At 55.2% G+C, this 281,725-nt stretch overlaps 1 protein-coding gene across 3 annotated transcripts; it reads left to right on the top strand.

Annotated features, from left to right (window-relative positions):
• The first annotated feature begins 40,010 nt into the window (after nt 1–40,010).
• On the top strand, nt 40,011–274,179 carry ZFHX3 (zinc finger homeobox 3). Of its 3 annotated transcripts, none has more exons than XM_055144983.1 (10): nt 40,011–40,146; nt 125,091–127,960; nt 132,684–133,180; nt 181,961–182,192; nt 231,887–231,994; nt 248,822–248,955; nt 249,079–249,279; nt 261,049–261,151; nt 262,513–267,990; nt 272,215–274,179. In XM_055144983.1, exons 2-10 carry the CDS (start codon nt 125,137–125,139, stop codon nt 274,008–274,010), a joined length of 11,373 nt encoding a protein of 3,790 aa, XP_055000958.1. In that variant the 5' UTR covers nt 40,011–40,146; nt 125,091–125,136; the 3' UTR covers nt 274,011–274,179. The 3 variants fall into 3 exon arrangements, with proteins under 3 accessions (XP_055000958.1, XP_055000961.1, XP_055000960.1); XM_055144985.1 differs by lacking the exon at nt 40,011–40,146 and adding an exon at nt 50,364–51,175; XM_055144986.1 differs by lacking the exon at nt 249,079–249,279.
• The last annotated feature ends 7,546 nt before the right edge of the window (nt 274,180–281,725 follow it).

The raw sequence follows: 281,725 nt of genomic DNA, 5'->3' as shown, positions 1-281,725 counted from the left end.
TGAGCTCTAAGACAAGCCCCATCTCCAGTCCTAAAATTATGCTGATTTATAATTATATGAATTTATATTTATTAAAGTTTGATATATAAAACTTTATCTAGTCACTGATTACTTGGCATTGAGAGTGTGTGTGTGTGTGTGTGTGTGTGTGTGTGTGTGTGTGTGTGTGTGACAGTGTAGAGGAGCAGGGGGAGAGAACAAGATGAAAGTCTTACCCTTAGAAAGCTTGCATTATGGGGCTGGAGCAATAGTATAGCAGATAGGGGCTTGTCTTGTGCAGTGGACCCAGGTTCGATCCCTGGCATCCTATATGGTCCCCAGAGCCCCACCAGGAATAATTTCTGAGTGCAGTGCCAAGAATAACTCCTGAGTATCACTGGATGTGGTCTAAAAACTGACAAATAAATAAACTAGAAAACTCCAACAGTTATTGGAGCATAACCATAATAGCAAAAGGTCAGAGAAGTATGGAAGCAGGGGGAAAGGTGTCAAGCTGGCTTGAGAGGGGCATTAAAACCAGGTTTTCAAGGTAGCCCTCCTTCTGGGGCTGGTTCTCAAGGCAGCGAGCACTGTGTGTGCAAGCACAGAGGTGGGAGATGGTAGGTCAGCGAGCAGCCAAGGAGAGGGAGGAAGTGAAAAGAAAGGCACAAGGAAGACTGGGTTCAAACACAGGTACGTCGGGAAAGGTCTTGAGAGGCATACGAAAAATATTCCGCCTAGAAAACCATGAAAGTGGTGTTTTTCTTGTATTATTATTATTAGAATTAGCACAGAGAAATCAGCAGTGCGGAAAATGGCAACAATTATGGGCAAGGATGTAGGATGAATTTCGTAAGTGTTCTTATCAATGAGTAGGTGTAATGACCCAAAATGATACTTGGTCGCTGTGGTCCTGCAAAAACTGTCATCCTCACATATCTGATGTGCCTGCGAAAGGGGCTGGCATCAGGCAATTTCAACAGACCCCCACAGTCAGGAACACCAGGTCAAGTGAGGAACAGGGTTGTTGTTAGGTGACCAGACTGGGTGAGGGTAGAAAATAGAAAACGAGTATCCGGCTTGAGAGGTTCTTAGACAGATATTGTGATTGGAGAGAGAGGCCCATCTACTCTGAGGGTGAATCGCAGATCTCAAAGGGGTTCAGGTACTGAAGCAGTAGGGTGGCCAGAGGGAGCTTCAAAGAGGAGGGAGGCAAGGATGTCTGTGGAGGGGTGAGATGCTGGCCTTAGGGAGGGCAGGAGAGACTGGCCTGGGATGCTTGGATCTGAGACATTATCGGGGGTGATGCCTGAAAGGTGGGCTACAGACTGGGAGACCCTCCTGACTTGGGTTAGCTGGACGCTGGTTGCACAAAGGTTTAAGAAGATCAGGAAGTCTCTGCCAATATCACTCCATGTTGGTGGTGGGCCTCTGATTAAGAAATTCCCATTCAGGGGCTGGAGCGATAGCACAGCGGGTAAGGCGTTTGCCTTGCATGCGGGCGACCAGGGTTCAGATCCCAGCATCCCATATGGTCCTCTGAGCACGGCCAGGGGTAATTCCTGAGTGCAGAGCCAGGAGTAACCCCTGTGCACCACCAGGTGTGACCCAAAAAGCAAAAAAAAAAAAAAAGAAAGAAATTCCCATCCAATCAAATTCAACCAATATTTGTACAGAACACCAACAGTAACACCAGGTCTGGAAAATGAATGAACAAAGTCTTTCTGGGGGTTTGAAGTCTAGTGGAAGAAACTGATTTTGCATGCAAAGATACAAATGTCCCCCCTCCCCCAACACCACAAAAAAAAAAGAGTACAGAAAATAAGTGCCAGCTAGAGGCTGGAAGAGGGATCATATGAATTACCTCTGGAGCCTGTGTCACATAAATGTTGTCTTCTACTTCTCCTGCTCCTCCTCCTCCCTCCCCCCTCCTCCTCCTCCTGCTCCTCCTCCTCATCTCCTCCTTCTCCTTCTCTTTCCTCTTTCTTCCTCCCTCCTTCCCTCTTTTTCTTCATCTTTTTTTGATTTGGGGGCCATACCCAGCAGTGCTCAGGCATAACTCCTGACTCTGTATTCAGGAATCCCTCCCGGCAGGCTCAGGGGACCATATGGGATGCTGAGGATCAAACCCAGTTAGGCTGCATGCAAGGCAAGCACCTTACTAGTTGTACTATCTCTCCAGCCCTTGTCTCCCACTTCTTAATCTCATGGTAAGGACCAAAAGGTAGCTCCTCATTTCTGAGGGGCATGTCAGGTGGCCTGGCAAACCAGGATGACCAGAGGGCTAAAGTTGAAAGCCTGGGGCTTATATGGTGTAACATCACTAACAAAAGCCATTGAAGATGAAGTCAATTGCATAATAAAATGGGATTCAGAAGCAACACTAAGTGGTTCTGAGTTCTGATTTCTCTGAGTCATGGTCTGAGCCTGGGTGACCTGTCCCCTAGAAGACATGTGGTGGTCTGGAGACTTTTTCCACTATCCCGACTGAGGGCCAGGGAATAAACTATAGCCAGTGGCCAGGGCTGCACTAACATTCTCCACACGACCACCACAAAAAGAAGCATCTGCCCCAAGTGTCAGTAGTGGTAACACCGAGAAACCTGTCTTAGAGCCCTCCCCTCCCCCCCCAAAAAAAAAGTGTCACCTGTAAGATACTGAAGAAACAGGGAGATTCAAAGGCCATCTGATAGATGATTGGATGGCTTCTGGAAGGACATGTTTTGAGTTTGAATTCTTCGGAAGTGATGCAGAGAGCTTTGCTAATGGCTCCAAGATATCTAACTCTGGCAATGAGGTTATAGACCTCACACAGCAATGCCACTTTGTCTGACTTCCTTCTGTCTCCTCTCAATATGTGTGTGGGGGGAGGGGGGAATGGGTATCTCCATCTGACCCTGCCCCAATCCTGTGCTCTCCCTGGACACCTTACATGCCATTCATCTTAGCTCTGCAGTAGAACAATGCTCCACTCCTGTGGGCTCTGTCTCACTTGTGCCAACCACAACATTCTCACCTCTGTGAGGGATTCCAGGGAAGCCCAAGCTCACCTGAGGAAGTCTCATTCCATAGCTGGGAGAACATTTTGCTCTAAGGATACAGAGGGAGAAAGGAAGAGGCAGAGAGCCAGCGTAGATGTGCCAGAGCCAAGCCAGCAACACTGGGCTACAGAGCCATGCTGATAGGAAACCACCATGAAAAGGAGGATTTGGGGAGAGCAAGGTGCAAAGTCCAGGAGAAAGGACATAAACAGAGACAAAAGAATAGCAGGGAAGGGGCTGGAGTGATAGATAGCACAGCGGGTATGGCATTTGCCTTGCACTCGGACAACCCGGGTTCAAATCCCAGCATCCCATATGGTCCCCTGAGCACCACCAGGGGTGATTCCTGAGTGCATGAGCCAGGAGTGACCCCTGTGCATTGCTGGGTGTGACCCAAAAAGCAAAAAAAAAGAATAGCAGGGAAGAGCTGAGAACTTGGGGTGCCCTGATGTTTCACCTTCAGAAGAATTCTTCCATAGAGAATCCTAGGGCTTCTAAGCGGTGGACCCAAACACGGAGAGGTGTTCTGATATAACTGGAGTGAAAGAATTCTCTTGAGCTTGTCCTGGTACTTCTGGGAGCCGAGTCCTACCCCAGATCTGCCACAACAGTCCAGGCCAGCAGAACTCACTGCTCAGACCAGTAAGGAAACGGGCACGTGTGACTCAGCTAGTGAAGGGGATCTTTTTCCAAGAACCCATCACATGGCAGGGAATGGTCTAGAATATGGGTAGCATGTACTGGTCATCCATTTGCTGTCAGCCTTTTATTTTTGATCCGTGCCTTAGCTCACTTCTCAGGAATCAGCAAAAGGAGAGCAAAGACTATTAAGTAAAATTCACCCTTCATCAATGGGAGGCTTTTGTTTTGTTTTGTTGTTGCTGGGTTTTCGGTGCTGGGTTTGAACCGAGAGCCCCATACGTGCAAAGCAAAGCTCTTTGCTTATCTGCACTCTTGGCCCCTGCGTGCCCGTTGACTTGATCCCACTCTCCACCACATCCTTATGTAGAGTGGGCTGGTGGTGAGGATGTGTAGAATGGGCTGATGGTGAGGATGACGGGATAGTGTAATCGTAAGCAGCATCTCAAATCCCCCAGGGCAGTGTGTCCTGAAAAAGGAATTCCATTGAGAGGGACCATGGAGTGGAAGTAGACGCCCCACTGGGGGTACAACCAAGAGAAGACGGGTATGGATGCCAGGCTGAGTGCCCCTGATGTCATTCCACCTCCCCTCACTCTGCCGGCCCCCCACTCCACTTCTATGCCTGCTGAGAACAGAACACATAGATCATCCCTTAATATTTCCAAGTAATGCTGATTTAAGAATATGGCTGTCTAGTGTGTGACAAAAATTATTTTTTTAAAAAAAAATTTAAAAACGCCAACAACAAAAATGACTATTCAAAGTAAAGTATTATTTTAGGGTGACATTATTTTTTAAATTCACATTTTTCATTTGTTACAACATGTAGCAGTTCTGTGAACACATAGATAAGAGGATACAATAGATATTTGACAGTGTAGTTCTCAGAATATTTGCATATCCAAGAGATGATTTCAGCAAGTATACTTAGACTGACCCTATTAACCATTCACAATATTTTGTCTTGAATCCAATTCACACTCTATAGACATGTCCAATTCACATTTCAGCTCTTATGCTGTTTTCTCTTTTAGACTTTATATTAGGAATTAAATCCATAACATCAAATTTCATGACAACATCTGCGCGGGCTGACATGATTGAAAGGGAATTTCACTCATGCCAGGTTATTCTGTTTCTTAATTTGTTCTTTATCATACCTGAGAAGCAGCTTATTTTATCAAGTCCACAGTATGGAACAGAAACTCCTGGTGGAGAATTACAACCCACAGCAGCCTCAGCGATGCTGGAAGGAGACAGCAGTCAGCTCTCTGATCTGGCCATGTTGGCTAGATGGCTGGAAAGTAGTTCCCAGGCATGAATGATTTTGCCACTTATACCCGGGACTGCTCTGCCAAGCTGGAAAAGCGTGGTATTTATAACAAGGTGCCATGGGCTTGCATGGGAAAAAATTTGATAATATGTGTGTGAACAACACCAGTCGCTTTATACTAGGGACTCAGATTCTTGTATAGCAATGGTCATAGAGGCATTAGTTCTAATAGCCAAAAAATCAACAGAACTCAGGTGTCCATCAACAGACAACTGGTTCAACGTGATATATCCATATAGTAGAATATTATTCAGCCCTTAAAAGGAATAAAGTTCTGACATGTAATACCACATGGATGGACCCTGGAAACATTACGCTTTATGAAATAAGCATAGTGAGAAAAATGTACGGATGAAAGAATTCAGGATCATTGAATTGATAGAAACAGAAACACACAAACAAAAATGATTAGTGTTTTCCAGGGACTGGAGCCAAAAGAGTGTGGGAGTTAATGCTTAGAGGGTGCAGAGATTCTGATAAGGATGATGTAAACCGTTAGAAGTAGTGGAGATCCCATAGCAATACAAAGGTGATGTACAACACCAAATGGCACAACTGAAATGGTTGATGTCTTATGTCATGGATATCTTACACAATGAAAGAGGAAAAATGTATTTTAAATATATATTTAAGTGACCCTTAAACAACACATGGTTTGAGAACATAATCAAGAAACTACTATTCTGGGGCTAAAGTGATAGCACAGTGGGTAGGGCCTTTACCTTACATGTGGTCGACCTGGGTTCGATTCCCAGCATCCCATATGGTCCCTCAAACACCACCAGGGGTAATTCCTGAGTGCAGAGCCAGGAGTAACCACTGAGCATCATCGGGTGTGACACAAAAAGAAAAAATAAAAAAGAAAGAAATCACTATTCTGGGGCTGGAGCAATAGCACAGTGGGTAGGGTGTTTACCTTGCATACGGTCGACCCGGGTTCGATTCCCAGCTTCCCATATGGTCCCCTGAGCACCACCAGAAATAATTCCTGAGTGCATGAGCCAGGAGTAACCCCTGTGCATCGTCGGGTGTGACCCTCCCCCAAAAAACAAACAACAACCAAAAAGAAACAAGAAACAAGAAACCACTTTACACTTTTTAAAACTTAACTAATGGGCTGGAGTACAGTGGGGAGGGTGTTTGCCTTGCATACGGCCAACCTAGTTAAATCTGCGGCATCCCATATGGTCCCCCAAGCACTGCCAGGAGTAATTTCTGAGTGCAGAGCCAGGAGTAACCTCTGAGCATTGATGGGTGTGACCGAACCCCCCACCAAAAAAATCTTAACTACTAAGCTTCTGCTATTGATTGGATACCTTATTGCTGGCATAGTCATTTAACACCTATTTTGTTTGTTCTGTGCTGTAGCCCTACAACAAAGTAAGCCAGAGGTAAGAACACATTCTTAGGAAAGTTGCACAGAAGAGCAAACATATTGACAGACCTGCCCTGTATCATAATGCAAATGGACTTGGTTCGCAAGAGAATCCATATGCTAGTGACCCGGGGTAGCTCTGACCCATATTACTAAGGATCCGGTGCTTATCTGTCTCCAAAAGGAAACTGAAACCACGCAATAATTTTTGTTAAAGCCCATGAAGGCCCTAAGTGGGAAATCCAGCCACCTGAAGATACAAAGAAAAGAAGCAGCTATCACAGGGCAATCTCATCCACACGCCCCCCCCCACCCCCGAGCACACACACACACACACACCCAGATCATTCTCTTGCCTGGGCTGCCCCAGAGTTGTGACCACTTGTTCCACACAGACCCGACACTGCCTGTCGTGGCGTCCCCTCCCACGCAGGGAACATGGTGCCTATCTTCCTTGGTACCCTCATCCTGACATGAGAGAATATTCTAGAAGCAGTCAACTGCTCCCGTACCAGGCCTCCCTCACATTCTCTGCCTTCTGCTGCCTCTGGTTCCCCACCCTCCTAGAAATCCTGGGTTTCCCAGCTCAGAAAGTGAGGAGGTCTCCCGAGCTCCAAGCCCATGAGAATTCCTGCCAGCCTCACTCTACCTTCAGCTCGTCTACCCTGCTTGTCCTAAGGAGGAACCGCTCCCTTCTGGGTCTTCCCTGGAAGCCCACATCAGGCCAGGCGGCAGGAGCAGCTGAGTTTCCAGGTCCCCCGGGATCTAGTCACACTCTCCAGGTGCGGTGAGGGGAGCCGGGGGCAGGGGCGGGGAGCTGGTGTTGGGCAACCTTGCTGGCTGCCGGCCAGAGTTTCCCAGACTTGCCTCCACCCTTCCCATCCTCTTTCCAACCAGAAGCTTGTTAACTGTTTTCCTGAGCCTTTATTCGGATTTCAAGGCCCCCTCTGTGTGTTAAACTTCAAAGAAAGTTTGCTGCAGTAAGTGCTGTGCTGAAACAAGTGGAAACCCCAAACGGCCGGGCTGAAAATGGTTTTGTTAAAATGAATGAGGCCGAGGCTCTAGTCCACATGCACCCCCCCCTACCCAAAAACCTTTCAAATGAAATTACATTTGGGTCTGGATTAAGTTGCCCGGTATCAATCCTGAAATTTTTTAAGATGAAAAGCAGAACAGCCACACCATATTTAAAATGTGAAATGATTACAAAATGGCACCGGGCCAATGTTTATGAATCATTGGATATGATCATAAAATCATAAAAAATAATCGCCAAAAGGTAAATAAATTACCCAGCTTACTGCTTATTTTCACGGAGGGGCTGACACAAAAGCTGCAGCCATGAATGATTTATACCTGTTTTAACAATAATACTCATTTTACTGAAAGATGGTCAGCACTCGGGCTGCTGTGGGCAGCATGCCAGTTGTCGAAAGGTTAATGTTTCAGCGGCAATACATTAAATTATGAATAATACTGGTCCCAAAATGGAAGGTTATTAGCTCAGTGTGCTTAATTAGCCCGGCCATCCCGTCGCAGTGCCCATTACGGCTGCACTAGCGCTGATGGGGGCTGGCAGCCCCCTCCCCCGGGATCCAGGGCCAGCAGTGGGGGGCAGGTGGAGGCCGGAGGGGCTGGGGGTTGGGGTCTTTATTTTCTTTTCCTTCCGAGGAACATTAGGAGGTGCCTTCCAGAAGCTGCTTTTTAGGGGTTCCGCACTGCCCCTGGGAATTTTTATCCGGGAAGGCTTCCTAGAGAAAAAAGAAAGAAAAAAAGACATGATTTGGTCAGAACAGAGGTCTTGTGTGGGGGAACCCCGCAGCCTCCTCATTCCCCCCCATGATGGGATCGCTACTGCTGCTCAGGTCCTAACAAAGTGACAGGAGGGATCAGGTATGACTCAGCCCTCAAACCCTCAAAGTGGATTGAACAGACGCATTTTTTTTTTTGGTTTTTGGGTCACACCCGGCGATGCACAGGGGTTACTGCTGGCTCATGCACTCAGGAATCACCCATGGCTGTGCTCAGGGGACCATATGGGATGCTGGGAATCGAACCCAGGTCTGCAAGGCAAACACCCTACCCTCTCTCTGTGCTATTGCTCCAGTGCCCTGAACAGACTCATTTTAAGAAGTGAATCTGCAGCCAACGGGGGTTCAGATCTAGAGCTACTTGCGCAGGTTCCAGCCACATTACTGTGGTGAGGAAGAGTTTGGAACTTTGCAGGGGACAAGATCGGGGCTGGACAGGATTAGGGATGGTGCGGGTTGGGGGAAGTCTGGGTGCACCGTTTGCTTCCTAGTACTGTTTGGGGGGAGTGTGGTTTGGCCCTGACACACACAAACACACCACCTCCTGGCTTGGCCCCTCCAGGTGCTGCACTGTGGGACTCCCAGCTCACAGCTAGCAGAACAGAAGGGCCAGGACGCGCCCAGGCCCTGCCTGCGACATCCCCACGGCCTGTGCCACCGCCCAGATCTACTTAGTGCTATTAGTAGCTTGTTTTTCTAAGCCCGAAAATTCATTTTCTTTTCCCGCCTCACTTCCAGAAAAATAAATAAAAGTGAACACATCACTCATTTAAGACGAGGAATGGAATTTAGGTTGCGTTTTTCTTTCTATTTTTATGATTAGTTAGAATTTTCCTGGGAATGCGGCCAGGAGGGCATTATGGTGAGATGATGTCCTGTATTTAATCAGTGCTGCAATGGCGAACGGGTTTCGGCAGGGAGAGGCCGGGGGAACACATCTTTCTCTCTCTCATCTGTTTTCAGGGTGCCACCGGTCTGCCAGGGATGAAGTCAAGATTGACAGGTGGCAGAGCTTGGGGCTGGGGCGACCGTCCCTGACTGGACAGGACACAGCTGGGACTCCTCACTGGGTGCAGGACCTGTTGGCGCTCAGCGCATCCTAAGGCCCCAGAGGAGCGGAGTGGAAAGCAGCCCCACACTGTCCAAAGTGATCAGCCTGAGTCCTGCAACCTTCCGGCCTCTCGGCCTGCGGCTTGGCCTCGTAGGTCTGCACACGCCTCTGGCTCTCCAAACCAAGCCTCTCCCCTTTGCAGCCCTGAGCCCAGGGCGCGCGGGGGGAGGAGGACCAGGCTTCCGAGTGAACCCAGAAGCCAGCAACAGGTAGGAGGAACCGGCTTCCTAACTCCGCGGGCCCCCCCAGGGGACCTCATTCTGGAGGCCATGTAGTGGGGCAAAGGGTGGTTTTCGGAGTTGTCCTCGTTTTCCGGAGTTGGTGGCGGACGAGAGAGTCGTTGGCTGCCGAGCTGTCACGCTCAGGGCTGGGTTAGAGGGAGGAGGAAATGGAAAGGGCCGGACACAGGGGCAAAGGGGTTAAACTGGGATGGGGGAGCAGAGGGACGCTGTGAAAGGATGCACACTGACCTTTGCACGGAGCTGCCCCCCACCCGGGGCCCCCAGCAAAAGAGGGGCTGGGGGGCACAATGAGTCTCTCGCAGCCCCCTCCCCCCCCCGTCCCAGGATGCTTGGGGGCTGCAGGATCCCATCCGTGCAGGTAAGGGCAGTTGCAGGGCAGGGGACGCCGGGAGCAGCCTGTAAATAGCAGGGTGAGGCCAGACGTCAGCGGGCGTCACCTCTTGAAGCCCACCGAAGTGGCCCACTGGGTGCAGGAGCCGCGTGTGGGGGCGGGGGCACCCCCCTGGTGCGCGCTTGACTCTTTGCTCTGGAGGCGTCTGCTGGATGGAACGCACTGGAACAGTTCATGGCCAGCCCGGCTAACCTTGCGGGGAGACAGAGCGCTCTTTTTCTCTTTCCTTTTCCTGTTTGCAGTGAGAATGAGGCCTTTCTCTTCCCGGCCCTTTGCTCTCCCCAAAGTTGTCTCACGCGGTCACTGCCCGCGGACAGGCTTCCTTTCAGCGCGAGGCCTGCATGGAAACAATGCTCCGCTTTCTGGGGGGCTGCTGAGGCTTGGGGACTCGTCCTGCCCGGGCTGCCCGAAATTTAAAGGCTTTATTGTTTTAGGGGCCCTGTCGGTTTCTTCAGACAGCTCGGGCGACGTGATGCAAGACGTCGCCTTTCCTGTGCGTGTGTGCGTGGGTAGCTCCAGCCAGAGCCTCGGCCTGAGCTGACGGCATCGCGCCGGCCCCGCCCACCCGGTCCCTGGGGGCCACGCCTTCTGGACCTAGTACCCAGTCTAGCCAGGCATGGGCATCCTCGAGGTTCGGGGGGTTACTGGGAAGCGTGCTCTCAGCAGTCTTTGGGGGAGCACTCCCGGTGATACTGGGTCCAACCTGGGCTGGTCGGTTCAGTGTTACGGACGGAGGTTCTGGTACTGCTCAGGCCCTGCAGTGTCACGGGGGCTCAGGGGTCCCCAGGACTGTCTGTCTACAGGTGTCTGTCTACAGGGAGCCATCAGCCCAGAGAATCAGGTGGGCTCCCACACGTGCACAGCTCACCGCTTTGCTATCTCCCCAGGACCTGAGTTTAGACAAGTCCATTAAGATACTTCCAGGGGGCCAGAACGATAGTACATTGGGTAGGACACTTGTCATACGTCCTGTCTAGTTACATCGCCAGCATCCTATATGGTCCCCTGAGCCCTGCCAGGAATGATTTCTGAGTACAGAGTCGAGAGTAAGTCTTAAGCATCACCAAGTGTGAGCCCTCCCCACCCCCACCCTTGCCAAGATACCTCCTGGTTCAAAAATTCTCTGGTTGTAAGCTGTTGAGCTGTACCTGAGTGTGTTTGACAAGCTTCCAAGATCTTTCTCTGGAGAGCTTGCACTGTGAACAAGACCAGTTTGGGGGTTTTTCTTTTTTTGGGGGGAGTGGGGGAGTTAGAGGGAGGGATACGCCTGGCTATGTTCAGGGGTTACTCTTGGCTCTGTACTCAGGAATTTCTCCTGGAGATGCTCGGAGGACCCTCTGGGATGCCAGAAATTGAACCTGGGCCAGCTGTATCCCAGGCACACTAATGCTGTACTATCACTCCAGCCCCAAGGGCCAGTTTTTTGAAGAATGGTCAAAGACAGTTGCTCTAACTCCCAATTGGGAATTGCTCTAACTCCCTAATGACCATAAACTGGGGCCAGAGTGATAGTATTGTGGGTAAGACACTTGCTTGAGTTCAATCTCGGCATTCCATATGGTCCCGCCCAACCCCCACCTGGAATGATTGGAAGTGCCAACCCAGGAATAAGCTCTGAGCACCACTGGGTATGGCCCACAAAACAAAATCAAGATTCAAAATAATAATAATAATAAAATAGACTCAAAAGTTTCAGGTTTGTATTGGTAGATGGAACAAAGTGGAAGGTAAGTGAGATCTGTATTGTCAAGTTCTGACATCCTAAAAAATTCTTATCCAGGGGCTGGAGCTATAGTATAGCATGTTGGGCATTTGCCTTGCATGCGGCCGACCCAGGTTCGATTCCCAGCATCCCATACGGTCACCCAAGCACCGTCAGGAGTAATTCCCGAGTGCAAAGCCAGGAGTAACCCCTGTGCATCACCGAGTGTGGCCCAAAAAGAAAAAAATAATCCTTATCTATGTACCCAATACTGTCAGCCACAGTCATTTTTATCTCTGGTGTGTACTGTTCTGAAAATTAAGAAGCACTTTCCAACTTTCCAATGCTTTATACTGGGGATTTCTGAATGAGGGCCCAGCTTCGCAGCTGTGCATTGGATGAGAAATGATAAGTCGATAAAAGCAATTCACCAAACCTGTATTGGACCGCTGTTGTTTGAGAGTCACACCAGCGGTGTCCAGGGGCTACTTCCAGCACAGTGCCTAGGGGGCACTCCCACAGTGAAGCCCTTTCTCCTACCCTTTGCGCCCATCCATCTCCCCAGTCCCATAAAGTTGACTGTGTTTGATCTAATACTGTAGTATCAGATAGTTGACTTCAGAGGCCATGCGGTAAGGGGGCAGCAGGTCCCCACAAGGTCTCCACAAGGCCAGCCCCATGACATTGAGCACCCCTGGGCATTGCCAGCTCAGGCTGGTGCAGGCTGGCCCTCCAGAGTAGTGGCCAGCACTGAACTATGTGCTTGCTTTCCAGGAAGCTAAGTCACCAGCGGGGCCAAGAAAGAGGGATTCTCTGCCAGTTAGAGCAGTGGGAATCGCACTCCTGCAGCCTCTGAATGCCATGGCCGACTCCCCTGCCAGCCTTGTCTATCCAGGCAAGCTGGGCAGAATCCTATTTAGAAGTGCTGAGTACTGCATTTTGCCTGGCATAACTGCTTCTTGACGTTTCCTACTGACCTACTATTCTCCCTCCCTCCCTTCCTTCCTTACAATCCCTCGCTCATTTTGCCTTCCTTCTTTTGTCTCTTCCTAATTCCTTCTACCCTTCCTACAATGCTTATTGAACATATACCGCATAGAAGATTCTATGTGAGAGACCCACAGTCTAAACGTGTAAACAAATGGTCCCTATGTTCAAAATACTTTCTGCCTCATGAGAGAGGATCAAGTGGACAAATGGTCGATAATGTCACTTAAATGGAGTTATGGGTACTGACCTTGGAGGACACAGAGTAGGAAGAAGTAACTTGGTGTTAAAGGAAGAGGTTCTCACAGAGACATTTTGGATGGGTATTGATGGAGAGTGGGCAAGGCGTCAGGGGAAACCCTGACTCTCTGGGGACCCTGGGTAGATATTCTATGGGTCAGGTCTAGGGCTTGTGAGGGAATCAAGATGAGTTTTGGTCTCACCTACCTCAAAGTAACAACAGATGGGGTTCAGGGATACCTTTTTCGATCCTGTATCCTACATTGTATCTTCAGGCTTAGACATTGGTGGAAGAAAGTCTCGGAGTCTTCCCAATCATTGGTAACAGACTTATCTGATTATTAAAACCTCCAGGTCTGCCTGTAAGTGCTGTGGGTATCTGCCCTTGATACCCATATGAGAGCCCAGACTTATGCATTCATCCTATACAGGAATGAACTTTTAAATAGGAAATTTGTCAGACACCTCAACCCTGGGTCATGGAAGTCAGTGCAGGGTCCCTGGACAGTGAAATCACCCTGTTTCATCACAGTGGGAGGAGTGAGGGGGGGGGAAGAATCCTTGACATTTCTTGTGTTCAGTGATGAAGTTGGATTCCTGTCAGTCCGACTCCCTCCTGGTTGATTTCTCTGGGTAATACATGTGCATTGATTGAAGAAACACGAGTGCATTCTATGACGGTGCAATCCCACTTCTGCCTTGACAAGTAGGTATTTGTCTGTGTAATTACTGAGTTTGGGCCAAGGAGTATCTTATATCCAAGTACAGAGGCCCCACCCAACCCTAAGCCTTTCTAATGAGCTATGTAATTCTGCTTCTGACTCTGGTGACACCCCATTCTTAGGGCTCCACATGGACAGTCCGTCATGCATCCTTATCAGAGCTATGCAGGGCCCAGCCCTCATGGCCAGAACTAGAGCACTTGAGTAGGCCAATCTTTTTGTACTTGGATAAGCTGCTTTTAGTGGCCCTGTCTTCTGAAACACAGCTCCAATGTCCCCAGTCTCCTGAGCCAATGCTTTTGGCTGCCTTGACCTTTAAGACCTATTTGATCATGCTTTCCATCTGGTTTGATATCCAGGCGGTGTGGTCCCACAAACTATTCTGACCCACTGTACCTTGGCCTATCAGACCAGACAGGGCCTAATCCTCAATTTGCTCCATTCCTTCCTGCCTTGTTCTTTTTCCTCCATGTCTGTGGACACCAACACAAATGTCATTTGGTAAATTTCTCATTTTCTAGACCAATGTTTGTCAACTTGAGGTAGAGTCATATGACCCCCTATGGACCTCAGGATATTCCCAGAGGGCCACAGGTGAAAACCGAGGAGCCATGGCACAAGACTAGGGGGCCAACTGGTAGAACAGGGTAACCATGGGAAGAAAACAGGGTCAGAAGGGGACCACAGTCAGAAGAAGTTTGAAAATCACTATCCTAGGCACTAAGTAACTCTGGAGATGGTGTGTGCCATCAAATGATATAAAAGAAATAAAAGGCTGGCTTGACTTATAAACTTTTTTTTGGTCCTGCGCAATTTAGAATAGTTCCCAATCTTTGAGTCACATTAAATTTCACATGAGAATTTGGTACCACTGTCCTTTATACTAGAAAAAGCCCAAAAGTGATCCGAACAAAGTATTCTCATCTAGGAAAGATGTATGAATGCCCCGTGCTTTGAGCATCTCATGGGAGCCTCATCTGTCATTCTCCATTTTTAATTAGCATTATAATCATCTCTCAGGGGCATCTGGAGGCTTCATTAAATCTACTGCTTCTCTGTGATATCTAAAACTGGTGATGTTCAAAATCTTGGCCATCTCAGAAATCACGGCAACTCAAGGGACAATGGATCAGTCACTGAGGGGTTTCAGGAAAAGCGAGTTCCACTTTTCGTCCCCGAGGATGCAGGGTCTCCTGCAGCGAACACTGACGCTACACCCGTTCCCGCTGGGACACTGGCGCATGGCTACCTCACACGCCGGGATCCGGCCTCCTCTCCTTGCATCTTTAGACGCTGACATTCAGGGCTCCTTGTGTGATTCCCCGGAGCCCTGCATCCTGCAGCTGCGTGGGAATGGGGTTCGCTGAGAACTTGTGCCAGCAACTCTGAGCTCAAACTTGTCACTCTCAAGAGTGTTCCAGAGGGGCTGGAGCAATAGCACAGCGGACAGGGCGTTTGCCTTGCATGAGGCCAACCCGGGTTCGATTCCCAGCATCCCATATGGTCCTCTGAGCACCACCAGGGGTGATTCCTGAGTGCAGAGCCAGGAGTAACCCCTGTGCATTGCCAGATGTGACCCAAAAAGCAAAAAAAAAAGTGTTCCAGAGCCTCTCTGTGTCCATTTATGCTGCCGTCCAAAACAGTTACTGGGGACAGATGTGAGTTGGGGTACCCTGGTGTCACCATAGAGCCTCCCCAGAGCGTTCTCTCCCCTACCATCATCCAAGGTCCCCCTCTGTTCTTTTCCTACACTTTTCCCCCACCCCGTGAGCATATGAGGGAGATGATTGTGTGTCTGTCCCTCTCCTAATATCACTCAACATGATACTCTCCAGACCCATCCATGTAGCAGCCAATTGCATGATATCACCTTTTCTCCCAGGTGAGCGGGATTCCAGTGTGTACATACCCTTGTTTATCCGGTCATCTGTTCTTGGACACTAAGGTTGTTTCCATTTGTTGTGAATAGTGCTGGATGCTCACACATCCAAACTTCAGTGCTCATCTGGGTTGCGTGCTCACACCCTGAGCTGCAGTGCTCACCAGGGCCTGTGCCCCAGTAAATAAGTGCTCACTTGCACACGTGTTCTGCAGTAGTATTCACACATCTTTTCAGTTGTCATACTCAGGCAACTCAAAGAGGGTCCCACCCCTTTGTGGTGTTTGCATACACCTGGTCAAAAACACGTGTCGCATCAGGGAGTGCAGACTGCAGAGTAGCTTGGCTTGTACTTGGCACATGTAGCAACACCAGGGATTCAAACTCTTGACCATATGCTTGCAAGACAGCCACTGCAAGCCACTGTGCTCTTCCTCCAGGCCCACTTTGTTGTGTTTCATTTATTTTTTTTATTCCCTCCCCATTTTTGCTGTGGTAATGACCAGAAGTCACACTTGGCTGCAATGCTTGCATGTTTCTCACTAGGGGAAAAACTTTTTTTTTTTTGGAGGGGGGCAGTACAGAGGGAGACTGAGGTGACACCCAGCAGTGTACAGGTCTTACCCTGGCTCTGCACCTTTGTATCATTCCTTGAAGGCTAGGGGGACCCTCTGGGGTATCAGGAATGGAACCTGGGTTGGCCGCATGTGAGGCAAACATCCTACCCACCAAACTATTGCTCTGGCATTTGGGCAAATTCAGTAGTTGTAGTGTCCAGGCACCTTTTTGCATGGTCACTCTTTAGTTGTAGTGCTCACTGAGCCTTGGTTGGGGCACGCTGGAGATAACCCACTTTGTTCTCATGATGGGGGTTCCCAAGCCATCTGATAGCACTCAGTACATAGTTGGACATTGCTGAGGGTTGAGCTTGTGATCTGATGTGCACAAGGCCAGTCTATGTGCCACCAAGCTATCCCTGGAAGGTGGGGGTGGGGGGCTCAAGAAGTAGTGGGAAGGTTGGAAGAACAGGTCTGGAAGGGGTTTGTAGACATCAGCAAACAGCCGTGATTGCGTTGCATTGAGTTTGGTGGAGGGTTCATCCCCCAGAAAGCTAAATAACCTGGAGGCCAAAAGCAGACAAGACTGGTGGTGATGAGGGCTGGTAAGTAGTGTGGAGAACCTAAGAAAGGATGGAGGAACTGAAACATCAGGCTCACTCGATTGGTCAATACTAGACTTGGACCCGTCCCAGCCAATTGAATTTTCTGCTTCAGAGCCTTTCCAACAAGCATCTCTATTAGAAAGTCAAGCCTTAGAGATACCCAGAAGTGCTTTCGTCTATATGTATTTCATTCCAGGGTTTCACCTTGATGCTCCCATCTCAATCTTGATAGAATTCTTTTTTTCTGACTTCAGGTTGTATCTGTGCTCTGTGCATCTGCAAAGACAGTGATTTTTATCTAGTCTTGAGATTTAAGGAACTGGGCTGATCCAAACACACTATAATGTGAAATGCAAGGTAGACACTCTAAGGCTTGAGGTGGGAGAGATAGTAGAGGGATAAAGCACTTACCTTGCATGTGGCCAACCCTGGTTTGATCTCTGGTACCACAGATGATGCTCCAAGTACCACCAGAATTGAGCCCTGAACACAGAGCCAGAAATAAGTCCTGAGTATCATGGGGTGTGGCCTCCCCCCCCATTTTTTTAAAAGTACTTGAAAAAATTAAACTCTGAGTCTTCTTATAATTCTCCCCAATTTCTCTCATTTACTTCCTAGGGGATTTTTTTTAAATGGACAAAAACATTTATTTACCAATAAAAGGGATGGTCTTGATTAAGCCAACACTTAAAAATAGTTACATGTAAAATATTTGTGATAAAGATCATGAAAAAAATGCAGATTTGCTTATTAAACTCAGATTATTTATCCTTGAAGCTAATTCACATTCAAAAACAATGGAATTTTTATTTTAGCTTTTCATAGGTCTGAGTTCAGGTGACATTATTCATTATACCACTAACTTCTCTTCTCTCCAATTTTTTTGCTACTCCCTGCCTGGTATTGAACAGAGATAAAAATGCAGACAATCCGAGAAATTTTTTTTTTGCTTTTTGGGTCACATCTGGCAATGCATAGGGGTTACTCCTGGCTCTGCACTCAGGAATCACCCCTGGCGGTGCTCAGAGGACCATATGGGATGCTGGGAATCGAACCCGGGTCGGCCGCATGCAAGGCAAATGCCTTACCGCTGTACTATTGCTCCAGCCCCCTGAGATTTTTTTTTTACTGTCAGCTGTAGCTCTTCACAATTTCCCCCCCCCCGCCCCCACACTGCATGAAAATTGTACTGTTTTCAATGTGCTCTAGGTTTTTATAAAGGGGTTTTTGCCATCTAAATAATGATACAAGGGCTGGAGAGATAGTACAGAGGGTAAGGTTGCCTGCCTTGCACATGACCAACCTGGGTTCTACCCTGTATTCCATATGGTTCTCCAGCACCATCCAGCATGGTCCAGAAAGAATAGGATAACAAAGCCAAGAATCACCCCTGAGCATCACGGGGTGTAGTCCAAAAACCTTAATAAAATAAAATACAAACATGAAGTGATGATACAGTCTGGTTTGGCCATTGCACCCATTTTCCAAAGAGCGATTCCCATTCCAAATTCCTTGCTGTATTCCTCAAAGTCTTTGCTGTGCACCAATGCTGTCTTCCTCCCAGATCCTGAGTGCTGGCCTTGGTGGGCATGGGAAGGCAAACAAAGGGGCACGGGACAATCGGGTGTGCGGAATGGAGCAAGGTCCCTAGTGGAGTTTTAACATGCGAGTGACTAGCAAGATAGATTCTGTCTGAAACTCATTCCTCTCAGAAAGTCTCTCGAGATAATATCTAAGTCCGTGGGAGTCCCCCCAGTTGGGTGTCCGACAGAGGTGTACGCCTTGGCCATTTGCTTGCCCATTACTTCTGCACATCTGCACTCTCAGCTTTCAAATGTTCCTTCGATGTTGGTCAAAACACCTTAATTTTTTTCAAGTATGATTTTGCCAAGTAAGTTTTTGTTTTGTTTTGTTTAAATAAGGAATCTATTATTATTGGCAAAAATCATGGGAGAGTAATTTAATTTTTAAGAACTTGGAAAGACTGAAAAGCAGCCAAATCCATGCTTCTCTTTAAAAAAAAAATAAAAAGCAAAAAAGGAAGTTTGTAATGTCCTCGTTTGGAAATTTACCTGGAAAAAAAAATGATCACCAGTCATTTCTAGAAGAATCTGCAGTGAATGCAGTGTTGGAAACTCATATCGCTTGACAGAAGAAGTCTGTCAAACTGATTCATTTCCTTCCTTGAAAGAGTAACAAGATTTTAGTAGATGGAAGGGAAATGATAAATGTAATCTGTATTTTATTTAGCAAGATGCTTGAACCTGCTCCATCCAACATCTCTGTCAATAAATTCAGAAAATTTGGGGATTAGCATTATCTAGCCAGGGGGGCAATTGAATTCCTATCTTGGGGTCTAGATTTAATAGTCCATTCTTTTTTCTCTTTTTCTTTTTCTTTTTTTTTTTCTGAGAGACCAGTCAACAGAGAGAAAGTTACCTTATCTGCTTTATGAGGAAGAAATGATGATATCTTAATCCAGAGGGATCCTTGGAGTCCTGGAAAATATTCCTGATGTATCTGTCATTCGTGGTTTTGATTATTCAGAGATGCTCTGAAGATCAGTTATGAGTATATATAATTAAATAAGTGTTGACTGCTTAGTCACTCAAATGCTCTATTCATGCACCCTGCTTGAAAATCCTTCTGAAAATTTCCCAAGAATTTCCTGACACAATTGGTTCTCAGGCTTCTCTATCACCAAAGAAGGGGGGAAAATAAGAGGAAACAATAACTCTGAGGGCGAGCGAGATGTGTGGAAATAAATCTGTCATAGTCTGTAATTCCAAAAGAGAAAGAAACTTCTGGAAATCCTATTCTAGTTTAGGAAAGAGCTTGTTGCTGGAAATGGTGACGGTCTGTCTAAATGGTTATTCCCTGGATTTCCCTATCCCCTCTGCTGCAGGAAGCTCACATTATTATTAGTCACATTATTTAGACGATTAATCTCCAGAAGACGACACAAACACCCACCTACTCCACACCAGCTAGCCATTAACAGAGGAGGTGCATCCTGGCTAACAGAGCTTCACCTTAGCCCCATTCTCCACACTCAGATTAGCCCAGAGCCCAGCCAGGCCTCAAGGGAATGGCTTCAGTTGGCTTGGGGTCCTCAAGTCCATGCACAGTTCCCCATCATTGTGTCCCCACGCTGCAACCCATAGTGCAGGGCAGTCAGTAATTACTGCATGGCCATTTCTCCCCCCTACTCCTCTCCACTGAGAACACAGCAGCGAGGTACAGGGCTGGCCCAGGTGCAGGGATGGTCCCAAGCTTATTGGGCAGCAGGCGGAAATCACTGAGCAGGGCTGGAGAGCGAGAAAGGGCTGAGGTCTGACCTTGCCTGTGGCCAACCCCACTTCACTCCGCTCCCTGACACTACCAGTGGTGCCAAGTATCACTGGGTGCAGACTTGGAGGTCCCCTAAGCACAACTGGGGTGACCCAGGTAATCTTTGGTACTGAAGGGCCCAGGCAGCCAGCACGGCAGCCACAGCTCCTCACTTTGAACTGCTGGTAAGTTGGGCGGAAGTCGTCCTCCGTCCCCATCTTAGCATCCCCTGAACATGTACCTTTCTGAAACAAACACAAAGTGTCCCCCCGCTGCACCTGAGGCTACTGACTCCCCACCTGGGTCAGCCCAGAACCCCGACAGGGAGCAGCTTCCTTTGGGATACTTAGGCAGTAGAGCTTTGGGAACCCGTCAGACCTAGAGAGTCGCCATGTTGTTTATCCCGCAATCTAGAGGAATGGAGGCCAATGCCTCCCTCGGACAGAGGAAAGCACCGCCGGACTCCAGGACTCGCCAGCGGCAGCCCGCGCTTGGTGGAGAGCAGGAACTAGAAACTGCTTTGGCAAGTTTTTGTTTTAGGGGTGTGTGTGTGTGTGTGTGTGTGTGTGTGTGTGTGTGTGTGTGTGTGTGTGAAATCCAGGATGTCACATAAGCAAGGCAAATGTCCTACCACTGAGCCACAATCCCAGCCTCCCTCTGGAAGGCTAAAGACAGACCTTGGTTTATCTAGAGAATCAAGCCCTGGGGCTAGAGCCATAGCACAGCAGGTAGGGAGTTTGCCTTGCATGCGGCTGACCCGGGTTCGATTCCCAGCATCCCATATGGTCCCCTGAGCACCGCCAGGAGTAATTCCTGAGTGCAGGAATAACCCCTGTGCATTGCCGGGTGTGACCCAAAAAGAAAAGAGAGAGAGAGAGAGAGAGAGAGAGAGAGAGAGAGAGAGAGAGAGAGAGAGAGAGAGAGAGAGAGAGAGAGAGAGAGAGAGAGAGAGAATCAAGCCCTTCCTTCTCTAACCTGCCTCCTAAGTCTTTTCAGGTCCCTGTGGATTCGCACTTTGCATGTCTTTGCGAAGGCAGATGTGTGCACTCTGGGCTTCAGTTCTCCTGCCCTAGTGACTGTTCTGCGGCATCTGTTTCGAGAACTCAGTGTCGCTTCCTGTGCTCTGCCCTCAGCATAGGAGGAGGGAAGTTACTGCTCTCAGAGCCAGTAAAAGACTCAATGGCCTGTGGCCAGTCACCTTTCGAGAAAGAATGATTTGGTGATGAGATGCTGTATTTTAAATGTATATACCAGTGGGGCTGAGGAGATGGCCCAGTGGTCGGGGCACACACCCTGCACATGCCTCCTGACCTGGTTCAGTCCCCAGCACCAAAGGGTCCCCCAATTATCGCTAAGTGCAGCCCTGGTGATCCCCAGGCATCCTTGGCTGGCACTGCAGGCCCTGAACAGCGCCACATCCGTGGCTATTTGAGCTGAACCACCAGCCTGGTTGGCCAAGAATCGCTGGAAGTAGCCCCCAACTCCTAAGCATCACTGAGGAGGCGCTCCCCCACCAAAAGATGCGGCAGATGACAAGAAATAACCAATCAATCGTGCATTCTTCAATTATTTTATTTCGTTTTTTTCTGTTTGGGGGCCACACCCAGCAGTGCACAGGCCTTGCTCCTGGCTCTGTGCTCAGGGGATCAGATGTGGTGCTTAAGAGCCAACTTGGGGGGGGGGGGGCTGGAGCAATAGCACAGTGGGTAGGGTGTTTGCCTTGCACTCGGGCAACCCGGGTTCGATTCCCAGCATCCCATTTGGTCCCCTGAGTACCGCCAGGAGTGATTCCTGAGTGCAGAGCCAGGAGTAACCCCTGTGCATCGCCAGGTGTGACTCAAAAAAAAGAAGCCAACTAGGGGTTGGTCATATGCAAGGCAAGCATCCTACCCTCTATTCCGTCTCTCCATCCCCAGCCTCTGATTTTTTTAATTATTATAGGAATCACACCCTCGAGTGTTCATTAGCCTGGAGGGTACTCAGGCCCACAAGGGCCAACCCTAGAAGTACTCTAGGCAGTGTAGTATTGGTGCTCAAACCCAGGGCCTTGCTGGTGGAAGGCAGTTACTCTTCCACCAGGGCCATATCCCCAGCCCCTGCAGCCCCCTCAGTCTAAGCACAGGCTCAGCAGTTGGGGCTGGCTTTTTCTTTTAATAAAAGAAAAAAAATTTTTTAAAAAATCTCAGAAAAGTATGAGTGGAAGTCCTGAATTCATTGAGTTTGTCAGGTTATGTTACAGACATCTTTGTACTCAGAACTTTTTCACCCGGGGCTCATTATTCAGTGCCTTCCTCATTGTCATCATTGTTGTCGTCAACATTATCATGATTGTCCTGTTTACCATGGGCACATGGCAGAGGACCAATTAGCACGGAGAGCAGTTATGGAGATGTGTTTGGCGTATGCGCCATATGGCACCTGTCCTCGAAGAAGCAGGTGGGGAACCCCTAGCAGGAACACAAATCTCATCAGGAATGCACGTGCACTTCCCAAGCATCTCGAGCCGTGAGACAAATGACTCTTGTGGGTTTGGTCCTCTGTATTGGTAAAGGAATCCAGAAACTCAGAAAGTTAAATATAAGCAGCTGGAAGCCTGGAGCGATGGCACAGAGGGTAGGGTGTTTGCCTTGTACGCAGCCGACCTGGGTTTGATTCCCAGCATCTGATATGATCCCCGAGCACCACCAGGAGTAATTCCTGAGTGCATGAGCCAGGAGTAACCTCTGTGCATCACAGGGTGTTACCCAAAAAGAAAAAATATATATATGTATGTGTGTATGTGTGTATGTGTGTGTGTGTGTGTGTGTGTGTGTGTGTGTGTGTGTAGGCAGGTTGACTTTAGGTTGACCTTGTGTGTGAGCTGAAGCGGTAGCACAGCGGGTAGAGTGTTTGCCTTGCATGTGGCTGACCCGGATTTGATTCCTCCATCCCTCTTGGAGAGCCCAGCAAGCTACTGAAAGTATCCTGCCTGCATGGCAGAGCCTGGCAAGCTACCCATGGCATATTCAATATGTCAAAAATAGTAACAAGTCTCACAACGTTACTGGTGCCCGCTCGAGCAAATTGATGCACAACAGGATGACAGTGCTACAGTGCTATGTGTGTGTGTGTGAGTTAGTGTGTGTGTGTGTGTGTGTGTGTGTGTGTGTGCAGCTGGGAGGCCAGCTCCAAGATAGTCCCCCCCACCCCAGAGTATACACGAGGAGAACCCAAACCAGGTTTAAGGGTGGGAAGGGCACTTCCCAAGTTGACAGGTGCTATATTACAGGGCACAGAGATAGGACAGGGCACAAGGCACTTTTGCCTTGTCTGCAGCTAATCCACTTCCATCCTTAGCACCACTTAGTGTCCCCCAAGCACTGCCAGGAGTGACCCCTTAGCACAGAGCTAGGAGTTTTTCCTGAGCACCGCTGGGTATTACCCAATGCCCCTCCCCTCAAAACGTAAAATCTTTTTTTTTTTTTCAACATTCCCATCATCTCCTATCTCTACCATGTTGGCTTTAGTTGAACAAACATGGACAATTTGGGTGTAGAATCAGTGATGGAGGCAGCACGACTCCCCACCAGGAACGTTTGTACCCCATGTTTACACTATCCTTTTGTATTTTTCTTTTTTGCTTTGTTTTGCTTTGGGGGCCACACCTGGCAATGCTCAGCGGGTTCTCCTGGCTCTGCACTCAGAATTTACTCCAGGTAGTATTCAGGGGACCATATGGGATGCTGGGGATCAAACCCAGGTTGGCTGCGTGCAAGGCAAATACTGTATCCAACTCTAATTTTGCTCTGATCCCTTTTCTGTATTTTTAATTCAGAAAGTTCCCCAAAAAGACCCAAAGAGATTTTCAGAATGGCCTCGAGGGGCTGAATAGAAGGTCAAAAAGTCCAGGGCCAAAGAAATAGTACAGCAGGTAGGGTGCTTGTACACGGCTGACCCAGGTTTGATCCCTGGCATCCAATAAGGTCCTCCAAGCACCACCAGATGTAATTCCTGAGTGGAGAGTCAGGAGTAACCTCTAAGAACCTCCAGGTCCCCAAAAAGTTCAAAGGGTTGGAACTCAAGCTTTGCATATGAAAGGCCCAGATTTGATACCCAGTACTACGCGCCCCCCCGACCACTGTCAGGAATGGCCCCCAAACACTGAGCCCTGGGAGTAGCCCCTAAATGAAAATCCATTAATACCACTTGTTTCAGTGTAATCGCATCAACAGCCAAGATCCAGAGACTATAAAACAAAGCTCCTGGAAGACAGTGATGCAAAATCTCACGCAGCAGAGCCTGGCAAGCTACCCGTGGTATATTCGATATGCCAAAGATAGTAACAACAATGGGCCTCATTTCCCTAATTCTGAACACGACAGGGATGAATGGAGACTGGCGCCCACTCGAGCAAACTGATGAGCAACTGGACAACAGTGATACAGTGATACAGTTTCAGTGTTGAGGTCACATCCAGCAGTGCTCAGGACTTACTCCTGTTTCTGTGCTCAGGGATCACATGGAGTGCTAGGGATTGAACCTACCTCAGCTGCATGCAAGGCAAGCACCTTACCCACTGTTCTATCTCTCCAGCCCCCAATACTACTTTTGGGGGTCCTAAAGCCAAACATACACATAAAACATTTAACTGACCAGTGAGGCTATCTACCTAAAATTCAAAACACCATGTTCTTGGCTTATAACACTTGGAGGTTTAAAATTAGACTTTGCACAAAATATCTAAAGCCTGTAAAAAGTTCTGATTTCCTGGCAAGTCTGAAGAAGGTTTCTGTCATGAGGGAGAAATCTGTGATGGGTCCCCTCAGCCAGACGCCCCTTCTTAATATATTGACCTGTGAAAAGGTCTCAAAGGTAACCTCAGAATATCTGAATTCTCTCCTGATTGGCTGTCAGGATTGTTTTCACAGACAAGATCCTGGACATAAGCCTCAAGAAATAAGCACCTGAGTACTGCAGGCCCGCGCTATTTTTAACATTGAAGGTCTTAATTCTAGAATGTATGGGGGATAGGGGAGATGCGCTTTCTGATTCTCTGTCTAATCTAGTGGCAAACTCTCAAGTCCTCAGTGGAGTCCCTCCTTCTTTAAAAAATAAATAGGGGAAGGGGCCGTGTTGGCAGCGTCCAGTTATGCTCAGGGCTTATGTGCGCAGGGGACCATATGTGGTGCCAGGACTTGATTAGAACCAGGCTCAGCTCCATGGGCCGGTACCTTCCTCCTGCCTTCTGCTCCATCTCTCTAGCCCTCCCTTGTCGAGGCAGTGGGCGCCTGCCTGCCTAAGGAAGGCTGCTGGCCCAGCTACCCCTGCAGAGCCTTCCCAGCTTCCTCTTGCCTCATCCCAAACAAAAGGGGTCTGAACCTGGCTGAGACAGTCTAGGCCGGGGAAGGAGCAGGATGGTGGGGTTCCGCCTCCTGTCCTGAAACCCAGGGCCTTTTAGTTTGCAGCAGAAGCCACTGTTTTTGTTTTGTTTTGTTTTGGGAGGTTTTTTTTTTTTTTTTTTTTTGGCTTTGCCAGGGATCAAACCCAGGTCTCATGAAAGCCAGGTATGAGCTTTGCCATTGAGCCACAGACCTAGGCTTCATTTTCTTCTTATAGAGGCCATATCCAGCAGGGCTGGGTGTGGGGTTGGGGGTTGTGAGGCCCCTGGGTGATTTGCAGGTGATTTCTGGCTCCGGAGGGTCAGGCAGGCCTGAAGCTTCCATGCTCGACCTGGTGGTGTTCAGAGGACACTGTGATCACTGGGGGGTCTCACTCAGGGCCTAGCGCTGCCCGGCATATGCTCGACCATGTGAGCTGCCTCCCCTGGGGCCCTTCAAGTTCAGCTGTGAGGCTATTTCTAGGGAAATGTCTCTAGACGCGTCTTCATTCAGCATTTCCTCTAAGCTGCACGTGTGTCTGCTTGCACCTGCACCCAGGGAACAGCTGCACCCTGAGCCGTACCACTGAGTTCCAGGTGAAAAGGGCCAGGCGGGTGCCACCTGCTCACTGATGACTGCCTCCGAGGGCTCCTCAGCTCCCAGGGCTGGCCCGGAGACTGCCCACTGGCTCCTTAGCGCTTCCGGGAGGAGCTGCCCAGACCAGCGCCAGCGGGGCTTCCTGGGGCTTCCTGTGCACGAAGCCAAGCGGGACAGAGCTCAGGAGCACTGGGCAAACCGCGCCCCCCCCCCCCCCCGCCCCTCCTCCGGCAGGCCAGCAGCAGCAACAGAGAGGTGGGAGGGAGAGGGGGAGCCCAAGGGCTGAACAGAGAGCAAGAAAGAAAGAGGGCAGACCTGCCCAAACCCCCGAAATCTCCAAGCCCACTGGAGCAGGAAATTGAGCGACTGCACCAGTGGCCTGGCTGGGCCGCCCTCCCCCACCCCCACCCCCACCCCCAGGCCTGCCAGGTTTTCTAGAGCCGGCGGACTTTTTTTTTTTCTTCTTCTTCTTCTTCCCCTCTTTGGCTTTAGAAATCTCGATGCTATAAAGAAAGAGGAAGTATATTTTTAACACTGAGTGAAGAATGGCTGAAGATCTGAAAGAGATTGAAAGAGGAAGAAAGGCTGCTTGGAGAAGGGAGTGTGTGTGTGTGTGTGTGTGTGTGTGTGTGTGTGTGTGTGTGTGTGTGTGTGTGTGTGTGTGGTGTGGGGAGGGGGGAGGGAGGGAGAGAGAGAGCATGCAAGAGCAAGAGCGTGTGTGTGCGTGCGTGTGTGCGTGTGTGTGTCCAAGACAGTGGATGAGAGCCCAGAAGTGTGTGTGTGCGTCCAAGACAGTCGATGAAGACAGCCTACGAGGAAAAAAAGAAAACAAAGGAAAGCGTGACGCGCGGAGGCAGAGAAATAAGTGGGAGAGGGCGTGCGCGTGGGGGGCGGGGGCTGGGGCTGGGGGGGCGGGCTGCGGGGATACAGGCAGAGGGGCTGGGGGGAGGGCGGGCGGCCGCACATATGTGAGAGACAATGATGTCAGCATTTCCTTCTGGATCGGTCACGTGGGCCTTGCCAGGTAAACAGACTGGAAATAGACTCCATAAAGGCAGCGCTGCCGGGGCGCGGGAGGGGGCGGCGCGGCGCGCACCCTCCCCTGCCCGCCAGCGAGCGGGCCCGTGGAGCCCGTTTTCGGGGGCGGTGACTATGGATGTGTCTCCGAGTGGGCTGCATTTCTTCCCTACCCCCCCCTCCACCCGCCAGAGCCCAGGAAGCCGACTCGGGAAAGGAAAAAGCTATCTCTGCTTTTATAGGCAGCTCAGGGAGTTTAAAGACATTCTGATTTTTTTTTTTTTTTTTTAAAGAATGGAGGTGGGGCTGGATATAAACCTGAGCTCAGAGGCTGTGAGTGTCTTGATGCCTGGTGGCTTCTTAATCCTCGTTGGTGTCTCCTGGAAGGGGTCAGATGGGTCTGGACTGAGGGTGGGTCGTCGAGAGGCTGCCTTTTGGAAAGGAAGGATCAGCCCTGGGAAAGAGTACACTAACCGTCTCCACGAGAATCTATTGGAGTTTGATACAGTTGGGTCTATATGGGTGGGGCCGCAGGGTGGAATCAGGACTCTGCAGTGAAACAGTAGCTGTTGCAATGATACAAAATAACAAGATGTTAGGTTGGCGCTTCCGGCAGAGGTGGTAAGTGTCCACTGCCCTCCTCTGTGCCCCCATGATATAAAACGGCCTCCGTGCAGTGTAATGCAGTGTGTGACGGCAGTGCAAGCAGTTTTAGAATGGCAAAGGTATGTCTGAAAACTTGATCTGAAAAGCCATTTGGATGGAAAAAGAGTGATTTTTCAACCAGGAAAGTTCTAGCGTCCAAAATGTGTGTAGGGGGGCTGGAGTGATAGCATAGCAGGTAGGGCGTTTGCCTTGCACGCGGCCGACCCGGGTTCTAATCCCAGCATCCCATATGGTCCCCTGAGCACCGCCAGGGGTAATTTCTGAGTGAAGAGCCAGGAGTAACCCCTGTGCATCGCCAGGTATGACCCAAAAAACAAAAAACAAAAACAAAAAAAATGTGTGTAGGACTCTTCAAATTCCTAGAAATAGCCTTTGCTGTCTAGGTGAAACACCTCATGTACATCATTGCTCAAATACTTTTGCATGGAAATGCTTTATTTAAAAATTTTCTATGTCTTTGGGGAAATTTGGCCCAAGCTTGTGGGAAGACAAAAAAAAAATCCCCCTTAGAAAATAGTTTTTTAAAGGGTGTTTGGGGTGGGGCCAGTGGTCACCCTGAGGGGAATAGGTCAGATCATTCTTCTTACCTGCTCCATTCACAAAACAAAAAACCCTTTCACTCTTTTTCTCCTCATTTCTCCCCCCTTTCTCCTCCTGTTTTCTCTCCCCAACCTTCTCAGATCCATTTATAGCCAGGGACACTGTATGGCCTATCTGAGTATAGGGGACTCTGCCAGGAGATGGCCACTGGCAGCAGACAGCCAAGTGCCACCACTGGCTTTAGTTGCACCTGGGGTCGGGGGAGAAGAGGGGTAAGAAAAAAAGAGCATCCTTGTTGTTCCTTATCCCCCCCCCAAAAAAAAAAGAAACCCAAACAAGCCAATAGCAACTGTCCTTCATAGGGGAGGTGGTGGTGTGGTAAGAATCCACTGAGTCCAGGGCTGAAAAATAGTTACTTGATCCCCCACTCTGTTAACCAAAGATGCAGCTCTGGCCACTGTGACTAGCCTCCAGCACAGAGTTATTTTTGCAACATTATGTAATTGGATTGCCGTGCAGGAGGACTTCCTTAACAAGACTTTCAGCCACCCCTTGATGTGGGCCTGGCCAGTCCTGCCCACTGACCCTGCCGGCTGGCCCTCCCCCACTGAGCTACAGCTCCTCCCAAACTCCCACAGGCAGAGCCCTCCCCGCCCCCCCCCCAGCTGCCTTGGGTGCTGGTCAGGGAGCAGGGGAGTCTGTGGCAGGGTAGGGGCCTGGGTGGGTGGAAGATTCCCCCCAAGGCTCACGACCAAAGCAGGCATTTAGGCACCCAGGAGGACCGCAGCCAGTCCACGTACCCCGTCCCCACCCAGGGCTGCAAATGGGAACTCCGGGGTCAAACCCAGCAGTAACCAGGTGACCGGTCTGACAATGCCATTTGGGTGTCTCTGCCCTCTCCTCTTTCCACTCTGCTGGATTTCCTCATATTTGTCCATGAGTAATTGGTCATCTGATCATCCCTTCCTGTTAGCCTGCTGACTCACAGAAGTAAGGAACTTGTCTGCACTTCAGACACAAAATTGACGAAGAAAAACAAGATGGGCCTGGCAGGAAGTTCCCCCCCAGGGATGTTCCAGGCAGGCCCATCCAGGCAGGGGTACACAGAGCAGTGGTTTTAGGGGCAACATTAGGGGTCTCTGTTCTGGGGTAGGGTCTTGTTTGTGTGGTTGCTTCCATATTTGGGCCTTCAGGGAACAATGTCCAGGACTCTGGGTGATCTGTCCCCAAGAGTCCCTGAGTCCATATCAGAATGAACCCTGAATCCATACCAAAGCCAGGGAACCAGGTGAGAGAGAGATGACTTGGGATGCTTGCCTTGCATACAGCCAGCCAGCCAGCCGGGCTTGATCCCCAGCATTCCATATGGTGCCCAGAGCGCAGAGTGATTCCTGAGTGCAGAGCCAGGAGTCACTCCTGAGCATGGCAGGGTGTGGCTCCAAAACAAAAAACCAGAGAACCCTTCCCAGAATTTCTTTCTTCTCTTCCCCCCAGCCCCTGGGTTCAGGTGTGCTCTGGCCTCTTTCTCTCTGCATTCCTGATTCCCCTAACCGTGAGAAGACACATATGGTATAATAAATATAGCTTTATTTCATTTTTTTTCAAAGTAGCTTTATTCCATTAAGAATTTTTGTTTGGGGGCTGGAGCGATAGCACAGCGGGTAGGGCGTTTGCCTTGCACGCGGCCAACCCAGGTTCGAATCCCAGCATCCCATATGGTCCCCGAGCACCGCCAGGGGTAATTCCTGAGTGCAGAGCCAGGAGTAACCTCTGTGCATTGCCAGGTGTGACCCAAAAAGCAAAAAAAAAAAAAAAAAAAAAAAAAAGAATTTTTGTTTGGGGGGGGGGTCTGGAGCAATAGTACAGTGGGTAGGGCGTTTGTCTTGCATGCGGCTGAGCCAGGTTCAATCCCCAGCATCCCATATGGTCCCCTGAGCACCGCCAGGGGTAATTCCTGAGTGAGCCAGAAGTAACCCCTGTGCATAACGAGGTGTGGCCCAAAAAGCAAAAAAAAAAAAAAGAATTTTTGTTTGGGGGACCATACCTGGTTGTGCTCAGGGACTACTCTTAACTCAGGTGCTCAGGGAACCATGCAGTGCTGGGGATCAAAGCCAGGCCCCTAGCATGCAAAGCCTGTACTCTGGATCTTTGGTCTGTCTTTCCCCATGCCCAGGAGTGCTTTAAAGCCAGCCAGAACCTGAGTTTCCACTTAGACTAAACCACTTCATAGCCATGTGATCTTAATTTTTGTGTCTACTATGCCTCATCTGTAAAATGGGATTCATACTCATTTCCTGAGGCTGCTGGGAGAGTTGAATGCAATTACGTGGAAAGTGCATGCCGGGCCACTGACTGAACATTTTGTTGTTGAGCATATAGTAGGTGATCAACAAAAGCTGGGCCTTTGGGCAGGGAGAAAGGAGGGACCAGCTCATCCAGTTTCTGAGGACTTTTTAACTCACCCTTTTCCCTAAAGGCATCCACTGCTGAAATCCCCTTGTAGAGGCTAAGGAACTGAATGTCACCCCTTTGGGGAGAAGTTGGAAGGGAGAGGGGGTTCTTGGTCCCAGACTCTAGCACAGGGACCCTGGGGCTGAAACCCCAGTGGTTATTCCTTTCTTGCTAGAAAATCTAGAGATAGTACAGCAGGTAGGACATTTGCCTTGCACACAGCCAACCTGGGTTTGATCCCTGGCATCCAATATGGTCCCCTGAGCAACTCCAGGAGTAATTCCTGAGCGCAGAGCCAGGAGTAACCCCTGATCATCACCAGGTTTCATTCAAACAGCAAAAAAATAAAAAATAAAATCTGGGCCCTGCTGGCCACCTAGGTTGCCCCCTTCTAGGCAGTCTATCTCTGCAGCCCCTTGTGGTGGGGACCCCGAAGTCCATCATATTAGCTTTGGTATTGCCTGTGGTAAGCTGCAGGGGTCCCCAAATACCCAAGGGAAAGAAAGGGATAAGGAATGAATGCACCTTCTGTCCCAGGCAAACATGCATGGCGGTTGCAAAGGGCATTCATTTCACTCCAGCTCTGCAGCCAGAATTACAGGGCAGGGCTCCCAAAGGGAAACTGAGGTACCCACAGCCCTGGGCAAAGTAACAGGTAGACCATGAGGCAGCTGTTTGCTGGAGAAACAGGTGGGTGAGAGGAAGAGCAGCTGGAGGTGTGTGTGTGTGTGTGTTGGGGTGGGGGGGTGGCTCTCACTGAGGGCCACCCAGGGCCTTGGCGTTACCTGCAGGGGGCTGGGCCAGGTGGCTGCGGGCTGGGGGCAGCCCCAGACACTGTTCCAGTTGGCAGGAAGCCCTTCCCTGAAGACTGTAAGTTTAACCTTTAGCATTCAAGTGTCGGGGCTTAAGTGTCGTTATGAGCAATTCTTCCTGCGGCAGCGTTCCCAGACTGCGGGAGAGGGGCCGGCACAAATCCGCCTGCTTTCCCTTCTTCCCAGACGAGATGAGAGGGAGCGAGCCTGCAAAAGCAAACACGCTCTTCTGCACCGCTCGCTCAGGCGGGTGGGAGGGGGGGTGCCTCTCGAACCCTAAACACCCCTCCAGGGCCAGTGGGTTTCCGGTCAGCCTGGAGGGGAGTATGGCCCCCGGGACTCTTCACCACCGTTCAACAGAGACTGGGGGGCGGGGGCGGCGCAGATCTGGAGTAAGTCCCCCGACCTGCCCAGGGTCCCCTCACCCCTCGCCCCGCTATACACACACACACACACACACACACACATACACACACACACACACACACACACACACACACTCACAGCGCCTGGAGGAGCTGGGTTAGACACCTGTGTCCTCCACAAAGCGGAGAAGCCCTGCGCTCCTCAGTGGAGGCGCAAGGTGGGACCCGAGGTGAGCCCAGAGCGGGAGCAGGGCCCGGGCGGCTCGACCAGCCCCACAGGTGCGCCCCGCAGGCCGCGAACTCCCTCCCTCCCCGCAGCTGGTGTGCCAGGCCCCGGGCCTGGTGCTTTTTCCGGGGTCGGGGAGACGCGAAGGGGAGCTGGGGTTGGGCTCCACCGGGGGCCCCGTATCCCCACAGTGTGGAGAAACGCTGGGGTCCTGCGGGGCGCGCACCTGCAGGGGGAGGAGACGAGGGTGTCCCGGCTCCCAGGGCAGCGGTCCTGCTTTAGTCCCCCAGCAGCCTTTCCCCCGGGACCCTGTGCGCCGGGGCTTCCTCCCGGGAGCCCCGGAGCAGCAGAAGACAGGGTGTCGGAAATGGGACCCGGTGTGCCCGGCGTTAGGACGAGCGCTTTGGCTCTGTGAACCGCCGTCAGTGTTACCGGGAACTGTTGGGACCCAAGAGGTTCTGGTCCCAGAGAAGGAAACGGCGCCTGGTGCCTGCAACTCGCGGCATCCAAGGCCCCTGCGGGCGCTTTGCGCCCGGGAATTCAACAGGGAAGTGGGGGCCACAGCCTCCTTCACTCCCCCCAGCACAGGTTGGGCCCCGCGGGAGGTGGCGAGGGAGAGCCCAGCTTGCCGGAACCCCGTCGGTTATCCTTTCCCCTCCGAGCCTGGCGAGTCCCCAGGTGCTCAGAGGCTGCGCCGCCCGCCGCTGCCCGGACCTCACCCGCGCCCTGGCCCCCAGGTTCGTGGCATCTGCGCGCACGCAGGTTGGAGTCCCCTTTGCCCCTTCTATTTCTAAGAATAGGAAACAAACGAATTGGAAATGTTTTGCTTTGGAAAACCCTCTGTTCGATGTCGTTTGGTGCTTAAATTATCCTTGGGAAAAAAAAATTTTTTTTCAGCTTCATTTGAAAAAGAAAAAGGAAGTTGATGCACCCCAAACCTTGTTTCTCTTTAAGCCGTCCCCTTAGACGTTACTGCCGATGTTTTCTGGGGCGAAGAGAGCGAAACGGAATGGGAGGGAGGATGAGGACTGGGAATCACTCATTTGAAATCCCATTACTGGCTTTGAGGAGAGGCACACACACACACACACACACACACACGCACACACACAAAATCAGGAAAAGATAGCACATCCCCCACTGCTTTCCTCCACTTCAAAGATCCCCCTCGCCCCTTAAATCAGAAATAATGTGGCGCTAGGTATTTCTTAAGGAAAAAAAGAATGCATGTGTTTTCAGAATATGTACACAGTATATTGGCCCCTTTTTACGTTTTTTAGCAAAAAAAAAAAAAAAAGTGGGGTGTTTAGTGGGATAACACATTCCGTTCCCTGGCCTGAAACTAAGCTATCCTCCAGGAATCGCAGGCATGTGGGATTGCCACGAGGGCAGCCAGGCTCCTGGGTCTGCGTGTTAACAATGCACATGGGGCCATGGGCATCACTGGCCACGCTGACCCCAGTAGGCTCTGTGTACGGAGAGCACGGACCCCGGCTCCCGGCAGCCAGCCCCACCCCTGACCAAGCTTCTCTAGGATGCATGTCTTTTTTCCTGCCTCAGGCTGCCCTGTAGGAAGCTCCAGTCATCCCCCCACCCCACCCTACCTCCAAGTTACACCCTTGGAAATCCCTAAAGCAAATGTAGCCAGACTGAAAGAGCCCCTCAAATTATTCACCTTGCTGTGGGGGGGTTGGGTAGAGCTTAGTTCTTGCTCTCCAACACCGACCCCAGAGAATGCAAACTTCTACTGCCCGGTTCCCCAGAGGGAAAGGTGCGTCTGAGCCGCCAGGCAGCCTGCAACCCAGGAGAGCCACCCGCTCCGAGGTGCCCCCTGAAATCCAAGGTTGGGTTTCAGATTTCCCTAGCCAAGGAGCCGAGCGAACTGGAAATCTGACTCAAACCCTGAACTGACTCACTGCCCTGCCTTTTCACAATGCGCCGTGTATTTGACATGAAGGGCAGCATTCTCATTTGGAACTCTTTCAAGGACCTGAGGGCCCCAAGTTTGGGGCTACGTCCGTCCTCTAAAGGTTTTTACCTCCGAGAATGGGGGGCAGAGAGCGAAACAGACCTCCCGGTCCTCAGACACGGGATGGCAGTCCCGGGCAGGATGTGTCGCTTTTGAGTTGGGAGTTCAAAGAGGGGGGTGAGTGGTGGGGGGTGTTGGAGTTGTCTCTCCCTCCCTCCCCCTCTCACTTGTCCCTGGGGATGAAACCTCTAGATTCCAGCGGCTAATTTGGTTTGATTTCCATGCTTTAGAGGCTCTTGGCTGGTTTAGGGGTAGCCGGGCTCGGAAGATAGACCTCAGCTGCCTTCTGGACCAGCTGGTTCGTTCTTGGCCCTAGAAGCAGAAGCTGAAATCGGGGTGAATTGCTTTCCTTTTGGCAGCGAGACCAGGAATTTTGAGAGTGCAGTAGAACCTGCAGACCTAGACGGCTGTCTTGTATAGGGACCTTCTGGTGGGAGGTGGGGGTGGCACTTCTCACTCTCTGTCACCTGTCTCATTTCCCCCCTCTCCCCTACCCCCATCATTTTTTTTTTTTTAAATCCCAAACTCCCTTTTTCTTGGAGTAACTTTTCAAAAGGGCTGCAGCTGCCCTCAAGTCAAGCCATGTGAGGTGGTGGCTTGGGAGACCGTCTGTCTTAGTGAAACCCCCTTTTGTGGTCACACATCAGTGCCTCAACCATTTTTTCAGAACCTCACCTGGCCACGGAGACCCCCTAACAGGTCGGCCACGGAGACCCCCTAACAGGTCGCGCCCACCTCACCTCCAAGACAAAAGGGAACTTCAGCCTCTTCACTCTGCACTAGGGAGCCGCGCCCCAGACACGCATCTGAGTTTGGGTTTTGGGTTATCTTTCAGACGTGAAAAATATTTTGACAAAAGTGTTCTCCAGGCTGCCTGAGTTGAGGGAAAGGGTGCCTTCGGGACTAGACGGTGGGCACTGAGCACGAAGCTGCATGTGATGAGCACCACTGTGTACATCCGCTCCCCACCGCAGGGAGCTGGGGCCTCTTCCCCACCCTGCCTGGGACACCCCAGCTTTCTGCACCTGGGAGGGGGAAGGGAGCAATCTCCAGTCCTGCGTTGGGAGCAAACTTTGGGATTGGCGGTTGAGGCTGGGGGCTGGGGGCGCGGAGGCAGGGCTGCAGATGGAGGGATTCTGGGTTCCCCCACACCCTTAGGAAATAGGGGAAAAGCTCGCTTTGCCAGGGGTGGGGGTCAGCAGGTGGGGTGGGGGAGGGAACAGATGGATGGAGCGCCTCGTGTGTGCCCGGCTGCCTCTCCCTCCAGCCTCTCCCTCCCTCCTCTCCTGCCATTTCCAGAGGCACGGGAAAGGTGATCTCGGACTTGACCCCTAAATCACAGCTGCTGGTGGCTGCACCTCGCTCTCGGATGAGCGCAGCCCCGTCGTGGGGCTTGAGCAGCTTAACCCTTTCGTCCCCACACGCTTCGGGGCCAGCGGCAGTGGAGCCCCTGACCCCGGCTGGCCGAGCAGCCCGCCTCTTCGACGCGGTACCTTGGATCCCACCAGGAGGCCACAAAAGGGCGAGACCGAGGGGCACTTGTGAGCTCTGGGCAGCGGCCAGCGGGCCCACGCTGCTGGGGAAGCCCAAGGAAGAGCCCGAGTGAGCAGCGGAACGGAGAGGGATGTTTGGATCGTGTTAACTACCCAGACAAATGCACTTCGGCATGTCTGCATTTATGGAATCCATATGTTGTCATGGCAAATGAAAGGACAGTAACACGTATACAATAGACTTAGAATAACAATACACAGTCGGAAGGGACCAGCACATTCTCCCCCCTGGAACCCTTCTCTGCAATAGAGGCGTAGGGAGAGGTTTCCTTTCAGTCACCTCTCAGTCCACATGGGGTGTGCTTTTTCTTTTTTTTTATCTCCCCATTTATATGTGTGTCACCCAGTTTCCCCAACAGAAGAAAACCCAGGCCCCAGAAGTGAAGCTCTTTGGAAGTAAGATCTCCTAAGCTCTCCCTCACCCCTTTCCCCCCCTAAAACTGACCCAATCACATCTATAGCCTTGGACCAAACACCAGCTGCTCACATTGCAACCCCAGATTATGAAAATTGCAAGGGCAGAGATTCTTCCTCAAATCCACCATCCACATTTTTCATCACGAGACCAACATTTCTATGCTCTGTTTGCAAAAATCACAATCACTTCTAACAGACATGGAGCCAAATACTCAGTGCGGCTCCCTACTCACCTGTATCTGGGAACCACCTTGTGCATTTGTGTATAAAGATGTATTCACGCACACAGAGATGCAAATCTAGAGGCATTCCAATGTGTATTTATGCACCCATTTATGCATGTATCTTTGTGTTTACATATAACCATTCATTTGAGCAAGAGACAGAGAAATAATACACATCATTGCAATATTTAGCCTACATTCCACTTTCCCTCCCTTCTGTAAAAATGCCTGAAAAAACATATTGGTCTAAAATTTTCTGCTCTCTTGCCAGCTAAATGAAAGATTTAGACGCTGACTTTCTGAGTTCCTTTTTTTTTTTCGTTTTGTACATAAAATAATCCATATAGCTGCTGGATTACCGCCTGAGCATTATTCAATCATACAAGCCTCATACCTCTCCTCCTTATAACGAATTCACTCAGTAAAATTAGCATAAGTATTTACCAGATTAAGCTGACATTTTCCTATATTGCAACATGAAATACATTTTTTTCAGCCAGCATTTCCCCCAAAGAACCTATTCCAGTGGACACACAGACTTCTCCGCGTCGTTTTCTATCGGAAACAAACCACAAGTTCGCATCTAGTCCTATTTACATTTTTGAAAGGAAACAAATACATAGCATTTCCATGAATTTTTAAGCTCTACTATGAGAAATCTAATTCTACTACCTCTTTAAAAAAAAAGCCAACAGATTTATGAAGCTCCATGAAGATAGATAAATAGGAAGCAAATCTAGTCCTGAGGCTCTGAACAATTTTCCTTACCTGATGGATTATGGAAAAATTCAGAATTTACCAGTCTTCCTTCAGTCAGCTACATTTTACACTGACCTGCACTTTGGACTGAAAGGGGAAAAAAAAGGGGGGGAGAGAGAGAGAGAGAGAGGGGAAAAAGAGAGAGAGATTAACTGTTGCCAATGAAAAATTTAAAATAATAATCAGAAACCGGACAAACTGAGGGTAAAAATATACAATGGCTACAATAAAGATAAATATTTATTTAATCAAAGTAGAAGTTGTGTTTGGACTGTAGGAATGTTTCATCCTTCCCTTAAAAAAAAAAAAAATCAAGAGAAAAAAGCCAGAGTCTTTGGAGGCGCCTGGAGAGTTCCCATTGTCCCGGGCCATCGAGAGCCCAGAATGGCATTAACCTCACAAAAGACACATTGTGTAAGGAACAAAAAAAAAGCCCCTTCTCCTACAATAACTTTTAGCTTTTTTATTTTTAGCAAATGACAAAGGTTTCGCCAGTACCGACAGAGAGACCTGTGGTAAACCAGCGGCCGCTGGGCTGTATTGATCGACAGTCCTGCAAGGAAGGGCTGTCAGGAAAAGTTTGAATGGCAAACCAGATTTGGCTCAGAGAGAAGAACCCCCCGATTTTTCTGAGATGTATTTTCTTTCTTGTTTTCCTAAATAAAACAGTATTATTCCCACACCGAATCCACCAGGATTAGATGAGGTAACTCTGCAAAATCCGAAACCGTTTTTTTTTTTTCCCTCTCTCCCTGCTCTTGACTGAGAAGCTGAATGGACAATCTCTCAAAATGAAGAATTCCTTCCAAATCAAACAGATCTCCTGAGGATTTCCTAAATTTTATTTCAAAATAAATAATCTAGCTAGGCTGGGACACTCCCCACCCCCAATTTTTTTTTCCCGAAGAAAAATAAGTTTTTAGTGCGCATTCTCTACCTGATGTTAGAGAGTTCACTAATAATGCCTTTAGAGACAGAAATGTTGTCTCTGCATTTGTTTGCAGATGACTTAAAGTGCAAATTGCATTTTATTTTATTCCAGACATTGCAATTTCAATAGTATGAGTTCATATTTAGAACTTGCAGAAATACATACTTGTCATTAAAAAAAAAACCTATGGCAGTAGCAGTGAAGATAAGGTTAGAATTTGAGGGGAAGAGAAAGAGAGGGAGAGGGAGGGAAAGAGAGAGAGGGAGAGAGAGAATGAGTTCTTCCTGCATTTGTTTGCTTGCTTTTGGAGGTGCCTGTCCCCCAGCCTAAGTGATGGCTTTGAAGTACTGGGAATCGGTACAGTAGCAGGGTCCCTGGCTGCTGGTTTTGATTCCAGGGACCTCCTTTGGGCTCTGGGGGATGTACCGCTCCTAGTCTTTATCTGAAATCCATCCTCTCATTTCAAGCCCTTTGGCTTCGAGACTGCTCCAAACTCTTGGAGATAACTGTAAGACCTTTTTTTTTTTTTTTTTTTTTTTTGGCATTAGGCATTAAAGGGTATACAATCCCTCCCCTGCCCCCCACCTTTCTACACTGTAGACCTTTCCTCGCTCTTTAAATATATTGGCTTTCTTTCTTATGAATTTAGTCTGAAATTATTTTTCACTGCCTTTATTACATCCCTGCGTTTGATGGCAAAATAGCTTCCTGTGTTTTGAAAACATCTGCTTTCCAGGTTTTACACAGAAAATTGATTTTACTTTTCTCTTAAGTCCAGAAAGGTAGAAAGTTGGACTTGCTTCCAAGTGCAACTTTTCCTTTCCTTGTCTTCCCTTAAGTTACCCCCCTTTCAGTTCTGATTCACTTTCTCCCTTTATTTCTTCTAATCATCACTCCCCTCTGCCCCTCTCCTTCTAAAGAACCAGAGAAGATTGATTGCATCTTATTTCAGAAGACAAAATTAACATACTCTATATTTTGTCTATGGTACGTGTTAAAGTTTTCTCCGTATTTTCTTTACTTGCCCTCTGATTTGGGGAGGTAATTTTCCTCCTTAAAAAAAAAAATTCCCAGATTTGCAATTTAAAGTGGCCTCTATTCTAAGTCTCTGCTGATTCTTTGCTCTTTCACTTAAATCTTTGCTTTAAAGCTCTGTCCCTCTCCATTATTGTCCCCCCCACCCCCCCTTTTCTTTGACCATGCTCTCTTCCTATTTAATTTAAACATTGCTGCATTTGCCAAAAAAAAAAGAAAAAAAAGAAAGGGATAAAGAAAAGACAAGAAGGAAAGAAAAGAGAAAAAAAAGGAAAGAAAAAAATCTTTAAAAAAATCTTAGCCAGGTTCCTATTGTTGCTTCTCTGCATTTCACTTCTCTGTGTGTATGTGTGCGCGCGCGTGTGCGTGTGTCGTGTGTGTGTGTGTATGTGTGTATGTATGTGTTTTTAATACATGCATAAACTTTTGGTGCCTCTCTCCCTCTTCCCGGGCTCTTCTCCCATCCTCTCTTCCTGCTCTCCTTGCCCTGCTCATCACTTTCCCCTGGCTTTTTTTTTTTTCCTCCCTTCCTCCCCTCTGCCTCCCTCCACCTCCCCCTTTTCTTTTTTGCTGAATCTTATTGATCCAGAAGGTGGCTAATTAGCCCTTCCCGTCGTGCCTGGGTAATGAAGCACATGCGCACTGAATTAATCACAGCCATTTTTTGCAGGAAACTAATTAGCAGAATAAAGATCCAAAGACTTTTTTTTCTTTTCACTCATCAGCTCCCACTTCCAGCGCGTCCCCTCCGACCGCTGCAGCCGCCGCCGCCGCCGCCGCCTCCTCCTCCTCCTCCTCCCGGCCGCAGCCGCCGCCGCCGCCGCCGCCGCCTGCTTTGCATCCCAATTACAGCCTAGAGCCGCTGCCGCCGCCGCCGCCGCTTCTCCTCCGTGGCCCCTGCCCGCTCCGGGGGCTGTAAACTCCCCGCCAACCATGCTGCTCGGCGGCAGCGGCGGCGGCGGCTCCGGCTCCCCGGCTGCGGCCGCCTCCCGCCCCGGGCTCCGCCGAGCGCGCTCCAGCTCCGCCGCCGCCGCCGCCGCCGCCGCCAGCCGCGCGTCCTCCGCCGCCGCCGCCGCCGCCCCCCGCCAGCCGCCGCTGCTGCCTTGATGGGCTCCGCGGCCCGAGCGCCTCTTTTCGGGATTAAAAGCGCCGCCAGCTCCCGCCGCCGCCGCCGCCGCCAGCAGCGCCGCTGCAGCCGCCGCCGCCGGAGAAGCAACCGCGTAAGTGGCAACTTTTCCCTCTTTTTTTTTTTTCCCTCTCTCCTCTCTCTCTCTCTCTCCTCTCTCTCTCTCTCTCTCTCTCTCTCTTCCCTCCTCTCTGCTCTCCCCGCCGCCGCCGCCGCCGCCGCCTGCTCCTCCTCCTCCTCCCGCCGCCGCCGCCCGGACGCGGGGCTCCTCGGGGCGCCCGGGCTGCTTTGCATGGGGCTCGTCCTGCCCCCTCCCGGCTCCCGCGCCCGGCCGCCCGCGCGCCCTGCCCGCTCGCCGCGTCCCGCTCGCCTTCCCCCTGCGCCAAACTTTCTCTTTCTCTTCTTCTTCCTCCTCCTCCTCCTCCTCCCGCCGCCGCCGCCGCCGCCGCCGCCGCCGCCGCTGCCGCGCCCGGGCCGCCCCCTCCTCCGCGGCCGCCCGCGACCCCCGCGAGGGTGGAGGCGCCCGGGGCGAGGCCCGCGCCGCGACTTTGGAGGCGCCGCCGGGCAGGGCCGGCCGGGGCGCGGGGCCCAGGGCGCGAGGGCGGCCCCGGGGTCCGGGCGCCGAGACAAAGGCGGCGGCGGCGGCCGGCGGCGGGGTTGCGGGGCGGGGGGGGGGGGCCCGCCGTGCCGAGCGCCCCCGCCCCCGCCGCCCCCGGCCCCCAACTTTGCCCCACCCCGAGCGGCGCCCGGGCCCCCCGGGCTGAGCCGCCGCCGCCGCCGCCGCCGCCGCCGCCGCCGCCGCGCGGGGCGCGCACCCAACCGGGAGCAGCCTCCGGGGCCGCCGCCGCCGAGCGGCCGGCCGGGCGCCTGCCCGCTCCCGGGCGCCACTGGCCGGCACCGCGGCCGCCGGGCCCGCGTCCCCGGGTCGGAGCCGGGCGCGGGGGGCGACGTGGCCGCCGACCTGCTACCTGCGCGCTCCGCCCTGCCCCACTGGCAGCACCGCGAGCGCCCAGAGGGGGCTCTGCCCTGGACACTAGGGGCTCCCGGGGGCTCCAGGCAGCGCTGCCGGCCGCGGCGAGACCCAGCCCGGCCGGCCTCTTCTGGGCTAGCTGAGTCGACAGACGTCGATGCAGTCCCTTTCCTCCCCCCACTCCTCCTTTGTTTTTTTTTTTCTTCTCTTTTCTTTTTCTTTTTCTTTCTTTTCTTTTCTTTCTTCTTTTTTTTTTTTTGGACTCACGCGAATCTGGGATTGTTTACATTCTCTTCGCCACTCTCTTCGCCCTTCGTCCTGCACCATTCCTCTATTCCCTCGATTTTCTCCTGGAGATGCAAAAAAGCAAGTTCCTGGATTTTTGCATTATGCATTTTAATGTACATCCTTTTGCATATCTCCCGGAGAGTTGTAGACCTTTGTGTATTTTATGCAGTGTTATTTAAATTGTGTCTGGACTCGACTCTTAGGTTTCTTGTTTGAGCTATTAAATTTTTTTGAAAAATTCTGTTTTCACTTTGCAAATTAATCTGTTGCTCAGAATCTGACTTTTGCAAAATGTGCAATTCCTTCGACTGGGGCAAATTCTTTGATTACAAGTGCTTTCAGAAATCACCCACTCTTAACTTTTCCCCCCTTGTTGCTTTGAAGTAGGGTAAATATGACAATTTTTATTTGGTCTCAATTATTGAAATCTGATCTAAGGACTGTGTGGAAGAAGAAGGCTGATTGCCTTTTTCTGGCCTGTAGTTCTAGTGACTTTTAAAAGGTTTGTTAAGGACCTTTGAAGAATATGACATACGGTGATCGCTTGACTGTAATGCAAATTTCAGAACATAAATTCACTTTTGAATTAAAAAGGACTCGAGCCCTTTCAGTGTGTTTGTGTGTGGGGGTGCTACTGGAGGATTTATTATGTTTTTAAAAAAATTACTTTTTGCTCTCTACTTGGGGAGAATAGCTAGTTACAGACCAACTTATTTGGAGGTCCTCGAAAAGAGACTTGGGAAAAGGGAGAGAGGGCTGTAGATTGATCAGAATCTGCATAATCAATAGGGCAGCGTGCTGGAATCGTGTACCTACATTTACTGTAAATTTCTACAATATCTGCAGCGTAGGTACTCTGGTGCCGTGCTCAGCTGCTGGGAGCGGGTGGAGCGAGGCAGCGCCGTTATTGACTGCCCGGTCCTCTGAAACATTATAGGGGAGCCCCCTCGGGGGTGGCTCAAAACTCCTTCATTTCATTGTACTATATATATATATATATATATATATATATAAAACATATAGGAACGTGTATGTTTGGGAGCCAGTCTGTTTACATGCAGGTTCAGGTACTGTCTCCACCAAGTACAGGTGCCCTATAGGTGGAGGGGAGTGGGAAAAATGTGGGAGGGGGGGCTTAAGAGGATGGGAATTGGCTTATTGAATGACCACTTCAGGGGGCCCTCTTATCTTATAACATAAGATACCTTTAACTGGTGCAAGTAATTTAGAGATGCGAAGACGAGAGAGGAATACGCCAGAGATGGAGGCTGTGTGAAAAGTAAGGGTGGTTGTTGTATGGCTATGGAGGGGAGAGAGGGGGCCGTGGGTGGAGAGACAGAGAATGAATGCAGACACACTTATCTTATAGTCGGCCTTGAAGGCTTGGTGGTAGGTAAATCCATATTTGGCAATTATTTTGAAATGGCCTAGCAAATGGTGCACGGAGAGGATTTCATAAGAAAGTGTCCACGGAGTCCGTTTTGAAAGGATTGCGTGCGCTTTGGGGGAGCTGAGGTGTGGGCAGGGTAGTCCGCTCCCTGTAGGCCAGCAGCCTCCCTTTCTCTGTGTCCCCTCCCTGCCCCCTGCCCGAGTTTTAGTTTTTAATTACTTAATGCTGAAACGCACAGGGCTTATCTAAATATTTGCAAATGCTCTTTCCTATTGATTTCTCTGAATAAACTGCCCCGCTCTGGTCCAGAGAAGAGACAGTGCAGCTCTGGGGCCTTTTTTCAGCAGGGGAAGTTGTGTGGGGGGGGAGGCATATTGGGCTGTGTTCAGGGTTGGTTATGGGTTATGGGGTCGTTAGGATGGGGGGGCATGAAGATGGCGGGACATGAGGGCCACAAGGACAGTTCAGGCTCTGGGTGGTGGGAGCTATGAGAATTGGGCTAGAGCTGGCCCTGTCCATGATGGATGCAAGTGTGTACAAGAATGAGTGTGTAAGAGTGTGTGTGTGTGTGTGTGTGTGTGTGTGTGTGTGTGTGTGTGTGTGCATGCATATGCACTTGCTGCCCCTGACCAGCCTCTGCTAAGTCTGGAGCACTTCTCCAGGGTTGGGTGACTGTCTTCTTTGAGGCACAGTGGGCTCGAATGTGACCCAAGGTGTAGGAATCCTGCAGGGGAAGGAAGAAGAGGAGATGCAGAATGGGGTCAGGTCAGCTGCTCAGAGGCCAACCCCCCTCCAGCTGCTTTGGTTTGATTTTTGTGTGGCTATTTTAGGCTCCTCCCGCCAGGTTACAAATTGTGCCTCCCCTCTCAGGTGTTGGCTCTGGAGCTTAAAGGCACCAGAGTCTCGGCTGGCGGAGATGTCCGCTCCCTGCCAGAAAGAGAAAACTCACAATACCGAATCCAAAACAAAAAAAAAAAAAAAAAAAAAGAGGGAGGAGGGGGAGGAAAAAACCCCTATTGAGTCCAGGCAAATAAGGTTGGCTGTCCAGATCCGATTACAAAGCAGCTTTGAATATGCAAGACAGCACACAAGACCAGTTATTCCAGTTACAAGAAACTATTAAAAAAGAGAGAGAGAGGGAGAGAGAGAGAGAGAGAGAAAAGAAAAGGCATGTTTAGGTCGTAATTTGTTAGTACAAGGAAAAGAATCCCACATAAAGCTGTGCTTCTCTTCCTAACCACCCCCCACCTTTTTTTTTTTTTTTTTTTTTTTTGCTGGCTTTTCATAGAATTTCCTTGCCCCTTCCCTTCTCCTGTAAAGGTTCTTTTATTAAAATCTTTTGGGTTTAGGAAGATCGCTGCGAGCAACACATTTTCTGTACTTTTTTCCCCCCTTTATCTTGGAGGAGAGTTGGCAGGGGTTCTGTGGTTTGCAGTTACACAATATGTTATCATGTTTTTAATCACTAAATCATTGCAGTGGTTATAGATTTACAGTCCGGGGGTAGTGCAGAGAGGAGCAAAGGCGGCTGTATATATGCTTTTAAATTACACCAATGTAAACCAAGAACAACAGCTGCAAATATGGTCGGCTGGCGTCAGTCGCCGCCCCCCCCCAGGCCCTTCCCTGGATCTCAGTTCTTTTTCCCTCTGATTTCCCCCCAATTGTTTGCTCTGACTAAAGTCAGCTCTCCCTTCCTCTGCTCGGTGTCTCTTCACCATCCCCCTTCTTCCTCCATGAATTCTTATTTCAGACCCCCTCGCCCCAGAGAAGCGAAAATTCAAACTCTGGAAATAGAACTTTGGAGCAGGGCTTACGTATCGAGGGGGACAGAGTGGATTTCCTAAGAAATGTGCTTGGTTTCCATCCGGCGGCTGAGAAGGTGGGATGGGCAGCGGGCCGGCGGGCCAGGGCCGCCTAGAACCCCAGTGTCCTGTCACTGCGAGCCCACTTTCAGCTTCTGTTTTTCATATTATTATGTAACAGAATCCTTGGCAGCATTAAAAATTCAGTATTACAAGCTGATTGTAATGCTGCCTCATTAGACACCACTGTCTGGCCTTGTATTAAGTGAAACACAGAACATGGCTTTTAGATTATAAACACCAATAAATATTAAGGATCAGCAGAGGGGGGAAGCAGTCAGCTGGCTTGGGGCCCCTTCTGGTTTTCTGCCCTCTCCTATCTCCCCCCCAACACCCCCTCCCAACCCCCCCTCCCCAGGGTCACTGTCATCTGTTTTCTGGGGATGCTGAAGTGTCGACCTAGTGACATTTTCGGATGGCTTTTTATAGAGTTATCTTGTGTACACAAAAGGTTTGGAAGTTTGTTTTGTTTTGATCTGCCATAAACAGGTCCTTCACTTTGCTGATGTCATTTCCGTTCATATTTGAGTTGTTTATTGTGCTTCTTCTCGGGGCCTCTCATCCCTCCCCCGCCTGGCTCTGTAGCTGTGTGGCTGCCCAGGGGGAGGGGAGGGGACACCCTCGAGGCCCTGCCAGGTCTGAGTTCAAAGGCTGAGTGGTGCGTGTCTCTGCCTTGTCCCTTGGTTTGTCTGCTGGGGAAGCTGTGTCCAGCGACATCCCCTAGCCCTGGTATTTGCATGGCCTGCGGTGATTCAGTGATTCATGTCAGGTCCTTTTCCTTGAAGTCCCCCCTGCCCACCACATACACACCTTTAATAATCTCGATGGCCTCTTTTCCCATGCAACCTCCTCTCTCCCCCAGTAATCAAACAAACAAACAAACAAACAAAAACACTAGCATCCCCCACCCCACAAAAAAAAAAGAGAAAACCAAAACCCCAACAAACCTTAAAACCAACCCCTGGAAAAACCAACCTTGTGAAACCAACCTCGTGCTGACGACTTTGATTCAGTTGCAAATCCGAAGCAGGCGCCAGTGACTCCATACTGTGAGAAAGAGAAAATGTTTCCCCGGAGCTGCCCCCATGCCTCCCCACTACCCCTTTTCTCCCCTCTTCAATTTTTACTTATTTATGTTTGCATGCATTTCTCTGCCTCCCGCCTCCTTGCAGTCAGCAAGTCCGTCTTCATGGTGTTACTGAGAAAATCCGCCAGGCCCAGGTCCCTCCTTGCCCTGTGATCTCCCATTGAAGTCCCCCCCCATCCTCCAAAAAAAAAAAGGGGGGGGGAGTGGGGGAAGGAAGGAGGAAGGACTGAGGCCAGGCCCCAAGACTTCCCTCTAATAGGATGATGGGGTTTAGGTTAAAAAAAAAAAAGAAAAAAAGAAGATTGTTTTGTTCTTTTCGGTCTAGAAATAATAGGGGAGAGGGAAAAGCAGTGATTAGCAAGTTCACCGAGCTGCTTTCCAACTCAGACGGTGAAAAATGAACGTGCATTGACTCTTGGCTCCCCGTGAAAGCCCCTGTAACCTCTCCCCCCTTGCGTGGCCCTGGCCTTTTGTTCCTGAGAATGGAGCTAAGGTGCTTTTTCTCCCAGACCAAAGGCGGCAGGCGAGGAGCCCCCTTGTGAGGCTTCGCCTTTAGATGGCCTTCTCATGCTGATTGTCAATGCGGATGGCCCCCCAACAATCGCTTCGGGGAGACACAAAAGCAAAAACATTTGTTCTGTTTTTTTTTTTCCCCACCTCTTTGTTTTAGATTTTTTTTCTTTCCCTCCTCCCTCCATTCTTGAAATCTCCCAGTTTCAGTTTGTCTGCAGAGACAAATGGAGCAGCTTGAAGCTTATTTGACTGGGGCCCCACTGGCCTCATGAACCAACCCCCCCCCCCCACCAGGTCCCCTCCATAGAGACCCCAAATCTGAACCTCAGGCACCCTGGGAGCATTTCTGGACTCTCCCTGTCCACCCCTGCACATGGCTGCCCAGCCCCACATGCACTCACATGAGCAGAGCAGCAACTGAGATTCTAGAATCTTTTGGGGGCAGGTGGGTAGGGACCATCTTTTGTTCCTCTCCCAGGCCCCTGCCTCGGAGGTAGAAGCGGCCCCTTCACGGGAAAGCATGGCCAACCACAATGAAATTAGCCACTGGCCCAAACACGGCTGGCCTGACCCCGGTCAGTGTGTGCTCCAGGTGGACCTGGGCCTTGATTGCTGTAACACGTGTGTCGGGGAACTGTCAGTTCAGACTGTGGAGTTGAGGCAGCCCTGGGTGTTTGGGGGAGAAAGGATGGTCGGTAGAAAGAGGCCACTTCTCCTGCACTTTGTGTTCTCCTCTCCCGTCTCCTTTCCCCTTGATTCTCCCTCCAACCTGCTTGCCCTCCAAGAATTCAGTCCTTTGCAGCAGGCAGAGGAGTTCAAAGGGATGTGGCAGGTAGTGGGGATGGCCAGGATCAAAATAGGAGCCTTCTTGCTCTCGACCTCTTCTTGCTGGCCCCAGACAAAGCATGTGTCTCTGAAGTGCCTTCCTGAAGCATCTACCCGCCTTTTCATTACAATGCTCAATTTCAAGGTTTAGAAACACGAATGTAAGGATCCCCCTGGGTATAAAAGTCTTGCATGGCAAATTCTCTTTGCCCTTCCAGAAATCATGTATTTGGGGGTTGAAGAAAAAAAAAAAAGAGAGAGCAAGCTCTCGATGGGTGTTAAACTCTCTTAAGGCAAGTTCTTTATTTTGGTGCTGCAAAAACTTGGGCTCTGTCCCTTGAAATTAATTTGGAAAAGCTCCCTTCCCTCCCCTTCACAGTGTTTGGATGCTGGTTACTTCTTTGTATTTTCCTTGTGTCCGTCACTTGGAGCTGGGGGAGGGTGGGTAGGTAAAGTAGATCACGGTCCACCAAGGGTTTGAGGATAGAATCTGGGGTGTCAGTGGCAGATGGGGCCTTGATGTTTGTGTTAGAGAGAGAGAGGTGACGCAGACATCGATGTGTAGGCTTCCCTGTCTGGGAAGGTGAGTGGGGGCAGACCTGAGGGCTGTAGCAAGCTCAGTGGAAGCCACCCAGCGAAGGACTAGGCCCTTACATAGAATTGCCTACATGTGATTGGATCAATTTGGGGCACGGAGAGCAATTTAGCTCTCAATGTGTGCTTGTTTATTTCAGGGACTTTGTGAGTGTGTGTTTGTGTGTGTGTGTTTGTGTGTGTGTGTGTGTGTGTGTGTGTATGTATGTATGTATGTATGTGTTTTCCCTGTTCTGGCTCACCCTCTGTTAAAGCCTCAAGGTTATTTAAGCACTGGTTTTTAAATCAATGTGTATGTGTAAGTTAATAAAAATAGAAGGCCCTGGAAGAATGCACAGACCTGCCTGTCCCAGTCGCGCTGTGGGAATGGAGCACAGCTGTAGCTGGCATCCGCCAGGTCCCGGCTCTAGGAGCCTTGTCACCTTGGCTGAAGCAGGAGGCCTGGTGGGGCTGCCTGGGGACCGGGCAGTGTGTTTGGCTAGGCCGTGATGGTGATGGTGGACGGGCCCGCCGAGTGGGAGGGAGGCTGGCCTCTGGCTTGGAGAGAGGGCAAGGCGAGACGTGTGGAAAGGGTTAGCAGTCCCTGATTTATTTGAAAATATTTATCCTTCTGGCTGTTGCCAGTTACGCTTTCCAGATGAGACGAGGCGAGTTACGGAGATCGAGAAGGGGAGGTCGCCTTTCCTCTGAGGGGCTTATTTGTCAGCGGTGTTGAGGACAGGCAGAGCCGGGAGACAGGCCGACGGCTCAGTGGGGTGGGCCAGGGCTAGTGGCAGGTGGGCAGCCCCTCAAAGACAAGCTGGGGTCTTCCAGAGCAGGAGCACAGAATTGGCAACCCACGCATTGGACACAGAACCGTTGGGTTCCACATGAAAAGACAAAAAGTTGCGTGTTGTCTGTTGCTTCCATGATAGAAGTTTGTGTCGTACCCTCCCATCCCCCGATTTTCTGTCCCATCCTCAAGGTTCATCGTGGTCCAGGGGCCACTGCTGACATGCCTGGGGATCACCTGTGAAAATCTCTGCCTGTTTCAAGGGCAGATTCGACCAGGCCTCACCATGTCTGTCGCTGGTGCCTGATTAGGATCCAGGGTAGGGACTAGTTATCTGACTCTACTTGTGGGGTGTCTGCCGTTGGGGACTGTGGGGGTGTTGGGACCTCCCCCCAGGGCCTTGTTCTCGGCATTCCCTCATTCTTCTGGATTACTCATGAGCTGGATCTTTGGGTTATTCTGGCTTTTATTGGATTGAGGGATTTATCTGTCAGCCCCACCAGGTTCTTGATGTCACCAGATTATGAGGCTGTCCCCTGCTAATAAAAGTTCAGACCTGGCAGTAGAATTTGGCTTTTTGGGGAGTATAAGCATTTTCCTCCCGCCTATAATTTACTTGATGGGCTCCAGACTGCCCCCAGGTGAGCACAAGCCAGGGATTGCGGGTGGGGGTGCTCCCTGGAGCCCTCATTTTCCTGGAGAGATTTCCCGGGACGGCTCTGCGTGGTGCATGCCACGTGGCTGGCGTTATTGCTACCATCATCATCTTCATGTATTATTCATAGTCACTTTTTCAATTAAATTATTAATTGGTTTTCTTTAAGGTGTTCTCAGCTCATGTGGCTAATATAAATAATCATGTGTTTTGAAAACACCACCTGTTCGTGGGCCCGAAGTCAGGCGGCCTGGAAATTGTCTGGTGGGCTCTCTGCCCGGTTCCCAGGCTCACCCTCCATGCTTCCTCACTCTCTGCCCCCTGCCCCCAATATGGGACTGAATTTGGCCAGTGCCTGCTTTTGTCCCTCATCGACACGATTCCCTGGAGGCAGTCCCTTCTCCCAGGGGCCCTTGTGGGGAAAAAGAAAATGCTTCTTAGTCTCTTTTCTGGACTAACGTGTAGCAAGGGGTCTGTCTGTACCCAACAGGTTAGCGATTTATGTTAATTTGAACCCCAATTATATTGTGCAAAATAGCTTGTCCATGGGGACCTGGAGGCTTTCAGCGGGCCGCCGCCCGCACCAAGGGTGTGCCTGATGCTAATGTGATTCCACACATGCCGAACGCCGCCTCGTGAGCTTATTATATTTCTCACACTCGCACGGTTCATTATTGTGCAGTCGGAGGAGACTCCAGGCTGCCCGGCCAGCCCGGGGTGGGGGGCTTGCTGAAAGGGGTGAAGAGCAGGTGCCTTTTTTGAGCTCAGAGAATGGGGAGGAAATTCACACCGCCTGGGATTCTTGCTGGAGGACAGGGCACTTGGGTGAGATTCCCGGACTCCTGCCTTTGCTGAGCAGAGTAGGAAAGAGAAGCGTGTCCCGCCATGGCTGTGGCCAGCTGGGGTGGCCGCATTCAGTCTGACCCAGCCAGAGTCTTTCCCTGGGCAGGGCCTGGCCTCTGTCTTATCAGGAATGATGTGGCTTTAATAAGGCGGGCCCTGTGGACCTGCAAAGCTGGGACTCCTGTTCTCTACCTTTTTCTCTATTGCCTAGGGGGGGCGGGGGGGGGGGAGGGAAATACCCTTTATCCGACAACTCTCAGTGAGCAGGGGGATGTTTTTTTTTTTTTTTTTTAAATAAGTTTGTGCAGCTGAAAAACAGAAGTGCCCTGTAAAGCAGTTAATAGGATGGGTGTGTGTTTCACATAAATTCCAGTCCACATTGGCCAGTGTCCCCATGCTAGAGTGGCCTGGCGGTGACGTGGATGGGGCCCAGAGGCTGTGCTTCAGGAGGCCCCAGGCCCCTTTCAGCGCGGCCAGGGCACATCCCTTTTCTTCTCGCCCGCTCCCAGGCCCGGCCCCTGACTTTTGATGAGTGAGGGGTCAGCGCCCGGGGACGGGATGGGCTTTGTTGCCGCCGGCCGGCCGGCTCCGCTGGTTCCCGGGGGCGGCGCGAGGCCGAGCTGCCCAAGGGCTCCCGTCCCCGGGGCGGGCGCGCGCGCATGGGCCTGGCCTGCCCTGCCCGGAGGCCTGTGCCCGGAGCGCGGCCCGAGCGCCGGGGCCTGGCGCGCCCACGTGTGCGCGCGTGTGTGCGTGTGCGCGTGTGCGTGTGTGTGTGTGTGCCTGTGTGCGTGTGTGCGTGTCCCCGTGTCCCCGCGGGCGCGGCTGCCGCCCAGCACCCGGCCTGCGCCCGGCACGACTGTAGATGTCAGGCTTTGCCCGGGGAGCCGAGCGGCGGCGGCGGCGGCGGCGGCGGCGGGGGTTGTGAGTTTCAAATTAACCTTCCGCTTTGTTGCTGTGTAATGTGGATCCCCAAAGGCCCCCCGCCCCGCCCGCCCCCCTTCCCCGGGCGGTGCGCGCCGCAAACTGCGAGTTGAGCTTCATTTACATAAAGCGATTCCGGGCGGGCGGGCGGGCGGGGAGGGCGCGAGGCTGCAGGCGGGCAGCGGCCAGGCCGGGACGGAGCCCGAGCAGCGCCGCGCGCGCCACCATGCGCCCCCCGCTCCCGCCCCCGGCCCCCGCGGCCGCTGGGGCGCTCGCCGCCGGGGGTGGCCAGGTCCGCGGCTCGGCGGCCGCCGGAATTCCCCAGTGTCGCGCGCGCCGCGGCCCCCGGACCTGCGAGTGCCTCCTCCCTCCGGAGGTGTGCGGAGGCTTTGTGTGCCAGGTGAGTGCAGCGGCGCAGCCGGCCTGGAGCCGCAGGCAGGTGCTGGCAGTGTTGGCTGAACTTCCCATTCTCTTGGGGCAGGTGGGGGAAGGGCAGACTGGATGCACTTGAACTCCTCGGCAGCCCTAGTTGGAACCTTCCTGGGCTGTGCGCGGCTCCCCGCTCCCCCCCCCCCCCCCCCCCATCCCCTAGCCAGGCTGGGAGCACAGACCCCTTTCTCCTTCGCCCTGTCCATCTTACCTGCCTTGCTGGTTACCCCCCCCCCCCCCTTTTTCCCTTTTTGCTCTTTTGGCATAGTTCCTGACTTAGGAAACCTAGAAGGGCCGGTGTCATTCCGAAGTTTGGCTTTCCCTGCCTCAAAAAAAAAAAAAAAAAAGGAAATTAAAAAGGCACCTTTTTCTGCCCCAGGGAATGGCTGGTGAAGTTCAGGGTGAAGGAGGTGACCCTCGTGGGGGCGTGAGGAAACAGAGAAACTGCCTTTAAGCTGGAAGGCGGCTGGCTTTGGGGATGGCCCTGTGCACCCTTTCGTGGCCGTGTTTTTTTTTTTTGGGGGGGGGGCATCCCAGAAAAAGGCAAAGCGGGTGGTGCTGGAGAGCCAGAGCTAAGTTGTTTGTCTGATGTCCAGTGCAGGAGTGCCCAGGTTGGGCCAGTGGCTGGGGGCCTGAAAACAAAAGTGATCGTCGTAGGCGTGGCGGGAAAAGAACTTTCTGGAAAATGGGCCTGTGTGTTTTGGCTGTGCCTGTGTGTGGAGCCTCGGAGGACTGAGGGTCCGCTCCTGCTGGTGTGCTGGGGTGGGGGTACGTGGCTGGGAGAGAGGTGCTGAGCAGTGATGCGGGAGGCCCCGGTTCCTCAGCCTCTGTCCCTGTCCTTTAACAGTCCTACAGACCGTAAAAGCGAAGGGCAGGTCCCCCTCAGAGGGGACGTGGTCCATGCTGGGGCCAGAGACAAAGCTGTTCCTTGAGGTCACGGGTCCCCCAGGGAGAAAGCTACTTCTTTGGGGCTTGATGGAAGGCATCGAGGCAGAGCAGGGAAAGACCCCCGAGGGAATTGGCGAGGAAGTTCCAGGCCACCTTATTCTGTCGCATGCTGGAGGCGGGCACCGAATAAAGAGGCTGTGAGTGAAGGCTCCCGCTAGCTGGAGAACTTGGTCTCCTCGCCATTGAGTGGCAGGTGTGAGTTTGCAGAGTCGGCCCCGCGAGTCCCCTCATTCCTAAATTCAGAAGGTGTCAAACTTTCATGTTCTTTTAATGGCTGTGGTTTCTGGAGCCGTTTCAAGGGGAAACCCTAAAAATCACGAGTTCCAGGAGGCTGGGCTGGAAGGGGAAGGCCCGAGGGCCAGGACAGAGGCTGCCTTTGAGAGGAAAGCATACACCTTCGGAGGTAACCCGAGCGAGAGAGGCGCGGCCAGGGCTGTGGGCCCGGCCTTGTGATCAGAACAGCCAGCAGCTGCCTGAAATTCTGGAGCCCTTGGGCTCCCCGCGCAAACAGGCCCCTGGGGGCTGAGGTGGGAGCGAGGGAAGTCAGTGGGGAGGCGCTGCTTCTAACTAAGTCACTTCAGGCCTCTGGAAGGGAGAGGGAGACAGCTGGGTGTCTGCACACCTGTATCTGCGGTCCTTCTTTTTCCCAGAGACCCCCGCCCCCTCTCTCCAGGGAGGATGGCCGAGAAAAACTTCCCCTCTCTCTTTTCCCTAAATCATGGCACTAAGGGGTCCTCTGCTTTCAGTTCAGTTGCCAGCCTGTTCTCCGAGAGCCTGTAAGTGCCTCTCAGAGTGGACTGGGGTCACTGCGCCTCCGTTAATTACACTGGTGTCATTTAACAACATGCCCCCCACCCCCACCCCACCCCCCAGCCGGAGCAGCACTCTGAAAACAGGGCCCCGGGAGCCAGCGGGAATGAAGTGGCTCGCAGGTCTTCCTGGCCTGGATGAGCTCCTGTTCCTGCTCCTGGCTGCTGCACTCTCTTTGGGATAGTGTCTCAGTTCTCCGGAGAGCAGTTTTGAGTGACTTGGTAGCAGGGGTGTGGGGGGTGGGGGGCATGACTGAGAAACACTTGGCAGCTCTGTGCTGCTACCCCGGACTGAAAAGGTCGATTTGGGGGAGGGGAGGGACTTCGCTTACTGTCCTGTATTGGTTAACGCCGAGTGGGGGCAGGGGGAGGCATGGGCGTGGACAGGCCTCAGATAAAGCAGGCCTTGGCTCAGTCCCTCCCACGGCAGACATGGGCCTGCTGCTGGCTCTCCGGGCCGTGGCGTTTCACGGCTGGGTCAGCACAGCGCCAAGCCGACCGTCGGGGCCGGAGGGGGTGGGAGGGGGGGACAGGGAGCAGAAATCATCGAGATTTCAGTTTTCATCATTCTGACTTGGAATGATGAGTCCTGGACACTCCCAGTGCTGTCCTGGCTGGCCTTGGGTGACCCAGAGGGAGGTAGTTGGTCAGAGTGAATCACCAGTGCAGACAGCCGGGCAGTGTACCCTGGGAATGGTGATCCTTGGCAGGGCCCCTTCCTTTCTCATCGCTGTGGGTGTCCTTATTGTCACTCCGTGCTCATGGGGGCTGGGGGACATGTGCTTTTTTTTTTTTTTAAAAAAAAAAAAAGCATTTCTTTCCCCCCTGATAGGTTAGCAGAAGAGCCTCAGAGTTACTTCAGGGGCCCCGGGCTGACCCTTACCTCCCTCATGATTGTTGTGTTGCAGTGTTGCAACCATCTCTTAAAAAAGAAGTCCACGCCACTTCTGGCTAAACTGGAGGGAATTGCTCGAAGGACTCCGAGGGAGGGCAAGTGAGTTATCTCCGTCCTCCGTGTTTCGCAGTGATTCTGGCCTCCGAGCTCGTCTCTCGCTTGGCAGTGGTACAGGCGAGAGCACACCTGACCTGCACATCAGTAACCTCGAGAAGGACAGTGTGTGCTGCCGGTTAGACTTTCATTTGTTATTAAAATGCTTGCATGCTCGTAGGCCGGCCCTTCTCTGGCTCTACACTGGTTCCCAGGCCGGTGTCATTAACCAGGAGGGGGCCGGGCCTGTCACAGGGCAACAGGAAGGCAGATTCCACTGCGGGGAATGTCAGAGGGGGTATCCAAAGTCCTAGGAGATGGTTCTTGTGGGGGATCCCAGCACAGCTCACAGCCACCAGCCCTTCACTCTGGGCTCCAAACTGCCTCGAGGGAGGACATGGGAGCCCCCGTTTCCATCGACCTCGGGCCAGGGGATGTCTGGTCTCGGTCAAGTAATCCAAAGGCACCTGATTTGTCCAAGGCATGGGGCTGTCCTGTGTCCAAAGGCTCCGCCGCTGGACAGATACCTGGAAGCCGAGAAGGAGGCAGACTGCCCTGAGGGAGAGACCCTGGCAAAAACCTCCAATCATTGGCAGGCCCTTCTCAAGATCCAAATTAAGGAGAAAAGCTACAAAATCAACAACTGTCAAAGTTTTCTTTTCTGTTTGATTCACTGTTGGCTGACTGACTGTCCTGTCTGAACACGTGATGTGACAGGCAAATGGGAGAGGCCCTCCTTCTGCAGCTTGCAGGGACTGTGGCCCCTGGATGGTCGGGGGACTGTGACCCTTGTCTGCTAGGGACTGATGCCACCCCAGACGTTCTCTCTGATGAGGGGCGGCCAAGGCAGTGAGTGGGCCGCTTTTGCCTCCCCCCTCCCCCCTCCCCCCAGGTTTTATGCCCACTGAGAGCACCTGGGCTCCCTCGGTGTGACTTTGAGGGATCACTTTTTTTATGGGATGTGGTACCCTTTTTATCACTTTTCATCTTTGGTATTTTGCATTTGCAAGGATTGGGCAGTGGATGAAAATGGGGAGCAAGAGGCCTGGAAAGTTTGCAGACGACAGATTTGGCTGTATTTCTGGTTTGTTGGGTTTCACCCTTCATCTGGGCCTCTTAGCAAAATGCCTGAGTTGACACAGTTGGGAGAGAGTCCCACCCCCAGCCCCCCAGGCCCCCTGGGAGAGCTCCATACCACCTTGTCAACATGAGGATTACTGGAGGGGGTTTTGATGATCCCCCCTCCAGAGAGGCCAGAGCCGCCCCCTGTGTCCTGGGGAAGGGGGGCGTTCCTCAGGTGGCTCAGCTGCTCATTCTTTGAAATTGAGCATGAACACATGTGCCACATTTGAGAATTTTCCATCTCCTGCTTTTGGTAGCGCTAAGGACTCCATGAGAGGGAGGAGCACAGTGGGTCAAACGAGTGTTTCCCCCCAACACCCACTTTCTGGCTGCTGATGGAAACCACTCGGCCCCTTGTGGGGGTGGGGGACACGGCCCCCCCCCCCCCCCGTCCCTGTCCATTCTGATCACTTACCGGCCTTATGGCCTTTCTGATGTGGTGACCTTGTCTTTCTGTGCCCCCTTTGTTGGGGGGCGGCGGATGGGGGTGTGTGCAGAGTCTGATGGAAGAATCAGACCTGGGGGAATTTCCTGCTCGGACTCTCTGAAAAGATGGTGGAATTCTCATCTGCCGCCAATTTCATGCATTGTCCCCAAGTGATTTCAGCAGCCACAAACCTTTGATCTGAGAGTGAGACCTTCCGCCTTGGATGCTGGGAGTGGGTAAGGGGGCAGCCCGTGGCCTTCTTGTGTGTGTGTGTGTGTGTGTGTGTGTGTGTGTGTGTGTGTGTGTATCTTTGTGTGTGTGTGTATCTTTGTGTGTGTATCTTTGTGTGTGTGTGTGTGCTCCCACGCTTGTTTGGGGAGTAGCCGCTAAAGCGAAGGGCTGAGTTCCGGGGGGGGGGTGCTAGTGACCTGGGAGGGGGCTCCATATATGCTTTGTTCTGGGTCAGAGGGTGGAGCCAAGTGGGGGTCCTTACAGAGGCAGGGGAGCCATGCCCGCAGGTGGGGTTTCTCGGCTGTACCCCACCCCGTGTCCTCTGGGAACGTGACTGGCAGGATGCTTCCTGGCAGCTGCCAGAGCTGTTACCAGCCACCTCCCTCCCGGGTGCTGGACAGGTCCTGGATTGCGCTGGGCTGTCCACTTGTGCCTCCTTAGTCGGGAGACCAGAGTCCCACGAGGTGCGGGAGCGGAGCTGGGGCTTCATTCAGTATTTGCTTCCGGCCCGTGAGGCCTCCTCCCACGGAAGTGCCTTTCACTAGGGCCAGCTCCTTTCCAGAGAGCTGAGAACTCCTGTAAGTTTTCTAGCTTAAGTGTGGGGAGGCGGGGGCGTGGGGTGTGTGTGTGTGTGTGTGTGTGTGTGTGTGTGTGTGTGTGTGTATTGCTGGAGTATGTTTGCTTCTCACACTTAGGGATTCTTCTTGGACTGTTTGCAGCTAGTGAGATATGCTGAAAAACATACATGACCCCCTCCCCCATTTTTCCTTTCTGATTTTAATTTTTAGTATTTGGGGCCATATCTGGTGGGGGTCAGGGGCCACTCCCAGCAGTACTCAGGGGCCCCAACAGTGCTGGGGGCTGAACCCGGACCTCCTGCATGTAGTAAAGCCTGAGTTCCATCCTCGGGGGTCTCACCCCCGGCCCACCAGTACCCTGGGCCTCCACCCTCCTTCCTCCTTCAGCAACTTACTTGTACTTTTTTTTTTTTTTTTTTTTTTGCCTCCTTAACTGCGTAAGAAACACTGCGGGTCTCTCTTCCACCATTTCAGGCCCTGCTTCCTAAAATGCTCTTTGGCTCAGGGCCTTGGTTCTTAATGCACACTGGGCTCCTGGGGGTGTGGCTTTGCTTCCCTGGCTCTGATGCGCTCCCCGGGACATCTGCATGTGAGCGAGAGCTGCAGGCCTCGGTGTAGCCGCTTCAGAGGAGGGGTGTGTGTGTGTGTGTGTGTGTGTGTGTGTGTGTGTGTGTGTTGGGTGCTGGATGTCCCTCCCAAGCCTTGAGTGGAAGTGCCAGGGTTGCTGGGTCCGCCGCGGGTGTCTGTCACGTTCATACGTGAGGCTCAGGCATCCAGGCGGCGTGGATGGATGCGTGGATGGCCGGTCAGGTGATGACTGCACACCTGTTAGCTGAATTCTCACCCCCACCCCCACACACTTAGAAACCAGTTTCAAGGAAAGAAGGGACAAGTGAAAGTAATGGGGGTTCCTTCTCCAAACAGGAGGTGGAATGGGCTTTTCCTTGGGTCAGCCAGCCTTGGAGCCCAGGTGTGTGTGTGGGGGGATGTGAGGGGGGAGGGGCCACTGGTCGAAGGACTGTGAGCTTTACAGAGTCAGGGACGGTCTCCGAAAGTCTGTTGGACACACGGGAGAAGACTGTATCTGCCCTCTGTTTCCCCCTGGGCTCCCCCCCACTGCCCTTCTGCTAGGGTCAGAGGCGGGGCACCCTGCCCTGTTCTACCTGGGGGGGTGCGACCGCGGGCCCCGCCAGGTAACCTCCCTGAGTCTTTTCCCATCTGCCGAGTGGGCCTGACCCACCCCACACGTCCCTCGTGAAAATGAGCCTCCAGAGAGAGCCAGGCCCAGCCGTGCCCGGCATACTGAGCAGCCTGTCCATCAGCCTGGCCTCCAGCCCCACATCCTTTTCCTTTTTCTTCCCTTTGTTCCCGCCGATGGCCTCAGCTACCTTTTGTTCCCGACACCCTGGAAGAAATAAACTAAAAGGTCCCGCACTTGGGCTCTGCCCCTGTGCGCTGGGAATCACGCCAACTCTTTGATATCCTGCCACGGGGTTCAGGAGTGAAAGGGGTGGAAGTCGAAACGGGGGTCCCCGGCCATCCATCCTCGCCAGCCCTCCCCTCATGTGCCCCCCAGCCCCGGCCCCCCCACTTAGCTGGCAGGCGGCCTTCTAAGTGAGCAGCCCCCTCAAAGACCCACCTAGAGAGGTCTTCCTGGGCCGGCTTGTATATGCTAATAGGCCTGACTTGTCCCGGCTTGTTTGTAGTGATTTGTGGAGGCATTTATATGCAAATACTATCAACTTGCTGAGTTAATTATCATGTGCCCTCCCACCCCCCATGGCCTCCCTGCCTGCCTCTGCCAGAGGGGCTCCTCCATCCCTGCGCTTCCATCCGGCCTCGGCTCTGTCCGTGTCCCTGGACCTGGGCGCCCGTGAGGAGAGGGCTGAGGGGCCGGCTCACCTGGCCCAGATCTCCCCTGCCAGGCATCCCTTTCGGTGTGGAGGCGGCTGGCTCTCTCTGAGCGTCTCCATGTGGAGCCATGGCTGCTCAGCCGCCAGTCTGAGGACAGTTAGTCCAGCTGGGAAGTTGTCGCCGTTTCCCCAGAAGCCTTTTCTCAAGGAGATGCTCGCTCCAGCCCCAGGGTCCTGAAACGGGAGCCCGAGTGGGTGCGGGCAGGGTCACTGCTGGGGGCCTTTCTTGGCGCCTTGGCACAGCTGACATTTGGGGTCTGGTAGCTCTCGGGAAAAGGGGAAAGGGTATTTCCTGCCATCTTTGACTCGACCGGCTCTACTAGGTGCACGCCCCCCTCCCCCCTCTCCCCCTTCCTTCCCCCACCCATCACCAGTGTCTGTCTAAGGGAGTATCTGGGGCCAGGCCCAGAAACAGAAATCCAGGTTGCACTTGTCTCTCTTGGATAAAGCCGGGGCCCAGTCTTGCCTTCTCTCCCCTCCGACTCCCTCGGCAGCCTCTGAGCTTGTGACTTGACCCAGCTCCGAGCAGGTGTTGCTGTTGGCTTCGTCTTTGTGCTCTTTATAACATTTTCCAATTGATTTGTTTGTTTCTGTTTTTCTTTTTTTGGGTTTTGGGTCACACCTGGAAGTGCTCAGTCAGGGCCTCCTTCTGGCTCTGTGCTCCGGGGTCACTCCTGGCAGGGCTCGGGGGACCATATGCGGAGCTGGGGATTGAACTGCATGCAAGGCAAAATGCCTTTAACCCCCTTCTGCCATCTCCCCGGTTCCAGCACTCAAATTGCGGCTGGGAAGAGAGCTCAAGGGGCCCAAGCGCTTGCTTTGCGAGTGTGTGAACCCTGAGTTCCACCCTGGGTGCCACGTGCTCCCTGCACCGCTGCCTGGGGTGGTCCCCATAACAAAAGAATAAAATCAGATACAAGGAACTTTCAGGTATGGCCAGGGGCTGCTGTTTGATGTGGTAACCCCCGGGTCCTCCAGTGCCCCGCCCCTAGATAGGGAATCCAAACCCCCGGGTCCCTGTATACAGTTGCTAGTTCCTGCTGAGTACAAGAACCCGAGAGAAGCTTTGCTTTAGATTTTGTGACCCCCCCTGGCAGTTGGGTCTTGCCACCATGGGCATGCAAGGGAGGCAGCGGTCCCGCCTTCGGAGACAAACAGGTAGCCTTGGCGGATGGGTCCACATTCTCTGGGATGCCCCTTTGCAACCATGGAATCAAGCTGTTCTCTGCAGTTTCTCAGTCTGGGGAAAGTGTGTGTCCCCCTCCCCCCCTCCCACCCCTGTTTTACGTCTTTAAAAAAAAAAAAAGCTTTGTGGTTTTGTTTTTTTTTTTTTTTTTTCCCTCTGGAAAGTAGGCTCCAAGGCCCAGCTGCAGGGCGGGAGGTCCCCCGGAGTGAGGCCTGTAATCTCTGGGGATGCTCCTCCGGCCGGCCCCCGTGTGGTGTGGGAGGCCTGGAGGGAGGGGACTCTGCCTGCCGAGGGCTGTGGACTGACTCCCAACGCCCAGACGGGTGGTTGGGGGGTGGTTGGGGCGCATTTCGTGGACAAGGTCCCTTTTGTTGGCCCAGGGGGTGAAAGTCCGCAGCTGTGACCGGAAGGGGGGCAGGCCCCCCACCCCCACCCCGGGGCTGACCTTGTTTGGGACGTCTCGCTGGCACACTCATGGCCGAGGCAGGGCCGGGTGATGTATGTGTGTGTCGGACGGGGCCCTCCGATAAGGCCGAGAGGATTTGAAAAGTTACTTGAGTCCAACCTCGTAGATAACTGCGCCTGGGGCCAGTTACAATTTATGGGGAGCTGGTTGGTCCTCAGGGCTGGGTCCCCTGTGTCCTCCGGTTATCGCCCAGCCCAGGCTCTGCCCTTGGGGTACTGCGGTGCTCGCTGGCTGTTTTCTTTTTCTGGGGAGGGGCAGTGTGTGCGTGTGTGTGTGTGTGTGTGTGTGTGTGTGTGTGTGGCGCACTGCCATGTGGCAGAGGGATGTCACACGCTGTGCTGCTGGGGGCCTTATGCCCGGGGGCCACTCCCTGCCCTGCTTCTAATAACCTGCCCGGGTGCGGCCCACACCTCCACCTCGGGCCGGGCCAGCTCCCCAGAACAGGAGGAGCAGGAGGGCGAGCAGCGCAGGCCTTAATTTAGCTCTGAGGCCAGGTTTCTTTCATCTCTGAGGTCAGCCTTTTCCTGTGGCCTGCGGGCTGAGTCGCTGGGCCGGCCGCACGCTACGCGGTCTCCTAGTCGACCGGACGGCTGGCGGGGGCAGGGGCGCCAGCTCCCGGCCCGTTCTGGATGACGGGGCCAGCCGTGGCATCTTCTGCTGCCCCCTGGGAGTCTTTGATCGCCGCCCTGAGCCTTCCCAGCCAGCCGCCTTTCTTATGGTTTACTGATGGGACGGCACACAGCCCCAGAGGATTTGATGGGCGCGTTTGTGTCGGGACTGGGGGTGGGGGTGGGGGGTGGGGGATGGGGGGGTCGGGTCGGGGGAGAGACTGTTTCCTACCCAGGAATCCCCAGGGCGGGATCTAGCCCCATCCTAGCCCCAGAGATGGGCCCAGGCCTTGTGCTTAGAAAAATGGGATAGTCTGCAAGCGCGGGAAGGCGGGGCCCGCAGTCCTAAGACAGCTTCTAATCAGGTTGTTGCTTAAATCTTGCACTGTGTCTTAATTGTACTGGGTCAAGGGATGGTTCTGGGGAGGGAGGGTGAAAAAAAAAAAAGATAAAACGGCAAGTTAAACAAATTGTTTCAGACTTAATCTACAGAAATAATTTATTGGTAGATCGGACTCTGTTTATGGATCTTTTTATTTTTTTTCTGAGCGCGGTGTGAGACGGGGCGGGGGAGGGGGAGGGGGAGGGGGGTGCCCGACTGACTCTTCACATTACCTACTCTGTAAGCCGCTGCCATCTGCTCTAAAAAAAAAAAATATTTTTTCATTTTAAATCCTCAAAGACAAAGGGACCTGGAAGCTCAGACCTGTCCTGCCACATTCCTGAGTAATTTGGTTTTGATTAACCCAAGGAGAAAAGTTGGTTTCTCCTAGCGACCGAGGGATCAAAGCACCCGGAGGGGCAGTGCCCCTAATACAGGCAGCCAGCCTCCCCTCCCCCCTCCTGGCCTTTGCAACCTCCCCCTCTTTAGAAAGCCGGAGCAGGAGTTAGTCCCACTTCCTGCCTGCCACAGAAGTGGAAGTGTATCATACCCAGCAGTGGATGGGACAAGACGAGAGGGAGCGCCCCCCTCCCCCCCCAACGCCCCGCCAGGCGCCCCCCACTCCTTTCTTCCTAAACTCCTTTCCCCTCCACCCAGCTGCAAAGCACATTCCTGGGCTAATCCTGCTGCCGGAGGAATGCAAATGGCTGTAATTGTGTGCCCCGGCCCGGCCCGCACCATCCACAGCTTTTCTTCTTTGAGGTGGCGGCTCAGAAGTTCATTTACATGGAGAAATGAGACTGGCCTGTGATCCCGGCGGTGGGCCGGGCTCTCTAATAGGAAAGGGGCCACGGCCGCCCCGGCCTCTCGGGCTCCTGCCCCTCCCACCTCGCAGTGGATGGGGTGGGGGGACGAGGGGAAGGGGTGGGAGGTGGGGGGCCTGGACCTGTGGGCATATCTCGTGAAAAGGGCAGTTAGCTGGGAGAAGCCTGCTGGGGAGAGGGAAGGGTCTCACTGGAGGTGGGGGCCAGCTTCGTCTAGGGTCCCTCCGCCCTGGGCTGAATCACCATGAATAAAATACGGCTCTGCCCTTACCGGGGGAAGCAAACCAGAGAGCCTGGAAGTAGCGGGTAGCTTTGAGGGAGAGGGGCTCATCGCCCATCTCGCCGTGTCTGGTGCCTGATGCCAGCTGCCCCCCTCCTGCCCCCTCAATACACACAAAAGCCCCTTCTACATACAGTTGGGCACGGGGTGCTCTCTGGGGTCCGAGAGAGCCCTGGGAGAAGTCATGCTCAGGGATACCCGGGTACCTGGAGCTGGAGGGGGCTGCTGGGAGGTGGGGGGATGCTCAGTGCCCCTGACCTTGGGCCATGGTACAGGCTGCCGTGTGAGTGATTGGGAATGTGCTCCTGGCCTTCGCGAGGAAGAGGCTGGGGGAACTGGTCTGTTTTATGTAGCCACATGCTGGCATTTTAACACCCAGACAACAGGAAACTGTGTCCTCCAGAATCCCCTCCCGCGGCAGGCAGTCCGGACCCCAGGGCAGACCTGACCCTGAGGGGCGCTCTCTCGGGCCCTTTGGAGGCGTTTGTATTCAGGAGGTGCAAGCTAGCTGTGCCTCAACCCTTGGGGCCTGCTCCCTCCTCTTACTGGGGTTCAGGGGTACAGGTTGTGGCTACACGTGGTTTCTTCTGTCAACACTACCCAGCTCCCCCCAGCATCTTCCTGGAGTTATGAGGGTGGGAGGGGGACCAGCAGTGTCCCCAACATTTGAAAAAGCTTCATGCAGGACAGAGGGAGGTGGAGGCCGGCTGCTGCCTCTGAGAAGGGGCCTCAGCTCTGCACCCGGGGGCCTTGGGGGGCAGGTGGGGAGGGAGGGGAGCGGACCCCTCTTGCAGTGGGAGTTCTGCTGGGTTGGTGACAGATCTCCGCCTTCCCCCTCAGCCCCTCTGCATTCTGGTGGGGCTGAGGACCCCGCCACTGCTGCCTGGGTCGTTTGGGGAGCAGAGGGACTTGATTCCTGTCCCAGCCTCTCGCACCCAGGGCTGCGTGCGGGTCCCTAGGTGCTCGCCACCCTGAGGTCCTGCAGCCCCAGGCGTGCAGGCCTGGGTCTCCTGTGGGCGCTGCTTACCCCCGCCCCACCCCCTTGGTCTTTATTGGGATTTTGCTGCCTTGCAGGCCTGAGGCTCACAGCAGCTGCCTCCCTGTTGCATGCCCCAGGGGCCACCCCTCAGCCCCCCACCTGCCCTCTGGCCTCCTCGGTGCTCACCCACCAGCCGAGCACCCACCAGCCGCAAGTTGGGTCCTGCTGGCAACCAGCGCCTGAGACCCGGGCTCAGCCGCACCGCCCGGCAGGCAGAGCAGCCCCTAAGATCTGGGGCTTTTGACGGTGCTGGGGAGGGCCTGAGACCCTCGGCTGGCCTCCCCGCAGGAAGGCCGTCCAGGCTGGCCTGCCGTGGGCCCCAGAGGCAGAGCCTGGAGGGGATTTTCAGGGAACAGAGGGGTTCGACTCCTGTACCCGGGTACCGGCCTCCTCCCGCACTGGCAGGCTAGAGAAAGAGCCCAAACCGTGGAGGTGTGAGCGGGAGCGGCCAGCGCCGCCTCTGCCAGGCCCGGGTCTGGCAGCTGTCTGACCCCGGGTGAAAAGTTCAAATCTGCATTCAAAAGGAGGGCGAGCCCCCTCCCCCAGTCAAGTTGAAACCCTTCACTATTTTTTTTTTTTTTCTGTAAGAGAAGATGGTCCGACCTGGTTCCCGGATGGAGGCAGTGGGGGCGGAGGGGGTTGGAAGCCGAGCTCTCTGGGTAATAATAGCTGTTGGGGACCGTCCCCTGGAGACGCCTGCAGGGGGAGGTCTGTCCTAGGTCCTGCTGTCCTGCGGGGTGTTGGACCCCCTTGGCCACAGGCCTTTCCCTTCCTGCTCCCTCCCAGGCCCCTCCCGCCCGAGCAGGGCCCCTTCTGCCCCCTCTCTCCTCTGTGCCCTCCCCTGCTCCTAAGCAGGAGGCATCCTGGCTTTTTCTGGAAGCTTCCTAGGTGGGCCAATCATGATGGGCTGTCGGGGGTCACAGGTGGGGGAGTTGCAGGCCGGGGGAGAGGCAGGGATGGGGGGACCAGCCCAGCTTGGGCCTCTGTGCCTGACCCCCTCCCAAGACCCCCCTTTGATTTCTTCCCCATCAGTGGCGGGGGGGGCGGGGGGGGCGGGAACTGGTCGCCTCCCGATCCTCTGTCCCCACTGGGCCTGCATGTGGCTGCAAACGGCCAGGGGATTAGAGCAGCCCCTCCGCTAGCTTGGCTCCCCCAGACCCTTTCTGCCTTTTCTTCCCCAGAGGGTGCTGAGGTGAGAAGACCCCGCCCCTCCCCCCCCCCCGCCGCCACCGCCCCCCTTGCTGGCTTGTAGGACCTCATGGAAAGGTCCCTCGGGTCAGTCCCTGCAGGTGGGAGTAGCCTCAGGGCAGTCGGGAGGCCCTTTCTGTCCGTTTCCGTGGTGTCCAGGAGTGGAGCAGTGATTTTTATTACTTTTCATAAATTTTGGAAAGGGGTGGTCGGCTGGGTTGTGTTGGACTTTCTGGGTTGACAGACGTGTCACAGGGGCTGGTCCCTTTGTCTCTTCCTGTCTCCCGGCCCCCCACCTCCCCTTACCTGGGCATTTCGGAGCTCTGGGCCCTAGGAGGTGCCTCAGGTGTGCCCCGTCCTGGTCACACCTTCTCCCACCTGGGCTGGATCTTGGGACTTCAGGTGGCCCCAGGTCACATGCACATTCTCATCGGGGGCCGCCCCTCTGGGAGCAGGAGTCCTCCTGCCCCCTCTCGGGGTCCCGCTGGCAGGGCCCTGTCCCCATCCCTGTCCCCGCGGTGGCTCCGGGTCCAGTCACGCCATCACGGGGGCATTTTAATTAGCAGTGCCTTAGTCATTAGTGAGTTATTGTTTTTGTCTGGAAACACTTAAGTACTGTTTACTCGATGTCTCAACGAAATGCAAAACAGCAATTAAGCAGAAATTTGTTGTATGAGGCAGGAACCGAAATGGATTGTCCAAAGCAGGTTGCGGCTCCTCCCAGCCCCAGAAGACTCGCCTTCCCCTTTGGCCTCCCCTGGCTGCGGTGGCCTCTTGCTCCAAGCCCGCTCCTGCCTGTCCACCTGGCCCCGGAGTTACCTGTGAGAAGTTCTTGGGACACCAGGAACTTCCTGTGTCCCCCCCCCCCCCCCGGCTTCCTCCTGACCGGTGACAGTTAGGCTTGGGGGAGGTTCATTCTTCCCATGACTCTGACCTTTTTGCTTTCTCGTTGGCCAGCAAAATGGAATATTAAAAACCCTTTTAAATGAAGACTCCCCCTATGGCCTCATTCCACCCCCACTAACCAGACCAAACACTTCTGCTTATCTTTATGTGATAGTTCTTAGGGTTTGAGTTGCTTTTTGGGGGGAAGAGAATGGTTTGTGCTGAAGGCGGCAGTGCTCAGGGGGCTGGTTCTGAGGGTTTTGGGAGGACCGTATATGGTGCTGGGGATTGAGCTGGGTTGGCTGCGTGCATGGCGAGTGCCTTGCTCCCACCCTAGCTCTCTGGGTAGGCGTCTTGAGACTGGGCAGTGTGGATCTGATAGATGCTCTCTAGAGGAGGGGGTGGGATGCAGGGAAGAGGCCCCTTCGGAAATCTGTATGGGGCAGTAGGGGGAGGAGGATGAACAAACTATCACCTGGTGGTTCCAGCACAGGTGCCCCCCACGAAGGCCAGAGCCCCCCACCCCACCCCCCAAGGGAGGAGCAGGGGTTTGCAGGGACAAGCACATGCATTTTGCTGTGGTAGCACCCCCCCATCCAGCCCCTCCACCTCACCTTAGTGTCTTCCCGTAAGCCCCCTCCGCCTCGCCCCCAAAGCCACACGGGGCTTCGGAAGTCAAGGGAGCACTCAGGACTCCTCGGCCACATGCCCCTTCACACCAAGTTTGTCCCCAACTCCTGCCTCTTGCTCGCTGTCTTCTCTCTCTCTCTCTCTTTCCCCCTCTTTTCCCTTCAAACAATATCTTCTGACTTCCAGATTTCTGATAAATTGATAAGAGGCATTGCGTGAGTCAATAGAGCTGTAGACACTTTGCCAATATAACCCCGGCGCTATTGATCTGCCAGTAAATTAAAGTCTTACTTAGAGGCTGCCGATATTTCTAATCTCCTGCCTCACCAAATGCATCCTCCCGGCTCCCTGCGAAGGGGACACGAGCCTGTGCACCTTTCCTGGGCTGTGTCCTTCCATGGGCCGGGCTGGGGGATGTGTGTGGAGGGATCTGAACCCACAGGACCCCTCGTCTGGGATCTGTGTTCATGCTGCCCGGGGCGTTCGTTACAGATTCTGGAGCCTGAATCCCATCCTGGTGGCCACATACGCTGTAGAGGGCTGGGCCGTAGGCAGGCTCCTGGGTCCTGTGGGTTCACACCAGGTCGGGAGGGTGGGGAAGGGCCACGGAGCTGCCCGCGGAAGCTCTCCACACGTGTTGCGTGACTTGCTCCCTGGAGAAGAAATTGCTGCCAGCTTTTCTAGTGGGAGAGCATGGGCCTAGTGGGCAGGGAATGCAGCATGCCAAGGGGACTGGAAAGGGGACAGCGAGCCCAGAGGAGCAGTGACCAGAGAGGCTGGCTTTCTGCTCTGCTGCCTGGGCTGCCGTGCGTGCGTGCATGTGTGTGCGTGTGTGTGTGTGTGTGTGTGTGTGTGTGTGTGTGTGTGTGTGTGTGTGTGTGTGTGTGTGTGTGTGGTGGTGGTGGCTTGGCTGTCTCGTGCTCCTGCCCCTCACTGAGGGGTAAGGGAGAGTTTCTGGTAACTTTTTGCCCCCAGTGTCCCCCTACCTGCCCGCCGGTTCCCATGCTTGGAACCCAAGAACATGAACAGCTGCTTAAAGATGCCCCAGCAGCAACACTGGGGGGGGGGCCCGAGAGAGCCCCCCGCCGAGAGCCCAGAGCCCCTGACTTCCAGAGGTGGCAGTGGGAGCGGATCGCTTGTCCGATAAGCTCCTTTCTAGTCCTGGGGATGTGGTTGGCTTTTGGGAGAAATCTCCAGATAAATGCTGTGTTCTCTCTAATACTCCGGAGCGAGAAATCAATGGGAAGGATAATGCCTTCCCGTGTCCGACACACTTCTCAGGCGTGCGACCCGACCACCAGCAGTACCTCCGCCCTGTCCACAGACGCCCACGCTGAGCCTTCCCGGGACGCACCAGCTCGGACCCTGGGTCCTGGGGGGGGCGGGGCAGCCCTGTCCAGGTGGGCCCCCCTTTCCGTCCAGTGAGAGAGGCTGGTGCAGCTCACGTGGGGAGTCCCCAGTGAGGTTCATCAGCTGAGTCAGGGAGGGGAGGTGCCCAGAGGCATTGAACAGAGCCCCCTACTTTCTAGCCTTCACCCCCCCCCCCCTTTTTCTTAGCTCCTTGCACACCTTCCAGCCGGCCAAGATGGTAGCCTCCCAGGAGGAGGAGGTGAATGGAGGAAGCCTGTGCGGGCTCCCTGGGGCGGGGAGGGTGTGAGGTGTTCCCCAGGGAGAAAGCGCCAGGGATGGTTGACTTTCCCCTTTGTCTGGGTTGCATTGTCTTGTAGGAGGTGTTTAAATCTTGTTCGCACCTGTCAGGGCTGAGGCCTGGCTCCGGGAGCAGTTTGCAACAAGACTCCTGCTGTTGCCCCAGAGGTGCCCAGAGCACAACAGAGGAACTTGATTGTAGCAACTTGTTAATGTTCAATTAGGCAAATTCTGGGTGCCTGGGGGCAAGGGCAGGGCCCTGCTGCTGCCGCCTTTCCTGGCTGCCCACTGCCACGGGCAGGGATGGGGTGGGATGGGGCTCCTCCACGGGTACAAGGTGGGGTCCTGGCTGAGCCAGAGACTCTCAGAAGCCGTGGAGGAGCAGCCCAAGGTGGTGGGCCCCGCATCGCGTATCGGGACAGTCTTGCCCCTTTTGTTGGCTCTGGGTGCGGTCGGCTCTTGCATCATGCCTGGCTCGCCTGTGGCTTGGGCGGCGGCAGGGAGGATGCCCGGGCCATGCCAGGCCAGCGTGAGGCTGCCTGGCGGCATGCGGCTGTGGGCCCGGTGGCCTCGGTACCTGGGGAACGGGCTGTGGCCCGGGCCCCTCCTGGCTCTGCACTCTGGCCGTCTTCTGGCCAGATGCTTCTCTGTGGCGTCACGGTGGACAGCGTTGCGGGGGATCTTGAGAGAGTGGACAGGGAAAGCCCGAGAAGCTCATTTCTCCGAGAGGTGGAGGTTTGATGGCGGGAGGGCTGCTTGTGACCACGCGGCGGGCCAGGGGACACCAGGTTCTTATGATAGAAAAAAAGAAGAGGAGGGGAGTTGAGGGACGTGCTGGAACTCGGCCATTGTTTGGAGGGAGTCTTGGGGGGCTTCCCAAGTGGGGCTCAGGAGGGCCGGGAGCCTCCCTGCAGACACTCAGCACTCCAGACTGGGGTTCAGTGCCGGGGCCTGAGGATGCGATGCTTGATGGGGTTTCCCCGGCACCTCCCTGCCCATGCTGGGGGCTGCCCTGGCTGCACCCCTGCATGCTCTGCGCACCCAGGTGGTCCCAGAAATCAAACCCGGGTCTGGCATATGCCAGGCCTGTGCTGTCACCATGGCCGTATCTCTGGGCTCCTGTTTGGAGGGCCCTGCCCCCCGCCCCGGGGTCCACTGTCGCAGTGCACTTGGGATCCGGGGAGGCGGGTCCTTCCACCCGCAGGGTCCCTCGGACTCTTCTGCCCTGTGAAATATTGACCCCCGTGGCACCTGCGCCCGCAGTGCTGAGCGCCGCAGGGCTGGGGGCACCCAGCAGTGTATTAAACACTAGTTGAGCCGGGAGGAGCGGTATATCACAGCCCAGAGATAAGCAAAGTTCTCTGATAGTGGATCAATAAAGGTTAGTGACATCATATCTCAAAGTGAGGGAACCTGCTTTCTGCTGGCCATTTATCAGATCCCAGGCTGCAAGGACCGTTAACCCCTTGCCCGCCGGGTTTCTCCCTGTCCAGCAGACCTGTCCAGGCTTCTTAGCAGTGGGGTGATGGGGCATCATTCTGTTCCCAGAGCGGTGTCTTCGGCTGCTGCCCCGGTTTGGTGCTGGGCAGTCAGCCTGGGGCCTTTCAGCGGGACTGTGTGGAAAGTTTCTACACCGGGAGATTTGGTGACACGTTCCCATAAAAAGGCTGTTTCTGCAGCAGCCCCGCCAGGCCGTGTGTGTGTGTGTGTGTGTGTGTGTGTGTGTGTGTGTGTGTGTGCGCGCGCGTGCGCAGCCGGGCCGCTGGTGGACACCTGGGGTGCCCATTGGATGTTTGGGGGGTCAGGCCAGGTTAAGAATGTCGTCAACTAGAGAAGAAGCACTGGGTGTGTCCTTCTTTGGGATGTGGTGTTCTAGGTGTTCAGACACCCTTAGGTCTGGGACTGGCAGCCCACAGGCTGGACCCCATCCCACTCATGTCCCCTTACAGCCCGTGTGCCGAGACTGCTTTGGATGCTCTCAGATGACAAGAGCTGCGGGTGGGGTGGGATTCAAAAGAAGGGGACTCTTCTGGGATGCTTGAAAATATGTGGGATTGGTGTTTGATACCCTCTGCAAGGCTGGGCCGGGAGACGGCCAGGCCGGTTCACTTCCTTCTTGTCCCCTGCCTGGCTCCATGCTCCCGTGGCAGGGCCCAGTGGCTGGGACAGACACTCGTGGTCCCGCAGAGTCCAGGCTGCGTGCCCCGCTCTGGACTGGGAAGGCGGCCCCGCCTCCCTCTCCCCTCTTCTGGCTTCTGATTCCCGCCTCCTGGCTGTGTGACTTTGGGGAGATCACTTGAGCTTTCCATTTCCTTGGTCCCTGGAGTAAAATCTTTTTTGGGTCCTGAGGGGTTTTGGCTCCTGCCTCTGCACTCAGAAATTACTCCTGGCAGTGCTCAGGGGACCATATGGGATGCTGGGGATTGAAACCCGGGTCGTCTGCATGCAAAGCAAACGCCCTACCGCTGTACTTTTGCTCTGGCCCTGGAGTAAAATCTCGACCCCCGCTTATCCCTGCCTACTCCAGGGTGTTTTGAAAGTGCTGGAAAGGAGGAGACCTGAGTCTGAAGAGGAGTGGGGCGTTCATGGCTCCTGACCAGCCTGCCCTTGCGGGCGGGAAGCCCCAAAGCTGGGAGGAGTGGGGCGGGTTCTCCCCCACCTTTCGGACCTGGGACACGTGTCTTGCGTGTCCACCCTCCATCCTATTCCTGTGTCGAGTTGGGTGAAGTTTGAATTTCTTTGTTTCTCTCAAAACTTGAGGCCGGCATCTTCCCCGCGCGAACATCTTTCGCTTTGTAAAGGGAACATCAATTTTCCCCGGTGACTGCTGAGATTTTTATCCTTAAAGAGTTGGCTCACTTTTCTTTCCTTCCCACCGGTGATTTATAGATGAGGAGAGCGGGCCTTTTCCTGTAGGCCTCCGACTGTTTATCTTTCTGCTGGGGGCCTGACAACATTGCTGGCCGGGATGTTCACAGGAGGCGGGGGGGAGAGGGGGGCAGCTGGGGGGCGCGGCGGCCGGCCTAGGTTCCAGGGCCCAAGGGGTCTTGTGGCGGCGGGGTGTGTGTGTGTGTGTGTGTGTGAAAGGTGCCCGCTGGAGATCTCAGCCCCAAGTGAGTGGGCCGATGTCCAAGTGGAAAGTGTATTTTCATTGAGGAAGTGGAGGTATTAGTGGAGGCCGGATTATGCGTGATTGTGCTGTCGATACGGGCGTATCGAGTCGGCGAGAGCCCGCACAATGCAGGGCAACACTTAGCTCGGTACTGCCGCTGATTGAGAAGCCAATAGCAATTTACTTCCTGACTCTTGACATCAAATCCATTCCCGGAGGTGGAGTCCTGCGAACACCCGCACTCCAGTCACTACCTAGGGCTCCCTTCAGAGGGCAGCACCCCCAGGGGCTGACGGGGCTGAGGGGGGCAGTGCCAGGGTGACCTTCATGTCACCTCTCTTCCCACAGGGGCCCCGTGACCCCCTGGCCTGGTGCCCTCCGTTAGAAGCACATTCTTTCTGAGTGCTGGGGAGGTCCAGGTGGGTGGGCGGTGGGGAACGCTTCCCCATCCCCTGTCGGATGTTCATCTCCTGGGGGTGTGTGCGGGTCCCGCTGCAGAGTGGCTGCAGAACTGGCTGTGTTCTTGCGGGCTCGACCTGTTTTGTGCGCTCAGCCTCTGAGATCTCTTCCTCTTGGGCTGAATTGGTCCCTGGTGACCAGGGCTCCCCTAGTCACCAAGTGTTCTATCTCTGTGCACCGACCTGGGAATGCTGTCCCAATGTCTGCTTGCCTTCCTGCCTTCCTGCCTTCCTGCCTTCCTCCTATCTTCCTGCTTTCCTACTGCCTTCCTGCCTTCCTGCCTTCCTTCATTTTTTCCTTTGTTCGTTCACTAGTTCGTTCACTAGTTCGTTCATTCGTTCCTTCCTTCCTTCCTTCCTTCCCCTCCTCCCTCCCTTCCTCCCTTCTCTCCTTTCTTCCCTCCTTTCCTCTTTCCCTCCTTCCTCCCTCCTTCCCTCCTGCCTGCCTTCCTTCCTTCCTGCCTTCCTGCCTTCGTTCGTTTTTTCCTTCCTGCCTGCCTTCCCTCCCTCCCTCCCTCCCTCCCTCCCTCCCTTCCTCCCTCCCTCCCTTCCTCCCTCCCTCCCTCTTTCAGTGGGGGAGGTGGAATTGTTTTTTTTTTATTTCACCCGCTGGTGCTCAGGGGATGCTTCTGACTCTGTGCCTATGTGACCCCTGGTAGTACTGGGGGAGGGGGGGCAGTGGCCCTAGCTGGTGCCAGGGATTTGAACAGGGGTCTGCCTCATGCAGGCAAGTGCCTCACCTCTTGTGCTATCTCTGGCCCCAGACATTTCTTTCTAGCACCTTTTGTGGCATTCTCTGCCACTGCTTCTTGCAGGCCGGTGAGGGAGATGTGGTCAGGCCTGAAGAGTGCAGGTGGTCAGTCCATCCTGGAGCCTGGGCCGTGGGGTCAGACACTTGTAGTCTCTCCCATCTCATTTCTCATCCCTTCCCTTCCCTTTTCTCCTCACCAATGTGCTCCCGCTGCTGAGGTCAAGCAAAATGAAACCGAGTGGGAGCGACATGGAGGGGGCCTCACTCGCATTTTTTGTGGTGCTCAGGGGCTATTCCGGATTTGGTGGTGAGGGGGCTGTGGGGGCCAGAGAGGACAGCTGGGGCTCCTGTGTGTGCGCTCCTGTCTCCAGCCCGCTGGGCCCCCTTCCTAGCCTTGGGTTCACACAGTCGCACTTCTCCAGGGGTGGCCTCGGCTGGATCCAGGAGGGGTGCGCGCATGTGGGGGTCCCTTGCTGGAAGTGATGGCCAGCCTTGTCAGTGGGCCTCTTTTCTTGGGGAAAGGGTAGTACTCAGGGGAGATAGTGACAGCCAGGGTACCCTTCCCCACAGGTTTGTCCAGAAGGGAGTTGGCGCTCTGCTTTGGCTTGGGGTCTCAGACCTTTGATTCGGTGGGCGTGTCTATGGGCGTGGTGCAGAGGCGTGGCCCTGTGGGCGTGGCCCTGTGGGCGTGGCATTGGACACTGGGTGTTGTGGGCGGGGCGTTGTGGACTGGTGGCTGGCTTGGAGCTCTCCTTTCTGCTGGTGCTTCGAGGCCTGGGTAATCTAGTGATGGCAGCAGGCGGTGTGCAGCAGGTCCACGGTACTTGAAGTTGTGGCCTGGGCTTGATTGCAGTGAGCGTTAAGGTGGTCTCCCGAATCCTGTTCTAAGCTCCGGACACCTCAGTGGTTGAGGTGGCCCCGGAAGTCCGTTCTTCCCCAGGGGCCTGGGGATAGGTTGAAGGCCAGGCTGGCACCTTGGTTCTAGGGCTTCTGTGCTTTGTGACAGCGAACTTCGGCCTTGTCGAGTTAGTCGTGGGACTGCTGCTTTTAAAGGGACATCCCTAAAGCTGGTGGCTGAGCACTGAGACTCAGGGGAACGAATCTCCTGCTCGCGTGATGTTTGGGGCACCATCCTGGCATGCTTCTGGTCACTCTCCTGGAGGTTCTGGGCCTGGCCTGGACCAGGGGCTGCCTTGAAGCCGGTTCCCTGTACCTCCTGTGTGCCCCTCCTTTGTGCTGGAGGATGAGGGCCCGGCCTCTGGGCTGACGGTGTGCATACACACATGTCAGAATGGACTTTCACACTGAGGACCGCAGTGGTGCGTCAGCAGGAGGGGCGTTGGCTTTTGTATGTGACTGACCCAGGTGCAACCCGTGGTGCTTCCCACGGTGTCTCGAGCACCAGCAGGATCCTGAATGCAGAGCCAGGAGGGAACCCCGAGCACCGAGGCCGTAGCCCAGCACCGCCCAGCCCTCTCCAAAAAGGAAACACAAGCAAACACTTGATTGGAAACTTCTCTTGGGGAAAAAAATTGGGGCCGGGGTGAGGTGGGGGTGGGCGTGTGAGGGGGTTTGGTTCGCATGGTCAGAGGTGATCCTGAGTGGATCCTGGTGATCTGTTGCCCTGTAGGAGGGCTGTGGATTGGTCACCTTCCGCTGGGCCTTTGTGGTTGTGAGAGCTGGGATGTGGGGAGCCCTGAGGTCAGATCTGAGGTTGCTAAAGGCCACAGTGCTCAGGACAGGCCTCCACCCCAAGAACTGCCACACAGTTCACAACACTCTCCTCAAGAGCCCCTCGGTTTCTCCCTGATCAGGGGTTCAAGGGATCCCCGGACACAAAGCCTTGTCCGCCAAGGTGGACAAGGATATCATATGTCCTCAAGCCCCTGGCCACGTTCTACCTGTGTCCATCTGCACGTAGCACCATTGGCCTCGCTGCTTGCAGCCTCCCGGTGGCCTTCTGCCTTTGACCTTTCTCATTCATCCATCAGAGGCGCCCCCAGGGCTGTTGGGGGTGCCAGGCTGCTGCCTGGGGACTGGGGGGTGCCTGCAGGGGGCTTCCTCATCTGGCTCCAATGCAGTGCACAAGCTTTGGCGGTGTTTTGAAAGATGCTCTGGAGGCAGTGCCGTGTAGGTGTGGGTGCCCCGGCTTCCTCCCCACCCCTGAATGTGGGTGAGAGGGTCACAACAGCAAGCCGGGGGTGGGGGGTGGGGCCAGACTCCTTCCTGCGCCTGCGGGGGTGCGCTTTTGTGCCAGGTTGGGCCCCAGGGCCTGCAGGAGGCAGGTCCGACGGGCTCCTTCAGTGCCTGGAGGATCTGGGAGCCCCCCAGTGGGGAGGGATCATGCCTGAGGCCTGTACAGTGCTGGGGTGGGGTTGGATGAAAGGGGCATAGCTGCAGCCCCCGCCTGGCAGCTGGACCCTGGGGCACAGGGACAGTGTGGGCAGTCTGTGGTGTGCCCTGTCCCTGGTTCCCAGTGGCAGGGCCGTCCCCGTCCCGCTGGGCACTGGAGGCTCTGATGGGGTTGGGCGGGGCTGTGCCCTCTGGGGGACCTTCCCGACCAGTCTTCATCTCCTCAGGAATCCCCACAACCTGCTCCATCCCGTGGCCCTCCCTGGCCACTGTCCTTGGCTTCTGTGTGACCTCAGCTGAAGGTAGACACCTGGTCCCAGGTGTAGTGAAGCCCGGGGCGGGCACAGGAAGAGCGTGTCTGTAGGAGCAGCGGGGTCGGTCTCGACCTTGACTTGCTGCCGTTGTCTGTTCCATGCGGGTGTCTTTCTGCACCTCATCTCCAGATGACACTCTGCCCCTGGAAGGAGTGGATAGGAAGAAGGGTGCGTGTAAGGTTAGGGAACTGCCTGCAACATGTGCGGTAGGAAGGGGTGTGTGTGTAAAGGTAAGGGAACGGCCTACCACACGCGGCTTCCCCTGGGATCTTGGGTGAATCTTCTGTGGCGGGGGGATGGGCTGGGGCAGGTCCCTAGTGCTGCCAAGATCCTATTTCTGCTGGTGTTCAAGAGGAGGGGAAAAGGGGCAGCCTGGGTTGGGGGTAGCCCCAGACAGGAGAGGACCCTGCTCTGTGTCTCACTCCGTGTTCCATAGTGGATGGGATGAGGTGGGGTACACCAGAGCGTCGAAGGATGGAGCTCCACATTGGGGTTCTGAGTGGGTTTATCCCACCTGACTTGCGGCTCAGTCCCCTGATGGCTGGGTCAGGGTTGGTAGGCTCTGCCAAGCCCAGGCCTTTGGGTCTGTGGGGCAGATGGTCCCTTGGCGGCTGTCATTTCTGTGTCCCCTCAGCTCTGGTCTTACTTCTCGGCTCTGGCTTGGGGTAGAGCAGGTGAGGGGGCATGTAGTAAGGCACTGCTTTTGGGATTGAAACCGCAGCCCTTTTATCTTGAGCACCAGGACCATAGTTTTTTTTCTTTTTTTCTTTTTGGGTCACACCCGGAGATGCACAGGGATTACTCCTGGCTCCGCACTCAGGAATTACTCCTGGCGGTGCTCGGGGGACCATATAGGATGCTGGGAATCGAACTCGGGTCAGCCGAGTGCAAGGCAAATGCCCTACCCGCTGTGCTTTGGCTCTAGCCCCAGGACCATAGTTTTATTGGGGACCACCTGGCAGCTGTGTGTATGTGTGTGTGTGCGCGCGAGTGTGTGTGTGAGTGTGTTGTGTGAGTGTGTGAGTGTGTTGTATGAGTGTGTGAGTGTGTTGTGTGAGTGTGTTGTGTGAGTGTGTGAGTGTGAGTGTGTGATGTGTGTGTATGTGTGTGTGAGTGTGTTGTGTGTGAGTGTGTGTGTGTGTGAGTGCGTGTGCGTGCGTGTGTGTGGGGGGAGTAGGAGTGTACTCTGTTGCAGCCGTGCCTGAGGCTTGGTCCCACTGCCCCTGGAGGTCGTGTCCAGCAGGCTGTTTTCTTGGGCAGTTCATTCAGTTCTTGTTACCAGTTCTTAGCCATGTGTCCCGGTACCTCTGTGGAGTGAGTGTGTGGGTTCCTGGCACTGGGGGCTGGTGACATGGCCTTTCCGGTGGATGCTCTCTCTCCGCTTAGCACACTCTTGGGGCCAGAGTGTGCAGGGTCCTGGGAGACGGGCTAAAGTGGTCTTTGTCTTTAGCAGCGATCAGGAAGGATGATTCTCAATTCCCAGGGACTGGCTGAGACTCCGGGGAAAGGTTAAAGGGCTCAGGGCAGGACCCGAGTGAGGTCGGGCCATATATTCATGTATTTTTAAAGTGTTTACGCTCCTCCTGGAATGGCAGTCAGCCTGGTCCCTTGCCAGTGGGTTAGACAAATAAACAGTCCCGGCTGTGGGTAGATGGAAGGGGAGATCTTGCAAAGGCCATCAGGCTGGGGGCCGGTGACAGTGGAGGTGGGAGGGGGGCGGGGTGCAAGTGCTCTGCAGGGGATGGGGAGAGAGCCCAGAGACGTCTCTCCAGGAACTGGCCCACGTTCGGATGGAGCCGCTGCTTCCTGCATGTCAGGATGACTCACGCTTTGGTTCAGGCCCTGGAGAGCAGGAAGGTGGGCAGGACAGAGTGCTCCGAGGGTGTGAAGCGGAGTTGGGGAACGGTCTCTGGGCTGCTGGGGGCCGCGGGAGTCAGACAGAGGCCTGGGTTCTGTGTTCGGGTGTCGGGGGGTGGTGGATGTTGTCTCCAAATCACACGTCTTATGCTCTCACGCATACGCACAGGCACACACCATGTTCATGCCTGCACCTACCCCACATGCTCTACATACATGCACACATGGAAGTACAGTGCATACCCACACCCTCCACACGCCACACATTTTACGGCACACACACATGGAAGTACAGGGCACATCTACAACCTTCCCACTTGTGCACACATGCACATATAACACACGTGCACACATGTATACCCACACATGTACACATATCTATGTGTACATGTGCTCAGAGACCACTCTGGGCATACCCACACAATACAGTGTGCGCACATATAGACACATATGTACTCAGAGTGTACACCCATGCACTGGGCCTCGGGGCCATCCTGGGTGTGTGAGGGTTGGGCAGGAGCGAGGCCCGAGCAGGCTTTTGTGGGCAGCATCGGGCCGCATCTGCACTTGGACTGGCCACAGGGCCCTTGCCTCGAGGGAACTGCATCGTCAGGTTACTGGTGGGTCTCACCCTGATTCCCACAGGAGGCGGCACATGGAGAAGCCACCTCTCTGGCTGTGAGTCTCAGGCCCTGCCGGTCTTGGTCCATCCAGGGACATGTGTCTGGAGAGAGCTGGCAGCCTTGAGGGCTGGGGCCAGCTTGAAGTCACCTTTGAGATGCGTTGCTTTGGGGCTGCAGTCATGGCAGTTGGCAGCTGCTTGCAGAATGTACAGACACTGGGGGGAGAGCAAGGGGGTCCCATGGGAGCTCGGGGCTCGTGGCAGTGCCCTGTGGCCCTGGGTCTCTTGAGCACTTTGGGAGAGCCTGGATCTTAGAGGTGCTCTGCAAGGTTGGGTGGCCCAGGAGAAGGCTCAGAGGGCTGGAGCACTGCTCTCCTGCACGAGCCCTGGGCTCCGTCCTCGGCACCCAGACTCCCCTGCGCACGGAGCCCAGAGTGGTCTCTGAGCACCATTGCACGTGGCCCCCACACCAAAACCCAAAGCCAGATGCAGAAAGGTGGGCGGGATGAGAAGCGAAGGTAGACCCGAGACCAGAGGGCAGCTGGGACGTGGTTGTGGGGGTCTGGGGAAGGCAGTCGAGGAGGGGAATGGCCTCGGCACGGGAACCGTGAGGCAGTGGGGCAGGGTACAGTGGGAAGTGTTTCAGCTCCTCCTGGGCTTTTATTCCCCCTGTGTATGTGTGTGTGTGTGGGGGGGGGGGTCCCTAAGGAGGTGCTCAGGAGAACCAGGGGACCCTCTAGGCAATTCTTGGCTTTTGATTTTGTACAAGAGCCCGAGGATGTGGGCAGTGGGGCTGCCCGGGCCTGTGGCTGTGGGAGTTACCCAGGCCACTTCTGTGGTGTACCCGGCGGTGTTGGGAATGAAAGCGGCCTTGGCTGCAGGCACGGCATCTGACTCTCGCCAGCCCCTCAGTGACCCCACTTGCAGAGTCCTTCTTCCGGGGCCTCTGTGGACCGTCTCTGGAACATCTTCCCATCCCCGCCTCTCTGTCGGCTAGCAAAACCGAGGCCCGTCGCTGCCCCAGTCCAGGTGGGGTGGGAGGCCCGAAGCCCGCCTCAGCCGTTCCCGCCTCCGGCTCTCGTGGCTGCAGCTGCTGCTCCTTGCAGCAGCGCCCGGAACACGGTCCCCGCGCTGCTCTGTCCGGGTGGGCAGCGGACGCGGGCAGGCGCCCAGGGGCCATGCAGAGGAGGGAAGCGGTGCGGCCCGGAGGCCAGCGTGCTGCCCTGGCCAGGGTGTGCTCTCACATCCGGGGGAGGACCGAGAGCGTTCTCGGTTCACGGAGAGGTTATGGCGTGGCTGTAAATGGACGTTGGTGCAGAAGAAGAGGAAATTACTGGAGTCAGAGCGCTCAGGCCACGGCTTTCAGGCAGGCCATAAATTAGTCATCAGCGTGCAGGAAGATGGGATTCTATTTCGAGGGCTGGTTTGTTTTGAGGGGGCAGCAGAAGCAGCAAGAAGGGAGGAGAAACTGGTCAAGTTGCTTGAAGGGTGGGAGTCCTGGGGCCGGAGAGAAAGCCCAGTGGGCAGAGCGCTTGCTTTGTACCTTGTGGGGCAGGCTCGGGAGCCGGTGGGGGGTGGGAGGAGGGGGGGAGGGAGGTGGTGGATCAGGTTCTGTCTGTAGCACGCACAGCCGTTGCTGGGCCAGAAAACCAAATCAAAAAATTAGATTTTGAATCCTGGGAGAAAGAATGCCAACTTTGCCAGAATGCCCCTGCTCTGAGACTGTAGTTATTTCAGTTGCCTCTTTGCAAAACCGGAGGCTGAAGGAGACCCCTTGAAGGAGACCCCTTGAAGGAGACCCCTTGAAGGAGACCCTTGAAGGAGACCCCTTGTGAAGGGTCCCGAGTGCGTTCACAAAGGCCCTCACCCTGGGCCACAGTGGTTCATGGGGTGGGGGTGGGCAGTGTGCCGAGGGCGAATGCACGAGGCCCTGAGTCTGATCCCCAGCACGGCCCCACACGCAGAGTGTGTGACCCCTGACACAGTACCAAGTGCAACCTCTGCCCCCAGGCACCCAGAGTAACTACAGTAAATGAGCGCTCCCCCTCCTTACCCCCCCAACCATCCTAAGGCTTCAGCATGAGGCGGGGGGAACAGGGCAGGAGAGGGGTGGGGAGCCTGCTGGGGTAGGCCGGAGAGGAGGGAGTCCCGGCCCCTGCTCTGCCTGGTCGCCAGTGGCCTGTTACCTGTGCGGGTGTCAGCGCCAGTCCTGGAAAGCGGCTCCGGGAGTGTTGGGCAATCGGGCCGGCTGGCAGCCAGCTTCTGATGTGGTTGGCTGCCTGGCTCACACCTCGCAGGTGCTGGCGAGATGGAGAGATCCGATGGCTCCAGGCTACCACTGAGGCGGGCAGGATGCCATGGCTTTCCAGAGCCTTCCTCCGCGCTCTGTCTTCAGGGGCCCAGTGGGCACTGGCTCTGGCTTCACAGCGCTTCCGGCTAGCGGCTGGCATGGTGGCGCTGCTTCAGACGGGCCCCGCTCGGCGCATCCGGGGAGGGCAGTTGGCTGGACCTGTCTCTCATCCGTGGGACCCGAGGACTGTAGGGCTGGAGTCCCTCCCTTCATGGGCTGTGTAGCCCAGCCCGGCGACTCTCCAACTCTGCTAACCTGCGGGTGGTCCAGCGCTCAGCCAGGACTGTGGCACCGCTGGGGGTGGGGGTGGCTCGGGCCTTTATGGCAGTGCTCGGGGGACCGTGTTTGGTGCACAGGGTTGCACTGGGGTCGGCCATGCCCAAGGCAGACGCCTTCCCCCGTGCTGGCTCTCTGCTGGTCTCTACTTTTCCCCCTGGGTTCTGTGATCGCGTAGGTGAATCTCCGAGGCAGCCCTGCCACCCTGGAATTTTCCCATCGGATGCCGAGAGGCCGCTCAGCGCTGTTCCTGGGGGCACGATGGTCCGTCTGTAGTCGAGTGCCCTGGTTCTGCTCTCTGGTCATGGGGACGGAGGATTTGCCCAAGTGCGTGGGCCCGGGGCCATCCACTCTGGGTCAGTGGCGTTTGTCACCTGCTGTCCTGCCAACCTCACCTGGTCATTGCTGGTGTTCCAGAGCCTGAAGGTCCAGTGGGGAGCAGTAGATGTCTGTTGGTGGGGCTGGTCCCTGCCTGCCTCTGCGCCTTGGTGGCCCAGCGCACACCCCCTTCCTGCCCCCCTAACTCTTCCCTCCCCTCACCTACCTCCCTCTCATGGTCCCATGCACCGTGTCCTCCTCTCTGGCATCCTCATTCCCAGGATCCCCCAGGTCCTTATGCTGCCTGGGGTCCCTCGCATGGACTCCCATGCAGAGTCTCAGCTGTGTTTCAGGGGGTGACGTCCAGGTGCTGGAATGAAGGATGAGGGGGCCCTGGGCAGGAGAAGGAAAAGAACCCGACCCCGATTCGGTCCCCAGCATCCTTAGAGGTGGTCCCAGGGCTCTCCCTCTGTCACTTGGAAGTGTCTGTCCTTGGAGCACCAGTAGGGAGCCCTGCTGCCCAAGACCTAGTGCCTAGAAGGGCCTGCAGGGCATAGGTTTCTTCCCGAGGGCAGAGGTCAAGGTCAGTTCAGCAGGTTTCTGTGGAAACGAAGGTGGGGTGAACTTTGTGGTGAACTTAGTTGTCTCTGCTCCCCCCATCAAGGGGAAATGCTAAGTTATTTGGTGGCAGTGAAGTAATTTGGCCGGTCAGACGTGGCTCTCTTGGGCCCCGGTGGCGTGACCCTTGGCCAGCCCCCCTGGGGAGCCTGTTCCTAGAGCAGGCAGAGTTTCTAGGACTTGGGTGTCACCCCCACTCGCTGGCCAGCCCTTGGGGGCGGAAGTGTGAGCTCTTTGGACTTGCCCTTCCTGGATGGAGTTGGAGTCATTCCCCGAAGTAACGTTCCGGAAGAGCGTGTTAGGTTCAGGGTAAGGAGCTTAGACGCGCCCTTCTTGGATCACATGAAGGGAACCGGGTGCCCAGGTGGCATGCCAGCCCAGAGAGCAAAACTGAGATCAGAGCGATTGTTTGATCTCAAATCAAGTTTGATCTCGGGTTCTGTCTCTTTCTCTCTGTCTCTTTCTCTCTCGTGCTCTCTCCCTCCTGTTACCCCATTCCACCCCCTAGACAAGGCCATGGCTGCCATTAGCGTATGCCACTGGGGCCAGATGGCTTCTAGGGGTGAGGCACCCCAGGACCATGTGGTGGGGTGCAGCGAGATGGGAGTGCCAGGGCTTCCACCCCCGCTGCTGCTCAGGATACCTCTTCCTGGCGAGATAGCGGCGAGAGGGACATGAGGTCTGGCTCTCAGGGGTGGGCGAGCAGGGGCCAGAGCAATAGGACTGGGGGTGTGCGGGGAGAGGGGATACACTTGCCTTGCACGCAGCTGACCTGGGTTCCATCCTCAGCACCCCATAGGGTCCCCTGAGCACTGCCAGGCATGCTCAGACTCTGATGCCCGAGTCAGAGCCAGGAGCGACCCCTGAGCCTTGCTGGGTGTGGCCCCCAAACAAACACAGCTGGGTGAGGAGATGGCTGGTCCCAAAAGCCTCTCGCACTGGGTCATGCTCGAGAGTTTGGTGTTGGGGACTCCTTACACATGGGGTCTCCAGTCACTTCCTGCTCCTTGATAGAAACAGACCTGGTCCCCGACCCCCACTTCCATACACTTCCATACAGACCCACAGATTTATATGAGACAAGACACCCCCCCACACACACACCAAAATGGGGCGGAGGGACATCCTATAAACTTGAGTCAAAGGGTACCTTGTTTCTTGGCGTGTGATTTTGGAGCTGTGTCCCCCCCTTCCCACCCCGTTCCCGACATTGGGGTGCATATCATGTTCACATGTTCCCTGTTATCCCGGAGCGTGATTGGATTTGAATGACTCCTTGAGCCGGGTGCCAGACTGGTGGTTTCTGCCGCCCACCCGGAGCCCAGAAGACCCCTGAGCCTAGATGCTGCGGGGAGTTGGGGGGCAGGGTAGGGATGCGGGGGGGGGGGCCGAAGTTTCTGGCTGCGGGTCTCAGGCCTTTTGCCTTTTGTGAGGTGTCTGGAGTCAGCTCCCCCGGGCGGAGCGGCTGGAAGGAGGTGACCTGATTCTGTAGGTCAGCCCGGGAGGTTCCGCGGAGGGGCGAAGCGCCGAGAACTCTGATAATGCAGCGATTTTGCTTTAATGCATCTTAAATGTGGATGCTCCTATTAATTACCGCTGGACAACAAGGGCGAGGCAGCTGCCCTGCTTCCCCTCTGCACTTTTACACTTCCCCTTTGTTTGGGGGCTGCCAGAGGGCAGCCGGCTTTCCTGTCATCTGTGTTTTGTTCCAGCGGCCTGGGCACGGGAGAGAGGGGAGTGAGTGGGGGTGCTGAGTCCCGAGCCCCCGTAAGGCACCCGGCGTGGGAGCGGAGCTTTCCCTCCCAGCCTGATGCCTTGCTGGGTGCTCCCGGTGGCACGTGCTCCCTGGGGGCTGTCAAGTGGTGTCCCAGGGGATCCGTCCCGGGAGGCACTTCGGAAAGTACCATGGGTGGCTCACGTACCTGCTAGCTGCCTCCCACCCCTGCTAGTCTGGGGTGTGGGGGTTCGGAGCTGCTCACTGCAGACGTGCCCCCTTCCTCCACCCTGATGCTCCCAGTTTATTCTTGCATAAAGCGGTATGGATTTTAAGTAATATATGATTACGGTTTGTGTTTTTTTCCATATTCAAGCTGCTCTCCTCATTTTTCACCCATAAGGAATGAATTTTTTTTTTTTTTAAGTAGATGAGGCATTAAATAACAGCATCTCACTAATAATCCTCCCAGGAGTGCTGAGCTTGGTAGCGTTTGCAGTTCCACACAGTGTAATCCGTTGTGTGTGCAGGCATGAGGCTTTCCGTTGACTGGCATCCTTCATTATATGGTAACATAATATGCGGAATTTTCCAGTTGCAGGAATTAGAAAGTGGGAAACAGATCTCATCATCATCAATTGGAAAACTGGGCGATGGAGCCTTTCCCCTTTCCTTGTTCTCATTCTTTTGACCCTAATATCGCAAAGTGGGTGGGAAGGGTGGATGGGAGTCGAGTGAGGCACGAACACGTAATAGACTCACAAATGAATTGAATTAATTTGGGATTGAAATTCATATTAAGTTCTGATGAAGTCTGTAAACAACCAAGATACTCAATTATGGAAGCTTCCGAAGATGGGAGAGAGGGGTTGGGAAGGTGATGGGGGGCCCTGCCTTGTAGGCATGGGGACCTGAGTTTGATCCCTGGTGCTGCCCGTCACCCTGAACATCACCAGGTGAGGCGAAGGAGTGCTGGCGCTCTGCCAGAGAAGAACCCAGTGCCTGGGCCAAGCTTAAACCATCCATCAATCAGGTGCCACCTGGGAAAGCTTAGGAAGGACCCCTGTACCCACCCACCCACCCACCCACTACCCCAAATGGGAAAGGCTGGTGAGACAGTGAGAGGAACCTGGAATCCCATCCTTCTAGGCTCCTGCGCTGGATTTTGCGTTTCAAAATGGCAGCCTGGTAGACAGCTGATTTTTTTTTTTAATACTTCCTTTTTTTTTTTAAAGCTCTTAAATCTTACGAACTTGGAGGTTACAAAATTAGAGATCGTTTCCCCCCCACCCCCTCCTGTCTGTGGCTGCAGATGTTTATCATCTTGGAGCCAAGTCTTGCTCAATGAGAGCAATCTCGCAGTTCCATCAAAGAAAGTATGGAAATTTACTTGGTTATATGCTGGGTCTATCTGGGATGGTTTTATGCTACTTATTGAGAGACGGCTTTGCTTTTTAAATTAATTTTTAAAGAGGCAATGCATGCCCGTGATAAAAGTTTCAGAAGGCACAGAGACTCCCTTTTCCCTCCCTTTCTGGCCCCTCGGTTCCCCTCCCTCCCTTGAACTGCTGTGTCCCCCCCCACCCCCGTGGTCCCCGCACTATCCATCACCTCTGACATTCTGTCAGTGGGCTTTCCTTCCCTCCACTGCCACTCAATGTCTTCTGTGTGAAGCCTCCCCCACCCCCACCAAGTGTTTCCATCTTCATTCAGAGATGGTTTTCATCCTGCATCGAACAATGTTAAAAATAATGAAACGCAGTTATTTGAACATTGAAAAAATAATTCCCCCAAACAGTTGGGCGAAACAAGGAGTGACTGTTACAGGATCATTAGGAAATATCGGGCGCCCTGCGTGTCTGGGTTGTTGCCAAAGTTATATTCAGGGGCACATTCGTAGCTTTCGGTCCTTTCATTATTAAATAAAAGAAAAGGAAAGTAAATGAGTTAAATTCAGCTCAAAGTTAGGAGGCATAAAAATAAAGGCCTAATAAGACACAACGATTTTAACAAATTAGAAAATAGACAAAAGACATTGACCTCTGATAAGAGCTGTGGGGGGAGGGGGGATTGAAAGAATAGACCAAACTATGATCGTGTCATGTTCAAGTCAAGAAACCTCAAGTATGCTGTGGGGGAAGCAGCCATTATTTTCAAAATAATTTTAAAATAATGATTATTTTAAAATAGAGTGACTTAAAAAAATAACCGGAGTCTGCAGAAGCCCTATGGAGGGTTTGTTGTAGGAAGTGACTCAGAAGTCTGAAACTTTCAGCCAGGGAACTAAGGAAGGAACAGAACATTAGAAAAGTTAGAATGCTTCCCCAGCATCTCCTGACGATGGCAGGACCTTCAATCGATGGCGTCTTTTCAACTTGGGGGAGATGAACTAATTGCCCGTTAAGTAAACTCTTTGGGGGCCTAGAAGAGAACATCCTATTTGAACAAAGCCAGCAGAACTCTGGGCATTGACGTGGCTACAAAGATCCCGGGAAAGAACGCTGGAACCCAGACTTGAGGGCACGAGGTAGAGCCCCACACAGACAGCAGTAGATCGAATGCAGAAATATTTTAAGAGAATCTTGACCACACAGGGTTTATCCAGAAATGTAAGAAGGGCTTAATATTAGAATGTCTATTTTTTGCAATGCATTACGTAATTAGAGTGAAGACGGTAAGCATACCTCAGGAAAAGGCATTCTGTAAATTTTTGTGCGCATTCCTGGCTTGCCTGGAACTTGAAAACATTCCAAGTTGCTTGGAATTTGGGGGCATAGACTAGAAGCTGTAAAGGGAGTGCGTGAGTTCCACCCCCACAGCTGCAGACGAGTCAGTGGTGAACTGTGTGAGGCAGTAGAAAGTAGTTGAGAAAAAGAGAGAGCGCTCCTGAGCTCTTCCCCACCCCCCCTTGTTGACTTGGCCAGGATGTGCAAACCCCAGTCAAATAATGGTTAAAAAGAAACAATGAAAATTATGTGCAGATGTGATTGTCTCCCTAGAATACCCAAGACACACTTAAATTGAATTAAGTAGGGGAGTTCAGTTACAAAGTAAAATTTCAAAAATCATTAGCGGTCTCGTATACTGGGAAAACATAGAAAATAGAGAAGCCACTCAATAGAATGGAATCCGATGGAAATGTGTCTGGGAAAAGTAGCATTTCAAATAAGTGAGAGGAATTAAAATCATAACCACTCGCATTGTTTCAGTGTTTCAAAGTGCCAAGCATTAAGGTCAAATACATTTGTAGGCATTCATCTCATTTACTCTCCACGGGAACTATAGGAGGTGGCCACCATACATAGTTCCATTTAATGGAGTAAGAAACTGAGGTTCAGAGAGGTTAAGTAACTTGCCTAAAGCTCTCCACACTTGAGCACTAAAGGTAGGGCACGCCTATCATTAATTGCATGCCAAATCCGTATGCAGTAAATGTTGGCAGCCCGGTTAGATTAGCAAAGGGGAAGGTGAAGGCAGAACCGTTTCTCTTGGCATACATTATCATAGATTCCAGAGGAATTCGACAGATTCAGGTAAAACTGGCTTCACAAAAGAGCCGGAGGTTAATAATATTCACCTGAATACAGGGCAGGGGGAGTATTATGCCTATAATTTCACACTGAACAAATCATAAATGGTCAATGGACCACATTAAAAAACAACAACAATAACCATGCTAGGTGCTAATAGCAACATTTAAAGGCCTGTGACACACCGAGGAAAGCTGTTTTTAATCACATGGAATTGACCGCATTTGTCCTAAATGTCATGCATATGTAAAGAACACTTAAAAATCAATAGTAGACCTAGATTTCAGCCAAACGAGCAAAGTGCAAGAATGAACAGTTGATATGAAAAATGCGTTACAACTGTCCATTCGAACCAACAGCGGATCTCTCCTTGTCTCAAACTGGACTGTGCGAGAGGTTTCACTGTGGGCGTGTCTGCCCACCAGAAGCGTTCACGTTACAGATTTCCCTTGATTTGGGGGGCAAAGTAGGGGTACTGGGCACCCTCGAGGGAGCTGCTCAGGAGTGTGTGTCAAGAAACATGAAAACAGGCTTACTGAGGTATCTTGCTCGTCTCACTGTGCATTTCTTTTCTTTTTTTCTTCTTTTACTGTTTGGGTCACACCCAGCGATGCTCAGGGGTTATTCCTGGCTCTGCACTCAGGAATCACTCCTGGTGGTGCTCGGGGGACCATATGGGATGCCGGGGATCGAACCCGGTCGGCTGCGTGCAAGGCAAATGCCCTCCCTGCTGTGCTATCGCTCCGGCCCCTCACTGTGCATTTCTGATTCGCCTGTTTGGCCTAGGGCTCCTGACACCAGACTCTCAAAATGCCGGATTTGTTTCTGTGGATGCTGCCCCTGTTTGACTGTAGGCTTCCAAGGCAAGTCTCTCTGTTTTCATGAGATGATCCCAAATGTCTCTCCTAAGACGGCTTTGGACCTTCATTCATTATAAGGAGATCGTTAGACTTGTGTAAAAGGAATTTGTAAAGATTTTCATTGCAGGCATCCCTAATAGTGAAAAATGGCAACAATCTCTCTCTCACAGGGGATGGATTTAAACTCAGGGGCATCCATATGGCAGACCAGTTCTGCGGCTATTTAAAACTCCTGACTCATGGTTATGGATGTGGGAACACAGTGATGGCAAGAGAAAGGCCGTGTGTACTCCAGGGCTTGGGCTTAAAAGTAGAAATAAGCAGATGAGAGATCATAGCACACGGAGTGACGCTGAGAGCTGCTTGCTTCCTGTTCAAAGCAGCACATCGTTTGCTTACCCATCTCTGAATGGGACTATGACTTTTATTTTTATTTTTATTTTTGGTTTTTGGGGCCACACCCGGTGATGCTCAGGGCATACTCCTGGCTCTGCACTCAGAAATTATTCCCGGCAGTGTGCGAGGGACCATGTGGGATGCCGGGGATCAAACCCGGGATGGCAGTGTTAAAGGAAAGTATCCCACTTGCTGTACTCTTGCTTCAGGTGGGACTATGGCTTTTGTTTTGTCTTGTTTTGCTTTGGGGGTCACACCTAGCGATGCACAGGGGTTTACTTCTGGCTCTATACTCAGGAATTACTCCTGGCATTGCTCAGGGGACCATATGGGATGTTGGGAATTGAACCCAGGTTGGCCGAGTGCAAGACAAACACCGTACCTGCCATACTATCACTCCAGCCCTGGGACTATGGCTTTTTATAATCAAATAAAAACATTCATCTAGAGGCCAGAGAGATAACAGGCTTGAGTGGATGCTTTGCATGCTGGGACCCCAAGTTTGATCCCTGGCACTACAGAAATTCCCCCCAAACCCTTCCAGCTGCGGCCCCCAGCCCTCCTTTGATGAGAAGTCAGTGAGCTCGTAGGAGACTTGTGTGGCCCCTTCTCTGGTCTGTTTGGAAGCCTTTTGGAAATTACTCAGTTTTGGAATGAGCGAGAACCTAATTAAAACAAAACAAAACAAAAAAATCAAGACTGCTTCACAAAATGTCCTCAGGCTACTTAGTCTTAATTATTCATGGTCTTTACCGTAAGTGTCTGGAGTATGTGTTTGTAAAAATAATGGCCACCGTGTTGGTGGCCGCAGCGCCCAGTCCTCGAGGCTCTGTCCATGCAGTTGTCTCTGTGGGGGCGTTGTGCTGGCCCCGTGCGCCGCGGACTGTCTGGGTAAGCCCAGACCCAGCCTCAGCTTCTGCCTCGGCTCCAGAGGGACGCCTGGTCCGGGAGAGAGGACCTTGCTCTGGCACCCCAGCTCCCAGCATCAGGGCCAGGGGGAAATGTTGGTCTGGGCTTGGGCCGATGACGAGGGGCCTGTCTTTGCCACAGGTGCCGCAAGTGAGGAGTTAGGCGCATCCTTTATGGGGCTGACCTTTCCGCCCCTCAGGGGGTGTGGTGTCCACTGGGCCCCCCTCCAGGATCCCCCTGGGCCCCTTCGGACAGCGCGTCTCCGTCTCTTTCTCTGGCCTTGGCATTGGGAGGTTCCCAGTGGCATTTTATTTCACGTCGTTGAGGTGTCTGCGTGTCCCCACCAGGGGAGAGGCCTGGGGTGTCACAGGTGCTCTTGACAGCTGGGAACCATGGCTGGGAAGAGGAGAGAGCAGCTTGTTTGTTTGTTTGTTTTTTGGCTTTTTTGGGTCACACCTGGCGATGCACAGGGGTTACTCCTGGCTCTGCACTCAGGAATTACCCCTGGCCGCGCTCAGGGGACCATATGGGATGCTGGGATTTGAACCCGGGTCGGCCGCGTGCAAGGCAAACGCCCTACCCGCTGTGCTATCTCTCCAGCCCCGAGAGCAGCTTGGAAGGGACAGTCTGGACTGTCTGGCCAGTGGGAGACCCCGGCCCTGTCCCTCACGGACCCCAGCTTTGTCCTTTCCCGTGTGCCTGGAGGACTGGTCCAGTTCCTCCCGGCAGGTGTGGGCCAGGGCTGCACGGGGACGGAGGGAGCTCCCTGAGCTCTCCCTCAGGTCCCCAAGGCGCTCTTGGACCCGGGGCCTCCATTCCAGTGTGGCTCCGGCTGCTCTTGACCAGCAGGGGCCACAGGGGCAGCTCACAGGCTGGCCCCGGGCTTCCCCGAGGGAGGCAGAGGGTAGCAGAAGTGATGCCACATGCCACCTGGCCCCTCTGCCTGCCCTTTTTGTGTCCCCGGGGTTCCGAGTGGCCTGGTCACTCAGGTCCTCTTATGTGCAGCTCAGGGAGCTCAGCCAGAGAGGGGGTGGTTTGGCTCCAGTGTCTGGTAAGCCCCTGCCTCAGCATTCCCACCCCCAGTTTGGAGACTGCACTTGAGGGCTGGCTGGGGTTAGTCTCCAGCTCTGGCAGTGCAAAAAAAAGAAACAACAGTAACAAGAAAAAAACCAAAGCAAAACCTTTGCCTTTTCCTGGAGTGGGTTGGAGCACGGGACAGTCTCTGGAAACCCTCCGCCGCGTGGTTGCAGAGATGGGCGCTGGGGGGGGCTGCTGGCCACAGGAGCTCACCTGGGGGTGTGCTGGGCGGGGCCGGGCAGCAGCATTTGACAGGGCCCTGGGTGCCAGGCCTCTCTGGAGGCTCCCCGGATGCAGACAGCATCGCTTCTCCCGCTCCCTCTTGTGGTCCCTGAGTACCACCACCTGGGATGCCGGGGAGGGCTGCTCCGGGCGGCCTGTGGTCAAGGGACACTCCAGAGGGCCGAGTGGGGTGCCAGACATGGCCACAGCCCTCGGAAATGAGTAAGAAAAAAACTTTCCAGTAGGGACCTCCCCCTAGAACAAGCTGAGCTTTGTGCGGCCCCAGGCTCCGGCTATGAAAAGCCCATTGTTCGCGGATGGCTTTTTAATTAATGCTCAGCACTCACACCCATCAGCTCGCCCGCCCGAGAGCCGCCTCCTTCCTTCCTCCCCAGGAGAGCGCTCCTCTCCCTCTCCCGACCCTCGGGCAGCAGCCGGGCCAGCCACGCTGCAGCGCTCCCGGCAGCAGCGAGCAGAGTGGGGGCGCCCCTCCACCTGCTGGAGCTCAGCCCTGTGCATTTCCAGGTTCGGGAGCCAGGCCTGTCCCCCGGGGGCTCCTGGACGCTCTCCCAGCCGCAGCCCATTCCAGCGCTTCCGCCCCGGCACGCTGCTCCGCGCACCTTCTCTCGCCGGGACTCACAAGCCGTGCCCCGCCTGCTCTCAGTGCCCCCCTGGTAATCCTGCAGGCCGGGACGGCGGTGGCAGTGGGATTCGGCCGTGTCGAGTCCCCGGAATCCTGACCCCACGGTCAGGCTGAAGTCAGTGCAGGGAAGGGAAAGACGCGTCAGCAGGGTGATGTGTCTGATGGGCTTGGAAGCGGGCCTGTCGGGGACCCCCTCCCCCCCCCCCCCCCCCCGTAGTCCTTGCAGAATTGGGGTTCCTGCTGGGTGGTTGGCCCTCAGGCCCCGGGGGCTCCTCCCTGGGCTGTTCTACTACAAGTCTGGGTCGCACCGATGGGGACGGAGCTTGCAGTTTTCTGGCGAAACAGGCTCTTGGGGTATCTGCCTCTCTGCCTTCTGTGGAAAGTATTTTCCCTTCTGTCGATTAAAAACTCCCGCGTGGAAATCAGGTCTTAGTCGGGGCTGTGTGTCGTAGGTCCCATGTGTATGGGCTGGCACATGCGGGCAGAACTAATGCTGTGGGGTGGGGAAGTGCCTCAGATGCAGCCTGCCATGGTCCCAGTGACACGGCCCCACGGAGTTCACTGCCCACGTCATCACAGCGCGGGGGCGCTTTCAAGTTCCAGGGTGACGGGGATTTCAGAGGAGGAAGCCCCAGGGGCTGGGGGAGGAGAGCTGGACCAGATAAGTTGTGCCCCGCTCCTTGAAGATCTCTTCATTCTAGGCCCGCCCAGCTTAGCTTCTTGACATATCACCCAAATAGAGTTATAAATGCCGTGGGAAAGAATCCTGGGGGGCGGGGGTGGGGGCGCTCTGTGGAGTCTGTGAGTGGGAAAACACAAGCACGGCTTCTGACAGCCAGATTAGATAGTGGGTTAGTTCTCATCTGCCGGGGAAGAGGCCCGAGCCCAGCCATCGGCACCGCCACCAGCCCCGCGTGACCCCGGGGCCCTGGAAAGGTGGTCGCTTGATCCTGAGTTGAGTTTGGGAGCGAGAACAGCGCCACACCCGCCACCCCGTGCTCCAGGGGACCCCCAGGGTCGGGGAGCCCGCGGCTAACCGTCCGATGGGGTTGCATCTGAAACCGTGTCTTGGACAGAGCTGGTTACGTCAGATACATGGCCGTTCCCTTCGCCCGTGTCTCTGTTCCCGGGTGTGAAGATGTCGACTGGGAATGTAAGTGCCCTGGTAGGCGGCGCTCATTTCCGATGAGGGTTTGGACACAGGATGGTTCCGTTGGGGCGACTCTCCAGGCCTCTCTGACTTCACTGGGTCTCGGCCGGGGAATTTGGTGGGCGGTCAAGCCGGGGGGCCGTGGCCAACAGTGTAGGTTTGCCTTTCGGCCTAGAAGGCGTTTCTTAGTCCTCCCACGTGGCCCTGGCCGTGGACAGTCCTGCCTGTGCCATCCTGGACAGCATGTGTGCTTCCACGTACAGAGTCCCTTCCTTCCTGTGGCCCTCCTGGTGTCTGGGTGGGGGTGGACGGGGAGGTTGCACAAGACTGGGGCAGCCCTCCAGGGAGAAGAGTCTTGCTCAACAGCAGGGCCTTCAAGGGAAGACAGCGGTGGCTCGAATGGGCCTCTGCGTCCTCAAGTCCCCCCGCCGCCCCCCCTCTCCCCAGCAGCCGCAGAGGCTGCCCCCGCAGTCAGGAACGGGGGCAGCAGAGCCTGTGGACCCCATCTCCAAAGGCAGGCGCCAAGAAAGCCCCACACGCCGCGTGCCTTTCCGTGGAGCCAAGTTCGATTTCCGCTCGCTCACCGCTTCCGTTCTCGGACTGGTTTTGGAGGGTCCCTTTCGGAGCCAGGCCCCGAGGCACGAAGGTTTTCTTGGCCCTGCTCGGCCTCACTATTGGCTTTTACCAGCCGTGGGGGTCAAAGGTTCAGCATACCAGCTGTCAGGAGTAATATCTAGAGGGCTGGCAAAACGAGGCTGACCTTAAGCTGCTTTTAAGTTTGTCTTCTGATCCTGCATCCAGAGAGTACTGGTCAGACCAGTCTGTATCTGGCTGATGACTATCAATAAAGTAAACTTAACAAACCTCTCTGATGGCCAGAAACAGTTGCGAGCATCCGGCAGCCCTGGCTTTACCAGGTGAAACTGCCACGGAGAAGGGCTTTGCGCGTTTTTTTGGCGAAGCAGCGCCCGGAAGTGGGAGAAATGGGGTGGGAGGGGGGCCGCACAGGCTCTCATCCCCACCGGGGGACTCCTCGCCCCTTGTGGAGATTGCCAGCTGAGTCAGCACGTGGCTAGCAGACGGACGCTGGAGAATGAATGGGTCAGCACGTGGCTAGCGGAGGACCTTCCCCGGTGGCGTGGTGGGCTGGACGCACTGACTTGAAAGGGAAAAAATCCACAGTCCCTTGCCCGTGTTCTGGCTGGCGTAATCGGTGTCCGCAGCGGTGATTGCCTACTTGGAGGGGCTCGGGCGAAGTGCAGGGGCCTGTGAATAATACTCACCCTCGAGGCCGGCAGGGCAGGGTCAGGGTGCCTCTCCAGCCACAAAGGGAGACATTCCAGCGCCTCAGGGCTTCAGCCGCTGGAGTAATCCCAGCGTTTATTTGCGTTTTCAGTTTGCACTGTTCTCCACGGTGCTCACTGGAGCCTCTTCATCTCTGAGGTGGTTGGGCCACAGCAAACTTCACCTGCGCTGAAGGGGATCAGCCCAGACCCTGTGACCTTGGGCCATATCACTCAAGGTCGCATGCTCAGGGAGGAGGCAGCAGAAGGTTTGGGGACCTATTCTTGGCTTCTGGCCTCCCCCACCCCGGCACATCCCTTGCCTACCAGAGGGGTGGCCCCAGGGTGTTTGCTATTGGAGGACTGTGGAGCTGCCCTTGGGGAGGGGACTCAGACAGCTGGAGATGTGGCTGTGATTGGAGGGACAAAAAAGGTATCCATCAGAGAGGTTTGTGCCAGCGGCTTAATTTCCTTTATTTCAGGACTGGAAGTTATTTAAATTACTTTATAGACTTCCTGTTTCCTTGCAAGAGCTCATTAAGTCTGGGCTGAATGGCTGTGTGGCCTTCAGGGAGCCACGGGACCTGCAGTTCCCATTCTGTCCTCTAGGGCAGTGTTGCAACTCTCCCCCCCACTCCCCCAGCTGTGGCCCCTTCCTGTGGCCCCTTCCTGTGGCTCCCTCGATTCTGTTTGGGTCTTGTGCCGTGGTGGTAGCCACATGGAGTGTTCAGGAGCGAAGGAAGGGGGTTTGTTTGGGCAGCTCCTTTATGGCGAATTTTTTCTTTTTTGACCATAATCATGGAGGTGTTTGGGGGAGGGAACCAGGAATGCCAGGGGTTCAGCAGTGTGTGTGTGTGTGTGTGTGTGTGTGTGTGTGTGTGTATGCGTGTGCGCAAGCGTATGTGTGTTTGTGCGTGCGTGCATGCTTGCATGTATGTATGTGTGCGTGTGCATGTCCCTGCATGTAACGTGTTTGCTCAGCTCTCGAGCCCTCTCCCGTCTCCAGTGGGGACTCTCTTCAGCAATGGTCCTTTTTCACTTGCCCGCAAGGCTCGTTGCCAGGACCCTCAGGGCCGTTTTCTGTTGCTTTGCTGAGGCTGACGGTGCCACCTGGCTCTTCGGACAGCAGCCCACCCTGCAGGGTGATGGTTGATTGGTTTAGCGGCAGTCTTAGACGCTGATGCCTTTGCTGTGAGGGCTAAGGATTTCCCCGTGGGGGGCCCGCCACCCCGGCCTGCCCAGGGTCACCCAGAGGCTGGACCTCGCTTCCCTTTTACTCAGCGGGCAGGCGTTCAGACCGGGATGCCTGTTCCTGCGCCCTGCCCACAGGCAGCTCCCTGAGCGACTGGCAATTGGACGAGATGAGGAACCTTTAGACCTGCCAAGGAAATCTTTGTCTGTGACCTGGAATCACCCCTCCCCACCCCCACCCCTTGCCCATCTCTTAATTGTTCCATCAGGGGGAAAGCTGCCCTGTGCTCAGCCTGCTTGGTGGCAGAGTGCTAATTAGAAACAATAGCAGCAACAAACAGGTGTTAGGAGGGAACTCGGACACCAAGAGGCCTTCTCGACTCCCTGCAGGTGCCCGAGCAGCTGCCACAGGGAAGCCAGGGCCACCCCTCCCCCTCCCTGTCCACGTGGGGAGATGAGTGAAGGTGGCGGGGTGGGGGGCTCTGCCCAGTGACTTTCATGCCATGAAATTCTTGGCTCCACTCCAGGCATCCTTTGGCCCAAAATCTGTCCTCGACTTTGGTGGGTCCAGGAGGCCTTGGGGCTTGCGGGGGTTGGATCTTTCCTCCAAGCTGGCCGGCCAGAACCTTCCTTCAAGACGGTTCGACCGCCTCCTCCTTAAATATAATCCGCGTTGGGCTTGCATGTCTAAGTGGGTGCCGAGTCTTAAATATTCATTTGCAATGTTAAAGTCTGTAATTTCTTCATCAAGAATTCTAAAATAATAAAGATGACCTGGTAGGCAAAATTCACTTGTATTTTCTAAGAGCTTTTGATAAGGTCCCTCATAAAAGATTAAGAGAACAAAACCACAGTATGGCATGGAGTCCTTGTTGTGGATTAAAAAATGATTAAGTGAGAGAGAACAGAAGAATTCTGGTGGAGACCCAGTGCTTGGAGCGGGGAGAGGTTAATAGAGGGGTGGCTGAGGAGTCTGTCTTTGGGGCCGGAGTTATTAAGTGTATTAATTGTTTGGAGAAGGAAGTAGAAGGTGAATTAGGGCCATTGGCTGCCGCTACCCTGGTTTTTTGTAACTGGATTCGACCCAGGGGATCTTGACGGTGCTGGGGCGGGTGGGCGGCCCCGAGGCAGAGGGAACCAAGTTTGAGGACGTCTAGAGTGTAATTCAGACTGGCAGAAAGTCTTGTCCACGAGGGCAGGCTGTCGTGCCCCTTGAACCTGCTGGCTCTCCGGGGGAAATGGGTTCAGGGCTCTGGGCAACCTGGGTTGCGGGGGAGTTCCCTTGGAAGCCCCCAGTAGGCCGCAGTGCTCTGGGTGGGCCATGCGTGCCGGGCCCGGCTCGTGTGTGGCAGGAGGGCGTCTCGGCTTGACCAAGTTCTCTGCACACGTGCGAGCGGAGGTGGGACTCGGGGGTCGGTGCTGGGCGAGAGGAGAGGACAGTTGGGAGGGCCTGGGTGAGTGCCACAGCAGATGACCGGGCCGTTCCCCAGGTAGAGCACCCGGCGGCGGGCCTTGCCTCGGTCACACGCTCGGTCACACACTCGGGGTGCCTGGGGTCTCAGCGGGCCGTGCTCACGGGGAGTCCTCCCTGGTGATGGGGGTGGAGGGGCGATAGGGGCCCAGAAGCCACGTCCCTGGGCTTCTCTCTGCATCTCTTGGGGTGGAAGGCAGGTCGGGGAGGGGATGGTTTTAGGTTTCCAGGCTGATGGAGGTGGGCTGGGCGGGGGCCAGGGAGGGTCTTGGGCACAGTGTCACTAGCCCTGCGCCCTTTTGGGGGGCCTGGGAAGGCTGCTTGGAATTTCTTCTGGGCCAGGCTAGAAGTTCCTTGCACGTGGCCTTGCCCTTCCCCGAAAGGGCTCCTCCGGGCACTCGGGGTCTCTCGGCCCCTTGTCTTTTTCTCTAATTTCCTTTGGTAGCTGTCTGCCTCCATAGCCAGGTCCCCCTTTAATTAAAACCTGGAAAGTGCTGGCCTCTGTCACAAATGCTGCTGAGTTCTTCCTTTTGGCAGCGAGCAGATGCCTTGGTGTGGGTTGGGGTCCCCCAGCAGGGGCCTGGTGGGGGGGGGGTATTTTTTTTGCAATCTCTGTCCAGCTCAGTTAGGAGCTGCAATTACTGCTCAGCAGCTAATTACCCTGCCTCACATGAGATCAGTTTACAGAGGGAGCCGAGCGCAGCAAAGGTCAGCCCGAGGTCCTCGCACTAAACAGCCCTCTTGTGATCGCTCTGCCAGCCAGCGAGAAGCAGAAAGAGGGTGGGGGCTCGGGCTGGGGACCCGCTGGGGGGGGTCTGCGGGGATGACTCGGGGAGCCTGGAGGGGCTCATTCCGCCTTCTCAAAGCCCTTCCCAGGGAGCCAGGGAAGGTGATGGCCTGACGCAGGCAGCCGTGCTGGACACTTGGGGGGTGGGAGCCGGTTCCACCCGGAACTTGGGCCCACATTGCCTGGGATCTTGGAATACCGTTGGGAAGAGAGTTGAGCAGAATCTCAGAGACAGGAAGTGGGACCCTAACATGCAGTCCCCAAACTGGAGGTGTTGATTTGGTGATCTTTTTTTGCCCCCCTCTCCCCACCTTCCTGCTGTCCTTGAGAGAGTTCCTTGGGCTCAAGGGTCCTGGAGTTCTGGGCTTCTAACAATGGGATATTGGCCTCAACGCCCCTCAGTGGCTCCGTCTCCCGTGGGTGGGACACGGAAGCCACGTGGAGAAGTGTCTCCTGACGGGAAGCTGGGTGTTGTGACTTTCCCCGTGGGATTCTGAGCCCTTGCAGTGGGAACCCGGCCCCAGGCCCGGGAAAGTAAGCTCTGTGGTCAAGTTCCTGCTGTGTAGATATAAGGTGCCCGCCGGCGGCCTACCCCCTGCCGTCTCTGGAGACACAAGTCAGTGACTGTGGGCATGGTGTCTTCATCGGACTTGATTTCATTTTATTATTATTTTAGCCACACTTGGCAGTGCTCAGGGATCACTCCTGACGGGGCTCCGGAGACCATCTGGGGTGCCGGGAGTCCAGCCCAGGTCAGCCTCATTGCAATGCCCTGCACTGTCTCTCGGGTTCCCTTGGTGGTATTTTAAGCAATGCCATGGGGGCAGTCTCTCCATATGTGTCTGTGGCATGTGTTTTAGTTTGTATTTGGTGGTGGTGGTGGGGGGTTGTATGCTCTGCCACCGAGCGTGACTAGCTAATAGTTATTAAGAACCAACTGGGTGACAAACTCTACTTAGAACTGTGCGCATGTCTGGTTCCTGCTCCCGCGGTCTATACCATGATGAACTGGGCTGAGAACAGGAAGCTTTGCAGAGGCTCTGCCACGTGGGCAGTGCTGCGCGTGGCCCCGTTTCGTCTCAGCTGTGTGTGGGAGCTTGTGCTTGCTGGACCCACTTCAGGGTGTCAGTTTACTGCCCCTTTAAGAGCTGACTATTGGGATGCTCTTTTGTTTCCTTTTGGGGTCACACCCAGCGATGCTCAGGGCTTACTCAGCTCTTTTCTCAGGGATCACCCCTGGCAGGCTCGGGGGACCGTATGGGTGCGAGGAATCAAACCCCGGTCAGCCACAGTCGAGGCAAGCACTTTGCCCACTGGACCATCTCTCCAGCCCCCGTCGGGATTCCTTATTAGGAAAGAAAAAGTTACTTGGAAATGAGGAAGGAGGGTTCGGCCCTGTGTGTGGGGGGTGTCCGTCCGAGCAGCTGCAGCCCAGTGTGGAGTGCCCAGTGTGTGGCTGGGACAGGCCTGGACTCCTCCGCAGGGCTTGGTCTTTCCATCGGGCTGGGATCAGCTGCAGTGGCTGGTGGCTGGGGGCCCAGGAGACGGGCGTGCGATGCGTTACACTGATAACGTTCTTGCAGCCTGAGACATGGAACCGTGTCAGAACTCCGTGTGCAATCTTGTCCCGGGCACATCAGGTCTCCTGCCAAGAGAAGCCGTGGCAGGGCCAGAGCCCAGGAGTTAACCTACCCCCCACCCCACCCGTCCCCGTGACCCTGAGAAACTTCTCAGGGACCGACTGGGACATTGAGACTCACTGGTTGTAAGGGCTGTGCACCCCTCTTTGGGTGAACTGTATGTGACTCGATGCTTGTTTTTATTCGTTTGACCAACGTAGGGGGGAGAAGCCGCCCATCCTCTTACCGGTTCTTGGGGCTGCAGAGGCCCCGTCAGGGAGGGGTGGGCGTCGGGGAAACTGGGTCTTGATAGCTGCCTGTCTGCGCCCTGGACCTGAGTGAGCTTTCCCTTCACCCAACTGTTTTACTGAACTTCCACCCCCCCGGTGCTGACTAACACCAGTTCCCCTCATATAACTTTGTGTAATTAACATATAATTTGATACCTGGAAATTCGTGCTGGGTGGAGCTGGGAAGGATTACTCAGCTTTTAGCAATTCAGACTGGGGTTATAGGGCTCCGCGCTGCCGCCGCCGCCTCTCCTGTTCCTGCTCACTTGTTGGGCCATACCCGGGCCGCTTATTTTCCCCCGTTGTGCTGCGAAGACGTGCCTGCCTGGAGTGACGAGGCTGCATGTTTTTCTTGTCTAAGCCCCTGGAAGGTGTGGTTGGCTGCCATGTGGTCTCCCTGGCCCTGGGCTTCCTTCTTCCTCCGGCGGGTGGAATCTGATGATGCCATCGCTGACTTCACTTCCTGCTTCGTCAAGGCTGTGCCATCAGTATTAAAAAATGCAGTAAGTAATTATCAGTGGAGGAGCAAGAGGCCACATGAGACTGGTTTTGCAATGGAAACTGAGTGCGCGCCGACAGTTAGGGGTTTGGAGAAATCGGGGTGTGGACCCAGGTACTAATGGGCCAGGACAAATCAGGGTTCCTCAGGTGTGTGGCCGAGAGGGAAAAAAACCAGGAGAAGGTATAAAGGTCCCGTGAACACTCACCCAGGACCAAGTCTCAGTTGAAAGGCAAATGGGGATAATTTGGACCTGACTGTCCATCACCAGCTTCAAAAGAGATGTGGAGCACAGGAGGGCGGGACACTGCGGAGCATGGACCCCCAAGAAGGGAGAGGAGGGGATCTCTAGAAACGGCTGGGGGATGTGCTCCAGGCTGTGGTGTGCGGGCCCAGCCTGCCAGCGTGCAGGGAGAAAGACTCAGGAGAGGAGCCAGGAGGGGGGTGAGGCCGCACTTTTGTTGCCCGCCTTGGATTGTGCTACTGGGACCCTTTCAGGGTTTGAGAACTTGACTTTGGAAAGCTTCTAAATTTGTTCCTCACGGGTTGATTTATTTTGTTGAGGTCAAATTAGAGCTAATGGCCCTAATGGTTTACAGTGCTCCTAAATGGTTCTTAGCACTTAGGCGGGCCGGGCGGGCGTCGCGGGAGTGGACCGTCGCTCGTGCCCAGGGCCTGTGTTGTGTGTATGTGTGTGTGTGTGTGTGTGTGTGTGTGTGTGTGTGTGTTTAGGTGAGTGTGGCGCAGGATGCTATCTACGTGTGAGCGAGGTTAAAAGGTAACGGCAGCATTAGTCACGCTTAATGTTCAACTTTCTTTGGCTGCGGCGTCGAGGGAGTGTTTGAGTGGATGGGCCCCTCGGCTGGGGTGAGTGAGCAGGGAGTCTGGAGTTGGGGGGCTGCCGACTGTCTCCCTTGGCCCCGGCCCTCTGGGCGCGCACTCATCGTATGCCGGGGGGGGGGATGGCGTCATGCGGGAACCCCGGATTTCCTCCGGCCTGGCCTGGCTGCCAAGTCGTTCCTGTGAGAGCAGGTAACCAGGTGAGACGAACCTCAGCGCACCCCTTTCAGCCACGCTGCGGTATCTGTGGGTTCACGGCGAGGTCTCTGGCACGGAGCTGGCTCGGGCCTCCTGACGCTGCGCCACGGGACTAGGCGGGGCACGCAGGTGTCGACACGGGGGCCGCTGCGTGTCTCCACTGGCCACAGGAGGAAGCCGTGCGGGAGCGCGGGCAGGCCCCGTGGCAGGGAACTAGCGGGGGGCTGCGGGGAGAGTCGGGGGGCTTCCTCCCAAAGCTGCGGTGGCTGACGAGGGATTTTTCTCACCAGACCTTGAGGGGAACAGAAAGGATGCCTCTCGCTCCTTCTCCTTGTTCCCGGTGGCTCTCCGAGGGGTGCAGTCAGGGTGGGCCAGCCGGGCTGAGTGCAGTACAGGGAGGGGCAGGTGGCGACTGTGGTCACAGGCGCAGCCAGCTGCCGCGGGTGGAGAAAGGGAAGGCTTTGCCACGGCCAGTGGGATGGGTCCTGCTGGATTCTTCGCCGGCACCTCCTGAAGCACATGTTCGTCCTCTGTGCTGTCTCGACGTTCCTGCATCTCCATAGCCAGCCGTGTCTCTGACAGGGATGGGGCCACAGAAGCTTCTCCACAGCCCCCTGTATCTCTGACAGGGACATGGCCGCAGAAGCTTCTCCACAGCCCCTGTGTCTCTGACAGGGACATGGCCGCAGAAGCTTCTCCATGGCTACCCATATCTCTGACAGGGCCAGGGCCACAGAAGCTTCTCCACAGCCCCTTGTATCTCTGACAGGGATGGGGCCACAGAAGCTTCTCCACAGCCTCCCTTGTCTCTGACAGGGACGGGGCCACAGAAGCTTCTGTATAGCCACACATGTCTCTGACAGGGCCAGGGCCACAGTTGCTTCTCCACAGCCACCCGTGTCTCTGTGACCCAGCTGCCTGGCGCTCAGGGGCGCTGTCTCTGCTGGTGCCCCCGAGGCTCTCGTGCCGCTGCTGTGGGTTGGTGAACCATGGCTGGCGCTTGGGGCACGGCAGAGCTCGGGCGTCAAGCCCCGTCCAGAGTGCCGAGGGCACCCCGTTGTGTCGTGCCGGCGGAAACACCCTCTCCGAGTGGCGCAGGACTGTGTTTGACTGGTCCCACGGCCACCAAGTCCTCCAGAGAAGTTTTAATTACAAACCAAGGTGATGCGGTTTCTTAAATGTGTTGTAACAAATGGATGTCAGCCCCAGTGGCCCCCCTCCATCAATAAAACCCCGTAATTATCGCAGGGCGGACTCTGTGGAGGAAATCTCCGTGCTCGGTTGTCTGGGCGGCTGTGCTTCCGTCCCCCAACCCGGCTTCGCCGAGGCTGGAGCTGGGCTTGGGCCTCGACGGGCCTCTGTGAGGGGTCGGGGGGGGAGGCCTGCGTTTCGGCTGTGGGCTGGGTGGCAGGCCTCGCAATGGCACATCTTTATTAGTTTTGTAAACAGCTTTAGGAAGCGCTGGGAGCATCTTGCCGGGACCCTGCAATTATCATAATAAACAGTTTTATCATCTGCTTGGCAATCAATATTGTGGCTTATGCTGCTTGAGTATCTCAGTGGTATTGATTACCTTAACAACTGTGCTGCGGTCAGCTCCCATTAACCCCTGCTCTGCCGGCAGGGCCCGCGTCCCTGGTGCGTGCACGATCGGGTGGAGGGTGGAAGGCAGCCCCGTCCCAACCCAGGCAGGGCGGCGGAATTTGACAGCCGGCCAGGGAGGCAAACAGGGCTTTTATCTCTGGGCGCCCCGCAGAAGGAAAGGTTTTAAACAGGGAATCTGGAAGCTAATGCAACTTTTTAAAGGCGTGTGTGTGTGTGTGTGTGTGTGTGTGTGTGTGTGTGTGTGTGTGTGTGTGTGTGTGTGTGTGTGTGTGTGTGTGTGTGTGTATAGACAAATGTCTTAAATAGTTACAGCTGTGACTGGGGAATGTCAGTGTGAAGAGAGAAAATTCTGATTCTTTCTGCCCTTGGGTCTGTCCAGGGCTCCCCCCCGCGGCCCCCCCCCCCTGCATGTGCCACTGTCTCATGTGTAGAATCAAACTGGGATCTCAGGAGCCTGCACCCCCTCACCCACACCCCCAGGTCACTGGCATTCCTGGAATGTGGCTCTGAGACCCACATCTTAGTCTGAGAGAGAAACCGCTTGTTGGGCTCCTGATTCCAGTGACTTCGTCACCCTTTTCTGTTTGTTTTTGGGCCACACCCACCCCTGCTCAGGGCTTTACTCCCAGCTCCGTGCCCAGGGATCACTCCTGGTGGGGCTTCGGCAGACCATATATAGTAGGCAAGCGCCCTGCCCACTGTACTATCTCTCTAGCCCCAAGCTGGCCACTTTTAAGATGTTCCAATGCTGAGTAGGATTAGAGGGTCACTCAAGAGGCAGGCACACTTGGGGCTGGAGCCATAGTACAGCGGGTAGGGTGTTTGCCTTGCATGTGGCCGACCCGGGTTTGATCCTCAACATCCCAAATGGTCTGCCAGCACCGCCAGGAGTAGTTTCTGAGTGCAGAGCCAGGAGTAACCCTCGTGTTCCCATTCTGTTTTCTCTAGGGGAAACAGAGGCAGAAAGAAAAGTTCAGGAGAACAGTGAAGGGAGGGAGGTGGAGTCCCCAAACCAGGCCACTAAGTAGGAATCCGTAGAAAGAGTTATCCAGAAACTCCTCGAACAGGATGACCTGGTGAGGTTGGTATGGGCCGTGTTGTGAATCGACTTTCTCTTTAGCTTTCAGTGACCCTATTTCATTTTCATGTGAAACCAGGTGACTCCTAAATGTGTGAAGCCCGGGGTGCTGATTTGGGGCGGGGGGTGTTGCTCTCGCCATATCCAACAGTGGAGCCCCTTGGGCATAATTCTAGAGAACATTCTCTCAGCCAAGCCGCGCAGGTGCTGTTGAGCCAGAGGGATCATGGCCTCCAGGGAGATCCAGTCGCATCTCCTGAGTCACTTGTCGTCGTTGGTGAATTTCCAGGAGTGGCTGGGGAAGCCGTGCAGGAAGTGGGGGCGTGGGGCGGAGACCTTCGTCAGAGAGGGCGGAGGAGTTAGGCTGACAGGCTGCCACCTTCCTGCCAGGCTTCCTCGTGCCACAGGGAGCCAGGGCTGGAAGTCCGTCAAGTGGGGACGAAGGCATGGGCACAGCAAGGGTGACTGGGCTTGGAGACGTGCGTGATGTCGGTCCAGGCCTGGAGACTGTGAGCGTGAGCTGGCGGGGTGGGGGTGGGGGGATTCCACTGGGCCGGGGGCGCACGCGGCAACCCAGCCCTGGGATTCATCTCCCGAGGCCCGTTTGAGTATCAAACCGTGGCGTGGTGACCTGGGCAGTGAGCAGATGCCATTGCACGTGAGGAGAGAGGCGGGTCTCCCTCTGCAGAGTGGCCGTCCATCCGTCCGTCCATCCGTCTGTCCTTCTGTCCATCCAGTGGCAGGGCTTGGACACCCCTCCCTCCCGCCAAGGGGTCTGGAGCGGTTGCTCTCTGGAGAGCTGCACCTGCTGCTGTTGGGCCTCACTGGTCCTCCGCCCCCCACCTTGTTTCCGAAGATTGTGACGTTTTCTCTCACCTCTGTGACTTTTCATTTTGGGAGCCACACCTGCAGGTGCTCAGCGTTTACTCCTGACTGTCCTCAGCCACCTGTGCCAGGGATCAAACCGGGCTGCACATACAAGACAGGTTCTTGGAACTCCTTTACTCGCTCCCTAGCCTGGAAAGTTGCATTTGAAATCTATTGCTTCTCTCTCTCTCTCTCTCTTTTTTTTTTAAGTCATTTTGCCCAGTCTTTCAGACCTAGCGCTGGGCAGGGTTTCAAAGTAGACCAGAGTCCCCCAGTCTTCCTTTACGTCAGGGGCACCTGCTTGCAGGGCTGTTCTTGCCCTGCTCCCCTCACAGAGCAACCTACACCCACCAGTGGGATGAAGCAGCTCCTTACTTCCTTTTGGGCTTTCTCTCCCTGTGTGCTTTGATTAGTCAAGATACCTGATGCTGTGCGGGCGGATTCGATATGCCAAAAACAGTAACAGCAAGTCTCACAATGGAGACGTTACTGGTGCCCGCTCAAGCAAATCGGTGAGCAACGGGATGACAGTGACAGTACAGTGACCTAATGCTGTGGCCAGAATGCCCAACATCTCAGCTCAAACCCTGTGTTCACACACACACACACACACACACACACACACACACACACACACACACACGGTCCACCGACCTGCCCAAATTGTGAGGAACTCGGACACATCAACCGTGTTCTCTGCTCCTCTTCCTGCTGATTGCCTTTTGCCCTGTGTGCCGAGTTTCCAGGCTGATCCTGGGGTGGGCAGGGGGTGGTTGTATCTGAACGATGCTGGCATCTTTGAGGGAGCAATGCCCTGCCTGTTCAGGCCTTGCCTTTGGTTCCACCCACACAGCCTGGCCTGGAGTGGGGGCTTGACCCAACTCAGTTTCCAGGCCCTCTAACACTCTGATCTATGCAGAAGTTTGCCTAATGCCTTCCATCAAGGCTCTTGGCCGTAGCAGGCAACCTGATCCTTGGCGTTATTTATAAACCTGCTGCACTTTTTAGGTGTGATCAGTGAAATGTGTTTCTTTCGGGTCTAAGTTGTAGGTACATTTGACTCTGCCTTTGTTTAGAAGATGAACCGGAAGATAGAAGGTAGAAGGATTGGGGAGGACCAGGGGTTGAGGAAACAGGGTCTTTGAGTGGGGAGATCTTTGCAGTAGAAACTCAGAAGGGAAGCCCGGGCCTCCATGCTTTGCTGCTCGCCAGCTGGTGACCTTGGGGTAAGAGTGACTCATGGTAGTGACTCTCATGTGTGATGACATTTTGTAAGCCTGTAAAATCTGAGTGACGATTCCCACTCTGCCTGCTTAAAAAGTGTCTCCGATGCGAAATGAATGAAGGTGCTTTTGAGACCGTTGAATTAATGGAAAGAACATCGATTTTGGTGGTTGTTGTTTATTTGTTCCTGGGGAGGTAGGCGCTGGGTCTACCTCGGTGCGTGGTCCTATGCCGGTGCTGCTGTGAGAAAGTTGACTGGAAAGTTGTTTTTCCCGAGCCTGCACCTCAGGGCCCGGCATGTGTGGGCCCAGGTGTGACAAGAAGCCCCCTTAATCTTGGGCTCATCATTAATGTAGGGAAGAATGAGGGAACCCCAAGCTTCTCAGCTCAGACCTTGCAGAGTAATTTCAGTGACTTATAAAACATTCATACTGAGAGGAAAGACAATGAACTCAAGAACAATGGTTGCGAAGTACGACCTTATTTTGTAAATTCATTAGAAGTGTTTAAATAATTTTTTAACTCATTAAATCAACAAGGAACACTTTTAACTTCTCAATGGTTTTGTTGTTGCTGTTGTTTTCTTAACCAGACTTTGGCACAAAGCTCTAAACCAGGCCCTTAGGTACTCTGAGGATGTTCCTTTTGGTTCCCGTTGGTTTGGGAGTGATGGAGAGAATTGGCATTTAGGTCCCATGCCTAGAGTTTGTGGCCTGTTGGTGGGTGAACGGTGTGGCTTGCGGGTGCTGGTCCTTGAGGCCTGCATAGAGTAGAGTTGGGTCTGCAGATGGTGATTTTTGTTTCTGGTTTTGGTGCCATACCTGGCAGTGCTTGGGGCTTGCTCCTGGCTCTGTGCTCAAGGATATCTCCTGGCAGACATTGGGGACCGCATGTGGTGTTTGGATCGAACCAAGGTCAGCCACGTGCAAGGCAAGTGCCTAAACCCCTGCACCATCTGTCTGGTCCAGATGGTGAATTTTGGAAATGAAACTTAGAGAACCATAGCTGGGGCTTGGGCGCCTCTGAGGAAGTTCATTAGGTCTCGGAAATGAGGACTCGTGCCGGAGCAGTAGGACAGAGGGAGGACACTTGCCTAGCACAGCACCAACCTGGGCCACATCCCCAGCACCACACATGGTCCCCGGGCCCCGCTGGGAGTATCTCTGAGTGCAGAGTCAGGAGAAAACCCTGAGCGTTGCTTGGGTGTGGTCCCCAAGCCCCCCAAAACAAAACAAAAAAGAACAAAAGGAAGAATAACTAAGAAGGAGAATGTGTATTTCTTGGACAAAAGGTTTGCCTTGCGTCTAGCATGTCAATGCTTAGAAATTTGGCTCCGGATACGGATGTTTTTGGTCCATAAGATACTCCTGAGTCAGGGAAGACTAAGTATCTTTTGGGGCCAGGGTGGCAGTGCAGTGGCTAGGACACTTACCTTGCATACAGCCAACCCGGGTTTGATCCCCAGGTGGTCCTCCTCCCACTCTGCCAGGAGTGATCCCTGAGTTCAGAGCCAGGAGTAAGCCCTGAGCACTGTTGGTTGCAACCCCCCCCAAAATAACCCCCACACAACCTAAATAAGAATACCTCTTTTAAAAAGAAAAAGTTAAAAAAATATACATGTAGAAATAGAGCAATGTAGTAAATTGTAATCACTTAAATTTAATAAACTTCACTTTATATTAGATTTGTGTGATCTTTCGGCTCGGTGTTGAATGATTTTAAAGTCTGAGAAATGGTGAACCTGAATCAATTAAAAAAAAAAACCAACAACTAAGCATGAGTTATCACCTGCCAAATTTAACAAAGTAACACCAAGAACCCCAAATGGCTGCTTAGACACCCCTGCCTGCCCCGATGTAGCCATTTACAGCTTGTTTCTTAGAATCTGTATCTGCATGAGGCCCAGTGTGCATTTGGTTGCTAGGTTCTGAGGCCTTCTCATTTGGAAATGCAACAGGGCTGGAGAGATAGTACTGTGGGTAAGGTGCTTCCCTTGTACCTGCCTGACCCAGGGTTAATCCCTGGCATCCCATATGGTTCCCCAGCACTGCCAGGAATGATTCCTAAGGGCAGATCCAGGAGTAACCCCAGGGCATCGTACCCCTCTGTGTGCCTGCCCACCAAGCCCACCTTGGGTTGGGCAGATAACGGGGTAGTTTCAGGTGAGAAAGAGCATCACCAGGTGAGGTGTGAAGGTGCCCAGATCCTGGTCCAACCCTTGCCACCAGCCAACTCTGACCTGGGACACAGAAGCAACACCCTCTGCGGTCATTACTCTTGTCCACCAGAGAAGGCTGTGACCCTGGACAGCCTCAAGCGTCAGCACTCTCCCTAACGGTCAGGAGGGCAGAACTGAAGAAGACCCCGCTTGTTACCTGTCTTAGCCTAGATTTTTCCCAGGCTAAGAGTTATTGTCAATGAGGTGTCTTCATTACCCGGCATGCTCGATTTTCTCCTGGACACTGTGAATCATGTACCTGAAGGCCCAACAGCATTTTTCTTCTGGATGTTCATAAAGTTTGGAGCCAAGGGGACGGCTCGAGGTCTTGGTTATTCCTGGATGCTGTCTCGGCTCTGCCTTTTTGGCTGCGTTTTCCAGCCGCTCTCGCTTGCTGCTTGCTGTGCCCTGGACTTGGAGGATGCTTTGATTTCTTGTGGTCTGTTCTTATCAGTGTCCACAGTGGTTGCATGCCCTCGGATCACATGATGTACCTGGTCTGCCGGCTACCTGAGGCCAGGGCGTCTGGCTCAGGGACTCTGTGTCCTGCAGACCACTCGTGAGGCTCAGAAAAGCTGAGGGGAGGTATTGGCTTGGCCGACTCTCACCACATAGGCATTTCAGGCTTTCCACTTCAGAGACAGGGAGTTGTTTGAAGCAGCGTTAATCTTGTGACGTCACCTGGCGCTACTCCCATCCATGTCTCAGGTGACCACTGGAACTCGGTGAGTCACGTGGGCAGTGATTTGTTATTGTTGTTGTTGTTCTGTTTTTGTGCCGTGGGTGGCAGTATTCAGGGCTTTCTCCTAACTTTGTGCCCAGGGATCACTTCTGATGGTGCTTGGGGGACAATATTGGATGTTGGGTATCGAACCTGGATTGGCCATGCGCAAGGCAAGTGCCTCCCTACCTGCTGTCCCCTCAAACAGGAAGTGTGCTTATCTGGGATTTTTTCGGGGGAGGAGTAGCACTTATTTTCCTGAATGGGTGTGTGTGTGTGTGTGTGTTTGTGTGTGTGTGTGTGTGTGTGTGTGTGTGTGTGTGTGTGTGTGTGTGTGTGTGTGTGTGTGTGTGTATTTCATAGGCCTTTGGTGAGTGAAGCAGGATTTGCTGGGCAGAGAGTTGAGGGCAGGGGGCGTCTCAAAACAGGAGTCATCCTACACATTTCCCCAGGTCATCTCTGGGTCCAGCCTCAGCCACCAGGGCTGCTGTGGTTGGGACGATGAGGATGGTGACAGAGGAGACCGCAGAAGGAGCTGCCCTCTGCTTTATCCAGGAACATGCAGACCAGACAATCAGAGACACTGATTCTAGCAGCTTCTCCAGAGACACTGCCAGCGGCTGTGGTGGCTTCCCACCCCTTAGCCCCTCTCCTTCTGTGGGGGGGGACTCTGGGCTTACTCTCAGGGAGGCTTTGGCACCCGTGGACCAAAGTGGATACTCTGCCTGGCGTAGCTGAGCCTCTCTGGGCATGAGAGGAGAGATCCACCCTGGCGTGGTAGGGTAGGACCAGAGTGTGGGCAGTGTCCACTAATGGCCACGCGACTGGTGCCTGGTAAGCGGCGGGTGGCTCGGGCTTGTCAGCAGGTGGTCAGGGGTATCTTGGCCATGGTGTTCAGTGAGTGGCTTCTCCTTTCTTGACACCTGGAAAGGTCTCGAAGCTTTGGCTTTGCAGGCTTCTGGGGCAGGAGTCTGCCAGGGTCCTGTCCCAGGAAAAGTCGAGCTGGGTGGAAGGAATCTTGCTTCAACCCTTTCCCGGGCACAGCACACGGTCTATTCCCATCCTCTGCTCGTGTGAGGGATTTGGCCCACAGGAAGCCAAAGACCCCTGGGTAAGTGTGAGGGCCTGTGTGGGTGGGGGGGTGGGGGGGTCCTGGGTGTGGCAAGGAAGTTGAGGCTCATGGCTTGCAAGTTTTCTTCTAATGGAATTTCCCATCACTTACTGCCCTGCTGATTTCTGATCAATGAAAATGAAATTGCATCACCTCCTCAGAGGCTCCACGTAAGCCTGCTGCTTCCAGCTGTGTCAGTTCCGGTAAAATAATCTCATCAGGCGTGCAAGAGGGTAATAGGAAATAAAAATAAAAACCCACAATTAGCAAGAGGCCTTGTAGCTGAGTAACACTTTCCATGCCGGAGGCAGGGCAGGCTGGGCCGTGGAGACTTTGGAAAGATTCTCTTAGGAGGGGGGAAAAAATGAAGACGAGACAGAAAAGATCTTCTTAGTCCTTCTGTCTCCCCCCCCCCCAACCCCCCCACACACCCCGTTCGGTCGTGTGCACGGCTGGTTGGCAGTCGGATTCGGGATTCCCTGCCCAGGATCACAGCACGTTGGCATCTGCGGCTCTCTCCCCCGAGTCCCCCCCCCGCAGACAGACTCTCCATGAATTGGAGCAGGTCCAGCCGCTCCCCCAGTCTGCAGCAGGAAAGGGAAGCAGATGGTCCCAGGAACAGCTGCTGGCGCACTCAGCCCAGTGCCTCGAGTCCTCAGCGCCTTTCGCTTCCGAGACTCCGGGCTCCTCTGTGCCTGTGGAAACTCAGCCCTCAGTCACGACCTGGGGCCCCACCGAGGGGCCTAGAGAGCAGGGACACAGGGACACGCCAGTCCCAGCACCTCTTGATGAGACCGTTGCCTTGGGATGTTCTGCCTTCAGGTCTCAAGCCCCTACCCCTACAGCCCCCGACTCGCCCCCCATGCCCCTCCCAAAGGGGGAGTGAGGCCATCGAAGTGGGGCTGAGGATTAGGGGGGGAAGGTGAGGATGTCGGGGGCCTGTGCAGGGCCCCCGAGAGGACCCTGTACAAGGAGGTTCTGTCACTGCGCTGCTTGATGGCACGGGAGGAGAAGCCACCCACGGCCGTGGGCTCAACCAGCCCAGGGCTCTGCGTGGGTGATGCCCTTCCCTGGGCGGGGGAGCCGCCGGGACGTGGTCAGCGTCCAGAGCCCGGATGGACTTTCAGGGTCGCTGCTCTGTGGCTGGCGCTGAGATCCCTGCGAGGCGTGAGAGTGCCAGGGGACCCGGCAGGAGGCACCAAGGGGTGCGCGTGCGGTGGTGATATTGGGGTCTCGGGGGTGTCTCAGGGCAGCGGCTGCCAGAGCTTCACTCCGTGCCCACTGCTGGCGCCCGGGGCAGGCTCTGGTCCCGAGCAGGCAGACACTGCCACGGGGTGCCCGCCAGGCTCAGCGGCCAGGGGAAGGTGAGCTGGGCCCACTGTTCTGGCTCTGACATTCTCCCTTTCCTCCCTGTCCGGCCTCCGGCGAGAGACAGCTACTTGGCCATTGGACAGGGGGGCTGTGGTGTGTACGGGGGCTTCGATACACAGTGGCCGTGTGGACAGATCAAACCCAGGAGAACAGTGATTTGGTTTTTGTGTGTTTCCCCCCCCCCTCCCCGCCCCTCACTAGACAGGGCGCCCAGGACCTGAGCACCGCAGCCCGTGGGGCGAGAACCCCGCACTCCTCCCGACACAGGAAAGGGAGCACTCTCGTTTCCTGGCCACAGTGACATCCTGCTCATCCCGGGGTGTCGTGCCGGAACCTCCCAGGGACCCAAGTGTGGTCCCCGCCACTGGCGCTAGTGAGGGGAGCCTGCCGGGGTGGGAAAAGTGGGGGGTGGGGCCTTCCGGGTGCTCGTTGTTTTCCCGTGTGTGTGGGGTGTGTGTGTGTGTGTGTGTGTGTGTGTGTGTGTGTGTGTGTGTGTGTTGGCACGAATCCCTCTTTGCTCCCCTCCCAGACGCCTGGCCAGGGTCTTGATCTCCATTGATCCCATTTATGGCTCCAACTGGCAATTCTCCCCCCGGGATCAGCCCTCACCAGGGCGTGCAGGAAGCCATTAAGGAAAAATATGTGACCACACTGGTTCCCAAACCCAAGTGTGGGGCCTTCACAGTGCTCCGAGAAGAGACTTTGGAGCATAATTAATCCAAGGACCATTGACCGTGGCCTTGGCGCTATTTTCCCAGCAGCCCAGGGGCCCGGAGCAGCCTGTGGCGTGGCGGGGGGAGGAAGACTGCCAGGGTTCCGGCTGCTGTCACCCACAGCCGCTTGATTTTTATTTTTTCTCCTGAGTATGTGTGTTGGGGGCGGGGGCGAGGGGGCTCAGACTTCCAGAAGATTAAGGAAGTGTGAACTCTTGGGTGCTTTCACTTGAAGAAATTTCCTCTCTTGTTCCGTCCGATTCCCAAGGCTGGGCTTTGAAGTGGCCAATGGTAAATATGTCTCAATCTGGTTTTCTTGATTAAAAGTAACAGTGCAAATAATGGACTTCCTAATGACCAGTGGGCAGCAGGAGGGGCTGTGAGAACAGAGCCCCTGGTTGGTTTCCCTGCCTGCCCCCACCCGAGCTCCCTGGGCGTCCCTTCAAGGCACTGAGGGCAAACAGAAGGGGGCGCCCTTTCCAGCACGGGGGTCTCCAGGCCGTCTTCCCGAGTGGGCTCCACCTGGCCACCAGGGAGGGCCCCCAAAGGGGACGTTGGGGGCACTCGGAAGGCATATAACTTGGGGGGTGTATGAGGGCGCCCCTCCCGAGGGCCCCATCCTGAGACGCGGGAGGGGGCCCTGGGGATGGTTTGGCTGTTGGGCGGGGAGTCTTCCCTTGGGCCCTTGTCAGTGACCCTGGGCCTCCCGGGGGGCGGGGGGTGTGGGGTGGCCCTGGCTTGTGGCGGTGCTGAGCCTTGCCGCCCTCTCCTGCCCGCCTCCCCACTGCCCTCCCCACAGCAGGGGCCTCTCTGGCGGGCTTTGCGTTGTTCTCCTGGAGGTCAGTGGAGGGAAAGCGCTGAGCCTTTTCCTCCCCACAGGCCTGGGAAGCCCCAGAGGCTTCTAGAAGCTGCATCCCAGGTTCCGCCCGTGTTGGGTTTGGGAGCCTTGAACTCCAGCAGCGCCTCCTGTGCTCCGTCCAGTGCGCTGTGGTCTCAGCGCCGCCCATGGAGAATCGGGGAAGTTCAGGCCCCATCATCCCACCGACCCAGCGCGCGTGGCTAGGAAACCCTTTTTGTGGGCCACGTACTTATGCCAGAGGCTCACGGGTGTGTCATTGGATGCTCAGCCCCCCCACCCCTAACAGAATTATGTTAAGGGACCCGTTTGGCTCTCCCGGATCTCTCTCTCACTGAGCGACCCCACCTCTGTGCACCCAGCACGGCTGGGGTTTGGGGAGAGGAAGGGAGACAGGAAGCCCCCAGCTGTCGTGTCTGAGTGTCAGAACCGGGGCAGTTGGGTCTGCGGTGGTCAGTTCGAGGTGATGCTGAGCTCAGCGAGTGCTCCCCAAAGGCCACAGCTTTGTCTCTTCACAAAGAGTGTGTGAGGGAGTCGGAAGGTCTGGGGTGTCCACCGCATGTTCTGCGCGGCGCCAGGGAGAGACGCCGACAGGTCGCTCCCTTCTCCTGTGGTTCTGGGGTCCGCACTCCCTTCTCCCCTCTGGCCGCCTGAGTCAGGCCGGAGAGAGACGGAAGCCACAGAGGTGAAAGCCAGAGAGAGCATCCTTCTGAGACAGACGGGCTCGTGGTTCCTGATATGGTACGGAACGGAGAGGCGGTGGCGGGCGTGAGTGACAGCCGTTTGGCTGCCCGTATCAGACTGGAGCTTGTGTGTTCTTCAAGCATGTCTCAGCTTGGCTTGACCCCCCCCCCCCCACCCCTGCCCCCATGGGGCCACACCTGGCAGCCCGCACTGCTAGGGGTTGAGCCCTGCTGCGTGCCAGCACGTGCTCCAGCTCTGAGCACCGTCTCCCCGGCCCCACGCAAGGATAAATGTGGCGTGTAGAGAAACGGAGCCTGGTTAAATGTCAAGGAAGCCTTAGGACGTCAGAGCCTGGGCGGCAGGGACAGAGCCCAGAGCGACGGGAAGGTAGAGATGATGACAGGGGCCCAGTTTGGGCTTGTGTCTCCTTCTCTTGTTGCCGGGAGGGCGGTGGCGGACTCGCGGCGGGGGTCGCCACTAAGGACACCATTCTGCAGAGTGCTTGAGTGCTCCCACAGCTGGCTCTCGGAGAAGAGCGTGTGACCTTGTGTCATCAGGAAAGCTGGCCTCGCCTTTCCTTCCTGGTTTCCAGAATCCAAGGTGGAACCAGGAGCCCCGTTGGAGGCATCGTGTTGGAGCATGTTGAAGCCGGCTGAATGCGTGTTGGCGTGGCGGGCCGCTGGCCACCTGCAGGCCTTCTGAGGCCCATTAAACAGGAATGGAAAAGCCTTGTTTGGGGTAGGGGTGGGGGAGCATCGACTGAAATTTTGGTAATTAAAATCACAGAAGCTGGGAAGGGCGCCGATGCCCAGAGATAAGAGTTGGGGCAAGAGGCCGGAGCAAGAGTACAGCGGGTAGGGTGTTTGCCTTGCATGCAGCTGACCTGGCTTCGATCCTTGGCATCCCATGTGGTCCCCCAGCACTGCCAGGAGTGAATCCCGAGTGCCCAGCCAGGAGTAACCCCTGAGCATCGCTGGGTGTGACCCAAAGAGCAAAAATATAAAAGAGTTGGAGCAAAGGCATGATGGTGGGTAAAGGCTGCATGAGTGGGCGGTGGGGGGCGGGTGCGGTGCAGGGAGACCATCAGTGTGGTCAGGTGACGGGGAGTTTTGTGGAAGAATTCGGGAAACACCTTTGTGGAGAAGAGAAGAGGGGCCAGCCGTGCAGAGATGGTGACCCTGAAAGTGGAGGGAGTGGCTACTGGCCACCATGGGAGAGGCCGCTGGTGCCAGAGGGCACCCAACCTTCGCTCCGAGCCCAGTGCAGTGGGAGCAGGCGTGTGCTGGGCTGTGGTTCTGGGGGCCGGCACGGCTGTCTGCCTGCCGGAGGAGCTGCCCGGCCTCGGGAGGCGGGTGCTGCGGAAGTAAAGGAGGCAGGAGCCACTAGATATAGATTTTTTTTTTCCTTTTTTCTTTTTTGGTCTTTGAGCTACACCCAGCGATGCTCAGACACTCCTTCTGGCTCTGTGCTCAGAGATCACTCCTGCTGGGGCTTGGGGGGCCCTGTGTGGTGCTGGGGATCAAATAGGCTGTATGTGAGGTGTAATCTCCCCGGCTCGGGTCCACACGTCACCGGAAGTGGGATCCCGAGCAAGGACAGAGAGCGTGGCCAGAGCCAGCCCTGGGAGTGAGCTCAGACCGGCCCGGTGCTCTTCAGGGTGCTGGAACGGCATGGAGAGTCTCACGGGGGGAACCCCTGTCAAATCCTCGAAAGCCTTCAGATCACTCCCCAGCGTGAGTAACAGGCAGCTCACGGGGGAGGTATAGGATTCACGGATCATCGCGTTCAGATGGGCTCTGTCTTAGAAGTCGAAGTTAAAACGAGACACCCTGCCTTGCCTGCCAAATTAACAGCTTTATTTTTTCAAGACGCAAAGGAAAAATAACACCCAGTACTGCTGAAGGCGGCGGTGCGGGTGGGGAGGTGCTCGCGGGCTGGCAGGAGCGTGGGTCGGTGCCCGGGAGCCCGCCTGTCCCCACCAGCTCCACGTCCTGAAGAAATCGAGGTGGAGGGCTGGGAGCTGGCTCAGCGTGCATGGCGAGCGTGTCTCGGGCCCGGGGTTTGACCCCCAGCACCACACAGGGGCCCCAGAGCGTCTCTGGGTCCTGCCCCGGTATCCCTGAGGCATCCATCTGAGCTCCCCTGGGGTTCCCAGCACCACTGGGTGTGGTTCCCCCACACACCAAAAAAGCGAAAGAGGGACTGGAGCCTCACCCAGCAGGGAGGGTATTATTCGCCTTGCACACTACAGACTCGGGTTTGATTCCCGGCATTCCATATGGTCCCTCGAGCCTGGCAGGAGTGAGCCCTGAGCACCACCACGTGTGGCCCGACAGCCAGAAAGAGAGAGGGGAGGAAGAAAGAAAGTGTGGGGAGGAGCCGGGCTCCTCTGAGAGAAGGAAGGCGCGAGGCGGGCTGGGCGACAGGGCCTTCTCTCTCTCAGGCAGATGGAGCTTGGAGGGGCCCCGGGGAAGGTGCGTAAGCCCCGGCCTCTGTCTCCTCGCCTGTAAAATGGTGCAAGGATGCAATGAAGCGATCAATGCCCATTTAAAAGGCTCCATGAAGCGTGCCCAGCCTTGTGAAGGCAGGAGTGATATAGCCGCTGCCCGTTTGGGTGATGTTTTTGTTATTAGAGACGTCCATTCACGGTAGGATGGCAGGGATGGCCGGAAGGATACCTTGGCCAGGTGGGTGCAGGAGGGGAATTCATGTCACGCCCGCACCTGCTATGGGCAGGGCAGCCCCAGGCTCAGGGACCCTCCCAGGTTGGTGAACTAGAAGGTACAGAGCTGAGAATCGTCAGTTACCCCCTCTTCCCCCCCACCCCCCCAATCCCTCTCTGGCTCCCAGCTGGTGGCATTTGAGCTATTGAGTCTTCCTGTATAGATCTTTTTTTTTTTTTTTTTTTTGGCGCTTGGGTTGGCGGGGGAGGGGGAGTAAGTAATGAACTTGCGCGACTTTAATCAGGAGAAATTATTTAGAATAAATCTCACATCCCGGGCTGCCAGATTGAAACTGTAGTGGGCCAGATGGCACGATTCGACTTCGTCTCTGGCTCTGCTGCCGCGTAGTGAGAGATGAGAAATGGGAGCTTTGGGGAGGAATTTTGAGGAAATTGGGAGGAGATGAAAAGTTTGGGGGTGCTGGCAAAGACAGCGTTGGCGCAGAGGCTGACAGCGTGGGAAGGCGTCCAGGTTGGCAGAGGGGAGCAGCCGGATGGGGTGAGTGAAGGTGGGGGGGGGGAGACGCATCTGCCTGGAGTGGAGGGGGGAGGGGAGGAGGAGGAGGAGGAGGGGGAGGAGGAGGAGTTGCAGTGTGTCTGGGAGGGGGTTAGATGCTTCCAGAGGACTCTGCTGACCCACACCCCTGCCCCGCCCCCCCATGCCTGCCCCCTCAGATGCGTGGGGGAGGGCCTGAGGAAGGTGTGAGCTGGGATACAAGTTCCCTAATGCAGGGTCTGTCGCCCCAGACCCCGGGTTTGAATCCAAGCAGAATCTTAAAGCACTAACCCAGGTAGTTTCACAGGTTTTTTGTTTGTTTGTTTGGGGGGCACACCAGGGGGCACTCAGGGATCACACTCAGGAATTACTCCTGGCAGGACCCGGGGATCATGTGGGATGCTGGGATCAAACCTGAGTTGGCCGCCCGCGAGGCAAAGCGCCTTCTCCCCTGTGCTAGGCTCCAGCCCCCGAGTTTGAGTTTTTATTATTGTCTTCATGGGCGTGGTGGCCGTGGAGCTGTGGGTGGAACTACATATATAGTAGAAAAATGCTCATCGCCCCAAGTACCAGCTCATCCCTTCCAACACCCACAGCCCTGGCTCCTGGTCTGAGGCTGATCCCTGCTCCACCCTCCTCCCCGGCCCCGCCTCGCCGCCGCACTGTAACCAGAATATCTCGGGCCTGTGGCTTCCCTGCAGAAGGCACTGAGCTAGCAGTTTTCCCTTCCAGGCTGATTTATGTTCACGCTGGAAATAGCGCAGATGCACTCGTTAGCACACACGCGGCCCAGGCCTGGCCGAACCCTGGGCTTTCCGGGCAGCGGGACCCGTGTGTGTGTTTGTGTGTGTGTGTGACACAGTGTGACAGTTACATACACGCCCGAGAGATCTGTTCACACACGTGAGCATTCTCTGGCTTTACCAAGGAGTCCCTCTGAAGGCTCCTGGGCAATTGCTACCGAGTGGACGGAATCAGACCTCCCAGCATCTTACCGTGAGCCAGCTTGCACAGGAGACACTCCCCGCTGCGCCTGTGCATGGAAGGGGCTTTGATTGGCTCTTGGGTAGGTCCCAGGCTCACGAGTGAGGGGTGTCTTTCAGCCCCTGGGGTGAGACTTCTCCTTGCTGCAGGATCCAGGGGCCTTTGCATTGAACTCACTTCTCTGCAGAGGGCTGGGCAGGGCAGCTCACTCACTATCTGTATCGTTATTTGATTTTTGAGGGAGTTGGGTCACTCCTCGTGGTGCTCCGCGGACCATCTGTGGCGCTCGGTGTGGAACCAGGGGTTGTCTGTGTGCAGAAGCAAGTGCATTAACCCCTGTACTCTCTCAGGGCCCTGGTGGTTGTGTGTGTTTTCATCTCTGCTGCGTTTCCGTCTGGACTCCGTCCTGCCCTGGCCAGGACGTTCCTTTCCCGTGGCGGCTGCCCTTGTCCTTATATTTAGAACCACTTTTCACCAAGTTAGGGAAATCTGTCCTCGGTCAGCATCCCAGATGCCTTGGGTTAATGCCTTTCAGCTTTGTGTTCCTTGAAATCCTGCCCGCATCGGGATGACCGTGTGTGTTTTCTCCACCAACCAGAGGGCTCTAACCCGAACCTCGTGGCCGGAGGGAGGGACGCTGGCTCTGTCCACTGCCGCCCGCAGCCCCTCTCCGCGTCTCGCCAACTGAGCCAGCAGTGAGTCTCACACGATCAGGAGGATGTGGGGAGTGGGGTGGGTGGACTGCTTATGAGTAATTTTTTGGGGGAGCTCAGTATGAAGAGTTCTTAGATCGGATGCTTGCCTTTGTTTTTCTTCTCGTTTTGACAGACTTTCAGAGGTGCAGGGAAGTTGTAATAATAGCACAGAGATTGCTCTGGATCCTCCACCCTGGTCCCACCCAGGTGTGTACTGTCTCCTTACATCTCTCTGCTGCTGGTCTAGATAGATACACAAAGGTTGTTTTTTTTTTCCCTAAGCCCTTTGGAAATAGAGAAATAACGCCCCCTCCCCTCCCTGCCCCCAGTCCCATCCTGCCACCTCTAATAAAAGTATCTGTGTCTTTGGCGGGGAGAGGGAGATGCACAATCACAGAGTAGGTATCAGGATGAGGAAATGAGCATTGGTACCCCCTAACCGTCCCCCCCCCGCCCCGCAGCTCACAGGTCACCCTCAGATTTTGACAGCTGTCCCACATCAGAACAGCCCCACATTTGGAGCCTCATTTTCCGTGTCCCTTTGGACTTCCTCAGCCTGAATCAGCTCTCCAGCCCGTCTCTCTGGTCTCGTGATTCCAAAAAAACTCAGAGGAGCTTGGGGTCCCCCTGCACAGCCACGACCCGGGAGCTGGGCTTGGGGTCTGTGTCTGGGGCAGGAACACCGGTGTAGGCATGCGATGTCCTCGGGGGCACATGATGTCTCTGTCCCCTTCCTGAGGGTGTTCACTGCCATCCCTGCTGGAGGTGGTGCTGCCGGTTCCTCCCCTGTAAAGTTATTGTTTTCCCTTCTGTAATTAGCAAACATCCTGTGGGAGCGAGCCTTGCAGCCGTGTAAATATCCGGTCTCTCCTCAGAGTCTCCCAGGGCGCCCAGTGCCCACCCATGTGCTCCCCGCCCGCTCTGCCAGGGACCCCACACGCCCTCCCGGAGACCCTGGGGTTTCTACCCGGAGGAAGAACGCGCTCTTCTCCCATTTCTTCTTTGAAACAGGACAGCAGGGCCCGGCGCGCCTGGACTTGAGTCGTTAACAGTCTTTCACTCCGTTTAAGTTTCTTCAGTTGCCCCGGATGTGGACAGGCGGGAGCCCCCCCATACCCTTTGGGCACAGTCTGAGGGGCTCCAGAGGGGCTCTAGGCTCAGTGTGGACAAGCCCTGCCCCAGCCCAAGCACCAGCCCGTTCTCCACATGGGCCTGGTTCTGATGAGTGGAGAATGGTTGTGCCAGTCATTTCTTCTGATGAGGGCGAGGAAGAAAGAATGATAGGGATTGTCTCTCCCCCTCTGCCAGCTCCAGCTGATGCCGTTTCTCCCCTTACCTTAATCCTCCCTGTCCTTCTATCTTTATTTTGAATTTAATTTTATTAATTGCATCACTGTGAAGTAGACCCTTACAAAACTCTTCATGATTAGGTTTCGGTCAAACAGTGCTCCAGCACCCATCCTTCTACCAGTGTGCATTTCCCAGCACCAATGTCCTCAGTTTCCCTCCCAATGTCCCCACTCACCCCCCACCCCAGCCTGCCTCTATGGCAGGTACTTTTCTTCCTCCCCCCTCCCGCCCCACCTCTCCTTTGGGGCATTGTGCTTTGCTACACAGATACTGAAAGGTTACCCGGTATATCCCTTTATCTACTTTTAACACTCAGTTCTTGTTCAGCGTCATTTCCAGCTATTATTGTTATACACTCCCCTCTCTTACCTACCCTCTGCACCCCACACACACTTGGGGTTGATTCCAGTCAACCACCTGTCTTTAAATTAGAACTATTTACAGGGAGGGAGACTCCCAAGCAGTGCTCAGGCGGTCAGGGCTCCTTCCCAGAGATTCTCCGCCCACAAGACCCAGGGGTTCAATGCTTGGGCCCGTGGTGCTCGGGCTGCCCCGGGCCCCCAGGGCCGCCCCCAGCGATGCTCAGGAGATCCCGAGTGCGGGGGATCCATCCAGTCAGTGCTGGTTGCCTGTAGGCGCAGGCCTCACTCCCATCCTCCGTCCAGCCCCCTTTTCATTCTTTATGAAGTGTCGGCTACAATGAGGAGCATTCAGAGACGAGCCAGGCATACACCCTTCTCTGAAGCCGCTGGCGGTCAGAACAGAGTGGTCAGTCAAGAGGTCTGGGCGGCCGAGCGAGCCCCAGGCACTGGTTGGGCGGCCACTCTGGGTGCTGGCACAGAGCAGAGAGGTGGCTGCTGGGCAGATGGGGATGACGGGCTCTTCACCTTCCGAGGACCCGGGAGGCAGGCCGGAGGAAGTCCGGGCCCAGCTGTTCCTAGAGTCGGGGGGTGCAGCGTGGGGTCCACCTTCCACTCGGGCAGCTGGGTGATGCCGCAGGTGGCGGCAGGGAGGACTTCCTGTCGCTGAGGCCAGTGTCCTGCTCGGCCATCTGCTACTGACACCGCTCTGCTTGTCCAAGGCCCCGTTTAGGCGTTTCCCTTGGGTGGACAGAAAGTGGACAGGAGCTTTCTGCACACAGGCAGGGAAGACGGAGGGGCCAGCGAGCTCTTGGGATCACGTTTGCACCGTGGGCTGCCACAGCCATGTCTGTCATCTGCCGGATGTGTCGGGGGTGCGGGTTGGACGTCTCTGCTGTCCGCTGCTGGTTGGATGGAGGGCCCGGCCTCCGTGGGGCCTGTCTGTGGAGCCTCATGGTTGGCGTTCCTCTGGGCTAGTTCCCACACCACGTCCGTATCTTCCGTTTTCTGCAGTCTTGAGTCCACCAATTGTTGTCCTTGCCGCGTTCTGTGCTCTGCAGGTTGCTTTATGAGTTGGGTCCAGTCCCTCTGGGGTTCTTGATTTAAACAGGAACGGGCCGAGAACATGGCACTGGGCACGCGCTGCCTTCTGAGCCAGGCGGTGGCAGGCCCCCCCACCGATGAAGTCGGTAGAGTATGACAGGGGAGGTGTCTGCCAGTTTGAAAGCAAAGAAACGATACGCTTTGGTTTTGCTTTTTATATTTTGGGTTACACTCAGGAGTGACTTCTGGCAGCATCTGGACAACCGATGCCGCGTCGACTCCTACAAGTCCAGTGGCTTACCTATCTCTCTGCCCGACTTAAGAATCCCTTAGTAAAATGCAAAATAACCCGTTCCTGCCAGCATTTCTCACATCACTGAATCAAAGTGAGGTTCTTTATTGGACCTGACTTTTCTTACGGAACCTACGGCTAATTGCTGATTTCTCAGGGCTCCCATTTTCAGCAGCGCGCGCTGCCACCCCTCACTCCCCTGCCCCACGTGATTCAGCAGCTGCCGAATCTGTTCTGATACTGAGGCACCTTGGGAGTACCTGGTGTCCCCTCACGCCCTTTTCCAGCCGGCATTGTCTCTGGGTCCATGCTGAGCCTTGGACTTTTTTTTACTCCTGACTGCTCTTCACCCCCTTTCGTGGGACCTGTCCTTGTGTGGGACGCCCACCCCCAGACTGTGGAAGGCACATCCCTGGCATCCGATTCTTTTATTTATTTATTTTTGCTTTTTGGGTCACACCCGGCGATGCACAGGGGTTACTCCTGGCTCATGCACTCAGGAATTACTCCTGGTGGTGCTCAGGGGACCATATGGGATGCTGGGAATTGAACCCGGGTTGGCCACGTGCAAGGCAAACACCCTACCCGCTGTGCTATCACTCCAGCCCCCTGGCATCTGATTCTTAGCTCCACAGTCAGTGGTGAGGAGCAGAGGAACGGGTGCATCGTCTCTGGAACCTGCCGCCCAGCCCTTTAAAATGGGGATAAAGGACCTAAAGAAGGGGACCGTGCGTGTTGGGTGTGGGGACCTTCTGGGCGTCTCCTGGAGAAGGACATGGAAGAAGAAGGCAGCAGTGTGGCCAGGAGCGTGGGCCCCGCAGCCTGGTGATGGCCCTTGCTGGCCCTGCCCTCTATTGCGCATGGACTTGGGCGGCAGCACCTCGGTCCCTGCGTTGAGGAGGAGGAGGAGGAAGTGGCCCGGGCTGGGCCTTGGGAATGGGGCGCTGCCTGCGGGCTCTGCCAGGACCCCGGGGCACGCAGCCCTCATGGCGTCCATTCGGTTGGATTTGGGGGGGAGGTTTGGAAAGTTCAGTCTCCGTGGGGGAAGAGCTGGTGCCGTGAGCGCATCTGCCCCGCGGTGGCTGCTGTGTTTCAGCCTTCGACACCCTTCCACAGCGGCGGGCCAGCCCCTGCCTGGCATTCTGGCCCAGGGCTTGCAGTGAGGAACAGGCCTGCACACCAGCGGCTTTCAACTTGTCTCCACACGCGGCCAGCACGGGCCCCCGGGCGTGCAGTGAAGGCCACTGCCCCGAGGCTTGTGCAGGTCCCCGGATGGCCGGGCGCGAGCCTTGTCCCTTCAGAACCCACGGAACCCCTCTCCACACCTGCTGTGGCTTCCAGGCACGGCACCTCCTCACCCGCGCCTCTCTCGAACCAAGTTTTCTGGTTTTATCAGATTATTTGTGCGCGCGCGCGCGCGCGCGCGCACACACACATACACACACACACACACACACACACACACACTGTAAATGCTCGAGATGAGCTGTAATCCCTGTGAATTCCTTGGGCTGTTAATTAGAAGGGGATGTTGCCCTGCACCTTTGGGGGTGTTTCCTGGACGCAGGAGGCTGTGCTGAGGGGGCTGAGGTGGCGTCCCTCCAGCCGAGCGGGCCCGGGGAGCGGGGAGCGGCAGAGCTGACCAGCCTCTGCCTGTAGGCACGGCCCGTCGAGCTCCTCAGCACTGAAGCAACAGTTTCCCCTCCAGTCCTGCGCTTGTCTTACCCCTTTGTTTGCCTTCTTGGTGTTCTGCCAAACAGCCTCTTGTGAAAGGACCGCCTAATTAACCCTGTGCTAATTAACAATTTAAAATTACACAGTGCGACTGTTCATGTTTAATTCTCCAGGAGCTGAAGCAACAGCGGGAGCCCCCTCCCCTTCCTGCACCAGCCCTCCCCCCTAACTGTTGCGTCGGGCCCTATCTCCCCACGGGGAGGTGATAACTCTGTCCTATCCTCTCCCTAAAGAGGGTGATGGATGGCTTTGTTAATGGGGGGGGTGGCGGGGAGGGGGGTGGCGGGGGGGGGGGCGCTGGGCACGGCGACTTGCTGCCCCTTTGCGCTTTTGAGCCAATTGATCTTTGCAGAATGCAGAGTTGGATATTGGCAAGGAGGGGGTGGGGGGCGGGAGGGGGGAGCCTAGGGGAGTTTTTGTGTGGGAGAGGATCCCGGCGGGTCTGGTTGTTGGTGGGGGGTGGGGGGAGACGCTTCCTGATAAAGATGTTGGAAGTCTCCGGAGATGTGTCGGCAGAGCCTCCCTGAACTGTGAGCCTGAAGAGAAGCCGCTGCGCGTGGCCGGGGGGGGGGGCCGCACATCTGTGTGTGAAGGGAGTTTTGGGGTGGACGCTGCCTGCGAGGTGACATGTGAGCGGGTCCTGGTATGAGTGAGGGATGAGGAAGGGGGCGCAGAGCCTGGGCGGGGGGCTGGCTGTAAGCGCGGGGGACCCGCCGGTTCCCAGGCCGCCCGCTCTCACCGAGGCGCATTGATTTTACGGGAAACCGTGTTTACAGACAGCGCCGATCGACCTGCCGAGTTGACTTCTGCCTCCTTTAAGTAAGAACTACCTTTTCCTTATCGACTGCCTGATAAACAGCGGGAGGGAGAGAGAGTCGCAGGGCGAGAGCCAGGGGTGCTCCAGAGTCCCGGAGTGGGAGGCCCCCACGGGTGGGCTCCAGAGCCTCCTGCCTACCCCCTCGCTGCTCTTCCCAGGGGCTCGTGTGGGACCCCAAATGCCCGCCGCCTGGTCACGCGTGTGAGTGCTCATTCAGGTGCCAGGCACAGTGGGGCAGGCAGTCCTGGGAGCACCCGCCCTGCGTCTGCAGCACCTAAGCGCCTCTCCTGGGGGCCGCGATACAATGCAGAGTCTGTTGTGGGGGCTGGCCCCAGAGTTTGCTCTGTCCCTCACGGACAGGAGGTGCCGTGGGTCCCCACACCTGGCATCTGGGTAGCAACGTTCTGCGAGGCTCTGGGGGCTGCTCCCCTGACTGCTGTGCTCCGAACACATTGTGAGGGGCTCCTGCTTTCCCCCCCTCCCTGGATGTCCCCCCCTCCCTCATCTTGGGGACTGGCATGACCCTCTGGCTCCCGAGATGGCCCCCATGGCATTGTTTGGGACTCGAAGGCTGAGTGAGGGGCTGCAGAGCTGGTTGTGGGATTAGGGCACCGTGCAATCCCCTGCAGCCGGGAGCACAGCTGGGTGTGTCCCTGGAGAGCCCCCAACGTGGCTGTGATGTCCCACGCAGGGAACAGCTGTACCTCATCCTTCGACTCTGCCTGTAATTGCTGGGACGGGTCCTTGTGACTCTTGAACACTCCTTGGACCATCCTCCTACCTCACCCCCCCCAAAAAAAAAAAAACCCATCTGACTTAGGCAAGTTTTCAAAAGTTCCGGCCCCTTAACTGGATGATTTGTGGAGGGCGACACGGGCGGAGCAGGAAAGCCCACCAATTAATTGGTAAACGCTTGCAGGTTTCTCGGCCCGGCCTGGGCTGGAGAGGAGATTGGCTTGGCTGTCGATGCGCAAGTCCCTGGTGAAGCATCAAAGCCCTTCTCCTTTATCAATCGTGGCCTCCCCTTCCCGCATGTTCCTGTAACTTACCAAGCATTTATGACATTGATTTTACAATCGGGCTGTTAACCCTCCCGCCCCCTTCAGGCCTGCCAACCTTTCCGGCCCACGCTGTCAGTCAGACGTCGCCCAGCCAATCAGGCGCGTCCTGCAGGAGCACCCTGCCCGGCCCGCACCTGCAGCCCCGCTAAGCCAGGCCAGGAAGCGCCATCCATCGCCCTGGCCGTTCGCTCTGGCTCCGCGTGGTCCCTCCCGGTCTGAAATCAATAGCGTCTCTCCTCAGGCTCACAGAGTCTCGTTGTGATGGAGTTTGACGGTACCTGCAGAGAGGCGGGCACGTGCGCGCATGCGTCCCAGACCAAGCAGGACACGCGCGTTCTTAAAAGTTCCTTCTCTGGAGCCTTCTGGTAAACCTGCCTTCCCTGTCTTTTCCCGAGGGGGAGCTGTTGGCTTGCTGAGCAGTTAAGACTCTCCAAGAAGGAGAAAAAATAAAGAGAGCGAGAGAGAGAGACAGGGGTGGGTGGGAGGGAGCCCAAACCTCCATCCTTCACCCGCCGGGTATGAATGACACAGTGGATGGAGAAACAGCCAAGTGTTGCCGAGGAAGGTGACGTGAGGGGAGGGTGGCCTGGATTTGTTGGGGGGAACGCTTAGCCCCGAGTTGCTCTGGGAGCAGGGCCAGGACATGGCCCCGGGTGGCCAGTGAGCCGAGGAGACCTTTCTCCCCGGGGATACAGGTCTGAGAGGGCAAGCTCCGCTCTGTGGCACTTTGGAGTCGGAAACGGAAAGGCCCCCGGGCTGGAGGGCAGCTGCCGGTCTGGGGGCTAATAGCTGAGAGGCCCACGTGGAACAGGGCTCGGGCCCAGCTGCCGCCTCTGCGGTCGCTGAGTTCCTTGACAGCCCGGCCAGCAGGGCAGGGGTGCTGACGTGTGTGTGTGTGTGTGTGTGTGTGTGGTGGGGTGTGCGGTGTGTGCTCGTGTGCATGGCCAGCTCTGGGATGGGCAGGGGTGCTGACGTGTGTGTGTGGTGTGTGTGTGTGTGTGTGTGTGTGTGTGTGTGTGTGTGTGTGTGGTGTGTGCGCGTGTGCATGGCCAGATCTGAGATGGGCAGGGGTGCTGACGTGTGTGTATGGTGTGTGTGTGTGTGTGTGGTGTGTGCGCGCGCGCATGGCCGGCTCTGGGATGCGAGGAGACCCATTCTTCCCTGAAACCTCCGGCCTGCAGCCTGCTCCTCCCTATTTTTAGTCTGCAGCCCGCTGAGTCACACGCAAGGGTGTTCTCCAGCTTTGTGGGGGAGGAGACGGAAGACACCCGCCTTTTGGTTCCAAGGGTATGGATGGGGCAGGGCCTGGGCCCCGGTTTTGCTGACCGCCCGTCGCCTGTGGGATGGCGTGCCCAGGCCCTTGAGGGGGCGGATGCAGTTGATGGTCGCCGAGGGGTTGTGCTGAGCCGCCTGGGTCTGTACGCTTTGCCCCCCGAGCCCCGTGGCCTTCCTGAGGAGGGTGACGGCCCAGAGGTCCCGCCATGGGTCGGTTCGCCTGCTGGCCCCGCACCTTTATTGTCCTTCCCTGGGATGGGGGCTGAATCCCCCTCCCTTCGGCCCCCAGCCCCTCCAGACGCGTCGGCCACGTGTGCTGCCCTTCCGTCCACCCTGCAGGGCTGCCGTGGCACGCCCCCACCCCACCCCCCTTCGGCCTATCCTCCCTCCTGCCCTCCCTCCCTCCGTCTTCTGCCTCCTCCGTGGCCTGGTGTCCTGACGCTGAGGCGGTGCTTGCTCGGAGCCCCCGAGTGGCCCACACCTGGAGTGGGGAACCTCCGGGCCCCTGCCCTGCATTCCCCCCATCCCCAAGGGTGCCACCTACCTGCCCCTCCCCCCAGCCTCTCCCAGGTGCCGCGCGGGGTCCCGGGGCCCCCCCGCCTGCCGCCTGTCTGGGATGCGGGCAGCAGCTGCCGGGGCGCCCTGCCCCCGGGAGCCTGCGTGCGGGACCTGAGCCTCGGCCCTCCTAACCGCTTTCCTTTCTCTCTCTCTTCCCCTCTCTCCCTCCTCCCTCCCGGCCTCCGCCCTTCAGGTCCAATCCGTACTGGGTGCAATGAGAGCTCCACGCGGGCCTCGCCATGGAAGGCTGTGACTCGCCCGTCGTCTCGGGGAAGGACAATGGGTGCGGGCTCCCTCAGCACCAGCAATGGACTGAACTCAACAGCACCCACCTCCCCGACCAGCCCGGTAGCATGGAGCCGCCCGCCAGCGAGAGCCACGGGCCCCTGGACGGCCTGAGGCCCCCCTTCAATGAACGTCTGGCGGAGAGCCCCACCCCGCCCGGGGCCCCCACGGCCACCGCTGCCGCCGCCGCCGCAGCCCCCGAGCCGCTGCCGGCGGCCGCCCCCGAGGTCAGCTGCAATGAGTGCGCGGCCTCCTTCGCCAGCCTGCAGAGCTACATGGAGCACCACTGCCCCAGCGCGCGCCCCCCGCGGCCCCTGCTCCAGGACAGCGCGAGCGACAGCAGCGAGGAGGGCGACGAGGAGAGCGACGTGGAGAACCTGGCTGGGGAGATCGTCTACCAGCCGGACGGCTCTGCCTACATCGTCGAGAGCCTGGGCCAGCTGGCCCAGAGCGGGGGGCCCGGCGGCGGGGGCGGCCCCGGGGGCGGCAGCGGGGCCCTCCCTTCGCTCTTCCTGAACTCCCTGTCGGGGGCCGCCGGGGACCCCACGTGCGCGGCGGCGGCAGGGGGGGCGGCGCCCTCCTACCCCCAGATCATCAATACGTTCCACATAGCCTCATCCTTCGGGAAATGGTTTGAGGGCCCAGACCAGGCGTTCCCGAATACCTCAGCCCTGGCGGGGCTCAGCCCCGTCCTGCACAGTTTCCGCGTCTTCGACGTGCGTCACAAAAGCCACCAGGATTACCTGAACAGCGACGGCTCCGCCAAGAGCTCCTGCGTATCCAAAGATGTCCCCGACAATGTGGACCTGTCCAAGTTCGACGGCTTCGTGCTGTACGGCAAGCGGAAGCCCATCCTCATGTGCTTCCTGTGCAAGCTCTCCTTCGGCTACGTGCGCTCCTTCGTCACCCACGCCGTGCACGACCACCGCATGACGCTGAGCGAGGACGAGCGCAAGATCCTGGGCCACAAGAACATCTCCGCCATCATCCAGGGCATCGGCAAGGACAAGGAGCCCCTCGTCAGCTTCCTGGAACCAAAAAGCAAAAACTTTCCTCACTCTCTCGTCCCCACCGCTAACCTCATGGGCCCCGGACACAGTTTCTACGGGAAGTTCAGCGGCATTCGGATGGAGGGGGAGGAGGCGCTCCCCGCCGGCCCCCCCACCGCCGCGGCCAGCGCCTCCGCCAGCGCCGGCCCCGAGCAGCCCCAGCCCGGCCTCCTGACTCCCAGCACCCTCCTGAACCTGGGCGGGCTCACCAGCTCGGTCCTGAAGACCCCCATTACCTCAGTCCCTCTGGGGCCCCTGGCCTCCAGCCCTACCAAATCCTCAGAGGGCAAGGACTCGGGGGCGGCCGACGGCGAGAAGCAAGATGGGGCCGATCCTGACGGCTTCTCGGAGAAGGCAGAGCCCGCCGAGGAGGAGGTGGAGGAGGAGGAGGAGGAGGAGGAGGACGAGGAGGTGGAGGAGGAGGAGGAGATGGAGGAGGAGGAGGAAGAGGAGGAGGAGGAGGACGAGGGTTGCAAAGGACTCTTTGCCAGCGAGTTGCAGGGCGAGCTGGACGACAGGCCCCCCGGGGAGTCGGGGGCCGCGGCGGCAGGTAGTGGCAGCAAAAAGGACCTTGCTCTCTCAAACCAAAGCATTTCTCACTCCCCCTTAATGCCTAACGTGCTCCAGACCCTGTCAAGGGGCACGGCTTCTACTAGTTCTAATTCCGCTTCTTCCTTTGTTGTCTTCGATGGTGCGAACAGGAGGAATCGTTTAAGCTTTAACAGTGAGGGCCTCAGGCCCGGGGTGGCAGAGGGCGGCCGGAGGCTGGACTTCGCCGACGAAAGTGCCAATAAGGACAGTGCCGCAGCGCCGGAACCAAATGAAAGCACAGAGGGCGACGACGGGGGCTTCGTGCCCCACCCCCCGCACGCCGGCTCCCTGTGCGAGCTGGGGGTGGGGGGCGAGTGCCCGGCGGGCAGTGGCGTCGAGTGCCCCAAGTGCGACACGGTCCTGGGCTCGTCGCGCTCGCTGGGCGGCCACATGACCATGATGCACTCCCGCAACTCGTGCAAGACCCTCAAGTGCCCCAAGTGCAACTGGCACTACAAGTACCAGCAGACGCTGGAGGCGCACATGAAGGAGAAGCACCCGGAGCCCGGCGGCTCCTGCGTCTACTGCAAGAGCGGGCAGCCGCACCCGCGGCTGGCGCGGGGCGAGAGCTACACGTGTGGTTACAAGCCTTTCCGCTGCGAGGTGTGTAACTACTCCACGACGACCAAAGGCAACCTGAGCATCCACATGCAGTCCGACAAGCACCTCAACAACATGCAGAACCTGCAGAACGGCGGCGGCGAGCAGGTCTTCAGCCACTCGGCGGCCGGGGCGGCGGCGGCGGCTGCGGCCGCGGCAGCCGCTGCTGCCAACATGGGCAGCTCCTGCAGCGCCCCCTCGCCCACCAAACCCAAAACCAAACCCACGTGGCGCTGCGAGGTGTGCGACTACGAGACCAACGTGGCCCGCAACCTGCGCATCCACATGACGAGCGAGAAGCACATGCACAACATGATGCTGCTGCAGCAGAACATGAGCCAGATGCAGCACGGCCGCCACCTGGGCCTGGGCAGCCTGCCCGCGCCCGCCGAGGCCGAGCTCTACCAGTACTACCTGGCCCAGAACATGAGCCTGCCCAACCTGAAGATGGACAGCGCCACCTCCGATGCCCCGTTCGTGATGAGCGGCTTCCAGCTGGACCCCGCCGGGCCCATGGCCGCCATGACGCCCGCTCTAGGTGAGGCTCACACCCTCCCCTCCCCGCCCCCCACCATGCACCCCCTGCTGGTCCTCTTGGTGCCCGCTGAACCCAGGGCGGCCGGGGGCTGAGGGCCCGCGGGCTCTTGCCCCCTGAGCACGATTCTGTGTTCACGCCATTGAGCCGGGCCCTGCTGGAATGTGTGTGTGTGTGTTGGGAGGGGGGTGCGTTCGAGGGTCACATGTTCCGTCGGACCCCTCGCTCGGGTGGGGCCTTGGGGTTATTGGTATCTGCCACTGAGATGCCGAGAGCCTCTGGCGCGTGCCAGGGATTCCAGTGGAAGAGTTCCTTGGCTCGTCCCTCGGGTTCCTTGGCTTCCTGGGTCGCCCTTTCTGTTTTCCCCATCTTGGGGTCTCTCTGAAAAATTGCCACCGTGATCAGAAACTTTGAGGGGGGATGGTCTTGGAGGCGCCTCGTTGGTGGGGACTCCAGGACACTATAGCTGGGGTTTGATTTAACTTCAGAAACATGCTATTTATGGGGGGCGGAAGGACTGAGGGTTTGGGGCCTCACCCTGTGATGCACAGAAACTGTTCCTGGTGGTGTGCTCAGGAGCGACCCCTGGTGGTGTGCAGGGGGCATATGCAGTGCTGGATATCCAACCAGGATTGGCCGGATCCAAGGCAAGCACTTATGCCCTCTCCCACCTTTTCTCTGGCCCCTTATAGACGATTCATGATGTTATAGCTGGACTCATCATCTCCGTGACAGGAAGTCCTCATTTCTGTCACCGAGGGCTGGCTCTGGGTGCTGGGCTCTAAGATGCTGGGTTCCTTTTGTGTATGGGGCAGAAATGCTAGTGCTCTGGGATCAGTCCAGACCCAGCTTGGCTGCATGTGACTCCTGTGTGATCTCCCCAGCCCGCTCCAGTGGGTCTTGGGGACCCCTATGGAGGGATGCTTGCCCTGTCCCCCTAGCCCCCGGATCCATTTTCCACACGTGTTTGGTGATCGGCATCACGAGGAATCTGATTGCTCGGGGCACAGTAAAGGAGGCATGGTGTGATGCAATGAGAAACGCCCGCCTGCGTGCTAAAACGGTGTGCCGGGGACAGCGAAGTTGGAATCCTGCTCCCTTCCTGGCGGCGGGCGTCTCAGGCCACGGGGAGAGAAGGCGAGTCGACTGTCTGTCTGGACGCTGAGTCCTGCCCAGCCGACTTGTGGCCTATGGCTAGGATGGAAGCAATAGCGTTGGAGTGTTGAAAACCACACGCCTCGATGTCAAGAGGATCAGAGGCACTTCTTTTTAGGGTGTGTGTGTGTGGGTGGTGGTCAGGGGGTGCATTCGTTGGTTGAGTTTCTGCCCACCCCTCTCCCACCCACTTCCTGTGCTCAGGTGACCCCCTGGGTCTCATAGCCTGGATGAGACTGGACCCCCTCGCTCCCGCTGACAGGGTGTGAGCTGTTCTCCGTTCTCCACCAGGGCCTGTCCTCGACCACGTTTCTTCCCGCCTGGTTTAGGCCAAGGCCAGCGCCCGGACCTGCACCTGTTAGTGTGGTTTTGTGTGGTGGGTTAGTGCTTATTGTGTCCCCCTGCTGTGTCTCGGTCCGCCTTGTGCGCTTACCCTGCTGCGTGTCTCAGTGTGGCTCCTTGGGCTCTGGCCGACTCCAGAGCATGAGCCTGCAGCTGCCGAAAGAGAGGGGACTGACTGGCTGACAGGCGCCAGTCACGAGTGTCCCCCAGAAGGCGCCCTGGGGAAGGCACTCGGGGCAGGGCAGCAAGACACTCAGATCCCCCCCTACCCTCCCCGGAGGGAAGTTTTGGAATTGGGGATTTCTTGTTCTCGAGGAGGCCGATCTTGGAGGAAAGCGAAGCACAGCGTGGGTGGAATGGAGACCCCGAGCACAGATGGGTTTGCGTTGGGCCAGAGCGAGAGTCCTGTTCCCTCCGAGGGCAGCATTTTCTCACTCGGGCTGAATTCGGACCCAGGGGAGGTTCGTGCTTTTAGACCAAGTGTCTGGGACTCAGTCGCCACCATGAGCGACCTGTGTGGCCCGTGGCGGAAGTGGCGGCCGGCATCCCCGGGGGCCTGGGCGACCCCCACAGCCTCATGTGCAGGTGACCCCTGCCATCACTGTTTTTCCTCTGGACTTGAGGCCACACCCAGTGGTGCTCAGGGCTGCTCCTGGCTCTGTGCTCAGGGATCTCTCCAGGAGGAGCAGAAGGGGCTGGGGCTCGAACCCGGGCTTCCTGCGTGCAAAGCTCATGCTCGGGCCTTGTGAACCCGTCTCCCTGGCTCAGGACTTGAACGTGTCCTCAGGAACTGACCCAGGTCATCCCAGCAGCCCTCTGAGTGTCCGGCATCACTGAACGTCAGCAGGGACCGGTGGCTCGGTGCCCTCGATCCTGCAGAAGGTGCCAGAAGGACTGAGGGCTTGAGGTGTGGCTCCTTAATACATGCTGACATCTGCCCCTGAGTGGACGTGCCCTCCAGTTCCTTCCGTGGAGAGAAGCAGCCAATCCCAGGCCCCTCTGGGCGACCTGGAGGCTGTTGCAGGGGTGTGGGGGGGGGTGCGAGCTGTGCCGGGCTCCCTGCCAGGGGGCACGGGGAGTGTTGCAACCTGCTCCCGCTTACAAAGCTCTTGCCCACCTGCTCTTTCCCGGCCCCAGGACCCTGTGATTCTGGGGGAGCCTTTTGCTCTGCTGCTCTCTCTGCAGGCTATTAGCACGGCCCAGAGAAAGGGGCAGTTCCCAGGGTTCTCCCCGTGTCCCCCAAGCGGACATCGCAAGACACCAGCACCTGCTGGATTGAATAGGCCTCCTGGTTCTGTCGCCAATTCTAAAAATTTCCTTTTTTCATGAGCCTCCCTGCACAGCATGGATGGGGCACACTGGGGAGGTGACTGTGTGCTTCTTTGCCATGTCCCCAAGGCCCTCTGAAGTTCTCTGGGTGGAGGCACCCCAAATTCCCCATGAGTCGAGTGAGGGTCCCCAGGATGGGCCCCCCCTGCCCCTTCAGGCCCCGGGGTTCGGAAACTCTGGGTTTGTCAGCGGTAGAGCTCCCGTGGGGGGTGGGGCCTCTCCTCCAGGTGTCACATTTCTAGAGCAGGAGTGGGACAGGGCCCAAGACAGGAGGCCTTCTTGCCAGTGCTGGCCCCAGGCCGTTTGGTGGATGGCGTCAGCAGCAAACATGCTGGTTCCCCCTGGCTTCCAGCCCCATCAAGAGATGGAACTCTCGGCTTTTGCCTCCCTGCCTGTCCTCCTATAAAGGAAGGTCAGGGCTGTAGTGGACACAGCCCAAGGGACACCCTGAGGAAGGCTTTTGAGTCATTGAGCACCGGGCAGCCTGTCCCCAGACCCTTCTTCCTGGACGTGGCTCGTGTATCTGAACTAAGACACGCATGAAAACCACGATCGTCTCTTTGATGAGCTGCTCAGGTTCTAATCTATTACAAGAGCAGATGGGCAAGGGAGGGTGGGGAGGTGTCCATGGGCCATGCATGCCGGAGCTCCAGTTTTGTCCCTGGCATCTCCTGGTACCCCCTGGACTCCCGGGGATGCTCTTGGGGCACAGATCTCTCTGTGACCGCCCAACAAACGCCGCCAAGCACTTCACCCCGTGTGAAAGGTCATGTTGAAGCGTCCCTTGAGCAGCCCGGGTGGCTCGGCTGCAGCCTGGCCGTGTTCGGGGCAGGGGCTGGCGGTGCATCCAGAGCTGCGTGCATGCTGGGTCGGTGGGCCCGCTCTCCCCGCAGCCTCCCCGTGGGCCGAGCGGAGGAGCTGTGGGCAGCCAGGGGCCGGGGAAGAATGGGTGGACGGGGAGGGGCAGACCCGCCTCTCCGCTCCCTGTTCTCCTCTGGGCCTCCCAGGCCTCCAGGCCTGGCACTTGGGGCTCTTGTGGGCCCTCCTCTGGCACGGTGGGTGCATGTGCATCTCTCCGCAGGTGTGGGCACCCTCTGGAGGTCCCGTGGGGAGGAGAAGAGACCCCTGTCTGTCCCACAGAGGCTGTATCCCGGGCGGGGACACTGGCCAGCAGGTGGCACGGGAGGTGGGACGTGGTGGCTCACATCCACAGTTTCCACACTCAGTGAAGGGGACAGGTCATGCTCCCAGGAACCTGCCCCGAAGTGGGCAGGGAGGCGGGCCGTGATGAAGAATCGAGGACCGTCCCCCAAGATCACTGATGCGGTGGCATCAGTGTCTGTCACTGAGGACTCAGAAATGGGACTTAAACCTTCCTTCCCTGGGGTGTCCCAGAGCCCGGTACCAAATGCCCACTGCCCCCAGGTGGTGAGTGACCTGCCAGTCCTGCGTGGAGCATTTCAGGCCTTCTGGAAGGTTCCGTGAGACCACCCGGCCCTGTCCCCCATCCCTCTTTCCCAGCAGTGCTCCCCACGCCCCCCTCGTGCCATCCCCCACCGTCCTGCCGCTACGGACGCTGTCCTGCGAGGGAGGTTTGTCCCTGCCTCCTTACACTGAGCGAGGGGCGGCATGAGCTCTACCCCGGACCACGGGCTTTCTTTCCCCCAAAGAAGGTGCCGGGACACCCACCACCCTCCGTGTAGATGAGCCAAACCCAGGAACTGGATTTTTTTTGGGGGGTGGCAGGGTGGGCTGCAGGGGTGTTACCTCAGGGTGCTTGAAACTTCCTGTTTCCTCCTTGAACCCCGGGTCTCGGGCTGGTGGTGGTGGGGGGGTCCGGTGTTGCCGAGGGCTGCATCCAGGCCGGCCCCTAACACTGCCCCTTTTCTTTCTCCCTCAGTGGGCGGTGAGATCCCCCTGGACATGCGGCTCGGGGGCGGCCAGCTGGTGTCCGAGGAGCTGATGAACCTGGGCGAGAGCTTCATCCAGACCAACGACCCGTCGCTGAAGCTCTTCCAGTGCGCCGTGTGCAACCGCTTCACCACGGACAACCTGGACCTGCTGGGGCTGCACATGAGCGCGGAGCGCGGGCTGCCCGAGGACGAGTGGAAGGCCGTGCTGGGGGACTCGTACCAGTGCAAGCTGTGCCGCTACAACACCCAGCTCAAGGCCAACTTCCAGCTGCACTGCAAGACCGACAAGCACGTGCAGAAGTTCCAGCTGGTGGCCCACATCAAGGAGGGCGGCAAGGCCAACGAGTGGCGGCTCAAGTGCGTGGCCATCGGCAACCCCGTGCACCTCAAGTGCAACGCCTGTGACTACTACACCAACAGCCTGGAGAAGCTGCGGCTGCACACGGTCAACTCCAGGCACGAGGCCAGCCTGAAGCTGTACAAGGTGAGGCCGAGCCGCCCGCTCCCGCCAGAGTCGGGGTGTGCGGAGGGCCCCGAGGTGGGAGGCTGCGTGGAGGGAACCCGGTGCTGTCCTGCTGTTCCGGCTATTCCCTGAGTCCGTCCTTGTGGCTGCTGGTGTCGCCTCTTCCTCTCCCGTCACCACTTCCCTTCTGCTGACCCGTGTCCTCTGCCCTGTCTGTGCCTCATCTCTCCTGCCCTAACAGCCCCTGGGCCACGCAGATGGATGGCCCTCCCTCCGCGCCCCCTTCCTTCCTTCCTTCCTTCCTTCCTTCCTTCCTTCCTTCCCTCCCTCCCTCCCTCCCTCCCTTCTTCCTTCCTTCCTTCCTTCCTTCATTCCTTCCTCCTTCCTTCCTTCCTTCCTCCTTCCTTCCCTCCCTCCTTCCTTCCCCCTCCCTCCCTCCCTCCCTTCCTTCCTTCCTTCCTTCCTTCCTTCCTTCCTTCCTTCCTTCCTTCCTTCCTTCCTTCCTTCCTTCCTTCCTTCCTTCCTCCTTCCTTCCTTCCTTCCTTCCTTCCTTCCTTCCTTCCTTCCTTCCTTCCTTCCTTCCTCCCTCCCTCCCTCCCTTCCTTCCTCCTTCCTTCCTACCTTCCTTCCTCCCTCCTTCCCTCCCTCCCTTCCTTCCTTCTTCCTTCCTTCCTTCCTTCCTTCCTTCCTTCCTTCCTTCCTTCCTTCCTTCCTTCCTTCCTTCCTTCCTTCCCTCCTCCTCCCTCCCCCCTCCCTTCCCCCCACCCTTCTCTCCCCATTTTCTCACCACTTGACCCCTGCCCTATCCCTTTGCTGGTGAGAGGTGCCACACTTCAGGGCTCAGCACTTCCTGTCCCCACAGCGTCCCTGGCAGCTCAGCCAGGAGGCTGGGAGGTGGTGAACACTGGGTTTGTGGCGAGGGGGGGGTCGGGTCAGATAAGGGGGCCCCCAGACACCTGTTTCCCCTCTTCTGGCCCTCTGTCCTCGGAGCTCCTCCCGCCCACCGCCCCCGGACTGTAAATAGTCCCCGCGCTCGCGGGCCGCAGCGCTCCAGACGCACGTATTGATTTTCACTGGACTTAAAGCCTCACCTTTTCCTCTAATCATCCCATAATGGCTTTAGTATGAACAATCAGGTACAAAATCGTCATCAATCTGCCCAGCCTCCTCCTTCATGCCCCCAGCCCGCCTCCCCCGGCGTCCCCGTTCCCGGCAGGGCCTCCTCCCCGCCATGCCCTCGCAGGCTTGCTCTCTGCCGGCTTTCCCACCCAGGCTGATTTTCCCCAGGGGTTTCCCCCGCTCGGCGCCCGCCACACTGTGGGTTTGGTCGTTCATTTCCCAGGTGTGGACCTCGCAGGCGGGCGAGAGAGATTCATGTGCCCGTGGGTGGGACCCCATCGTGACGGGGCAAGGCAGGGGTAAAGCCGAGGGCGTCGGGTGTTCTGGGATTGCCTCGCAGCGCCTGGCAGGGGGTGGCAGGAAGCCCCGGGCAAGCCCCTTCCCTGAAGTGAGCTCTCGTGGTGGTCCCGGCAGCGCTGGGTGACTCCTTATGTGGCCAGCCTCGGGCGGAGGTCCAGACTGGCCACAGGGTGGTGCCAATGTGGTCACGAAAGCCTTCGGGGAAAACCCACGGAGAAAAGGGACCCGACTCAGCAGAAGGACACAAAGGGCTCCGTGCGGACACGGGTGTCGCTGTGACTTGGGGGCACGTCTGGAGGTGGCCTGGCCGGCACCTGCCCATCCCCTCGCCCCGTGGAGGGAGACAGGCGCTGGAGATGCTGAAGCGTGTGGTGTGGGCTCCGGCTTCCCTTCAGAAGTCTGGGGAGCTGGAGGCTGGGTCCCCCGGGCCACTGCGAGGACCACGCGTGGCGGGGATGAGGCGGTTTCCAGAGTGTTCTCCTGAGCCCTCTCTGGGCACACCTCCTCCTGGGTGCTGGTTTCCGTGTCTTTTCTGGGGAGTGCGGTGGGGTGTGGGGGTATCACGACAGCAGGCGTACAAGGGGTCTGGTGGCTGTGTAAGGGGCTGCCAGGGCCACGCAGGTTCTCGGCCCGCACCCTGGCGGTGTTTGTGGTTCTGGGGATCAAGCAGGGCTGAAAGTGGGGGCTCGGCAGTACACTTGGTGAGTGCGCCCCTCGGAACGGAGTGTTCCCTTCCCGGGAGGCACGGGCCTGCAGGGGTGTGTGCAGCTTTGGGCGGGGGCACAGTGTCCCGGCTTCCGGGGGGCCTGGGGAGCTCTCCCAGCCCTTCCTGGGGTGACAGCCGGAGCCGGGGCTGGTCTTTATGTGACCCTGCCCCCTGCTTGGTGGTTCCTCCGTGCGACTGAGACAAACTTCTCCGGCCGCGCCCAGGGTTTGGTGAGCCGGAGGATGGGCAGTGGGGATCAGAGGTGGGTGGGGAACCCGCTTTTCTCCGGGACCTGGCGTGGCCTGCAGTAAATGGAGATTGATTGCATGTTATTTTTCCTCTTGCTAATGTAATCCATTAGCCCAGCACATGCATAATCAGTTTAGAGCACAGTTAACTGGATGTAATCGAGTTCTTTACTGTCTGCTAGAGAAACAGCTCCAGATGCTGCTGACCCGGGGAGGCCCCCCCGCCCCCCCATCCCGGCCCCACCCCACCCCACCCTCGGCACCCGGTTCCTGGCACCCGATTCCCCACAGTCAGGGAGTCTCCCAAACTCTGCTCGACTTCCTGCTGCATCTCCTCCGGTGGCCCCGGGGAGCTTGACGCCCCCTCCTGGTGCCCCCTCCGCCCCTGTTCACTGGCTGACCGCGGCACGGTCTCAGCAGGGCAGGTGGGTGCTACTCTCCAGCTTGGTGTGTGACCTCGTGCCACTTCAGGGTCACCTCTCAGGGTCCCAGAACTCAGGGCTTATGAGGCTGCAGCGGAGGCCATGCCTGACCTGCTCCCTTGCTCATCTGTGACAGAAACAAAATCTCCCACGGGGAGGGTGTTTGCACGCAGCTGACCTGGGTTCGATCCCCAGCATCCCATATGGTTCCCCGAGCACTGCCAGGAGTAATTCCTGAGTGCAGTGCCAGGAGTTAATCCCTGTGCATCGCTGGGTGTGACCCAAAAAGCGGAAAAAAAAAAAAAATTCTCCCAAACTCTGGTGGTCACATCTCTAGGGCGTGTGCTGAGGACTGGGTCAGAGCCCTTGGCACACAGGCGTCGGTGACTGCCGGGCTCCCGGGACCAGCATGTGGGAGGAGAGGGAGGTGTGCTTCTGGGGGCCTGCAGGGCCCCCGGCAGCAGCTGGAGTCCAAGTTCTTTCTCTAGGATGTTCAAAAGTGTGGCACCAGGGCCCAGGTGGGGCGCTTGCCTTGTAGGCTGTCAACCTGGTTCCATCACCAGGGCTCCATACGGTCCCCTGAGCCCCACCAGGAGCCATCCCAGAGCACAGAGCCAGGAGTATGCCCTGAGCACTGCCAGTTGTGGCCCCCCCAGACGAAAACCAAACAGCGAGAGTGCCCGGAGGGCTGTGCCCTTGGTTCTGCCCTCTGGGCTCCCTGCTTGCACCCCTGGACCTGCCCCCCACTCTGGCCGGACTAGGAGACAGGCCTGTGCATTGCGCCGCTAGTGACCCCCGAGCGGGAGAAGCAGATGGCGGGGAGGGTGCTTGCCTGTCACCCGGGGCCCCATGCTGGCCTTTCTCCTGTCATATGCCTGCACCTTGCGGTGGCGTCCGCAGCCTTTTCCTGACTGCCGTGTGGCCTCCTTCCGGCCTGGTTTCTGCCCTGCAGCCCCTCTGACCTCCTGGCTGACCTCTCAGTTTCATGCTGTGTGCCTCCTCTCCCCCGCTCTGCTGTGTGATTGTCACCAGTGGCCTCCTAGGAATAGCCACTCGCTCTCCCCGTGAGAAGGGCTCGGTACCCCAGCAGGCACCCCACCCAGAGACAGGGAGGGCGCCCCCGGCCAGTACACACCCCAGCCCACACCATGCCGGCTCAGTGCTCCTCCACGTGGCCCTGCCTGGGGGGGTGGTCCAGGGGGTGGGGTGGCGGTGAGGGGGCACGGAGTGGGGAATAGGGCTGCCGATCGGGCTGGGGGCGGGACTGCCCACACCTGCCAGCTATTAGAATCTGGTTTCCACTTTGATGTTTTTCTTCACCTGAGAGTTATTGGGATGGAAATCCATCAACTTGGGCAGATAGATTAAGACCCCACCAGAATCTATTACTCAAACAGTTCCCAGCTGAGGGGCCTTTGATTGGGCCCAGAGCAGGGGATGGGGGTGGGGGGGGAATTGATCCTCAGCTCCAGTTTGGCACAAAGGAGGCTGCGGGGGGTGGGGGGTGACACGGGAGAGGGGGTGCAGCTCCCTCGAGAGCTGAAATTAGGAGAGGTTGGGGGCACCCGCACATCCAGACCTGCCCGGAGCCTGGGGGGCTTGCAGGCAGGATGCTGCGACCTCTTCCTAACCCCGACATTACATTTGGGGGTGTCACTGCATTCGAGGGACTTAATACTCTCCGCCTGGGGCTCTAAATTCACCCTGGGGGTGCGGAGCAGAGAGTGGGTGCGCCCTCTGCGTGCTCTGGGGCACGGGGGTCTTCGGGAGAGAGCTGTGCATGTGCATCCCTCCGCGGTGACTGGTGGCCTCTGTCCTGCTCAGGAAGCGACGGGCAGAAATCCAGGGCCGCCCCCGACTCACGCCCAGCTCTGGCCCTGGGTCTGGCCCTGGGTCACTGCCTCCCGTTAGGCTGTCCCCCACCCCACGCCCTGGGTCACTGCGTCCCATTGGCTGGTGTAAGCCCCGTCTGGTTCCCTGTAGCCCTGTTCTCGTTAAAAATAACGATTAAGGGGCCTGTGTGATAGCACAGCGGGTAGGGCATTTGCCTTGGATGAGGGCAACCTGGGTTCAAATCCTGACATCCTATATGATTCTCCAAGCACTGCCAGGAGTTAATTCCTGAGTGCAGAGCCAGGAGTAAGCCCTGAGCATCGCTGGGTGTGACCCCAAAAAAGCAAGAAAAAAATGATTAAGAAATGGTCCGCGTGTGTGTAGTTAAGGGCTTGTTGCTGCCCCCTCCTCTCGTACCTTGGTGGCGCCCACCAAGAGTGCAGGGAGGGCTGTGCCTGGGGTGGCGGGGGAGGTGTGGAAGGCTGGACATTCTGGTGGATTCCAGCACACTCCAGCCCCTGGGCCCCCACCTTTCCTGCAATGTATGGGGGCTCAGGGGGGCGGTGTTCCTTTCTGTCTCTGGATGGTGGGGCCCACAGGCTGGAAGGCTGCCAAGGACTTCTGTAAGTCCCCAGGGTCAGTCCCTCAGACCAGTTGTTAACTTCCGGTGGTCGCTTCCACAGAGGGAGTGTCCCCTCTGCCCGCCTTCAGGACCCCTCTCAAGCCACGGCTGATCTTACTATTCTGAGAGCTATCGTGGATGCAGGAAGGATGAGTGACTGATGCACCCACCTCCCCGCCCCCCACCCTGCCTTCCAGAACCTTCATTTGAAACAAACTTCCTCCTCACACCCCAACACACACACACACACACACACACACACACACACACACACACACAGTGTTATTTCACTCAACATGCTGTTTGGTAGGAGGCTCAAAACCTGAACTTGGCCCAGAATTGCACACACCCCTCCTGACTAGAGAGTGGGGTCCGTGGGTCCACATTCCATGCAGGTCTCACTCTTTAGACTCCCCATAAATGAAATTGAAATCCTTTGTTCATAACATTCCAGCCCTAATCATTCAGAAATTTGCAGAAAAGTTCCCTGGACCACCTTCGCCCATAGAGTTTTGCTCTTCTCCTCTGTGCTCCGCCGTGACTTCATATTTTAAAAAATATCTATCTCTCCTTCCCCATACCCCCTTCTTAGCTTGGAGGGTAAAGGACTCATCAGACCCCTTTAGAATTTTATTGCATTTTTTTGGGGGGGTCACACCATGGAGATGTTACTGGTGCCCACTTGAGCAAATCGATGAGCAACAGGATGACAGTGATACTGTGGGTCACATCCAGCGATGCACAGGGGCCACTCTTGGCTCTGCACTCAGGAATCACCCCTGGCGGTGCTCAGGGGACCATATAGGATGCCAGGAATCGAACCCGGGTCGGCTGCATGCAAGGGAAACACCCTAACCATAGTGCTATCACTCCAGCCCCTTATTGCATTTTTAATTATTTTTTACAAGGCCAGCATCCATGGTTATCTCAAGTGCAAGCTAATAATAAAGTTGCGGTTTATTTTTCACTGTAAAAATAACTAGTATAGTGATGTGTGTTGGTAGAGCCAAGTAGGACAAATCTGGGGACGTGTGAGTGCAGGGAGCCTCGTGCTGCCTCCATCCTCGCCTGTCGCATCTGCAGCTCGCAAGGTTGGAGTGATCAGCCTGCAGGCAGCTGCAGGCCTTCGCCCTGCTCCTATTTTGAGAAGTATTTTCCAGTCATTTTTCAGTGGGGCTCCTCCTTTCTGATTTCTGACTCTCCTCCCCAGAAGTAAAACAGTATTTTTATGTGCGTGCCTGTTGGTTAAAAATGCATATGCTCCAGTCACTTGCAAAACCTTCATAGACACACAGACACACTCACACACGCATGCACATACACTCACATGCACAGTCACACCTGCATATGTTTGCACATACACTCACATGCACAGTCACACCTGCATATGTATGCACATACACTCATACAAAATATACACATGCATACACATATACTCACAATCACAGACACATGCATACACATACACTTAAACATACACACATATTCACACAATCACGCATACACATGCAACTCACGCATTCACACAAGCATAAATATACACACAATCACGCATACTCACACATGCATCCATTCACACACATACGCTCACGCACAATCACACATGCACACATATACACTCACAATTACACATACTTACCCACACACTCACACTGTGCTTAGCCCACTTTCTGCACATAACCTTCTACCGTGACACGCCATCTCTGGTCTGTGCCTGGGGACCCAGTCCACTCTTTCTGCTGGCCCCGAGGATTCCCTTCGGAGCCCGGCAGCCTCTGGTGTGCGCTTGGCTGTCTGGGGGCTCTGCTGGTCCAGAGGGAGGAAGCAGAAGCATGCACGGGGCCACATTCACCTACGCTCCTAGGGACTGCGGTGCCAGGGGACTGTGGGCTGCCAAGAGACAGGGGCCCTTATATTGAAGGTGGGGTGCAACCCCCGGGGTGCCCAGGCATCACTCCTGGTAATGCTGGGTGGGGGGTGGGGTGGTGTCATACGGCGTGCTAAGGATCAAATCTAGTCAGCCACAGTCTAGGCAGGCGCCCCCAGCCCTATCCCGTCTCTCTAGCTCTCTGGGACCCTTTTTCTGGGGGTGGGGGGTTTGAGCACTGCTTGGTGGTGTTGGGGGACCCGGTGAAACAGGGGTCTGTCCATTGGGCCATCTCTCCGGTCCTGATGAAGACCCTTCTGGGGTCCTTCCCTATTTAGCCCCACTCGGATCCCTGGAGTGTGACCACACCTTTTCCTCTGGCATCATCTGTGAGATGGGTGCAGTTGTTCTGAGGAGGCTCTTTCAAATGATCGGTCCCCCGCCTTTAATTCCTTGGCCATCGTGTTCTGCCCTGGCTTCCTGCTTGCAGGCTTTGCCCTTCCTTTTCCGTGGTTGGTTGGTTCCGTTCCTGGGGAGGGGGGTGTTGGTGTCACCAGCCCTGCTGTGCTGTGTCAGGCGACCCTCCCGTCTTTGGTTGTGTTCCCCTCGGCTCCTGCTGTGTTTTGACCCATGCAAAACTTTTCGGGTGTATTGCAGCGTCCAGCCTGTACATCTTTTTCTCCATGAGTCGAATTTCTCTCTTTTTCGAGGCATCTTTCTCTTTGCTGCTGACATGTTAATTGCTCCATGCATTGAAACTTTTCCCTTCATCCAACTTTGTTTCTCATGAAAAGTAATGGTTAAGAAAAATAGAAGACATATTTCTGGGGTGGTGCATAGTTCTGCCTTCCCCCCTGCTCAGCCCACTGGTGGAATTCTACAAAGCTCTGGCCGCAGACCAGCCACTGTCATACAGATTCAACAGGTCCGTGGAGTCCTGTCTTCATCGGTCCCTTTTTTGTTTTGGGGCCACCTCACAGTGCTCTAACTTCACTCCTGGCTCTGTGCTCGGGGAATATCACTTTGGGCAGGGTCGGGGAACCAGATGCAGTGCTGGGGAGTGAACCTGGGGCAGCCACAGGCAAGGCAAGTGCCTTCTCCACTGTACTGTCTCCAGCCCATTTTTCAAATGGGGAAACTGAGGCACCGAGCACTCATAAGCCGGGATAAGTGTTGTCGGAGTCAGGGCTCCAAACCAGGCAGCATGGCGACAATTTTCTTTTGTCCCACCCACCTCCTTAATCTTTGAGGAGGATGTTTTGTGTGTGGTGGCCTTGAGAATTCCTTCTGTGCGCAGTGTGTGATTTTTGGATGTGTTTTCTTTCTAATGAGAAGTCTGGTGTTCCCCTGAAGCTTTCCCATGCCAGCAGACATGGGCCGCTGTGCTTCTGGCCCCTGTTTCCGGGGCTCAGGCCTCTCACGAGCACTGGTGGATACAGTCCGTCCTGTGGGACGCGGTGGGTGGGCAGTGTTGAGAGCACAGAGGGGCGAGGGCGAGTCTCCCAGCACTGCACAAAGCCTCGTGCATGGCATGTCCTCCCTGCCTTTTCCTGGTCCTCCCCCAAGGGGGGAAGTCTCCCACATGTATTCAAGCTCTGAATTTATTCAAGTTTATTCATCAAGCTTCCTGGGATGAGGGAGAAACTGCAGAAGAGCCAGGGTGCTTGGGTGCTTATTGCTCCTTAGTGGAGACAGTGGGTTTCAACGTTCAGTTTAAAAATTAAAACAAAAGAAGGGGCTGGGGTGGTAGTGCAGCAGGTCGGGCATTTGCCTGGCATGTGGCCGACCCAGGTTCAATCCCCAGTACCCCATATGGTGTCCTGAGCCTAGCAGGAGTGATCCCTCAGTGCACAGCCAGGAGTAGATCTTGAGCCCAGCTGGGCATGGCCCCAAAACTGGAAAATAAAAAGCTTTCGGAGGTGAAGTTGGCCACATCCTCACGGCTCCCCGCCTCTCTCTAGCACCAGCTGTTTCCAGCTGCAGGGTTGCAGAACTGGCTCCTCGCAGACTCCACGGCCCCTGAGCACCACCAGGTCATTTGGGAAAACATACTCACCGCCACTTTGGAGGGGGTGTGGGGGGGCTTGGGTCCCAGCAGATGGCGCATGGGCGGGGGCTCCCCAGCTCTGTGCTCTGAGGACCCTGTGTGGTGCCAGGGATTGAACCGGGCTCAGCCACCTTCCCTCCTGTGCGCTGTCTCTGTCTCTCTCTGTCTTTGTCTCTCTCTCCTGCTACCAGTTACCACTGCTTTGACAATGCAGTGTCGCGTCTGAAATAGGAAATGCTCTCTCCCCAGCGCCCCTCAAACTAGACATCCTGGGTCATCTTGTAAGAGAAAACCCCTTTGCAAGCCCTTGCCCCCTCTTGCCCAGCCCACTGGTAGAATTCTCTGAACAAAGGCCGCCCGCTGTCATGTGTATGAGTGTGGGTGCATGCACGCGTGTGCATATATGAACATGTGCAGGCAGCATGTATATGTGTGTGTGTGTGTGTGTGTGTGTGTGTGTGTGTGCGCGCGGTGCTCATGTGCGTGTAAGGGTGTCGGGATGCTCTCCTCTGCCCTCACAGGCCAGGATCGCTGTATGAGACCAGCGGGGCCAGGCTGGACGCCCTCTTTCTGGGACTTGCAGCTGGCCGAGCACCACGTGGAAGGGACTTGAGGGAAAGGGCACATTTGAATGCGCTGGGTCTCAACAGGTGTTTCTGGTTCTTGTTGTTTTGAAAGGGAAATTGTAAGCGAACAATTAAGCATTGTCAGGGAAAGGCCAAGAGTTTAGTCAGCCATTACCTCAGACGCCCAGACCTTGACCGGATTCCACTCCCAGCCTGACCGGGTCCAAAGCACGCTGTGGGGAAGGAGTCCTGGGGTCCGCTGAGCCCAAGGCTCTGCTGGGTAATGAAGCCCGGCGAGCCGAGCAGGGTTGCTCTGTGTTGGAGGTCTTGCTCAGGCTGGGGAGAGTCAGCGCTGGGGGCCTTGCCTTGCATGCTGCTGACCCGGGTTCCATCCCTGGAACCGCCTAGGCTCCCCTGAGCCCCACCAGGGGTGATCCCTGAGCATTGAGCCAGCAGTAAGCCCGCAGTATGACTGAGTGGGCCCCCCGGCCTCTAGACCCTGACCCCCCAAATAACCACAGACCCCTCCAAAAAAGAAAGCTTTGTTCACAGATGTGGGGGAAAGTGACCCTGAGGGTCATCAGACATCTTTTAAACTAATAATTTAAAAGATCCCCAGTAGAACAATATCACCCAATTCTGGGCATAAATAGGTCCGCACCATGAGCCCAGGACTCAGAATTGCATCCTCCCCCACCTCCCCCGAGCCTCACCTTGAAGAGACATCCTGGCTCTTACCTGGCACATCTTTTTCTGGCTGCTGGTAAAGTTCTTTGGACACATCCTACCAATGGACCCTAAGCGGATTCCTTCCGGGTCAAAATCTGCACAACCCCCCACCCCCATGCTTCTCCGCAAAGGAGGAAAACAACAAATGCCTCCAACCATCCTTTGCAGTCTTTCGTTCTTTTTCAAAAACCGTCTTACCAGCTTTCACATTCCCCGCCTAGACAATGAAGGAGATATGAAATTTCCTCCAGCGCTCTCTGCTCACACTTACTTGCTTTGTTGAGACTTTTTACATCATTTCCTTTCACTGAGAAGCTTGGCTGCCACACGGTGGGATGGACAGATGGACAGATGGAGTTTGCACCGCCCTGGCTCCTGGGGGCCTGTGTCCCACCGTTTTCCATGAAGATGACTGATGTCCCAGCCTGTGAGCCTTGGTGGGGTGCATGTGAGGTGCCCAGGGGCCTCCTGCATCGGGGATGCTGATGGAGCAGGCAGAGAGGGGACTAGCATGGGGCTGTGTTGTCGGGGGTGAGGAGTGCGCCTGCCCTGGTCCCCGAGCCTCATTCTGGGGGAGACCTCGGCAGTGTTTCTTTGCTTTGGGCCACACCCAGTGATGCTCAGGCTCACTTCCGGCCGGGCTCCAGGCACTCTGTTGGTGCTGGGGCCCAACCCCGGTTGGCCGGCCGTGTGCAGGGCCAGCCGCCGAAGCGTGCTTGTCCTCTTCCGCCCAGTGCTCCCCTGGCCAGTGAGCATGGGCTCTTTCTGGAGACGGACTTTTGCCTGGGAGGCGGGAAGGGCGTCAGCACCACTGCTGAGCTGGCCTCCAGTGGCCGGTCGCACCTGGTCATCTTTGTCATTCTGTCCCGAAGGCAGAGATGGAGCGTTCCATGAGGGGAGATGCCCTGTTCCCCCCCCTCCTGGCAGCCCAATGGCACGCTCAGCCCCAAGTGTACCAGCCTCTGGGTTTCCTCCCGTGGATTTGGGGGAGATGCACCCACGAAAGGGGTTTGTCCCTGTGGCTGGCTCCGCAGCTGCCTCTCTGGGGTGGGTCTTGTGTGAACAGGGGGGGTCGGGTTCTGTGTAGACTCATGCAATTGTAGCAGTTTGCTCAAAATTGATTCAGTATCAGGTGGCTGGTTTCACCCCTGGTGTGCCTCTGTGAGGGGCCCCTGGTGTAACAAAAACGTTACTTTGTTTCCCAGAAAATAAGCAAGCAAAACCCTTGGTGGGAAGGTCCGTGTGTGAGGCTGGAGCCCTTTGGGGGCGGGGTGGGGGCTCTACCTCCTGCGTATCTGGAAGCACACAGGCAAGGTCCTCAGTGACTCCGTGCTCCAGGCGCCAGACCCGGGCCCCTGGTGCTGGCAGGAACATGGGCATCCCCACGGGTGGTGCCACCTTGAGCCTGCACTCGGGCTTGCTCATGTCCTTTCCTCTTTTCCGACACCCCCACGTCAGGTGGTGCCTGGGTTCCGGGGTTGGCTTTGGGTATGCCCAGCGGCCCCTTCTAAGACCCCTCAGCAGAGGGCCTGTGCCCTGTGCCTCAGAGGCTCTGCCGTGTCATCGGCCAAACCTCGTCCAACCGGAGCTCAGGTCCCTACAGAGCAGACCCGGGCCATGGGAGGGGTGATTGCCAACCCCCTGACCCTCAGGCACTCTGGAAAGTTCTCTGAACCTCGCATCCTCTTCCCTCCGTTCAGAGCAGCGTTTGTCAACCTGTGGGCCTCTAGGGTAATTCATGGGGTCAGCAACCGAGCCCAGTCAAGTGGCGCGGGGCCTGGCACTGTGGGACAGCATGGCCCTGGCCACCACAGGGAGACCCTGCGATTCCTCCCTGCCCTGCCAGGGCTCAGCTTCCTCCAGGCTTCCCAGCATCGGCTCTGTACACACGCATATACATGTACACACACACACATTGGCACTCATGCACACATGCACAGACCCACAGGCGTGCGCAAACACACATGCACACTCATACATACACTCATGTACTTATGCATACATGCACATGCAGACACACATGCACATACATATGCGCATACACATGTACACATATGCACACACATGCACACACACCCCATTACTCGGCTAACACACCCCATATCCATCCCACAGTCCCCTCTGGGCGTCTGCAGTTTGCATATGCCGGGTGCTTGGTCATTCTGGGTGCCGTTTCCTCCCTGACATTCCAGTGCCACAGGTCTGTCTCACCCCCCGCAGCCCCACTGAACCCCTCCTGATCCTTCCCCCTCTGCAGCCCCAACCCGGCCCAACCCAGTTGCGAGCTCCCCTGCCCTGCCTGGCCGCTCTTCAAGTCTCCCAGCTGGCGTTGGACTCCAGCGCTCACCTGGGTCAGGATGGCGGCGGGTGGCAGCGTGGCGTCCGGGAGGGGAGCCCGTCACACAGCCGATTAACCCAGCAGATGGCACCCTCGGCGCCCGTTTCTCGCTCATTTGGAATCACGCCCCACCTCTGCCGAGAGGCTTTGGGCCCTGTTGGAAAAATGTCTTCTTTGCCGGTTTCAACCTTTGAGGAAGGTTTCGGGCTTGGAGGGAGAAAGGGCACGTTTTCTGCCCAGCCTTTTGGTTTGCCCCTGGCATACTGTCTGGCTTTTCTAGAAAGCTCCTCCAGCTGGATGCCGCAGAGGGTAGTTCTGCCCCTGTGGGTCTTTGTGTCACGTGACATTGATTTGTGCGCTCCCCCCACCCCCCATATCACCAGCCTTCCCCCGTGTGGGGGTGTCTCATAAGGAGGCGCAGGAGCAGGTGAGCGCGGGGGCCCCGGTCTCTGCCCAGGTACTTGGGAACCGCAGGAGGCTGGCGACTGGGTCAGTGAGACCGAGGGGGCTTGTTGGGGGAGAGGAGGGGTCTCAGGAAGCAGGCAGAGATGGTGCTCTGGCCCTGCCCCCGAGTGGAGGGGGTGATGGGAGAGAATGGGGGGCAAGTGAGTGGGTGACTGTGGACAGGCCATCGACTCAGTCCCCCAGCCCATGCTCCCAGGGGCTGGGGGTGCAGGTGGGGCTGTGCTGATGTCATGCTGCCCTCCCCCTGCCCCCTCTGCCCGCTGGCTCACAGCAGACAGTGTCGTAGGGCCGGGACCCCCTCAGTCCCCGTGCTGCTAAGCCCCTCGGCTGAGGCGGAGGGAGCCCTCCATGTGAGCGTTCACAGGCCTCCACCCCCTCTGTCCCGCTGTCCCCTTCCTCCCTGCAGTGTCTGTGCCATCACCCAAGGGCTCATGGCAAACATCAGGGGTCCCTAGGGCCAGGTCCCCTCCCTGGCATCTGGAACCCTCTCAGTGTCTTGCACGCTCATTTCCCCGGATTTAAACACCCCCCCCCACTTCCTGTCTCCAGCAGCACTTCCTGCACCCGTCTCCCGGCCTGCTGTGTCCGGGTGTCCAGGGGAAGGCCTCATGCTTCCTCCTTAGGGCCAGCGTGGCCGGCATGGGGTCTTAATGCCCATGGCTCCCAGATCCTGTTCTTCCAGCTCCGCCGCCTGTGTCAGGGTCACCGTCTCTCTCACACACATACCCCCCCGCCCAACATTTGCCCAAGAAAGAGCTGCTGCAGGTGGATGCCTCACTCCTGTCCTTCCCCCATCACCGGGGCCTGCTAGCTCGCTCCAGCTCTGTCCCAGCATCCTCTGCGGCGCCTTTGTCTCCTCCAGCTCAGCTTGCCCCATGTCTCGTTGGCTTCCTTACAGCAGCCCTGCTGCTGGGGCCTCTCGACAGCAGATCGGGAACCCCTCCCTGCAGAAGTCTCACGGTGGTGTCCACCCACCTTACGACAAAACTGCAGCATTCAGTGGCTTGCAGACAGCTGCCCTCTCCCCACCATGCCAGCTCCATCTGACACCCTCTCCTCTGCCCACTGCCCTTCCTGCGTGCAGCTTGCATGCGAAGCTTGCACCTGCCACAGAGCCTTTGCACGTTTGTTCTCGGGGACATTGCTCTGACCTTGGCATTCACCTCTAATCTCTGGTTTGCTGAGCGGTCTTCCCTGACACTTACTATTGTTTGTTTTATTCATGGCGGTGTCTCTGATTCTTAAGGACCTTGTCTGATACCAGCCCAGTTAAGTATCAAAGGACAGAATGTCCTTCCGGCTCTTAATGTCCCTAAAGTCTGTCAACAAGAATGATGGTTCTGCCTACCCAGCAGTTGGTGAGATTGTCATCGTGGCAGGGAAATGACTTGATGTCCTGTTCCTTTCATTGGTTCTTTTTCTCCTTCGTGGCAGGACCTGTTCCCTTTCACCCAGTGGTGTGGCCTTCCTGGAGTATTGGCCTTAGCAGGAAGGCTGAGCGTCACCTAAGCGTTTGATCCCCACAGAAAGCACTTTAAACCTGAGGATTTCAGGTGCAGGGTTGGCACCCCCAAAGCCAGCCTGCATTTTGCAGACTCCCCTCCATCCTGTTCTCTCCCCTCGCTGGGTCCGTGTCTGTAGCCACATAAGCTGACGGTGCTGCACTTGACCTGCAGGGCCAGGGCCACCAGAGGCCACCAAGGCCACGTGTTGGTGCTCCGGTCTCTCCAGGATTGCCCCGGGCCATGCGATTCTCGGGAGCGAGTGTGGTCAGGTCCATGTAAGGCAAGTACTCTAACCCCTGGCCCGGGGCACACCGGGGACAGTGATGACTGCCTTCTATGTTTCATGCCTCTGTGTGCGTCCCGACAAAAACTCACGTTGATGAGCTAGTCCAGCAGGGAGGACACTTGCTTCACACGAGGCTGAGTCGGGTTCACCCCCCACATCCCTTGTTGTACCCTCAGCACCACCAGGAGTAATTCCTGAGTGCAGAGCCAGGAGGAACCCCTGAGCATCCCTGGGTGGGACCCAAAGCCAAAACAACAAAAAATTACACTTACACAGATGCATTCCGAGAAGCAAACAAGCACTGTGCCTTCAGTGTACTACGCCAGGGGGAGCAGAGCTCGCCCCGTGAAGGTGGCATTGGCGTGTGGCTGGGGGGAACTGCTTTAGACTTCCGCCTTATTGCTCTGTTTTGTGTTCAGGCAGGTCTGTTGAAAGTTCTGTGACCGTGGCAGTAGCAAGGGGGCAGTGTGAGGGGTCAGAGCCATGGGTCATCGTGCCCTTCTGGCTGGCACTGCACACAGCCTCCGCCCCCACTCCCCGCCCCCCACCCCCACTAGCCTGTTTCTGTCGAAACCCCAAGTGGTGGCAGCTCTGGCTCCCGTGACAGGTCCCCTATGGGTCTTCGAACTCGAATCCCTGCCTGTGTCCTAGGCCACCAGCAACTGTCCCGGCAGCTACACTCAGGACTCCGCAGCGGGGCTGGAGACCTGCTCCAGTGGGGAGGGCACTTGCCCTGCACACGGCCAACCCCGATTTGATCAGTGGCACCGTACGTGGCCCCTGGGCGCCTCTGGGTGTGGTGCCTCCGAAACCCAACCCAACCCACAGCTCTAAGATTTTAGCTGAGACTTTCCCTCCCCTCCCCCCGAATTATACATTCCCCATCTTGTCAGTTTGTCCGTTGCCAGCAGCGTGCCCGGGCTACTCTAGTTCTGATTGTCACTCCTGTCGCACCTCTTGAAGGCTGATCTCGGCTCTGACTGCAGCTTGCTGTCTGTACCTGGGAGAACCCCCTTGATTTAACAGGATGAGGAGGACCCCCCCTGTGCTGTTCTGCATCTGAAACAGTGCCCAGAGCACACACAGCCTCAGCGCCTCACCGGGCTCAGTGCTCACAGCACAGGGCAGGGCTGGAGCATCCAGAGTGGTACTTTGTCACATGCTGGTCCCTTAGCCAGCACCAGGAGGACGAGCACGGGCCCCAGAAACATCACACTGGTGCCAGATGGGCCCAGGAGCATGGGCCCGGCTCTGGCTCGTGTCTGGAAACACCTCTGTGAGTGGATGCAAATCCAGGGCCCTGACTGGCTCAGCGTGCCTGGGAAGGAAGGGCGGAAATGCAAAGGGAGCATTTGCATAGTGGGGTGGGCCTGGCCATCAGGTAGGACACGGTCATGTCCAGGGCGTGGGAGCTCACGGCTGCTCACAGCGAATCCTTAGCGGTGGTGGTAGTGGTGGTGGTGGTGGTGGGGTGAATGTTTACATTTTATAACCGTCCCGGGCCGTTCTCGTTTGCATCTCTTCCACTCCTGGGTGTAGAAAATGAATCACTTGTTGTCAGTGTGGTCGTGATCTTCCTTGTTTCAGACACACAGACGCCGGCCTGGGTGCTGCTCTTCCCCGGTTTCATGGGTTTGCTCAGCAGATGGGCTGGCAGTGCGGGTTTGCTCTGTGGCTCCGGACCCCTTCTCGCCGGTCCTGATACCCGCCCGACAGCCTTCTTCCAGCTCTGTGTGCAGCCTGTGTCCCGGTCTGCAGGCCTCTGGGCCACCGGCCCCTCCCCATACCGTGCACGGCGGGGCTGCCGTGAGCCACCACTGTGGGGCCATCCCCTAGGGTTGAATCCGAGGTAGAGTGGATCCCCTGGCTTCAAATCCCCCTCCCCTGACCCTTTCCTGGCTTCTAAAGTTAGCTTTTCAGGGGCTGGGAGTAATAGTACAGCCTTGCACAAGGCTGACCCGGGTTCAATCCCCTGCATTCCATATGATTCCCCCAAGCACTGCCAGGAGTCATTCCTGAGTGCAGAGCCAGGAGTAACCCCTGAGGGTCGCTGGGTGTGACCCAAAAAGCAAATAATAATAATAGTAGTAGTAGTAGTAGTAATAATAATAATGATAATAAAATTAGCTTTTCTCTTGCTACCTTCCTCCTCTCCCTTCCCCCCCCCCCCCCGCCCTGCTACTAAGCACCAAGTGGAGACCCCAAAGTGCAGAAGAATCTCCCCTTTACATTTGGTGGGGGGGTAGAAGTGCTTTTTGGGTCACCCCCAGTGATGCTCAGGGGTCTGCGCTCAGGAATGACTCCTGGAGGTGCTTGGGGGCCATATGGGATGGATGCCGGGGATACAACCTGGGTTGGCCACTTGCAAGGCACATGCCCTACCCGCTGTGCTATTGATCCGGCACTGTGCAGAAGAATCTTAAAGGCTTGTTTCATCAGATGCTGCCCGCCTGCACAGGGAGGATATACAAAGGGCTGGGGGCTGTTTGGAAGTGGGGACTCTGTGTGTGTGTGTGTGTGTGTGTGTGTGTGTGTGTGTGTGTGTGCGCGCGCGCGCGCGTGCGCATGTGCAGCAATGGGGGACTTGGGGGCGTTCGATGCTTGAAGCACAGGTCCCCCCTTTTCATGTCGGGGGCTTCTGCGCGAGGCCTCAGCGCTGCCTGCAGCCGGGTGGAGCGTGTCGGCTTGGCCGCACAGCCTCATTTTCTGCTCCCAGCGCACACTTGTTTTAATGTGTTTTGGTTAATGAGGTAGAAGAGAGAATGAGGTGTTACGGGTGACACGCTGGTGTTGGGGGCCCACGTGGCCCTGGGTGGCCTGGGGGGAGGAAAGCCACCCTGTGTGAACCCAGCGCTTCCCACATCCCTCAGGGCGGTGTGCAGCCCCACGCACTGCTCCTGCCCAGACATGACTCTCACGGGGTAGGGGGAGGGAGGGAGGGAGAGAGAATGAGAGAGAGGGGGGGGAGAGGAGAGAGAGAGAGAGGGAGAGGAGAGAGAAAGAGACAGAGAGAGAGAGTGAGAGGAGAGGAGAGGAGGTGGGGAGAGAGACAGAGAGAACAAGAGGGAGGGGAGAGAGGAGAGGGAGGGAGGGAGAAGGGAGGGAGCGCAGTCCTCCCCGAGGCAGGTCCAGGCTGAGTGGCCAGGCCGAGTGACCGGCCTCAGGGCAGAGCGCCAGGCAAGCAGGAGAGGGACCGTGGCCTCGGGCTGGGACAGTGGGATGGGGACGAGGCTTGCTGTTCCCTGGGTTACCATCAGAGTTGGGGGTCAGCGGGGAGAGGAGGCCAGGACTGTCTCTGAGGGTGGCCTGATGGGCCCAGGAAGTGGGAGTTCAGTTTGAATCGTGGCTTTGTTCTTGCTCAGGTGGGGAGGTTGGGCTGGGCGGGGTCCCTGTCCTGTCCCCTGTAAGGGGCTGGCCTGGCAAGGGGCACAGTGGAGGGGCCCAGCCTGGAGCGTCCTGCCAGCCCCGACCCTGGCAGAGGGGCCCTCCCGCCTGCACTGCGCCTCGCCGGGTCTCCTCTGCCCTCCCTCCGCCTCCGCCTGTCTCTTGCGCTCTCATCTTGATGCCCCTAAATGGTTAAACCTGTTGCCTGGCCCAGAGCCAGCCCTGCAGGGTGCTGCCAGCTGGAGGCGCCCAGTGCCCGCGGGCTCCCCAGGGCAGCGCGGCCCAGGTTCCAGCAGGAATTCGACAATTACCAAGCCTGAGTCCTCCCCACCTTCCGTGGACTGGCTCTATAAATTGTCAGCCTGTTGACATTTTAATGCGAATTATGTCATGTGGTATCCCCTTTGATTTCGACATGCCTCAGTTTGTAAATACATGAGCCACTCAAAGGCTTGTGGTTAGGGTGCACTCCGGAGGCCTCGGGCCCTTTGGTGGGGAGAGCGCGGAGCACAAAGCTGGGAGTGTGCCTGGCGGGGCGGGGCTGCTCCCTCCGCCCCTCCCGGGCTCTAGCCAGGCCCTACCTAGGGGCATCAGCTCAGGATGCTTTTCCTGGGCTCAGCGGTGTTCCTGGAGGCACTGCTCGCTCCGTGCCCCCCCCCCCCCCCCCCCCGCCAGAGAAGCACCAGAGATCTCCATTCCAAAGCCACGTGGGAGGCCAGAGCCAAGACCCCGACCCGGGCCCCCTCACTTGGGGACATGCGGGGGGAGGGTCCTAGTGAACCAGAATGATTCGGTGTGGGCAGGGGGAGGGTGGTGGCAATGCCAGAGAGGTTCCAAGGCGTTTAGTTGCAAGTGTGGGAGAAGGGTAACGGGTGGAATCTTCTAGATTCCGTTTAGTGTTTAGGATTCTAAACATGAACTTTCAGAATTTTGAGACACTCTTTTGGAGAATTGCATCCCCCCTGCCCCCCCCCCCCAACTTGGTCTCCAGCTCCTGCTCTGTTCTGAGTTTCCCTAAAATTAGCTACACTGTCCCCCCTGCCCCCTCTTCCCCCAGCTGGCCTTGGGGTGAGCTTTGTGTGTAGAAAGTCAGTGCTCAGCTCACAGAAATTAGAAACAGTCTTTCGTTGTGTGGGACCAGAAGGCCCATTTGGCCCCTAGGAAAGCAAGTTGGTGTCTGCTCCACACGGGAGAGACCAGCAACCCCTCTTCCAGAGAAGCCTTCTGAGAGTAACTGCCCATCTCAGGAGTAAGTAACCTTCCCTTCTCAGAGCAGCTGCCCTTAGAGTAACCTTCCCTTCGCAGAGTAATCTCTGAGTAATCTTCCCTTCTCAGAGTAATCTCTCAGAGTAACCATCCTTCTCAAGAGTAACTTTCCCCTGTCAGAGTAACCTTCTTTCTTGGAGTAGCCTTCTCTCCCCAGAATAACCCTTCCTTTTCGAGAGTAACCTTCCCTTCTCAAGAGTAACCTTCTCAAGAGTAATTCTTCTCAGAATAACCTTTCCTCCTCGAGTAACCTTTCCTTCTTAGAGTAACCCTTTCTTCTTGGAGTGACCTTCCCTTCTCGAGTAACCCTCCCTCCACCAAGTGCCAACCCAGCAGTGCTCCACCTTCTTCCTGGGCTGGATTTAGTCCTACTTAGAGAAGCATTGTGGGAATCTTTGGTGACCAAGGGTGGCCGGGACCCAGGGCCTACGTCCTGCGTGATTGCAGTTCTTGTGGGAATAATGCCCATGTTAGAGCAATCAGAGCGACATGTCACCTGCAGAGGAACAAGGGGTCCCGGTGCCTCACAGTTTAGGGACATTCCCCACTCTCAACTCCCCACTTGCCTGGGTGGTTTCCCTGAGAACTGGGGGAAAAGGTGTGATGGCTTCCGTAACCCCTGCTCGTTTCTTTCTTTTTAAAGTTTTAATGTTAAAAAAATGTGTTTGAAAGGGGAGCTGTTTCACATATTTGCTCTCCACTTGGGGAAGGAAGAGAGGAGCTGGGTGGGGCTGGAGCGAGGGAGAGAGCGAGCCACGAGGAAGATTGGATAAAGCGGGAGGAGAGATTGTGTTTGGTCCCTCCCCAAATCTGCAGAGAGTTTAGCTGTAAAAAGAGACTCTGTGAAATCAAATGACAAAGTGTTGTAATAATCCTGGGCCATAAGAACAATACACTTGGCTAATTTAAAAAAATCCAATTGATGTTTTTCCAAATTAAAAATAAAAGTGACTTTCAAGACTTGAAATGAGCCCTGTGCTTTGTAGAAGGATCACAGGACACTGTTGGAACACGCACACCATCTTGGCTACCTAATTCCTCCGTCGGAGAAACACCCTCCGCGGCAGCCCGGAGGCACGCGCTCCTCTCAGCGGGTCCCTCCGTAGCGGGCACGGCCAGAGGCGAGCCCTCCTCTCCCGGCTCTTCCTGCTTCCAGACGCTGGGAACCCGGTGATCTGGTGCCCGGCCCGGCCCACCCTGGACACTATGGTCAGGAAGGACGTCTGCTCCGGGCCACAATTGGCTTTTCTGCGCAATCAGTGGGAATAATTCTGCAGAGTAGCCGAGGTGTGTGTGTGTGTGTCTGTCTGGTGGGGATGCGATATATTTGCTTCGATTCTTTCCTTTCTCCTCTGTCTGATTCTTTCCCCCCAGTGAAGGCAGCTGGGGGTGCTGTGGAAAGGCCTGGAAAGGTAGGAACCCGGGGACCGGGTGTCTCAGGACAGCTCAGGACTCTCCGCATCACTCACACGTTCCATTGCGGGCCCGCGGGTCAGGCCGCGTACTTGGCCCTGCAGTTGGGGTTTGGGGCTGTTTCATCTGCCCTCCGCCGGCCACCCTCGAGCCCCCAGAGCATAGCAGGGCTCCGGGCTTCTAGAACTCTCTGGCCCTTTCCCAGAGCGAGGGTTTGTGGGGCTCCTCCCTGCTGGGCACCTGCGGCTGCTGAGAGGCAGCGCTGGCCTCGCGGTCATCTGGCTGAGCAGGAGGCCGAGTGGACGGTGAGCAACGTGTGCCGGGGAGAGTCCGGCTGGCCTGTGGGCTGCGAGGGGAGAGGGCAGCTCGCTGACCTGTTTCCCAGCAGCGACAGTCCCTGCTCTGTGTTCCGGCACATTCCGCCGTGCCCAGCCCCGCCGGGTATTTGCATCGAGCACAAACAGTGGCTTGTACAATGCGCGCAGGTACTTCCAGCGCTGGCAGAGCCCCGCGGGCATGAATGGGACCTGTGTGTCCCACCGGAAGACCTTCCCGACAACCCCCCTCTCCGCACCCCCTCGAACTGAGGCCTGGACCAAGTTCAGACTTGCCGGTGGGGGGGAACCTTCCACACCCTCAGTTCCCCGGGGTCAGGGAAATGCCATTCCAGCAAGGGGCGGAGGAGGCCCGGATTAAGATCCCGGTGGAAGCCGTGGCGGAAGACAGCGCGGGGGATCTTCGGTAATAAGAAGAGGCAGCAACGCCCGGGTGGAAGGAGGCGGGGCCTGGGGGCCGATGAATGAGTGAGTGAATGAGAAGGGGTTTCTGACAATTAACTAATTCTCCTTGCTCTAACCCATGACAGAATTAATCACATATTAACACACTGACAGCAAAATTAATGTCATATGCAAATTAATAGTGCGGGCTTCGCATCTGCCTGCCTGTTGGCTTTTGAGGCTGGCATGGCCCCTGCCCGCCGGGTACAGCAGTGCCAGGGGCCCGGCCCAGTCCTGTGGGACCCTGCCCCGTGCTGCTCTGTAACAGTGGCTGACGCTGCTCTCCCCCCTCCCCACGGACTCCAGCCAGCTTCACCCTGGGCCCCTGAGCCGTGGCAGCCTTTCCTCTCCGTGGCCAGTTCTCTGTCTTTCGTTGTGCCGGCTCTGGGATGGCAGTGGACGTCCGTGTGGACCCCTGAACGCTGCCGCTCAGAGACCCTGCAGTGGGGGTGGGTGAAACTGAGTCCAAGACGTAGCCCTCACCCTGTTGAAAATGCACCTTTGGGTCTACAAAGCCAGAAGGGCTTTATGTGACTCCCAGAAAGATGTGACCCACCTCCCCCCCTTGAAGCCAACTCCAAATCAGCCTCTCCTTGATTCTGAAAGGAAAAAGAGGACACACACACACACACACACACACACACACACACAAACAGTCTGTTTCGGAACCTTCAGAGGGATGGACTTCAGTGCCGGGGCAGGCGGGAGCCGGCCCATCTAGCCGGTGACTAAGCACCAGGGAGTTCTCCCTCCAGGGCCCAGTCCCCGGGCGCTTGGTAATGGTATCCAAGTGGCCTGCACGTTAGGGCTGGGAGCACTGCAGGGCCAGCCCCAGGCAGCCCAGAGCTGGGCTGGTTGGTCACCTGCTTATGTTGATTTGCAATGAGTATTGGCATTTTCTTAGTGGTGCTGATTTCCTTAGCTTTTTCATTATCTCCCACTTCATCTCCAAGCAGGGAGAAGAGACTTGAGATTGATGAGGTCAGGACAGAGATGTGGAAAGCCACGTAGCTGGCTGCAAGAACAAGTTCTTAATTCCTGGGCGCATTGGGGCTTGTGTCTGAAACAGCCCCAGAGAACCACAGCCTGGCCCAGGGCTGGCCAGAGAGGCTTCCCCTGCACCCAGTGCTTAAATAAATGAGGCGGGGGTGAGAGGGGGTGGATCTCTGTCTTTATCCTTGATAACCTAGGTGGGCGGATGGATGCGTGCATGGATGGACAGGTAGGTGCCCTCTTGTATATGGGAATAACTTCCTCATTCACACATTTGTGTGTAGGCACTTGCCATAAATTTTATTGTATCTTAAATGACGGTAGATTTGTTTGCTTTTTGGGTCACACCCAGTGATGCTCAAGGGTTACTCCTGGCTCTGCACTCAGGAATTAATCCTGGTGGTGCCCAGGGGACCATATGGGATGCCAGGGATGGAACCCGGGTTGGTCATGTGCAAGGCACACGCTCTCCCCACTGTACTATGCCTCTGGCCCCTGTGATGCTAGTTTTTGTCAATTTTCTTTCTAGGGAGTGGAGACTCCTGTGCAGTGCTCTGGAGGCCCTGGGGGCTGCCACTGGCAGTTCTCGGCCAACTGGGCCATTGGGATCCTGCCCAGCGCTGCTGGAACTCTGTGCTGCCAGAGTTCCTGGGTGGTGCGCCACTAAGCTCGCTCTGCAGCAAGCAGGCACTCACTCCTGGCCCCAGTGCCATTCGTTTTCATAGTGACTTGGCCACATCTGGCCACTCCCTGGAGCAGCCTGGTGAATGCAGGCCGGAAGCCATGGGGAGGCCCAGTTCTCCCTCTGACGGTCGCCAGCCCCATGTGCTGGCAGGTCCCGCCGTCTCTGCCATCCCTGAAAGGACAATAGTGCTGGCATCCCTGAGCTTCCAGGGTGACAGGTCCTGACTGGCGTGAAGGGTTCTGCCGACCGCATCGTCCCCACCATCCAAGAGCGTGCCCTGCCTTCTCTCCGCTGCCCTTCATGGCTCGTGGGGGTGCTTGCTGCAGGGCCGGTGACCTCTACCTCATAAGGGGCTCACTCCTGTGCCCGGGGCCCAGGCAGCCTAAGCTGTGGTGCTTGTCACCACAGGCCCCCACTTAGCACAGGGGACAGCCCCCGGGGCCGGAGTCAGGGCCTCCTGCTGTTGTGCCCCCGAGCCCCGAGGTCTGTGATAGGGGTTTGAGCTTTGGGAGGCAGGAAAAGGGGGCACACCTGGGGCAGTGCCTCCACCACCCTTAGTCCACCTCTGCTCCAATCTCTGCAGCCGGAGGGACCCCTTGCTGTGGCACCAGGGCTGGCCGGGTGCTGGTCTGTGTCCGTAGGTACGACTTGAATTCCCAGCTTAGCTTTCGGCCCTTCCCTCACCTCCACTGCACTTGGGCAAATAGACAGGATCGAGAGGGAGCAGCAGCTGCCCACTGGGAGGGCACTGGGCACCGGGAACCAGCACCCAGATTTGGGAATGGTTGGCATGGAGAGAGGGCCTCAGCCCTGCTAGAGAAACTGGGCGAGGAAGGGGGTGCTTAGTTCTGCTTAGCAGAAGCCGCCAGTTGGTGTGGGTTTGCCTGAAGAAGTGCAGAGGGAAGTGTGGGGCTCAAAAAAAGAGTTGAGTTGAGACCGAGGGCGTGGGGGTTGATGCTGGGGAATAAACCTAAGTATGGGGCTGGGGAGATGCTACAGCTTGTCGGGCACTTGCCCTGCACGTGACTGACCCGGCCTCAATCCTTGGCATCCTGTGTGGTTGGACCCCCGGGAGTAACCCCTGAGCATCAGTGAGTGTGGCCCACAAATCAAAAAATACATAAATAAAAATTAAATAAATTAAGGATAGTCCATGGACTGGAGCGATAGCACAGTGGGTAGGGCGCTTGCCTTGCACGCGGCCGACCTGGGTTTGATTTCTCCGTCCCTCTTGGAGAGCCTGCCAAGCTACCGAGAGTATCCCGCCCCCACGGCAGAGCCTAGCAAGCTACCTGTGGCGTATTCGATATGCCAAAAACAGTAACAACAAGTCTCACAATGGAGAGGTTACTGGTGCCCGCTCAAGCAAATCGATGAGCAAACCGGACAACAGTGCGACAGTGCTAAGGATAGTCCACAGGGGCTAACTTTGGCCGTCTGACAGTGGCGGGCCAGCACCCATTGGCCCAGTGCCCCGTGGGCCAGCGGTGTTCCCCAGGGAGCTAGGATTGTAGTTCTGGACCATTCTGCTCCAGGCCGGAGCACTTTGTTTAGAGTTCATGGTGGGCATCGAACGGTGCAGGGGGAAGGCGACTCCTGGCTCTTGGCTCAGGGGACCTCGTGGTGCCAGGCCCTGAACCTGGTGGTCCTGCATGCACCTCAGCTCTGGGAGCCACCCCTAAGTGCACTCCCGGCAGTGGCGCCCTGACTTGGAGGAACGTGGGTGCTCTTCCTGCAGCGTGGAGGCTGGTGTGCGTCCTCAGCTCTGGCCTGAAGGGGGCTGGGGAGAGCAGGGAGTGAGCATCCGCCCCCCACACACCCCGTCCCCGTAGCTGGGACCCTAAGCTGCCTCGTAGGGGCCCTTGGTTTGGGGGCTGGCTGGCAAGGTCCCCTGTGTGCCTCCGTTGTGCGACATGTGGTCCTTGTGAGTTTGCCCCCCGTGGCTGGCAGCCGGGGTGGGCTCCTGGGGTACCAGCAGGGGCCTGACTTCTCCCTACCTTGCTCAGAACAAGACCCCAGGCAGCCTCCGGGCCTGGAAACTGCCTGCATCACGGAGCCCAACAGCCAGGCCAGTGTACTCAGTCCCCTGATGCTCCCCCATACGCCTCCCCACCTTCTTGCACCTCGGCCTTTTTGGGAGCTTCCCTCTGGTGTTGGTCAGATTCTGGTCACCCCGGAATCTCTCTGCTCTGTCCCTCTCTGTCCACCAGCCACCAGACCCTGGCCGCGCCCCAGTGCCCACCAGGCAGGGTTTCTCACTCCTTGGGGAAGAGAAAAGCGACTGCGCTGAGGTCTTGGAATCCCTGTGGGAGGCACCCCGGGGCTGGCAGCCCTCTGAAGACACCGTCCATGGTCCCCGACCTGCTACTCCTGGGCGCTCTGGGTCCCTTCCTGCCTGAGCACACAGGACGGGCTGCTGGGACACTGACCCCCAGGGTGCCCTGGGCTTTGTTCTCAGACCTGAACGCCTTGTTTTCTGACTCTTGGCGAGATGCACAATTTGGGGGGCCAGAGGACACCCGCACAGACCCGGCATTTCCCCCTGGTCTGCATTTCCATCAGTTTCCTCTCCCCCAGGATCACCAGCAGGCGTGTAAACTAGGGTGCGCCCCCTTGCGCCTCCCAGCCCAGCCCCCGCAGCTGCCTCGAGCCCCTCTGGCTTCCAGGCCTCGGCACGTCTCGGGCTCCTGGTCATGGCGCCTGCTTGTTTTATTTTTGTCCATTTAGTTTTTCACGCTGGTAAACCAGTTAGCTGGGCTGATGGACATCACAGACGGGGTCCTCATGGTGGACTGTTTTGTGGCCACTAAGAAATAACGCTGATGTATTTTTGTTTCGGTTTGGGGCCATCCCTGACAGCGTTCAGGCTACTCCCAGCTCTGTGCTCAAAGGCCACTTACCATGGTGGTTGGGGGACCATGAAGTGCTGGGGCTCGAACCCGGGTCGCTCGCATGCACAGGAGGTGCTCAGCCCCGGGAGCTCTCTCATGCCCCATGAGTGCGGCGTTTCCCTCAGTTGGAAAGACGGCCTCGACAATAGCGTGAACTCGGGGCCTGTCTCTGTGGCGTGTAGTAGTGAGAGGCTGCTTGTGGGTCTGGGTCCGAGCGGCCAGCAGGGTGTGCTTCTCACTGGGAGACTGTCATCTGTTGTAAGTTCCTGCCTCAAAAAAGAGAACTCTTTGCAACTCCTGGGTTTTGGCCTCCCGAGTGGCGTTCAGGGGCTCCCAGCCACACGCGTGCCTCCAGCCATGCTGTCCAGGATCAGATCCCAGCGTGTGATGCCCGGCCGGACGCAAGCAAAGCTTCGCCCTGAGCTGACCGGGCCAGTCCTTAAAGGACGAGGATGGATTCTGGGGTTCCACCCCTGAGCCTGGGCTGGGGAAACGGGGTGGCTGTGTTTCCCAGAGTTTCTTGTGGGGTCGTTAGGGACTCAGGACCCTGCCGAGGGCATGTCCATCTGGTGTTGCTGTCTCTCTGGGTCTCTCCCAGTGTGGCCTCTTTCCACACTGAATGAGTCGAGGGACACTTCCACGTGGGGATCCTTCCCGGAGGGACCGCGCCTGCTCTGTCACCTGCAGGAGAGCCCGTGGTTTCTTAGTCTGTTCCCACAAGGAACTGCAGGGGATGTTGTAGAACTGAAATGATGCTCTGTGTGTGTGTGTGTGTGTGTGTGTGTGTGTGTCTGTCTGTCTGTCTGTCTGTCTGTCTTCATTAAACCCAGACACATGTGCTTTGAGAGGTAACACCCCGTGTTTTTCTCTCACATGATTTGTCACAGCTGGGGGCCTGCCTGTTTTGGAGCGGCATCTGTCCATGGGCCAGAACTTTCTCCATGGCCTGGCCCCTGGGTGCAGGGCGTCTGAGCACCCCACCCCTGTACCCACGCCCCACAGCGATGAGGGGGAGTGTCGCCTCCCTCAAGTGGCTGTGCTCCTCACGATGTGCTCAGCTGTCACAAGCCCCTGGCTCCTGCCGGATGCGGAGGGCCCGGAAGGCTTGCTGTGAGCTTTGTTTCCATGGACCTCGGCCCGTCCTAGCCCCCCTCTCCCTTAAACCTGAGGGAAAACCTGATATTTGCTGCCCTTTTCTCTCGTCCTGTGTGTGTGTGTGTGTGTGTGTGTGTGTGTGTGTGTGACGGCTGCGGTTCTCCCACATGTGTGACACCTGCCAGAGGCGCTGCTTGTACCCGTGTCTTTTTTATTTTCATTTATTTTCAATTTTGAACAGAAAAGTTTTTCTTCTGTCAACAGCACACAACAGAGACACTCAGAGGAAGCCCAAACGCTCCCTCCACCTCTCCGCCCAGCCATGGCTGTAATGCCACACATGTTGGTGTTTGTGGGCCCCGGGCTGTCCTGCAGGGCTGTGTGTGCCCTGCAGCCACCCCAGGTGCCCGCTCCTCCCCGTGGTGTCACGCAGCCTCTGCCCGTGGACTCGGGCACAGGGTGGCTGAAACTTGCGGAGGTGCCGGCGTCTGCCAAGCTCCTGTCCCGTTTGGCACTCAGACTCGGTTCTAGTCCTTCTTGTCTGCAAACACGCTCTTAGAATCTACACCAAGGCAAAGAGCGTCTCTCTCGGGGCTGGAGCGATAGCACAGCAGGTAGGGCGTTTGCCTCGCACGTGGCTGATCCAGGTTCGATTCCCAGCATCCCATAGGGTCCCCTGAGCACTGCCAGGAGTCATTCCTGAGTTCAGAGCCAGGAGTAGCCCCTGTGCATATCCGGGTGTGACCCAAAAAGAAGAAAAAGCGTCTTTCTCTACCACAGGGAGTAAACACCATACCACTCTTACCCCCCAACACGCAAACACTCACACTCCATATCTTTTGTCTGGGAGGGTCTGTCCCCAGATCCCGGAGTGGAGCATCTCGTAGAGGGAAATCTTTCCCACTCCCCTCCCCCTGGGTGAGGGTCGGGCGTCCCGCCCCGCTGCCGGGAGCCCGTTCCCTTTGGAAGTCCTCTCACGGTTTCACGCTCGGACGCGCAGGGCTGTGACCCATCTGGGGCTGATTTGGGTGTGTGTGTCGTGAGGCGAGGGCCCCCCTCCGCCCATGTTTGGTTTTCCCTCCCTTGGTTCCCTGTCCCAGCGCCGGGCCCGAAACCATCCAGCTCTGCTCACGGCGCCAGGCCTCGCACTCCCGCCTCCTGTGCCTGTCCCTCTGCGTCCCTGTTCCATTCTCTTGCCTTGATGGGACCCATTGGCGCCTGCACTGTCTTCACAGCTTTGCCCGTCTAAGAGTTCTCATCTGTCTCCTGGCAAGAATGTTGTCGATTTCACTTATTTTACCCCCCCACCCCCGACCTCACTGTGGCTGTTAGACTTTGAAAGTGTTTTTTTAAATTTTTTGTGGTGGGGGGGCTTTTGGGTCATACCGGGCAATGCACAGGGGTTACTCCTGCGTCATTCACTCAGGAATTACTCCTTGCAGTGCTCAGGGAACCATATGGGATGCTTGGAATCGAACCTGGGTGGGCTGCGTGCAAGGCAAATGTCCTACCCGCTGTGCTATTGCTCCAGCCCCTGAGACTTTGAAAGTGTTCATGGACCAAGCCTCTGTCTTCGTTCAAATGTGGCTGGACGTGTTACGCAAGCAGGCCCGGCTGACTTCTCCCCCATGTGCCCTATTTTGTGGTCTGTCTCTCTGGACTAGAATCTGGGCCCCTGTTTCTGGCTTGTAGAGCAGGGTGTGCTGAGAGAGTCAGATGTCATGCACCCCTAAGCCCGTCACTCTGTCGGTCTCCCTGTTGGGGGCCGGAAAGGGGGGTTACTTGAGCCTCACATCTGCACAGGGTGCTTGGAGGGTTACTGCTCACAATTCACGCTTTTCTGAGTACTTGCAAACATTTGCCTAATGACTGCAGATTTTTTTTTTTATTATTCCTTTGCCACAGAGAATCTTCCAGCTTATAATTTCCAGGTTCGGAGGCTATTAAAAAAATTTTGTGAAATATGTCCCTCCCTCCCCGTTCAGTTTTGCTGTAGTCTTTCTGGATGAGGTAAACCATTGAACTGCATGGGAAAGAATCCACTGGCGTGTTCCCAGTGACCTCTGGGTGCCTAGTTGTGGGTCTGTTTCCTCCCAGCCCTGCCTGTTGCGTGCTCGGCCGTCACAACATCGGCCGTTCCCAGCACCACGCCTCCCTGGCCTGAAGACTCTGGGGGTGCGTGGCCCGGCCCGGCCGAGCCCGTCTGTGGGGGTGCATGTGCTTTTCCTCCTCTGATCCCACTTGATGGACACGGCGGTGTGGAAGTCCGGCTGTGCTGATCCGGGGACCGTGCATCATAGGGGGGTGGGTATGGACCCCGGCTGGGTTCCTGAGCGCTGTTCTTCTCAGTGTCCTCGGGAGACAGGTGTTACGTGCACGCACTAGTGGGACTCCCGTGGACCTGGCCATGTGACTCTTCCTTCCGTGCCCAGAGAGTGGGAAAGCCAGTTTTGGCAGGCGAATGGCGAGAGAGCAGAGCCAGAAGGACGGAAGATGTGGAACTGTGAGAGCAGCGTGCGGGGCCACCCACACACCGGGCGGGACGGAGAGTGGCGAGGGCCAGGGTTGTGCCGGGCAGGGGTGAGGAGGGGGTCCTCCCAACCTTGCTGGTTCCTTGGTCTCACCGGAGACAACCTGCTCCGATCCTTGCTAGGTTCTTGAGAGCAGACTTGGAAATCCTGGGTGGTGGCATTGGAGCAGCCTCACGTTCAGGCATTAGCAGGTCGGGAACATGGGGGCCGGGGCAGGAGGGGGGTGCACATCCATTCCCCCTGTCCTAGGGCTGCCCTCCCTCAGACCCAGGACACACCCCCTCTGTCCCTGCTGCAGCTGCTGCCCATTGGAAAAGTGAATGTTGGGGGCAGGGGCAGACAGGGGATGAGCTGTCATGAAGTCTGGGGGGCTCCCTGGACTCTGAGCCTCTCCCTGGGGGTGGGGTGGGGACAGTGGGGTCCTCCCCGTGCGCTGGCTTGTTGGCCCTTTAGTCCCACTGTGGGGAGGGACGCTGGTCTCTGGATTAGCCTCTGGCCCGCTGTCCCCTGATCTCACCCCCTGGGCCCCTGGTGGGTCTGGGTTCTGTCTTTAACACAGGTAGGGGCTGGGGGGGGGGGGCGTTGGCAGAGCATAGAGCATCTCAGCATCCTGCTCACTCCGAGTCCCACCTGTCACTTGGGGTGCCTTGCGGTGATGTGGCCACAACCCCTTTCTTGGCCTGTTAGTGGGAGGAAAGAAGCTTGTGTGTGTGGTGGGGGGGCAGGGGGCAGGGTTCCCTGTAGGCTGGGGTCTCTGTAGGCTGGAGAGGGGCAGGGTTGGGGTGTAGTTTTTTCACCCACCCTGCTGAGAACCCAGCCATTCTCAGCTGAGATAGCAAACTGGAATTCTCTTTTCTTCTTCTTTTATTTTGGGGGGTGGGTGTGCACACCTGGCGATTCTCAGGGTTTACTTCTGGCTCTGCACTCAGGAGTTACTCCCAGTGGGGTTTGGAGGACCATAGGGGGATGACGGTGATGGAACCTGGGCCAGCCGCCTGTCAGGCAAACAGCCTACCTGTTGTACTATCACTCCGGCCCCAAACCGGGATTTTCTAACGCAGACGTGCTCCTTGGACCCTTCTGTTTGCCCGAGGAGGACTTCTCTTTCACGAGAGAGTTTTATCTGCTCAGGAGCACAGGTGCGGAGGCAGAGCTTTCCCTGCACTGTGTGCTGGGCTCAGCGTCCCACGGCTGAGGGGTCAGGTGTGGAGCTTGTGTGGCCCTCAAGCAGTGTGGCATCCTTGGTTTGCATCTGTGCCCCCTCTTGGCTAGGAGAACGGGGTGTGGAAAAGATGGGAATCCTGACCGGGCCTGTAACTTCTGTGTACCCTCTGCAGGAACATTTATAAAAAGGCAGACGGGGGACAGGAGAGATGTTCCAGGAGTTAAGGCCTTGCCGGGGCTTCAGCTGCCCCTGCTCCACCAGGAGGGACTCCCGAGCACAGAGCCAGGAGTAAGGCCTGAACACTGCTGGGCGTGGCCCAGAACTTCCATCTCGACCCCCAAATAAAAAAGCCAGCCAGAAAGGGCAGATAAGGATGGCCCAAACCTCCCCGTGCTATATGAACTGCGATACTTTGTTTGCATTCAGAGTGGGGTTCAGGTGGGACGTGGATTTGGGAGTCCCACCTGCCTTCTACCCCCTGGAAGCCCCTCAGAGCGTCTTGGGTCCCAGGGGCGGCCATCCAGACCCTCCCCTCCCCACAGCATTTTAATCAGCATCCTCAGACCCCACTCATCCTGGCGCTAGCCTCGGTATTTCTAAAGTTCACAGTGACGGTCCAAGCGCGTTCCTTTGCCTGCACAGCCCGGCTCTTCCCTAACTAAGTCTTCTTTCGAGAGGGGTTGGGTTAGCCAGCCCGGAATCTCTCCTCCGCTCGCGTGTCTAACCCGCTGGGGTCCCCTTGATATTGCTTCCGCCCTTGCCGGTCTTTGTCAAGCCTCCCAAATTAGCATCATCTGAGAATTTAATTAACTCGCTGTTTACTAACCATCTCCTTTCAGGGTAATTAACGAGGATGTGAAGTGACAGCGGGCCTGACCCCTCTCCCAGGGCACCTGAGCAGGTACCCTCCGAGTAGGCCCCAGGGGCTCAGTTTTGCGCCCCCCTGAGCCCACCCCTCGGCCCCAGACCTGGCGCATGATGTGACCGCACAGGGGCGCTGGTACCAGAGGCAAATGTTTGCTTAAAATCCGGCTTCCCTGCCTTGCCTTTTATCCACTCGTTTTCTGCTTTGTTAATTAAAAAGGCTCATTTTCCTCAGAATGGAATGCTTATTTTTGGTGTGATTCCCTAGACAGAGTCTGTATTGCCAGGCTCGAAATTAAAGAACCAGAGAGCCAGGTGTGAGAATTCCCTTTGCATGGCTGTGAAGATGACATCAGAGCCGCTTCTGCCATTTCTCCCCCCCAGCCCCCGCTTCCGTCCCTCCAGGAGCGACAGTGATGCTGGTCATAAAGCGGCCTGGACTTTGAGCTGACTCAAAGGGGCGGCAAGAGGCCCAAGTTGGGTTCCCCAGCTCCGCTGGCCAGACTACCCCAATGTGAAACAAATTTTACAGCTACTTAGTCCAGAAGACTAGCGGTTCCCTTTGCTTTAGCATTCTCTGCTGTCCACCGGAACTTGCCCTGGGGTTGGGCATGTCGCCTTCGACACGTCCTCAAGACAGGGTAGTTCCCGGCCACATGCGGGTGTTGAGCATTGGAAATGGAGCCAGGAACTTCCTTCCTCTCCCCCTCCCCCTTTTTGGTGGTAGTTTGGGAGGAGGGAGGTGTTGGGGCCACACCTGGCAATGTTTGGGACTTACTCCTGGCTCTGTGCTCAGGGATTAGTCCTGGTGGGGCTCATTGACCATATGGGATGCCGGGAATTGAACCTGGGTTGGCCGCATGCTAGGCAAGTATCCTCCCTGCTGGCCTGACACTCCGACTCCTTCCTTCCCTTTATCGTCGTCGCTTCGGTGATGTGGCTTGTGTGCACACTGGGCAGTGGTGTCCGTACATCAGGCGCTCCCTGAGGCTTGCGTTCCTCTAGGGTCGCTGCTTGTCCACGCGCTTGCCGGCCTGGTCCTTTGGTTTCAGGGGCACTCGGGTTGCGGCTCTGGCTCTGGAGGCAGAACTTCTGGGCCGTGGTGCGTGCCCGTCTGTCTGTTACTGTGTTGGCTGGGGCCCGCACCCCTTTTCATGGTGCTCACACGGATAACAGACCTGGCTGGGGTGCAACCAGAAATGGCTTGTGGCACTGGAGTCACTGCCTGCCACGCTGCCAGGTTGGTGCCCAGGATGTGAGGGATACGGGAGTGTCGGACCAGTGACCCTCCCGGGCGCTCCAAGGCCCTACGCTGTTCTCCGGCCCCTCCGTGTTCTCTCAGCCAGGTCGACTTCTGTTCTGATGGTCACCCGTGGCTCGTGACCACCGTCAGCTCGACACTCTGGGTGTTTCCGTGGCGTGGCCGGTCTGAAGGGTGCGGCCCTGTCGCCCGTGCCCCCGGCAGCCTGCTCCCCAAGCAGGGAAGGTAAACGGGCCCTCTCTGCCCTGTTCCGTGAGCCGTAATTAGGAAGGTAGGTTTTCTGAAGGGAAAAAGATGTTACTTTCCAAATCCAAATGTAAATGACTTGGATTATCCGTGTCACTGAGCGCTTCATTCATGCAGATAATTGAGAATTGACAGCGCCTTTTCCCTCAATTACTTCCTGATCGGTCTGCGTGTTACAATGGGAGGAACACGGGGCTGTTTTTAAATAGCTATGTTAATGTCCTCATTAATTTTACCTTTTCCTACCAATTAACAAGTATTAGCTGTGGTGGCAGAATTAAGCCTGCTTCCCTCGCCGAGCCCTGAGCCTGTGGCCCTCCTGGGCGCCCCTGCTGCAGCCCAGCCCGTACCCCACTCGTGTCGGGGTCCCAGCACGTGCCACTCAAGACCTGGCTTTGCGGGTGGGGGTGTCACTCCACGTGAGGTGCCCAGCGTGGACTCAGGACGAGGACGTCTGGCTGCCCTTCTGCCCACGACCTTTCCCATGTGGGGCCCAGGGACTTGGTGAAGGCTTTGGGACGGGCTGCAGAGACCCCCGTACTGTCCTGTTGAGCGCCATGTGGACAGGAGGCCAGGCCAGCCCAGCCTGGTAGTACAAAAAAGGAAAGAAGCATGAAGACCCCCCCCCAAAAGAAGCATGAAGACCCCAAAAAGAAAGAAGCGTGAAGACGCTACATGAGTAGGGAACCGGCTGGTTCTGCAGTGTCCACCTTCCGGACTGATGGACTGGTCAGAAGAAGACCAGTGTCTGGACCATGGTGGAAACCAGAAGGGGGCAGGGGAGCGGGCGGGCTTGGGACCACCCCCTTGGAATTCTGTGACCTGCTACCTGAGGCTCCCTGGGCCTTGTTAGGTGCCTCGCTTCGCTACAGCTTCCGTTCGTTGTTGCTCTGTTCTTTGATTTTTGTTGTGTTCTGAACCACACCTGGCTTCATGCTTAGGGGCCACTCCTGGCGGTGCTGTTCGGGGGTGGGGGAGCAGAAGGTGCTGGGGCTCGAACCTGGGGCTCTTTGTCCGCAAAGCTTGTTCAGCCCTCCCAGCTCTCTCTCCCGCCCTGCAGAGAATCTTAAGGGAGATGCTCAGAAAGAAGAATCCGCGAGGAGTAGAACTGTTCCCACCGGTACCATCAGGGACCCTCATGGCTGCATCTCCCGCTGCCCCCGTGCCATCCCCTGGGGCAGGCGTCCCCTCCCCTCTCTCCCCCAAGGGTCTTGTGGGGACAGTTGCGCTCAGACAGGTGGAGCCTGTTGGAATTACACAGTGCTGTGAGTGTCCCTCATCTGTTGGCCTGCTGCCCGCTTTTCAGAAAAACGAGCAATCCCAGAAAAAACTACTTTTCCTCTTTCTTCTCCCTCCCTCCCTGCCCCCCTTCACACCTCCTCCCTCCCTCCCTCCCTCCCTCCCTCCCTCTCCCCTCCCTCTTTTTGTTTTTATTTTTGGGCCATACCCAGTGAAGCTCAGGGCTCATTCCTGGCTCTGCACTCAGGAATCCCTCCTGCGTGGGGCTTGGGGACCATATGGGGTGCCAGGGATACGGGGTGGTGGGGCGCAGGCCCTCACCTGCCTGGTAGCCCTGATGTGGCATGGTTGTGAGGCTCCTTGTCTCCCTCACTGAGGTTCACAGGGAGAGAAGAACTTGGATGGGGCGGGAATAGCTGCTGGCCGGGGTGTTAACAGGCTTCTTCTGATGTCCAGTTTGGGAGTGCCCGCAAGTCGGAGGACAGCTACTCTGCTCCACTGTGTGTGTGTTTGTGTGTGTGTCCGTGCACGCATGCATGTGTGTGCGCATGCCTGTGTGTGTGTGTGTCTCATGCTTGCACATGTGTCCTCATCATTGGGAACATTCTTTCCAGCTTTCCCTTTAGGGATCACATCATCGTCTGTTTACGGATGCACTGGGGGAGAATCCAGCCGTTGCTGTTTTTTTTTTTCTCTTAATTTTTGTGGGGCTTGGGCAGTGCCCGGGGCTGTATATATTCCATGCCCTGTGCTCAGGAGTGATTGTATGCAGAACCAGGTATCGAACTGGCGCCTGCACCATGTAGGGCAAGTGCCTTAGCTCTGGTTGAGTCATGGCTGCTGCTTCTTTTTATTTTTTATTTATAATTTATTTTTTAATCACTTTGTTTGCTTGTTGTTGTTTCACTGGGACAAGCCCCACTTGTCTGTCGCTGCTGTCGGCTGAGCTGAGCAGTTGTGACACAGAGCATATGGCCTCGAAGCTGAAACTATTGACTGTCCCTGTATGTACAGAGGAAGCTGGCCGGCCTCCAGTTTGCACGGCAGAAACACATTTGTCTTCCGAGAGATTGTAGTTTTATGAAGTCGGAGGACACCGGAGGGCTCATTCTACCCAAACTGTCCCTAAAAGGAAGTCCAGTGGGACTGGAGAGAACGTACAGCAGTTACGTGCTTGCCGTCTGCACAGGTGACTTAGCTCAACCCCCAGCTCCCCAGGCCCCCAGGTACCCTAGGAGTGATCTGTGAGCACAGAGCAGGTGTAAGCTCTGAGCCCATGAGGGGGTGGCCCACACCACCCCAAATAAATAAATATATAATATACATAGCACTGTAGCACTGTCGTCCCGTTGTTCATTGGTTTGCTCGAGCAGGCACCAATAACGTCTCCATTGTGAGACTTGTTACTGTTTTTGGCATATCAAATACTCCACGCCACGGGTAGCTTGGCAGGCTCTCCTGTGGGGGCAGGATACTCTTGGTAGCTTGCTGGGTTCTCCGAGAGGGGTGGAGGAATCGAACCTGGGTTGGCCGCATGCAAGGCAAATGCCCTACCGCTGTGCTCCAGCCCTATACATATATAATATATTTACATACATACATATATGTATATTTATTATCCGCTCGGTCAGCTCTGGCCTACTTCTGTGGTCTTCAGACAGTTGAACAGGGCGACAGTGGTCCCACAGCAGCTGATCCTGTGTCCCTTTGCCTCTTGTTCATGCTGGGCCGGTACTTTACTGGACAAAGCGGATTGCTTTGTCCGCTTCCACGGGAAGGACACGGCTAGTGAGTGGGTGTGTCTGGCTCAGTGCGGCTGAACTGGGAAATGCTTTCTCTACCTTAGGCTGCAGGTGGCACTCAAGGGGACAGAGGCCCCCTGCACCCCCACACGACCTTCCTCGCTGCTGCCTTCCCAATGACGCCGGAGAGAAGGTCACTTCCTGGCTCAGCCCCTGGGTAGTTTTTGTCCGAGAGTTGTGTGTTCTGGGAAGGATGAGGAACACGGAGTGGGGGTCAGGGGACCCTCCTCTACCTTGAAGGCAGTGGGTGGGGACAAAGCTTGGGGGAGCCAGAGACCTCAGTGTCTCTGGGACGTGAGTGTGGACGGAGGGGGCAGCTGTGTCTGCCACTGAACTGGCCCTGACTGTCTTACAGTCTCGGGGGACTTGGAGAATGGTCAGACTTCAGCCGTAGCCACCCACACACAGTTTGTCGTTTCGATTGCTTGCGTCTTAGGGCTCAGGGTGTCCTCTTGGCTCTGGGCTCAGGGGTCACTCTTGGCCATGCTCAGGGCACTACCCATGGTACTAGGGATCGAACCCAGGTCAGCCAAGTGCCTTAACCCTTCTTTCTACTGTCTCTGAAGCCCCCAAGAGAGTTTTAATACTGTCAATAGAGGGTCGGCCTATTAATAGAAGTTGATATTAATTCTCGCCAAGAGGCTGTCACTGCATCTGAGAGTCCAAAGACTCATCTGCCTTTGGGTGTGGGATGGGGGCATCTGGCTGTCCTGTGAAGGGCACGAGTGTCCCCCTGTCCCCATTCGTGCTGACACTGGGTGTGAATCTGGGTGTGAATCCCGGTACTAAAAAGCGAAAGTTCACAGACATGGTTGTTCTCTTAGATGCCACCCCGGGCCTGGGTTTCGGGGAGCACAGAGCCCCATGTCGAGGCCAAGAGGGAACATAGGAGCCGAGGGCGGCTTTGGGGCCCAGAGAGTTCAGGATGGGGAGTGGGGAGGGGGTAAGACCTGCCTGTGGGGCTCCTTCACCTCTCTGGGAGCTGGGCAGCCCCTGGGGGTGCGGCCGGAGCCTTGGCTTCCTGGGCGAGTGGTGGGGACTGAGAGCAGGGCGGGGGGAACGGACGAGCCTCACCTGAGCGGCCTCGTCGGCACCTGTCCAGCTGGAGCCCTGTCATGGGTGGCAGCGAGGGAGGAAGATTCATTTTCTGGTGTGTCAGAGGCACAGGGGCTGCACTAAGGATGCAGCGGGGAGGGAAGGAGAGGTGTGAGTGTAGGTATCTCTCTCCCCCCTCTCTGTCTCTCTGTCTCTCTGTCTCTCCTTCCCTCTGTCTCTCCCTCTCTTCCTTCTTCTCTCCCTCCCCCCCGTCTCTCTCCTCCTCTCTCTTCCCCTCCCTTCCTCTGTCTCTCTCTGTCTTTCTCTGTTTCTCTCGCTCGCTCACTCTCTCTCTCCCTCCCTCTCTCTTTCTCTCTCTCTCCTTCTTTCTCCTCAAAACCCACCCACTTTGCATCCAAACTTTTCTGGACAGTGGATGTTAGGTCCTTGCCGGGTGCCGGGCTGGTTCCACTCCAGAAGGCCTGTCCGGCCAGCTCTCTGGGCACTGTGACCGGCTCTTGGTGGCCATCAGCTCCCATGGGCTGCCCCACCGACTTCGGGCCCCAAGACGGTGTCCAGTGAGCATGCAGGTGCAGCCTCACCAGAACTGGCCAAAGTACCCTTGCCAGGCCGTACCTCTTGGCGTTCCTGCAGAGTTCACGGGGGGCTCTAGGGAGGGCGCACATTGTAGGACCCCTGCTTCCACTGTGCAGCCCCGAGGGAAGAGGGGCTGTTGTGTTCTCAGGGGACCCCTGTGGCCCTTTCTCAAGCACATCTGCAGTGTGAAGAGCGTAGGGACTTCAGCGGTGGGGGGAGGGCACGACCCCCCAGCTTTTTCAGGGAGCCCTGGGCGTATGCACCCGAGGGGCCGAGCCAGCAGGACATGGTGGGGGGAATGGTTTGGACACTGAACTTTTGAGCACCATGCCCCGGACTGAGATGGACCAAGAGAGTCCCCAGAATAGACGCCAGCCCAGGGCAGCGGTTGGTTGCAGGATGCAACCTCACCTGCATTCTCTGGAGGCTGGGCCCTTCCGTGAGAGATTCCCCCCACCGCTGTCCCCACCTCCCCCCTGGCCCTCTGGAAACGGGCTTGAGGAAGTGTGGGTGCCGCCTTCGGAGACAGCCCCAGGGAGGCAGCCAGGCCCCGAGGAGGTCCGGCCTGTGGACGGTGCTCCCGGCTCAGCGCTGGGGCCCATTGGAATGATTAATTGACGTCCCCCACTCAGTGTGGACAATTAAGGCAAGCAGGAGAGGAGGGAAAAGTCTTCAGTTAGACCTAATTTGGCACCATATTGTTTTCTGTTAATCTATTTTGTTTTCTGTCCGTCTGTCCCCGGGGACGGGTGCCTTGCTGCTTGCTGAAGCATGCATAACTAATGTCCTCATTAAGGCCTGATCTGTTTTTCAGGGCCATGTGAGGAAGCCGGCCTGCCAAACCCAGGCTCGAGCTGGCCCCTTCCCTCCCTCTGGGCTTTAGCCCCACCTCATTAAGCTGGTCCAGGCTATTGATTGGGAGCCTGTGTTTGGAAGAGTCTTACTTACTCCATGCATTATCTTGACAGATTGATCAGACCTGATTGAGAACCTCTTAAAGGAACGAACAGCTGTAATGGGAAAGTTGGACTCTGTCATCCGTTAGGATGATACTGGGAGCAAGAAGAACAAGGCTGACATCTTGGAGCAATTGTATTTACAATTAACATGGCTGGAAACGATTGCCTTTATTGATCCCCCCTTCCTGCAATTACAGCCCCATTGTTTACATTCCAGCACTTCAGTTATAAAAAGGAAATTCAATAATTATTGCATTATTTAAAGTTAAAGTGCCACAGAGTTTGCTGGCTTCGCTTGCTGGTTGATTTAACATTCAGTAAAATCCATGCTGAGCTCTCTGTCTTGAGGCCGAACGGTATCGGCTTTTAATGAGACTTAAAAAAAAAAAAAGAGGGGGCAGGGGTGTGGGGGAGGGCACGGGGCGTTTGTTGGGGTTATTGACGAGGGGAGCCCGGAAGTAGAGCCAAGAAGATGGGGCTGCCTCATCCTTGTCCTCACGCCTTGTCCACGTGGCTGTCCACTGGGCAGCTTCCAGCTCCTGCTCTCCGCCTCTGGCTCACGTGGTCATCGCCTTGTCCCCTCCCACTGTGTCATTTCCTTTCCGCTCCCAGCCATTACTCCTCGGAGGAAGGGGGCTCCCCTCCACGGCCTCCAGAAGGAATTGGGTCACGTGTTCATGGGTGTTTGGGGAGGGGGGAGGCGGGACCCTCATTTCTCCCATCTCCCCAGGAAGGGGGCCAGCCAGCCCCTGCCCGGCGGGCTGCCCGAGTCCTCTTCTCTCATCAGGGAGGCGATGAGGGTATCTGTCAGTGGGTCTCGGGGCCCAGCTTGAGAGAGGCCACTGGGAGAGTCGGCGGTGCCCATTCTGTGCCCTCTGCCCTCGGGGACATCCGAGCCTGTGGGGGGGACCCGAGGGAGCATTTGCATTTCCCGAGACCCGTGGCAAGGCCTCCGTGGGCCTGGCTCCAGCTTTGACATCTGGACAGCTGTTCCAGGGCCCGGAAAGGGTTTGACTGCAGGTGTGACGAAGGGGGGCGGGAGATGCGCGCCCTGGATCCAACACTGTGGAATTATCTGGAGCAGGCCCAGAACAAGCTGCCTTTTTCGAGGAGGAGAATTTTCTCCCGCAAAGGGTGTGGCCAGGCTCATGAAACTCTGCCGTGGCTTAGAATCTTCTCTCTTGGGGACGAGGCGGCCGTGGGCATGCCTTGGACAATCCCTTTCTTCCAGGCTTCCACCTCTGTGTCCCGACTCGGACCTTGTCCCTGCATGTGGCTGTCGCCTGCTCCTCCTGGTGATGGTGGGAATCCAGGTTCCCAGCCCCAGCCCAGAGCAGGCGAGCAGCAGGCCCCGGGGGGTTTGGGGGGCATTGACCACGTGGTGGCACCTCTCAGGGCTCCCTGCTCAGGTTTGTGCCGGAGAGGGCTAGGACAGCATCCTCCTCATGATGGCCCTGCTCTCCCACCTGGGGTGGCGGCCAGCTGTCCCGCGCCAGGGAGCCCCGTCTGGACCCCGGGCCCCAATTCCTGGCTGTGCCCTCATCTCCCGAAGCGCTTTCACCTGTGTTTCTCACGAGGCCCAACACAGCGCATCGAGGAAGGTGGGGGCGCGGCTGTAAACGTCTCCCCAGGACAGATAAAGCAGCACCCGCCTGAGCGATGTTTCTCGTGCCATGGGGACCACGGGGACCTTCCCCGGCATGGACAGAGGCCTAAGCAGAGCCCGGGGAGGGGCTGGGGCAGCGGGGAGCTGTGAGGGCCAGGTCAGGCGGTTCTCGCTCCCTCCTTCGCTGGTGCTGGCCAGGAGGGTGGCGACGCGAGCTGAGCCTGGCTTGGCTGCCCCCTGCGACATCGCCACGTAGGCTGAAGGGCCAGTGCTCGGGCCCAGGCATGAGCTTCCCTACTGAGCTGTCTCCCAGCCCCCTGGAACAACCTTTTAGTGAATAAAGGGGAGACCCCAGGGAGCCGCCAAGGGAGCAGCCCCCCCAGACTCACAGACGGGGGTCACCATGGCGGAGGCTTGCGTGGGGCCCCAGGTTGCTCCTGGTGCCTCTCTGTGTGGGAACGCGGGCGCTGCGTTTCCTTTGGCGTTTTCCTTGGTGCGGGGTGTGTAGCGTGCTCGGCGCTGGGCATCTTTCTAGACTAGATCCAGGGCCGAGACAGACAGACCCCAGCGTGGCAGGGGCTGGAGCGACAGCACAGTGGGGAGGGTGTTTGCCTTGCACGCGGTTGACCTGGATTCAATCCCCATCATCCCATATGGTACCCCGAGCACTGCCAGGAGTGACTCCCCAGTGTAGAGCCAGGAGTAACCCCTGAGCATGGCTGGGTGGGATCCAGAAGCAAAAAGACAAGATAGAACTTTTGGTTAGTCTGTTGGAGGCTGTGTCTTGGCTTCTAGAATTTGGTCTACTTTTCTCCAGGGGGCTCTGACAACTCTTGAAGACTTTTGTGGTAAGGAAATGCCATCCCACCAGGAAGGGGCAGCTTGGCCCTCCCAGGGCGCTCGGACCCAAACAAATGCCAGTGGACGGGGGTGTTCCAGGGTACGGGAAACCTGGCCTAGAAACCAGAAAGTAGGTCGGAGCAGAGCCCATGGATGGATTGATCTCTGGGCAGCTATTTTAAATCAACTTCCTTTTGCTTTCTCTTGTAAATCAGGACTGGGGTTTCTCCTGCCCCTGTCTGCGGAGCCCCACCGGGAAGTGGGACTAAATTAGCATGTACCGGGGATGAGAGCGGGGAGCAGGTGAAAAGCCAGCGCAAAACAGAAAAACACGTATATATTTAGGTCGACCTTCGGGAAGCCTAAGAATGCAGCATTAAATTTAGAATCATAGCACAGCCTCTGATTAAAAAATTAAAAACTCTGGAACACAACCTCTGATTAAAAAATTAGCCGCCCACAGCCCAGCTGAATTCCACCTGATGCTCGGTTCTTTTTTTCACACCTTCAAGGTGACTGCTGCGGGCCTGATGAGGCCAGGCCCGACCGAGACCCTCGGCCCTCTTCCCACCCCACCCGGACCAGGTGTTGGGCTCGGGGCTGGGCCCAGGTTCCAGTTTCTTTCTCCTTTCGAATGGGAGACCTTTGACCTCTCCGCTGGGGTCCTCCAATGACCCAGCCAAACACTGCCCCCTTCTTGGGGCTGCCAGGAGGGGCTATCTGTTTTGTTTTGTTTGGGATCACCCCTAGCTGTGGGGTGCTGGGGATCAGGCTTGCAAGGCAGGTGCCCTACCCACTATGCTATCTTTCTGGCCCTGGTGGAGGGTTTGACAGGTACAGTGTGCGGGAACACCCCACTTCCTTTTGCCTGCTGTCACCTGACAGTGTCGGGAGGTTGGTAGAGCTCCACCCTGTCATCACCCCACTGCTCTCTGAAAGTCTTAGTGAGCGGAGACTATACTAGCCCCCCGCCCCCCAGGCCCCCTTCTCCTTCCACACCTTGGAGTTGGCTCCTCCCCATTGCATGATCATCGGGGGGTCTCTTCCTCCCTTTGCCTAGTTGGGTCTCAGCAGGTGCCCAGAGCGCTCCCTGGAGGCCCACATTGGGGGTGGGGCTATGTGGGAGGGGCCCAGCACCCCACGGGAGAATGGCCCACTTGCCCAAGGGGTGCCAAGGAGCTTGACCCCAGCAGGAAGTATCACCCCCATTCCTACCCCATAGCCCCACCTGCATTGGCTATTGGCTCAGCACCATGTGGTCGCCGGGCTGTTGACAGGAAGGGCTTTGTGGTATGTGTATGTAAACTGGGTTTGTGAAGTGTATGTATGTAAACTGGGTTTGTGCAGTGTGTTTAAATTGGTTTCTGAAGTGTGGTGTGTGTGTGTGTGTAAACGGTTTGTGCAGTGTGTTTAAACTGGTTTCTGAAGTGTGTGTGTGTGTGTGTGTGTGTATTGTGAGTGTGTGTTGTGAGTGTGAGCTGGTCTGTGAAGTGCATGTGAGCTGGGTTTAAACCGGGAGAGAGAATATACTCGGCCCCTTTCTACTTTAAAGGGGCGGCCCTGACAAGCCTGATCAATATTTTGCATTCCATGCATGAAGAACCAGATGTTAGAAGTTTCCTCTTGCTGGGGAGGTGGGGGAGGGCGGCCGGGCCCCTCCAGATTTATAGGAATCGATGTGCCCTGACAGAAGTTGGTTAGTTTTCCTGGGAAACAAGTAACAGGAACAGTTTTTTTTGATTTTTTGCGATGAATTATTTTCTAACAAGAGCGCCTCTTTCTGTCTTTGACTTTGAGTCGTCGTCGGCCGGGCTGGATGAGCCGCACATACTGATGGGGCCTAGGAGGGTTTTCATTATTCATTTGCATTTTGTGCGGGGTGGCCTGGATATGCCAGGCTTGCCTGTTACGGCGGGGGGGGTGCCCTGGATGGTGGCGAGGGTGCGCACTGTTCCCACCTGCAAGGGGCATGATGGGGAGCACCACTGCCTCCGACCAGGAGGGCTGAGAACGAACTATAAGGAGATGGGAGCTTCTAAAGATAGAGAATTCCCAGCGCCAGAGAGGTAGCTCAGTGGGTAGGGAACTTGACTTGCATGTGACCCACCCGGTTCTATATCCAGCACTACATCTCATTGGGACTGGAGCGATAGCACAGCGGGGAGGGCATTTGCCTTGCACGCGGCTGATCCAGGTTCGATTCCCAGCATCCCATATGGTCCCCTGAGCACCGCCAGGAGTAATTCCTGAGTGCAGAGCCAGGAGTAACCCCTGTGCATTGCCGGGTGTGACCCAAAAAGGGAAAACAACAACAAAAAAACACAGTACATCTCATACCCTGAGACTGCCAGGAGTGATTCTTGAGCCTTGAGCCAGGATTAAGCCCTGAGCACCAGCGGGTGTGGCACAAAAACCAATAGCACTCATGAACTGGGAAGTGCTGGTGGAGGTCACTGGTGCCCCCCAAAATGAACGTTCATTTGCCCGTGCCCTCTGCCTGCGCCTGCACCTGCATTGAGCCCAGGTGGCAGGGGGTGAGGGTGGCCTCACCGTCAGTCATGCAGCCACGGCCCATGATTGGAGGAGCTGGACACGCTGGTGGGACTGTCTCTGCTGTGTGATGGGTCTCCTGGACACCCGGTTCCCTCTTGTAAATGGTTGTGCTTGGAGCTTGCACCCAGGAAAAGTCCCGTGGCCAAGTAGAGAAGTTTCTTTTGGTAGAAATGGTTGCACATTGGTCATTCTTATTTTAGATTTTGGTGGTGTCTCCCAGTTGGGCCTCAGGAGGCTTGGGGGCCCGTCCCTGGGGTGTTCAGTCAACTGGGGCTGGTGGTTTAGTGTGTGGGGCCTGAAATTGCGGTGCTGCTTGGGTCCTGTGGTGCTCGCCATCGCCGTGGGGACCGTGGCGGTTGGGGACCGTGCGGTGCTGGGGGTCCAACCCGGACTAGTGCTTGTAGGTGTGTACCTCCACCCTTACGCTCTTTCTCTGGTCCTGAGGCTGATACGTCAGAGGATGGAGGAAAGCCTTGGGTGTGCTTGGCTGCGGGGGTGGGGTGCTGGCCGGAGCACTGTGGGTTTGAGGGACCCTTGGCAGCCACTTGTTCCAGGCTCGGCCCAGCCGCCATTCTGGATGGGCTGCTTGCTCTCACTCTGCATTGCTCGCTTGTGGGATGAAGGTCAGTGTTCCTGACCACCCACGGGGTTTTCCTCCTAGTGGCATTCAAGCCAAAGACGCGTCCTGCTCTCATCCCCTTCGTGTGTCCTCCAAGACCCCTCTGTCGCTTGCTTTGTCCTATGAGGGTGGAGTCCGGTGCCTTTAGGACATTTAAAATCAAACTGGGGGTGGGGAGACGGGCGGGGAGGGGAACTTGGGACATTGGTGGTGGGAGGTATATACTGGAGAAGGCACGGGTGTTGGAACATGATATGACGGAAACCCAGTCATGAACATCTTCGCAACTGTGTAGCTCTCTGTGACTCAATTTAAAAAATCAATTAAAAATTAATTTTTTTTAAAAGTGAGCTTAAAAAAAAATAAAACCAAATCAAACCGGAACCAAGCCCTGCCCCACTGGGCACTGCTGCTGGTTTTCTGTGGGAAGTGGCTCTGCTTTCCCACCTTCCCTTCCTGCCATGGTGGCTGCCGCTGCATCCGGTGGCCGCCCCCCACATGGTCACAACAGTCATTGAGGATCGCTGGCATGTGGGGGTGGAACCTGCGGCCTCTGCGCGCACAGCCCGTGAGTCACATCCCAGACCCAGGGGAGAGGAGGGGAGTCTTGTCTCAGGAGCCAAATAGTGAACCAAGCAAAACCAAATGGGATCCCTGCTGTCAGAGCCCAGTGGGGGGTGCTGTCCTTGCCGGTGAGAGGGGGCAGGACCCTGACTGCCCACAGCCCCCGTGTCAGTGGGATCCGCTGGGACCTGCGCCCAGTGGGTTCTTGGCCTCCTAGAGTGAGTTTAAGTCATTGCATCGTTATCCCCATGGGAGGGATTCTATTTAGTTACTGGCCTTCCTTCGCCCAATGAGACCATTTCCTCTCCTCCATGGGGTGAGCATGTCCCTGGCAGGGCCCCCACGCCAGGGCCCCTGCGCCCTCTCCCTCTCTCCTGTCTGCTTCTTAGGCTCAGATATGGGGGTGTGGTGAGGCTGCGGCTGGCGTGGGCATCACCCGCCAGGCCAGGGTTTCAGAGTTGGGACTGTGCCCATGCTCCATGGTCCTAGTTGCTCCCGCAGTTGGCCTGGGCAGCCTGGGAAGCGCCCGGCAAGGAGACACCCACAATCGGAGTGTGGGACCTGCCGCTGGAAGCCACCAGGGACCTGAGGGTGGGATCAGATGGAGCCCCTGTGAGCAGGAGGTTCCTAGCCAGCACGGGTATATTCTGGATGCATTCATTGATTGGGTGCAGTCTGGATTCACTCATTCATTGGGTATATTCTGGATCCATCCAGTCACCGGGTGTATTCTGGATTCATTCATCCATTGGGTACAGTCTGGGTTCATTCATTCATTGGGTATATTCTGGATCCATTCATTCACCAGGTGTATTCTGGATCCATTCATTCACCAGGTGTATTCTGGATTCATTCCTTCATCAGATGCATTCCGCATTCTTTCATTTATGGGGTTCATTCTGAATTCTTTCATTGGGTGTATTCTGGACCCATTCATTCATAGATGTATTCTGGATCATTCATTGGGGGTTTTCTGGATTGATCCATTCAGCAGATGTATTCTGGATTCATTTACCGGGCATGTTCTTCGTTCATCCACGGGGTGTGCTCTGGAGTCATTCATCCATCGGGCAGGGGCGTGTGTGCTCTGGGAAGGTGAGCGTGGAGTGCCGGCACAGCCTGGGAGATCTCACTTGGGCGTTGTGTGGGTGTCTGTGAGAGCACCCCAAACATGTCAGTCAGGATGGGTGCAGCCACAGCTCTGGCCCCTCCTTCTCTGATCTCTTCCCCACGATGTGAGCTGTGTACCCCATTTCTTCTCTGGTGGACTTCCAGGTGGGTCCAGGAGGTGTGCCTCCACCCTGCCTCACATGGGGGTGCAGGTGGGCTTTGAAATGCTTCACTGGACACCCTCCCCTCCCCTCTCTGTTCTGGAGTCCCCTGTAGAATCTTCTCATTCAGAACTTTGGCACCCTGGTCGTCCACTGGCCAGAGGATTTGAGGGCCAAAGGCCTTTGGGTGTCCCAGCTCCTGCCTATCCTTGTTGGCCTTATCACCTCTGTCCTGTTCAGAGGTTGGCTACCCCAATGGAGGCTATTTGGAAAAGCACCTTCATGGCCACGCTAGAACGGCCTCTTTAGGACATTGCACGTGCCAGCAAATCCCATTTTGTGGGGTGAATATGGGGCCCTGGGGGCCAGGCTGCAGATATTCTGGTGTTAAAGCAGGTGGCACACCCTGAATCCAGCTGCGATTTCGTGGTTATCATCTGTTTTATTTTGTATTCGCGGGAGCTTTTATTCCTGTGTCTTATTTCCCCCTTTCCCCGCCCCGTGACCCCAAGACTCTGATTCTTGCCTCTGCTGTACATTTCCTGCTTCTCCATCTCAAACCCAAAGCCATGGTCTCAGAAATGTCTTGGTCCATGATTTGGGTTGTGAGATGAGGTCGTGGGGCGGGGTGGCTGGGAGGGAAGAAGCTGGCCTTTGCCTGGAGTATGTCCTTTTCTGAAGGTAAAGATGACTGTAAATTCTAGAATATTCTCAGAGGGTGTTGAATGGAGTCTCTGGTGCCTCAGTTTCCCTGGGGAGCCTCCCCTTGGACCCAGACATCTGGGCTCTGCTCACAGCCTCATGTCACCTTCTGTACCCGCTTCCAGCCTGCCCTGGGGAACTGGGTCTGCAGCACCAGCCTTTCTGACCAAGGGAGACTTGGCAGGTGACCTGTAGACCTTGGCGGGGAACTGGCCCAGGGAAAGGGGCCTTTTTGACCTTTGCTATTCCATCTTGGTGAAAATTTTCTTTGGGGTTTTCCTTGGTGACTGCCGTGGTCTGTGCACACACCCAGGGTGCCTTGCTCCTCAAAACCCAGGTGGCAGCTTTGGCTGCACATTAGCAGTTGAGGCTTCTCCACGGAAGCCAGGGAGCAGACCAGGGAGGTGCCCAGAGATTGTGAGGGCCCTGCGGTCTTGTCAGCTCTGGGCCACTTATGGCCGCTCACGACCCTGACCGTGTCCCCAGGGAGCTTTCTTGATGGGACTGGGGAGAGAGCTGGGTGGCCAGAGCGCAAGCTCTGATGTAGGAACGTGCAGGTGTGACCCCGGACACGAAGTGGTCCTCCAGCACCTGCACCGCCTCCCCCCAAAACAAACAGAGACTTTGCTGACAGAAATAGGCGGCAGGCCCCTGTGCGCTTGGCGGGGTGAAGGGACACTCTGAGTGTGTCAAGAGAACCAGTGTCTCCAGGGGATGAGACACCGGGGGCACCTGGGGACACGTCTCCTCACCCCTCAGTGGGGAGACGTGTTGGTTCACCGTGCTGCTGGGTCCGTGGCTGGGCGCTGTGGCTGGCTTCCATGACTGGGCTCCATGGCTGGGTTCTGTGGCCAGGTTTCATGACTGGGCCCTGTGACTGAGCTCCGTGTCTGGGCTCCATGGCTGGGTTCTGTGGCTGAGTTCCGTGGCCAGGTTACATGGCTGGGCGCTGTGGCTGGGTTCCATGGCTACGCACCATGGCTGGGTTCCATAGCCAGGTTTTGTGGCCGGGCTGTGTGGCTGAGCTTCATGAAGGCTGGATTCCATGACTGGGTTCTGTGAGTTAGGCTTCATGACTGGGCTTTGTGGTGGCCAGGTTCTTGGTCCCACTCTGTGACTGGGCTCCAGGGCTGGGCTCCGTGGCTGGGTTCTATGGCTGGGCTCTGTGCCTGGGTTCTGTGTCTAGGTTCTGTGGTTGGGTTTGGTGGCTGGGTTCTATGGCTGGGCTCTGTGCCTGGGTTCTGTGGTTGGGCTCTGTGGGTTCCATGGCTGGGTTCTATGGTTGGCTCTGTGGTTGGGCTCAGTGGCTGGGTTCCGTGGCCGGGTTCCGTGGCCGGGATCTCTGGCTAGGTTCTAAGGCCTGTGCCTGTCTCCTTGGTCCCCCGCAGCACCTGCAGCAGCACGAGAGCGGCGTGGAGGGCGAGAGCTGCTACTACCACTGTGTCCTGTGCAACTACTCCACCAAGGCCAAGCTCAACCTCATCCAGCACGTGCGCTCCATGAAGCACCAGCGCAGCGAGAGCCTGCGCAAGCTGCAGCGGCTGCAGAAGGGCCTGCCCGAGGAGGACGAGGACCTGGGGCAGATCTTCACCATCCGCAGGTGCCCCTCCATGGACCCAGGTGAGCGGCGCGGAGCGGAGAAGCTGACGGCAGCCTCCCGGGGGCTCCCGTGAGGAGCACCTCTTGTTTCTGAGACGCCTCTGCTGGCCAGCAGAAGTTCTGTGAGGGATCTTCCCCCCACTTATCTCCACGCTCTGCCTCGCCCCGCCTATGGGTGGGCTGCCAGTGCCGAGGGGTCCTGCTCTCAGCCCTGACAGCCCTAGGCTGGGCTGCACACGTGTGCAGGAGATGCACATATAAGCTTGTCCGAGACTCCCACCCTCCCGGCTTCTCTTCTGCAGCTTCCTGGAGATGGCCTGGTAGCAGGAGTCTCTCCTCTGCCCTGGCCCCTTGTCCACGATGATCGCTTTCTGTGTCTCTCACCCCCCCTTCCCCAAGACTGTCACTCTAGGGCACTGCCCCACCTTCCCGGCCCCTTCCGCTCAGTCTGGGAGCACAGCCCGGGATGGTTTGTGCACACACTAAACCAGGCCCCAGCCGGGAGTGACGGAAGCGGCAACCCATGGCCTCACATGTAAAGCCCTGAGCTCTGTCCCTGCTCCCATGTCACTCCAGTTGCTAGGGGGCAGGCCTGTGCGCGCACGCGCACGCACACACACACACACACACACACACACACACACACACACACACACACACACCAGCTCCATAGGGCTAAATTAAAGTCCCAGTAAACCAGAGTCTCTCCATTGTCTGGCCTTTCCCTCCCTCAGACCATCATTCCGACCATCTGGCCACGCCAGCCTGGTTTCCTGGCTCCGTCGTCATCCTCTCTGGCTTGGCTCAGCCCCTCCAGGCTCCTGGTCCCCGTTCAGACTCCTGCCAGGAGCGTCTGTGGTACCCCTTCGCTGGAGAATTTTTCTCTCAGCCTTGCTTTGATAGCTCCCCACCCACCTCCCAGGCCCCTGTCCCTTCTGATCTTGCTCTCCAGTGACCTGCTGATTGGATTTTTGATCTTAGAGCTAGCAAATTACTTTTATCAAAATTTGTTTGTTTGGGGCCACACCTAGCAGTGTTCAGGGCTTATTTCTGGCTCTGTGCTCAGGGTTCACTCACGGTGATGCTCAGGGAACCACAGGTTGGCCATGTGCAAAGGCAAACACCCTACCTGCTGGCCCCTAAATTCCACACTTTTTATAGCTTCCGGGGGTGGAAAGGTCCAGAAACTTTCCAACCCCACCCCTGTGGCTTATAACTGTCAGTTCTTCCTTTGTGACTTAGTTCCATGTTTCCGTATGAGCCTTTGACTGCAATTTATTGATATTTTTTCCCTTCCAGAAATTTTAGACATTCTTTTGGCTTTCTGCTATGAAAGTCAGAGATTTCACAAGTAAACGAGTCCGGAAGCACACATGGATTTTTAATCTTAGAGTTATCAAATTATCCCCACCGGCACCCCCTTTCTTCATACGCACCCCTGCACCTTGCACACTTGGACCCACTTGGGCACATACCCCGCCCACACTCCCTGCAACCCCCCCATTTCCTCCCCCGCCCTTAGCCTTCCCTCCTGCCATCTTCCATTATGATTAAATAATAATTTGGGGCTATATTAATATTCAGTGTTTTCATTATTCTCACTCTATAAATATTAATCACAGCCGAGCCATGTAGAGTTTTATAATTTCATTTACCTTCTTGTACAACTTTTTGTTTCCCCTGGATTTCCAGGTCCCCATGATTAATTCATGGTCAGCCCTCCACACCCCAGCAGAGGAGCTGTCCCCGCGCCCATCTCACTCTCAGGCCCCCCACTCCCACTCCCTGCCCGGGCCCCCTGCTCCGCTCGCTGCCCCTCACCCTGTCTGTGACCCTTTGTCGTATAAGCAAAATGGAGTTTCCAGTGGGTGGGATGTGCCCGTGTTAGGAGGTGGGCTCGAAGCGAGGAAGGGTCCTGGGGTGGCAGAGCAGCTGTCCCCCTCTGTCCCCCTGTCCTGGATCCTGTTTCCCTTTGGGCTTCCCAGGAAGGGCCCCTCTCGTGTTTTCTCAGCGCACCCGGGACACCCCAGTGGTGCCTGGGAACTCCAGGGCTCACCTGGCGATGTTGAAGGGATCAAACCGGGGTTGACCGCATGCCCTGGCCCCGGGTGCGTGCCGTCCCCTCCAGGTCAGCGTAGGGCAGTTTCGTCTGTGTTCTAGGACTGTCCAGGTGAGGTCCTTATTTCACGAGCTGATGGTTTCATGGTCGACACCAGGCCTGTGTGTGAGGGTGCGTGCTGTGGGAGGGGACAGGCCCCCAGAGACGGAGCCACTGTGCTGTCTGAATGTGGGCGTCCCATCCCCCCACTGCCTGCCCAGGACACATGGCCTCAGAGTCATGCCCTGTGCCTTCATTCGTGAGTCATTTCTTAGGGTTCCCGGCTTGTCTCTCAGGAGCCTGGGACCCCTTGATAATAGGATTGGGTCTACGTTCCCCCCAGCGCTGCAACTGTCACCATCTCAGTCTCCCCTTCCACGCTGGTTCCTGCCCCTTAAGTGTTTCTTTTCTCTGCCCAGGATTCCCTTTTTTATTTCATTAAAATTTTTGTTTGTTTGTTTGTTTTGTTTTTGGCAATGCTCAGGGCTTACTCCTGGCTCTGCGCTCAGGAATCTCTCCTGGCAGTGCTCGGAGGACCATATAGTATGCTGGGGATAGAGCCCCGCTTAGCCGCATGCAAGGCAAGCGCTCTACCCGCTGTTTTATACACGGCTCCCGCTCGGTTCCCTTTTTATTTAAAGAGGTGCTGGCCCTGACTAGATGGCACACGGCTTCCCTTTCATCCAGGGTCTGTAGTCTGGGACGATCAGATCCCGCTGTGTCACATGGCGTGTCTGTGTCTGCGTGGCGCCCTGCAGTTCTGTTGTGTATGGGTTTCCCCTCAGCGTCTTTCCCCCATGCCTTCCCCGGGGTGTCTGAGCAACTTTGGTTGAGATACTACACTTCCTTTCTGGGTTTCCGAATCCTCTTGCCCGTCACTGGCCTGCGAGTCATGTCTTAGCTTCCTGCCGTCCCTTGACTGGCCGGTAACAAAAGGGACAACTCTGGGGCAACAGTCATGTTGACCCCGGCAGTACCTTGGTGCTGCTTTAAAAACCTCTTTATGAAGATGTGTCTTCAGCCTGACCTCTCAGCGCCCCCCACTAGATGCATACATAAACCCACACACCCAGCATCTCCCCCACAACACACTCACCCACATTCATTCACACTGAGAAGTGACCCTTCCCCACTCCTGGCTTGGACGTTGCTATGCTGGAGAAGAAAAATGAACCATACTTGGTGCATTTTCTGCCCCCGCCGCATCTTTCTCTGGGGGCAGTTCTGCCGAGAAGTGGATCATGTGTGTTTTCTGCAAGACTGCAGGTTCTTTTGGCTTTGTGGGGATTGTGTCTCTTGGGCAGAGGCTGTCACGGCAGGATGTGTACCTTGGCGCTGGCCTCAAGCGGTGGACTTCCCTCCACTCCCCAGACACTCTGGGGGCATACAGGCGGCACGTGGAGGACAGGCTTCCCTGGGGCTGTCATCGCGGTGACACTTGTGGCTCCTGAGTGAAGTGAGTTAGTCTCTCACTTGCCTGGGCTCGTGGACGACCAGAGGCCCTGGGTGTTCCTTGCTCCTCCTTTTCCTCTGGTTTTCTCTCTGCCCCTTGCCTTGCCCTTAACCCTGTATCTTTCTCATGGACACACATCTCCGGACTTTGCAACAGAGGGATACTATCTTGTGTGGGGAGAGGCAGGGCGCTTGTGAGTGAAATGTGGCCGGGTAGCAACAACCTTTCTCCTAAAGCGCTGGCTGAGGGATCATTGTGAGATGCACGGTTACAAAGTTGCTCATGATTGGGTATCAGTGATACAGAGTTCCCACACTCACCAGTATACTTTCCCACCATCAATGGCCCCTGTTTCCCTTCTGCCACCCCCCTCCCCTGCCCAAGCCTGTCTCTATGGCAGGCAATTCTCTGTCTCTCTCTCTCTCTCTCTCTGTGTTCTCCCTCTCTTCCTTTCTCCTTTTGGGCATTATGGATTGCAATGCAGGTACTAAATTGTTATCATGTATATCCCTTTACCTACCTACTTTCAGCCTCAGTTCTTGTCCAGAATGATCATTTAGATGGATCTATTTTTGGAACCAAATTCCAGGGAGTTCTTAACTCTCGCAGCTTAAGAGAATAAGAAAAAGAAGTTCTATTTTCCACGATCATGCTTATTTTTGTTTTTATTTCTCAAAATTAGCATAAGACTGCTAACCCTCTAAATAGGAAGTACATCTTGTTTTTTGTTTTTTTTGTTTTTTTGGTAAATAGCTAAATTATATACAATTTCAGGGTAATTTCTCTCCGAGCACTAAAATATGTTGTGGCCAGTGCTGTAATTCTGCAGCATTGTTTTCATAAAACCAAACAGCTATGCTTTTGGTGTTTTTTCTCCATTTGATTGTATCTTGTTGATGGGGCTAACAGAAAGCAAAGGGATGAGGAATTGCTCAGTGGAAAAGTTAAATGTAAAAACACCCCAAGATAAATTGGGGTAGCTGAAATTTTAAATGCGCACGGCGGACAAATACAACTTTATCTATTTTAAAGACATTCATTGGTGAAGGGCTTTTGGATAGAATTGCAAATTTCAGTGTACCTTTTCAGAATGATGCTTCAGAGTCAAGGATGAAGAGATATCATTGTGTATTGGCTTAGAGAACATAATATGAACACATTATGAAAAACAGGTCCTATAGAATAGTGCATAGTTGGAGTCTCATTTTTTAAAAGGTGTTTTTCTGAAAGCTTTTAGAGGAACCGTTCTAAGCAAAGTGCTCGTAATTGGCATCTCTCATTGTTTCGTGGGTGGGGTCTATTTATGTGGCATCTGATAAGCAAGTCAGGCTCTGAGGGGAGCTCACACACTGCAGGTGCCCCTCGCCGAAGAGGCTGGCACCCTACCTCTGCATCTGCCATGACTTTAGAGGCTCTTGTTCATCTTTTGTTCATGGAGAGAGTTGTCTGTTTGTGTGTGTGAAGCACGCATGGTTTGATTGCTGCCTGATTCTGTTGCATTTTGCATCTACATATGAGGAGGACAGAGGAGTAGTTCTTGGGGGTGTAGGCCGTCTTGTTTTTCTGTTGGAACAGAGTTCCTGATTTGCCTTAATTAGTCCTCTAACAATCTACAAAGGTCAGCGCCAATTGCCTGTTCATTTACATTTGTAATTGTGATGCTTCTGATTACTTATTCCTTGTCTTAGTCCTTCCTCTAAGGATATGCTGGTGGTATCCCTCTGCGTACTCACCAACAACGCACACCATGTGCACACACTGCCACACACACACCGCCGTGCACATTATCTCACACACACCAGCCTGCACACACAGTCTCGCACACAGTGTCCTGCACACACAGTCTCACACAGCATCCTGCACACACCATCTCACACATCACCCTGGACACAGTCTCACACACACAGTCTCACACAGGATCCTGAACACACTGTCTCACACACAGCATCCTGTACATACTGTCTCTCACACACCAGCCTGCACACACAGTCTCATACACAGCATCCTGCACACACAGTCTCACACAGCATCCTGCACACAATCTCACACAGCATCCTGCACACAATCTCACACACACCAGCATGCACACAGTCTCACACAGCATCCTGCAAACACCATCTCACACATACCAGTCTGCACACACAGTCTCGTGCACATCAACCTGCACACACAGTCTCATGCACACCAGCCTGCGCACACAATCTTGTACACTCTAGCCTGTGCACCGTCTCACACACACCGTCTCGCATGTACCATCCTGAACAGTCTCACACACACCATCTGGTCCACACAGTCTCATACACCATCTCGCACACACCTTCTCACACACAGTCTCATACACACTGTCTCATACACACCATTCTGCATACAGTCTCACACATACAAGCCTGCACACACAGTCTCACACACGCCATTCTGCGTACACAGTGTCACACAGTCTTGCACACGCCATCTGGCCCACACGGTCTTGTACAGGCCATCCTGCACACACTACCGTGTGCACATGCTGGATGTAGGGAGCCCAAGTTTCTGGCTCTAACCCTGGTGGGGACGGCCCAGCCTTCCGCCTCTGCTTGTGTACGGCCAGGCAAGAGCAGCTGCTATTGCTCCTTAGCAGCAGGATGAGGCCAGAGTTGGGGAATTATGGCCGGTACCCGGCAAGAAGTCTCAGCGCCATTATCCAGGAGCCTTCTTGAACCGGGTAATTAAAGCCAATTAAACTTTTCTGCTTGCTCTCTGCAGAATGTGCATATGAGCTGGCCTGGTGGAGGTGGGCACGTGCAGAGGCGCTGCTGTCTCGCAGTCCTGGTCAGGCAGGGTCCCTCCGGGGGGAGGTGACATCACCAAGCTGGGGTCCAGACATCATGCCTCCCCTCTTCCCCTTGGGCGAACTCCCCATCTTCTCTAGGACAGACAGACACGGCCACATGGCCACAGGCCCTTTCCAGAGAGCCCCGGCCAGCTGCAGTGGTCTGTGTCGCGCTGATTCTTGGACATTGTGCCCGCATGCAGAGCTGGCCCTCTCGCACTCGTGGCATTCTGCAGAGGGCTGATCCAGCTCAGTATCTCTGAGCTCAGTAGGTGACCCCAGAGCACAGCTGGTCCTGAATGTCAAGCCACTGAGTCTTGTTCTTGGTTAGATGTCCTGCATGCTGCCCCTTTGGGTAGGAGGCAGTGTGCACCCTCAAGGCCACCCAGCACTGGCCTCTCTGAGAGGTGTCCACCCCCTGGCCACTCCCTTTCAGGGGTGGTGATAGGAGTGTCACAATGAAAGAAAAACAAAAATAGACCTGCAGGTGGTTACTAAAATGAGGCAGAGTGTGTGTGTGTGTGTGTGTGTGTGTGTGTGTGTGTGTGTGTGTGTGTGTGATAGCTTTGGTGTCAGTTCTGTTCTCCCTCCCCCCAGGCATGAACCTTCTGGATGGGGAGCCGGACTTGGGTATCCCAAGGGAGCCGTGACCAGCATGTGCCAGTGGCATGAGGGTCCCTCGGTCCTCTGGCGTGGGCTCTCCGAGAAACTGGAACCTGGGAAATGAACCCTGAGGCCCACCATTGGCGGTGAGCCTGTGACTCAGGGGCCAATATACGGTGCCTGGGTCCCCTCTGAAGGAGAGGGGCCTGGTGGCAGTGGCTGTGGCAGCAGGATGCCATGGAATTCCCCACCACATGCGCAGTGCCCTCAGTGCTGATGTTACGTTTCCCAGCGAAACCTCTGACGTGGAGCTCGCTTTGCCGGGAGCGAGCTCTTGGGCTGCATCTCTTCCTCCTGCGACTGGTTCCGAACCTTGGTGGGGCCTGGAGAGGAAAGTGGGACGGGCGCGTGTCCACTGGCAGAAATAGCTCAAAGCGTCCCCTGGATGGACGGCGGGACGGAGCCTCCTGCCGGCTGTGCCCCAGATCGGAGCTGTGGCTTCCCAGGGGGTCTTTGTCGCATACTGAGGAGCGAGGGAACGTTTCGTGGCCTTCCGAAGCTGGGTGAGCCCCGCACCACGCTCCCCGCTTCTTGGAGTTCCCCCCGAAAGCCACAGGAAGCTGCCCCAGATTCCGCACAGCGGCCAGGGACCCCGTGGACCCCCCTGAGTGTCCAGACCATCAGCGGCCACTGGCCATCGGCTTCTCTGTCCTTTCAGCCACTTTTCAAGTATTTGATGGAGATGTCTGGCTCCTGGCGGCCTTGGTGGACAGTCGAGGTTTCTAGAATGGCTCAGCAAGTTCTTAGGGCAGGATGGGATCCTTGGTGGGGGGAGTCGGCGGGTCTGGGGGGGTTGTCCAGCTGGGTTGGGGCCACAGTCTCCTGGCCTCAGTGAGGGAGAATGCCACCCGCCTCTTGTGTGCTCAACGTGAGAGAAACAGGTTCCCGAACAGGCACTTCATTTGGGTTTCGCCACTTGCCGTATCCCGTGAGCTGCTTTGAGAGTTCAAATGAACTTGTGAAAAAGACGGGATGGGAAAAGCACTTTAAAAAAAAAAAAGTTTTCACGCCTCAAGTCTCTCATGAGAACTTCTGTGTATCTGTTAATAAAAGAAGCTTTATGAAAAAAAAAATCCCTAACCTCTGCGCTAATTAGAATATCATCAAAAATTGGTCAGGACGTGATTTTTCTTGGAGCAGGCCTGTTTGAACTTTGAGTTTCATCTGAAATTATTTCCTCTTATGAAGCGACATGTCAAGTGCACTTTCCTTTGCTACTTGTATTGGACGAAATTTTAGGGCCAGGGGACCGGAGAGATACCCCCAGTTCGAACCCCAGTACTGCCTATGGGCCCCCCTCACCCCATTTCCCCTGATCACCAATGGGTGTGGCTTGGTGGCTGAACACACACCTCACCCGTGTGTGATCCCGTGTGTGACCCCGTGCTTGCTCTCCAGCACTGCAAATAAAGAGAGTAAAAACTGCTTGCCTTGCACATGGCTGGCCCGGGTTCGGTCCCCAGCACCCCATATGATCCCGTGAGCCCCGCCAGGAGTACAGAGTCAGGAGTAAGCCTTGAGCACCGGTGGGTGTGGCCCCCAAACAAGAATCAAACAGTAACAACAACCAAAGCCAACAGACCCAGACCCTCTGCTGGTGACTCGCTGCCCCAGAGTGAGACACAGGAAAAGCCTTTGTCCCTTTGATGGGTCTGCAGCCATGCAGGTGCTCAGGGATGCTGTAGGGGCACCAGGTTGGACCCCTCACGCGCCCACCTTCTCTCTGCGCTTTCACCAGATGGACCTTCGCATGCCCCAGAGCCGAGCACGCTGGGCTCTGGTCAGCCCCGACTCTGGGAACCCCAAATCAGCTGAGAGCCCCAGCATTTGGTTCTGCCGGTGGCCCTGGATCCCTGAGAGCATCATCCTGTGGGAAGGGTCAGTGGCCCAGCTTGCAGTTTTTGTCTGGCCATCCTCACACGCCTGATTCTTGATTTTGTTTTCTTCTCATGTGGGTGAAGACGGCCATAGAGCACATGAGAAAGGACAGGGAAACGAGCCCTGACTTGTTGGTTTCTGAGAGAGAGGCGGGGTGGGGATCCGGGAGAGGGGAGAGGAGAGAGGGATATTCCAGCAGATGCAGGAGCAGTATTTTCTCTCCTTTCCATGAGCGGTGCCGCTCAGCTGGCTGGCAGCAGCGAACCTTCTCCAGTAACTATTTTGTGGCCCCCACCAGCTCTCCTGCCCCTGGGCTGGTCCCCTCAGGATTGCCAGCCTAGTGGTGTTGGTTGTGGCAGAACCCCTGGAGAAAAGGAGGTGGGTAAATGTCATGGCTATTTGGAAAGAATGTTTCAGCCATACCTGGCAGATGTGTGTGAGGATAAATTCAATTTATTAAAAAAAATCTGGCCATATTCAGCGGTCTGCGTTTCTGGGGGCTAAACACACAAGCGGTGGCAGGCAGCGCCTTTGTTTTCTTCCAGATCTGACCAGCCTGCAGAGGAGGGATGTTCTCAGAAGGATTCTAAAGGTTTATTCTTTTAATTTTGTTTTTACTAGGGTTGATCAGTGTGTGTGTATGTGTGTGTGTTTGCGTGTGTGTGTGTGCGTGTGTGTGTGCGTGTGTGTGTGCATGTATGTGTGTGTGTGTGCATGTATGTGTGTGTGCATGTATGTGTGTGTGCGTGCGTGTGTGTGTTTGCGTGTGTGTGTGCGCGTGTGTGTGTGTGTGAGTGTGTGTGTGTGTGTGTGTGTGTGTGTGTGTGTGTACACTTTCTTTCTCGATACATCCCGGTAAGACAGATGGGAGCAAATAGGGAGTAATAGAAATGTACAGAAGGTCCCATGCATTGGGCTAATGGGACACTAATGTGCAGGCCTCTGGGGTTGGTGATGGTAGGACCATTTGGTGCCCAGCAGGGGCCCGTGCTCAGGGCAGGCTGCAAGCCCCCAGCATCCAGCCTGGCATCACTCCTCCAGCCACTGCTTGGGAGCTCTGGGCTCTCATGAAGCAGACAGGAGAAGCGCAGATGTGGTTCACTCATGAAGGCGCCTGAGTGCCAGGCCTCATCCCGCGAATGTGCTATCCACTCAGGGTGCCATGCGGAAAGGACATCAGGGAGATGCTTCCACACTGACCCTGGCTATGGCCAGGAGAACAACCCTTGAGGTGGTGCCCACATGGTTTATGGAACAGCAAAGTGGGTAGGACGGGATGGTGGTGGTGGGGATTTTGGTTTTTCCTTTTTCCTTTTGGATGTAGTTGGGGGGTGGGGGGAAGGTCCCAGGGTCAGGTGGGATCCTCAGGGAACAGAACCCAGGGCTTATTTCCCGTCCAGGCTGTGGCTGTTTTCAGAGTTGGCCAAGTTGTCAGGCCTCCGGGAAGGGTTGTCTTGCTGTTGTCTGCTCTGCCTTCTCCGTGGCTGTTCTGGTCTGCCCAGGCTTCTGTCTAGGCAGGTGAGGGTCCTGGCCATAGCCCTGGGTCCAGGTAGGTGCTGTGTGTCTGTGTGTCTGTCTAGGACGAAACTGTGCTTGCTGTTGTGTTCTCTGTGGAATGCAACATGCACACTTTATACCGTTTCCAGCTGGTGGGTTTTAAGTGTGGTCTTCTCGTGGAAGTGGACTCGCTGTAGTTCACTACATAAATATTGTAACTATTTGCAATGCCCCTCCTTCCTTCTTCTTCCTTCTTCTTCTCAGAAAAACTAATAAAACGGTGTGTTTATTTGAAACTGAAAGTTATGCCATTATTATGAAAATAAAAAGCGTGGATGAGAAAGGTGTGTGAAACTTGGTAAGCACGAAGGCTGGGAAACCTAGTGGAAGTGGCTGGAGTGGCTTTTTCTCCACCGACAGCAGCTTCCCTCGCTCTCAGTGTGCCTCGAGGCTAGTAGCAGTCACTTGTGTGACTGAATGACCTGCCCCTTTACACTCCACATCAAGCCCAGGCCATGTGAGTGGTCCCCACTCCACTAAGGTTTCCTTTGGGGGCCTGGGGGCTTCAGACAAGACCAGCCTCTCCTCTGAGAAAGGGAAGGGGCCACGTTCACAGTTCACACGAGTGGAAGCTGTGTGCACGGCCGCCCCAGCCTGCAGTTTTGGTGGTTTCTTTCATGGGAATGACCAGAACCAGTGAGCGGCCACTTTGTTGGCCATTCTAGGCTGGAGTTGCAGGAAGGCTGGACATGGAAACAGAAAGGTCAGGTCAGCTTCCTCAGGAGCACCTGTTGTTGTCCAAGGTTTGATTAGGCGGTCTGAGGCACTGAGATATGCACGTGAAAGAAATAAAATGATTCACGGAGGATCACAAACTATCTCTGGAATTGTGACCCAGAGCAGCCTGCTCAGCCTCCTTTTATTAGCTAGCTCATTATCATATCCAATGAAATTCAGCCACGTAGGCGGGGTATGTAAATTATGTTAATTATTGTGTAATTATGTAAATTAACCCAGTCAGTTAACAGAAACCTAGTCAGTTACATAAACGGAAACATAGTTCATGACCTCTTCACATCCGGGGTTTGTGACAAATAAGAAACAATGTTTACATTCAAAGCCTAACTAGGCCTGAGACGTGAGATGTTGTACACAACACCTGTTAGCCAGAGAGAGAGAGAGGTGAGGCCCTCAGGACATCCCCCAGCCTGGATGTCCACCTGAGGTCGGTCTGGGTGACCACAGAAATTCCGGAGTGCCCGCGCAGTTTTAGGCTGGCATTCTAGCAGTCACCGTCGGCGATGAAGATTGGAAAAGGTAGGGAATAAAGACCAGAGTTGGTTTTCTTATAGTGTTCCTGCGTGGGGGACAGACACCACGGGAGTTCACTGTTCCTCGCTGCGCTGCTCAGAATGCGTGTGCGCGAGTGATGACTGGGAGGCCCAACGGGGCGGCACGGCTTCCTCCCCTCTGCTGAGCTGGGTCCTGCTCCATCCCCCAGCAGGGCGGCCCGCCTCTTACTTCCTCTCACATCTCATTGGCTGGAACTCAGTCACGTGGTTCGTGTATTCGAGGAGGATTGTGGGAATTGTCTTTCCTTGTAGAGACTGGGCAATAACGCTTTTTAGCTAGGAGTGTTTTGCTGTCCCAAGTGAAAGGAGTGTCCTCTTTGCCAGGATGGGCAGTTCTTAGGAGACATCTGGGAGGCCCACCACCCAGCTTTCTGAAACGATGGGGAGGGGATTCAGTGAAGTGTGAGGGTTAGGTGGCTGTCCTCTGGGAACTCATTGTTCTAGTATTGAAGATTGTTGAGTGGCCACAGGGAAGCAAGCCATGAAACCACGTTTAATTGTCTAGTTTTCTTTAAAACATATATAAGCTCAGATGTTTAGCACAGATTATGAGTGCATTTTATTTCTTTCATTGCATTTTTAACATTTTCAACAATAGGCACTTACTGCTTTTACCATCGGGGGAAAATGGGCGAACTTTTAGTGTAAGGAATGGAGAACTTGGTAATTACTACCTCTATATGACACAGACTTGGTGGAAAGAATAAAAAGAGTAATAAAGGGCAAAATCTATAAACATGTAGTGATAATGGAATGATGATGAGTAACTCTAGTGCTGTGGATTCATGAAGAGCAAATCCCATCCTGCTAATAGGATAAAATGGACTAATGCATGTGGATTCTTGTGGGAGAGGCAAGTTGTATTGTTTCAGTGCTAGCTTCTCCAGAGCTCCACAGACTTTGAAACAGACTTTGAAAACATCTTCTGTTCTCTCCATGCAACTTTTAAATTTTGTTTTGTTTGGGGGGCCACATCTGGTGATGCTCAGGGGTTACTCCTAGCTTTGCCCTCAGGAATTACTCCTAGCAGTGCTTGGGGGACCGTATGGGAGGCCAGATTGGTCACGTGCAAGGCAGGCGCCCTACCTGCTGTGCTGTCTCTCCAGCCCACCATGCACTTTCTGAGGTGATTCAGTGGCATCTCTCTAACTCTGCACAGGAGACACTGGGGCTTGTTGAGCTTTGTGGATTTTTGTCAAGTACCTGTTGGTTGTAAACGCTTGCTTCTGGAAAAGAGTATGAAGGAGAAAAATGGCCCCTGTGTGTCAGCACCATTGGGTGATGTGGCGGCCACCCTGAAGAGCCCCGGTGGTGAGCCTGGTGTGGAGGGATGGTGGAGCAAGACGCCCTTGGGCCAGCGATTGCGGGGTGTGGGAGGGCGGTTCAGGAATGGGTCCGGGCCAGTCCACTGTAGCTCAGGCAAGAGCGTGCGGCACGTGTTTCCCCCTCTCCCCTACACGACACACGCATCCCCTTCATATGTCATCCTTCCTGTTGGGCTTCCTCGCTGCTCCCTCTCCACAGCAGTCCAGCCCTTCTGAGAAAACAGAGTTGCAAGGCTCGCTAGCACAGATTTATTAAAAACAAATACAGAAGAACTCCTGCTTTCCGTATCATCTTCCAATCACATTCAGAGCGTATAGAGGAATTCCTTATGTGCTGAACTCTGACTAAAAGAAAAGCTAATAAACAGGAATAATGTATTGATTTCCAGACTCCTCATGTGCAGGAGGGATGCTCGAGCTGGGAGAGCTCTGATTCCAGCTCACCTTTTCACTGATAACTTGAAACCAATAAGTAGCAAATGCAGTTTGCATACCATCTCAAATATTTATGTTATAATGTGCATAATTTCAAATACTTAGGAGTAGAAAAAAATTTATAAGTAGACTTAGGGACGTTAGGAATCTCTATATCTTATTTATTTAGTTTGTAATTATTTAAAATATGTGTGGGGGGAGGGGATTAGGCTACACTCGTAGTGCTTGGGGCCTATTTTTGGCTCTGTGCTCAGGAGCTACTCCTGGCAGTGCCCAGGGGATCATATGGCCTGCTGAGGATTAAACCAGGATCGGCCCAAGTGGCCACATGCAAAGCAAATAAATGCCTTACCTCATTGTCACTGTCACTGTCATTGTCATCCCGTTACTTGAGCGGGCACCAGTAATGTCTCCATTGTGAGACTTGTTGTTACTGTTTTTGGCATATCAAATACACCACAGGTAGCTTGCCAGGCTCTGCCGTGCAGGAGAGATACTCTTGGTAGCTTGCCGGGCTCTCCGAGAGAGGTAGAGGAATTGAACCTGGGTCAGCTGCGTGCAAGGCAAACGCCCTGTCACTGTGCTATTGTACTTCTGTTATTTTAATTTTCAGTTTTTCTTTTTGGGTCATACCCAGCGATGCTCAGGGGTTACTCCTGGCTCTGTGCTCAGGAATTACTCCTGGCAGTGCTTGGGAAACCATATGGGATGCCGGGGATTGAATCTGGGTTGGCCTCATGCAAAGCAAATGCCCTACTGCTGTACTATGTCTCTGGCTCTCATTGTGCTTTTATTTGATATCATTTTAAGCATGAAAAAAAAGAAAATTTTCATATACCATTACCTAGTTTTGCCAGATTCTAACATTTTATCTTATTTATCCTATTATTCTGCTTTTCCGAGTCTCTCTCTTTCTCTTTCTCTCCCTCCCTCCATCTCCTCCCCCTACCCCCAGATATACATTATTATTTTTATAGCACTATTAAAGAGTATGTGTTGGACATGACTCCCTCCAGTCTCTAAATATGATGGAATGCATTTGCTCTGAACAAGGGCAGTGCCATATAAACATAAAAAAATGATAAAATCAGAAAATGAGCGTTAGCATAAATACTAATTGATAGTATTCTCAGAATATCTCTATGATAGCCTTTAAATGAGAAGGAACTCCCAGCTGGCCAGCTGTCTTCTGCTGTCCACATCTTCACTGTCCTCTCGTTGCTCATTCTAGTCTTGGTTTTATATGATCGCCATAGAGTTGATGAATGCAGGTCAGTTATTTTGTGGAATGTCCTTCAGTTTGGGTTTGTCTGATGGCTCCTTATGAAGGGAACCGGGTTTTGCATTTTGTTTGGACCCCCACCCACCCCCCCGCCCCCACAAGGCCTGATCTCTTGCCCTTCCTATTACCCCAGAAAGGGCAGGTTGCGATTTGTCTCTTTGCTGCCAGCGTCAGCTCAGATCGCTGTTTTACAGCAAGAGTGACGAGCCAGTTCCCTTCTGGTCATGGTGCTTAGTTATCCCTTGGGAGTAACTCAGGAAGCTGCTCGAGTTCCCCACACTGTGGTTGATCAGAACCTTGTGGAGTGATACTTGGAGTCCTTTTAATAAGGAATCGGATTTTTAAGTGGGATTATTTGGGAAAATGTCAATCAATAGAAGTAAAAATCAATAAGCAGAAATATTTGGAGGGAGAAAAGAAAGTGGGATGGTCATTAAGGCCGAATTTGTTTTAAGCTTATATATTATTTACCTGTTTGTGGATGATTAGCTAATTCAGCAGACCGGAACAGCACGAGTGGAAATAGTTTTCCTGAATATTACTAAGGAATTTTGGAAATGGCCAAAAAAATTATTATAGGCTCCAGAGAGATCAGACATGGATTAAGGCACATGCCTTGCGTGCATCTGACCCTAGCTTGATCCCTGGCACTACTTAGTCCCTGGAGCAATACCAGCTGCTATCCTGGAGGCCCCCGAACACCTCCAAGCCCACTCCCCCTCCACCCCAGCCACATGCATCCTTTTATCTGTACATTGAGCCACTAGCCTGGTTGGCCCAGAATTTCTGGGAGGGGGCCCCTGGCGCTCCTGAGCATTGCCTGGAAGGAGCCTTCACCCACACCCCGACTCCCCCACTGTGAAAAAGAAAAGACGCAAGCAAAGACGTGAGTGTCTTGTAAGAAGGAAGTCAGAGCATCCGCCCGGCCGAGGGTCAGCTGTTAGGGGTGGGAGAGCGGGTGCTGGATGACTCCCTCTCCGTCTCATCCTCCTAGCTGACGCACACACCTGGCCTGGGGGAGCTCTGGGGAGTGGGCGTGGGTCAGGGAGGGCCCTGGTGGGTGCAGCCTGTGGGTGGCAGGTCATGCAGGAGGGTGGAAGGGAAGGGGCGCTGGGCGAGTCTTGCTGTTCGATGTGGCCAGTGCTCCGGCCCGGAAGTCTTTTCTTCCATGAAAGGTCTCGGAGCAACATTTGCTGAGCTTCCCATTGGCTCTGTACTATCGGATGGAAATCCCAGCCCCATTCCCTCTCGTCGTCTTTTCCTCTGGCTCTGGGGGGGCCCAGCGCACTGTGGGTCTGCCTGCACAGCCGCCACCACCTCCTCTCACCTTTGCTGGAAAGACCATTCTGTCCCCCCCACCCCCGCCCACTGTGGCGCCTTGCTCCTTCCCGTGCCAGCTCCTCTTCCTGACGGTGTCCATTCATCTCTTCCTTCCTTTCCGTTGGGCCCCATCCATCCTCGCTCCTGATTGGTCAGTCAATAGATGCTCAGGCGCAGGGGGCAGATGGGACCTGCTCTGTACCCGGTTCCTGGAAAGACCATGGTTGGAACTCAAAACAACCTCCCTCCTTCCCCCCCCCCACCATAGACGACCACCCGCCCGGGCTCCTGCAGGCAGAGCAGGCTGTGAGCAGGTGGAGAGAGACAGCCTTGGGGGGGACTCTGTTCTCTAGGAAAGGGGGACTTGGACTTGGCTCACCAGGGGACGTGGGGCCCTGTGACCTTCAGTTTGGGGGTAGCATGTCTCCCAACTTCCTGGCTAGAAGGATCGCTGTTCTGTTTGTTGACCTCCCCGTTCCCCCACCCCCAGGGTACCCCACCTGCTGTGGGTCATATGAGTGCAGGCATGTTTCAGGACGAGCCCTTCTCAAGCAAGTCACAGGTGAATGTTACGGATACATTTAGGGGAGGGAGAAGGGGGGATGAAGCCGCTGCCTGGACTGTCCCTTGCAGGCCACCTCAGGCTTGGCCCTGGACCCTCCTGCTCGCGTGGGCTCTGCCCATCAGTGAGAGGCCCTTTTGGCTACCTCCCCCACCACCCCCCGCTGAAATTGCAGCCCCTGTGTGTTCTGTCCAGGAGGGCAGTGTGTCCATCTGTCTGTGTGGGGCTGGGGGACACCATGACCCCAGGACAAGACGGCGTGTTCCCACACATAATATGGGCCGTGGATCTGGCAGAACCTCTTTCCGGAGAGACTGTAATTCCTGGACTTGGATTTTTCCAGCTGAGGTGTTGTGACTTGCAGCATGGCGAGGCCGCGGGTTGGTGAGCGAGGGCCTGTGGCCTGGGGTGCAGAGAGATGGGGAGCAGAGTGGGGTCCCTGCAGACGCGTCGCTCCTGCAGGCGGGAAGTGTGTGAGACAGCGGTGTTGCTGTGAGGGACCGTGGGCTGCACTGTGCCCACCCCCCACGTGTCTCCCTCGGCTCTTCCTCCGCCCAGATGCCCGTTCCTGCCACTTTCCCTCTTTCCCACCCTACACGCCGGAGACGAAGAGCTTTCACACGTCCCCAGGGAGTTTCAAGCCCGGCTTTTCCCAAACTGGCTACCCTTGGTTCTGTGACATCAGCCCAGAGATTCTCGACCTTTGCTGGGTCCAGAATGAGAGGGAATGACTATGCCCCCAGAAACGCCTGGAGGTGACTCAGTCTGCATGTTTATTTCAGGGGCTCACTTTGGTGTACCTTGAGCGCCCACTGGTTCATCTATAAAAGGGGAAGCTTCTGTCTATTAGGGGGTCTGCCCGCTCTTTTCCGGGGCGGGGTGGGGGTGGCCACCTCTGGCTGTGCTCAGCTCTTCCTCTGTGCTCAGAGAACATCCCTGGTGATCCTGGGGGTAGGGGTGGGGGCATACCTACCTACCCAGGGTGCCAGGGATCAAGCTGGCAGTGAGCCAGTGCAAGACTAATGCCTTCCCACAGAACAACTCCTCTGCCTCTGCCTTGGTAGTTTTCGGGTGCCAGTGAAGGATGGACACAGAGTATTATCCTCGCGAGGGGCAGGCGGTACACGCGGCTTCACCCTCTCTTCCTCTCCTCTTCTCCCTCTCCCTTTCCCCTTCTCCTTTTCCCTCTCCCCTTCTCCCTCTCTCCTCTCTCTCTTTCTGTTTCTCTCCGTCTCTGTCTCAGTCTCGGTCTCTGTCTCTGTCTCTCTCACCCTCCCTCCCTCCCCCCCTCTCCCCCAGCCTGCAGAGCCGTGTTCTCAGTCCCTCCCCCTTCTCTGCACTAGGGGCTCTCGCGGGGGAAGCATGGTGTGTTCATTGTGGGGTGCAGTTTCGGCACAGCCCTGTCCTTCCTTAGGAGGCACAGGTTGAACAAGCCCCACATACCCTAGCACCCTGGAAGTGGGCTAAGTCCTCGGGGTGCCGTTTCCTACAGCCTTGTGGCCAGGGGACACCCAGACTCCAGATCCCATCCTTCAGGCGGGCGTGGAGGGGTGGGGCCACACCTCAGCACACCCCCCTAGACGGCCAGAGACTCTTCCTCCTGCAGTCAGCCCGCCCCGTTCCCGTTTCCTGTCCTGCTCCAGACACTGAGGCCTGGGCCCTGCCCTTGGATGCCCACTGGGCAGGGTGAGGCCACAGGGGTCTTGGTGGTGTCCACCAAGGAGCAAGGGTGGTTCATGCCCAGGTGCCCACCGCGGTCTCACTAAAGTTATCTGTGAAGAGAGGGCTCGCCCAGATTACTGGACTCATGACGGTCCCCAACCCTGCCCCCTAACACCATCTCCCTTCCGACCTGCTGGTTCCTGTCTGGCGCTGCTGGTTCCTGTCTGGCGCCTCCTGCCCTGTTGGACCCCAGGTGGTCACCCACCCACCATGGGTTCATCTGGAAGATGTGGCAGATTTTCTCTTGGGCTCAATGCAGATTTGCCAGCTTATACTTAAGATGGTTCACGCAGGGGGCCCGGGGCAGACCCCAGGTTCCACCCAGCCCCACATGAGCCCTCTTGGGAGCTACTGTCCCCATTTCTCTGAGTTCAGAAATTGTGGGCACGCAGGACGTGAGCATTCGGTGGCCGAGAACCGTTCCCCTGGCCGGCCCCCAGTGATGGACGGATGGACAGGGGAACAGAGGAACAGGGTCCCAGGCTGGTGGGTAATCGGGGACCGTTTATTTCATTCTCATCCTCATCCTTACAGTTTGTTCTCCTACAGCATCGTTGGCTTCCCCCCCCCCCGCCCCCTTACAGCACAGTTACATGGAAATCATGAAGGGTGGGGCACACATAGGTGGGTTGGACATTATCATAACAACAAACAGATGTAAAGCACTTCCATCAGGGAAGCTCTTCTAGGAGATTAACTCAAGGACAAATCTCACCTGAAGGTTCAGCACTCCAGATTACTAGGAGATCCGCTCAAGGACAGGATCCCGTCTAGGGCATATTGCTTTCTCCTTTCCTCAGCTAGCAATCCATTTAAACAATCCTAGTACTTTTACTTCCTACTAATATTTCTAGTCATTTTTGTATGAACACAGTAAGAAATATATTAAGCTTAAAGGTTGGCTCTTCCTGGGGACATTTCGCTGTGTATCCCAGACCACAGTCCTCAGGTCAGGTTAGTCTTTACTAACCCCAGTAGGGTCCTTATTCAGTTACTTCTTTTGGGGTCATGACAGAGTTTGTTCCATGACCGTGCTTTTATTATACTTGGCCTGTCCCTTTTGATGCCAGGGTAACTTACAGCTTGCCCTGGGTCCATGCTTGTCCCTTGCTGGGACCCTTCTTTTGGGGGTGTCAAGAAGTAAGGGAAACTGAGGCTTAAGTCAGGTAAATATGATGGATACCCAGGAGTCAATGTTATTCAGAATCAATTAACTCCCATGTTACAAAAGCATTGCATCAACTGTCTTTCTGTGTTTATACAAAAAGAGCATTGCTAAGCCATGTAAAGGACATAGAGGAAAGAAAAAAGCAATATAGGATTATGAGCACCTGATGGAATTTGGTATGCCTCAGGAGCACTGTGGTAGGAGTAACTCAACAAACCTAAGTTCCCTGCAGGAGGATCAAGGACAACCCAGTGTTATCCAGCACATTCCCATACCTGCCCCACTGACCACAGTGGGCACCATTTGTGAGCCCCACACCATCACGTGGCTGGTTCAGCTGGCCTGGCTGAAGGGGCGGGAGGCAGGCCAGCCCTACATTTCATTGCCCTCTCCAGGAATTTTCTGGTGGCTGGGGTCATTCCCAGTGATACTGGGCAGACGCGCACGCTGGATGGGTCTGTGCCGGGGCCCAGTGGGGCCTGGGGCCTACGGGGTACCAGGGATCAAACTCGGGGACCCAGGTGTGTGCAGTGGGCACTCTGGGGCCTTTGGTGCTCTGTCCCCGGCCCCGGAATCCACTTCCTCAGTCTGCTCACTGGAAGCACTTGTCGGTCTCCCTTCAGCGCCCTCGGGCTGGCCCCGCGGGCTGTGGCATCTCCTGACTCTGAGTCAGTCTGTCCTTTCCCATCACACAGCTTCTAACGGAGCCCACCATTGCCCCTCAGGTGGCTGATGGCTGGTGTTTCCTGCTTGGCGATTCTGGTGGAGGCTGAGGTCCCATCGTGCCCCCCTCTGAGTCCTGCTGGTGGCCGTGGGAGGTCCCATGCCTCTGCAAGTGATGTTGGGTGCTTCCTTCTCCAATTTTAAGAGACTCCAAAACTTTCTGTGTGTGTGTGTGTGTGTGTGTGTACGTGTGCGTGTATGTGTGTGTGCGCGCGTGTGCACGTATGTGCACGTGCTCCTATCTTTAATCTCTGCCAATCTGGTGCCGCCCTGGCGTGCTGAAAGTTTTGGCAAGGCATGGTAACACTTGAACATCTTCTTGGGGCACGAAGGAACTCAGCCAGAGTGAATGGCGCCTAGTGCTCTGTGCCTCTTAGACGCCCAAGGCCCCAGGGTTGGTTCCTGGGCCCGTGTTGTTTCCGACGGTGCTGACGTTGCCTGCTCTTGGCCTGGGGGCCTGGGAGCAGACGTGGAGTGGGAGCTGGCACGCAGGCCGCGGGTGTGGAAGGAGGGTCCATGGAGCTGGCGTACCCCTGGGGCGGGTTGAGGAAGGGGCATGATGGAGAACAGATGCACACCTGGGAGGGGCTGACGGACCCTGTGAGGCTGCCCGGAAAGGCCTTGTCATATCCCTGTGACTTGGCCGCCGCTGAGCAGATGTTAGAAAACACAAGAGTTGACTTGGCTCCATTTATAATCCTGTGAAATTTTTGAGCTGTGGACTCTGCTTCGGGGCCCAGCGTGCAGGGCAGCCCCCAGGGCTTCCCCCGGGCCTTGGGGCCATTGTCTCAAGTCCTAAGACAGCAGAAGCACCCTGCAGTCTGCAGGCGGGGCGTGAGGACTGGCCCGAGTCCCGGGGAGGGTCTGAGCTTGTGCCTGGCCCTTACAGGGCTGCCCGTGGGCGCTGTTCCTGGCATCGAGAGCCGAGTGTCCCTGGGCACCTGCCCGGCCTCAGTCCTGGGCTCTGGGCTCGCCCTGCGGGAGACTTCCCACAGGGAACCTCAGGGAAAGTGTCTCGGGCCCCTTTCCCTTGGCTGATTCTTTCTGGAGCGATTCAGCAATGCAGGAGGGGGGACATGCGTGACATGGGGCAGGGACACATGTGTAGCTTCTGGCCAGGGGACTGGGAAGGGCAGGTACGAGAGAACCATGCGTGCTGAGCCATAGCTGTGGGTTAGAAAAGCACACATGGAAAGTGGGGACCCTGGGTGGCCTGGTGGGAGGTGACAGGGTCAACCGTGGCTCACAGAGTCGGTCTGGGCGTGAGCTGCGGGCTGGGGGCACCTTTTTGAGGAATGTCAAAGAGAATCCAGGCTTAGGGGACGGTGGGCAGCGCTAGAGGTGACTTACGCGTTTGTGGGGCCGAGTGGGGAGGGCCGAGGGACTGAAAGTGAATGTTGTGTGTCTCTGTGGCCATTATGTGAGTGGGTCTGTGACCTCTTGGCCGGAAGCTCTTCCAAAGACCCTGTCAGAGAGGCCGGGGCATGCATGATCTTCCCCTGCCGCCTTGCCCGCAGTGCCAGCCCCCTGCTGGAGAGTAGGCGTGGCGTGTGCACCCCCTGCAGATGCCCTTTCTGGCTTTCGCAATAGGTCGTACCTGGTCCTGCCACCCTCGTCCCTGCCGAGTGAGCACCCTTTCCTGTGCCAGCCTCTGGACCTGCCCCACCCCCAGGAGACTCTGTTCACAGTTGTGGTGGGGGAGTGACAGACGGGGAAGGGGTAGGGGCTGTGGCCCTGACCGGAAGTGGACACGGCCTCCTGGTGCATGCTGCCAAGGGGCTGCTCCGGGAGCCGGGTTTGCCAGGGCCTTCCTGTCCCCTCTGCTGGAGCGGCATTGGGGTCCCGCTGCATGTCTGTTGTCCATGCCTGTGCGTCCTTCGCAGCTCTTGTGGAGGTGGACAGCAAGGTGCCCTGGAGACCGTGACATCCGCCACCCGGCGCTGTGAGAGAGGGTGGGAGAAGTCGGCTGCCAGGATGTGTGGCTGTCACAGAGACCCACCCCCAGGACAGCCCCTTTGCCTGTTCCACCCGCAGAGAGCGACATCCGGAACTCCCCTGCCCTCGGCCCTGGGAGAATGACCCGGTGCGGCTGAGTTGTTAGAGCCCAACTCAGTCTCGGTCACATGTTTGTTCATGTGACCGAGAGGTTGGCAGTATGTGGGGGGTGCGGGGGGCACCTCCTGTGGTTGGGCTTAGCAAAAGACAAGCCACTTTCAGGGCTAGAGCAATAGCGCAGAGGGTAGGGTGTTTGCCTTGCACGCGGCCGACCCAGGTTCGATTCCCAGCATCCCATATGGTCCCCCAAGCACCCCCAGGACTAATTCCTGATTGCAGAGCCAGGAGTAACCCCTGTGCATCATCGGGTGTGACCCAAAAAGAAAAAAAAGAAACCACTTTTGATGAAAGTTCTGCTGTCATTTGGGGCTGTGGGGTGTGTGTGTGTGTGTGTGTGTGTAGTTTTTTCAGTTGGTTTTCAGACCACCGCCAGCTATGCTCAGGGCTCACTCCTGGCGGGACGCTGAGACCATATGGTGCCGGGCATCCAGCCCAGCTGTGCGGTCACCGTACCTGCCGTGCCATCTCTCTGACACCTTGTTCTCATTTTAGAAGCATAAAATGAAGTGGTGGCAGCATGGTTGGAAGGGTCCACACCACCGCTGGGGCCAGGGGCTGGTAGAGGGGGGGCCCAGAGGACAGCCCGGGGGAGAGCTGGGGGGCACCTCGCAGCCAGACGTGAGCAGCAGGCGGCAGCTGAGGCTGAGCTGCTCCGGCGTGGCCTGCAGTGGAACGGGCCATCCGGCCACTCGTGCCTGAGCACGGGCCATGTGTCACAGGGCCCCTCCGCTGCGCACAGACTGGCAGCGGGCAGCCTTGCTGTGCTCCCTGCAGCGCCCAGGGCCCAGCGCCTGTGAGGGGCGGCCACGCAGGCCTCGGACGAGAAAGTCGCCAAGCTCTGAGCCGTTTCCTGCACATTAGAAACGTCCTCTCTGCCAGAAAGGTCGTTCATAACTTGGCTGCCCCACTGATGTCCAGTCAGTGATATTGATTGATTAATGTATAAAAGCCCCAGATCCATTTGCCTCTGTGAAAGGGACTCAAGTGCAGTCCACTCTCGCTTTATTTTCACCTCTCCCTTTTGTGTGAAGGGCACCTTCCCTCCCCCGCTTCTTTCTGTGTCACGGGCTCCCTTGGAGGGGTTGGGGTGTGTGTGGCAGGAGAGGGCTGGGGTGGGGGAGTTTACAGAAAGCCAGTTTCTGCCAAGTAATGTGCTCACAAAGGGACCATTGATTCACATCAGTGTCGCTTGAATCACCCTTTAAGGTTTGCCAAGGAGTTGCTCTTATATTAACCTTCTGCGCAGGCCGGAAGAAATAAATAAATAAATAAGGCATGCCGCCAGGCGCGTCGCTGAGGATTCGGAGCGGGGCTTGAGCTCAAGTGAGGCGGATCGTGTCGGCGGAGGCATGGATCGGGGGTCACCCAGGGAAGCCAGTAGGGCCCCGGCTGCCTGGGCCCTCCCAGACGTGCCCTTTGCTGCCCGTGCAGAGCTGAGTGCCCGCCCTAGGACTCTTGGTGCCCAGCCCTGCCCTACCTGGACATAGCTCCGGCAAGAAGCTCCGTGCTCGGCGTGGGAGACACAGAGTCCTCCCGCGGAAGGCGGCGCCGTGGGCTTTGGTGCTCGGCTCTGATGGAGCGACCGGGCAGTCCACTTGGCCCATCCCCTCAGTCCCCAGGATTCCTCGTTTACACGCTTGTCAGTGGGGCGGGTCCTGCCCCTGGGCCGAGGGGACTCGCTGGCCACGTTTCTCCAGGGTCCGAGTATGTGAAGGGTCTTCTCGGGCCTGGGAGCAGTCCTGTGGCTGTGAGGGTGGCAGAGCTGGGATAGGGAGGACGGCGGCCACGCGGTGTAGGCCCGGATTCAGTCCCTGGCCCCGCACAGTTCTCTGAGCACTGCCAGGGTGCACTTCCGAGCACAGAGCCCCGAGTAACCCCGTGTACCGCCGGATGCGGCTCCCCGCCGGATACTGTGGCTGCAGTGTGAGCTGGTACATTTTCTGCTAGTAGCTTAGGTGGGCGCTGGAGTGGGGTGCCAGCGGGAGGCCAGTGTGAGGGGTCAGTGTGGGGGCCAGTGTGAAGGGTCAGTGCGAGGGGTCAGCATGAGGGTCAGCATGAGGGGGTCAGTGTGAAGGTCAGCGTGAGGAGGTCAACGTGAGGGGTCAGCGTAAGGGGTCAGCGTGAGGGGTCAGTGTGAGGAGGTCAACATGAGGGGTCATTGTGAGGGGTCAGCGTGAGGGGTCAGCGTGAGGGGTCAGTGTGAGGAGGTCAACATGAGGGGTCATTGTGAGGGGTCAGCGTGAGGGGTCAGCGTGAGGGGTCAGCGTGAGGAGGTCAGCGTAAGGGGTCAGCGTGAGGGGTCAGTGTGAGGAGGTCAATATGAGGGGTCAGTGTGAGGAGGTCAGCATGAGGGGTCAGTGTGAGGAGGTCAGCATGAGGGGTCAGTGTGAGGGGTCAGAGTGAGGGGTCAGCGTGAGGGGTCTGCGTGAGGGGTCAGCCGTACAGGTGAAGGGGGCCTCTGGCATTTGAGTGTGAAGCACTGGGTAGGTGGGGGCATCCGGACGACTCCCACTGTTCTTCTAACTCCCCCTCTCCCTGCACACACACGCTTTTGCATGACACTCTGACTCATCTGTCCAGCCCGAGGCGGGTATGTCCCTGAGGGCTTCCACCGCCTCGCCCGTCTCTCTGGCAAGGCCGGGCTGGCAGACACACAGGGGTGCGCTGGCCCCAGCCCCCCTCCCCGCTCCTCCTCCTCCTCCTCAGTCTCTTCCCCTCCTAGCCAGCCCCAGCTCTTCGTGCTTCTCCCCAAGCGTCGGCCCACATGGAACCGAATCCTCTTGATGTCACGGCGTAATCAGAGCCCCAGTTTTCTAGCTCCTGTCTTCCCGCCAGCCCCCTTGGCGAGCAAGAGGCGGTGTCTGTGCTCACCCTCACGCCCCCACAGGCTCTGGCCCGGGCGCCCTCCACGCGCCCCCTCGGCAGCGTCTTCCCTGGCCCGGGCGCTCGCGCTCCTGGTTCCAGGTTGCAGCGAGTGGTGTGTGATGCCGGCGGGTGTGTGTGACGCTGCCTGGCCCTGGCGTAAGCGTTCCTCCTGTTCCCGGAGCAGGAGGGGGCAAGGGCTCTATTTTAACCTTTGCTTTTCCTGGGGGACCCGTTTCCCTTGGCTTCCAAATGAGCCCCAGCATCCGTCCTGACCCCCTCCTTGCGCCGGGCCAAGGGGAGCCGGCTCAGAGCACAGAGGAGGGGACCCGTGTTCTATTCCCCTGTCTGCAGAGGAAATGAGACTTTGACGGGCTTAATAAAGCGCCTTCGTTACCCCCCCCCCCCCCACCCAACCTCCCCACCATCCTTCTGCCTCCTGAGTAAGCCTTCCGAGGCGGCCTGTGCCCACCCCAATGGACCCTAGCCCCGTCCATGTCCTGGCCCACTGCTGCCTGCAGCTTTCCCACGTCCTGTGTGCCTGGCCTGCATCTTCGGCTGCCCCAGCGTGGACATTCATTCTCCTGGCTGGTGTGGGCTTTTGTCGCCCGGTCGTTCATCGGGGTCACTGAAGCCGGTGTGATTTGCTGTCTACCTGCCATGCCCCCATCCCGCCCCACCCTGCCCCATCCCATATACTAGAACTGAGGTGACCACCCTGTGGAAACTACTTTTGGGGGGATTGTGGCCTCATTTCTGCCTGGGCCCCAGCCCTGCTCCTCCGTAACCCAGCGTCTTGCGTCTGCGGCGAAGGGTCCTCCTCTCTCCCCTGCTCTCACGTGGGCCTGGCGGAACTTCTGGTTGAATCTGGAGTCTTTTTTCCATTTTCCATGGAAACATTCGCCACCACCCCCCCCCCTTTTAAATTTGTGCTTTAATTTCTATTTCCTAGGTTGATTCTCCCCCCACCCCCCTTCATTCTGACACTAATTATGCCAGTGCATTGGGACCTTGCTGCTGGGAGGTACCCAGCTAAGTGTTAAGAAGGGCTTTAAAAACAGGCTGAACTCTTTCTTAATGAGGCTCAGTCGGGCTCTCCTCCGGGTGGTTTTGTTTTGCTGATCTGTCAGTTTTTCAAGGATTTAATTGCACTTTTTGGGGGGTATTAGTCTTTGAAATTGGCCTATACAATCTTGCTATAAAATACATATTTTTAAAAAAGCAAAAAGTTAGTGGGTTCTGTCTCCACCCTCTCTGCACACCGCATCTCCCCCCAACCCACAAACACCGCGCCCCCCTCCCCCCCTTGCCTTTTATGTTGCCTGGAAAATTGAGTTTTTTGATTTGAAATCTTTTTGGTAAGCTGTATCTCACCGGGACCATTTTCCACCCAGGCTGGGAGAGGCAAGAGGGCAACCTGTCCCCCGCAGCCCCACGCCCTGGGGGTCCCACTTCCCCATGTCCTCCATGGAGCTTCCATGGCATTGGCCGGCCTCTGTCTGCTCATCCGGCCACGCGCTCCCTGCCCAGCCAGGGGGACACGCGCTTCAGGCCCAGAAGTGGCCGATTCCAGCAAGGGGTGCCAGATCAGCCCCCAGATGAGAGGGGAGAGAGCCAGTGGCCAAAGTACAAAGTCATCCCGCGTGAGGGGCCGGGGAGGGAAGGCCAGCGCCTTCGTGGCATTGTCTTCACGGCAGAGAAGAACACGCTTGGAGCAATCAGCATGAAATTCTTAATTGCTTCGCTTACTTCTGCTCTCCTCGTGGGACAGATTGTGTAAACGCGGGAGCTGCCAGGACCTCGTGTTAGCGCACTGTCCCTGCCGCATGCACGCACTATTTTTAACTAGTGCTTTGTTTTGCAAAGATACACAAAGCCTTCTCCTTCCTCCACCCCCTTCTCGAGAACGCTAATAAACAGCAGAGGCAATAAAGCACTTGCGCCCCCACTCCCCGCCCTCCCCCCCCATCTGACAGCAGCTACACTTTATTAGGCCTTTTCCTCACCCTCGCCCCTGTCACCCAGCCTTCTGCTTCGTGGATCTCTGCAGGCCTTCACAGGCCCCCTGAGTGTTAACTTAGGGTGGCGGGCAGTCAGGGCTGGCTTCGGAATCATTCCTAGCAGGAGTCACGGGACTCTGGGGGTGCTGGGGATCGAATCTGGACCAGGCAAGCGCCTTCCCCACTGGACGCTCACATTTTTGCCTTTGAAGTTTTTTCTGAGCTTCTGCCAACTTTTGACCCCCGCCCCACCCTCCCCGCCCTCCTGGTGTGGTTTGCAGTCCTCCCCTTGCTCCTCCCTCTCTGCTCCCTGTCTTCTCCAATGGCGAGTTGCAGCCCCTTCTCCCGAGGATGCAAAAATCCCCAGAACCAGATCTCAGAGATTTCAAAATAAAATAAAAAGTAAACTCTGCTTAAAAAACACTTTAGCAGGAAAGCCAGGCTAATTGTAAATCAATGGGTCTTAAAATGCAGCATCGATCCCCAGTTAGAAGTTTGAAGGGGAAAGCAGTAATTACTGCACCAGAAGGTAGTTTTTCCTCTCAGTAAGTTCTGGGCAGAACGCAGGCTCATTAGGGCAGCTCTTTGGAATCCGAGTAATTAGTTTAAAAAGTACTTTTGTGGGTGTTATTCCCTCGGCTGGAAATTATTGGAGTCTTCACAGATTTATGGCTCAATTCTGATAAGATTTGATTTATTATTGTGTTTGGTGCGGAAGGACTGAGATATATAACCGTTGGCCAGGTGAGGACGAGGTGGCACGAAAGGGCTGATGGGAGCGATGGAACTGGAGTCTCCCCGGGCAGGGGTCCAGCTGGACGCCCTGTCGCAGCTACCCCCCGGCCACCTCCTGTCCCCTCACGGGAGCAGAGACCCACCAGAAAACCTCCGTTTTCTTGGCCTGGTGCGGGTTGGCTTGCTTCTCAGTTGGTGATTGGCACAGTCAGCGGGCATCTGAGGTTCTTGACCCTCAGTGACCCTGGAGGCAGAGTTCCCCGAGGCCAAGCCCTCAGCTGCCCGGGGCTTGGTTGGTAGGAATGAATCCGTGGACTCGATACTGGGTGGGTGGCAGCAAAGGGACCAAGAGGTTGATTGCTGGTCCCTCTGTCTGGAGGCGAGCGCGTCTCTGTTCTTGTCTGGGGGTGGGGGTGGGGGGCTGCTCTCTGTCTTGCTTGTGACTGTCAGCATGCGGCCCCCTGCCCTCAGAGTTGGGGCTCAGCAGGTCTCTGATTGCGTGAACTGCTGGCGTCACGTCCTGCCAGCCGCGTTCTCCCTCTGCGCTCGGGCTGCCCTCTCCCCCTTCCTCCTGGAGCTGGGGTTCCTGCTCTGCTGCCTCGGACGGGGTGGACCTTGGGAAGCTTCTGGGCAGCTGGTCCCTTGCTCCTAAAAGCTTGTCTTAATCCGAACCCGCCATAACAGCTGTTCCTTACCTCTTTTTCATTTTTTCTTTTTTTAAACATTATTTTTAATTGGGGCTGGAGCGATAGCACAGCAGTTGGGCTTTCGCCTTTCACACGGCCGACTCGTGTTCGATTCCTCCTTCCCTCTCGGAGAGCCTGGCAAGCTACCGAGAGTATGGAGCTTGCATGGCAGAGCCTGGCAAGCTACCAGTGCATATTGGATATGCCAGAAACAGTAACAATAAGTCTCTCAATGAGAGATGTTACTGGTGCCCGCTCAAACAAATCTATGAGCAACAGGATGACAGTATCAGTATCAGTATTTTAATCAAATCACTGTGAGATAGATCCTTAAAAAGCTGTTCATGATTCGGTTTCAGTCATACCATGTTCCAACGCCCATCCTGCCACACTTCCCCAGCACCAGTGTCCCCAGTTTCCCTCCCGTCACCCCACCCGCACTCCCAGCCTGCCTCTATGGTTGGCACCCCCTTCCCTTCCTCCCTCCCTCCCTCCTTCTCCCTTTCCCTCTCCCTCTCTCCTTTTGGGTATTGTGGTTTGCAATACAAATACCAGAAGGTTATCATGTACATCCCTTTACCTACTTTCATCACTCCTTATCCAGCGTGATCATTTCCAGTATTATTATCATAGTGGTTCCTCCTCTATCTTACCTACCCTCGGCCCCGCATACACTGTGGGAGATTCCAACCCTTGACCCGTCCTCCGAGTCCCTGTTTTCCCTGGCCTTGGATATTAGTCTTCTACTATATGTCCCACAGATGAATGTAGTCTTTCTGTATCTGTCCCTCTCCTGATTCATTTTACTCAGCCTGACACTCTCCTTGTCCGTCCACTCTAGGCAAATTTCATGGCTTCATTTTTCCTAACGGCTGTGTAGTATTCCATTGTGTAGTTGGGCCATCGTTTCTCTATCCAGTAGCTATTCTTGGGCACTCAGGTTGTTTCTAGATTCTGGCTGTTGTGAACAGTGCTGTGGGGAACGTGGGAGTGCGGATGGTGTTGGCTGCCTGCCTCCTTTTCAAAGCTTTGGAACTGGAGTTGTTTCAGGAGCTCAGACAGGGAAGGAAACGGAAGTAAGTGCTAGAACAGAAGATCAGTCCTGTAGAAGCAAGGACTGGGCCTGGTTCCCTGTGGTATGGGCTGGGCCTCTCTCTCATTGGTGTCACGGTTTGGTGCCGTAGAGTTCCAGGTAGAAGTGATTCTTAGCAGGGCCGGTGTTCATTTCTGAGTCTGTGCTGTGGCGGAAAAGGCAGGGTTAAACGGTTGATGTTTTATTTATTTATTTGTTTGTTTATTTTTGCTTTTTGGGTCACACCTGGCAATGCACAGGGGTTATTTCTGGCTCTGCACTCAGGAGTTACCCCTGGTGGTGCTCAGGGAACCATATGGGATGCTGGGAATCGAATCCGGGTCGGCTGCTTGCAAGGCAAACACCCTGCCCGCTGTGCTATTGCTCCAGCCCCTGATGTTTGTTTTAAATTTATTTATTTACTTTTGGTTAAGAGGCAAGATTTATTGTGGTGGGTCGGCTGGGCTGGTGAGGGGGCAGTGCCAAGGCTCTCTGGAGCACTGTGTCTATTGTTTGTCCAGAGGCCACGATTTGGGATGCCTTTGACCCCGCCCGCATGTCTTCACACGCATCCACATGAAGCCTGCGAAAGCTGTGCACTGGTGGAGGCGTGGGTGTTTGATCATTGTGTGATGGTAACCCAAGCACGAAGGCTTGGAACTATCTCGCAGTTCTTCAATAAAATTAAGGGGGGGGGGAACCCCTGGGAAAGCTCCTCTCCTGGAGATGTGGCTCTTCCGGCCACCGGGTGCAGAACCTCAGTCACTGCACCTTGTTCCCAGTTGGGTGTAAATGGACATGGTGACTTGCCCAGTGGGGGCCCCGGTTCCCGTGTCCAGGGAGGAGTGTCTGTGACAGAGGACTGTCTCCAAGGCCTCTTACTACAACCCCACGCGCCACAAGCTGCAACAGTCCCTAGGGACTGCACACCCACCCCACGGGGCAGAGAGCATTATTTGTTTGATTTTTAAATTTATTATTATATTTTGTTTGGGGGCTTTACCTCGCAGTGCTCAGGGCTTGTGCCCGGCAGGGCTCAGTGGACGCTCCAGGGTGCCAGGTTAGACCCCAAGCCCGGGTTGGCCATGTGCGGGGCAGGCAGCGTCCCTGTCCCCACGGCATGTTCAGTTTTTGCCCTGAGGTCTACAGCGAAACGGGTTACCGTGGCGGACAGGCGCATGCCCAGTGGCGTCGGCGCTTTGCAGCCGCACTCCATCACGAATGTCAGGGGGAACTAGGATGAGATTTGGGAGGGCTTCCCTGGAGAGCCAGTCCTTGTAGTCTGGGGAGCCTGGCCTGCACACACCCCAGGAACCCCTGTGGCATGGAAGACCCTAAGCCCACTCTTGCTTAAAAAAAATATCTGTGGGAGTGGCTGGCAAAGGGTCCCATCCATCTCGTCTCTCCCAGGGTTGACCGCTGCATCACGCCTACGGGCCTGAGGTCTCTGCTTTCCTCTGCAGATTCTTGACCCCCCTTTTTTCCTCTGTGCCCACTCCTGGCTGGGGCACTGCTCCCCGCGCCCGTCTTCTCTCCCTGGGACTCAGCTCTCCTCAGTCCTGGGAACAGGAGGTAGGAGGCGCAGGTGTGCCGCGTTTTCGAGCTGGTGGCTTGTTCTTTCTGCTGAGGGGATGCACTGGGGCTCACTGTGGGCCCTGTCAGGGCTGGGCCGGAAGCTGCTGCCCCCTGCCCGCCTCTCTCTGCACCTCCCCAGTGCTTGCGGCCCACCCCCTCGCCCACTGAGTTCACTCTGTGCTTGCCGAGCTCTGGCACCTCTGAGTGGAGCTGTGATTTTTTTTCCCCTTTATTTATTTTTTAAAATAAAATTTAAAAAAATTTTTTTTTATTTTTTACAAAAGTATCTTTGGCTTTTAGAAAAACAAGTCTGGAGTAGTATTTCCCACTTCTCCCTTCAGGGGCCAACGCCAGCTAACCTTGGGGTGCTGGCCGGGCATCAGGCACTCCCCATGCACCCTCCCAGTCATGGGTGACCCCCCTGCTCTCTGCACGGCTGCACTTGGCTGTGCTAGCCAACCACAGGGGCCACTTCCGCATCTCTGCTTGAGGGGTCCACTGCCCCACACCCAGTCCTTGAGCCTCTTCTAGATCAGATTCCCCAGAGATGCAATGCTGACTTGGAAACCCTTTCTCTCCCTGCCTACTGCGACATTTTATTTTTATGGCTTTATTTTTTGGTTTCAGTTTAATCAGTTTAACAATAACTTCCGGGTTCGATTCCTCCATCCCTCTCAGAGAGCCCAGCAAGCTACCAAGAGTATCCCGCCCACATGACAGAGCCTGGCAAGCTACCCGTGGCATATTCGATATGCCAAAAACAGTAACAAGTCTCACAATGGAGATGTTACTGGTGCCCACGCGAGCAAATCGATGAACAACAGAACGACAGTGCTACAGTGCTATTTTTTGGTTTGGGGTTGTACTCGGCAGTGCTCAGGGCTTACTTTGGGCTCTGTACTCCCTCAGGGATCACGCCGGTGGGGCTCGGGGGACCTCACGTGGTGCCCAGGATCAAATCTGGGTTGGTCACATGAAGGCGAGCGTTGCCTCGTACCCGCCCTCCTATCTCTCCGGGCCTGCTGAGGCTTTTTAGAAATCGACGTTAAGGTGATTTCTTGCAGCCTCTCAGCCAGCACCGGGAGCCACCGAAGGGGCTGATGTGGGGCACGCGGGTGGCAGCGGTGTCAGTCCTGGTTGCAGCCTTTGAAGGTGCTGGGGCGGATGCACTGCCCGGGCACCAGGTGTGGGCTGCGGGCGGGACACGGGTGGGCCGGCCATGGGCTGGGGCTCTGGGGCTCTGCCCTCGGCAGGCAGAGAGCTGGTGACTCCCCGTTTGCCCACTGACCCGAAATCCTCCCCGGAGACCAGCCTGGGGGCACGCTGTCACCAACCACTGGCACTTCCTCTAGTCCCGTTGACCAGAAGGGACATGGCCAGCGGCCATGCTGCCTTCCGGCTCCTGTCCCAGCAGAGGGCAGCCCTGGGAGCGGGGAGGTGCCCGTGGAAGCCGGCGTGGCTGCCTCCCCCGTCGATGGGTGCCCAGGAGCAAAAGCGCACGGGGCAGAGGGAAGTCAAGGCCGGCTCCACCGTGCGTCTGCTTACCCCCCAACAACCTGCGAGTGGCAGCCGCCGGCCAGGAATTGATCGCATTAATTGATATGCCAATAAGAGGGCTTGTTACATCCGCCATTGGTTAGGAGGCTGGCTAACAAGTCTGCTGATCAATGGCACCAATAAAGATTTCATCCATTAATGAGCAACATGGTAATTAATGTTCCCCATAAACCAATTAGCCCGGCTGGCCGACGTGCCCATTGGTGCGGTGAGCAGCCAGGCCGGACGTGGGTGCTGGGGTGGGTGGTTGCCCCGGGGTGGCGCTGGAAGGCTTATCCCAGCAGGTGTGAGTCAGCCAGTGCCCCTGCCGAGAGAGGGGCCGAGCAGGGCACCACTCTGCCTGCTGGTCCCCGCCCTCGCTGTAGGGGCCAGGAGCCTCTGTCCTCTGTATTCTGTCCATCCCTTCCTGTGCGGCTTCCCCTCGTGCCTTTGGGGTCAGGCTGTTTGGGCCTGGCCCTTTGCCATCCAGTCCTGGCTGGGCACATGCCCCCAGGGAACAGCCCCCTTCAACCCCCGTGGGTGTGGGCTGCGGCCGCTTCTGGGAAGTGTGAGCAAGTGGCCGAGTCATTAGTCTCAGCCCAGTCCTCCCCGTCTCCCCCGGCCCAGGCCCTGGCTCCATCAGGGAGGGGAAATGCAGCGAAGAAGGAGAGATGAAGGGTTTGAGGTGGGACCTGCCCCCCTCCCCCACCGCTTTTCTGAAATGACATCCAGAGTGGGTCTCTCGCCAAGCAGAACCTGGCAGCCAGGCGGCTCTGCCTGACGGCCCGAGATTCCTGGGGACTGTGGCGCTTGCCAGCTCCAGCCGTGGCAGCGTGCCAAGGTGACGTGCGGTGACTAAGCAGAAAGGAGGGTGAGGGAGAGAGTGGGAGAGAGAGAGAAGGTATGTGTGGAGGGGGAGCCGGGGAAGACAGTGGTCCCGGGGCTGGGGCGTGGCGTGGGCAGACTTGGAGGCACCTCTGGGCATCTAATCAGAGGACAGATGTCCATCAGGAATGCCCTGGCCACCCCAGGAAGTGTCCCCGTGGCCCCTGGTGGAGGAGGCGGCAGAGGGGGAGAGAGCTGGCTTCAGCCCCAGGGCCAGCCTGGGAGGTGGCTGTGACAGAGGGGGTCTGACCGGGGGTGGGGGGCACTGAGTGAGCCCCATTCTGGTGAACCACCCAGGGGGTCCTGGAAGTGTGGAGAAGGAGGCTCGGGAGATGCTGGATCAGCTCCGGGCCGAGCCGGCCCCTTCCTCCGTGGAGTTCCCCCTGCATTGTTGGGTATTGACCCTGAGAGACCCCTGTGGATTCCCTAATTGAAAATTAATACGAGATCAATGCCATGGGCAATTTGCATATTGATCATAAACAACTCCGAAGGCACCGGGTGTACGGCAGATCAATAGGGCTTCCGAGCTGGCAGCGGAGGGAGCGCCCCCTGGTACGGCGCGCCCGGAGAAGGTTAATGACCGGGGAAGTGGGGGTGGGCACGGGAAGGGGCTTTCACCCCCTCACCCCCCAGCCTTCACCATTGCCGCCAGGTTAGCGGCTGGCCTGGCCTGGCCTCACTGTCACCTTTTCTGGTGCGAGGTGAAGTCTCGGGCGGTTCCTTCTGGGAACCTGGAGTGTAAAGGTGCTGGCCGTCCTTCCGGCACCTTCCCCGAGACATGCTCACCTGGCCTGTGTCCACACTGCAACCCACAGGGGCCACGTGGGTCTGTCCTCTTGGTCCACTGCCACTCCTGCTTCGCGCCTCCCGCCTCTCCCTGCTGTGCCTTTAGGTCCTTTTCTCTCCCTGCCCGAGCGGGCGCACCCTTGGGTGGCTTGAGCTGCTCCCTCTTCACGACCTCTGGTCTCCAGGGGCCCTGTTGGTGACGGACAGTGATGGGGGCGGCGGGGGGGCGTTCCTGAGCTCCTGACCATGTGCCGGCGTGGTGCTCGCGGGGACTCTGTCTCCACTCGAGAGTAGGGTCCGAGTGCCCCTGAAGAGAGACGTACCAATCTGCTCGCTCCTAGTTTCCTGGTTCGGACCCCGAGTCAGGAAGTGCTTGTGTCGCCTGGGGAGGCAGCGGTGTGGGGTGGGGGCCAACTCTGACCGGCAGCAGCCCTTGGGTGTCCGGTCCCCCCTGCACTCCCCGGACGCCTCCTGTGCTGGGCACGCCCCGTCCTGTGAGGCTGTTTGGTCCTCAGGGCATGTGGGTGTGGGGGGATGGGCAGCGTAGCTGTGGCCCCCTGAGTCACTCAGACTGGCCTAAGTGACTGTGACTGGCCTAAGTGACACCTCCCCTGCAGCCCCTGGGGCCGGGAGACACTTTGGCCTGTGCTGTTTGTGGGTGTCGGGGACCACCTAGGTGGAGCTGGTGAGAGCTGAGCTGCCCAGCACCGAGAGTTGGGAGGTCCTGATGCCCCCCTCGCCCAACCCCCACATTTTATCTATTTATTTATTTATTTATTTACTTATTTATTTATTGCTTTTTAGGTCACACCCAGGGATGCACAGGGGTCACTCCTGGCTCTGCACTCAGGAATTACCCCTGGCGGTGCTCAGGGGACCATATGGGATGCTGGGAATCGAACCTGGGTTGGCCGCATGCCCTACCCACTGTGCTATTGCTCCAGCCCCCGACCCCCACATTTTAAAGAGGGAGGGAGGGAGGGAGGGAGGGAGGGAGGAAGGAAGGAAGGAAGGAAGGAGAAAGGGAAGGAAAAAAGGAAGAAAGGAAGGAAACAAAGGAAAGGAAGACAGGAAGACTCTGTACGCCGCAGTTCTCCACCTCAACTCAGTGCCTCTGCGCCCCGGAGGGACCGAGCCTACAGGAGATTTGGTCTCTGTCTCAGTCAGACTCGGGCACAGACTTCCTTCTGGGATGTCTCCAGCCCACCTGGACCACTGTGCAAGGTCACGAAGCACCCCACCACCCACACAGCTTTGTGCCCAGGGAACAAGAACTCGGATTCAGTCCTCATCCCCAAGTGCGTGCTAAGCAGAGACGGGAGTTTAGGCCACGGTGCTCAGGTGGAGGACACTGAGGACGGGGTGGGGGGGGGGGGCTTGTCTGATACCCGGCCCTCAGGTGCTCAGGCCCATCTGCATTGGCGATGCCGCCGCCATCCTGAGCGTCCTGTGGAGGTGGCCCCTAGGATTCCTTTATCCACTGTCCTTGCCTGACTCTCCTCCCTCATCAGATTTGTAAGAACGTATCTTTCAGTGCGCTCGTTACTTTATCTGTTTCTCATCCCTTCTCCCCACCATACTTCCTGTCCCTTCCCTTGAGAGCACAGACTCCCCCTATCTTGTTTGCAGTGGTACTGTGGGTGTATGGATCAAAGGCAAGGGGATAGATGGATCGGTGGAGGGATGGATGAATAGGCAAAGGAATGAATAAATGGATGAATGGCTGGAGGGCTGAATGGGTTGATGGGTCAGTGGGTGGGTGGATGGGTAGATGGATGGGTAGGTGGATAGGCAGAGGGATGGATAGATGGATGAATGGCTGGAGGGATGGAGGGGTGGATGGGTGGATAGGAAGAGGGATGGATGGATGGATGGATGGATGGATGGATGGATGGATGGATGGATGGATGGATGGATGGATGGATGGATGGATAGGTTGAGGGATGAATAGATGGATGGATGGATGGGTGAATGTGTGGGTAGGCAGAAGGATGGAGAGAGGGATGGGTGGAGGGGCGGATGGATGGGTGAGTGGATAGGCAGAGGGATGAATAGAAGCAAAAGTTCTGCAAAGGCCGCATGGTGCTTCTCTAGGTTGATTTGGGCATGACCCTTGCGAGCTGTTTGGCTACTGCAGTAACTGGCCGTCTCGGCTGAGCCTCCCTGTCTGTCTCTGTGCAAGGGGAGCGGTGACGTTGGCTCCCCTTGAGTGCTGATTGCCCCAGAGTGGTCAGGATTGTCGGGTCCGAGGACTGAAGCAGCCGCACCGTTCCTGGCTGTCACCGGTTCTGGCTGACAGGCTTTTCTCTACCTCCAGGTGGACAGCAGAGTAGGGCTTGGTACCGACCACCCGCTCATGCTTAGTCCCTTCCCTATGTAGTCAGGCCATTCGTGACGGGGCCAGGGAAAACCCTCTGCAGGCCCCGGGCTTCTGGGCAGGACGGGTGACCTGCGTGGGGGCAGGTGTGGGCAGGCCGTGGGGTTCGACTCAGGCGGCGGGCTGGTGCTGGGCGACCCGTGCATGTGATGGCTTCATTACGGGGCCTTTCATTGACTGGGCTGCGCGGTGCTGATGGACTGACGCCGGGGACAAGAGCACATAATTGAGGGAGATCAATTCCCATCACAGGCCCGGCGGCGGCCAGGAGGAAGTGAGTATTGTGCGTGTGTGTGTGAGAGTGTGAGTGAAGGGGGTATGTGGAAGGGTCCCCTGGAGCCCCCCGGGAGCTGACGCCCAAGCCTGGAAATGTTTTCAAAAGGAGTCACTGCCCCCCACCCCCCCACTCACCCACACACACCCCACACCCCACCACTCACTCATGGGCTTGTGCCTTCCCTCTCCCTTCTCCTGCTCTCTCTTGCCCAGTCCGTTTCCCCGTGTTTGTCTGTCTGGATATCACCTGTTAGCTCTGTCCCTCCCGCCTTTCCCTGAGGAAGACCGGTGCTCCCTGCCTAACTGAAAGCACTTGTAATTCATCAAGCAAAAGCTGCGCGGAGGGGCTGGACAGGATTTTCCAGAGTCTTTGCTGATGACCCACTGGACACACATGGCTGGGAGACACCAGCGCCCAGAGCCAGACCATCAGCTGAAACTCCCAGCCAGCCTCTCACACACATCCTCTCCTGCCCTGTAGCTTCATGCAGAGACCCACACCCCGACTATATGCACACGTGCACCACGCATGCACACACACACACACACACACACATGCACGCACACACAAGCATGCACACTCCCTGAATCCCGACCGCGTGCGGGCTGCGGGCTGTGCCGGGCAGCTGTTGCCGGCAGTCCCCGGTGGTCCAGCCCGCGTGGGGGCACGGAGGAGCGAGGAAAGGAATGGAGAGGCCTCACTTGACACCTCTGACCTCCGCCGGGGGGGCTGAATGCGGGAGCGGGGACTGAAATTGCAGTCACTTTAGATTATTTGGAGTGAGGAGAGGCCGGGAAAAAAGGGTCTGTTGACTCCAGGAAGCTGAATTCTTCCTCTGCTGAAAAGCTTATTAGTGGAAGGGGAAAAAGCAATTACTGGTCTCTCGCTAGTCCTTACGGCGGGGATTCGGGGCGGCGGCTGCCCCGTGGGCCTCCCCCTAGCACAGGGCCTCCCCTTGTGGGCGCTGTCCCAAGTGTCCAGGTAGCAGGACCTCGGGGATATGCCCAAAAGCGTCCAGAAAGAGCAGGAAGGCGAGCAGGGGGTGGGAACGGACATGCAGAGCCCCAGGCAGGAAGATCGCAGGCTGCTTTGTCTGGGGTCGGGGACCCCGTTCCTACCCGCATGGCCTGAAGCGAGAGGAGAGCTGACCCTGAGCGGTGGAGGGGGGCCATGAGCAGACCCCTGAGCCTCACTGCCCCGCCCCCACGCTGCCCAACCTTTGCTGTTGCCTTGTTAGACCCTGGATGGGTGTCACTGTGATCCCATGGCCGATGCTCAGACCTCCCGCCCGTGTCCTTTCCCCCTCATTCCTCTCCCTTCTGTGTTTTCTGAAACACTTCAGGGGTATCTCCAGGGCCACCTGGGCGCTGGCTCTGGCTCATGTCCACACAGTTGGGTGTTGAACTTCCCGCTCCTGGGGTTCTGCATCTTCTTCCCAAGTTGTCACCAACATCATGCTGAGCCAAGAAGGTTCCGGGGCTGACTTTGTAGAGATTGACCTGCGCGCGCGCGCGCGCACACACACACACACACACACACACACACACACACACACACACACTGGGCTCAAACCCCCCACCCTGGGCTCAAACCCCCCACCCCCCACTGCCACGGTCCTTTTATATAATTAATTTGAAGGTAAGACCTTGCTCAAAGATCTTACCTGACTGTCGTTAGCAGTGCAGGGGCGCGAGGAGGGGCTGCTGGAGCTGCAGGCATGGTGGGGGTAGGGGCGGCTTGTCCCCCACCCAGACTGGCCTGACTGTAGCTTTGGAGGCTTCCACAGAGGGGGGAGGAAGAGCCAAGAATGCTCCTTGCTCCTCCCCGTGGCCCTGGGGGCTCCCTAAGGTGGGCCCGACCTGTCCCCCACGTACCCTGGGGGGGGGCGTTCTCTGCTGTTGCCGAGGGAATGTCAACTGAAACGTGTTGCTCCTGCCGCCGGCTGGTTTCAGACTCAAGTGCCTTTGGGGACTCGATGGTTTTGGAGAGTGGCCCAGTTTTCAGCTTTCCACGTGTCGGCGGGGCCTGAACCGTCTCCAGGGTGACGGGCAGTGCTTCTGGCAGAGGCGGGGCGACCACGAGTGTTTGGGGGGGCACCTGGAGATGCCCCAAGGGGGGGTTGGTTCTGTTCCCTCCCCCCGTGCATGCCTGCGCACCCCCACATACATGCCCCCCCACGTCTGCAGCCGCCCCCTCCCTCCTGGGGCCCGGGCCGGGTGAGCGCGTAGAGCCTGTGCTTCTCAGGCCGTGGGCTGGACAGGCCGCGCCTTTGTGTGCGCTCTGTGTTCTGAATCAGCGCGTGTGGCCAGCTGCGCGTCTGCAGAGCGGCAGCTCCCGCAGGCCGACGCGGGCGCGGCTGTCCCCAGGGCTGTGCGTGGGTGAAGATTCCTGCGTGGCCCCCGGGCTCTCAGGGCTGGGATTCGAGTCCGTCCTTTGGCGGGTCACGGGACTCCGCAGCCTGGATCGGGTCAGGGTGCCCCGGTTCCCCCCCCTCCCACCCCCGGGCATGGGCTGTCCACACTGGCAGCGGCAGCTCTGCGACCTCCCTCACCTGTTCCCTGCCACGGCATCTCCTCCATCCCTCGAGGTCGGTGAGGTCACCCTCCCCCCTCCCCGTGCTGGTCCCCGGCGGCTGGCACCCATCACCGAGGATGCTCCAGTTTCAGGAGTCGCCCCACGAGGGTTCACTTAGGCGCATTAGGTTCTAATCACCACCATTTACTCTCACTCCTGCTACATCCTGTTCATTTCCCATACACCTTAATTTGTATCCGACGCCTAAGTACACTCCCAGGCCCTCCTCAGCCTCCTCTTCTTCCATTCCTACCCCCCACCCCCCGCCCCGTGTATTTCCAACATCTTCCAGTTAGAAAATAAATCCACAAGGAAACACGTCCTGGGTGTGATTCAGCCCCTCTGAGCTAGGCGGGAGACCTCTGATCCCCAAGTTCCTTTGCACACGGAAGGGGGCACCAGGCCGCTCTCCTGGAAACGGTTCATTTGCTTTCTGGTTTTTCCTTTCTAAAAACATTAAATCCTCTATCGCTTGCTCACGGATGTCTCTCTGCCTTTTCTCTCTGGGATGGGCTGTGTTTATTTCCAGCTGATTTCTTGAAAGATGCCGACCAACTGACCGACCGACTGACCGAGGCCTCTAGGGGCTGCCTGTGCCTCGGAGCTGGGCTGTTGGAAGCTTTCAGGCTTGTCCCTTTGGTTGGAAAATGTCCCTTCCGCAGAGGAGGGGTCCTGGGGGAGATGTCAGGTTTTCTGTGCCTGGAAACGCATCCTGACTCTACTTATTCTCCATGGATGCTGTGTCCAGGGCCTGGCGATGGTTTGTTGGGAGAGACCCCAGGCCACAGGCTTCCCCCCCCCCGCCCCCCGGGGCCCCCTCCTCCCTCCCACCTCTTTTCTTTTTCCTCCATTCTTGCCTGATTGGTGTTTTGCTCTTGAGACATTACCACTTCTCTCTTCTTCTCTTTCTCCAAAGCGTGCTGGGTAAGAGTCCGTATTTTTCCATTTTTCTGTTTTGGTTTTGGGGGCCTCACCTGGCGGCGCTTGGGGTAGTGCTGGGGATCGAACCTAGGTTGCCTGTGTGCAAGGAAAGTGCCTTCCCTACTGTAATATCTCTCCGAATCTTCCCCATTATTTTGTTTTTCTTGGAGGGAGGGGGAAGGGAGGGGGGCAGGGACTCCCCACCTTTCTTGATTCCAAGGACCTTCTGGATTTCATGCCTCTTCTTTCCAGAGCATTCCAGTTCGGCGTGGGGTTCAACTGCGAAATGCAGTTTGCAAGAAAAGAACTTGTCAGCATGCATTTGTTAGACCACGTTCTCTGCAAAATACAATTGAAGGTAGTTTTTGTCCAAAGAAAGGAAACACCCCTGCAAATCCACCACCGCCCGGAGAGCAGCGCCTTTGTCGTCCCTGACATTGATGTGTAATTTTTCATGGTTATTTGGACTGGGAAAGGGTGTGGGGGGGAGGGGAGAGATGGGCCTGTGATTATTTCCCACAGATGACAACATAGGCACATCACGCGCTGCAAACATGCTCGGGGAATTTGCCCCTTTTTTTTTTTTTTTGGGTTGTTGAACATTTAGTGTGTGAAAGTAGCAGTGTCTGAGGGTCTGGGGGGACCCCCAGGGAATGAATCCCGCCCAGTCGGGGCAGAGCTGGGTTCAGGTGGAGGATGGGTCCCCGGCCTGCTGGGACTCACAGCTTTCGCTTACTCAATTTTTTTTTTTTTTTTTAAAGAAAAGGAGAAGGAGCAAAACCTTCCCTCGAGCCGGTGACATTGTTCTTCCTGGCCGGCTTTGCCCGAGGTCTGCGGGGAGCCTCTCACAGAGAGGCAGGGCCAAGCCGGGTGCTACCGCCCAGAGCACAGGAACGGAGCTTGTGGCGAGGCTGGCTCAAGGCGGTGCCCCCTTGCTTCTGTCTCTTGGCCCTCGGCTGGCACGTGGGCCCCCCAGAGAGATGCTAGCTCTGTGGAGTTCGCCATCTGCGGGGCGCTGCTGGCCGGGTGACACCGCCCGGCTCCCTCGCGCCACACAATCCCCATTTTTCTTGTTTCTATAAACAGTGGCAAGATCTTCAAATATACAAAAGCATAAATGGTCTCTATTCTCCAATTAGTCATTTTAATAATAGCCGGGGTTGCCCTCAGAGTGCCGGTCCCTGCAGTCTTGTGCCAGAAGGCGGGGTGGGGGCGGTGTGTGGGGGGGCGTAGCTGTGTGTTTGCCCAGCTTCCTCCAGCCTGCAAGAGCCCATCTCCTCCCCCTCCCCAGAAAGGCTGCCGGGGTCTGCCAGCTCGGTCCTTAGTGGCACAGGACTTCACGGCCCCAGGTGGTAAATAAGCACCCGATGGTCAAGTGGTTCCTTATCCACGAGGGGCCAGAGAGGTAGCACAGTGGGCAGGGCGCTTGTCTTGCACACAGCTGGTCCTGATTTGACCCCCGGCACCACAGACGGTCCCTCCAAGCCCCTCTAGGAGTCAGCCCTGACACTGCTGCCTGGGGTCCCCAAACCGGAAGAGTCAGAGAGGGCCCTTCAGTAAGATGAAGGGTCCGAGTTGCAGAGGCGGGGCTGCTGGAGGCAGGGGCTGTTGCCGTCTTTCGTGGGTGTCCCCGTTCTCACCCGGTGTGCCCACGCTTCTGTCTTGGAGTCCAGAATCTGGTTTATAAAGGTCTTCTTTGAAAATGCAGTTTTGTTGGTTTGGCCACTTTTTTTTTTTTTTTTTAAATCTCCTGGTGGAGAAGATGAAGCAAAGGACCCCAGCAGTGCTTTGCCCTGGGAACCCCGCCTTCTGTCCCCAGCATCTTGTGGCTTTCCCCGAGCACTGCAGAGGGGCAGAGGGTGCCCCCCCCAAAAAACGGACAGGCACTAGTTGGCAGGTGGGAGGTTCTCTGCGTGGGTGCCGGGCTGTCCTGACCATTCACTCTGGCCAGGAGAGAAGGATCCTTGGTACTCTGCCCGCCTGGCAGGAGGTCCAGGGGTTGACAAAGTGCCAAGTTGGTGTTCCCTGGGGGGGAGGCCAGTCTCTGTCCTTTAGAGCCAGTGTGCAGGGGGCTGGGCCTGGCCAGCGGGAGCCAGCGTGTCCACTGCCTACACGGAGCACATGCTTGTCACCGGTTCTGGGTGCTGCATTGTCCATGGCGCCTTATCCCGGGAAGCTGGGAGCTAGACCGCTGACCGCCGAGTGCTGGCCCCAGCCGAGGAGGGCCCCCACCCCCGAAGCTGGCCGCCGCCCCCTCCTCCAGGCTGTAGCTCTGGGTGTCGGTTCCACTCCTCCTCTCGAGCAGCAGCACTAAGAGTACCGTGGCTCGGTTACTCTCGACCCTGCAGATGGCCTGAGCTGACCTGCAGGTGGGGGTTGCTCACACCCACAGACCAAGGTGCCCACCCCCTTCCACATGCATGCCCGGCTGCCGGGCCCTTGCACAGGGCCCGAGTGTGTCAGGGAAACTTCCTGTGGGTGTCGCAGAGCGGGTCACACGCTCAGCCTCTCCGCGGTTCCAGCCAGGGCTGCGGAGGGCCCTGCGGTTGACCTCCCGTCTCGGTGACTCCGGGGACGCACCGAAAAGCAGCTGTGACTGCCTGTGTTGGGGTCTTGCTGTGTACACAGAGAGGTCACTCTTGCCCCGCTGTCACCCAGGGAGGTGGGACCTCGCTTCCCATCCCCAGACTGAGCGGGAAGGCGGGAGCACAGGGGATGAGCTGGGAGCCACACGACTGCCCCGGATCCCACTCGATGCCCAGTCTAGGCCGTCTCTTACGTGGTGGGGTTAATTGGGCTTGTCTTGGTGAGATGCTGCCCGTCCTGAAGGCTGCCAGGCCATCTTCCATGGACAGTAGAAGGCCCAGAGGGGTGGGTGGGTGGGTGGACGTGGTGCCTTCGTGTTCCATTTGCACCAGCAAAGGCTTCAGGAGGACCCTCCGCACCGCCACAGGCTGCGGCGCCCCCCACGGCACACCCCTGAGTTAGGGGAACAAGGCCGTCCACCCCAGAGATCCCAGCCCCTCCCTCCTGTGTCCAGGCCCTTCCTGCCCACCTCTGCCGCTGTCCTCAGCTAATTTGGGTCTACGGGCAGAAAGGAAGCGCTTTAACCCTATCTTCAAAGTAGGCAGCTTGGTTATTTTGTTTTTCAAAGAAGAGGTCCTATATACAATTAAAACTTGTTTCTGGTAAACCTCATTCCAGGAAAGATGAGCTTTTAACAAAAGGCTTTTGACAGCTGCAGGCTAGTCCATTTTTTTTTTAATGCCGAATGAAAAATCAATACATTTTTCTGGGTTATACATATTCAGAACAGGCCTGATATTTCCATTATAATGGAAAGTGGGTGTCTGTGCGCATCTCGCCTGTCAGAGCTACGCCACGCATCTTCCAAGCCACTGCTAAATATTTCAAACCTGATTTGATTGTGGTTCCTGACAGCTAATGTTTCTCAGCTCCCAGCCTGCCGACAGGGGCACGCACTTTCTTTCATCCCCACCCTCCAGCAGTGACCCCCCCCTGCCCCCCAGAAAAAGGGAAGAGCTCCGTATACTTTGGGGATCCCAGATGGGAGTGGTGGTCTGGAAGCCTTCGGTGTAGACATTGGTTCTCGGGTGGATTTCCGGATTTCTGGCGCATGAAGGTCTGATGGGAGTTTTGTCAGGTCTGGGGGAAGGTTGGAATGAGTCAACGTTTTTCCTGTGAAGGCTCTGGAGGAGGAGGAGCCAGCCTTCATCACAGCTTCCCTCCCCTCCCCTCCCCTCCAGCAGGCACGCCCAGCCAGGACCATTGCCTGGAGGATTGTTTTTGTAGCATTTGGGGAACTCGAGGTCTGGGGACCTTGGGGGCAGGCCGGGTGCTGACTGGGTCCTGAGGTCCATCGCTCCTTCCACAGTCCTCTTACAGGTGGTTCCCCAGATGGCAGCCAGTCCCCAGAGAAGGGGGGAAAGGTGCCAGGCTGACCCTTGCATGCCTATTCTGGGAGACCCCCACACACAGACTGGGAATGGGGGTGAAGTCAGCTCCACAGCATGGGTCGGAGGCAGGTGGAGAGAAATTCTGGCTTTCATTTGTCCTAAGCAGAACTAAAGGAAACTCGCTGGTCCCGTGAGAGCATCACCCCGAACCCCACGTCACTGTGCAAACGTCCGTTTAGAGCACAGTTGTCTTTGGAAGTTCTGACTCCCCGGGCTGTGGCCCACAGCTGGGTTTCACCCCAGCACCAGGGAAAAGGCAGTGGTGACAAGGGCGGGGTGATGGGAGTCAGAGAGAGAGAGAGAGAGAGAGAGAGAGAGAGAGAGTGTGTGTGTGTGTGTACGCATGCAGGGCCCCCTTCCCGTGACTCAGCCAACCAGGCGGGCCTGAGGCTATGGCTGCGGCCCCTGATCCTGGCCCGAGACTGTTGTTACTTCAAGGCCTTTGGCCGTGGTTTCCATGGAAGTTGCCTGCAGAAGCCAGACCGGAAGGACCTTGTTCTTATATTCGGGTTCGCTTCCACTTTTCTGGCCGTTAAGGAAAATGCAGCAGATAAGAGGCGCCGTCATCAGGGCTGGGGCCTAGAAACATCTCTTCTGGAGGTTTCTGGAGACCTTGTCTCTGCAATGCCCTGGGCCTGACCACCTGGAGAGCAGAGCCGACCTGGCCGGGTCCCGGCTGGGCCCGAGACAGCCTCCCGGCGTGTGTACTGGCGGAGCGCCGTCTGACCGTGGGGGATGGATTCAGTTGGCCGGTTTGGGCCGAGGACATGGCACAGGCTTGCGGTCTGTGAAGGAAACCCGCTTGGTCTTCCGGGGGAGGCCTGGGATTTTCCAGATCAGACTGGATTCTCGGCCTGCCCTGGTCTCACTTCCCATCTGTCAGGGGGAAGCAACCTTGGCAGTGACCCAGCCTGTGGCCACTGGCATCATGGAGGGAGATGGGGTCTGGGAGCCGTGGGCTGACACGCGCACTCGTGCTCTGTGCTCTGAGGGCATGTGGGCACCAGCTCATACATAGCGGCGGGAGGCAAGGGGGGGCACGAGGGGGAGGGCTCGGGCACCCTGGGAGCTCACTGTGGATGCCACCGACTCCCCGGCCGATTCCGAGCTGGACACTGGGGCTCCTGATGTTTGTCGCGACATCAGGCTTGTGGGTAAGTGTCAGGGACCTGGGGCCTGAGAAAGCAGCTCGAATTGCTTTTGCCGGGGGTGGGGGTAGTTTCGGGGTAGCCGCTTTCATTTATCCTCAGGACCTACTCCTGGCTCTGCATTCAGGAATCACCCCTGGGCCAGACTCGGGGGACCATACGTGGAGCTGGGATGGAACTCGAGTTGGCCGAGCGCAGGGCCGGCTCCCTACCCATTGTACTATCTCTCCGGCCCCCTGCATGGCATTTCTGAAGCGTCGTTTCACGGGGAGCTCCTGGTTTTCATCGTTCCTCTCCCTTGCCTGGTCCCCCGTGCTTATGGCTGTCAGGTTACGGCCGGCCCGGGCTTTCATCCATCTTAAAGGGCTCTTTCTCCTCCTGCTATTGATGATGATGGTATAGAGACAGATGGTGTAGCTGCTTATGAGTGTCCTACTTTATTTCCCCAGGACCAGACAGCAGTTCCCTGGAAGACGTATATTATTTCCACAAGCTCAGGTTAGGCCCCCGGAGCCGCCTGCCTCCTGCGGCTCGCTGCCCTCCCAGGCCTGGCCATGCAAAGGGCGACACCTGTAGGTCACAGGAGGGGTTGCAGCGAAGCTCCCACTGCACTCAGTGAGACCCGGGTTTTCGCTGCAGGGTCGCCTTGGACCGGAAGGAAGGTGGCTTGTCTAGGAAGCCCCTCAGTCATCGCTTCGTTCAGCCCGGGCTCAGGGAAGCATTTCAGTGTCAGTGTCACAAGTGGTGACACTAAACTGAGGAATTGCAAAAGAAAGGAAGAAGACTTGAATTGCAAGTCTTAGAGAGAAAGAGAGTGAGAGCGACAGGGAGAGGGAGAAAGAGGGAGAGAGAGAAAGAGGGAGAAAGTGAGAGGGAGAGAGAGGAGTGAGGGAGGGAGAGAGAGGAGTGGGAGAGAGAGGGAGAGAAAAGAGGGCGAGAAAGGAGAAAGAGAGGGGGAGAGAGACAGAAAGAGGGAAAGAGGGAGAGGGTGGAGAAAGGGGGAGAGAGAGGAGAGGAGGAGAGAAAGGAGAAAGAGAGGGGGAGAGAGAGACAGAAAGAGGGAAAGAAGGAGAGGGTGGAGAAAGGGGGGGAGAGAGAGGAGAGGGGGGAGAGAGTGAGAGAGAAAGAGGGAGACAAGGGGAGGGGGCGAACCAGCTCCTGCCATAGCCTCTTTGATCCCGCCTGTCCTTGGAACTTAGCCGCCCTCACTTCTGTGCATGTCGCAGGACAGGGAGGGACAAAAGCAAAGGCCCAGGTCTGCTCAGAGAACAGACATGCCATGAATATTCATCCGCAGCCCGCGGTTGCCTGGCTCCGGCTCTGTTCTCTGCATAGGTTTGTTTGAACAGGCACGCTGGGGTCAGTGACGGAGTGACCATGAGTCCTTACCTCTCTGCTCGGTGGCGGGGGCCAGCGGATGCACGCACTAGGCCAGGCCTTGGAGCTGGCCTTCCACTTAGGTAACCCGCCCCTGCCCGGCGACACCCGCAGCCCCCAGCAGGCTGTTCTCTGTCCTGTAGGCGTCAGACTGTCGCCCTCTCCGGTGGTTATATGCGTGGGGGGTGCACATAAGCTGGAGGAGGGGGATCGGGGATCCATGGAACCATCTTGTTGCTTGATCAGGTTTGATTTGTCTATCGGTGCGACATATATTTTGTGTCATAGCAAGCATTAGGGTTAATGAGTGTGTTTTAAGAGACCCGTACCTTGGGTGGTCCCAGTGCATCTTGATTGAGTGCTGGTACCATTCAATCAATGATGGAATTTTGTTATGACAGTGTTGGACGTGTCTCCACAACACCTAGAATGTGCATTTGCAATTTCTACCAAGGTGGTGCGTGTCCTACTGTGTAACTTGCTTGCACTGAGAAATTGAGCCCTTCTCTCACACAATTTTTTTTCTTCTCTCTACTAAATGATATATAGTGCTAGTTGGCTGATGTTTCTCTTTGCACTGAGGAAGGGTGTAAGAGATATGATGTTAGCTTTTACTGTGCTATGAAAAAAATGGAAATGAAATTCTATGAGGAAGCCTCTTAGCTAAAGATCAAAATTAACAGTATCTTATTTCTTCTGTGTTCCTCATAAATCTAGTGATAGTAATGAAGAACAAATGTTCCTCTAACCCCGTAGCTCTTGTCTGTTCCTGAGATTGCCATTGTTTGGGGGGGTGGGGTAAGAAGTAAGAGAATCTGGCTCTAAATAGACACTTTCTTCCTCAACCTGTTTCATAAGCTCATTGAGATCAGTTTACTTTGAATTCCTTTTACTTCCTGAGATGATATTTAGAAACTGTGGGGGTTTTGTGTGTGGTTTTTTTTTTTTTTGAGGTTTGGCAGGGGGTGCAAATACTGAAATAGTGAAAAGTGGAATAGAAGTTGACGGGCTCAAGGGTGACTGGGCAGAGCCAGGCCCAGGGTCCTAAACTGGACCCTAAATTGTTTCTTGGAGGCAAGTCTAGTGGCGGTGTTGGGTGATGATGTGAACAGTGGAACCCTCTTATCTCTGTGCCGGGGAAGGGGGTGTTCATGGGGGTCTCTCTGTTTCATCAGGAAGTCCCTGGTTTGCCTGCCTCGTTCACCTGCCTGACCCATCCCTTACGTTTTGGATAAGCATCTAAAGCAGCACTTCTGAACCTTTCTCTGCCTGTGGGCAGCTTCCTCCCCAAGGCTGCCCCCTCCCCTCCGACCTGCTGGTTTCCCTCCTGGTCTTCTGCTGTGGCCCCTATTAGTGTGATTTTCACTTGTGGCCTCCTTGGAATGTTCTGGGGGGCCAGGACGAGCTGTGCAGAGGCTCTGAGCTAATGCTGTGGGCAGAAGAGAGAGATTTTGCTTCTTTCCCCCCGCGTGAGCGTCTTGTTTTGTTTTGTGTTTGGACCGCACTTGGTGGCACTCAGGGCTGACCCCTGGCTCTGCACTCAGAAATCACACCTGGCGGGCCTCGGGGGACTATGGGTACCGGGGACTCAGCACGAGGGTCTTGTCCCCTCACTGCTTTGGCAGGAGGCCTTTTCCTTCCTGTCCCGGACACAGTTTTGGGAGTGGCCATTCTCATGTCACTAAAAGCTATGCACGGTGCTGAGCTGAAGGGAATTTCTTTGGTTCATTTTAATCCAATGATGGATAAAGCCGGGAATAACTTCAGAAGCAAAGTGTGTGATTCAGTGATGGATTTTCCCCCCTTTCCCCATAAACCAAGCCTCCTTCCTGCTTCTCCAGTGTCTTCCGACACAGGGAATGGCCACAGGTGATGTCTGGGTTCTGGAATCTCTACACGGATGAGACCGTGTCACTGATATTCTGTGACTCTCGGGAGTGAAAATACCTGCGCTGCCCGGCCTGGTCTGGCATGTCCGCAGTCACACTGAGGCCTCCAGGACTCGGTGACCGGACCTGAGTCTTGTTCAGTGCCGGAAGGTGTGGGGCTGGCGCCAGGTGAGATAGATGTACACGTGTGGCCTCCTTGTATTTCCAAGTATAAAAGCGCTCGTGAGTGACTTGGGAATTCCGATGGGGTTAGGAGGAGAGTTCCAGCCAGGCGTTCAGCGCTCCCGGGTCCCCATCACCACACATGTAGAGCGAGTCACAGCCTCATGCCGGCGGAGGGCGGATCCGAGTCCCCACGGTTCTCCCTGACCTGGGTGCCTGCATCGTGCCGCCACGCTCTCGGGGGTCACTGGGGAAGCCCAGGCTTGGCCAAGGGAGACGGCTCCAAGGGCTGTATCGCAGGTGGGAGCCCTGGGTTCCCTGAGCCCCACCCCACCGCCAGCCCCCCAGATTAATGACAGAGGAGTCTTTGTTTACATCCTGCTTTGTGGTTGGTGATTCTCGAACGCAGGCACCGAAGCCAGTGCTCAGTCTAGACTTAACCTCGGGCTTTTGGTCTTTTCTCCGTTTCAGAGGAAGCCATTGAAGATGTCGAAGGGCCCAGTGAGACGGCAGCTGACCCAGAGGAGCCCGCAAAGGACCAAGAGAGCGGGAGCGAGAAGGACCAGAGCAAGTGGACAGGTACGGCGCGGGGGGCGGAGGTGCCCTGCTGGCTCGGGGCAGGCAGGCAGCGCGGCTCTGGGTGTCGGCACCTTCGTTCTCCTTGTGTCTTGTTATACCAAAGGGTTACTTGAGTTTTTGAGAAAATGCCCCCAAAGCCGGGTTGTGGGTTGAGTGTCTGGCTCGGGGCTCCGGGGGTGAGGTGCTCCCCTTCCTTCCTCTGTGATGCTTCTTCCTGCCAACGCCCTGTCTGTGACCCCATCTGCTGCTGTCCTTGGGATCACTGAGGAGCCGGAAGTAAAGGGTGGACCCGGCCCTGCAGAGCCTTCCCGTCCCGCCCCGTGGACGCTAAAACTCTCCCCTGGATTGCAGGGGTTGGCAGTGCAGCCGTATATTGGGGTGCTGGGGGGTGGCTTCTTACCCCAAGCAGAAGACACTGGAGAAGCAGGAAAGAGGGGGCTGGTTCCCGAAAGGCAAGTGTCAGGAGGAGAGGAGGGGCCCCTTACAAAATGACAGAATTTCTGTGTCCAGAGAGGAAAGAGCCAGGACCAAGAAATTCTTAGGATTTTTTTTTTTTTGGTGGTGGGGGGGAATGGCAAGGTCATTTCTGCGAAGACTTATTGGGACAAATGAGTCTTCCAGAAACCACCACGATCCTTGGAGTCAGTTATGGGGCAAGCGACACATGATTCCACCTAATCTTAGAGCCTTCCATTAATGTCACAATACCTGGGATTTATTTATTTATTTATTTTGGAGAAAGAATTTACCTACTGGAGCCCGTATTGGTTGGGCCTTTGTTGCTTTTCCAGGCACGGCTGTTGTTTAAATCATGTTCAGCGCTAAAAAAAAATAAATAAATAAAAAGTAGGGGCTGGAGCGATAGCACAGCGGGTAGGGCGTTTGCCTTGCATGCGGCCGACCCGGGTTCGATTCCCAGCATCCCATATGGTCCCCTGAGCACCACCAGGGGTTATTCCTGAGTGCAGAGCCTGGAGTAAACCCTGTGCATCACCAGGTGTGACCCAAAAAGCAAAAAAAAAAAAAAAATCATGTTCCGCGCTGCCCTGCCCTATTCAAACAAGATCCCGAATCCTGGAAAAGGGGCCCAGGGCGAGCAGTGAGAGTGACAGAGGCCGAGAGTCCCTCCCTCCATGAAGGGGCTTTAGGAGCCGAGCTTTGGGCCTGGACTGGAGACACTCAAGCCGTGGCCTCGCAGGAGAAATGACACTGTCTGAGGTTTCCAGCGAGCTGGGCAGCCTCGGTGCCATCACGTGCTAAGTGACCCTTGTCCTCCTCCCCCAGGCGGGTCCCCCTGAGGCCTGTACCAAGATATCCCTGAGGGGGATGGTGGGGAAGTTGGGGCCGGAGAGGGCAGGATGGACATCTGGGCTCAGAGCAGGACACTCCTCTGCTGGAAGCCCCCTCCTGTGTCTGCCGGCAGAGTTGCCATCCAGACCGTCAGCCCCTGTGGGCACCATCTGGGTCCCTGGCGCCCAGTCCTGGCGGTTCCGCCTCGCCCAGGGTGCCCCAGTCTCTCTGTGCCTTGGTTTTCTGCCCTGGCAGAGGTTTGGGTTTTATAAGGTGAGGAAACCCAGCAGCATTTTCTCTGGCCGCTTGAGTATGGCCCTGGCAGCTTCCGGCAGTTTGGAGACTGCACCGAGGGCAAGCGCCCGTGAGCACCGAGCTCGGGCGTTTGTTTACACTGTGTTCAAGGCGCTCACAAACCGAGAGTCAAGAGTGGCTACCGTTCTCAAGCTCCAGCCTATTGCCCCAGGCCCCACCTTCCTCCCGGCCGAGGTGGGAGAGCTTTGTGGTACAGAATCGGTGAGGGTATGAATGCCCTGGTGGTAGCTCAGGAGAGATGCGTCGTCAGGGTGCTGGTGTGGGAAGCCGGACACCGCGAGCACCCGGAGCAGGGTTTTAGTAGGACTCTCCTCTCCGCCCAGTCAGGCACCAGGCCATCAGCAGCCACTGCAGCTCGAGAAAGGCGGATGGGTTGGGGAGCCAGAGGAAGAATGAATGAATGAATGCCAACTCGGGTGCACCTTACCAATTACACAGTAGGAAGGAGCAGGGGAAAATGATTTCCTGACTGCACCGGAGGACCCTCTTTGGGCCTGAAGTGTGATTTTGTCCGTATTGTCTGTGCGATGGCAGACTCGCTTAAGGCACACAGACCGATCTTAGAGTTAATGTAGGTGACAGCAACCTGCTCGGAGCTTTCCTTCGGATCCTCAGCCTTCTGAAAATTAAAGAAGAGGAAATAGCCCTGCGTCTGTTTCCGGTCCTCCCTCACTTGCTCTGTTCCCATGCGATGTGATGGGGGTGCGCTTCCTCCCGGCAGATAAAGGGGAATTTCACTATTTGAGGTGTTGACTAGTAGCTGTTCACAGTGCGGATGAACAGTATTTCAAATGGGCCTGGGTAACTGGCACCTTCTCGGGGTCTGCGTCTGGGGGGCTTGTGCGGAATGAATGATGGTTATAAAACTTTTTTAAAATTCTCGCTCTGCTTTAGCACTGTTTACTCTGCCTGGGCGTCTTTTATGTAGATGGTGAGTTGCTGTTGTTGTGGCAGCTAGGCAATCAAATGATCGATCTGAATTCTTGCAGAACCCACCGCCAGTTCAGGGGAGGGGTCCTTAGTGTGTGCCGGGCACTGGGCAGAGAGTCCCTCCGCTCACCGCTGCTGTGACCGGCCTTGCCTTTAGGGACGGGAGCAGCGCTGGGTGGTGGCCGCAGTATCCCTGTAGCTCACCGCCGTCCCCTGAGCCTCCTGGTGGCAATGGGCATGTTCCACGTGGATGCCAGCACATGCCGTCAACCCACGCGTGGCTGCTGAGTACCTGAAATATGGCTGGTACCAATGAGGGACCACATTTTAAGTGCTGCCAAAGTTGAAAAAGTTTAAATATTTATTAATTAAAAAAAATTATTTCTATTTGGCTTTGGGGGCTGCACCTGGTGATACTCAGGGGTTACTCCTGGCCCTACACATAGGAACTACTCCTGGTCTATATGGGATGCCAAGGATCAAACCCAGGTCTGCTGCGTGCAAGGCAAACTCCCTCCCCACTGTACCATCACCTCGATGCCTCGGTTTAAAGAAGCCAAACAACTTTAAACCGAGCCAACCCCACGTGACCCTTGGCTGCCGGTCACTGGGGAAGTGCAGGCAGATGCGACACTCCGGAGCGTGATGTGGGTAGACTCACTCGCCAGCCAGTGTCCAAGCGACAGGAAACTCAGACGCCTCACCCAGCACTGTTCCCATGACTCGCCCCGTCCTTCCCTGCAGGCGTTCCCAGAACATGGGTCTGTCTTGGGGTACCGGCGAGGGCTGGGGGCTGGGGTGGCAGGGCCAGCTGTAGCCTCGTCACCGGCCGCCTGTTCCTGTCACACTGCGTGTGCCCCGTGAGCAGCCCTCAGAAGCACTGCCTTGGAGGTATCTTTTAGTTGATGGTTTCGGGTCTCCTGGCTTTGGGTTCAAGACTCTCCTGGCGGGCCAGGGACCAAACCCAGGTGGGCCGAATGCGAGATAAGAACCTGCTGAGCTGCATCCCCAGCTCAGTACATGCTTTCTCCTCCGAGCCTTCCCCTGCCTCCCCCCTCATCCCACCCCAGCATTTTGCATTAAGAGAGCAGGTGGCGGGTGGCATGCAGCCCAGGCTCTCCCCAGGGTGCTGTTCCACCTCCCGTGGCATGGATTTTTCCAGTCCAGGCATTTGACCTAGTTTTCGCCTCCATCCTGGCTGAGGGAAGAGGTGCTCGGGTGAACCCCACAGTGGCAGTGCCACGAGAGGCACCCGATGTCCCAGTGAGTGGGTTTGCCCATGGCGTGTCTGCGCCCGGGAGCCGGCCTGCCCGCAGCCTGGGAGCAGGTGCATTGGGGGTGGCGAGGAAACATGTTCTCGAGTGTTCTTGTGCGGCTGCCCACAGCTTTGCCGGCCATCAGTGTCAGCGTGTCTGCGTGGGGCTCTGGGTGTCATTTGAGGACCAAGGCTGCTGCTAGCCCCGGCCCAGCGTGGGTAATGGCGAGTGGTCTCCTTCGTCCAAGCCCTGGGTGCCCCTGTAGGGGACACGTCTCCTCCCACCTGTGGCGGGTGCAGCCCCTTCTCAGTGCACCTCCCCGCCTCCCCCGGCCCCCATCCTCGCACTGCGCGAGGGATGCCTCGGAAAAGCAAGTTCTAGACTGACAAGCCCCCCCCCCCCCCCCGTGTCGGCAGCTGAACGGTAATTAATGCAGTGATGATCTTATCGATCATTAATTGCCGGAAATTAAGCGATCAACAATTAACGCAATGCTTTATCACCCGTAGTTGGTGGCGACGGCGGGGGGTGATATTGAGCTCTTGGCAGAGACTCCCGTAAGGGGGTGATTTCAGTCCTGTGGTCACCAGGTTCCCAGCCACAAAATCTCTAAGCTGGGCCGGGTTCTGCCCATTCGAGACGATGACCAGGGCTCCCAGGGGGCCTTCAGGGAACAGGCCGGTCAGAAAGCAGGACGGCAGTGTGACTTGGGGAAAGCAAAGGGGCTGTTTCAGAACTCCCTCACGTGTTTGTGTCAGTGACCCTGTTGGTTTCTTTGTCAAAATTTTTGAGTTTGACTTCGTCCTTTGAGTGCCGTGTTATGAGGGGAATAGCCAGGAGGGATTTTATTTTATCATCATCATCATCATCATCATCATTATTTTTGAACTCCACGATGCTCACCTAACACAGGGCAATTAGTGCGCCGGCATGTCCCTGATTTCAGTCTACGGAAGACTGCCATTAGAGGCGGTGTTAATGGGCTGGCGGGGTCCGGGGGAGCAGGAGGGAAAGTGTGTTTATGGAGTGCGGTGCTGGAAGGCATGATTTCAATCGGATTTGACATGTTTAACATAAATGTATAGTCGACTGCTCTGCTGCGTATGAATAATTCCTGCAGACCCACGGCCTTTCTAATTGCTGCGGTGGAAAGAAAGCAGGCCAGGCACATCCTGGTGGTGGAAATCTATTCCCACCGCCCCCGCCCTTCCCCCTGATGTTTACAGCTGTGTATAAATAGGCTTGCCATTGTTTGGGGTAACGGGCCTGAAATGTACTCAGTGAGGAAAATGGAAAGAGGATAAAAGATACTTTGTTTTTGTTTTTTGGGTCACACCTAGTGGTGCTCAGGACTTAGTCCTGCCTCTGTGCTTGGGGAACCATATGCAGTGCTGGACATCGAGTAGGGGTCCACCCTGTGCATGGCTGCGGCTTCCCACTGCTCGTTATCAGGACCTGGCCCAGGTTCCAGACCCCACGGACAGGGAGAAACTTCTGTTGAAGCCCCCGTGGAGATGCCTCTGAGTGGGGAGCCCCATATTGCAGCCCTATGCGCCCCCCCCCCCCCCCAGCCTGTCCCCAGTGCAGCCTAGTCATCTGTCCTGCAACTTCTGTCATTGCCCACTGGCCCATGTGTCTTTCTGGCTCCTCAGTGCAATGTGGGAGGGAGCACTAGGAGTGGGGCTGGCGTGGCCCTCTGGCTCGTTCTTGCTGACAGAAGCCGCTGTTGGCCTTATTTCCGCACAGGTGGGTATTCTGCAGCTCTGCCCCTTTCAGAGTGGGCCACCCTCCCCCCACCATCCCACCCCCAACTTTCAGTATATCTTGTCTGCCTAAAATCAGCCTAAAATCATTGGAGGCAGAATTTGGTCTCCCAAGAAAAAACAACCCACTTGAACTGTTTTTGCGCTGGGAAGCAAAAATAGATGTCGGGTGTGGTGGATATTTGGGTTTGTCTGAATTCCAGCAATCAGAGGTCCTAGCTTTGAGAATTCATAGTGTAGCTCTTCCATGGGATTGGAACAGTGTCCACTGAGCCAGTGTGTATATGTGTGTGTGTGTGTGTGTGCGCGCACACACAAGTAGTGAAGGCTGATGCACAACATGCAGAAACATCCAGGGGCGCCGTTTCTAGAAGGGGTGCTGTGATCTTGTAGTTGTGGTCGGTGTGATGGGAATTACCGAGGTCGGCGGAAGGGGCAGTGGGAATGAGGGTGAAGAAGCACAGCGGTCCTGCGGTCCTTTCTAGACTGGAACGTGCCGGTCTGTCTGTCATTCTTGCAAAGAGGCCCTATTGATCCTCGCTGCTTCGTTTCAGTTTTGGGTTTTGTGCCAGGAGGTAAAATACTCCTGTTGTCGGGATCATGATGGGGATTTGCGACAGAAATCTCACGGTGCCTTTCTCATGGTCGTGGGGCACTTCTGTCAAGCTGTCACATTCTTTGTGGATCGGAGGGGTTACCCCTGAGCAACCCGTTTGTGACCAAGCCCCCAGAGCCTTCGGGCCCAGATTTATAAGGCTCAAGAAATTCGTGGCTTTGGGGTGCTGGAGAACTAATACCGGGGTGAAGGTGCTTCCCTCGCATGCAGCGGACTCCAGTTCATACCCAGCCAGGAGTAACCCTGCCCACCGCCAGGTGTGCCCAGGGGCAAAGCAGAAAGAGACGCATGGCTTTTTCTTCTCTGAAGGTTGGAGAGGCTTAAGTTCCTGTGTCTCTCCCGTCCCAGGCAGGACTGCTGGCTCCTTATGGCTAATGCTATGTGGCATTTAGCTTTTGTTTTTCTTTTCTTTTTATAGGACTTGGCTTTTTCAGAGCAGTTTTGGGTGTCCAATGGGACTTCAAGATGCAGACTGTTCCCATATCCTCTCTGCCCCAACACAGGGCGCCAGAACCCCGCCACTCGCTGCCTGGCTCCCCAGAAAGGGGCCTTCCCCGCGCCCCCCCCCCCCCCCACAGGCCTGTACTGTCCCATCACCATCACCCCGGCCCCTCGTGGAGCCTTGAGCTAACTTTGGGATTAGTTGTGCCTTCCAAGGTTTGAACAAAAAGGCATCATCACCACACCTGTCCATCATTATTGTATCATCAGGAATGGATTCACTTCCCTAAAATTCCTCTGTGTTCTTCATTTCCTTGTCCCACTCCACGTACGTGAACCTAGCACCTAGCACCTGCAAAGTGATGGTTGCAGTTTCCTTAATAGTCGGTAAAGCAGCGTGACCCCGTAGACAGCTGGAAATGTAAGAAAGGCTTTTCTGCTCGCTGCTTCCCAGATATCTAAACCGTGGGTTAGTCGATTGTTTCACGCTGTTAAGCCAAAAGGGCAAATGTAGGGTATTGTCCCAAACACCAGGCATGGACTTCTATTCTGGCGTGCTCGGTCCCGACGTAGAATCATCTCTCTTAGAGTTATGGTGCAGCGGAAGCCTTGGTGACTACCGACGCCTTCCTAGAGCACCATTCTGTTTCCTAGTCCCCAGGGAGCCTCAGTGAGGTCTTTATCTCCTCATGCACCCTGGCCCGTGGAACCAGGACTGGCCAAAACAACAGGTGTATTGTGGGCAAGCTGGTGTCTCACAGTCCCGAGAGCTGCATTCTTCATGTCTCTCACCCTGTCTGAGCCAGATTCTGCCAGTTTATTCTTATAAGTTCAGTTGCCTTCAAAATCAAGCCTGTCCCGGCACCAAAACAGGAGACCCCTGAGAGCAGAGCCAGGAGGAGGAAGCCCTAAGCACGGCCGGGGGTAGCCCCCAGACAAACACTCGGCATGTGCCCGTGTCTGGGGAAGGCAGGTTTCGGGGGGGAGGGACCCCGGCAGAGTCCCCAGGAGTCCGCACTAACCTAATTAGTGTTTGACTCGGCGGATGCGCGTCTCTTAATCACCTTCTGCCCAGTCCCGAGGGCGCCGTCCTCTTCCCGCCCCTCGTTCTGATCCGTGTCTTGCACAACCTCTAGACATTTTTCTCTTGTGTCAGATGAAAGGGCTTCAAAGTTCTTCCTTCTCTGGTTTTGTCCACAATCCATCTGTTAAGGAAGCCCCAGGACTGCGTGCTTGATGCCCACGTCATCGCCGGGCCTGCCACCTCTGTCACCTCAGCATGGCTCGGGGGACTGTGTCTGGGGAAGGCAGGACCCACCAGGAACCCCCGAGAAGCAGAAGGCGGGCAGGTTGACTGACTCGGGCTGGGAAACGGCACGGAGCCCCCTTGGGCCCCGGTTCTCATTTCGAGCTGGGCTTTTGGTGGCCACCTCGTTGCCTGGAAGTTCGAGAAGCGTCTGGCAGGCAGGGGCTGCTGGAAGCAGTGGTGGCTGGCTGGCGCGCTTCCTAAGTCTGACCCGCGGAAGCGAGGTATCTTGGCGTTGAGCTGTGGGATGCTCTTCGGGGAGCCGGGACCAGCCGACTGAAGCGTTCCTGGACATATTTCAACAAGGACTCCGTGCCACAGACGGGGGCCTCCGACGAGGGGCTCGGCACTGCTTCCTCACCCCAGACGCAGCGCCCGCAAGTGCCAGCCACCACCCAGGCGGCGCTGTCCCACCTTGAGGCTGGGCTGGGGGGGGTCTCAGCTCCACCGTGTGGCCCACAGCCCTGCTCCCAGGGGAGCTGGCGCTCTCGGGGCCGGTGTGGTCTCTGTGGCCGTGGGTGCCTCAGCGGCATGGCTCGCCAGGGAAGCCGGGAAGCCAGTGCTGCCGAGCCCTGGTGCATCCGTCTGTTCTCTCCACGGAGGTTCTTGTGGACGGAACGTGCCCCCCGGAGCAAGGCTGCGTGGCCATTTTCCAGATTGCGAGGCAGCTAACAGCACAGGGAGGAGTTACTCCTTTGGAGTTTCTGGCTTTACGGCTGGGCCAGCATTTATTGATTTTTAAAAAAATGGGGAAAAAATCATTTGCATTGAGGTGGCATGATTTACAATACTGTCAGTGATAGATCCACGCATCCGTCGTTCCAACACCACACCCACCTCCAGAGGGGCCCCTCGCCCCACGGGTGACCGGAAGGCGCTCCCACGGCCCCCGCCCTGCCTCCTCAGCTCTGTGGACCGGCTCTCCTGTTGCTGCCGCCCGACCCTGCGTTTGTTTCAGCCCCGCTGGCTTCCCTGAGGAATCCCGCTATTTAGTTTTTCTCCTTCAGCCTTAGGAGACCAGGCGTGACTTGGCTCTGGAATAGAGAGAGACGGTGTCTGACAGGAGCCACCTCACAGGGACCCGGCTGATGTGAGCACACCTGCAGGCCCGCGCCCTCCTCTGAGTGCAGAGCGAGGAAGTTCCCGCCGGTCCCCGCCAGTTCCTGCTGGTTCCTGCATCAGTCACGGTTCTCACAGGGTGGTGCCGTCTGGGAGCACCGGGAAGGCAGGGGCTCTGAGCCAGACTTCTAGGGGTGCTGTGGGGGGGGAGGGGCACAGTCTCTCTCTTTGCGAGCTCTCTGGGGACTTCCTGCTCATGCTGGGTTTGAGACACCGGGGGCCGTGGTATGGGGTTTCTGTGACAGGCATGGGGTTCAAGCTTGGGCTCCCCTTTAATGGGGGTTTGGGGGGGCGCAAATTCTGAATTCCTGCTGGGCAGGAGAGGGGTGCAGCGTGTCCCTTCCAGATGAGAGAGCCCCGAGAAGAGGCACAGGCCCAGAGCACTTGGGTTAGCGGGACTGGGGATGTGGGGGGGGGGGGAATTGTCTCATCAGGGCGGGGGGCATTGCAAGCCCCTGCAGCCGTTCCTGGAATACAGCTCAACGGGTCGATGGGACTTGACAGTTCCTGGCACTTCCTGTGGCCCTCCAGCCATTCCCCGCTAGCCAGCAGTGACCACCACTGCCTGGTTCTCGGATGTCGAAGCACTGGCTTACTTCCCTCACCCTTGGGTGGAGGAGAAAAGCAGTTCCCCTTTCCCGAGTGCCGGGCAAGCCCATCAACATCTGGCTCGTGTTCTTGGGAACGCTGGCTCGAAGCCGGAGGCTGTGTGTGTGTGTGTGTGTGTGTGTGTGTGTGTGTGTGTGTGGCGGGCCCCCGCGTGTCTAGCTCTGCCCGGCCAGGCGTGGCTCTTGGCTTTTGAGTAGGTGCTCGTGCGTCTCTGAAGCTCTTTGGAGACGCGCGTGGGAGCAGCCTGCGATTCCTGAGAAGGGGACTGTGTACTGGACTTCTAGGAGGCTCTTGACCTCACAGGACTGGAGTTGGGGCAGAGACTGCCCCCCTCCCCCCGCCCAGGGACGCCAGCTCCTGCCTTCACTTCACCCAAGTTCCCCGACTCCTCTGAAGTTTCTTTAAGTGCTTGGTTGGAAGCAGCAGGAGACGTGCATGTTTAAAGACCAAGTTGGCAGCGGGGCAGACCTTGAAAGGAACTGCTGTTCTGTGTGTTAGGGCAGGAAGGGAACAGCCGCAGCTCTGCCCCCTGGGCAGGGGCAGGAGCTGCCAGCGAGATGCTGGTGCCGAGTCCTCACTGCCCCTGGGGCGGAAGCACAAGCACTTCCGGCTCTGCCACATGGACCGCCCAAGGGCCACCAGGTGCAGAAGCCGGCTCCCCTCTGGCAATGGTGTGGGCTCTCGGGCCAGAGGGGGGAGGAGAGAGACGCGGGGCACTGGGACAAGCACCCCCGGCACCTCTCCTTTCGTGAGCCGAACTGGCATTCAGACCGAGTGGAGCGTCTGCATCTGGTGTGTTGGCACCGTTCTCCTGACCCAAACTCTTGTGAACTCTCCCCGCACCCCCCCCCCCCCCCCCGCCCGACATGGTCAGTGGCGAGAGATGAAAGATTGCTGTAAATTTCTGGGGCAGGTGGCAAGCTGGTTTACGGAATGCAAGGCGATGAGAACCTCAGGCTTACGGAAAGGAGCATGAATTAATAATCATTTAATTGGCTCCTCCATTAGGTTGCTGGTTTGGGAGATGGAAGTTGAGATGGAGGGCTTGTCAGTGGCCATTTAGCTGAGAGTCTGACGGTGGAGAAGCGGGGGCGGCAGCTGCCCCGGGCCTCTCTCCCGGCAAGGCAGCAGGTCCCTTGGCAGGCTCACCTCCGGGCGCCCCCAAAAGGACGGACTTGGGTGACCACCACCCTTCAGGTACCACTCGACCACAAGGAGGAGAAGTGCAAAGCCGCACGACCCCCCGGGCAACAGGGACACACACAGTCCCGTGGCCAGGCTGGGGAGGGGACACTGCCACTTTGCCGAGGTGCGCAGGGCATGTAGATACCTTTGCCCGGTGACGAGAGGAAGCAACACAACGGGGAACTGAAGGTTCCGTTAACCTCACTTTCATTTTTTTTTTTTTCCTCCTACCGAGACAGCAACTCCAGGCCGTAGCTGGCTTCAAGGTGGTTCAGTGGTGAGAGGCAAGTCACGGGTGAGAGACAAGCCTCGGGTCCAGGGCATCGCAAGCGCGAGACTTAAGATTCTGTGGCCAGCACTTGATGGCTCTGATTTTAATCTGTTAGTGAGGACAGGGAGTGAAAGCGTCAGCTAGGAAGGGGCCGTGCTTCTCCCCTCCTTGGCCCCGGGATAGGCCCGTCCCTCCTGCTGCTCGTACCTCGTCCCTGAAAGCAGGCTCCTCCAGCACAAAGCCTTGCCTGCCTTGTTTTAATTACTCGCGTGTTTAGAACAGAAAACCATTTCTTGCAAACTGCAGACCGAATTTGCATGCATCCACATGGGCTCTGTTCTCCTCTCTACCCCCTCTAATTAGTGTGACGAGAGGGTGGCTTTTTAAAATCATTATCTTTATAGAGGTTAAATACTTTCCAAACAAATAAGTTAAAAACCAAGGCTATCTGGAGATCGTCTCCGTGCGGAAGTGATTCCTACCCCGCCCCGCTCCCCGCCAGAGACCGCATACTGGCTCCTGGGTCCCTGTGGAAGGAAGCGCCTGCGCCTGGAAGTGCAGAATGAAGTGGAGCGTCTCGGACCAGCCCCGCTCAGGATTTGTCAGTTCCCTTCGCCACCTGCAGCCGGCCCGCTGACTCTGCCTCTCCTGCACCCCCCAAGGACCATCTCTGTCCTGACAGGTGGCATCTTCACTCCCTGTTCCCTTCCTGCCCTAACACACAGAGCAGCAGTTCCTTTAAAGTTCTGCCCCGCTGCCAACTTGGTCTTTAAACACCCCTCAGAGGGATGTTGTTGAGGACTCTGCAGTTCACATTCACACTTTTTATTATTATTGTTATTATTATTATTATTTTAATTGAGGTACTGTGATTTACAAAGTTATTCATAGCACTGTAATTTTACAAAGTCGTTCATGATCAAATCGCAGGCATACAATTCGCCAATACCAATCCCATCACCAGTATCAGGGTTCCCTCCTGGCTTGGCTCCGGGACCATATGGGGTGCCAGGTACAGAACCCCAGTCGGCCGCAGGCAAGGCAAGCACCTTACCCAGTGTACTATCGCCCTGACTCCCACACTCTTAAAGAACCCAGCATGTTGCCTCTGGAACTTGTGATGAGATTTAACCACATATTTTTATATGCCTTTGCTTCAAAATCAGAAAAACAAAAGCCAGAAGGCAAAACAAAACCCCAACAATTTAAACGAAGCACAAAAATATTCTCACCAGTTGTAATGGATCCAAATATCAACTTTTTTCAGGAGTAGTTGAATTTAAATGCTAAACTAATTATAATATTAAAAATAAATGACATCACAAACATAGGAAGTTGGGAGTCTTCTTCCTTAATACCTGTGTTATTACATGTCATGGTAGGTGTGCATTTTATCTTTTTTTTTTTCAATTGTTCTCAAAGACTTTTTCTCAGGTCCTCATAACTATCATTTTCAATGTCTTCTGCGCTATTGTGTATGTTACCATGCCTCTTAAGAGAGACCCAGACTGCTTTGAGATCAGCTGTCACCATCATTAGCACGGAGTTGGGCATTGCTGGTTGTTGGGGTTCGGGTGCCAGTATAAATGGGTGTTTGTACTTCTGAAAGCGGGGCTCGGCTGTGCAGCTCAACTCTTACCATTTCACTCAAGTGATGTTTATAGCAGCTAAAATGTGATCAGTAATTAATATTAATTTTTTTTAGAGGTTGTTTTCCAGGTTAGGACATCCCTATTAGAATTTTAGTTTCAGCTTAAAAGTGTCTTTTTAAAGCAGGAATCCCAGTCCTTCCTTGGTGCTTACTCAGTGCTTCCTGGACCTACCTGGTCTGCATGTGACTGAAGTAGCAATGGATTTCGAGGCTCTGGCCCCTTGGAGGCTGTTGAGACGAGAAGCCCTGAGGAAACCTCTGGCTGCCTGCAGCGCGCATCAGCTCGTGGCTGGAGAACTCGGCCCACCAGGCGCCCCTCTCTGGGAAGCCTCAGTGTCTCGATAGGGACCCACATTTGAGGCCAGGCTGGTCGGGACAGATGACTCGGTTAATGTTGCGTGAGGACGCTTCAATCTCCAGATGGCCTTGGTTTGTAACTTATTTGTTTGGGAAGTATTTAACCAATCCAGCTAGCCTACCAGCTGGACTGTTTAACCTAATTCACCAGCCGTTTGGAGCAGCCCCCACATCACCCAGGAAACACAGTGCAATCAGAACTGGATGTTCAGGGAATTCTGCGTGAAGAATGGTGTTGCTGCTCCCCCAAAGGCAGAGATCTGTCGCCCTCCATATTGACTGCAGCTCTGCATACTATACGGGTGGTGCCGGGGTAGGGAAGCAACCCAGATACCCAACAACGGATGCATGAATAAAGTTGTGGCATAGATAACGCTGTGGCAGGCTGTGCAGCCACAAGGAAAGGTCATGCTGTTCACCTCACGTTGGAGGGAACGGGAGGGGACTGGCAAGCGAAGCAAGCCAGACGGGAGGGACAAGTAGAGGATGCTCTCACTCCTGTGGCATAGGGAAGCAAAAGCAGGGTCTGGACAGGAGCAACTGGTGAGCTGGAATCCAACCCCAAGAGTGCCAGGTTTGGGCAAGGAGACAAGTAGATCGACTGAAAGTAACAGGGAGCGTAAGTGGAGGGTTCGAACATTTGGGTGGTACAAAGGGAGGCAATAGTCTACTGCATCAAAGCCATAACCATCAACTGACAAGTAGTAGGGGCAGAAGAAGGGAGGTCAGACCAGGAGTGGGGTGCAGGGTATGGATATTTTGGTGTGGGGGGTGTGCAGTAACTTTATCAATACCATTAACTAGAAGACTACTATCATAACTTTGACCTGAACTATAAAATACAAAAAAAAAAAAAGAAATTGGGGATGGTGCTGCTCACTTGTCAGAGATGGGGCAATGAGCCACCGCTGGTAATGGCCCCTTCTGGATGGAGTGGATCTAATGACAATGCAGATGGCCCTGACAGGGGACGGAGCAGCATCTGTCTCCATACCTGTGGATTCCACGCTTTAGGTTCCATCACGGCTGTCCTGTTACTGGGAGAAGGTAGAATGAGTAAGCAGGGGCTGATTTTATTCTTTAAGATTTTATAAAGACTCTGGGCTGGAGCTATAGCACAGTGGGCAGGGCGTTTGCCTTGCATGCGGCCAACTGGGGTTCGATTCCCAGCATCCCATTTGGTCCCCTGAGCACCACCAGGGGTAATTCCTGAGGGCAGAGCCAGGAGTAACCCCTGTGCATCACTGGGTGTGACCCAAAAAGCAAAAAACAAAAAACAAAACCCAAAACAAAGACTCTTGATCAAGTTCACAATGGAAGCTTTAGAATTCTAGCAATTTGGGGGTTTTGAGAATTTGGGGGTGGGAGGAGGGTAATAAAGCTTCCCCCTTTCCATTCAGGGGAAAGAATAGAAGCTTCTAAAACCAGAATTCTCACCTTGGCAACCCAGGCACACTTCATCCTGCGCTCAGCCTTCAAGGCAGACAGTGAGGTCTTGGCTCCTCTGAGGCTGCTCATGCCACCCTGGGTGCCCATTTGCTCTTCAACATTGAGGGAGTGAGATGAGTTGGGTGGTGGCGGGCCCGGTGCCTGTTCCTTCACACCGATGCTGACCCAGGTGACACAGGTGACAGTCACCCCGGGGGGTGTTTACACGGGAGGGTCACAGCAAGTGTTTCAGGCTGGTAAAGAAACTGCCTCGCTCTGCTCTTGGGAAGAAGAGCAGCTGGAGGCTCTTGACTACCTCTGAGCCTTGAACCTGACCGAAGAGGAACCACGGGCTGGAGGCAGGTAGAAATAGAGAAGGGTTGGCCAGAATAATCACCTAATGCCTCCACCTACCCCATCTTTCAAATGCATCAGAAAAGTTAATGCAGAGAAGAATCCAACCAGGCAGCAAATAGAGATGGTGGCGGATAAGGTCTGGGAGCCGGAGGAGCATGTCCCCAGATTGGTAATTAAAGAGCCCGAGCGTGGGGGCGCTGGAGCTGGGCCCCTCCCTCGAAGGCTGTGCAGGGTCGGGTCTGCGGGGGGCCGAGAGATGGGAAGTGGGCCATGGGGGACGGGGCTCGACTGTTGCAGCACCTAGTTAATCGGCAGCCAGCCCATCACATTAAATATCCAGCCGTCATGTATTACCTTTCAAGTGAAAATGAATAACTCCCATTAAGAGCGAAATGGGTTTGAAGTCGATTCGAGACAGATTAAAGTACTGTTATGAATGTGTGTGTTGGGAGGAGGAGGGGTCCGTGTGTATTATGCTTGTCCTTGTACTTTTTGAATAATAGATGTCCTACAAACTTCTAGAGACCAAGTTACCCAGATACTGGGGTCAAAGGTCACAAGATGTGCATTCTGGGAAGAGCGTCGACTTCCTGGAATATTTCCTGCATTTAGCAGTATATTTTTTTTTTCTGAAATTATTTTCGTGGCCTTAAGATTTTAATGAATAAAATTGATTTTCTAAAACTGTTTATTAAAGCACCCGTCTGTGATGGCGGCATCTTGGTATCCACATCAGAATAAATTCCACTGCTGCATAGAGAGTGGAAACGCGTGGTGCATTAGGGGCGAGGGAGAGAAGAGTCTGACCAGGGAAGAGAAATCACGGCTTCTGAAGCCGCGCCCTTGGTGCCGAGTCAGACTGGTTTTTAATGAAGACATTGACTAAACGTTTTCTCATTGGCCTTGGGCATTTTCTTTTCTTTCTTTTTTTTTTTTTTCTCTGACTGCTTTTTAAAATTTCTGGAATATCCAAAATCAGGACAGAGCCCATCCCCAGGTGCTCTTCAGGCTGGGCACTGACCAGACCCAACCGTGCTGACAATGGGTTGGCAACGGAGCCCGGCTGTTTTCTCTTAGGAACCTTCCAGATTTCTTGCCGTGCTTCAAAGAACTCCTTCCAGTGCATCTCCATGCCCACTGTTGCGAGTCTGTCTCGTGTGACTTGTTAAATAGAGCTGTTGCTTCTTGGGGCGCGGGGTGGGGCGGCTGGGGGCCATGGGGTGTGGAGAACCTAGATAAGCAGGTAGGGAACTCTCCCTCTCACCCCCCCACCCCCACCCCCGAATACACTGCAGTCTCCAGCGCCGGTTGGATCCTAACTTGGATCCACCCCACCCTGCAGTTCCTTCCCTGCTCCCTGCAACAGGGCTCTGAGCCTGATTTCTTCCCTGCCACAGGCCCACATGCAGGTGTCTGGGCTGCCCCTTCTCGAGTCTCACTCTGTGCTCGCGTCCCCGGCCATGTGCTGTGTGCTCCCGAGAGCTGAGACGGTGCTGCTGGGGACGCGTCATTTGTCATAGCTACGAAAACAGTGCCGGGGACCCAGCACTGTTTTCACAGTGTCCCGCCCACCCTCAACCCTCCTTGAAGTCTCGGAGGGGGGGAAATCAGAGTGGCCTGAATTTAGCTTCATCCAGAGCAGGGCCTTCCCATCCATGCCATTTCCTTCTTTTCTTATTATTCCGTGGCCCAAGTAATGACAGGAAATTGTGGTGCCAAAAAAGAAAAGAAGAACTTTTGCTTCTTTCCCAGCACGCATGCTAAGTCAGCCTGGAGGAGGCTCATCCTTTTTGATTGGGGGTTTTTCCAGGAAATCCTGTGCTCGAAACAAATGTGGATTCTCACCCAGCTCAGACTCCCCGGGAGCCGGCCCGGCTGCCCCAGCGCCTCACTCTCTCTCTCTCTCTTTCTCTCTCTCTCTCCTCCCTCCCAGCCTCGTCCAGCCAAGCCGAGAAGGAGCTGACAGATTCTCCAGCCGCCTCCAAGCGCATCTCCTTCCCAGGTAGCTCGGAGTCTCCTCTCTCCTCCAAGAGACCAAAAACATCCGAGGAGACCAAAGCAGAACAGGTGAGGCTGGCGGGGGAGGTGGCGCCGTGCTGTGGACGCCCACGGGCGGGCGGGTTTGGGGCAGCTGCCGTGGCTAGTGGGAACTGAAGCTTCAGCCCGAGGGCTGGGTGTGTCCCCCCACAGATGTACCAGTGTCCCTACTGCAAGTACAGCAACGCCGACGTCAACCGGCTCCGGGTGCATGCCATGACGCAGCACTCGGTGCAGCCCACGCTCCGCTGCCCCCTGTGCCAGGACATGCTCAACAACAAGATCCACCTCCAGCTGCACCTCACCCACCTCCACAGCGTGGCACCCGACTGCGTGGAGAAGCTCATTATGACGGTAAGACAGCCAGGAGCAGGCGCCTGTGGCTTTCCTTCCCCGCAGGAGTCACGGACGCGGCGGTGACGTGGACCAGCTGCCGTGGGGTGCTCGGCTGCGAGCACCAGTGAGAGGTGGAAAAACGGTGCCCCCGGTCCAACCCTGAACCGCCCTCCCTGCTCCTGGACTGGCATCAGACTTGGCATGGCCGGGGTCTGACTGGTCCCCGGGGCGGAGACACATAATGTGATGCTCCATCTTCTCGTGCTCCTTCCTTCCCGTGGGCTGCAGGCCTAGGTTAGCGCGTCCTGGATATGAAGAAACTGTTCTCCGGCGTCTCTCCAAGCCGTGGCGGAGCAGGTCACGGTCTGGGTCGCTCTTGACCTCTCCGTGCCGCGTTTCCTCCTCCTGATAGCCTGGCCGAATCCAGAGGAAGTCTGACCCGTGTGTACTTACGGCTCAGCAGACGGAGTCACTCGGGGTCACTTGTCGGTGGCAGTTGAGGTTTAAACCCCCGTGTTCCCACTGCACCTGTCAGGGGGGTGCGTTTCTTTTCAGAGCAGCAAAATGGCAAGTTGGGTCACCAGCTTTCCGTTTTCCGATGTGTGTGGTGCCAGGGACCCAACAGGGCCTGTAATAGCTGTAATACAGCTGTAAACCTCTGTAATAGCTGTGTGTGGGGCTACCGTCCCATCCCCGCGGGCTTGGCACCGTGACTGGGATGTTGCCATACCTGCAGAATTTTGTGTATTGTTTTGTTTGATGGTCAAACCTGGCAGTGTGCAGGCGTTACTTCTGGCTCTGCACTCAGGAATCACTCCTGGCGGGCTCTGGGGGACCATATGGGATTCCGGGGATCGAACCCGAGTCGGCCGTGTGCAAGGCAGTCACCTCCCTGCTGTGGTATCACTCCGGCCCCTCTGCCCACAGGTTTTTAAAGCCTGGCTCCAAGCGCCATCTCTAAGCATAACCCAGAGGTTAGTGTAAAAGATTTAAATCTAATTATCATGTGAAAACTTTTCTGAGTCCTGCAGGGGAGATTCATGTCCTACTTTTCGAGCTGTGTGGGAGCTGCTGTAAAAGTCCTTTTCTTGATGACTGGAGGAAAAGCCATCGAAGAGTTATTCTTCTAACAGTATCATTTCCACAGTAGAGTAATAAGAAATTAATCTCATTGCCTTTCTGTGCGAGGATTCCCAGAGAGAGAGAGTGTGTGTGTCTGTTCAGAATTCCGCAGCGTGCAGGTCACAGACAGGGACCAACCTCTCGGCATTTCCTATTCCATTTGCTTATGCAAAATTAATCATGTTCTAAGTGATGTTTAGTCCCAAGGAACATATAATTGATGATGCACCAAGAGAACTTTGGCAGCCGATGGAAAATTCAAAGGTGACTTAGCATGAGCGTCCTAAGCGCTCTGAAGCACAAACTCCCTTTCAGTGGGTCTTTTCCAAGAGACGGGCGGAGGCCATTGGGTCCCTGAGTGCAGATCTCTTTGCAGATCACAAAGAGAGGCGTGGGATTTCTGTGTTAAGGACTCCTTGGCATTTTCACTGTCTTGGAAGTAATTCAACTGAGAGGGAATTTCTCGGGTCGCATCCCGTTTCCCATGGATGGCCTGGGACCACGGGAGCCCTAAGGGTAACAGAGAGATGGGGAATGGGGCATTTTTAGTATTTAACTACATTTTTCTTTTGCTGGGCTGGTTATTTCTTTTTCCTTGTGTAATATAAATCTGGCCTAGAAATTATGGGCCCCTGGAAATCCATATGCTAGGAAGCTCCCTCTGTGCTTCCCTGGGTATGGGTTCTCTCAGGCATCTGTGGTCTGCCGTAGTTTCCTAACCAAGGTGCAAGGCACTTTCCAAGCGTTGGTGCGTGGTCAATTGGGAATCATCTTCTTTTACCAACAGTCTTCAAAGGGCAGGATGTGATTCTGGGATGGCCTGCATCCCCGTCCCTAAGATATTTCTGGCTGTTACCCACCAACTGCACCTTCTCAAGGAACGATTCCTGACCTCTTTGGAGATGCCGATGAAGACTATCTAATAGTGTCTACTGCTTTTTCCTATGCGTGATAAAATTCAATAAGAGCTGCAGAGACAGCCATCAGGTCTTCCAGAGGAGCAGAATTATATGTCGCGTAGCTGCATACGACTCTTGCTAGTCAGGTTCTTTGAATGTGTCCTCATCCAAGCCTGCTGGTGTGTCTGTCTCCAACGAAGGGGACACTGGAGGAAAAGGAGAGAGGCGAAAGGAAAAAGATGCCTGATGAAAACTGATCATTCTTTGTTGTTGGCACCTCTTCTTGGGGCATAAGACAGTGGGGACTGGAGGAAGCTTGATCTTGTGACTTTATCAGTAACCCCCGCAGCATAAAGATGTCCTTAAGTTCACCCACAGTATCAGGTTTATAAATCTGATGCCCCAAAGAATCTCTGACTGCATAATCATGTTGGACAGACACAGTCCCTGACTGGCTGAGCTGGGCTCACTTCATCTTCTACAGCAGACAATGGATGGAGTTGTTTGCTCGACATTTCTGAAAAGTGTGCAAACCGGGAGGAATATAGGAAGGTCGTTTTGATAAGAGAAAGCCCAGGGGTTCAGAACTAAAGTTGTGGGACCCAGAAGGGTAGTATAGCAAGTTAATGTGATCGCCTGGCATGCCATAGACCCAGGTTCAGTCCTCGTCACTCCATTTGGTACCGTGAGCCGCACCGGGAGTGTCCCCTGGGTACAGAGCCAGGATTAAGCCCTAAAGACAGCCATATGTGCCATGAGATTAAACAAAACACCAAGAAATGAAAGCTGAGAGAAATGTGAACATATAAGGATTAGAGGAGGGGCCATAGTGATAGCACAGCGGGGAGGGCGCTTGCCTTGCACATGTCTGACCTGGGTTTGATACCCAGCATCCCGTATGGTCCCCTAAGCACTGCCAGAAGTGATTCCTGAGTGCTGAGCCAGGAATAACCCCTGAGCACTGCTGGATGTGGCCTCCAAGAAACAAAATTAAAAAACAAGATGTAAAGATTAGGGGTGTGTCTGAGGATGATTTTGTATTCTCTCTCTCTCTCTCTCTTTCTCTCTCTCTCTCTCGATCGCTCTCGCTTGCTCTCACTCGATCTCACTCTCCTTTGACTTCCCGACTCAGTGTTAAATAACTTTTTCAACTCCCGAGAATGGTTTGCATTGAGCCAAACAAAACATTTCCACCGGGGTCATTTAGTTCAACAGGAAAAGATGGAAGTTCGGGTTCGAGGGCAGTTTGTGGCTGTACCTCAGGGGAAACCAAAGTCTTGTCTGTGGACAGGCCTGCTGCCCTCTGTCTCCGCTGTGCTGAATCAAAACAGATGCCTGCATTCTGACTCTGAAAAGTTTGGTGTTAAAGCATAATTTGCAATTGTTTTACAACTAAGTGATTATAATGAACCTGTGGTTAAAATCTTGCCCCTGGAGGCTGTTCTACAATAATTTTATTAGAAAATTGGCCATGGGAAATATATTGGCTAAGTGTTTTGACTGTACATCTGTTTATTCCTGGCCAACTCAAGCGGGCGACTCTGCAGACAACACTCGGAGGAGAAATATGCCTCCGCCCCCTGTAGGGATCCATTGCCTACACCCGTCACGAGAGCGGCCAGCCTGCACCATCCACCCTCCTGGAGAGAAGGAAGGTCATGTCTGCTTTGTCCCTGAGTGGCGGGCTTGACCTGCAGTGAGAGGAGAGGTACTTTTTGCTAAGAAGCGTGACCAAGTTCACTACCGTTGGCTGTAGACTCGGGACGCTGGTCAAGTCCACCCAGCAAGGAGCCATTTCCTCGAGGACCTGGGCTGTGTTTAGGGCAAAGATGTTTGGCTTCTGGTCCCTTTTTCAGAAAAATTACTCAGGACCCCCATCCCATCCCCCGAATCAACCTTTGAGAGAACCCACAGGAAGCAGCCCAGCTCCCAGGGACCACCGATCCCTTGGGTGGGCCCAGCACTGGGGGTGGGGAGTGGAGGGGGATCTTGCAAGCTCTAAATTCTGACTTTTTTTTTTTTCTTTTGCTGCTGGTGCCCAAGGTCTCGAGATCTGACTTGAATTGGGTTTCCGTCCCTCTAAAAGTAAATTTCACCCTGATAAATGGAAATAGATTACCTTCTACACAATGTCTTTCCGTTCGGTTGTAAATGGAGAGTGTTTTGAGGAGGCTTCATTTAATAATACCTTATCAGACAGCTTTCAGGAACCTGCAGTGTCTAATATGTCTGTTGCTATGGTAACCGCTGCTTGCTTATGCTCTGCATCTCATATCTGTGTCTTCCACGGGCCCCTTTTCTTTTTTACCACTGAAGGGGCTTGGAAAAAATATTCTCCTGGGGAACAATCACCGCTCTGGCCCTCCTCGATGGAAGCTGCACCCACAGCACCTCATCCCGCTGGGCCCCTGGGAATCGGGGCTGCCAACGGGGTGCTGAGACGCCTGTCACAAAAGGAAATCTTGAAAGCGCGAGGGCCTGACCGAGTGGCCTGCCCAGGGTCCGGGGAACACCCGCCTCTGGGCAAGGGAGTTGGAGACTGCACCTTGGTGTTCAGCAGCTCTGGGGCTCGTGGTGCCCTCGTGGTGCCCTCGTGGTGCCCATCTCTGGGGGAGGGAGGCTGCGGGCGGCAGGGGCCTTGGTCCCCTGTGCTTCCAGGGGGTGGGGAAGGCTCCCCGCCAGGCCCTGCAATACCGGGGCTCTAATTGATTGCTGTCCTAACTGACAGGACGCACCACTGGGAGCCGGGAGCATTAATATGGGGAAATTGTCTTTGTTCTTTGATCACTTAACAAGGCGCGAGCTCACAAGCAGGGGTGGGTCTGACCCGGGCGGCCGGGGAACCTCTCTCCTCCAGCTCTTCCTCTTGGCTCTCTTGGCTAGTTCTTACTTTTTTGCAATGTTTGGTGCATGCGCAGATTCTTCCTCTCTGCTCCTGGCCCCTCACAGCCTGCAGTTCTCTCTCTCCCTCCCTCTCTCTTCCTCTCTCTCCCTGCCCCTCTCTCTGGAACAGGCCAGCAGTCACCGCCATCCCCTTCCATCCCCCGCCCCCCCCCCCCCCCCCCCCCGCCCAGCTGGGACTCTCTGGTGGCTGCGGGCCCTGGGGCTGTTGCATCCGCCTGGTACCAGCTCTCTCACTTTGTCTCCATCTCAGAGGAAGGTAATGAAAATAATCGGGCTTCATTAATTCCAAACCCTGTGAGATGATAGCCATTTGGAGCCTGTTTGCCAATTAGATGGTCTAAATTAGAAGTGACCTTGGTATACTGCCACTGTTTGCCTCTCCGGGTCTAATGAAGCTTTTCTCTCCAGTTCGTCCTCCTCTTTTCTCACACATGGCGTGTGTGTGTGTGTGTGTGTGTGTGTGTGCGCGCGCGCGTGCGTGCACACTGTTCTGTGTGTGTTTCCTATTCTCCGACATTCTCCCATCCATCTCTCGTTTCAGTATTTCTCAGCTTGAACATTTGAGCTTTGGGCTGCATTTGTCACCGTGGTTTTCCATGTTGGCTGATGTTGGTTTTGGAAAGTGGACAGAGTCACCCAGAAGAGGAAAGCGAGGCGACAGAGAGAAAGTCGCCTCCATCATCCCTGGCTAGGCACTGGCGTGGGGCAGGATGGGAAGGGAGCCCCGAGGAGCCTGCTGCTGACGCGTCGGGGCCGGGAAGGATGCAGGTAGCCAGGCTTGCGCTCAGCCAGGGAGGCAGCAGCGCCAGCGGCCGGCTCTGCAACCAGCTGGATTTTAGTCTCATGCATCACTAGTTCTGAAGAGACCAGGACTCATTCACCAGACGGTGGCGAGCAGCCAGCGCTGTCACCTGAAGCTTCCCCTCTTCCTTCCCTCTGTCAGACCTGCTTCATTACAGGCCTTTTACTCAGAACAGGGAAGGAGTTGGAGGCGTCCTCAGGGGGTCTCGGTTTTGGCAAATCTACTGAGCCTTTCAGAAGAGGCCCTGCGTAGGGGAGGCAGGAAGGCTGCACAGAAGCCGGGCTCCGCAGTTTCCCTGAGAAAATGGCTTTCCTTTCCAGCCCGTGCATCATGTCGGTCACAGCTACACCTCTGGCCTCAGAGGGGCTCTGAGAGGTGGATTTTCCCGGAGCGTCCCCATAAAAGTTTAGCAGTCTGCTCCTGCGCTATCCAGAGTCCTCCTTTCTGAATCCAGGGAGGTGGAGGGCTTTTTATGACCAGTTTCTTCACTCAAGAAAGAACGAGTTATCTGTGACCCCTGCCAGTGTGGCCGCAGGCACTGTTCCATTGCTGAGACCGGGGCATCAGGGGACACCTGGCTGCCTCGCAGACCCAGGGAAGCCTTTAAGTCGGCTCCGAGCAGTGGTGAGCCAGAGTAGAGGAATCAGAGCTAGGTGTTTAAGGACCCACGCTACCTCTCCTAGGTGTTCAAACACAGTCCCCTTGCAGCCGTGAATTCCCCTCTAGGGAACCAGTAAGTCCCTAAAGTTGTCGGTCATGATCTGTGTGAGAAAGCGTATTCCTAGGGTCTGCACGGCCGTCAGGAACTATGACATTTATAATGCGACTCTTGCAGACCGAGAGCTATTTGGAGAAGAAGGAGACCTTGTCTTCTCTGTCTCTGTCTGTCTCTGTCTCTCTCTGTGTGAATGAGCAGGAGCATGTGAGCCCCACCCTTCCTTCCCCTTTTGAAAATTTGGGGCCACCTCTAGCAGTGCTCAGAGCTTACTCCTCGCTCTGTGTCAGGGATCACTCCTGACAGGGCTTGTGAACCACATGGGGTGCACAGCAAATACCCTCCCTGTTCACTAGCTCTCCAGCCCCCAGGGGCCTTTCCTTCTATGCCAGCATTCTGCTTTTTTTTTAAATTTTATTTTAATGAATCACTGTGAGATAGTTACAGACTTAAAAAGCTTCGTGATTATGTTTCAGTCATACAGTGATTGGGTACCCATCCCTCCACCAGTGCTCATTCTCCACCACCAATGTTCCCAGTATCCCTCCCGCCACCCCCACCCCTTCCTACCCACTGCCTCTGTGGCAGGCACCTTCCCTTTTACTCTCTCTCTCCTTTTGGGTGTTACAGTTTGCAATATAGATACTAAGCGGCCATGATGTTTGGCCCATAGTCTGTTTTCAGCACACATCTCCCATCCTGAGCGAGCCCTCCAAGCACCATTTACTTAGTGGTCCCTTCTCTATCCCAACTGCCTTTTCCCACTTTCCTGCTTTTTCCCACCACAGGTTGTCCTTCATCCGGGGCCTGACCATTATAACCATGGTGGCAGACCATTAGTTTTCACCCTTCCTGCACCCTGGGATTAGTGGCTGAAGAACACTCTTCCTAAACTACTGAGACATTTCGGAATTGCTTAAGCTTGAAAACGTCCAACACCATAGTGAAACTCTTTTATTTCTATATTTTTTAATTTAAAAAGGTTATTTTTAATTGAATCACTGATATACACAGTTACAAAAGTTGTTCATGGTTGGGTTTCAGTCATACAATGTTTCCGCACCCATCCCTCTACCAGTGTACATGTGTACATTTCCCACCACCCCTATGGCAGACACCGCTCTCTCTCTCTCTCTCTCTCTCTCTCTCTCTCTCTCTCTCTCTCTCTCTCCCCCTTCTCTCTCTCTCTCCCCTCTCTCTCCCTCCCCCCTCTCTATGCCCCCCACCCTGCCTTGGTCATTATGGTTTGCAGTATAAATACTGAAAGGTTATCAAGCATATCCCTGTACCTACTTTCAACACTCAATTCCTGTCCAACACGATCATTTCCAACTCCTATTGTCATACTGGGCCCTTCTCTGACCTAACCGCCCTTCGCCCCCTACATACTAAATGTGAGAAGCGTTTCCCAGTACTAAAGCCAGTGTTTGTTCTCAAACGCTCTGGCGATGGCCTCATCCTATGTTCCCTTCAATTCTCTGTTCTCTGGGAGAGACAGACTGAGTGCTGAGAACGGGCAGGAGGAACAGGAGACGGAAGGACCACCACTAACCGCCCTGCACGTGGCTGGGCCAGTCTTGAGAGAACCAAATTCTGCTGAAGCAATGGCTCTAATCTATTGACTTTTTTTTTTTAACCATTTTCTTTCTTTCTTTCTTTTTTTAATCTTTTTGTTAAAAGTTTGTTTTTATAGTCTGGGTTTCCTCTATACAGATTGTGAGAGGAATAAATGTAGCGAGGGCGAGGGGATTGCTGTACACATGTTTGGGAGACGAGGAAGGAGGGAGAGTGTGTGGAGGGGAGCAGGCGAGTAAACCACAGATGGCCTGTCCGGGGCAGCCGATCTGGGGATGTGGTAGTCCCCTAAGACCTGGGTGCATTCAGGACACCTCTGGTCTTCTTGTCGCTGGGTTTTGTCCTTTCACGTATCTTCGTGCTCCCTGTGCTGAGCCAACAGGGCAGGTCTCATCTGTCCATCAGAGACGGGCCGGAATAAAAACCTTCCACAGTTTGGAAAACAAGGGGGACTGGCCACACAGGTGGCGAAGGAATTCTGCCTTCGGCCGCCGCTACCCCGCTCTCCCCTTCCTCGGCAGGACCCGGGAGCTCTCCTGACAGCTCTCCTTTCCTGAAGGCGCTCTAGGAAAAAGCATTTGTGGGGAAAGCTCTGGAAGCCAGTAGGAGATGGGATGGACACGGGCCTGGGAGCCTTAGTGCGAGAGCTGAGGCAGGTCCTCCAGGCACCGGGGCCGCACGACGGCTTCCGCTATCCGGGCTCATGTGCGGATGGACCCCCGCAAGAATCTCTGCATCCGTCAGCCTCCCTTTGAGGATGGGCCTCCTTCCCTCTTGGGAATTTCTTGCCCTTTAAAATGTCATAGACCAAACCTTTCCCCCCACTGTTGGAGAGATTGGGGATACTATGGATGAGAAGAGGCAGGTAGATAAAAGTAATTACTTAAACACATATGGGGCAAGACTTACAGGTTTGGAGGCCCAGATTAAGATGCAGAGGAGCATGTGAGGCTGATGATTATATTTCGGGGAGAGTTAATTGATGGAAGGTGAAGGCAGACAAAGAACCGCTGCTTACTGCCTTCTTGAATCCCAATCAGGAATTATGATTAAAGTCGCAGCGAGACAACAGCGGGCTGATGAATTGGTGTCTTTTTTTTTTCTTTTTTGCCGTCATTCACACTTGATTGACTTCAACCTTTCAAGTGCAAAAGTCTCTCTTTTCCATTATTATTCATAGCCATCTGAGTTTTTCTAATTAAAGTGTATGAAAACAATTACTGATCCGTCGTACTGAGTCTGTTAGAGGGGATGTCTGCCTTACTGTAATGCGTATAAAAAGCCCACCGTTTTCTATAATGATGTGCAGCTGAGGTGTTAGATAATTTTATTCTTTTTTACTCTGTAGGGCTTTTTTTTATTTCTCATGATTCATTTTTCATAATTCCTAAAGATCCCAGGGAAGGACGGGTCCTGCAGCTACAACAGAGAATGGAGCTGGTGAGGGGAGCCTTTTTTCTCTTCCCTTTCTCCCCCTCTTGCCCCCAACCTCCTGCTCCCCCTTGGCTGAGGACTATAAATTAATCGGTGACCTTTCACTTCTCGGATTCCCGCTGGACTTCCACCGCACTGGTCAGAAATGCTTTCTATTAAAAAGAAAATAGATGGAACGAGTTTGGCAATCTCTGCTCCATTCCTAACGATTCATCAACAGCCCGCCTTAACCAGCTGCCAGGGAGCTCGGTGAGGATGCAGATGTCCGGGGCGTGGGGGCGGGAATTCTGTGGCACACACTTGGCTGCCGTGCACCTGCTCTTCGGAGTCTCAGGATTTCTCCAAACCCTGCTTCGTGGTGCCTGTTGCTTAATTTTCGCACCTCTGGGCATCTGGCGAGTGGAAAGGATTCTCTGGCCCCAGACCTGTGCGGAACGTCCTCATTGGCTGCTTTTGGAGGCAGCTGACCGGGTTTCCTCTCGGATCAAGCCTGTCCCCAGTGGTTCTGTTGGCCACATTAACAGTTACTTTGAGCAAGACCAGGATTTTCAAACCACTCTGAAATTGATGGTGACCTGGAGCTATGGCTCAAGTGGATAATTTTATTATCCACGCACACACCTGGCGCGTGAGAGGCTTAGGATTAGATGCCACCGGCCTCACCCCATGCCCCCCAATCACCCACCTGCCATGCCAGGCCCTAGACCTGAGCACTATTGGTGTGACCGCTACATAGCTATGACAAAGTAATGGTAATTTATCGAAAATATCATTTCATCTGCCGCTGGCAGGTAGGCTTGAATGGTGGTGAGAAGTTTCAAGCAAAACATAATGCCCAAAATGAGAGAGAGAGTGTTGGGGATATTGTCTGCCATAGAGGCAGGGTGAGGACTGGGATGTGGGTGGTGGAAAATGTGCTCTGGTGGAGGGATGGGTGCTCCATCATTGTATGGCTGAATCTCAAACATGAAAGCTTTGTAACTCTATCTCACAGTGATACAATGAAAAAAAAAATAATGTGGCATTTATGCTCAATTCAATCAGCTTAATCAATGGCTGAACAAATAGCAGTATTCCTACATTATTAAAAAAATAAATACATAAAATATCATCTTATTTCCAATAGCAATCTAGGTGCTCTACATTTACAGCAAATCTAAGGTTGTCGCCCATGACAGTGTTACCACACTGAGTAGTGTGTGGTGCTAGGAGCACAGTGCCCAATGGGAAGAGGGCAGGGCTGGGCACCGTGGAGAAAAATCAGTGGTGGCTGGCGTTTCTGTTCCTGTCCCACCAGAGACCGTTTCTAACCCATTTGGAATGTTGTTGTCCAGCACCTTCCTTTGCACCCTAAGGTGGGCAAAGGGAGGCTGCTTCCGTTGAAGTGAAGCACTGCTCGCCCTTATGCGGACTGTTGACAACGAGACCACGCATCGCATTAGCAAAGAACAAATGATGACGTGTTGGGACAAGCCCCTGGCTAGGGGGCAGGGAGGCCTGGACAAGTGTCTGAGGACCTGACCTAAAATTGGAACTATTTCAATCCATGCTTATTCTGAAATTGCTGCATTAAGAATCCGTGACCGTGGTCAAGGAGGGGGCTGCCCTTTTGGAAGAGATTATACGGGGCAACCTCCGTGTGGCTGAGACACTGGCCAGAGGTTCCATCTGCTGTTAGCTACCTCAGGAAAAGACTCCTGGCTTAACTGACTCATAAGAAATCTTGTTGGCACTTGATCTCAGCTTGTGAAGGGTTGCAAAGTGTGGTTTCCTAGAAAAATCCGCGACATGTCTGCGTGTCCCCAGCCTTCCCTTTGTTCTCTTCTCTTCTCCTTCCCCTTTCCTTTGCTCTTACTCCCCACCTCTTCTTGCCTGAATACATTTTGAAAACAGTACCACAATGCTCCCTGCTTCAAGATTACAGTGTACTTTACTAGGTATGATTTAATTAGGGCCCTTATTATGTTTTCAGCAGCTTAAGGTGGGCCTTTCAACTTATCTACCTAATTGGTTGCACAAGAAGTTTCACAGCCCATGACAAAACATTGTCAGTGATCAAAGTCAAAATTCTGCATAAAGGAAAAATATTAATAATAAGATTATTCTTCAAGTGTGCACTGCTAATTATGTCCAGAATGTAACCGTAGAAACACTTTTGACTGATGTGAGCTTTGTCTAATAAACATGAATCTTCAGTGAGCTATGGCAAGCGACACCTCGGCTTTACACTAGTGACGGCTAATGTTGCTTATTAAATGCTTCGGGCACGTGTCCCTGCTTCGTGGTTCTTTCCCCTCCGTGTGACGCTCCCTGTGCCTCTGCCGCTTGCTTCGCAGGTGACCACCCCGGAAATGGTGATGCCCAGCAGCATGTTCCTCCCTGTTGCCGGTCCAGACCGAGACGGGAATGCCAGTGTGGAGGAGGCGGGAAAACAGCCCGGTTAGTCTCATCGTCCTCCTGGGTCCCGGGGAGGGGAAACCCTGAGATCTGAGGCCAGGATTTTCCTAGGGCGGGGGTTGCTCAGAGTCCTCAACTGACTGTAAGTGATTGGCAGGCGAAGGCCACTCTCATCAGCTATTTTATACTCTGGTTCTTATAGTTATCTGTCCTAAAACTGATTTTCAAGCTGCTTTATCACCATGGACCCATGTCGGGAAAAGCATGGGTGTGAAGTGAGAGTCAGGTGAGAACCAGTCGTACTGGGGTGAGCACATACATGCCCTCTTGGAGTATATGTATTTAGGGAGTGACTAACCAGACACAGCTAGTAAAGTCCGGATCCACCATCCTAAGTTGTTAAACACTTAACAACAGAATTATTAGGCACTGGTGGAGTGCATGGATGACTCCAGGGCACTGGATTTCCAGATCTGCTTCTGCACATCTCCGTCTTCTGGAATTGACTTGGATGTAGCCTGGAGGTACAGCTGGAATGGACCCTGCAGTAGACAGGGACACCACTGGTCCTAGGACACCTCCATTTATGAGGCACCCCTACATCTTCCAGCTTTTATAAATTCCTGATTTAAGTTGGACCATACTACTCCCCCTCATCTTTTTTTTCCCCTGGTGGTTTGATTTTTATATAAGTCGCCGAATGACTGACCAGAAAGAGTGCCATATGATCATCTCACCATAGAAAAGAATTTTAATATATTTTAATTGCACTGCTTATTGAATGCAAATGAAGAAAACATTTTACAAGAACTTTTATGAATCCTTAAAATTGTATGTCTTTAAACTTAAATACAACACGTATCACATCTCATAAATTTTTCCTTATTTTTAGGACAGCATTTAACTTAGATGTTCAGATCCCTTGTATTAAGAACATTTTTATATAAAAAACAAAAGTCAGGGCTGGAGTGGTAATACAGCGGGTTTGCCTTGCACACAGCCAAAACCCAGCACCACATCTGAGCCCCCTAGGAGCGATCCCTGAGAACTGCTGGGTGTGGCCTAAATCCCTAAAGAAACAAAAGACAAAAGTCAAAGGGAAATCCAGTGTGAGGTCAGTCAGCTTCCCATCAGTGCTGGTGAAACTGAGGATTCTAAATCCAGCAGTCAGACATTGCTCCAAGTCAGATCTGGGATGTGATCCAGGCATATTGTGATTGGAAACATTTTCCTCTTTTTAATGTCAGTTCGGGTGCACCTGACATAGGGAGTGACTAACCAGACACAGCTAGTAAAGTCCGGATCCACCATCCTAAGGTGGGGAAGCTGGTGGCTGTGACAGGATTCTCGGTCGGTGCCTTCTTTACCCTCGGTCAAGCCTTGGTTTGTTTATGTGTTCGCAGAGGCCTCAGAGGACCTGGCCAAGAACATCTTACCATCGGCGAGCACCGAGCACGCTGGGGATTTGAAACCTTCTGCTGCGGAGTCAGGCGCTGTGAGAGAGGACGCGGGCTTCCTCTGCTGGAAGAAGGGGTGCAACCAGGTCTTCAAAACCTCCGCTGCTCTTCAGACGCACTTCAACGAGGTGCACGCCAAGAGACCTCAGCTGCCCGTGTCCGACCGCCACGTGTACAAGTACCGCTGTAACCAGTGCAGCCTGGCCTTCAAGACCATCGAGAAGCTGCAGCTCCACTCTCAGTACCACGTGATCCGAGCCGCCACCATGTGCTGTCTCTGCCAGCGCAGTTTCCGAACTTTCCAGGCTCTGAAAAAACACCTCGAGACGAGCCACCTGGAGCTGAGCGAGGCCGACATTCAGCAGCTTTACGGCGGCCTGCTGGCCAACGGGGATCTCCTGGCCATGGGAGACCCCACCCTGGCGGAGGACCACACCATAATTGTTGAGGAAGACAAGGAGGAAGAGAGTGACTTGGAGGACAAGCAGAGCCCAACGGGTAGCGACGCTGGGTCGGTGCAGGAAGACTCGGGCTCAGAGCCAAAGAGAGCTTTACCTTTCAGAAAAGGCCCCAACTTTACCATGGAAAAATTCCTAGACCCTTCTCGTCCTTACAAGTGTACCGTCTGCAAAGAATCTTTCACTCAGAAGAACATCCTTCTCGTGCACTACAACTCCGTCTCCCACTTGCATAAGCTGAAGAGAGCCCTTCAGGAGTCGGCCACTGGTCAGCCGGAACCCACCAGCAGCCCCGACAACAAGCCTTTTAAGTGTAACACTTGCAACGTGGCCTACAGCCAGAGCTCCACTCTGGAGATTCACATGAGGTCGGTGCTGCACCAAACCAAAGCCCGGGCGGCCAAGCTGGAGGCTGCGAGTGGCAGCAGCAACGGCACCGGGAACAGCGGCAGCATCTCCCTGAGCTCCTCCACGCCCAGCCCCGTGAGCACCAGTGGCGGCAACACCTTCACCACCGCCAATCCCAGCAGCGCCGGCCTGGCTGCCAGCTCCGGCTTACTGAGCCAGGCGCCCACGGAAACCGGGGGGATGCCGGCCCTGGGGAATCCCCTCGGCGCCAACATCTCTTCCCCTTCGGAGCCTAAGGAGGCCAACCGGAAGAAGCTGGCGGATATGATTGCATCCCGGCAGCAGCAGCAGCAGCAACAGCAGCAGCAGCAGCAGCAGCAACAGCAGCAGCAGCAGCAGCAGCAGGCGCAGACGCTGGCCCAGGCGCAGGCTCAGGTCCAGGCGCACCTGCAGCAGGAGCTGCAGCAGCAGGCCGCCCTGATCCAGTCCCAGCTCTTCAACCCCACGCTCCTCCCCCACTTCCCCATGACCACGGAGACGCTGCTGCAGCTGCAGCAGCAGCAGCACCTCCTGTTCCCCTTCTACATCCCCAGCGCCGAGTTCCAGCTGAACCCCGAGGTGAGCCTGCCCGTGACCAGCGGCGCCCTGACGCTGACCGGGACGGGCCCGGGCCTGCTGGAGGACCTGAAGGCGCAGGTGCAGCTCCCGCAGCAGAGCCACCCGCAGCTCCTGCAGCAGCAGCCGCCGCCGCAGCAGAGCCAGCTGCCACTGCCCCAGGCCCACGCTGCCCTCCTGCAGCCCAGCCCGCACTCCGAGAAGAAGAACAAGCTGGTCATCAAAGACAAGGACAAGGAGGGCCCGAGAGAGAGGGACGGCGCCGACGGCGGGGAAGGCGGCGCGGGGCCGAAAGAGCCACTGCCGGATGCCGTGAAGGGCAAAGAGAAGAAGGAGCTGGCGGCGGGGACGGGCTCGGAGGCCGCCATGCTCCCTCCGCGCATTGCCTCGGACGCCAGGGGCAATGCCACCAAGGCCTTGCTGGAGAACTTTGGCTTCGAGCTGGTCATCCAGTACAACGAGAACAAGCAGAAGGTCCAGAAGAAGAACGGGAAGACGGAGCAGGGGGAGAGTCTGGAAAAGCTCGAGTGCGACTCCTGTGGCAAGCTGTTCTCCAACATCCTGATTCTGAAGAGTCACCAGGAGCACGTGCACCAGAACTACTTTCCCTTCAAGCAGCTGGAGAGGTTCGCCAAACAGTACCGGGAACACTATGACAAACTGTACCCCCTGAGGCCCCAGACCCCGGAGCCGCCGCCGCCGCCTCCCCCGCCGCCCCCTCCCCCCCCACTGCCCACAGCGCCCCCGCAGCCAGCTTCCACGCCAGCCGTGCCCGCCTCGGCGCCCCCAATCACCTCGCCCACCATCGCACCCGCCCAGCCCTCCGTCCCGCTCACCCAGCTCTCCATGCCCATGGAGCTGCCCATCTTCTCGCCGCTGATGATGCAGACGATGCCACTGCAGACGCTGCCCGCTCAGCTGCCCCCTCAGCTGGGGCCCATGGAGCCTCTGCCCGCGGACCTGGCGCAGCTGTACCAGCATCAGCTCAACCCCAGCCTGCTCCAGCAGCAGAACAAGAGGCCACGCACCAGGATCACGGATGACCAGCTCCGCGTCCTGCGGCAGTATTTTGACATCAACAACTCCCCCAGCGAAGAGCAGATCAAAGAGATGGCGGACAAGTCCGGCCTGCCCCAGAAGGTCATCAAGCACTGGTTCCGAAACACCCTCTTCAAGGAGCGGCAGCGCAACAAGGACTCCCCGTACAACTTCAGCAACCCTCCCATCACCAGCCTGGAGGAGCTCAAGATCGACTCCCGGCCGCCCTCGCCCGAGCCCCAGAAGCAGGAGTACTGGGGCAGCAAGAGATCGTCGAGGACCAGGTTCACCGACTACCAGCTGAGGGTGCTTCAGGACTTCTTTGACGCCAACGCGTACCCCAAGGATGACGAATTTGAGCAACTCTCTAATCTTCTGAACCTGCCGACCCGCGTCATCGTGGTGTGGTTTCAGAATGCCCGGCAGAAGGCCAGGAAAAATTACGAGAACCAGGGAGAGGGCAAAGATGGGGAGCGGCGTGAGCTCACGAACGACCGGTACATCCGAACGAGCAACCTGAACTACCAGTGTAAGAAATGCAGCCTGGTCTTCCAGCGCATCTTCGACCTCATCAAGCACCAGAAGAAGCTCTGTTACAAGGACGAGGACGAGGAGGGGCAGGACGACAGCCAGAACGAGGACTCCATGGACGCCCTGGAAATGCTGACGCCCACCAGCTCCTCCTGTAGCACTCCCATGCCTTCACAGGCTTACAGCGCCCCGGCACCCTCAGCCAACACCGCTTCTTCCGCCTTCTTGCAGCTCACGGCGGAAGCCGAGGAACTGGCCGTCTTCAGTGCGAAATCCGAGGCGAGCGACGAGAAACCAAAGCAGGCTGACCCTCCCGGTGCACAGCCAACCCAAACCCAAGAAAAGCAAGGCCAACCAAAGGCAGAGCTGGCGCAGCAAGACCAGCCTGAGCAGAAGGCAAACGCGGCTCAGCAGAAGCTCCCCCAGCTGACGTCCCCGCCCTCCCTACCGCAGCCGCCTCCACAGGCCCCGCCGCCTCAGTGCCCCCTGCCCCAGTCGAGCCCCAGCCCATCCCAGCTCTCCCACCTCCCCCTCAAGCCCCTCCACACGTCAACGCCTCAGCAGTTGGCCAACCTACCTCCTCAGCTAATCCCCTACCAGTGTGACCAGTGCAAGCTGGCCTTCCCGTCGTTCGAGCACTGGCAGGAGCATCAGCAGCTTCACTTCCTGAGTGCGCAGAACCAGTTCATCCACCCTCAGTTCCTGGACAGGTCCCTGGATATGCCTTTCATGCTCTTTGACCCGAGTAACCCGCTGCTGGCTAGCCAGCTGCTCTCTGGGGCCATACCTCAGATCCCAGCCAGCTCGGCCACCTCTCCTTCCACGCCCACCTCCACGATGAACACTCTGAAGAGGAAGCTGGAGGAGAAGGCCAGTGCCAGCCCGGGCGAGAACGACAGCAGCACGGGAGGCGAGGAACCTCAGCGAGACAAGCGCCTGAGGACGACGATCACACCGGAGCAGCTGGAGATTCTCTACCAGAAGTATCTGCTGGACTCCAACCCGACCCGGAAGATGCTGGACCACATTGCGCACGAGGTGGGCTTGAAGAAACGCGTGGTGCAGGTCTGGTTTCAGAACACACGAGCCCGGGAACGGAAAGGGCAGTTCCGGGCCGTGGGCCCCGCCCAGGCCCACAGGAGATGCCCCTTCTGCCGCGCGCTCTTCAAAGCCAAGACCGCCCTGGAGGCTCATATCCGGTCCCGGCACTGGCACGAAGCCAAGAGAGCTGGCTACAACCTCACGCTGTCTGCAATGCTCCTGGACTGTGACGGGGGACTCCAGATGAAAGGGGACATTTTTGATGGAACTGGCTTTTCCCACCTCCCCCCAAGCAGTAGTGACGGTCAAGGTGTGCCCCTGTCGCCTGTGAGTAAGACCATGGAGTTGTCCCCCAGAACTCTCCTGAGCCCTTCTTCTATCAAAGTGGAAGGAATCGAAGACTTTGAAAGCCCCTCGATGTCCTCGGTTAATCTCAACTTTGACCAAACCAAGCTGGACAATGACGACTGTTCCTCTGTCAACACGGCAATCACAGACACCACCACAGGAGACGAGGGCAATGCAGATAACGACAGTGCAACAGGAATAGCGACGGAAACCAAATCCTCTTCTGGGCCCAATGAAGGCCTGACCAAAGCGGCCATGATGGCAATGTCTGAGTACGAAGATCGGCTGTCTTCCGGTCTGGTCAGCCCGGCCCCGAGCTTCTATAGCAAGGAATATGACAATGAAGGTACAGTGGACTACAGTGAAACCTCGAGCCTGGCAGACCCCTGCTCCCCGAGTCCTGGGGCGAGTGGGTCGGCGGGCAAATCTGGAGACAGTGGGGATCGGCCTGGGCAGAAACGTTTTCGCACTCAAATGACCAATCTGCAGCTAAAGGTCCTCAAGTCATGCTTCAATGACTACAGGACACCCACCATGCTAGAGTGTGAGGTCCTGGGCAATGACATTGGACTGCCAAAGAGAGTCGTTCAGGTCTGGTTCCAGAATGCCCGGGCAAAGGAAAAGAAGTCCAAGCTAAGCATGGCCAAGCATTTTGGTATAAACCAAACAAGTTACGAGGGACCCAAAACAGAGTGCACTTTGTGTGGCATCAAGTACAGCGCGCGGCTGTCTGTACGTGACCATATCTTTTCCCAACAGCATATCTCCAAAGTTAAAGACACCATTGGAAGCCAGTTGGACAAGGAAAAAGAGTACTTTGACCCAGCCACTGTACGCCAATTGATGGCTCAGCAAGAGTTGGACCGGATTAAAAAGGCCAATGAGGTCCTCGGACTGGCAGCTCAGCAGCAAGGGATGTTTGACAACGCCCCCCTTCAGGCTCTTAACCTTCCCACCGCATACCCAGCGCTCCAGGGCATTCCTCCCGTGTTGCTCCCTGGCCTCAACAGCCCCTCCTTGCCGGGTTTTACTCCATCCAACACAGGTGGGTTTTGTTCCAGGTGATTCTTGGAGGGTTATGTAGCTGCCCGGCTAGCTGGCTGCCACTGAGGGTTGGGCCAGGCCGATGTTTCCCATTCTAGTCCTCTGCCCAAAGCACAGCGGGTCCTTTCCACTGAGTCCCCCGAGCGCTGTGGCAGACAGCGTTCTTGTTTGCCTAGTGCAGGGCCAGGCCTTGCTGGTTAGCATAGTGTTCTCAGAAACCATTCTCATGCCTTTATAAATAGACTGTGTGTTCCAGGTAAGCATGGTGAGGGTCCCGGCCTAAGGGATTCTGGGATGTTTCCAATAGTGAGCGCTCCATCAAAGTCCCTTCCGTTAGTCTTTGTGGAATTGCCCATCCCACGTAGGTGTCGGAGATATTTGAATTTCCTAGTTAATTCTGAACCACCCCCTAGCTCATCGGAACTATGTTAATTCTGAACCATGGAACTAGGTTCAAGAGCATTCGCTTGCGATCCTTGTGTCCCTTTTTAAAGAGCCACTCTGGCAGGAGGACTCCTACTAGGAAGAAGTGCTTATATGTGGGATTAGTATGCCTGGGATTCTTTATCTGCCTCAGCAGCAGTGGCTGCTTTAGTTTCCAATGAGAACTGATCGCACTGATGAGGGATCTTGCACTGGGCAATGTGGTTCTGAATGTTGGGGTTTGTGTGTGTGTGTGTGTGTGTGTGTGTGTGTGTGTGTGTGTGTGTGTGTTAGTCCTCCAGATAGAAATGTTAATGGTCATTTTTTAGAGATGTCTGGTCACCGCTTCATTTCCCGTCGGCAGTTCTTTCTGTGTATCTCCTGTGCCCAGTCCTCCTCCTCTGTCCTCATCCTTCTCCTGAGTTAACCTTCACAATGCTGTGAGACTTAGGCCCGAGTCAGCAGGTCTCTCTGACGGCCCGCGTTGTGTGGCACACACTCTCCAGAGGGAGCCCTGCAGAATGCCACCTTGGCCCCAGGGGTTGGTGCAGTTCAGTCTGTTTCTTCCCAAGAGTGCGCTGGTTTCTGGTTGAATGGATCCCAGGACTTAGGGTTCTGGCACTGATTTCCAAAAGACTAACCTGGGGTTTGCATTTCTGGTTCTGGTCCCTTATTGGAAGAGAAGAATGAAAATGGAAATACTAAATTGAAGAAGTCGGTACACTGTGTTGACAATTGTGTGCTACTTGTGTTGACAAGTGGCGTCACAGAATTGATGTGGAAACTGGCTCAGTGTAAACCAGGAGGGGCTGGAGTGATAGTACAGGGGTTAAGGCACTTGTTTTGCATCCCACTAACCTGGTTTCAAACACCCTAGCACCACATCCTGACCCTTGAGCACTGCCAGGGTCACTCCTGAGCACCACCAGATGTGGCTCAACTACACACACACCCCACCCCCAAATTCCCAAACACACAGACACACTTTGCTGCTTCTTTATACATATATCTATGTTTACATATCTGTATATAGAGACGCTGTGCAAAGTGGCCAGACACTAAATTACCCTGGCTTGCAGCCCAGAACCTTGAGAAAGGGGCTTGGGAAAGCCCAACATTTCATAATAATGTGAAGAAATTAGAATCAGAATGTCTGATCTATTCCCCTTGTTTTACAGATGAGAAAACTGAGGCCCAGAGAGGTCAAGACCATTCAGCAAGCTAGGGCGGAGCCAGAGCCCCCACCCAGGCCTCCGGGCTCCCAGTGCTAAGTGCTCCTTCCACAACACCCAGTATGAGCCAGTCAGTCAACAGGTATATGTTTAGTGCTGCTCAGGTTCTGACCACTCCGAGTCGACTCAAGAGAGGAAACTCGCTTTTCATTATTGAAAGCAGCCACGCATGCCCCTGAGATCACCACCTGACTAGATGGCAGCTCCCAGGAGCACTGGATCTGGAATGGGAGGGAGAGAACTTGTGTTTATTGAGCATGTATTATAGGCCAGACCCCATGGGAAATTCTCTCCATATGACCTTTAAGTTAATCCCTACACCTGTCGATCGTGGAAGGCTGAGGTTCTGGGAAGTCAGCTCGTGGGCCCAAGGTGACATGGCATCTGTGTGTCAGCCACAGTCCATCCCAAATCCATCTGCTTCCAGGAGTCAGATGAGATGTCCACACAGGGAGCCTTGCTTGGTTCTGATCTTGCAGATCAGATCATGGAGAATTGTGGAGAATAAACTCACCGATTGTATCACATGAAGGGTGAAGAGCAGGGGGCAGGACTGTCATGTGGACACTCAGTTCAACATGCAGAAAGCTTGAGGCTGTCTTATCTTAATCTGTTTCCTGAAAATCTAAAGCCAGTGGGATGAGGTGAAAGGGGTCAGAGGACTGGGGGTTGGAGGAATCTCTAAAACTTTCCTTCCTGATCATGTTGGTCTTTAGCTTTGACTCAAACCTAAAATGTCAGGTAGACCTGCTGTTCCATGGGGCTAGTCTGCAAGAACAAGTTCCAGGTGTAGAATTTCTAAGTTTGTCTCCACCTTGTCAGTGTCAGGTTAGCCCAGAGACTTAAGGGAGTTTTGTAAGAATCAGACACACCCGTTTTTGGTCCCTAACACACAGTAAGGAAACTGGATGACTCAGTGAACGCCTTCTGATGCTTTGAAAGAGTAAATTAGTGATGCTATATGATGCTGAATGAAGCTTTCTTTTTGGATATCTGAGTGCTCCTGGTGTTTTTCTGGGATGGGCAATTGGAGGCGACCTTATTCTTTCCATCTGGAATCTGAGGGTTGGTAAGTGCAGTTTGATGGCCTGTTTATGGTAGGAATCAACGTTACCATCACCCAGGTCTGAGCTTCAGTGTTTTCTCTCCTGAAAACAGTGTCACATTATAGAAAGCCCTGCTCCATCTTCCTGGCAGAATGTGGCACAAATGAAACATTAAGTGGCTATAGGAGGGGCCGGAGCAATAGTACAGCAGATACGGCACTTTGCCTTGCTTGTGGATGACCAGCATCCCATATGGTCCCCTGAGCCCTGCCAGAAGTGATTCCTGAATGCAGAACCACGGGGAACCCCTGAGTATTCGCCAGGTGTGGCTCCAAAACAAAACACAAGAAGAGGCTCTAGGAGTTCTGATTTTGCATTTTTGGCATCCGTTGATCTTATGCTGGCCCGTTTCTTGGGCGTGGCAAAGACAGGTAAAGCTTCTTTCTGTGAAATCGTCTCAACTCCATCATCCAGGACTCTCTGGCCCTCCCCCCTTCCTTCCCCCCTCCCCCCCATGATGCTGTCCTTCCCTACCACTGCAATTAAACTACCAGAAGCAACATTGGCGTCTGCCACCCTGGAACAAAAGGCTGAAACCAGGAGACGGCTGTGGGTCAGGGACCACGTGAGGCTCTGGCTGGTAGAGGCCTCTCGAGGTAGTGGCAGATGGAACCCGAGGGTGTTACTGACGCGTAGAGCTCTGCCCCGGGTGGGCTTGGTGTCCTCTTAAGAATCTCTGCCATCCAGGAGCCATAGTGGGGGATATCCATGAGTGTGATGTCTTAGGAATTGGTGGCACCAGCACCTTGGACTGTTCCGTTTCCGAACCTGGTTCTTTCCACTTCCTGTACCTGTGGCTGCAGCCTTAGCTCTCGGTGCTTGTCAGCAGGTGACATTTTCTCTAGATTCCCTGGAGCAGACATCCTGAGTGAGAGGCAGCAGAGCTTTTCCTTTGGATGGCCTGTCTCTCGTCCTTCTCTTCTCCCTCCCTCCAAAGGCCCACTTTCAGCTACCGCAGTGGAGACCCCCGAGACGAGCACAGGCAGGGCCTGTTAGGATGCTCACGGGGCCCTGGAATCTGCCAGGCTTCTTGCCTTTGCTTTCTTTCCTGTTCCCTCCCTCCTGGACAACCTCTGGGGGTAGCTCTTGACTATACTCCATCTCGAGAACGTGGATGGAGGCTGGTTCAAATGGGTCCGAGCAGAAGACGGCTAGTTTGGACGCCTCCAGACTGGCTGCACTGGGTGGTGTGCACGGTAGCTGGGAGCCAGCAGAGAGAGAGATTACCAGTCCGTCCATGTGGCACGTTGGGCAAGAAGGCGTTAGCCGTTTCATAGCCGAAAGAGGCCATCCAGAGGCTGACGTAGGTCAGGGTCCCAAGTGGAATACAAACCTGTGTCCCGTGAGCCCGGAGCGGTGCCTCTGTCCGGGGACCTGACTCTGAGAGTTAACCTGTGTGCCCGCGACACAGGTGTCGCATCTTGGGAGACCCAGACTCACCCGCGATTTCTCTGTTCCTTTCAGCTTTAACGTCTCCCAAACCGAACTTGATGGGTCTGCCCAGCACAACAGTTCCTTCCCCTGGCCTCCCCACATCTGGATTACCAAATAAACCGTCCTCAGCAGCGCTGAGCTCCCCCACCCCAGCACAAGCCACCATGGCGATGGCCCCGCAGCAGCCCCCCTCAGCCCAGCCGCCGCCGCCCGCAGCCCAGCCGCCGCCCACGCCGCAGCTCCCGCCGCAGCAGCAGCAGCAGCCGCCGCCACGGAAGGACAAAGACGGCGAGAAGGTAAAGGAAAAGGCACACAAAGGGAAAGGGGAGCCCCTGCCTCTCCCCAAGAAGGAGAAAGGGGAGGCCCCCCCGGCCGCCGCAGCCACGCTCTCCGCCCCGCTGCCCGCCATGGAGTACGCGGTGGACCCGGCGCAGCTGCAGGCCCTGCAGGCCGCCTTGACCTCGGACCCCACCGCCTTGCTGACGAGCCAGTTCCTTCCTTACTTTGTACCCGGCTTCTCTCCTTACTACGCCCCCCAGATCCCCGGCGCCCTGCAGAGCGGGTACCTGCAGCCCATGTACGGCATGGAAGGCCTGTTCCCCTACAGCCCCGCGCTGTCGCAGGCCCTGATGGGGCTGTCCCCCGGCTCGCTCCTGCAGCAGTACCAGCAATACCAGCAGAGCCTGCAGGAGGCCATCCAGCAGCAGCAGCAGCGGCAACTGCAGCAGCAGCAGCAGCAGCAGCAGCAGCAGCAGCAGCCGCCGCAGCCGCAGCCGCAGCCGCAGCCCAAAGCGCAGCCGCCGCCGCCGCAGCCCAAAGCAAGCCAAACCCCAGTCCCCCCGGGGGCTGCTTCCCCAGACAAAGACCCTGCCAAAGAATCCCCCAAACCAGAAGAGCAGAAAAACGCACCCCGCGAGGTGTCCCCCCTCCTGCCGAAACCCCCCGAAGAGCCAGAAGCGGAGAGCAAAAGTGCGGACTCCCTCTACGACCCCTTCATTGTTCCAAAGGTGCAGTACAAGTTGGTCTGCCGCAAGTGCCAGGCGGGCTTCGGGGACGAGGAGGCGGCCAGGAGCCACCTGAAGTCCCTCTGCTTCTTCGGCCAGTCTGTGGTGAACCTGCAAGAGATGGTGCTTCATGTCCCCACGGGCGGTGGCGGCGGCGGCGGTGGCGGCGGCGGCGGCAGCAGTGGCAGCGGCAGCGGCAGCGGCGGGAGCGGCGGGAACGGCGGCGGCGGCGGCGGCGCAGCGAACGGCGGCGGCGGCGCGAACGGCGGCGGCGGCGGCTCGTACCACTGCCTGGCGTGCGAGAGCGCGCTGTGTGGGGAGGAAGCTCTGAGTCAACATCTCGAGTCGGCCTTGCACAAACACAGAACAATCACGAGAGCAGCAAGAAACGCCAAAGAGCACCCTAGTTTATTACCTCACTCTGCCTGCTTCCCCGACCCTAGCACCGCATCTACCTCGCAGTCTGCCGCGCACTCAAACGACAGCCCCCCTCCCCCGCCGGCCGCCGCCCCCGCCGCGCCCCCCACCGCCCCCCACGCGCCCCGGAAGCCCTGGCCGCCCGCGGGCCCGCGCGCGCCGGCCGCCAAGCCCCCGGCTTCTTCTTTCCCTCCTCTCTCCTCATCTTCAACGGTTACCTCAAGTTCATGCAGCACCTCAGGGGTTCAGCCCTCGATGCCAACAGACGACTATTCGGAGGAGTCTGACACGGATCTCAGCCAAAAGTCCGACGGACCCGCGAGCCCGGTGGAGGGTCCCAAAGACCCCAGCTGCCCCAAGGACAGTGGTCTGACCAGTGTAGGAACGGACACCTTCAGATTGTAAGCTTTGAAGATGAACAATACAAATGAAATTTAAATAATAAAAAAAAAATAACAAACCAATTTCAAAAATAGACTAACTGCAATTCCAAAGCTTCTAACCAAAAAAAAAAAAAAAAAAAGGAAAAAAAAGGAAAAAAAAAAGAAAAAAGCGTGGGTTGTTTTCCCATATACCTATCTATGCCGGTGATTTGACATACTTGTCTTTTTTTTTTTCTTTGAATATTAAAAAAAAAAAAGAAACAACACCCTTTAACCCTGTTACATTGTGTCCTTTTGAAGGTACTATCGGTCTGGGTAACAAGTCTGCAGGGCCTTCCTAATGTCTTTTGGAGCTTAACCCCCTTGTATATTTGCCCCTTTTCAATAAATGCCCCACGTTGATAGCACAGAGGAGCCCGGCATGCACTGTATGGGAAAGCAGTCCACCTCGTTACAGTTTTAAATTTCTTGCTATCTTAGCATTCAGATACCAATGGCTTGCTAAAAGAAAAAAAAAGAAATGTAATGTCTTTTTATTCTCAGGTCAATCGCTCACACTTTGTTCTGTTTTCAGAATCATTGTTTTATATATATTATTTTTTAAGTTTTGGGTTTTTTTTTTTTGGTTCCAGAAAAGAATTTTTGTTTTGTTTTGTTAATTTAAAAAAAAATGGGCAGAAAGTATTTGAGAAAAACAATGTGAACTGCTTTAGCTTTCTGGGGATTTTAAGGATAGCTTTTCTGCTGAAGCCAATTTCAAGGGGAAAAGTTAAGCACTCCCACTTTCAGAAAAAAAAAACCCACACACAAAGAGTGTTGAGGACTTGTAGCTTAAAAAAATAAGTTTTAAAAACTGACTTTCTGTATTTATGATAGATATGACCATTTTTGGTGTTGAGTAGATTGTTGCATTGGAAATGAACTGAAGCAGTATGGTAGATTTAAAAGGAAAAAAAAAACCTTTTGTGTACATTTAGCTTTTTGTATGGTCCAGCTGACAGCTCCTCATTCGATGTTGTCTTGTCCATTCCTAGCAGATAGATTGCAATCCGTTGATTCTCCCAAGCATTTCTTCCCCTTTCCCTTAATTCCTCCCCCTTCCCATCCTCCCACTTAAGGTAGCCACCTTCATTTCTTAGAGGGTAGCTGCAGAATTATTTTATAAAGCTAAAGAAAGAATTTCAAAGGGTTCTAGGGGTCATTAGGATCCTCACAGATTATTTTTTGGTTGGGGAGTTGAAACTTTTTAAAGGCATATAATTCTAGTTACCTATGTCTGTTAACTTGTGCGTTTAGTTTTTATTTATCCTCCTGTTAGCATTCTTTTTGGTTCACCCTTTTCCTCCTTGTTTGGTAGATGCTTCAAATATTCTTTTCCTAAATGAAAGCATTTGTTTCGGTTTGTGTAATTGGGCTGTGTGCTTTTCTTTTCTCAAAAAAAAAAAAGTTTTTGGTTAGGGGTTTGGTTTTTAGTTTTGTTTTCTCTCTCAGAAAAAGAAATTTCATGCTTTAAATAAAATCCAAAGACACACCCTTTCACTGCTGAAGCAGAAAAAAGGGAAAGGGTTCTTGTTACTTGAGAATTTGTTTCTAATTTAAACAAACAAGACTTAGTTTAATGAAAGAGTAAAACAAAAGATTCCCAGGTTGTTATGTGCTTCTTCTGCAAGCAGAGGGGCGACTATTAATAATGATTCCATATACCAAAAGACACATTTTTTACTTCAAAGTTTTGTCCTTGTGTTAGGCAGTCTGAGCGGCGAGTGATCCAGAGTGCAGCCAACGAAGAGGCAGATAGCAATGTACAGAGAGCAAAAATGAACCATATGTGAGGCACTTGTGTGTACGTTAATATCCATATTCCTGTAACACTTAACACAACGCACCACACACCCTTTCTCATCTTAAAACAACGGTTTTTGAACTTTGAAAGGAAAACTTTGTGCTGCTAACGTAGAGTTTTTGGAGTCAAATAGATGCTTTGCTGTTTCACTTTCATAGCCAAACGTCAACAGAAACAATCTCCCTTTGCCCCAAAGTGTGAAATCCTTCCCCCTTCATTCCTTCCTTATGTTTCAAAAGGGAACTTTGAAGACTGTGAATGCAGGTTCCATCGGTCACCTTTCAGGCTTCTTTCCCCAGTGCTGAAGCCACTCATCGAATTTGCAAAAAAGACTGGAGCATTCCAAGATCTGAAAATGGATTTCTTTTCTTTTTTTTTTCTTTTTTCTTTTTTTTTTTTTTTAGCCGGGACTATTTTATTTTTATGAATTTGTTTTTAGTTTAATGAAAGAGTAGATCCTGAACTGTTGTACATATTTCTAACTAGGCTGATGCACAGTGCAAATTCTTTTAAAAAAATTTTTTTTAAGTAGAAATACTAAAGAATACCATCTAACTATTCATACCAGTATCCAGTTGTAGCATAAGGTGTCAAAAACAAGTACGCAAACCATTTGCTGTTTTAACAAGCTATTCTTTTAATAAGAATTGTATTTCTCCCTGTGTTTGAGATGAACATTTTAAAATTTTAAAGTTGTACAGTTTTTGTTTTCCATTATTTTATCTTGTTTGTAACTCTATGAAATATATATATATATATTTTTGCCATTTAACTGTTGTATGTTACTCTGTGTCTGTATCATATTAAAAAAAAAAGCTGTTTTGTTTTGGTTCTCTGTGATACCAATTAACAATTTAACACTAGCTTTACCTGTCAGATTCTGCTAGGTCTTTTCTGAAAACTTTGTTTCTACAAATGATATTGCTTGGTAATAGTGCAATTTCTATCCCTTAACCTCCCCTCTCAACTTTAAGTTCACTCGTAATTCTGCCACCCCTTCCCCAATGAATTTTTCTCCTTTTCTCCTTTTTCCTCCCCCCCCTTTTTTTTTTTTTTTTTGAGCTACTATGCCATCCTCCCTCTGCAAGGCAGAGTGACTGTCAGTGTTCATTTCCCTATGTCATGCCTCGACCCGTGGGTTTATTTGGCAACAGCAAGGTGGTTGGGTAGATTGGTAAAGTATACTCTCACCCACCAGAGTTCCTCAGCAGGTTATGTGATTCAGCCCGGAGCGGGTTGTACATTTAATGCTCTTCACTACAACTGTACCACCCCCATCTAAATGCAAAAATAAAAAAAAAAAAAAAAAAAAAAGGAAAGGTCAGTCCCAGCATTAACCCAGAAGTAGCAAAGCACTCAGTGAAAATGAGAGGTCAGACGTGCACGGGATGGATGTTTGCGGGCTGGCTTCCACTGTGGCTATGACTTGTGTCATTTACAAAGCACGAATTCACTACAACACCCAATTGTTTGGATTGGTCTCTTGGAGAATCAACTCCCGTCTGCTGCACAGTAGGTAGCCGAGTAGAATCTCTCAACTCACTTTTAAAATTAGTTCTTCACTTCGGCTTTTGGTTGGTTTCTTTTCCTTTTCTCTTTTTCTTTTCTTTTTTCCAAGTACTCCACATTGTGGGTTCATGCTAGACATCGTTCACTCAGAGCGCCAAATGGACCCAAATGGGAGTGACATCATCCATCCTTCATCCTTCCCAAAAGACACTTAAAGAAACACACATGGAAAAGTTTAATAAATCTAGGAAGATTTTTTTTAAATTAAAAGCTATTTAAAGAGATGAATGTGGCCAAAGTTTTACACGATTGAAAATAAAGTAAAACAGACGGCATGTGTTTAAACCTGAGTTTATCAGGCATGACAGGAAGTTGCAGGAGAGAGAGGCAGTGACCCAAGCCAGTGCACTTGATATTCATGGACATATATTTTTTTTAAATAATAAATTAAATTAAACATTTTAAATAGAAACATAAATTGAGTTGGTTGTTTGTTGGCGCTGATACTGCCCACTGTGAAACAAAGCTTTGACTAGAATTTTTTGGTTTGTTTACTTTCTTTGGGGGGAGGGGGGCAAGTTTGGGTAGGAAAGAAAGCATAAATGAACGTGACCCTGAGGTGAAGAGGTATATGAACAGCCTTTGCAATGTACAAAAAAACAAAAAAGTTAAAAAAAAATAACAAAAAAAATAGAGCAAGTGAAACCAAAAATGATGTTCTTGGTGTTTTTCTATAATGTAGTCTTGTTAGCTTTTTTGTTACTGTAACAATGCTGATCTCGAACTGTACCAAAATACATGGAGACTAACAGAACCACATGGAACTTTCAAACTGAAAAAAAAAATTGTCACAAAAACTTTGTTGTCATAGTTAAGTTGATTGTAGATGGTAATTGAATATACTCCTTTGAAAATATTTCATCAAGTATGTTTCCTGCTCATTGTGATACATTAAAAAAAATATGAGCAAAAGTTCTTGTCTCTGTCACCGGATTGTGTGTGTGTAGATGCGTGAGAGAAATGAGATCAGCGGCTGGCAAAGTGACAGTATCTTGAGTTGTACAAGGACACTTCTCGAGGCAGCTCTTCGGGATTTCTACATACCTTGCGGCGCTAATGCAGTGCCTGGGGTTTAACTCCTGTAGCTGACTCAGAACCTGTTTCCCAAAGCAACTATGGGGGGTGGGGGGGACACTAGTAATTAATTTTTAGGGGTTTTTTTTTTTTTTTTTTTGCACACCCAAAGGTACTTGGGACTTACTCCTGAATCTGTACTCAGAAATTACTCCTGGTGGTACTTAGGGGACCGTATATAGTACTGGGGATTGAACCCAGGTGTTCTACATGCAAAACAAGCATTCTGTCTTGCTGGCCTCATGATATATATATATATATATATATATATATATATATATATATATATATATTCCTGAAAAAGGGACAATAGGCCAAATAATTTGGGAACTTCTAGAGATGCTAATAGCATCTGGAATTTTAATGCAAATATTTGTGAGTGTAAAACACGTAGTACATCCATAAGCAAAAGAGTTTTGGTGGAAGAAGAGAGGTAGGTTCAACTTCTCGGAAATAGGGATTGGATCCAGCGTGCATGGCAAGATGCGAAAGGTATGTTGGATGAAATGAGTTACCTTTCTCAGCAAAAGACTTGGTGCACAGCCAGTAAGAGCGAAACAGATGCAGTGAAGATTTCTATGTACAAGAGAATGCTCTGTTCTCATCAAAAGTCTTCCCATATGGCAGAAAATGCCTAAAATGACCAAGATATTTTCAGTAATAAAACAACACCAGGTCCCAAAGCCTTTGCATTCACTTCTATTTCACAGGCACAGCTAATTTACACGGCTTGCAGGCTAGCTGTGTCCTTGTAAGGGCTGTAGCATCTGCTGACCCAGCCTCGGCCGGAAGGGTTCCTTTCCCAGCCCCGGAGCTGAGCTATGAAGGCCTCTTCTCCTGGCTCAGTCGGCCATTGTCAACCAAGTCTTTTTTCCTTAGTTCCTGCAGTCGTGTTCTGCGAAGCAGCAATGACCTGATTAACTCAAAATTTCAAAGAACTCTGCAGCTGGTGCAGGCATTGCTAATGCTCAGAAAGAAAAAGTTGCTTTCTTCTCTGGGGCTGGATTCTTCATGACAAATAAAGTGTCCCTGGCCCTGATGGAACCCTGTTCTGTGCCCAGGTCCTATACCTTCCTTTTAGGTGTTCCTGCTGAAGTAGATGCCTTCTAACTCAGTATGTTTTCTTGGCACACAGTTATGTCCATGATCTTTCATCCCAGCCCTCGAGAAGATACAGTATGATCAAAATTGTGCAGACCCAAAGCCACGTCTGCCTCTCTCTAAGCTATAATTATCTTAGGGTCTGGCAGGATCACACTGAAATGTTTTAAATGGGACTAGTTTTGCAGAGAGATTTTGCTGCTTCAGCTCTTTGGAGGAAGGTGACTGTAATTCAAATTCTTCTAAAGATAAATTTTTCACAAGAAAGACAAAATCTTCACAATAGTTGAGTCCCATAGATCAGAACATCTCTTAGGACCTAAATTCCATCGAGAGGGTTAACTAAGGAATGCGTTCTTTTTACTGGAAAATTTTTTTTCTAAAGGATAAGGGAGTCTTCCCATCTGCTTTCCATATCATACTTGTCGATATCAATGTCCCAGGAATTAGTAATCTTTCCCACCCCCACCCCCAGACACTGAGAACAGTAACACCTTCAAGTGGCTGATAGGTGTTAATCAGCTGTTTCTAATTTCGCTTTAAAGAGATGTCTGTGGTGCCTGGCTCCTGTTATAGACTAATGACCTTCCAAATCTTACTGTTAACAGGTTTAGACTTTAAGTTGCAAGAGCACAAGCAGTTGAAGAGTCCGGCTGAAGGATGAGAAGTCTTCCCCTGCTGCTCTGGCTGCAGCTTTGATTATAGCAAGAGAGATGAGCTTGCTCAGTCCTGGTAGACTACTGCTGGGGGTAGACCAACCAAGGGGCTGGGAGCACTTGCAAAGAAATTAGTGCACTGCAGACCACTGGGTGGAGGCAACTTTTCATTATATCTTACTTCACAGTGATGGCATTTTCCTGCCTCCCTATATACCTTTCCTTTTTCTTTTTTTTCTTTCTTGTGGTAGGCGGGGGGTGTGGAGGGGGCACACCCAGCAGTGATTGGGGCTTATTCCTGGTTCTGTGCTCAGGGATCACTCCTGGCAGGGCTCAGGGGACGAGATGTGCCTGGGATCAAACCCAGGTTGTTGGTGTGCAAGGAAAGTGCCCTACCTGCTGTACTATTGCTCCAGTCCTGTTTTTTAACTAGAGGAGTATGTTTTTAAGATGTCCTAGCCAGATAGTTTGAGTTTTTCCAAAGTCTCAAGTCTTAAAATTCCAAGTACAAAGGGATGCAGAGATAGTACAGCGGGTAAGGTGCTTGCCTTGCATGTCTCCAACCCAGGTTCGATTCCCAGCACACTATAGGGTTCCCCAGGTTCCTCCAGGAGTGATCCTTGAGCACAGAGCCAGGAATAAGCCATGGGTACTGCCAAGTGTAGCCTCAAAACCAAAAATAAAATTCCAAGAGCAACAACAAGAAAAGTTGTTCTTGATCCTAGAAAGTTTCATTTCTAAATTTCGGTGGAACAAATGGGCAAAGAGATGAGTCCCTCATTCGTGTGGGACTACGAAATTCAAATGAAAAATCTACTCTTGGGCTCAGTATCCTTTGTCTGATAAACGAGTGCTAAGAAATCAGAATAGCAAAGTGAGGAGGGGACAACAGACCTCAGCCCGTCAGACCAAAAGCGTTTTTCACACTCCTCCTTGGTTTCCTGCTCTCACTGTGCCCCAAGCCCCTCACACACTGCTGCCTTTATGTCTTTACACACCTCTCCTCCTAACACTTCACACATATGCTGCTTGTAAAACATTTCCTAAAATTACTTCTTGCGTCTGAAAATGATGGCTAAGGTAGGCAAAGTGACATTTGTCCCAGTGAGTGAGCGAACGAGTGAAGGGAGAAGGACCTAACCTGGGTTCAGTCACTCAGCGCCTCCCTCCTCACTGTCTCTTGAGACACTAAAACGGATGGCTCGAAGTCTAGACTCTGGGGTAACACTAGCAGGGCTCACATTCTGACTTCACCATGGAGACCTTCATTACATTGTTTATTCCTATTACAAAATTAAAATACTGGCACCTGTTTCATGGGGTTGCTGTGAAAATTAAATAAGCTAATATATGCCAAATATTTCAACACAGCCAGACACATACCAAGGGCTAAATATTTGTTACTGCTATTATCCTGAGAATCAGCTCTCTACTTTACCTTTGCTGTGGACACCTGGGGCTGGCAGCTCTCTAACTCTTTTCGCAGAGGATCGG

Source organism: Sorex araneus, chromosome 8 (assembly GCF_027595985.1).
Source record: "Sorex araneus isolate mSorAra2 chromosome 8, mSorAra2.pri, whole genome shotgun sequence".
Classification (NCBI taxonomy): domain Eukaryota; kingdom Metazoa; phylum Chordata; class Mammalia; order Eulipotyphla; family Soricidae; genus Sorex; species Sorex araneus.
This window is presented reverse-complemented; position numbering and strand designations above follow the sequence as displayed.

Coding starts and splice junctions, on each gene's coding strand:
- ZFHX3 (XM_055144983.1), top strand. CDS start 125,137: ATGGAAGGCTGTGACTCGCCCGTCGTCTCGGGGAAGGACAATGGGTGC. Junction 133,181..181,960: donor CCAGCCTGAAGCTGTACAAG/GTGAGGCCGAGC, acceptor GGTCCCCCGCAG/CACCTGCAGCAGCACGAGAG. Junction 249,280..261,048: donor TGGAGAAGCTCATTATGACG/GTAAGACAGCCA, acceptor CTTGCTTCGCAG/GTGACCACCCCGGAAATGGT.